This window comes from Solea senegalensis, linkage group LG2, assembly GCF_019176455.1.
Source record: "Solea senegalensis isolate Sse05_10M linkage group LG2, IFAPA_SoseM_1, whole genome shotgun sequence".
Taxonomy (NCBI): Eukaryota; Metazoa; Chordata; class Actinopteri; order Pleuronectiformes; family Soleidae; genus Solea; species Solea senegalensis.
In genome coordinates this window covers 20,524,761-20,740,860 of record NC_058022.1, presented here as the reverse complement: position 1 = coordinate 20,740,860, position 216,100 = coordinate 20,524,761, and the positions used below count along the sequence as shown (strand labels likewise).

The 216,100-nt window shown below is 40.4% G+C and overlaps 4 protein-coding genes across 17 annotated transcripts; 3 read left to right on the top strand and 1 right to left on the bottom strand.

Moving 5' to 3' along the window:
* Positions 1-3,298: 3,298 nt before the first annotated feature.
* On the bottom strand, positions 3,299-25,299 carry aff3 (AF4/FMR2 family, member 3). Of its 2 annotated transcripts, XM_044048480.1 has the most exons (19): positions 24,870-25,299; positions 23,190-23,234; positions 18,973-19,047; positions 17,715-17,748; positions 15,977-16,034; positions 15,320-15,371; positions 14,915-14,949; positions 14,608-14,794; positions 9,486-11,471; positions 9,016-9,143; positions 8,758-8,920; positions 7,290-7,399; positions 6,849-6,912; positions 6,042-6,178; positions 5,873-5,944; positions 5,692-5,785; positions 5,150-5,199; positions 4,829-5,034; positions 3,299-4,328 (listed from the first exon to the last, which is right to left on the bottom strand). In XM_044048480.1, exons 1-19 carry the CDS (start codon positions 24,939-24,941, stop codon positions 4,207-4,209), a joined length of 3,690 nt encoding a protein of 1,229 aa, XP_043904415.1. In that variant the 5' UTR covers positions 24,942-25,299; the 3' UTR covers positions 3,299-4,206. The 2 variants fall into 2 exon arrangements, with proteins under 2 accessions (XP_043904415.1, XP_043904424.1); XM_044048489.1 differs by lacking the exons at positions 23,190-23,234; positions 24,870-25,299 and having other exon boundaries at positions 17,720-17,748; positions 18,973-19,033.
* Positions 25,300-28,241: 2,942 nt separating this feature from the next.
* On the top strand, positions 28,242-59,604 carry arhgef7a (Rho guanine nucleotide exchange factor (GEF) 7a). 3 transcript variants are annotated; one of them, XM_044048497.1, is made up of 21 exons: positions 28,244-28,708; positions 31,237-31,320; positions 41,268-41,352; positions 41,476-41,609; positions 42,906-43,107; positions 44,077-44,165; positions 44,797-44,891; positions 45,081-45,176; positions 45,417-45,539; positions 47,543-47,681; positions 47,765-47,824; positions 47,933-48,079; positions 49,198-49,284; positions 49,397-49,475; positions 49,566-49,705; positions 50,857-51,078; positions 51,188-51,281; positions 51,699-51,788; positions 56,994-57,093; positions 58,340-58,394; positions 58,865-59,604. In XM_044048497.1, exons 1-21 carry the CDS (start codon positions 28,544-28,546, stop codon positions 58,985-58,987), a joined length of 2,409 nt encoding a protein of 802 aa, XP_043904432.1. In that variant the 5' UTR covers positions 28,244-28,543; the 3' UTR covers positions 58,988-59,604. The 3 variants fall into 3 exon arrangements, with proteins under 3 accessions (XP_043904438.1, XP_043904432.1, XP_043904444.1); XM_044048509.1 differs by lacking the exon at positions 28,244-28,708 and adding an exon at positions 31,037-31,110; XM_044048503.1 differs by lacking the exons at positions 56,994-57,093; positions 58,340-58,394; positions 58,865-59,604 and adding an exon at positions 52,673-56,677 and having other exon boundaries at positions 28,242-28,708.
* Positions 59,605-60,930: 1,326 nt separating this feature from the next.
* sox1a (SRY-box transcription factor 1a) lies at positions 60,931-153,744 on the top strand. 6 transcript variants are annotated; one of them, XR_006359928.1, is made up of 6 exons: positions 60,931-61,123; positions 62,198-62,257; positions 62,827-64,520; positions 64,608-64,847; positions 138,775-138,826; positions 148,497-148,743. XR_006359928.1 is itself a non-coding variant. In XM_044019115.1 (3 exons), exons 1-2 carry the CDS (start codon positions 134,279-134,281, stop codon positions 148,539-148,541), a joined length of 894 nt encoding a protein of 297 aa, XP_043875050.1. In that variant the 5' UTR covers positions 132,643-134,278; the 3' UTR covers positions 148,542-148,589; positions 153,008-153,744. The 6 variants fall into 6 exon arrangements, 3 of the variants coding, with proteins under 3 accessions (XP_043875050.1, XP_043875051.1, XP_043875049.1); XR_006359929.1 differs by lacking the exon at positions 60,931-61,123 and having other exon boundaries at positions 61,257-62,257; positions 64,611-64,847; XR_006359930.1 differs by lacking the exons at positions 60,931-61,123; positions 138,775-138,826 and having other exon boundaries at positions 61,257-62,257; positions 148,497-148,555.
* An 18,729-nt stretch (positions 153,745-172,473) lies between these two features.
* On the top strand, positions 172,474-209,795 carry LOC122763017 (phospholipid-transporting ATPase IH-like). 6 transcript variants are annotated; one of them, XM_044018155.1, is made up of 31 exons: positions 172,474-172,970; positions 186,921-187,043; positions 187,270-187,359; positions 188,299-188,379; positions 188,934-189,041; positions 190,614-190,742; positions 192,899-193,002; positions 194,042-194,092; positions 194,187-194,251; positions 194,347-194,428; positions 194,548-194,698; positions 195,288-195,485; positions 195,568-195,741; positions 196,347-196,513; positions 197,735-197,806; positions 198,398-198,471; positions 198,579-198,682; positions 199,227-199,408; positions 199,710-199,943; positions 200,080-200,257; positions 200,349-200,451; positions 201,040-201,185; positions 201,504-201,563; positions 202,435-202,562; positions 202,664-202,799; positions 203,235-203,258; positions 204,949-205,014; positions 205,576-205,679; positions 205,769-205,934; positions 206,995-207,107; positions 209,416-209,478. In XM_044018155.1, the coding sequence occupies exons 1-30, from the start codon at positions 172,929-172,931 to the stop codon at positions 207,070-207,072; spliced, it is 3,420 nt and encodes a 1,139-aa protein (XP_043874090.1). In that variant the 5' UTR covers positions 172,474-172,928; the 3' UTR covers positions 207,073-207,107; positions 209,416-209,478. The 6 variants fall into 6 exon arrangements, with proteins under 6 accessions (XP_043874090.1, XP_043874091.1, XP_043874076.1 ...); XM_044018156.1 differs by having other exon boundaries at positions 206,995-207,111; positions 209,416-209,464; XM_044018141.1 differs by lacking the exon at positions 206,995-207,107 and having other exon boundaries at positions 209,416-209,795.
* Positions 209,796-216,100: the final 6,305 nt, after the last annotated feature.

Here is a 216,100-nt window from a genome sequence, read left to right as displayed (position 1 = left end):
CCCATCCAGATTAGACAGACGTCCTGTTAGAATATATTATGTGTATGGGTTTAAATGAAACCATTACTGCCTCCATAGATGCTGTCAGTGAAATCCTTAAAGCTGCAGTGCGTAACTTTTGGTGATTTTGAGCCACAGGACTCAGCCGATTAAGGTTGATTTTATTGTTTGCTGTTATTGATGTTGTTATTATTCTGCCCCTGTTTGGTCTTTGTGAACAGAGGCAATCGGACATTATTTGTATGTATTTTTTAACAATACTATAGCAGTGTTTCCACCAAGTGCAACATTTAGGTTCAGTGCAATACATTGTATTTTTTCCATTAGGAATAGTTCCAAAATAACCAACACCATTAGTTCCATTGTCTAGCATCCTTTCCTTGGGAGACCAGAGTAAAATAGTACATCGAGACAAACAGCCTAAAATCGAGCAGGTGAAAAAGAGGCACCGGATGTTCTCCATTGTTGTCCGTTATGTTGTTGTCTTTTGTGTTGCATTTGATGTCGTCGTTTGTTGTCTTTGCATCGGTACAATTTCATGCTATGCGGTCATCGGGCACAACCCACCGCCTACCAAGGGGGGCAGGCACGGGGCAGGAATGTCCCCAAGTGACACGAAATCTAAGCATGGGTCATACTTACCACACAGTCTGCAGAGGCCTGCTAGGGTCTGTGCAATGTACATTTGGTCATCCACCCATTTCGAGGGTGGTGCAAGTGAACAAACCTGTTACCAGTGTATAATGTATGAAAAGTCCATTGTGTTGAAATGAGTGTCATCTTGTGGTGGGACCACATAGCATAACAAGGCAATCACGCCACAAGCCTCTGGCGGCCTCTGTTGGTCATGTTGGCAAGTGCGGAAGAACAGACAAACACACAGAGCCACCAAAAACAGTACTTCACTCCCACTACAAAGTTCCAGCACAGCTCGACTATACTCGCTTTTGTTTTTTTGTATATTTCCACCTGGTACTTTTTTAGTACCTGCTCTGTAAGAGTCACGAGGGTGACGTCTGAAGCAGGAATCAAACTGAGCAATGCCGAACTGTAAATCAGTTAAAAAGACATAAAAATCCTGAAGTTAATCTCCAACATATAGCAGGGCAATTTCAAAAATCTCAATATTTAGGAGTCTGGTGTATTCAGCATCTGCATTGCTGAAAACCATTGATTGCGAGTGGCATCACAACCCCTTCTGCCGTATTTCAGTTCAGTGTCAGACAGTCTGCACTCCAGTCTTGCAGGAAGTCCTGAACTCATTCATTTAATTAAATTATTCTAATGATTTAGCCCCCGAAAAGAACTACTTTACAAGTTATTAGTCACTAAAACAACGTCACATGCAGTTTCATGCAGTCATGCTATGACGACTCCACCCATGTTGTGTATGGTATTGGAAAACAATCCTAAGTTAGCTTTTAGTTTGAATACAGTTTTAGAACTGTATAGTGGAAAAGTACCATACAGTATATATATACAAGGCTTACTGTTTGGATACACTGAGTTGGGAAATTGACAGACAGGGGATAGAGACTATACAACAGAACTGGTACCACCCGGTTGAGGGTCAGCTCTTCTAAAGAACCAGAGTCATACGTTTTGGTTCCCTTTAAAAAGCTATGATGCCCATCACTACTCTTTACAACCCCACTGTGATAACCTGTGATAATAATGCTTCTGTCACTTGCAGTCAGGATAAGAAGCATTTTTAAATATGTTGTCATGCCAGCAGTGCATTCTCTCGTCATATATGGATTGTGGGGGAAAAATGGCACAACCGGAGTCTCCTGTTTTCATGTCTGATCTGATTTTGATTTGCCACCTGATTTATCTGTTCTTTTTTCAATCAATCAGTGTAGTAGGAGGGCTGAAGGATAAATGCATTCATTTATATTATATTATTATTATAATTCTGGAAAATAAAACGGTCTAATCTCAGACATCAGTCTGAAAAAAAAATCTATTTTATAAAAGCCTAGAAACCAGGATGCTATTGACTCAAGGCTTGTTGTATCCTGAAGAGCCTCCTTATTGGCTGCTCTCTGTTGCTATGGTACCAGACACCGGATGCTGAAGTTTCATGTGCGACTTCTGTGGTGGTACAGCAGGCAGCATGATTGCAGTGATGGAGAGTGAATGAAAGTGGGAACTCTGCACAACTGGACTGCACACAGTTACTCACACCTGTGTGTGTCATGTGAGTGAGTTCGTGATAGCAAGGAAACTGGAGAATAACCCATAGGATCCTCTTTCTTTGCAAGACAAATGGATGCCAGCGAAAGTGTGATCACTATCAAGAAATTCTCAAAAAGATATAAAAATTTAAATAAATACAATTCACAACATTATTGCGACAACTGAGAAAAAAAGGTTTTCACATAACTTCTTAGATTTTTAAAATTAAACAGGTGGTCAGACGCATCACATATAGGATACATATCATTTTTGTGAAAAATAAACAATTTAATAAGATCATAGTAAGTGAGGAAAAATTATTATAATAATAAAAAGAATGTTTTGACCCTGTTACGACCAGGCCTAGGGGAAAACCTGATCACAACATGAATGTGGAGACTCCCTCTTTCCAACTCCCAAGAAACCACACTAAACAAATCATTTTAAAGGTTTATTAAAAACAAGTAAAAAATTGTCTGCTGGCAGTCTGACTGTGAGTGGTTCAAGGAAGTCCACTGCAGCTGGGACGATCAGGCCTCTTATACCGGAACCTCAGCTCCCACGATCCACCTATAGACTCTCACACACATGTACTCAAACATGCTACCCATCTCACACACACATGCACACACACACACACAGTCACGACCCTGGGGTCATAACAGACCCACTGATGACCTTGTGATCCTCACCTTGGTTGCAATGCGGTTTCCTGTGTCTTTTTTGCTACAATAACGCCATTTTTATTCATTTACTCTCGACTGCTTTATCCTCCACATGAATGTTGCAGGGCCACGGGAGTCAATCCCGGCTGACATAGGGAAAAAGGCAGGATACACTGTGGACAGGTCACCAGTCCATCACTGGGCCAACATACAGAGACAAACAATCATTCACTCTCACACCTGTGGTCATTTAGACCGTCCAACTAACCACGGAGAAAACCAAGTCAGACTGGGTCGCCGCTATTCCACCATGTGGCTCCCAACACCATTTTATTTTGCTTTAGTCTCCATTTGTACTGCCTAAAATAAAATTCTCTGCCATAGAAACAGGATGTGAAAAAGCAATACTTTAAGGTTAATGTTACCACACACTCAAAAAGAGACAACTTTCAACCTTTAATGTTGGCAACTAGATTTACCAAAATGTTTATTCTTCTGTGTTTTTTCTTTTCTTTTTTTTTTTTACTAAAAACTGACAATCCATCAAATATTGCACAGTAAAACCACATAAAAATGAAAACATCAACAATTCTAAAAAATAAGAGACCTTTAAAACTTCATTATCAAAAGATGCAGAACTGTGTTTTATTCTAGAAAAAGTGGTTCATGATTGGCTGGGGTTTTCCTCCTCTTTTTGGCTCCATAGAAACAGTCTGCTTGATAAGGATCAAATCCAAAGTATGACAAAAGCTTTGAATGCAAGTTCTTTTTGATCCATGGTATATTTGGCAAGTAACAAGAGACTGAATTCCACACTGCAACACCTCCGATTAATCCACTGATGAGGAAGAAGCTGCATTTAGAGACTTCACACCTTCAGAGGGTGTTCCACACAGTAAGGCCCAGGCGACGAGCATCCCAACATCCTATGAGGATGACAAACTTCAACTCCATTTCACACTAAAAGTGTCAGTCTTGCCATTTGTACAGACATCCACAGTCTCTTCAACAGTACACTAGGCCTGGAGATCCATAGAGCAGGTAAAAGGAAGATTCCCTTCTTCTTATGAACGCAGAGTAATGCCTGGAGATCAACTTTACTATTCACATACGTCGAACACAGCAGGACACTGTTAAGGTAAGATGTGTTCACAATGGCAGGAGCTTTGGCTTGAGCATGCAGGAGACAGAACACTCGCCCATTCACTTGGTGTGAATCATGCAGAGTTTTCACATGAGCTCACTCGCAGATTAGACTGGGCAGATGGCAGGAGGATCTCCAGAGCGACTTCACCCCTTCACGCGATCTCCGGAGAAGCTCTAGCGTCGAGTGCATGTCTGAAAGCATCCTCTGAAAGCAGCTTTAGTTAAGTTTGGCACTAATGCGTATCCACTGAAGAGCTTGTCTGGTGTACTGGACTGTGTGAGCAATGCTGCTGTGAAGAGTCAATGGCCCAGATAATGTGTTCAAGTAGTTGAAGAACTCTGTCATAATAAAGGAAAAATGCTCTTAAAATTGTTGCTATGGGGGGAAAAAAATACATTTAACACATATTTTGCATCAGATTGTTTGTAAAAGGACAGAGAGCAACACCACACTTGTGTTTTTGAATAGGTCAAGTAGAATACTATAACAACAACGTTATAAAGTATGCATAATAAATACAGACATCACTGTATTTTGATGATCTCACCAGAGCTTGAGGAGCAAAACTTCCCCAATTGAGAAAGCAAACTGACCAAAAGCATCCTTCCTGAACTGGCAACCAGTCTCTAGTAAATGCAATAAGTCTCAAAACTAATCATGTTGTGGTGATAAAAAAAAAAAATCACTTGTTTATAGCAAGTATTTTAATATTCACTTCTTAGTGAGGACACTCACAATGCATAGTGCTTTACCTTAACTTTAACCTAACCACAGTTCAGTGTGCATGAGGACTGTTGGTTCTGCCAGGAAAAGAGATAACCATAAAGAACCTGTGTACCTTTATTCTCCTTTGCAAGGTTGTCTGCCACCTCCCAATACTCATAGCTGAACAGGACACTATTGGTGATGTTCAGGTGATTTGCTGCCATCTGGTGGATACGTTGAGGGATGCTTATGAAGGAGGGGGAGGTGCTGCCCCCGTGTGAACTCCGTCCAAGGTTTTTGGCATTGGGTGAGAGAGAGGGAAGAGGTCCTCCCACATTCCTAGAAGAGAAAACACATGCACAGCAGAGTGATGGCGATCAATGGAGCTTCAGTGGCTGTTAATGGAAGCAAATGGATCGAAACTGAGTCTGTAATTCTGTTAATATCCACTTACTTCCCATGGTCATTCCAGCAGGGTGGTGTAGTAGGCACTTTGGGAGAGCTCTGAAAATACACCTAAATGTTAGCCTGATGCTTATTTTCCACTTTATTAGGTACACCTACTCAACTTGACTGCTTGTTAATGCACATATCTAATCAGCCAATCACATGCCAGTAACTCAGTATAGGTAGGCATGCAGATATCATTAATATGACCCACTGAAGTTGAAGTGATTTAATCAACTTTGTGGCATTGTTGATGGGCTGAATACTTAAGAAACAGCTGATCTACTTGGATTTTTGCGCACAACCATCTCATCAATTAAAGAAAATATCCAGTGAGCAGCTGTTGATGCCAGAGGTCAGTGTATAGTGGCCAAACCAAATTAAAATGATAGAAATTGTAACTCAAATTTTAGTTACAACCAAGGTAAGTAGAAGACCATATCTGAACCCATAACATGTTGATCCTTGAATCAGATTGGCTACAGCAGGAGAAGACAACACTGGGTGGTGCTTTACTAGGTGTCACATGTATAAATGTAAATGTTTTACCTTAAAATAGTCCAGCAGAACCTTGGAGTATTTCAGGGCATGGTCCTTCTTTAGACGAAACATCTGCCAGTAAAGCAGCGCGAGGCATCGGAAACTGTGGACAAACACAATGAGCAAGTCAAATCAAGATTTTTCCACACAATGATAGCTGTGGCATAAACACGGCAGATGACACACGCACCACAGAACTGCCAGCTGTTTGTCTTCCTGTCTTGCCCCAGGGCCAGAGTGGCTCTTCAGCCTCATAGCGTACCTTAAGAAACGTCACTGTTAACACCGGGGCATTCATATGTCTTCTGCGTTCAAATCCAAATAAGTTGCTTCTGTTTCTGCGTTGTTATCTAATTCACCTGATAAGCTCCACTGTCTCTGAGTACATGGTGTATGGAGATTTTGCCTCCAGTGGCCCCTCCTCCATTGCTTTGCCACATTCCATGAAGGACAGAGCTGCATCGACATAGTTCACAGCCTTCCCCAACTTGTCAACCTAAAAAACAGACAAACAAAAATTCAAGAAATGCAGAGACCGATTAAATGAAAGGACAAATTTTATATTTCAAAGTGACTGAAACAAGCTCCATCAAAGTCATCCTCAGGCTGAGGATGGCACAGTGGAAAATACTAGGCTTTGAATGTTTAAATATTTACCCAAATAATTTTTTTTTCCAATCCTGAGCAAACAGCAAATATCTCAAGAAAAATGCACCCCCCCCTCCCTCCAAAAAAACATAGCAAATAACACACATGCTGTTTCTATCAATTCATGACTTGCGTTGACTTCCATTCATTTGGACGACCTACCCACAGCCTTATCACTAGCCATGACAAGATAATGCATAACCATAACCTTAACATGACCACAATTTACATCCTAACCAACCATCCATCCATCCATTTTCTACTGCTTTATCCTCCACAGGAGGGTTGCGGGGGGTGCTGTGCTGTGATAGGCGGTGTACATCCTGGACAGTTTGCCAGTCCAACGCAGGGCCACACACATAGAGACAAACAACCACTCACTCTCACTCTCACACCTACAGGGTACATTTAGAGTGTCCAATATACCTAATGGCTGACAGTTTAAATATGTCAAATTGATTCATCGTATCAAGAGTTCAATCGTTTAAAAAAAGAAAAAGAAAAGTTCACTGACTCACCATTGCGTCTGCACGGTGCTTCATCCTTTTAGCTTCATGCAAATAGTACTCAGCGTGGTGTGGACTAGAACAGAAAATGGAGAGCGATGAAGAAAGTGCCATGACATCTGTTTCATTCTGTGCCATTTCCTGTTTTATTTTGATAAGTAACATTCTTCTCTTTTTGCAGATCAGTGCACCAGCTTGATTACACGTCTGTACTGCCTTCATCACTGTCACCTGAGTTCTATTACATTACATATACAGGAGATAGATATTACAGATTGTCATCCAGCACTGTTTCCTGTTTCTCTAAGTACTTTTGCTTTTGAGTCCACTTGTTACAATTGCTGTGTTTTTCTGTGGCTCAGAAAGTCACAATGAATTCGTCTTTATCTGCCAGATGCCAAACAGGGTACAATGTGTGGTAGTGTGCTATTTAGGGGACATAGGTTTGCTCACGTTTCGTGGTTAGGTGCGGTCCCGATGTGTCCAGCAGGGCCCCAGGACTCAGGCGGGGGCTGGGGCTGTCTTGACACTTTTATGCATTCCACCTCCGTTTTGGGCTGAGTCTACAGGTTAAAAATAATGATTAAACCAAAGTGTTGCAACAGTCTCAGCACTGGTCTCAGAGGCTGTTTTGTCAAATTACAACATACACTGCCTATCCAATTTATTAGGTACGCTAATAAAACACAGCACCAAATCACACAGCACCAACGCAATGTCAACTTTAAAAAGAGCATAAGAGTGGGACAGAAAGCTGATTTAAGTGACTTTGAATGTGATATGGGCAACTCGGCAGAGTATTGGCTAGCACTGTTGTCTCACAGCAAGTGGGTTGCCAGTTCGGATCCTGGTTCGACTAAGCCTTTCTGTAGCTATGTTTACATGTGCAAAATGTCTTAATTCCAAAAAGATTAGCTCCAATTGGAATTTACAATTCTATTGTAACGAATGAAATGATCCGATTGTGACAGGAAATAGAAGCAGAAGAAGCAGCTTCACTTCTGCCTTCATAGAGAACAAACACTGTCTGCTATCCATCTCATTTTCCCCCTTCTGCGCCTGTGACTTTTGTGTCTGTTCATTTTTCTTTTTTAGAATGGAAATACAGTGTTCTCCAAACAGATCATCGTTTCAAAACATCATGTTCACATGGAACAGACACATGATAGCACCAAACTAGGAAGTCATGAACGGATTAACTGTTTATATGAGCACCAATCCCAGTGACGATCGGCATATACCAGCCCTCTCGTTCTGAATGGGCTGTATCAGATCAGCGTTTTCGCAGTGGAATGTTAACATGACATATATTTACTCCAATTACTTGTGTCCACGTAAACATAGCTTGTGTGCTTGGGTTTTCTCTGGATTCTCCGGTTTCCTCCCACAGCCCAAAAACATGCATTGGTTAACTGGACTAAACTGACTACAGGTGTGAATGTGAGAGTGAATGGTTGTTTGTCTCTGTGTGTTTGCTCTGTGATGGACTGGCGACTTGTCCAGGGTGGATCCCGTAATTTGCCGTGTCCATGCGACCCTCATGTGGAGGATAAAGCAGTAGACAATGAATGACTGAATGAATGAATGACTTTATTAATGTCACAGTTTGGTTTATTCCAGATGGATTTAGTCTGAGTATTTCAGAAAAACTCCTGATCTATGGGATTTTCATTCACAGCCATAGGGTTTACAGAGGGTAATTTAAAAAAAAATAAAAGCTATCCATGGCCTTGCTGATGCCAGACATGATAGAAAGGAGTGATTCATAACTGAAATAACCACCTGTTACAACCAAAGTATCCAGAAATCCAACAAATAACACTTTAAACCTTGAAGCAGATTGTCTTTTGTACCAAATAGAATGGCCAGCGAATGTACATTATCTCTACATAGTAAGGCCAAGACCTTATAACGGTGTTACCTTCACAGAAGAATCTCTATTCTTGTCTCTGTTCTTGTGGGTGTGGATGTGATGCTGCTCTAAGGCCTTTGTTTTGGGGGGAGGCTTGGCAGACTCAGGACTGTTGGACAATGGAGACAGGGGAGACAGTGGCCTCTTGCTGTCTAAGTACTCCTCCAAATACCTACAAGCACGCACACGCAAAGACACAATAGGATTTGTGCATACTATGAAATTGCACATGTATGAGCCAAAATGGCGTCAGTGCTGTTTACTCACCCGTTGTGTGTGGTCTCAGTCAAAAAGTCATGCGCTGCTGTGTGAGTTGATGTCTCTGTGTGACCAGGGAGGTCGTTTGTTTGAGGATGAGTCCTCTTGCTGTCTCTGTGTGACACGCCATTCTCCAACTGGTCACATAAGCACACACGTGTCATGGAACATGCCTCATACACATGCGTGAAAACATCTACAGCAGGGATTCACAATATTTTGGAACGAAAACAGTTTGAATCTAACAGACATTTCTTTTCGTATTTTAAGTCCAATCTGGAGACTTATTTTAAATGGACATCGATGTCCTTCCTTGTGGTATGCATTAAAAAGTTTGACATTTTTGGGGAAATACAGTATATTAAAACATATTTCAGTAAGCTTGCATCCTATGGGTTTGTGTGAAATGTCTGGTTTACAGATAAACATCCCATTCAACAGAGCAGAAAAGTACATATACAGCATGTGCCGTTATTTACCTTGCGCTTTCTTTTGCTGTCAGGTATATACAGATGTTTCATTGCCTCTCTTTGTTTGTCCTTGGTTAACAAAGAGGAAGAGGGAGAGGATGGCGGCTTTTTGACAGGGGAACTTGTCGTGCTGTCTGGAACCCTTTTGAGAAGACAGAGGTCTATCTGCACCACCAGATTCCTAAGCCCTCGATGGGAGGAAACAGTGGCCTGATCACCTCGCCCAAAAGGGACTAGTGTGTAGAGCTTTTGCTTCCCGTCTCCCTGCTGTCCCTCACTTGACTTAGTCGAGATGGGGCCTCTGATGAGCCCTGCCTTAGGCCTGCTGGTATCAGGTCTGTTTGGGCCTTGTTGCCCTCCCTTCCTGAGTCTCTTGTGAGAGGTGGAGTCTGCGGGAACTTTGGTGATCGGAGCCTGATATTCTGAATCTGAGTTTGAAGAGGGGGAGGAAAAAGAAGAAGATGAGGATGGGGATGGTGGTCTTTGAGGAGTTGGTGAGCGTGATGGAGGAGGTGAAGGGGCTGGTTGTGGCTCGCTCTCCTCCTCACTTCTCCCTCCCTTTTTTGTCGCCCCCTGGAGGTGTGAGTTGTCCTTAATGCGGTGTTGCTTGGCATCGGTGGGCAGTCTCTGTTTGGCCTCGACTGTTTGCCATTCGCGTCTATGCTGCTGCTCCCTCCTCCTGTTTTCACCTTTCGATTCCTCCTCTCTCCTCCTATGCCGCTCTATCACCTCCTCCTCCTCTTCCTCTTCTTCTGCTGAGCTCTGGATCCAGGGGCGTCTCAGCAGCTGCTCCTCCGCCAGCCTCCTCTCTTCCTTTCTATCCTGTGTTTTTTTCTGTTTTTCCCGATGCCCGTCCTCTTTTCTCTCACGTCTTCTCGCCTCTGCTTGGCTTGGATGCTCTCTTCTGTGATCCACCTCCTGATCCTTGATGTGGGGTTTCCTCTGTGATGCTTTTGTGTGATTTACATGCACAGCAGTTGTTGCTGTTGCCTCCCACAACTTAGCCCTAGGTTTAAGGCTAAGACTAGCCCTAGAGTTTGACCCACTACCAGTGATAGAGTTAGTGAAAGCTTTAGATTGTGAACTATGACTAGTGTTGGCTTCACGACTAGCAGGAACTAAGTGCTTCGCTCTCGTGGGGCTAAGTTGTGAGCTGGGTTGAAACTGAGGCCTGAGCTTGTGGTTGGAGCTGTGGTTGGATCTGCTACTCTGGATTTGCTCAAAATGTAATGAGTGTTTGGCTTTGGGGGCATCTGAGAGCTGCTTAAGATTTGGATGACAGTTAGATTTGGGTCTAGATTTGTGGCTGTGATTCCGGTCAGAGTTCAAAACAGCAGAAGCCTTGGATTTGCTTTGGTTTTGGTCTTGGTCCTGTGTGGGTCGAGCCCTGGGCCTGTGCTGATGAGTTGGGTGAGGATAACCTTTGTTTGTGAGCTTGTTCCTGTTGTCACTGTTAGGCAATGGGCCAGTCCATGACCTAATTTTTGTCCTGTGAGAATTGGTTGTTTGGTCAGGTTGACTCTCAGGATAGTGACGCAGCCTCGTAGGAGAGGGTAAGCTTGGACTTGGGCTTTTCGGAGGACCTCTAGTTGCAGGACTTGGGCTTCTGCTCCCTCTTGGACTCCCACACGGACTGGGGCAAACACTTAGAGCTGGACTGAGGATTGAACTGTGCCTCGGGCTAGGGCTAGGACTTGCACAGGTGCTGGTGAATGGGCTGGGGCTTGGGCAGTAGCTGTAACCAGGACTAGGAAGGGGGGTATTGTCGTGGCTGTAATTGAACTGTGGGCTGGGAATAGGGCTTTGGCTGGGGCTATATTCCTGATTGCTGTCCCACGACCTGAGTGGAGACGGTACGTGCTGGGTGTGAGGAGAGGGCAGTCGTCCTGCAGTGTTCTGGGAAGAAACCTGCTGCTGTTCACTGCTGGCAGATTTTTTGCGGGACTTTTTTAGCCATTTATCCAACTGCCACTGGGCAGCAGAGGGCCGATCAGTCTTACAAAAACACAGAAAGAGACAAAATATTAATCATTAAGTCAATGCATTTAAAAAGTACAAAGTAAAATAATTACTGTTTCCCAAAATCCAACTTTTAAAAAATGACTCTTGAGTATTATCAGCTAAGTTTAATATCAAATACATGTACAGAACAATGACCCTTGTTATATTATGGAATAGTTTGTATTATTTATATTTTTATATTGTGCTATGTTAACCCAATATTTAAACAAACTGACCCTGTCTAGAGAATGGATTTGACTGCAGTGTATGACTAATGATAAGATTCCTTTATTGCCATTATGTAATACACACAATACAATGCATGACCTGAAGAAAATACACTTGACACTGTGACAAACCAAAAACAAACAGAAACCACATACACAGTTATAAACATGGCAAAATATAGTTATTGCAAAGGTTGAAATAAAAGGACAAATACGATACTGCGTAGTTATGCCTATAAGGTGTCAGTTCAGTGCAGAGGTCAGTGTGGTCATAGTTTTGTGGTTAAAACTATTCATCAGTCTTGTGGTACGTGCTCTGTTGGTCCTGTGTCTCTGAATAAAGTTCAGGATACCTTCCTGGCAATATTCATCATAAAATGTGTTTTTTTTTCCCTTAAAAATAAAGGGTTGTCACTGAAAAAGACTTAAAGTTGAAAGTAGTAAAGTAACTGCTAACTATATTTAGTGAACTATTTCTATTTCTTTAAGTGTAAATCCCCAAAACTGCACTTAAGTAAAGCATTGTACAGTTGAACTGTAAATGTCTTGTCAGGCACTATTTAAGATGCAAACAGAGAGTGAAGGCTTACTCAGCACTGTGTTTGACAACCACATGAGGACTGACAGTGTGTGTGTGCTCATATACAACATTTGCACATTCCAACTGAGCCAAACTCACGAAAACACCCAATGACATTTAGAACTATTTGAATTGTGACTCGTGCCTTAAAAATTCAATAAAGAGTTGAGCTGACATAATAACATCCTTTTAAATGGCTCGCTCACTATACGATTACTTCAGTCCACGTCTCTGCTTACAGTAGCTCAACCCCACCATTCACTCATGTCAAATTACTCAGTCGATGTTTGCTTAACAACGAACGTGCTATCTGCAAGAATGACCGGGGAAAAGCAGGAATCTTCACTCTGATTTAAAAACAACAAAACGGGACACTCACCGCTGGAGAGCTAACTTCTCTCTCTCCCTCTTCCTCCTTCTCCTTTTCTCTCTTAGCTGACCAGGAGCTAAATTAAACCTTTGCTCCTCAAGTCAAACAGTGACCCCCAAACATCCCTCGCCCTCTTTCCAGAGAAGACACTGCATCTCTTGTACCGTCTCGGGTGCCCTCCCTCCCTCTGTTTTCTGTCCCTCCCTCTTTCTCTCACTACCTGGAACTCTTGATTTTGTACTGCTTGCAGAAACTCCAACCCCCATCTCTTCTCCGGGAGACACTCAAACGCTCCACGCAAATGAAAAACACATGGTGTGCAGCTCCCCTCCTCTTCCCCTCCCACTCCCCCTCAAAAACACACACTCACTCCACTGCCTCCCTCCCTCCCGCTATATATCGGCCCACTGCACTACAGTGCATGTTTAGTGATACAGACTGCTATGTTGTACAGGGCCTTCCATTCATAAAAGTGGAGCAGGTTTCCCCTTCATTCCCCACGTAGCACACACCTTACACCATCCCCCACAATGCCCTTCACCTCCAAAAGCCCATCATCCCGAGCATGCCCTACACCTCAACACGTAAAGCGGAACTATCCAGGATTATTGAACAGCTTCATAGACATTGTGATGGTTAAATGAGAGAGTGGGGGCTGTCTCCACTCCCCCTACCGTCTGTTAGCGGAAAACCAGTCCAGCAAGATCAGGGCTGCCAAACGCGGAGTCCTCAGAATCAGGAGGTCTCGAAAAGAAACACAAATTGCTTTACGACACTACATACATGCCTCCCAGCCAGATACCGGCTATAAGATCAAGGCAGCAATAGCGTTATTTTAGGCATTCATCATGGCAGAGTGTGAGGAAGCAAGGAAAAGGAAACGACTACCTGACTGATCGAAGGGCTACACACGAGCAAACATCAGACTTGCAAAGATCCACTTTAAAGGGGTCCAGTGGTAATACAGCAGATTGTATCAACCATAAAGGATGTCCTTCTTCCTTATTTGCATAGTTATCCTCTACAAATGCAAAATGCACGCTCTGGCTGGTCTGTCCATTTGGGCTGTGGCGCAAGATGGTGGCTTGTGTCAACGTGCAAAAAAAGACTTTAAAATCAAAATGATTCGTATTAAATAGCCCCAGTGTGTGATAATCAGTAACTGCTAATGGTGCGACTGCAGAGTGCAACAAATGGAGGTCTCCTCCACTCACCATCTCACCATCACCATGGCCGTCAGTGAACGACGTTGGCTTTTGCAAACCAAAAAGGATGGAAACACTCTTTCACAACTGCCTTCTCACTTGTTCTTCATCGGACTGTGCTGCAGATTTATGTGGGCAGAGCTGTTCTAACTCATTTGCGTAGTAAACTTCCACTTTGTTTGCTTTGCTGTAGAAACATGTGCACGCAAGATGGCAGCCTCTGTGAAGCAAGCCCCTGGCTACAGTCTGGTACATGCATCTCTGCTGTTTTATGCATAATGTAATTGTATACTGTCCTGATAAAAAAAAAAATACAAAAATAAATGTATATATACTGTATATGTGTGTGTAGGCATCTGTTGCATCTCTCTATCTAATTTCCCAAATTGGGCATAATTCATTATTTATTTTATTGATCAATGTAAACTGGCTGCATTTTCAAGTGGGATATTTTCCTGTTAAAGAGGGTGAGGTTTAAATGTCAGCATTAACCCAAGGCTTGATGACTTCCACCTCCTGAGTGCGAAGCCTATTGACATGACACCCAGGCATTAATTTCCCCTCCTGCCTCGACCCTGCATCCTCCTCCTCCTCCTCCTCTTCTCCAGCTCACATGCATTCCTCATTCCTCTGTCCCTCCCCACACCTGCCATCAACTGCCCTGTGGTCACCACTCCCTGTAGAAAATCCACCCGAAGGCACACAGACAGAGGAGATATAGAGCAGACCTGTGGATCAGCATTGGTACCTCCTTGTTGTTGTTGCAGGGCGGATGCCTGTTGGCAGGCGATGCAGGATCTGGGTGAACTTCTGGACTCTGGCTCCGGGAATGAAGGCTGCTGCTGGCCGACTCCACCGTGGAGTCTGAGCCTGAAGAGTCAGAACTGGAATGTCTCACCCGTCTGCCATGTGTGTGTCCTTGCTGTGCTGACTGGCTGTCAGTCAACACACACACAAACATCAGAGAGAGGTCAGCATAGGTACACGCACACACGTATAGATGCTGTTGTTTTTCAGACAAACACAATAAAACAAACAAACATGTAAGCAAATACCTGTGTTTATCCCAGGAAGTGGATTCGTGAGCGGCCTTCAGGGACAGAAACAAAAAAGAAACCACAGATATATCATCCCAGTGAACAACTTGCTTAACCTGATAGGCCACTTCTGCTACTTCCTGTTTGATAATTAGAAGCAAAACAAATTAAGTGTACAGTATCAGTGTCTGTTGTACGGTGCATGGGCGTGTGATCACATCACTACCAGAAAATCTGGCAACATTCAACATGAGCTGCCAAATACTCGAGTCATAGTTTTGCTTTTCCCCTTTCACTCACACACACTACCTTCCTTCTTCAAGGCGCACCACAGAATGAACACACACATCTAGTTTGAACGTATCACAAGACAATTAAAAAGAGTGATTTGTTGCCATGGTTTCAGGGAAGCACGTTACCTACCCTGTAAGTGTCTTCATCATCACTGCTCAGCTTCAGGTCGTCGACGAGCATACTGTATATAAACAAACAAACAGACAAACAAAAACACAGTTGGACAAAGCGCACACCGTACTTCTTGTCTCTGATATGTGTATTACTTATACCACAGAGACACTGAATTCAGGTATAAAGGTGTATAGGATAAGATTATCAAATTTCCCTCACTAATTTGTTGTTGTTTATTTGAGCAAAATTGAACATAAATCTTTTCCCAGTATTTTTTAAATGATAACTGTTGCATTACATAATGGAGGCTGTAATCATTTGCAGTCGGCTGCACTGCTGCCGAACATCTGTTTCACATTGCAGAGAGGATGCGAAGAGTTAACAAACAGGAGCACATCGCTCTCCGCTGACAGACTTCAAGACTGTGGCCTGACCTGTGACCTGACTTATGTTACATAGCCTGAAACACTCACACTGTCAGCTGACTGATCACTGTTTATCTCCCGCCCATCACCGTCTTTTTCAACTATTAATGCATTTCCTGGTGGCAGCATGGACACATAGTGCAGATGGATTTTTTTTTTGGTATAAATGTTATTTTATATTTTTTCCACAGTTGCAGTTCAGGTTCGATGACCTCTGGTGGATCATGTTGCCTTTTGCTTCACTTACGATTTGTGAGGTGCCATGTGAGGGCGGCGGGTCATTCGTAGCTGAACATCCCCCCGGCCTGTCAGAGAGAGAGAGAGTGAGAGAGAGAGAACATGACCATCACTAAATATATACAGAAAAAATACAGAAACAGATGCAGTTACACCCGTTGTTACAGTGAGTTTGTGCATATCCACATCCGCATCCATGACTGTTCCAACTTCTGTTTTATTTTTATAAGCTTTGATCTAATTTGGTCAATTTTAGTGTGTCAGCAGCAGGCGGAGATTCAAAGTGAAATTGTGGTATAAATATTTTCTACATGAAATATCCACTGATCAGCCTACACAAAATCATCATTTCCAGTGTCGGATCCAATTATGAATGTTGAGAACGATGAACGGACCTGTAATAAAACATAACTGAAAAACAGAGATTTGGTGTCTGTGCCTCTCCACGACACACCCAATGAGAAGTCTAGTATGTTAGAATTGAACTGCCTCGTCTGACATCTCCTACAACATGCTCCTGGACGTTGACCAATGGGATAATAGAGTGCTCTGACGCGGCTGAACATACAGACATAGAGGGATGCTGCTGCTGCTGCTGCTGCTGCTGTTAGTTGGAATAGTGACATCTAGAGTTGTGACGTTCACGAACGAACCAAAGCTATTGAATGGCTCTTTAACATGAACGATGGGAACCAACACGCAGTTGAGAGCCGTTCTTTTCTTTTTAAATCGCTGTCACGCACACAGCATGCGCACACAAGCTCCTCCTGCTCCTCCACTGAGATGGAGGGCATGCACAACAAGAGGAGGGCAGCATGCTACATGTGGGGTGCCAATTTGAGTGCGGGCTGCAAAGTGTCAGACCGCAGTTATGAGCCAAAGGAAGCGCAGGTTTTTCTATATTAAGTATATTTAGTTTAGTATAGTTTTGCATGGAAGTTCATTGTAGCCTGCTTAGTTTTTTTGTGTCACAAATAAAAAGATGCAAATGCATCAAAAGAGCTTTATTTACACTAAGACACATTTTATACGAAGATCCAAAATAGTGAGCCAGTCTTTTGAACGGCTCTTTGAAAGGAACGGCTCCTCAAGATCCGGCTCCCTTCAAAGAGCCATAAATCCCATCTTTAGTGACACTGAAGAACGTTTCTTTGAGCTTTGGCAACTGCACCCCTGCCTCTTTGTCATCTCCTCAAGAGACTACCGCAACAAAGTGGTACAGCACAAGACCACATCATCATCCACAGCGCTTCGGTAGCCATGATTGACAACTCCTTGCCTCGCCTCCCTGATGATCTATGAACTCACACAGCGCCATGAACGATGATTGGCCAGGGTCATACACACAATTGATAAACTGACATGGTGACCATCATGGTGACCTCAAACTAGTGTGTGAGGGAGAGAAAAAGCACTCGTTTTGCTTCCCTGTCCGGAAGAAAAGTCTAGATTTTAATGCATTCATCTCTCCTGCAGACCCTTGTTTTCTTCTCCTGTGGTTGAAACATTTTGGAGAGGGGTACAGAGCTTTTAAGTTTAGCAAAATTTAGCATAGCAATTAGCTGCTATCAGCTGGAAACCCATGTGTTGAAATGCGACAGCGGCTACGTTACTGGGTAGTCAGAGATGGGTGACACAACAAACCGAAACGTAAACACAATTTTCATTTTTTTTCATTGTGAAGCCAGTTCAATTTAATGTTATTTCTGATGATTAATATAATACATTTCTTACACAACAAAACGTACCTTGCCTTTGTTGTGCAGTCGCTTGTTTTGCATCCTGTAGACAGAGAACAAACAGATGAATAGTGCATACAAATCTTTGCCTTACATCATTTCACAACAGACAGAAAAGGATGAAAGTGATACAGTCCTTTTTAAGACAAACAGTACAATGCTGGAGATTAAGGTGTTATGCTTCACAGAGATGAAGATGGGCTGCAGTATGGTGAGATCACATTCTGACACTTTTGATAAAGGCCTGTTGTGTTACACATAGGGTTGTATATTAGCAGAAAAACCACTACATTTGAGATTAACAACCTCTTTTAAAGGTCGAACTGTCGAAGACAACAGAAAAATAATATTTGAAGAATTAAACTTCACAAGTATCTCAACTAAAAACAGTGACTGCTCAGTTAAATTTCACCTTTCACTCTGAGTTTTAAAAGCACTTATTGAAATGACCTCACTAAACTTCACATATTTCTGCAGCTCATGTTGCAGATGGAGTAAAAAGCCCCTTCTCTCATTTTCCATGAAGAAAAAGTAAAATATCATCTTGAGAGTATTTAGCAGCACCTTTCTGCATTACATTCTTCGGCCACAGCACTTTTTCCTCTTGTTGGTACTAAAGCTCTGTACTGAACCGGAGGAAAAATGCAAAAAAAAAACATTTAAACATGCAGCTTGCTTTGCCTTGAATAACCTATAAAATGATCAGAAACTTAAGGATCTGGTCTCATTGGACACTTTCAAAGTGTTCTTGGATTTAGTTAAAAATGAAATAGTAGTATGTGTACGACTGATTTATATATATGAAACAAATACGACAGAAATGCTATTAATGGTTGAAGCGGCAATATTTATATGGTGACAGCCATCTTGGAACCCTGGAATCTTTTTCTCCAAGCAAAGCATATACACATCTGGATTTTGTCATATTTTCTCACCAGTTCTTTTGCAGAGTGTCTTGGCATCATTGTCTGGTTGTGTTAGTCCAACTTGGAGAAATTCACTATAATGTCAGTCTGATATATTTTTAAAGGCTCTGATTTTTGCTGAACCTAATCCCAATAAATACTTTTTTCTACCATGTAAACGTACAGACTAATTCTTACACAGTGGACCTTTAAAATATCTGCTCCTCAGACTGACCCAACTGACGCTGAATCCAATGACATCACATGAGGCAGTTTATCAGACTTCCCTCTGGACCCACAAAAAGTTTCATCTGTTCACACACAGAGAAACACGCTCTTATACAACATCAACACGCACATACCTTAGGGCTGTAGAGGATTCGTTGAGCCTGGTCACCCCCTAAGGCTTGTTGGGACGGCCAGGACTGAGTCATGTCCTGCACAACAACAGAGAGGTCAAAAGGTGAATTGTGGGATGACAGTGCGAGTGATGATCCTCACCTTCTCTCACAACAAGCATCCTGAATCTGTGGTCAGAACTTTCTTCATTTTCCTCTGATTACAGAGGAACGTATGTCCTTCCATTTATAAACATACAGTAAAGGTCAGGATCAGAACACCTCCTCAGACAGCTGACTCTTGTCATCAGCACACTTTCTCTCCACCAGGGGGAGTGTGAACGAGTAGTGATATTGAGATTTCTGTGTAATCATGTCCACTTCATTGATCACAACATGTGATTCACAGTGATGTTTCATATTCCTGTGATCACTAAATGTGCAATGCCTGATGAATGTTGTTTATTTTATTTGTTTCTGTGATCAATATTTCTTTAATTTCAAAAGAGAAGGTCATGATACATTCAAAAGCAGTAATACAACAGGTAATATCCACTTCCCTCTACCCACCCCCCAGAAATAAGGTTGTTTATTTTTTAATTGATATGCAACAATCATTTCAATACAATCCACAGCATTTCAGATATTGTATGTATATATTGACAATGGTTTGAATGTAACAGACATTTATTTATATTTAAAAGAATTAGGTTGTTTACAGGTTGTTTACAGTTCTGGGTAATCTTCAGGATATTCATGTAAAACCATATACTAGCATTTCTTTTGTGTTTTGGCTCCATGGTTTTTGGCTATGTTATGTTAATAAACACGTCATATCATGTTGCATTTTTACAGACTTGTCAATGGAAGGAGGTCTAAGCGGAACACACACTGTGAGATGGTCATCTTAAATTTTCTGACATTATCAGAAAAGTTTTGCTGGCTGTCTTTGGTCTCAAGACCATGACATCTGCCCTCTTTGAACCTCTCACACACTGTTAAGTTTAAAAGAAACAATTGTTTTCAAATATTTTCTTAATCAATTAATCGGTCAATTGTTTTCTCGATTCATTGATTTGTTGTTTGGTCCATAAAATATTGAAAAATACTGACCACATCTTTTCCAAACATGCAAATGATGATGTTCTTGATGATGTAATGTTTCGTCCACAGACACAACATTATTCAGTTTTAATTATTCCTTTGTTATATGGAGAACATCCAGAAAACATTTTAGAAACTGAAAAATCTGAGATGAATTGTTGCAGCACTAAGTTAGACAATTACAAAGTAGGCAACGTTTCCACTAGCCATGTAGCTTGACAGCCATCTTCACCAATTTTCATATAAATAGATTTAACAAGACATAGTGTGTCAACTTAATGAGCTACCAGGTGCTGGTAAGTGGCATGTTTCCTTACCTCCAGTCTTTATACTAAGATATATGCTAACAGGCTACTGGTTATAGCATCAGTTTTAGGCTAAGTACAGAAAATAGGGTGGTATCAATTGTCTTGTATATGTATATGATATATATATCAGAGACAACGCATCTGTTTCATTTATTTGGATTGGAAGCTGCTGTGGGGGCATTTGTTCATTCATGAGAGAGGACATTTTAATGAATATGCCAGGTGATTCCAAATCTTCTCTGCAGTTCAGTAAACCCCAGAGAGCGAGTGTTTCCTCTCTCGCTTATCCTTTCACTACATTATCTCTCCTCCCTTAGTCACCAAGGACACAGCACCTCGTCGCTTCCCTCCTACAACAACAACAAGACTCCCAGGTGGAGCAATATGTGTTGCTATCTGCCTCCCACCCCTCCCCACCTGATGTATCTGTATTCATATTCTTCTGTTATTCTCCAAAACCTCCAACATAACAAAAGAAGTCCACTGAGCACAGACTAAAAGGTGTATGTGACCTGAAATGAACTGTCAATTAAGTCATCAGTTGATATACAGATATTCACAATATACTGTATACATGGACATCCTTGCAAACCGACAGGGGCATAGCAGGGAATTATGGGGAATTTAAAACTCTACAAATATTGCAGTAATTCTTTTTCTTTGAGGATTTGCTGTATTTCTGTTTTATCCAATCCAGTTAAATGTATATATAATGCACTGGCTGCACAGTAGTAATTAAACAAATAAACAGATGTAAAAACAAACAAACAAATAAATAAATATTTTGTTTGTTTGTTTGTTCTGGACAGGCTGAAGGGGTCTCACAATAGTCTAGATGGGTTGTAATAAAAGCAAGTTTTTGAATTCCCAGGTAGACAAAATAGACCTAAACCATTTGCCTCAATTGAAAAAAAGCTTATTATGAGCAGCTTAGCTGTTTGTCAAGTTTGAATTCACCCCCAGATTGCTAACAATGGTTCTTACAGAAGGAGCCGTGATCAATAATGGCAGTTTTCCACTGCACAGTCCCGGCACGGCTCGACTCGGCACGTTTTTTGTTTTTTTTTCTTTTCCATTAATGATAGAACCTTGTACTATTTTCAGTAACTGCTCTGGTGAGGTTCCAAGCGAGCTGGGCCGATACTATGCGTGATATCGCCAGACTGCTGGCCACTGATGGGTCAGAGGCATGAGCAAGACGTCCGAACTGTAGATCAATTACAAAGACTTATGTGTGGACAAATCTTTTTAATTCACTGATTCTAGTGATCTAATGATCCAGCACACCGAAAACAACTACTTTACATGGCACTAGTCACTAGTTTGTGTGTCGTGTGTAAAATGAAGTCACTGTGGTTTCATGCAGCCATTCTGTGATGACTCCGCCCACATTGAGGAGGTACTTTAGTAGCTTGGAAAACCAAACTGTGTAGAGTTGAGCCGTGTCGTGCCTAGCAGAGGCGAGCCGGGACAATAGTGGAAAAGTGCCATTAGTTGGGTGTCAGGAGCACCACTCGGACAGAACAATACAACTTCCATTTTTCTGTCATTGAAACTCAGAAAGTTTAATGCCATCAATGCCTTAATGTCGTTAACACATTTTAACAGTGACATTTGCCTTCAGACAGAAGAAGCTGCAGTTCCAACGGGAATCGTGAATTGTGATCAAATGTCACCGGAATTCCGGCAAGAAAGCAAGGCTCCAGGACCGATTAAGCGTTCATACACCAGCAGTGAGATGACAGTGTCCACAGCAAGTGACATGAACAGCACAGATTTATAGCATTTTAACCCTTTAAGCTGTAGCTCATAACTTTCAAATATGAATGAATAAATGTCTGCTACCATGCTGCACACAGGAAGTGATTCATTTTATGTCAAGACAGAGCGAGGCAACAGCAAAGTTGTACTAGTAAAGCAACAGGTTGAAGTATGACTGAAAACACAAAGACACACCCATGGAAACTTTCAGAAGCGACTGCTCAAAAAACCTGGTTACTTAGCAGTTTTACACTATAAATGCTTCTTGCCACTGCCCGCCCCTGTGCTGCCACTGTATACGCACAAACGCTCCCTCAGTCAGGTCTGATAGTTTTGCTTGATAAGGCGTGATTTTAGACAATGGACATAGCAAACAAATCATTTCACATCCTGTCTGTTCACATGCAAAAACAACCAACCAATTGCAGCTTTCAGCTGCAGTGCTCTGCTTTAAGCCAATCAGCTTCATGCCCTCAATGATTTTGAATCTTGTGTGGACTTCTGACATTCCTGAGCTGCACACAGCAAGTGGCTTGTTTTATGTCAAGACTAATGGATGGAACGAGCAAGCAGAACAAAAACACAACAAAAAAGTGTGGCTGAAAGTGGATTCTACTGCTGAAAAAAACGATATGCTACAATTAAATATTTAATGTGCTAATGATTGGCCTCTTTTTTTCAGCACAACTTTGCCTGCATATTTAAATTAAATATTTTGGTCTTTGGACTATTACATAAAATATTTTCCACTATATTCTCACAGTTATCTTGTATTTCATAATTGAAAATGCATAAAAATCACTCGTCTTAGTTGAAAATAAAAATAACGGTCAGTTCCTTTGTGAGATGCTGCCACGGTTTCCTGCTCTGAGTAACAACTTGCAATCAGTCAAATAACCTAGAGACATCAGTGACTCAAACCCACAGACTTTTCATTATTTATGACAATGATACACTTAATCAGAAACTGAACTCCTCATTGCAAAGATTCAAGGTCAATTCTGCCAGTGGGACATTAAAAAAACAAACAAAAAAACAGGATTGAAGTTGAGTAAAGTCAGTTCTTACCTCCAGAATATCTTTGGCACAGCTGTTGTGTTGACTTCTTGTTACCTTTGATAAAGAGACAATGGCAAATGAGTCACAGGAAGTTGAAACTGACAGCTAATGAGGGGGAGTATTTTTCTCATCACTTTAGAGCAGCACATGAGTTCATCTATCAGCTGTATGTTGTTGACTGTGCATGTTTAAAACTATATATTAACATCATAATTACGTTTAAGTTGGCACAGATGCACATGAGACTTAAAACTCAATTTGTGTTGAGAGGCAAATGTAGCAAAATACACAAGTTCTGTACATACTCACACATACAGTACAGTACAGTACAGGAACTCATTGTTTCTTTCACTAGCCTTTTGAGTGACGTGTGAACTTTCAGTCTCTGTCACAAAGACACACACACACAAACACACACACCTTGAGTACAGTACTTCCCGCCTTTTTGTTGCACCATTTACCCTGCAGTGAAGCACTTCACTGTAAACCTCACACACACGCACACACACACGGGCACACACTCCATTGTGAGAGTTAAGAGGACGCCAATGACTCATATCTTAGAAATCACAGCTGCAGATGATCAGTCAGATACTGATACTGTTGCGAGCAACTTTCTGTTTGCATCCTTGATAGGTTACCCCATTCTCTCTCTCTCTCTCCCTGTGTGTGTGTGTGTGTGTGTGTGTGCGTGACTCCCACTCTTTCCCTCCCCCACATTTCTTTCATTTTTACAATTCAACTCACAATTCAAATTCACTTCATTTAGCACGGAAAACCAAGAACCGAGTTGCTCAAGCGTTAATTCAGAGAATAGACTTTTTTTCTGCTTCTTGCTTCTAAAGTTGTTGCCTTTTGTGTCATCTGTGCATGCACATTAGAAGCTGTGTGTAGTGCGGAGTGCATGCATGTGTGTGTGTGTGTAACTGTCTCTTCTTGCAGGCATGACTCACTAAGGTCTCTGTCTGGCTGAGTTGCTGCATTTAAATGTGAGAACACTGTGTGGGAAATTGGTCTGATCATTTCAGCCACATGGCAGATTTGAGGCTGCAAACGCTGAATGAAAAACATAAATAGACACACACAGTAATCGATTACCCTGTAGCAGTGGCCATTAGTAGGTCATCATGTGCAGTCAGTGTGTTTCACACTATCATACTCACTGTAGCATCACAGCTCTGGTGCAATACCCAGATGAGTGAAACCCCTCAGGGCCAAACAAACCACAACCCATCATAACACCTGCAGAGAGCAGCATGCAAACCAACTACACTGCCAACCACCTGTTGCATTCTTAAACTATGTGAAATTACTGAAGTTATGCATGTTTTGAGGTCGCATTTAGCATTTCCATCTGTGCTGGGCTCCTTTCAGAGAAAATGTGAAGCATTTTAATTTGCAAAATGAATTTTAATAAGGTTGAGAGCACAGCATGTGCCACTCATATCACTTACTTCAGTGTTCAGTTAAGAGAGAGGTGATTCCTCACAATTCACTTGAAGCTACTTCACAAATTGTGCAAATGTTGACTTGAAATATGCACTGGGCTGGTGCAAAGACAACATGTGATTGGCAAAAAAAAAATAAAGTCACATTTCTGCCACTGAATAAACCATAATAAACACACAAATAACCACCACTTTCCATTCTATAGTCTATATTTTCATTCTACATGTTATATTCGCTTACCTGAGAATATGCGCATCGGAGCAGAAAACAGACAATGGAAAGTTTCCCTTTGCCACCGAGCACAGTAGGCATGGTTCCTGGCTGGTCAATGCTCTCCTCCGGCGTCCATACCAGTGAGGACTCGCGTCAGGAGCGGCGGATGCGGTGTCGGCACTGACAGAACGGTGCCTCTTGACTCGAGAAGCTGCTGGAGAGTCTGTGTGTGTCACTGAGGGAGGCAGAGGGTGATGTAGGCGGGCCGGTAACGTCAGGGATGACACACACACACACACACACACACACAGCCACGGAGATCACGACTCACGAGTCCTGTGACTGTATAATGACCACAACCTCTCACAGACTGTTAAATATAGCTTCTCAGAGACACGACTGTGATTTTGCCCATTAAGATTCTACATATAGGGGCACCCCGGTTAATCGACAGGGGCGTAGCACTTAATTATGGGGACTTTAATCTGCACTAATTGAACTAGGGTTTTTTTTTTTGCAACTTGAGCGCAGCAAGCTGTTAACAACCTTATATAATGTATATGACAATCACAGTGAGTGAGTGTAATGTCCAAAGATACTGTATAAACAAAATGACAACCACTGCCAAATTCACACAATGCCCATTAAGCTCCACATGTCTCTCCTGTTCTGCTCCTGCTGCACACAGGAAGTGATTTGTTTTATGTCAAGACAGACATTGAAGTGTTTTTATTGATTTACTTATTATTATTTACTTCATTCTACATTCTGATTTTTGGTTGATTGGTTGCTTTTATTCTGAAGTGTCATGCACCACAAGGTGTCCAGCCCACCTGGACTTAAAAGACATGTAGACAGAAATACAACAAGTCAGAGCGAAATGAAAATGAAAATTATGAAAACCTGCACTGTTGAAATGCCACAGACACAAGCTGAGACAAATCTAAGGCTTCATAATAATTTGATCATTTTAGTACAGGTAAAAATCACAGTGTCCAGTGGAAATATACTAACATTGAGGTTAATTAAGATGAGCCCTCTTTTCCATTTAAATACAAATTAGTCTTAGACTTTTTAATATATCGCAGCCCAGGTGAAGTACGGCGCCAACCCACTAACCTCTGGGCTAATTGCTTAAATTTAATTATCACCTTGCAGTGGAACAGTTGGACTGCATTCGACTACATACAGCAGGTGTATGCCTTAATTATAAAGTGGCCACTAAGTTTATTTGGTTGAATATCTCTTTGGTCGTCTAAACTATAGCTTGACTCAAAACATTTGTTGCTGATATTATAGAAAATGAATCTTTCCACTTTCTTAGACTTGCTCACAAACATGAGGAGCAAACAGAAGTGGGAACGGAAGGTTCTGAGATGCCTGGGGCCATCCAAACAGTAGCACCCTTGGTTACAGACCCATGGTGACAAGACCTCCAAGGCACAACCGCATCCCTTGACGCTGCCTGTTTAGAACATGGCCGTCCTCAAGAGTCAGCCTTCCTGACAACAGACACTCACACACAAACAGCCTCTGTCATCCTCACACAGAGGCAACATGAGAGAGAGATAGAGAGAGAGAGAAACAGAACAGAGAGGTGAGAAAATGACTGGGCCTGAGCTCTGTTGTTTATCCCTGCTGCTCGCTTTGATGAAAATCTTATGGGCATTCAAGATTCTTGCAAGTGGAAAAGCAAAAGTGGACAATTAATAACAGAGATTTATAAATACTTTATACACGGAAATAACCTGTAGATCCGTAATAATCAGAATCAGTAAATCATACACATATAATATCATTTATGTTAATCAGTAATAGTCATGTACAGGCAACTCCAAGGTGATGGGAGGGGCCCCCAAATCAAATTCAGCCTAGGACCCAATAAAGGCTTTCGCTGCACCTGCTAATAATTGTCATCGTTATAAGCTATGAATAAGATTGAAAGTCCCTCGAACTCATGCACATACACATCTGCACATATCACGTTTTAATAATTCCATAACATTAGTGAATAATTTAGAATTTGAATGTTCATAAATCAATACTTGATGATACATGATAAAAGATTTAAAAATATGTTTCAGCTCCAGTGTTTTTGGCATTTTCCCCAGAATATAAATAGTTACAGGTCATTTTGAGTCAAAATAATCATATAACTGATATTTCATTACATAAACAAAGCACAAGACGGAATATTTTTACACCTGTTATGTGTATATAAAATATATATTTTTATATTATTTTACCGTGAGATGGGTCATCTCACAGTGTGTGTCCAAATGAAATAAAGGTTCGAGGAGGATAACACCCAACCTGACAACATACAAATAGCCTAATAATGGCTATGATGTCTCATCAGTGGAAAAACTTTCTTTGCTTCACATTTTAATATATATTATATTATATTATTATATATTTTAATATAGTCGATAGAAATGTAACCCTGTTGCTAACTAAAGCAGCTCAGCAGTTTGTTTACATGCTGTATGTTTCCATGTGGAACGTGGGCTACACAGCGTCCAATGCGGTGAGTAAAGAGCTCCACCCTGTGGCCAAAGTTGGTAGTGAAGACCCCGTCCATTACTATAGATTCTATCAGGACAGAACACAACAACCAGATGTATGGATATTGTGATGCTATCTATCTATCTATCTATCTATCTATCTATCTATCTATCTATCTATCTATCTATCTATCTATCTATCTATCTATCTATTTGTTTCACGTTTAATGCATGTTTGCCTTTATGAGTAATTCAAATGTTTGTCTATAGAAATGATTATTATGGACAGTTTATGAATGATGTATTTTGTTTTGTACCAGCAAAACATCCAGACAGGCTGGATCCTATAGACTTCTGTGTTGATCGGGGATGTGATTGAAGGTTTCTGTGGCCTTCTCAAGTTTGGGAATGGCTACGATAATCTTTGTTAAAGGTCCAAATCCACATAGATCACATGATTCCTGCATCCCCTAATCACGTTAGGGTCACGTGTCTCTCTTTATAGGCTGCTTAATGAACCATTTATTTGATATTCAAGGGTTTTGGATCATAATGGATTGTATGTATTTATGTTTCTTATATGCGATCCAGTGAGTTTTGGACCAATAGCATTCTGTGTGTATGTGTTAAAGCTGCTCTTGTCTCCTCAGCGCTCACCCTGTTGTTTTGAATTGATTGCATTAGATAACAGCAGACAGTCTATGTCGTGGTCATGAAAACTGCAGGATATGCAAAGCCTCGCAGAGAAAGCAGCCCATTCATGTCAGGCAGCTGAGGGAAGTGTCCTTACAACTGGTTGGACTGGCTTGTCTCTGGTGTGATGTCATCCAATGGCTGGGTGCCTGGCGGCTGCGATGCGCATGCATGCAGTGCGCTGCCTCCACGCATTACAGCGAAGCGCACTTGACAGCTTGCCAGGTTAGAGGGAAAACGCACGCGCGCGCACACACACACGCCGTTCATGGAAGGAAACCAGACCTGCTGAATTTCTACCATCCATCTACGTATCATCCATCCTCCAGCAGAGGCAGATGCTTTTCATGTAGCCTCTCCATCTCTCTGCATCATTTTCTCTCTGGATTAGCGATGTTTCTGCTCTAACGCACAGATGATGACAGCGTGAGCAGCGGTGCTGAAGCTGTTGAGACGCACAAACACCGCAACCGCTTTGTTGGATCAGATCTCTCGTGACTGGACATGAATTCGGCGGAACAGACGGTTACATGGCTGATCACGCTCGGGGTGTTGGAGTCGCCAAAGAAGACCATCTCGGATCCTGAAGCGTTTCTGCAGAGCTCGCTCAAGGATGGCGTGGTGCTGTGCAGGCTGCTGGAGCGGCTCAGTCCGGGCTCCACGGAGAAAGTAAGAGCAAATACACCCACTCACCCCTCCACTGCTCTGCATTATTAAACCAGCCAACCCGCCCCGTCGTCGTGCTGCTGCTGCTGCTGCTGCTGCTCCCTCAGATCCGCGCAAACGACGCTGTTTGTTGTCTGGCTTCTCTCTCTGCCCACTGGTCCATGAGGCGATTTCTTTTGTAGGTCACGACAGCCCGGGGTATTGTCTGCGAAAACAACGCCAGGATGTGGTTGCAGTGTGTCAGCTTGTTTACCACAAAAAAAATGATTGATCACATGTATCAATCCGCTGGTGTTTTATGGCCTTATAGTAATGAAGGCCCCGTTTAATATGTTTCAATGTACATTTATCTGTATATCTTCACATCTGCCATACGTTTCTCTTTAATCCAACGTGATGTATGTCAGTGTATTATTAGCAGTGTAAACAGTGTTATTATGACCGGTGAGGGATGGCTGGCTATCTACACACGCACGCACGCACGCACACACACATAGAAAGAGAGAGAGAGAGAGAGCGAGAAAGAGAGAGAGAGAGAGAAAGAGAGAGAGAGAGAGAGTAGGTCGCCATTGACTGACAAAGAAGGCTCACTGACAGAGACGAACCCTCTCACTCCATTTAAAGAAACAGCACAGTGTTTGTGTCCTCCAACGTATAGGCAACAGCCAGGCTTAAAGGGAAAGTCTGTGTTTTTTTGAAGTGGGGATGTAGACTCATTGGCCATTTTTGGACATTTACACAGGTAAATAAAGTGGCACTGGTGTGATTTTCATGCTGCTGCTTCCTTGACACAGATGTAGCCCATCTGTGTCAAGGAAGAAGTAACAGTAGTAGTACTAGTTGGAGTAGTGCTTTTTATTTTGTCACACTGATACAAATAACAGAGAAAATGTAAATCAATACACTCAACAGGGACTGAATAAATGCAGACAGAGGCAAAGTGCTTATGGTGCCGTGTATTTATACTCCATCCATCCATCTTCTACCACTTTATCCTCCACATGAGGGTCAGGGGGGAGCTGCGCCAGTCTCAGCTGACATAAGGCGATAGGCGGGGTACACCCTGGACAGCTTGCCAGTCCATCACAGGGCCACATAGAGACAAACAGCCACCCACTCTCACAATCACAACTATGGTCAATTTAGAGTGACCAATTTACCTAATCCCCATATTGCATGTTTTTGGACTGTGGGAGGAAGCCAGAAAACCCAGAGAAAACCCACACACACGAGAAGAACATGCAAACTCCACGCAGAAAGGCCCTTGTTCCGACTGGGTTTCTTGCTGCAAAGGCAAGAGTCTATTTATACTCACAGCTCAGAATTTCTGAGGTCAGGATGTGTTCCTGAATTCGGATGTTGATACGGTTTTGCTAACCTGGCAGTTTTCTTTTCTCGATTTCTCTCTGGAACTCTGGTGATGTCAGGGCAAAAAAAAGAAAATCATACATATGGACGCCTATCCATGTATGTACACATATACTCACTTATATGCATGTACACACACTTTAAATGAACTTATCATCCCCAAAATAGCATCTATTATATATAAAACTTTTACAGATCAAAATGGCTATAATAGTTCCAAAAAAAAATAAATATATACAATTATAATGAAATAATGACGTAAAAATCATAATGGAAAATGAAAAGTCTTGCGTGTAACAATTAGTGACATCTAATGGTGAGACTGTTGAGTCCAACAAATAGAGGACTCCGCTGCTCATCCCTCTCTTTCTTAAGCTCATCATAGAACTATGGTGGCCTTCACAGACCAGAAAGGATCTCTTTCATAACACTCTTTTCTCTCCCACTGACATTTCATCTTTCTGCTGTTGGTTCATTTATCATATTTATTTGCTTCAAAATGCAAAATGCAAGTTGGTTTGGGCCGCAATAGAAACATGTCTGCTTAAGATGGCGGCCTCTGTAAAGCCAGCCCCTTAGCTTAAGTACATATAAGCAGCTTATTCTTCAAAAACCAAACACTTTTATTTTTGATAAGTGGTTATTCATCTTTACTTGGTAGCATATTAACTTGCTTGCCAATGAACCTCCTTAATTTTGCTCACTTTACCTTAATACCTGCTGCAATGATGCTAACAATGTCATTTTTCTTCTTTTTCAATATCACTATACTGTAGCTTAAATTGACAATATAAAATTGTGTGTTGATTCATTAAAATATCGCGATATTTCCTGACGTGATGCCGTATCAATTCTGTGATATTTTTTATATAAACAAACCAGTGCACAGTCATAGGCTGCTGTAGCTGTAACAACAGTGGGGGATCCTTCCTTATTTGTCTACGTCATTTCCCTCGACCAGCACTGAAGCTCCTCCACTTCCCTGCGCTGCGGGATTCGAGTTCACAGCCTCCCTCAATGTCAGGCCATGCTCCGCTGTATGTAGAACGAGAAATTACGTCTTTAGCACCAACACACACGCAGATAACAGCAGTCAGAGGACAAAGACACGCACGGCGCCACCGGGAGGTGTTTTGTTCTAACCTGCACTTTCGCATTTCCAGATTTACCAAGAACCAAAGAACGACGGCGAGTGCTTGAGCAACATAAAGGAGTTTCTCAAAGGCTGCACATCGTTCCGCGTCGAGGTGAGTGTCCCCCTCTTTATTGTGCTCATATATAAAGAGGTTGCTTTTTTTTTGCATATTATACCATATTGATTCGCTGTTTTGGATGCGAGTTTCATGTTAAAGAGGAAAACTCAGTGTGGAGCAAACAATGGGTTTGTGGAGCGGAGCTCCAGAGAGAGTGGAGGAGTGGAGCGAAGCAGCCAAGAACAATCACATCTCGCTCGGATAACAGATCTTTATTTGTCCGCCCAGTGTTGTAAATACGTTTTGCAACATTATAGCAGCCTCGGGTGACACTAATTGACAGTAGGTGAAATGTTGTGACAGGAAAAATGCAAACCACGATTGTTAACAATGTAAACAATGATTCGCCTTCAACAGAGCTTCAACAAAGAATCGAATAATTATCGACTATTAAATATTTTCTTGTACAAATAAAAAAAAGATCTGGTTAGACAGATTAATCAGTTGGATCGATTCATTTGGCCAAATGTGACCATTTAAAAATAAAATGGATTGTGATTATTGTGATTATTGTTAAATTTACCAGCAGATTATTTCTCATATTTTTGTTCTGGCAAATCACTTGTTTTCATCCAAAAGTTCATTTGTTTTTTGACTACGTGTTTAATGTATTTATATTTAGATTAGTAGACACACAATGATTGAAGCTTGAAGATTATAAGTGTTCAATCAATTCTTATTTTTAAGTGTAAATATTTTTAAAAAGAAAGAAAGAAAAAGAATTGACTCAAAGCTGCACTGATTTCTTTGGCATTGACAAACTCAACTTCTAGTTCGGACATTTCTGCTTCTGTAATGTGAATATTCTCTGTTTTTTTTTTCTGTGACACTACACTGAATGCATTTGTTTGCGTACATCGCCATTTTAATGCCGACAGAAACCGCTGGACACAGTTATCTAAGTAGGTCTGGTCCTTGCATTATACTTACAGTATTATTATAGAAACTGGTAATGTCTTGTTCACAGGTGAAGTCTTCACCCATATTTAGAAATATGACTCTCTGGGTTAAGGAGAATACCTCCATAATCTAGCAAATTGCAGGCAGCATGTTGTGCAGTTGAAGGCTGGGAATAGAGGGGTCATTGAACGCGCCCTGTCGCCTGACAATGAAAGTCACTGTTCCTCATCTTCGCCTCGCTCCTCTGGCTTTCCAGCCACTGAACAAGAGGTGGAGATGGGACAAGATGCAGCACTGTCACGCTGAGTGTGTGAAACAGCTGAGATGCCTGTGATGGAGATCACATCCATTACGATCAAAATCATATTGTCATTATTTTTGACAGATTTTGTGTTAGTGATATGATTCACAATTGTTTGACTATTTTTGTTGTATTTTTGGGTCAGAATTTCACGTTAATGCTGTTTTCGTCACACATTTAAGCTTAATCATATAACTGTGTCCTTTGTTGTAATTGTGCAGCCCTAACATTGAGTAATAATCGATTTTATTATGTGACCTGTTATTTGCTGTCAAATGTGCCAAGAAGTCAGTGAATATAACATTAGTGAACATTTCTTCTTCTTCGTCTTCAGCGAATCATCTGCCTGAGAGATATTGTTGTAGTTCAACATAAAAAAAATAATAACTCTACACTCTCACGAGACCGGGTGAACATCACATAGTCCACCCCCTGAGAAGTGATTATTCTGGTCCCTAATAATGAACTGGACAGATAACTTTAACAGAGTAACAGCATCTTGTGAGAAGTGCCAATATGCAAATAAAAGAATCGGTACTCAAAATAGTAAAATGCGTACTGGACAGTACCTGCCCACTTCAAGTACTGGCTACATGTAACACATTTGTTATGTAAGCCTTAAAATGACCATGATATGTCATCAGAGATTAAGGAAACAGGTTTAACTGAAATAATTGCTTCACTGATAGCAATGGTGCAGCCATTTTATTCAGAGCTTAAGTATTCATTTGTGGGCTGAAAACTCTGTTTATGTTTTGGTTTGGTGTTTTGGGCTGTTGCTCCACCCACTACCACACACCCAGTTACACAGCAGCTCATAAGTTACCAACACATAGGTTTGCTAGAACAGTTTGTCAAACACAGTGAGCTGCAGCTATAGGTCAGGAATGCCATACTTTACAGAACCTAAAAGACCTCGCTAACGTGCCTCGTCCAGAGGAGAAGCAAAATGCGGGTCTGTAGAAGTATCTATCTATCTATCTATCTATCTATCTATCGAAATGCAGGCCTGACTCAGGGCTTTATCATTCCAAACCATGCCGTACTGTACCAAACTGAACTGTACCATGATGGAAACACTGCAACAACACAGCAACAACAAGTGTATGTTGTGTGTGAATGAACTCAGAATAATGCCGATTCAAGTCCAGCTCCTTCCATGTTTCATAAACTTTGACAACCAGTGCTTCATAGTAGTTTTAAATTGGATGGAAGTTACTGTTTTAAATGCTAGTGAATGCTGTTGTACATATTTTACATTTATCCCCTTTAAATAAACTATTGAATTGTGGTTTTAAGCTTCTTTGTTAGCAGACAAAAATCTGAGGAAAAACACTCAAAGCAACTGTGTGTGTATTTGAGAAAAGCTTAAACATTTCAATAGTGAACATTTGTTGAATAGCTATTGAAGTAGATAATATACAATATGTCCACATTTGGTAATGATGGAAAATGAGAGAAATGTTGCAGAAGCGGGAGCAAAAACCGTTTTGGAGCCGACAGAGTTGTCTAATGAAAGACTTCTTCTAGAGACGTTGGAATGAGTCTGTAGATGGAACTTCTCCAGAGCTCGGAGCATTGCTGGCTCTGACCCCAGGTGTAGCTGTGGCTGCAGATTAGCGCAGTGACCCGCTTTACATGTGAAAGAGACCCACATGCTATATTTGGCACTTGACACTCTTGACCTTCCTCATTTTGAGTTAAAATGGATGTTTGATTTTGCTGTATTTCTACTGTACTGAGCTCATCGAAATGCTCCTGCAGTTAAAAATCTTTGTCTCACACTTAGGCAGCTGCAGGCACTGACCCTTAACCTCTAATGCCTTTGACCACAGGAAGTGATCATTAGAATCCCCATGACCGCTCTGGTCCCTGTAGAACAATAACCTCACCCTTCGGCTTCTTCGACAGTAGTTACAGATCCATCTGTCTCGACTGAGTAGAAAGTTAAAAATCCATTGTCATCAAAAACAAAGACGAGACCAAATACCACAGCACAAATGTAAGGCCCCATTACATTCAGTTCAAGCATTTTTGAATTGAATTGAATTTAAGGTATTTACAACGTTTTGAGACATGTTTTATGGTGTTGGTCCCAGGCTTTTTTTTATATATTCAAATTTATTGAATGTCCATTAAATAGTGACAAATTCCCATGTGAAAACCTCAAATATGTTATGGCTGAACAAACTATCAAAACAAATCTAAGCTATTTAGATGTAGTTGGCTTGTTAGTTTATGTAGATTATATTTCAGTTGCTTTCTTTATCTTTGTCATCCATCCATTTTCTACCACTTTATCCTCCACAATAGGGTCTCTATGAGCCACGTAGAGACTAACAACCATCCACTCTCTCACTCACACACTTACGGTCAATGTAGAGTGTCCAATTTACCTAATTCCCGTATTGCACGAGAGAACTGTGGGGAGAACATGCAAACTCTATGCAGAAAGACGAGGTTCCAACCCCGGTCTACTTGCTGCAAAGGCAAGAGTGCTTTTGTATTTATTCCCCTGTAGTATTTTACAGTAAGTTTAAGCTATTTCAGATTTGGGCTGTCAGTCAGACAAAGCAAAGATGGCTTCATTCTAATCTCAAGTATACAATGAACTGATCAATTGAAAGAAATAATGGATGAATGAATCAATAATGACTATAAGGAACTAGCCTGCTTACATTTCCATAAATGAATCATGAACAGAGAGACTTCCCAAGCATATCATGCCCCAGTTGTGCCACAGTCAAAGTGAGCTTAAGTCAGTTCCATGCATGTCAAATGTTTCTTGCAGTCCGAGATTGACTCGTAGACGTCATCATAATTCAGCAGCGTTTGTACTGTAGCTGTCCTCACCACAACAAGACGTATGATTTGTTCAGACTAATACTTCAAATCAAATAAAAACATTCTCCAGCCGGGTTATAATCTCTCATTTCCTGCTCGCCTGGAGCACTTTTCCCCTTCACCCCTGTCTTAGAGAATTAAGACACATGATCAGCTGGGTTGAGGTCAGGTGACTTGCCCTGTGGAGAAGAATGTCGCGCTGTTGCTCGACTGCCTTGAATTAGTTAGGACTGTAATGATCAATCAATTATTAATCAGTCACTAAATTAATCTACAACTGTTGATAATTGATGAATCGAATATTTTCTGGTTTATTTGCTTTATATGACCCGGCGTCTGGAGTGTACAACAGAAACCCGGAGACTAGAGCCGCTGATGTGTTTTAAGTCTACTTGGAGGCGAAATCTGTGGCTAACAGCTGGTGCCGCTAAAACTAGCAACAACAAACAGGCATTACGTCACCAGCTCAACTTTTATTTTAACGAGTAACAAAGATGGTTAAGAAAAATGTATCGCAGTAAAAGTACACATTTTATTTAGGAAAATAACAGCGCCATTATTCTTTTTCTGGGCATGATTGAGCAGCTGATCTAGGCTTTTAGGCTCAGAGAGAAGCGGTCGGCTTTATTAAATAGTGTTCGCAAGGCAACATAAAAATAATATTTAATATACCGGTATGGCAATATTGTCTCAACTACATATCTCTTTCAAAAATATACCGGTATAACTCTTACTACCCATATATCCCCCAGCCCTACTATCTACATTTAGATTTTTCTCTGATTATCAGTTAGGTTGTTAACTCAAGTAAATTAATATTAATTTAAGTTGATGTATTTTTACATTTGCATTGAGCTAAGATGACGTGAACCATATGCATATAATCAAGCGTTTGCCATTGCTGTATTCTTGTAATATACATTGCAGTACGTTTTTTTTTTCTTGATTGATTTTCTGTTGTATTTCCAGAATGGAGTGTTTTAATGTTTGTGCGTTATTTTGGTGATTTACTTCACTGATTGTTGGTCTACCTCAGGAGACGTAGCCTAAATTCTTATTTTTCACCACAGAATTTGTTGTAAGTAAAGTTGATTTCCTGATTAATTGATTAGTATTGTTTCAGCCTTAGTTGACAAGCAATGTCAAATATAAGCAGTATTTTTACATTCAACAGCTTTGAATTCATTGTGATGGTTAAATTGCTTTTTGCAGGGAGGTTGGAAGCTGTCTCCACTCCGCCTACTGTCTGATTGTCGGATTTTACGAGAAGCACAAATTGTGTTACATACACACCTTCCAGCCAGGCATCGGCAGTATTACCAACTTGTCTACTTTGTTTGCTATACTTGGAGTATTCAGACCCCTGTAGTGACTTGTTCTTCAAAAAAACAACTAGCAACAAATCTAGCAACTTTTTGTGTTGTTATTGGAGAGTTTTGGAGACTCTGACGTGAAAGCATGAATCGTTTTACTTCTCAACGATCAGTGGGTGCCGCCTTGGGCCCCTCCCCCGACCCAAAGCACTCAAAGATGGATCAATCCTCTTCTTGCACAGCAGCCCAAATGAATCAGGCTAGCACTGGCTGATCCATAAATGTAAATGTTTTGGTCTAAAATAAATCACTGCACTAAAATAAATCACTGCATTTGACTCACACAGCCTCAACCATGTGTACCATGTGTAGCTCATCATGTCTTAGTCTAAACTGTACATTTAAAAATACAGTATGAGTGGGAATCAAGCCCTGAATTCAACAGAAAAAGTAAATTTTTAGTTAAAAAAATGTTTTTACTCAGCTGTGAGTTTTTATGACAGCTACGGTGTGCCTTTCTGCTTTAATTTCATATCCTTCTAACATGTTAATTGTCAAATACCTCTGTTTATATGATGAAGTGAAATGACCCTATTTAGTTTGTATGTATTCTTAATAAAATATACAATTTACATCTCCTGCAGGGTACTTGAGAGAAAGCTTGAAAATGGACCGTGAAAATAGTCCTTGAAATGTGCTTGAATTTGATAATGAAATAACAATAAAAACGAACAAACCCATTATTAAATGTATCTGTATCAGGGACAGTGCAAAATACGTTATTTACCAGATTTAGCTATAGCTAATTTCCAGCTATAGTCCCCGGATAGAGCATGTACACACAAATATGAGCAACACTGCTCACTCAAACACACACATGGCGTTGTTGGTTGTGAAACCCTGGGCAGGTAAACACTCATTTTCCTCAATTGTGAAAAGTGCGGGAGCAAATAGCATTAGTCGTGTGCTGAGTCACACAGGGGAGTTGCACCATTGTGCTCTGAGGGATCATTACCTGGCTGTGATGCCAAGGCCTAGCAAACATGTCTGAGCCTGTCATGTTAGTCATGTTCATTATCTTCCTGCATGAATGTTTAATGTGGACTGTTCACCATGCTTCACTGTTAAGATGAGATGTGTCAACCCTCTAATAGGGATCCGATTAAAGTGATATTTAGCATGTATCATGAGAAAGGGGCAAAAGAGCCAACAGACAACTTCCATGTACCCAGCAGGTATAATGGGCCTTTCTCAGACTGCCAAATAAAGCAGATTTTTTTTTTGCATATCCAGATTTTCACCAGATTGCTTTTGAAAGTCTGGGCAGCAAATTGTTTCTCAATCTGTTCAGTTATTGTTGAGGGGAAATAATATGTTTCCAATATAGATGATGTTAACATTGTCTTGAAGTAGTTGTCTTTGTTGTTAGCCCTGAGTTAGCCACTTCTGTGTTGTGAGGCGACAGAAGTGGAGAACTGTTGTACTGTATGTACAGCCTCCACCCAATTATTTCTGGTAAGCTATAGATGCAGAGATTTCTTTTTTTTAAAACCAGGAAGTGCCTGTGCATATAGTCTAAAATCAGATTTTTACAGACAGATCTCGAATGTCAAAAAAGGTGGAATGATTGCCAAAAGAACTGAACTGTACTACCTAGTGGAAACAAGTCTGAATAGTGAGAGGCAAGTTTCTTGTATCCCCCAAACAAAAATTCTGGTTAAGAATGAATCGTTGGGGTGAATGAACTGAACTGAGGATTTGTGTCCTTCAGCTAAAGAAAAAAACTCGGTCCGTAATGAGAGGAAAGTATACAGACTCAGTAATGCTGCTACTCAGCTGCCACTGTGATGAGAGGAGGACGAGAAGGGACACTTTTAAACAACACTCGGGCAATTCAGAAACAAAGAGGTAAATGAAGTTAGTTAAGTTATTGTGTTTCAAGTCATTACATAACGTAAAAAAGTGCTTAGTGTTATGAATACATAAATAAAGCCAAAAAATTATTTGGTGCAAAGGATCTCTATCCAGTTCCAAACGATCCCCACCTTTCATAGTTTCTGCTTCTGCATGTTGAAACCTACAATCTAAGAAAAACAGCCAACTGGGACCTCTCAGGTTCTGGTACATAAAGTGATTAGTTCTTTGAACGTGCTGTGCATGAATCAACAAACTACTGAACATGTGCCCTGAGTGATTCAGCAGCTTAAACTGTCAGAATCAGCCTCAGCAAATCCAAGAATAATGCCGGACTCTACTGTAGATTAGTTTAAAAGACTTAAAAAACATGAAAACTTGCGTTAATCTCCAACACTGAACAAGGAAATGTCTAAAACTCTACAACTGTATATCAGTTCAGTGAGACAGATGAAGTCGACTCACTCATGGAGCATGGTCATGCAGGAAGTATTGAAAGATTCTGTGAACTGATCTTTTTAATTAAAGAATTCTAATCTATTCAGTACACCAAGAAGAACTGCTTCTTCCATTACTAGTTGCCCTGACTGTTGGGGCACAACAGCTATTCACAATCTTCACTTTTTATGAAAACAGATGAGCTTCCCAATCCTCTAACTGTCGTGGGTGGAGCTAGACTGCTCGTACTGTACCATTTTGCTCTGGTACCCAAAGGGAATGGTACCAAAAAAAAGATTGGTTGGTTATGTTGGTACTATTCCTAATTGAAACACAAAAAATACATACCACATTGTACCAAACTGAACCTTTCCACTTGGTGGAAACACGGCTATACTGGACGGAGTTTCAGTCCATGTGAAAGTTTGGATGGTTGAAGAAGGGATTGCTTTCTCATGGTCACTCACCAAGGACAGCGAGCATTTCAGCTCATGCACAAACACAATAACACATATAGACATCTACTCAACACACACACACTCGCATTCACAGTCAACCACGTGTCTCTTGAGGGCATATCTGCAATCAGAGCCGAAGATGAAAGAGACATATCTCACAGTCACTCAGACTCAGATATAACTGAAGCAGGAGGAGGCTAATCATTTGAACCCGTTACTCTTGAGGAGAGAGGACAACTGCAGTCATCAGCACAGATACAATCACTGCCATTCATACTAAAGTAGAGGCTGATGAGTGTCATGCTGAAAGTGACATAAACAGTGCTTAGCTACTCTTCTGCTGCTGTTAAAGGATAAGTAGTTGTTCTAAATCTTTATTTTATCAAAAAAAAGAAAGAAATCCATCAAGGTGTGATCTTTTGAGTACTGTGTGGATGCAGAAATCCAATCATCAGCTCCAGTTTTCAAATCAGATTTGTGTCACTAATAGGGTTGCACAATTTTCAGAAGTGGAAACTTTCCATGGGAGTTAACAGGAATTTCTGGGAATTCACGGCAATAAACTGTAAATGTTCAAAACTGAAAGTTGGGAGTTTAAATGTAGTTGGTAAATAAAAGCATAATCTTGGCTAAAACTGTCAGATTTGATTCAGACCCAGTTTAATATCAATGCTATTACTGCAGGGATATTGAGGCCACATCTCCTACATGCACTGTTCATTCCTCCATCACATGCCGTGGATATATTACAGGAACTGGATAGAGGACTCATGGGAGACTCAAAAAGCAATTTTCCCATAGACCACAATTGTAAGACAGATACCTGTAAAACTGTTGACAGGTCACCTCGAGACATGGGCATAGGCATTTATAGATATTTTGTAAACATTTCCTAAAGGCCATAACAAGCCCAGAAAAGTCGTATTTCCAGGCATTATGGGAGTAACACTACTGCACAAACTCTATGGGCTGCATAACCCAGCTTCATAGGAATGAACAGTGCCAGAGGGGAGGTGCCGAGACATGTAAACCCAAGTTGTTCCTGACAGCTGTGGCAGCAGCGTCTAAATAACTATGATAGATGTGTGATGGAAAAAGTGCTGCAATGAAAAAACTGTGTAAAAAGTGTAGCAGCTTTGTCATCAAGACTAGCCTAAGTGGCCAAGCAGGGGCAGCCCATGAGAAAGTGGAAGGGAATTGGGCTTGTAACTGGAGGGTTGCTGCTTCAAATCCCAGGACTGTTCAAGGGCTGGGGTGTTTTTGAACAAAGTACCAACCCCCATTGCTCCCCAAGTGCTGATAAGTCCCAGTCTGTGGGTGTTCATCACTGCTGTGTAAAAAGGATGGGTTATCACTCACTGGTGGGAGTGCAAATAAAACCGAATTCTAATTCTAGAAAAGCTAAATACAGGCCATAAATACGGACCATAGCAATGCCACTGGTTGGTCTCCTTTGATAATTTGCTCTTCACTGAGTGAACACATGAGCTCATTGTGTGTCAATAACCTATTTAACGCACAGTAAATCAGGTGGTTTTGTAGAGAGCTGCAAATGGAGGCTGTTTCTTCAGATGTAATAGATTTGTTTTTCTGCTGAAATTGTGCGATTCACCAGCTACTTTTGTCAAGACATATTGATTTACTGCTCAGCTTTTGCAGTGCGCCACTGAAATTAGCAATTGGCTCTAAAAGGAAAATAGCTGATGGATCGCTCTCTCTCACTCTCTCTCTCTGTCTCTGTCTCTGTCTCTGTCCCTGTCCTCTCACCCACAGCCATTCGAGGCCAGTGACCTGCTGCTGGGACTCAACTTCTCAAAGGTGCTGAGCAGTCTGGTTACGCTGAACAAAGTGACTGCAGGTTAGTGAAAATGTTTGCAGTGGGAGTTCTGTTTGATGAAAGACATGCGAGTAGTCACAGGCGTGTGGGCGCTGACTGCAAATATCAGGTCTGGTGTATTTATATTTTGGCCTCTCTGTCCAGATATCGGCGTGGGCAGTGATTCGGTGTGTGCCCGACACTCTTCAGCCCACCGCATCAAGTCGTTTGAGTCGCTGTCTTCTCAGGCTTCACTGGGCCGATCCTCCAAGCTGCTGCAGAACCAGTTCCGCAGTCTGGTGAGGCCAACTCTTACTACCACTAACTATAAACACAAAACACATGACACCTGGTAATGTGTTATTTCTCACAGCTGTCGGCTACAAGTGAATAATCACTGCACAATGCAGAATACATAATAATACAGTTAAGTAGTTATGATTAATCAATGTTTACAAGGTGATAAAGGAAAGAACTATATAACAACGTCTATAAGAGATTTTTTAAAGCCCTTCTGACTCACATATAGTGTTTTTAATTACCTCTAGTGATTAGAAGAGGTGATCTCTGCTCTGCTCTCTTCAAATGAACATTCCAAAAGAAAAATGTATAGAGACTTGGAAACATGAGATGTCTGTAGGTCTGGGTCATACTTTCTAGGTTTCGTTTGCACTTTTTATTTTCTTATGCATGTACATGCCCACGGTTGCGTTCATTTAAGGAGTCTACATGTATACTCCTATTCCTATACTGGTGGTTTCACACCAGGAGTCCGGCTTCATTTATATGTCCTCTGTCCTCACATCATCTCACGTTTTTATGGTAAGCGTCTTCTTCGCTGTCTCTTTTGACCAAAAAAGGGCGCACACATAAATTGGACCGGGAAGTGTTGTGCTACAGGGAGCATGTGCAGTATGCACGTAGGTCTGTGTAGATTCAGTGTCCTTGCTTTTGTCTTCCATCATGTGTACCCTTGCAGACCTCTGTGTACCAGCAGACCTGGATAGTATGACCTGGGATTAAGAGCCAATTTAGTATATAGCCTCTCCATTCCACTGGTGGAAAGCACAGCTAGTGTAAACTCTTGATTAGCTTCTTTTTCTATCACTTCTTTGCTTAGAGTAAAGTTAGCACGCTAACTAGGTACCTGTATGGTCTCTTTGGGTGTATACTAACCTTTTATAGGTTTATTATAGCTTTATTCTCCATGTTCCTCTCAAATGAAATCCACAATTTCAACAAGGCGAGTCCCATCTGCTGCATGTCACAGCTTCATTGAGTCAGCACTCAATCGTAGTTTAGCCAAAACTCCTAACTCTGATAGTTATATATCACATATTATAGATTGATGGAAGTATTTGGAGGCAAACGGCCAAAATTGTAGTCACAGTGTAATTGTACCTTAGAAATTAGATTTTGCAACGTATTGGATGTGAATAATGAACACAAGAATGTATGATGAATGATAAATGTTACACAATGTGGTTTCACAAAATAGATAAAGCCTAAACTGAGTCATAACAGAGTCACGCTATGTGGTGATCGCTGTATACATTTCCTTTCGACAATGCCCCTCCCTCCCTTATCCATGGCAGGACATGTCAGAAAACAGTGGACAGCAGCTGCTGGTGAGGGCACGTTTCAACTTCCAGCAGACCAACGAGGATGAGCTCACCTTTGACAAGGGGGACCTGATCGGTGTGACTCGTCAGGAGGATGGCGGCTGGTGGGAGGGCACGCTCAATGGCAAGACCGGGTGGTTTCCTAGCAACTATGTCCGTGAGGTCAAAGGCTCTGGTAGGTTCTCCACCAACTTCTAAGCAGGTTCCATATGATGGGTGCCATCTTATGCCAGTTGTGGCATTGGATGGCTGACACCGCTTCCTCCAGCTTGCAAAAATGAAGCCACATAATGACATTTCACCATGTTTAAATAGCATCAAACAGCTAATGAAAGCATAACCTGAGCATACATCAATGCTATAAAAATGATTTAAATGACTGGGGCCACAATGAATACATATGCAGAGCGCAGTGGTTGTATGGTCCTTCTCGGTCTGAAAATGTATTCATAAATGAATCTAAATTGCAATATGATGAAATGCAATATCTAGTATTTGTAAATGTGTCACAAAAGAGCATAAGGAGGAAATTCTGCAGTGCTGCAGGAATTCAATGGTGCAAAAGTGTTGGAAAATATGTTTTATTTGTTGACAGACTCAAAAAAATGATGTCACCCATCTTTATTTACAGTACAACCTCTAAAACTGTCAGTTGCCTTCAAATCACATGGGCACAGAGCAATTTTACAGCTTAGATAATATTCTACACAGATGTTTTTACATCTCTCTGATTGGGAAAAAGTCCAAATTGTGGACAACATGACAGTTTTGTTGTTGCTGTCATTCCATCTGGCCTCACCACAGTAACAAAGCATCACATCTGCTGCCTCTTAAGGCCTTGCTGTGGTCTGTTGTTTTGACACTTGTTGGAAAGACATGAGGCAGTCACCCTAAATCCGATCCACGTCTTTGACATTTATTTTTCTACTTTCTGTTTGAAATCTAAAAAACACATGAGAACATGTTTTTAAACTATTGTCATTCTAATTGAAAGGTATTTTCAATGCAGATGGTAGATCAGTCCATAATACTGTTTATAAAATGAAGGGTCAGTGTTTGTTGAAATTGTTGGCTTAGCATGTACAGTACAATATACTGATTTGGCACATGTGCTGCATTTCATTTCTTTTCTTTCTGATCTCAGACAAGCAAGTGTCTCCCAAGTCTGCTACTCTCAAGAGTCCACCGAAAGGCTTCGACACGTCTGCGATCAGCAAGACGTACTACAACTTGGTAAGAAGACACTTGAGCAGTTATTTGACATCAGTCTTATTTTCATTCTCACTTCTGTCTCTCACTTCTCTACTGATATGCCTCTCTCTATGTTTAAGGCTTTTTGTTTGTGTGTCTTTTGTTAACATCTGCCTGTATGTTTGCATGTGTAAAAATAAGTTTCTACATATTGCTGCTTTGTATCTGTTGGAGCAGAATCAAATGTGGTTTATTGATATTTATGAAAGATGAGTCTCCACCTCCGATTTGATCGATCTGATGCTAACTGCAGTTTCATTGTTAACTGTAGTTGATCACTTTCATTCTCATCATTTGAATTTGAGATTTGTTGGTCACATATATAGTAAAGTAACAAAATGTTAGATTTTTGGAAAAACAGTACATATATATATATATTTTTTTTTATTTAAATAATTTCTATTGGGCCAACTTTTAGGATTAAGGAGGTATTTTACTCAAAAAGTAATATTACAATAAGTTTTTAACCAAAAGATTGTGGCTCAAATGAAATAAAGTAAAGCTTAACTTAACTGTCATCCCCACAAAAAGTGAAAGTAAAACACTGTCCAACTTCCAAAGCCAAATGTTTTTCAGACTTAATTCAAACTCATATTTTCCTCTTCTAATGCAGGTGTTGCAAAACATTTTAGAAACAGAGACAGAATATTCCAAGGACCTTCAGAGCCTCCTGACAAACTACCTGCGACCTCTTCAGTGCATTGACAAGTATGACTTCTTTACACCAAGACCTTGATCAAACCAGAATCAAGCTATTCTCACATAATCATTGTTAAACAGGAAGCTGGATCAGTCAGATTTTGTACCTTTCCATAACAAAGGAAAACATTTTATCAAAATTCAATGCCTGACATTTACATTCACTGAATATGTCATCACTTTTCCTGTTATTATTAGACTGAGCTTCTCGGATGTGGCTCTCATTCTGGGAAACCTGGAGGAGATCAGCACCTTCCAGCAGATGCTCGTCCAATCACTGGAGGAGTGCACCAAGTCAGTCCCTCCCTGTACACGCAGCCCCACTGCAGCAGCATCTGCACTGTTTCATAATAATCAGAGGGACATCTAGTGTTACATTCATAGTACTACAGCTTCTATGTGAAACATACAAGTACAGCATTATGTCTGAGACCACACTTTCCATACACTCCTGCTCCTCTGTGATTTCTTACTGGTGTACAAGAGTTTGTGCAGATATATTTTTATCAGTGTGTGATATTTATTTTCCTTCAGGCTTCCAGAAAGCCAGCAGAGGGTCGGGAGCTTCTTCCTCAACCTCATGCCACAGATGAAAGCTCTGTATGTCAGTTACTGCTCCAACCACCCATGTGCAGTGAATGTGCTCACCCAGCACAGGTACGTTTAGTGTTTTAAATGCATTTAAAGTCTGAGTCAAGTAATGAAAAAGATATCATCTGACACACACGCACACAGACACACACACACACACACACCAAAGCGCCTGAGCCACTGTTGTCTTGCATATATGATGTGTGAAGAGGAGAAAAATCTGTCTTTAAGAATCTTTTTAAAGGAGAATGGTGGGATTTATGTTAATAAATGACGGCGTGTAACTTTTAAGAATTGGTCCAGCAGATTGGTTCAACTGCAGTGGCTACAGTGACATTCTACTAGTGATGGGTGGTGTACCGGTTCATACCGAAAACCGTTTTTCATGTTTTTATGATATGAATTTTCTGTACACCACAAGACTGGTATATAAAAAACAGAATGTAGTTGGAGGGGGGCATCCTTTTCACTGCTGCACCACACATCATGGTAAGGGTTTAGCTGAAGAATTAACTGTAATTACTCCACCAACCTAGCAGGAAATGTATCAAGAGTGCATGCAGTCATATTCACACACACACACACGCATGCAAAACTGCACTGCTCCCTTCCTGGCTCAGCCACTCGCTCAACATATGCACACACACACACACACACATGCAATCCTCTGACGTGACGTGACAGTTTTGTGTAAAGTCTGAGGTGTCTTTCGTGGGCGCATCACAACCTATTTCAGACGTCGGCACTCTTGACAACATAGGCGTTCTCTCGCTGTGGGCGTAGGTTTATTCTTGCTGCCAGGAGTTCACCCTCCTCTGAGCTGTTTGTCAGCGCACTCCAGCTCGAACAAAATTCATCTAAATTCAAATGGTTCATCTTCATTGTTCACATCAGCTACATATTCAACCATTATAAAAAAGTGAATAATTCTTTGCAGCGCTTACTTTCAGTAGACTCCAAACTATTCTCTCCAGCTCTCCACTCACATTTGTCTCTTAAGTCTTGACTGTTTATTCTTGGACATGGGTTGTGAAGCATCTTTAGGAGTTAGAATAGGACTATATATTGCTATATTGCCTATATCTGTTACTCCAGGAGTTACAAAAAACATTTCGACAATGTTTATTGTCACTTTTATACAATTATACAGATATCTTATACTGAAGATATGTATTATTTTCTTCTGTCTTTATTTGTTTTTAATTTATTTTTGTGCTTATTTTCTGTGACCTCAGTTCAGACTTGAGTGGTTATGTTTGGTCAAAAACTTTTTTGCTTTGTCTCAGTTTCACGTTGCCACAGTCTCTGAGCATATGAGACAGACTGGTTTTGTGCTTCCAGAGGGAAGAATGAATATGAATGAGTCTGTCCATTCAGGGGTGAAAGGTTTCGCTGTCCACTTTTCTCGTCTTAGAAAGTGCCATGTTTCGTTATTTTTCTCTGTCTCTCCGTCTGTCACTCGCTTCGCACCTCGTTCATCTGTCTGTATTCAGGTTTGCAATGTTCACGGAATACAGGCATTTGATTGGCTTTAATGGCATCACGTGGGATGACTTAACTCGAATGCAATTGGTCAGTGGATTTCCTTATTCGCTAAACCGGTCAAAATTGAAGGACCTCTTAAAATACTAATAATAATAATAATTTATTGACTGTCGGTCCAGGTCCATATAGAATGGTGTCTGGGTCCGGACTCGGACCGCGGTCCGCCTGTTAGTGACCTCTGTTATAGACTTACAGACTGAGTACATTTAGTTTTCAGACTGTAAGTCAGACAAAAAGACATTTAAAATATGTTACATTGGGCTTCTCATCTGCCCTGTAAATGCCATTTGGCCAATTAGTGTTGTCTAACCTTAAAGATATTTGAAACTAGTGAAGGATAAATAATGAGGAAAAGTAGAGGGAAAATAGTTCAGGTAGCTGCTGCCAACGTATGTTGGCTTTGAAACCTACCAGGATATATTCATGATGAAGACAACATAATCAAATTCATTGAAGGGCGTCAAGGTAGCATGATAACCTACATTCATTATTCATTGTGTCTCTTTGTTTCCCTCCTTGTGCAGTGAGGTGTTGGGGGAGTTCATGGAGGGGAGAGGTGCAGTCACTCCAGGGATCCTCACTCTGACCACAGGCCTCAGTAAACCCTTCATGAGAATTGACAAATACCCCACCTTACTCAAAGAACTGGAGAGGCACATGGAGGTGTGTGTCATTTCTATTTATCTGGATAGGATATGATGTGGCTGTGATGTTTTTTATTAACTAAAATGATTGTTTTCTTTCAGGAGTCTTCTCCCGACAGGCCAGACATTCTGAAGTGCATGGCGTCTTTCAAGAATCTCTCTGTAAGCCGAAAATACTTCCTGTCTTGTCAGACGTAGCCTGTAACCACACTTTATAGGGCATTAATTAATAGTGGACTTCTTAACCGATGTCTTTTCCCATTTTGCCAGGCTCAGTGCCAGGAGGTGCGGAAGCGCAAGGAGCTGGAGCTGCAGATTCTCACTGAGACCATCCGGCTGTGGGAGGGAGATGACATCAAGACCCTGGGCTCAGTGCTCTACATGAGTCAGGTCTTAGTCCAAAGTCCTGGCTCTGAGGTACACGCATCATTCACCCATTTCTCCTGCACTTCACTTTGCTGTTGACGGCTACAAATAATCATCAATATCACAATTCATAAATCACACATTTTTTGCTCAATAAATGTATTTAGTAGTTAAATGCATCATATATTAGTATTTTTATCAAGCACTTGATATCTGACAAGTGCTCATGTTTGTTTACCAATCAATAGCAATCAAGATGTAACTGTTAATGTGGTAGTAGGTTCACCTCCATCATTTTAAATGACCACTGTTAAGGTCGGTGTTCAGTGTATAATTATGATTTCCTCTCAGATGATCTACCTGTTACAGAGAAGGGCAGGCTGACAACATGGTAGTCCACTAATAATAATTAGAATATGGCAGTTGGCGATACAACGTCGTAGTGGCTAGCACTGTTGCCTCACAGCTAGAATGTTGTCGGTTCGAATCCCGGTTCAACCGAGGGCCATTCTGTGTTGAGTTGTGTGGGTTTCCTGTGGGTACTCACAGGCCAAACACTTGCAGAGGTTAGTGGGACACTCTAAACCAGTTGATAGATAAAACAACATAATAAAATAGACTAAAAGACGTAACCCAATAACAACTGCTGTGAAATATTGTTATTGCAATATCATGATGGCATATTGATAAACAGTTTTTTTCTCTTAACCGTCCCCCTTTTGTGTTTCTCTGCCATCTGATGGCCACACTAGATTTTCCTTTACACTTGGAAGGAGACACATAGGGCAAAGGTTATTCAGTTTATTACTTGGTTCCTGCTTTGTTGACAGGAAGTGAGTTGTTTTATGCCATGACACATGGAGACAACAGCACTAGTATTGCAAGACGCCTGTAAACAGGTTGGAGTATGAATAAGAACACAAATGAGTGATTCTACTGCCCCATGCAGCTGTAAACACACAAACAGTCCCTCTGTCAGGTCTGATAGTATTGTTTCACATAACCTATTTTTAGATCTGTTTGCGAAAACCAAAAGTTACACACTACAGCTTTTAAACTGAACCTAGTAACCTATTGTGAGTTAATTACACACTGTGTCTCATCCACTAATCTCCTTGTCACTCTCTTCACTTTTACCTCTCTGTCCTGATCTTCCTCCTGTCGTTCAGGAGAAGAATGAGCGTTACCTCATGCTCTTCCCTCATGTGCTCCTCATGTTGTCTGCCAGCCCCAGGATGAGTGGCTTCATATTCCAGGTCAGAAATTAAGACTTTATTTACACTCGGACTTGAGGTTTGGACATAACATGCTGGATGAAGCTTCATTTTTCTGAAGTCTTGTGTCTGATGTGATGATTTCTCTCTGCAGGGAAAACTGCCTCTGACCAGTATGACCGTGAACAAGCTAGATGACTGTGAAGCCCACAAAAATGCTTTTGAGCTCAATGGTGAGACAACATGACATAGGGTAGAAGCAGGCCTTGATTTATTTATTTATTTACAGCGTCTTCATCATAATTGTCTCTGTCTCTGCTCAGGTCCCCTGTTTGACCGTCTCCATGTGGCGTGCAACAACCAGCAGGACCTGCATGACTGGGTGGAACACCTGACCAGACAGATCAAACACACCACAGCTACAGCACCCAGCCACAAACCCCTCACTGTTCCCTGCCACACGGTCAGCAGCTAACAATCACATACACACAAACCCTCACAACTAAGTGTAACCCTAACCCTAAAACCAGGACTTAACCCTGAAACACCAACATATATATTGTGATTTCACACAGATTTTAAAATCATAGTATAATGCCTGGCAATCATCTAAAATGTCTGAATTCAAGTTCAACAAACAGTTGAATAACCCAGTAACAAACAGTTAACTGATAAATTAGGTAAAAATAAACATAAATATACACGGATTTCTTTTGCTGTATACAGACTGTACTGCTGTGTTGGAATTAGTTTATGTTTCTAACTGGAATGGCTGTAATACAGCATTAAATGTTAAATTTAATTAAATTCATATTTAATAATGAATAAACCAGCATGCAAAAACAATAATTGTATCCATAATAGATTCCAGTTAAAAGGAATTAGAAATCTTTTTTTTGGGAGATTCCTATGCAGGGTTTAGATGCTTGAAGTCCTTGATAATGCTTGAAATTTAATGCTTAAATTCTTTTGATAAACTGGGCCTGGACCTCACTTGCATGTGGACAGTGACTGTTATAAAACACAATGTTTTGTTGTTTATAGCAACATTTCTGCTCTTTTAATGTGATAGAAATTAAATATTTTTTGAGAGCATATACTGTATATTCATTGTAATTTAGCGCAGCTGCAAGGTGCTGGAAAAGCATTAAAAATGAAGGTGCTTGCATTTGACCTTGGAAAAGGTGAATGAACCATGCCTATGGTTGAAACTGAGCTTTTCTTTTAGCAGTTAATTTGAGATCTGATCGATAAAAACATACAGGAAGATAACTGAGTCGTTGTTTCCAAATGTCTCTGTTTCTGCCTCTACAGACTGAGATGCTTCCTCTGAGCCAGCAGCATTTTCAGTCCTCTAATAAAACACTGGGGTAATGCGGAAGGCAGAAGGATGTGAAGCTGAATTAAAATGTTTTTCAAAACCTAAAATTCCTCTGTGATATGCTGGTGTCCTGTCCAGATTGTAATTTATCTAGTCTTTGTATGTGTCCTGCTGCACAGAACAAAGATGCTTTTGGTTTGTTTACATGTTTTTGCGTTTCTAAAAACCATTGTTAATCACTGGAGGTGCAGAACTGTCCATCATGTAATAAACTGGTTTGTTTTGTCTCTCAGCTCCCATCTCACCCCCTAACTCCATCCCGTCATGCCGAGAGCAGGGCCATGACCGTGGCCCCCACCTACCACACCTTGCCTCACCCCTCCTCCCATGGAACATCCCTCAGCACCATGATGTGGGGTCCACTGGAACCACCCAACACCCCAAAACCCTGGAGCCTAAGCTGCTTACGACCCGCACCCCCACTACGGCCCTCTGCCGCCCTCTGCTATAAGGAGGTGAGCAGGGCCATACTTTTGGGACATCTAAGTGTGTGTTTGTATTTTCATTTTTTTTTTACATGTTCAGGTTTCAAAATAAAGAAACAATAATATCTGTCATTTACAGGATCTTAGTAAAAGTCCTAAGAGTGTGAAGAAACTCCTTCCCAAACGAAAGCCTGAGAGAAAACAGTCGGAGGAGGAATTTGCTTTGAGGAAGAGTATGTTTTAAGTTTTTTCTTTTCTATTATTCATCATTATACATCATTTGGAATATCTTGTTTAGTTTAAACGGATACCTTGACATTAACTGTTCCAGAAACCACTATTTGTGATTCTTTTTTAGCTTGTACTATGAGTGGCTAGCAACACTGTGACAATTTTCAGTGACTCTCTATCAGGACCAGGCAAATGAACTTTTAGATCAATAGAAATACTTAAATTACTTAACTACTTAAGTAATACCAGTGTTTATCTTTGATATTCAGTGAAGAAACTTAAAATATCAAGAATTTCAAACTTAGTTTGATCCAGTGACTGCATTATTGGGGTTAAGACAAAGAGGAATACACACTGTTGAGCTGTGTTTCTGTTGACTGAGTGGTAGTTTTTTTTGCTCATGCACCTCCCGCTCTCAGGTACAGCTGCTCTGGAAGAAGATGCCCAGATTCTCAAAGTCATTGAGGCGTACTGCACCAGTGCCAAAACCAGGCAGACTCTGAACTCCAGTAAGAAAACACACAATCTTACTCGTGCTTGTGCATGTACACAGAGAGAAAGGCTCACGCGGCAGCTTGCTGTCAATGTTAATACTAAATCTCTATTTCTGTAACTCCTTATCTTTCTTTTAAAGTGTAACTAAACCCCCAAACCGCCTGTTTTTAGGTGAAACCCAGTGTATATAGGTATCTTGTAATGTTTAGTGTAAAGTACGGAAATGATACACGTTACATGTAATTACACATGGAACTACTGCATTCAGATTTGACCATTGACTATTTTAGTCCATGCTTGCATCACTGGTCCACTCATCACTTCATCACTCTCTCGTCTCATCAGCCCGAGGCCCATTGTCCCAAACCCCTCCCCCTTTTTTTTGCTGTTGCTCTGTCACCTTTCTCTGCGCCATGTGAGGCACGATGTGAGCAGTACCGTGTTAGTCAGCTACAACTTGGTGTTCGATTCCGCAGCCAGACCACGCCCTCTCACCGCTCCACTCTCTCCTTCCTCCTCTCTCTCACTAAGCTCTCAGCCCACTTCTTTGGCATTTAAAAAAAATACGGCATTGGATGGAGTTAGCTGCAGAAGAGGGGGTTTAGTTACACTAAACACTGGTATTCTGAACTGATCATTCTTAACAGTATCTTTTCTTCTTTCTGTCTCTCCTCCACTCTTTGCTGTTGTTCATCATCCCTCTTTTTTTTTTTTACATATTTTTTTTCTTCAAAATGTTCTGATTTGCTTCGTCATCTCACCCTCCACAACGTTGGTTTTTTATGATTTTTACCATTTGTTGCGTATGTTGCGTCTGCACCGTCATTCCTCCTCTTCCTTCGCCCCCACCCATTTCTTCCCTTGACATCTTACATTCACCTCGGCCCGCCTCATGCAGCCTGGCAGGGCACTGACCTGATGCACAACCACGTCCTGGCCGACGCTGACCGGTCCTGTGCGGACTCGTCGGGCCGCCGTAGCAGCGTGTCACGGCCAGAACTGTCCTCTGACCTTTCGGAGGACTCTGACTATGACTCCATCTGGACCACCCACAGTTACAGGATGGGCTCGGTGCCGCGCAAGAGCTGCATCTCTCACCAGAACTGAAGATTGCTGCATTGTCGTGCTGTAATGTAACATACAGCACATTTACCTCTTTTACCTTCAAGGAAATTAGATTTTAATTTATTTATTTATTTTCTATTTTCTATTAGTTCATTTTTTTTTGTGTTAAATTATTTGGTTTTATTTATTTTTCCGACGGTTTGTTTGAAGATGTTCGACGCATCTCCCTATTGCCTTTGCCACTTTCCCTTTTTTGTGCCTCCTCTCTTTCTGTAGCTGTCATGCAGTAAGTGTTAGGTACTTTGTGTTCATTTATCTTGAATGTGACCACTCCCCTTGTCTGACCATAAACACGGTGCACTCTCGCAGCAGAGAGTAAAGGGAAGTCGGAGTGGAATATTATGGGGGAGGGAGAGATGGGGACTGAGCTTTTCCTGTCTGATATTCAGATGCAATTCAGGAACGAGTGTATTCTATTTACCATATACTACTTCTCTCCAGTATGTGATTTTAGAGTATGTATGCTCAAACATAGCACAGGTGTGCCACATGCGTGTGCGCACACACACACACATACACACAGGTTGAGGCACACGTGCCCCTGCTGCCTGATAATATAGCAGCATGCAAATGTAATATCCAAATTATTAGCATTTTATATTATTGCTGTTTTCATAATTTTCCAGTTTTCTTCATGTTCCCAGCCCTAAGCAGAATAACACTCAACCTGACCACTGCTGAATCATTGATGTTCTTGCTGACTTAAACTGTGTGTGAAATTCAGTCAGTCTTTGTTGTAGCTGCTACAGAAAGGGGAGATCATCACACATACTCCACTCCCAAATCTAGTGTCAAGCTTTTTTTACAAACTGGATAAAAGCTCATGGATTGACAGTTGTGAATTTCAGGGTCCTATTCACTCACATTACAAAAGTTTTATTTTAAAACATACTTCTCATAGTGCCTGGCCTTTTGGATTTATTTATCTGATCTGTTTTGAAAAACCTGTAGTTCTTCTTTAGAAAACAATGTTCTCTTAAACTGGATCATTTTCTGCAGTTTTGGGAAGCAATGAATGTTTAAAAGTCAAAGAAGTGGAAGAAATTCCATTTTGAAATAACTGTACACGTTTGGAGGCAGAATGACCGTACAAACTATCTTCATGACCAGATATCAACACTAAAGTGAAGTGTGACTCTTTTTTTAGTTCACTTTTTTGATAATTAACTGTGTTGTCTAGTCTCCGACGCATCATCCTTTAAACCAAACACAGGGTTAGATTTCCCATATATATCATCTTGTGTCAACCTCACTAGTTACTTTATTCATGAAATAAAAGCTTCTCACACAGAACCAGGCAGAAACTAATACATGGTAAACTACAACCATACACAGCTCCAGTCCTGGAATAGTTAAAGGAATAGTTTGACATGTTGGCGACATTGATGTTTGTGGAATAGCTTTTCCTGAGTTAGAGGTGAAGATACTGCTCTCATGTCTGTTCTTTCAGTCTGGATCTATACTCATGCAGTGTGTAGGATTTAGGGGGATCTAGCAACACAAATCCAGATTTTATTGTTAATTTATTTTCATTTGATTTCTTTATATTACACAATAGTGTGAATTCTCCTCAAAGGGAATTTGTACAGTAGCCCAGAAGGGACAAATACTGGTCTAGGGAGGGCTTTTGGTGTTCATTGACATGAATGAATGAATGAATGAAGATGAGCACGGAATTGTGAATAATATGGAGGCTATTTTCCCTCACTGTTCACACCAAGCATGACATGTTTAAGTGAATAAAACACTTGAAAAACAAAAGGTGGAGTTTCCAGAGCGAATGAGCTGGATCTAAAACACAAGACTGAAGAAGACAAAGGAAATAAAAACCTGGATAAAGACTTGCACATGTCTATCAGACAGTTTGAAGATTAGAGTTGTTTTTTGTTAACAATCCCAGATTTACACATACATAATATTTTTTAATGTCAAATTCAGATTAAAGGCCTGTACATACTCTGCAAGAACAGAGACATTTGTTGAATCTCCCAACTCCTTTATTGAACTTTAATGAAGTGGGCGTGGTTAATGTTGTCATTCCCTATGAGAACTTCCTAGGAGTTCTGCACTTGAGTTTCTCGTGAAGTATGAAATGTCCTGGCCAGAACTGACTTTGTTCTAGGTTAGACTGTCGCGAGACGGGTTAGTTTTACCGCACTGAGGATGTGTTGTTGCAATAGTAATCCTCTTGTTCTTCTTGAGGTGGTCTAAATCCACCTCAAGAAAAGAACAACACATTTCTCTGTTCTTATGGAGCATGTACAGGCCTTAAATGTGTGCATCTCGGAAGAGAAACGTTGATAAAATCAATCCCATAATGCCAGCGCATTGCTGAGTGTGCAAAGTATGTTCTTGGATGAAAAATATTCAGTTGTTTGCAGTATTCATTGTCATCCCTAGATGTCACTAAACCCTACACACTGTTCCTTAAATCTCATGATTTAAACTTTGAGTTATGGGAACAGAAAATAATAAAAAAAACATTTGAGCAAAGTCTTGATGCTAAACTAAGCTAAGCTAAATGCTTCTGGCTCTAGCCTTGTTGTTAGCATACAGACATTAGAGTGGTATCTGATAACACCTATTTAGCCCTTGGGAAGAAGCTGAAAAAGTGTTTTTAAGCAGAAGTTTAACTATTTATCAGTGGAGCTGCTTCTTGACTCTTAGCATAATGTCAAAAACAATGACTCCTGGTGTCACACAAACACCTACGCTTCTAGCCTCATAATCCAGACATTGCCTTTGTGTTGTCTGGCTTGCGAGGTTTTCTACACTATCTTGCATTAATAACTATTTTTATGAAGAAGTATTTTTCCAGTGATGGTATTAAAAGTACAGTTTGGCATCCACTAAGAGTCTATCCTCCTCCTATAGTGAGCAACGCGAGTGACATGTGGAATATGTCGGTCTATGGTACACTGCAATTTAAAGTTTCTGAATTGATTTGTTTTTGAATTTTTTGTACACAGGCATTTTTTTTATTTAATGTATTTGGTTTTCTGTATGTCAATGTTTACAAAAATGATCCCTGGGTGATTCATCTCTTCCTTTTTTTATTTTTTTCTTCACATTTTATTCGTCTGTATCAAAGTTAACTCTGAAATTGTCATGTATTTGAATTATTTTGCACAATCATGTAAAGGATTCAGTGGGTGGGTGGGGTTAGAATCTGTTAAATTCTGTACTGTTTGTCGTCTACCTAGAGTGTGTATGATATAGTCCCTAAAGGTAGATTTAAGTATTCAGTGTTACTGTAAAGTAAATGCTCATTCGTAGTGTAAATGCTTACCTCCAGTGAAAGCACTGAGGGTAAAAAAAATGAAAATCAATAAAAATGAGAGAGAGGCTTTGATTATATGTGAATATTTTTATGTGAACTACTCTGTCAACCTCAGAATACTGTCAGAGTGGACTTGAAATATGAAGAGCACATAGACTCCCTTTCTGTAAATACTAGTCATCGTGGAACAAGGAAAAAAAAAACCTTCTATGAGTATTTGAGCTAAAAGAGTATCACTGTCCTCGACATCTTGTGCTATACTTTGTGACAGGTGTATTCTGTGATTTAAGAAACGTGAGTCAAACTGTGGGACAGGCAGGGTAACGAGACTGTCTTTGACAAAATGTCCTCTCTGTGTGCTCCAACGCTGTGCTCAGTTCACACATGTGACCATGTCTTATCTGCAAACGGCGCCTTCAGTGCATTTGTTCTACACTGCTGAAGTGTTCAAGTCCCAAACACTGTATTATGCGTTTTGAATAAATCTGTCATTTCGTAGGCACTGGCATTGTGGTGATTTGTTAGGTATGATTGTGTGTGTGTGTGATGGAGTTCTGGAGAATTATATTGTGAATGAATGAATGAATGAATGAAGTAAGTGTTTTTTTTCTCTAGCCGATATCATCACAGCCTCTCATTTCCTTTCACTTTACTATCTGATTTCCTCTGTGCATGTGCAACACACTACTACTACTACTACCAACAACTGTGCTGTATATTTCATAACAGGAAGATGGTAATGTACTAAAGAAGGTTACAAAAAAAACAAAAACAGAGTGCAGTAAGTGCTGAGTGCTCTTCTGTTTTGAAACAGGACCGCGAACGGAAACGGGACTTCACATGATCAACCCTGGTATGGAGAAAGTGCTCGTGGAGGATCCCAATCGTAACGGACAAAGTGCAGTGGAAGAGAAGTAGGTGTCTAAAATAATTGTTTTTCATAATTTAAGTCTACAAGGAGAGACCAACAAGTGCACTTTTAGGGCTGGGTATTGATTAAAACATTTCAATACGGAAACCCTTTTTTGATACCAATTGTATTTTTATTTTTATTTCTTACCCCAATTTAAAAGCTTCAGAGTCATTGTGATCATTAAATGGCTTGTTGTGGATAGATTGGGGGCTGTCTTCACTCCCTTGCCGTCTGAAAACCAGCTGAGGTCTTCCACAGTCTCGTGTCTGGCGGGGAACACGAAATTGCTTCACGACACTACACACACATAAGATGTAGGCAGCAAAATCGTTATTTTAGACATTCGAGAACTACTGATTTTTGTTTTCAATAGCTGAGAATTGTTAGATAAAGCAAGGAAGAGGAAACGACTGTCTGACCGAGCGAGGGACCGCACACAAGTAAACATTGGACCAGCTTTTTTTGAATAGCTAACTTTGTTTATAACTTCCTTCATTCCTGGAGATAGCCAAGCACAAGTAGTTAGATCTCAGTCCAGTAGTGTGCTTCGTGCTTGGTTCACTGATGATGATATGAACTCCTTAGGTATGGAAATTTACAAATGACAATGCATTTTCAATATTGGGTGATACAAAGGAAGTTCGATACCCAGCCCTAGTCTACTCTCATAACCCGCACAAAGGTGCAAAGCCCAGTTCTTCCCAGTTCAGTGACATGTCATTTAAGGCACAGACATTAGGAAAATGTTAAAAACCTTATTTTTGAACCACACGTTGGGTTAGTGCCTCACAACAAGACGTTCACCAGTTCGGAATCCTGCTTTGAATACCAGTTGAGGCCAACGACCGTGCCATGTTTAAGTGATACTTCAGTCACCTCATTCTCAGTTTGAACTTCAGCATGTCGTCTTGACCACGTCTACATGTATAAATGCATTGAGTTGTTACCATGTTTGCGTTTGCAAACATTTGGAATGGATGTACCTAATTAATTGGCTGGTGAGTTTACATACATGCATGCCTACACATAAAATACAATGACCCACATTCTGACTACATAATACCTCCTGCCCCCACTGAGTGTGAAGTGACTGGGGTAAAAATCCTCCATCCATGCTCTGAACAAAAGATGTCAGCAACCTTAGATTTGAGCAGTGTATATAATAGTTATGTTTAAAGATGTACATGAAACTACATAAAAGCAGTTTTGTGTTTAATACTGATGTGCTGACCCGTGTTGTCTTAAAGGAGCCTGGTGGATGTGGTGTATGCCCTGAGAGACGAGGTTCAGGAGCTAAAACAGGTAAATGTTTGGGATGTTTTATGATTCCTTCTATGTACTGTATTGCTGTGTTTCCATCATGGTACAGTTTGGTTTGGTGCAGTACGATATAGTTTGGAATGGGAAAGCCGTGGGTCAGCCTTGTGTTTTGACTGAGAAAAGAACCTTCACTTGGTAGGCGGGGCATGGGCGGTGCCTGCTGGTTGTATCAACGAGATATGTAGTGAGATGTACCGGTGCATATATTATGAATGTGACACAGCAGACAACAATGGAGGACATCCAGCAAAAATGGAAGCCCTGGGGCTAGTTATTTAGGTACTATTCCTAATGGAAACACAAAACAATATATACCGTACAGTACCAAACCATTCCACTTGATGGAAACATGGCTTATGACTTCAAGTGACAAATGACCCGAGTTGATCAAACATTTTGACCGCAAATATCTTCCTCCAAATCTGTTTCACCATGATTGTTTCCCCCAACAGGACAACAAGAAGATGAAGAGATCACTGGAGGAGGAGCACAGAGCACGGAAGGATCTAGAAAAGGTTGTGCGGAGGGTTTTAAAGAGCATGAATGACCCAACATGGGATGAGACCAACCTGTGAGGCTGCCTCCAGCTGAAACCTTGTGTACGTGAGGGCACATGATGCATTGAGGTGGATGCATCTGTGTTTGCTCTCAGCAGGATGTTATTACAACCCTTTTTGTAAGACAGGCATCACTGGGATGTAATGCTGAACCATCTATTCCACAATAACATTCCTTGAGCACCAAGCAAGAATATGAGGAAATCACACACTTTCATCACTTCAACATTCATCATCCACTTGTGGATAACTAGAGAGAGCTATCCTCTCACTCTGTTTACAATCATTTATCAGGATGTTTTCCAGTGGTACATAAATGCTACGAAAAACTATGAACTTAACTTGAACCATGCATTTCATAACCTCTCCTATGTTATTTAATATTTTTATGAATTTGTTTTCATTGAATTTCATTCCCTGACACAGGCTAAGCATAATGTTTTTAGTCTGAAGTGGCACCTGTGCCAGGAACTAATCTTTTCTTTCCTCTTTGTTTGACCACTTTGCGGTATGACTGTATTTCTGGGCATCCTAAGGGAACTGTACAGATATTAAATGGTACTGTATATTGTAAATACTGCAAAAAGATGAGCCTTTGTCCTGTGGGAGAAATAAATGTGTTTTTAGAAGCTTTACTTTGAGTTGCTCAATGATTTGAGACACACAACACCCTATACACAGTCTATTCTCCATGACATCAGAGAACATTACATTGACTTACATTTATTTGCTGCTCACTACCTCTATAGTAATACAGGTACAGTGAGTAACATGTAGGAGGTTTTATTTATTTCAGTAGTAGTATTAGTATTTCAGTAATATACCCATAAGTATGTTTGTTTAAAGTGTTATTTGTTGATGCAGGTGCATATTTGCATCACAGAATTGAAATTATACATTTTATAAAAATCAGCGAACCTAATGCTCCACCGGTCACACACCAGCTACTGCTTTCAATTCTACCATTAGCTTACTTTGTCCCATGGATGTATCACAAGAACTGGATAGAGCAACGCCCCCTCTGCCTTGAAGACATTTTTTTTCCAGTGGCTACTCACAAAAAATACTTATTAATATTAATATATATCTTTATATTCTATATTCATATAGAATTTGTTAAAACTCCCTAAAGGCCATTCAAATCCCAGAACAATCTTATTTGTATGTCACGACCTCATACAAACACTTTGCCTATTATCTTATTTCCCAGAGTGTCAATGAAAAAAAAGATCTGATCTGATCACAGCATTGATCTGATCACCCAGATCAACGCTGTGTTCCATTTGTAGTCAGAACTCGGAATCCCAACAGCGACATCCCCTTAACTGGGATTTCCAACTAGAAAACTCGGGACAACCTCATACCCTGAGTTAGGATGATGGCTCCCCCCACACAAACATTTTTTACCATTAATAGTGCTTGTGTCATATTTGTTTACCAGTAGATAAGTCATACATATTGAACCGTTTCATTTTATTCATAAACATGTTGCTATGCCGTTTGTGTCTGTCAAATACCGTAAAGATTGTTATGGACTGGTCATTGCTAACAATACGTTTGTGTCTATGTTGAGTATGAGTATATGAGTTCTGATTTCAGTGGAATGCAGCTCAAACGTCCTTATGATGAAATCAGGTTTGAGGCCTGTTTGGGGTTAACCCTTTTTCCCCTCCATTAACTCACCATCCTATTGGGCTCCACATCAGAAACATGACGCACTTAATGCCAGGCATGAGGAATTTGAGTTCATTCAGTGGAACAACTGTGGTTTGGTTGGTTTGGAATAATTGATATTCCCAAAGTGAAGGGGTGTGTTCACAGCAGGAGGAAGTTGCAGATACAGGTACAGCAGCTGATTGGTTGTCAATGCAGAGTGACAGCTGGAGGAGCCAATACCAACAGCATGCCGAAGGACACAACAAATGGTCGGTCAACCAAAACCCATACCAGAGTAACTTACAGGTGACATATTAGTCACATTTCTACTTATATATCTTGACATAACTATCCAACCAATGTTAAAGTTGGCATTGCATACACTGGTGTCCTTCGTAAGTCACCTGATAAGTTAGACGCCTATCAAATGAACCGGTTATGCAGACAGTCATGCCGTTAATACACAGACAGACAGACAGACGTTCCTGAACTACGCAGGTAAGTGTTGTTTGGCTGCAGAATTTGAACAACTGTATAGAGTATGGATTCTATAGCCTAAACAACATGTTGTTTATTGTTTTTATTCTTGTTTTGTTTTTTTAAATAAAAGTATCGACCACAACCCGCTTGCATGTGACATGTGAGGTTGCTGCTAATTTGCTGCCTCCCACTGGCAAATGACAGGTCAACAGCTGTGTAGTTTGTGCTCTTTAGCTGTTATTAGCATTTTTGGACTTCTTCAGTGGACACTTTTAGTCATTGCACTGGAAGCTTAATTCTGTTGGATTGTATTTTGGACCTTTTGCAAAACCTTCCAAAAAAACAATACTGGGACACTGGGAATAACTTCACCTCTTCAAGCTAAGTTTATGCACCATATGGTTTCTTTTAATGTGCACTCAGTGATTTTTAGGGTCAAGGCTACTGCTTATCAAGTGCTTCATAGGAGGGGATATTTTCTTAATTATTTTCATATCACTGGAAAAAAAAAACACACACACACGTGTATAATTTCCTTAAGTGATTGATAAGACATTGTTTATATCGTTGAAAGTTCAAGTTGTTTTAATACTGGTATAGTTTGATGAGCTTTTGTGGTCAGTGTGCATGATGTTTGGCAAATGCTGCCTATGGTTTCAAAGACAGCACTACCTGTTGAAGAGTGATTGCTGTAGTCGGGCTCTGTTTTCTGGCTTGTAAATAATATCTTGTTATTTATGTCTTTATATATGCAATATGACTTGATAAAGCTGATCACAGGCTGTTTTTCAGAACATATGAAAACTTTTTAGAGGTATGTGTTATGATACAGTAAATTATAGTTGTTATGTTTCATTTCAGATGATATCTGGTGTATATTTTTGGCTTTTTAATGCTAACCCTACTAAACATAACATGAAATAAATACTGACAAATCCTGCTCTAGCACAAAGAATTAGGCTTAATTGAAGAATAAGTTGTTAGCTGACTTTTCTTATAAAGTTTTATGCCAATTCCATGTATTTTTAATCAATATTTTGCTCAACTTAACACATTTTTTTTATCACATTTGTCTAAATGCCTCGATGTCAGTACTGCGACAGAGTTTAAAAGGAAGAAAAGACATCGGATACCAGATTACAACATGGTGATGTAAGTCTGAGATGATATCTTGTCTCGTACCTCATGTCACTATATTAATATAACATCGATATAGTGTCTACAGCCCATTCTTTGTTTACTAATTGCTAGAATGTTAACGAGTGCTATTGCTCTTCATAATTGCCATATCCACCGCATAAAAACTAGCAGCATGTCAAAATGTTGTGGTCACAGTGTACGTTTGAATCAGTGAAGGCATGAGGGAGGGGGACATTATTAAAACTCCAAAAAAAGTTTTAGATCACTTATGATTCAGAATCATGTGATCTGATCAGTGTTTTTGTATTGATATTGATTGCATTTCTTCCGTCTCTGACCTTCCCCCCAAAAAATTCAGTTCTCATGAATGTGTATGATTGTACGTTTGCTGCCACAATGGAATCTATTGTGTCCCCATAGTGACAATCTTTTGTGAGGGGGGTGATGATGATAATCCCATTTTGCTGCTGTTGCATGAATAAACCCAGATGTCAACCTTTTCATTGTGACTCTCACCTTGTCCACTCATTACTAATGAAAACAGTTGCCTTTTGTTTCAATGTTGAATATTCTTTTTGTAGGAACAAAGGCGCAATACTCATTCATCCGCTGCGGCAGATCCTGTTCTGATAAAGCCAGGCCACCGTGATCATGCTGTGACCTTGCTGACTGTCACTGTGCGCTGATTGGTCAATGACATTTCAGTCCCAACCACAGCACTGAACTCTGAGAGGTGTTTCCCTTGGTAACGAGAAGTTTACCTGGACATCTGGTCATGTTACACAGGAACACACTGTTGTAGCACACTCTACACTCTACACCTCCCACTCCCACTCTACGGGAAGGTACCTGTCTTCTTCATGTCAAGTGTCTGGTGGGTGAGAAACTTGTGAACTGAGAAGGCTGATGTGTATTATCAAGGTTCTGACCTGCCCCAGTCCCTCTTCACTCTCTCTGCCTCTTTCTTCCTGTACCAGGATGGAGTGACAGCCTGTCAGGGTGGGTGCTCCACAATACGGCCCAGGCCCTGTGACTATTGTGGAGCTCAGAAAAAGCATCAAGGTCTTTTCTCTTTCGTTCACTCTTTTCTCTCTCTTTTCAAAGCAGGGAATCAATCAGATGCACACACAGAGACATGCATACACACGACTCACTTCTCCCTTCCCTCTGTCTATTCAGCAGCCAGTGATCATTTAGACTTGACATGTATTGTGAAAAACTGAGCTGCTCTGCCTCTTTCTTCTTCTCTTTCTTTCACTCCCTTTCTCTTTCAACTGTCTGTCATTAATGTCCAGGTCTTACAATATACGAACAGAGGAGAGGAAGAAAGCGAAGAGTGAGGGATGAATTGATGGATGGGAGGATAAGCACTCAGTGTCTTTTCTTTAAAGATTTGTTATTGTACAGTACTGTCTCCCAGTCATTTTTGGTTGGTGTTTCAGTCTGAAAGCCCGTCCACGTGCTCTTTTGTATGGGAAAGCAATAAGGCCCCATTGAATGAAGCTGAATGGACCTGCCATCCTTAGGGGCTGAGGCCTGAGGACTCCTATTCTTTAGCCCCCAATCTAATTGGAGCTGAAATGAAATGGAGGTTTCTTATGAAAATAGGCTTTGTTTGGCCGCAAGGCTGGTAATTCATAAACAATAAGCAGGGCCCCATTGTGTAGATAATAATATATTCATGCCGCTGGAGATGGGGAGAAGGCAAAGCGAAGGCTGAGGATATATAAGGAGGATAGGCAGAGACAGGGATGGAGAGTGGAGGGATAAGAGGAAGGGGAGGAGGAAGACAAGGGGCTAATAACAAATAGTGGGTCAGGGAAAATTGGTAATGGTTGGGTAGAGGCAGAGGACTTATTAGAGGAAGTCAAAGGAATAAAAGTGGGCAGGAGTGAAAAGTGAGTGGGAGTGAGCGAGGTGGAAATGACAGAAGTGCCACTGATAGACAAGATAAGAGTAAGGCGAGGAGCAAAGGAGACTGGGAAATGGGTTTGAGCACCTCCGAGTCTACAGGTGACCGTTTTTTTTGGCAGGAGTGGGTGGAGAAGGTGAGTGTGCGAGACCATCATAAAGATGAATAGGTTGGACAGTGCAAAGCTGCGTGGAGTAGAGAGTGGTGGAGCTGCTGGAGTGGGCCGGTCAAGTGCACAGGGAGCCGAGCAAAGCAGTCATCGTGTAACAGGCAGAGGGGAGGAAGAGGAGAGACTGGAGCAGAAGAGTGTTAGAAAACTGACAGAGGGACTTTCACTGCTTGATGGGTGGCTCAGACTTACAGGTGTGCTCTGCTGTATCAGTCTGATTTATATTCACGGAGACCAATATTCAGCTTTTTGGATGAGAAGTTTTACTCTTTCTCTCTCAGCAGGACCAAAGAAAAGTGCTCGACTTGACTCGCTGACTGGAGGGACGCTGAGCAGCTGTTTCACTTCACGGAGACTGACTCTTAACAAACTGTTCGACAGGACTACAACAACATCACTCCTGATGCTTTGTGCTGCAGTCCTGACCTCCAGTTTTTGACTGCACCGCGAACAGCTTTCGTGACAACGGAGGTCGAGGATATTGAGGACTATCTGAGACACTGATTTGAGAGAAGGCTCTGGTGAGTAAATCTGAAATAGTTGGGGGATGGGAGGGGGTGGGGAGTGGGGTGGTTATGTGAGGGGTGTCTGCACGCTGCTGCACTGTCAGGAGGAGTTTGCATGAGCACAGAGTGGGGAGGAAAATACATAGATGCCAGCTGTGTGAAGGAATCCACATAACTGAGCTGTCCCAAACAAAAAAGCAAAGTTATTCTGTTAACACAACCTGTTAAGTGTCATTGGCAGATGATATGCTAATAGTAAAGTTCCTCTAGTAGACCTTAATCTTTACCTACATGTCCTGCCAATGACGTGCCACACAGCTGTGTGTGTCTGTGTGAAGTTTTCTGCCTACCTCTAAAGAAATGTAATAAATTAATTAATAAATTAGCAACGGTTTTACTGGATGGTCAATTTTGTCCTCTTAAAAAAACAAAACATGTCCAGATGACAAGTTATTTTCACGCTTATTTATAATACATTTATAATATAATGTAATGTATTAATGTCAACAAATTAGGGAAATTATCATGATTAATTGAAATATTTCTGACAAATAGTTGACTGTGTGTCTCTCATGTTAACCCCCCCCCATCCGTCTGTCTGTTTGCCAAGAGGTGGTGGTATTTACTTGCATCCAGATCCCTGTACCCCTACCTCTGTCAGTTAGCGTTTTGAGCCACTAGATGTCAGTATTTATCAACATATGTACCAGACTGGCAGCATCTCTTGCATTATAATTCAGCATTAAGCTTAACGTATACAAACATTTTCTTTCATTATTTGTTTGTGTGCATGCAAATGATTGTAGATCTGTACAATACAGGGATGTAGCTGAACATCAGTTTTATCATTACATTAACAACACAGTCAGCTTTCACTGACTGTTGCAGTGTTGTTAATGTTTTACCTCTGTTTTTGACGTTTTAAATATCACTGACTCTGTATTCAGTTGGGAGATTGGTGATGGAGAAGTCCATAAAAGAGAAATAAATAGAGTCATTTCCTTTTTGTTTTGCTCCAAGTCATAGGAATAGATTTGACAAAGCAATAATAGAATATTTGGTTGCATGTCACAGTCAAAGTAAAGGTCATTTTCTTAATTGCGTGGTTACCTCTACCACGAGATGGCAATCGCACACAATACAAATCCTCTTACTTTTGTGTGTGTGTGTGTGTGTGTAATGGGGGTGGGGGGTGGGACATAGAGGGTGTGTGTATGTTCTCCATGTACATGTGCATGTATGTCACAGACAGTGTGCCTTTAATTGTGATATGTTTGTGTGTCTTTTAGTGCAAAGTTATTTCATTTAGTAGTTTAGTGAATATGTGTACACATTGAGCTGCTGGAGGTGCTTGATATTTATTTATTTTTGTTTGTTTTGTTTATTTGCATGCAGCAGAGTGGCTGCTGGCGTTGCTGGTCACTACAAGTGGCTGGCATTCACTGCCTGGTAATCAGGTTGCAGGCAAACCGGGTGGCAGCGCTCCGAATGGTTTCCTGGAGATTATCCCAAAATTATCCACGAATTATCCCCGAGAATTATGCCATTCCAGTCAGTCAGGCCTTGTCCATTGATGGGAATGGGAAGAGGGAGAGTGTGTGTGGACGAAGACTTGTGTGCAGTGTTGACGGTGTTGGGGAGGTTTGGATGGAGCGTTACTGGTGTCTGTCATGGAGCGTGTATTTCTGTCTGGGTGTGTGCTCTGTAATGATTCTGGCAGTGTTGGTACATTGGGGTAATGGAGCATGTTAATCCACATCAAACAGCTATTAGCAGCAGATTTTGCTCATAAAAGTCACTCGTTACAGGGAGAGGAAGGACATAGAATTAACATACAGACAACCTGGGTACTTCTCTCTCTCTCTCTCTCTCTCTCTCTCTCTCTCTCTCTCTCTCTCTCTCAGTTGGCCAGTGTTTTGTTTTCCAAGAGGCATTTTTGTTGCGCCAAAAGAACCACAGTTGTGCTCAAATGCAACAGAAGTTTGGCACTTGGCCCACTCACTAATCAAATCCCTGAAATCTACTGTGTAAATGTTGTGTGCGTACGTCACCATTGTCATGAAAGGTGTTTATTCCCAGAGCTACAACTTTTCGAGCCATTTGGCACATTGTAATGAATTCATTTCTGCGTGGCTGTTGTCACTGCACACTGTGCTGTCATCAAAGTGCGTGTAGATAGGGGACTCGTTGCCTGCTTGTGTGTGTGTGTGTGTGTGGGGCTGCTGGAGCCCCAGGAGGATGAATAGTGGTGAACCTCTCTGCGATAAGTGTTTGGTAAACAGGTCAGTGGATTGTCCTCCGAGGCTCAATCTGAGCTATTTTCCCTGACTGAGGACACAAATTATCCTCCGTATTCATCCCATAAACAGGCCACCACTGGAGCAGCTACCATACACATTTCTTTTCACTGTGTTTTTGTGCTAATTCACCCTGTTTTCTTGTTCTGTGGCTGAAGAAAGGAATGGTTGCACATGTGTGTTAAAAATACAGGATACAGGATGAACACTTCTCAGCCACTCGGCCACTAAATCTAAAATGTAACACTGGTGAAAACATAACTGCTAAAGATGAAAGAATAATTAGATGAAAAGCAAATGTAAGTGGAGGATCACTGTGAAAAACACTAAGGAAGTGGAAGATGCAGGAGGCAGAGGGGAAAAGACCGGAAGAGCCTGAGGTGATGAAAGGTTAAGTACTCCTTTTTTGGATGCTGTTGGCTACTTCCTGCAGGGCCTTGTTGCTTGACCCACTGGTTAGAGGAGAGAGGTAAAAAAATGAAATGGTAGAGAGGGAGGGAGGGAGGGAAGACGAAAGCTGCATGTGAGGTTGCAAGGTGAGAGGTGGAAGAGCTAAAATGGGAGGAGTGTTTCCCGCCGACTGATGGGGAACAATTGGTTTCACAAGGACACACACACACACACACACACACGCACACACACACACTTGAACCAGAAACAAAAATGAACACACACATACATGCACACAAACCAGACACACTAAGAACTATAGTCCCAGCAGGCATATGAACTTCAGTGCAGTTGTTGCCATGGCAATACACTGAGTTGCTGACCCCCCGACTCCATTTTTCCTGCCGCTTTGCTATTGAAAGAGATGATTGACAAGTGTCCAAATGTCAGCCGACCCAGCCGGCCACACAGATGGGGCAGCCATTTTATGGCACTTTCACTCACAGGGAGGAGGTGTGTGTGTGTGTGTGTGTGCGTGTGCACTGAGTGTCTGTTAAGGCCGTAGCAATATCTACATCCATAAAGAATACATGGAGCACTCGCACATTGTAAACACATGTAAACACAGATACCCCGGCCTGCAAATTAAAAATGAGCTTCTCAGTAAAGGTCTTTTGTCTGCGAGGCAGGGTCATATATCCTGTTTTGCCTTTTTGAGCTGCACTGATAACCCATTCAGTGACAGGCCGGGATTTGTTGGTGGTGGTTGTTAAGTTTTTAGTGTCACTACTTTGCTTTGCTGTGCTGTGTGCATATTCATTTGCAGAGCGTTGAAACTGAATCTGCATGTATCCACTTCAACGAGAGTTTACAGACGTCGACGTATGTACTTTCTGTTCGTTCTGTGTATTTTTATTTATTTTTTGCTTTTTGTTTTTGTATCCATGCTCCCATTTTCACTCTCATTGTGTGCAGGTTAGAAGGGATCGGTCTTATCTTGATCACCCACAGCAACACATTAACCTCTTCTCTCTTATCTCAACACTGGTCATTAGTGCCAAAACCCTTAACGTCCTATTGACAAGGGGTACAGAACTCTCTCTCTCCCCCTCCCCCTCCCCCTCTGTGTATGTGTGTGTGTGTGTGTGAGCATCCACTGCGTTATCTTGGGTGACATGCGGTTGAGATCTGTTGAGTTGGTGATCTGAGCCGATAACATTATTAACCTGGTGTGTGTGTGTGTGTGTTTGTATTTGTGTGTATATACGTGTGTATATATACGTATACATGTATATGTATATATGTGTAAATATACATATACATACATATATTTTTGAGGACCAAAAAACATACAGACCTATCTTTGTGAGGACATTTTAACCTTGTGGGGACATTCTGTCTGGTCTTCACAACTTAAAAATGCTGTGTCAGGGTTACTTGTTTTAGGGTTAGGGTTAGAATTAGGTTTATATTAGGGTTAGCGTTAAGGCATTTAGTTGTGAAGGTTAGGGTAAGGGGCAAGGGAATGCATTATGTCTATGATGTGTTTGTGTAAGTGTGTGTTACCCATTTAGGACGTTTTCTGACATAAACACTGGTATAAAGTATGGACCAGTAGTGCTCATGAAGACCAAAACCTGGTCCTACTATGGCAGAACCTCATTTCTGAGGTTGACAAACACATTGAATTGTGGTTAGGTTCAGGTTAGGGATAAGACCTTGGGTCGGTTGTAAATGAATGGTGGACAATGCCAGTCTTGGATGGATAGAAATATGAGAGAGAGAGATAGAGCGAGAGTGTGTTAAATAAAGCAAGAGAAACTAGGAGAGGAAATGCAGTAATAGTTCTTCAGAGACAATTTGATATTATGAGACATCACACCAAAACTGAACATTTGATAAAGCTCTAAATGTTCTTTTCTCATAACAAATTAACAAACCTTTCTAATTCATTTACTGAATACAATGTAATATGCTAAATGTAGTGAGTACATTTCAAAAGAAACGAGAATCACGCTCTCCTCCCACTTGATAGCTTTGCAGGAAAATGCAATGATCTTTTCAAAAGCTCTAGTCATCAGTTTGGCTACGAGGCCATTTAGAAAGTACTGAGGGAGAATAAAATGTACCTCCTGGCTAATGCTACTGATGGAGCAATACTCTTCAGCTCTGTCAAATGGCTGTAAACAGAGTGAATGGCAAATTAAATGAAGTCAACGCATGGCAATCAAATCACTTACAACAGTAAGTTTAGCACATGCCTTTGACGCATGCCTTTGAGTACTGAAAGACAAATAGACACAATAAACATTGAAAAATAAATCCATTCATTAATTTGTTATTTTTAAGTCGAACCTTTTCAGGGTCACACAGGCTGTGATTCCAATAAATTAAGATGAAAGTGAAAAAACCCTCAAAATATCGAAAGTACGCATTTCGATATTTGTCGAAATGTGAACATTTTTTTATTATTATAACTGAAATGTACATATTCCAAAGAAGAAAAAGCAGCAGTTGTAGACTTGTAGACTCAACTGTAAACTCCATTTATGACTGTTTATCCTGAAGGAAAAAGACAATACAATGACATGTAATCTTCAGGAAATGCAAAAAGTATTCTACATTCTCACCATATAATAATAATAATCACAGTTATTCACAACACACATGCATACATATATTATAAGGTGTTAGAGACCACTATTAATGTATTCATGTACTTTCGTATCCCAATCTGTCTTCTATACTAATACCAATATTTTACACTGTTATTGTCACTGTGCAGTATTTGTTACTCAAACATATCTGCCTCATAGATTGTTTTTAATATTTTAGATTGAGATTTTTTATCTACTAGAGCAGGGGTGTCAAACATATGGCCCGAGGGCCAGAACTGGCCCATCAGAGGATCAAATCTGGCCTGCAGAATTAATTAGTTAAAATGAATACTATAATACTATATTTTGCTGTTCCAGATACCTGTGACTAAATGTGCCTTTGTAGATCCACTGTGATCTGTAAGCTGTAATGCACATGTGTAAATGCTAAACTTGGGAATAATAGTCTTGAAATTGCACTTCTCAAGAAACTTCAGGGTGTTCACTTTTTAAAAAGATATTTGAAAAAAGGTTATTATGGTATTATTTTACTGGTGCGGGTGTTGTATGTGGCCCCTGAGCTAAGATGAGTTAGACACTCCTGGTAACTCAGGTCAGGTAATCGTGTTGGTTCTGTGGTTAATGTGTTGTGAACTCTATAATTTAGTTGTTTGCTCTTTTAAGAATGACAGTCAAGTTGTTCTTTTACTACTGTATATTATATAAGAGAAACATTTAACTAAACATGTCATAGAAAAATGAAGTGCCACATTTTGCCACAAAATGTTTCTCTGTCAATTCTCTTCCTGTTTAAATGTGTTTTTTTATTTAGTATTTTTTCTTATCTCTACCTGGACCTGTGTGTTGGTAGGGCTGACAATCTAACAGGTTAAAAGAATAATTGCAACTCTATTTACCCCAAACAGCCTCTCCTCTGCACATAATTACATTGGCTCACACACATGTGCAAAGACACACTTATCACATACAGAGGCACACTCTGTGTGTGTGTGTGTGTGAGAGAGAGACAGAGAGAGAGAGAGGGAGAGAGACCCTGCACTAATATTTAGGTAGTAACAGTCATGTGTTTGAGTGAACCCTCCTCTTGTCCTCCTCTTCACTGTTAACCACCGGCATTTACTGAGAGGAGAGGAATACATCCCGCATTGACTGTACCCATCATGCTTTGTGTGTGTATGAGTGTGTGCACTTGTATTTGTTGCCTCTGTAGGATATTTTCTGGCATAAACACTGACCTGGTCAGGACCAGTAGTCCTCATGGAGACCAAAACTTGGTCCTAATGAGGCATTTCTGAGGAACTGTTTAAGTTCAGGGCTTAGATTTGTTGTTTAGACTGTCCTAATGAACGTAGTCAATGCAGTGTCCTAAAAAGCATGGCTGCACAAACCTGCGTGTGTGTATGTGTGTGTGTGTGTGTGAGTGAGAGCTGTGTCAGTGAATGACAGGTGTGCATGTGACAATATTATGACATCATCCTCTAAGCCAAGGGGCTCTATAGTAAGTGAAGGTCTGTCATTTACTAAACATTTAGAAAAAATACCTTCAGAAAACACAGTTTTAAAATAACACATTTTTCAGATAGAAAAACAACTTCTACAGGATAAAGTGTCAAGTATTTAGAGTGACCCACACTTACACTTGAACAATTTTATGACCCTCTGTTTGTTCTACTACTTCATTCCGACTTCATCTGCTGTAAAAAAGGTCCGTTACGCCAGATTTATTGACAGCTTGTTATATATAATGTTATATATAAGAATTTCAAAATGCCAATGATCACAGAATTTGACAGACAGTGCTGTATGATTTATAGACGATAGAAGTTGTTTTTTTGTCTTTTTGATGAATCACCAGGTTTGGTATATGTGATCCATAAATGACCGATTATCCCCAAATGCTATTAACTGTTTTCCTGACTAACTATAAATATTACTGAAAACGTGTTACATCATACAGATCCGGCACACATGTTTCTGTGTTTACTAAGGTCGAATAATTTTGGAAAAATATCCAATTGCATTGATATATATTGCAAATGCAAGTTGATCTGAGTCACATGTTCAGTTCACAGTATGCTTTTAACATACGAGGAATTTGCTTTGAATATTCACCGTGTAATAAATTACAAACATAATAGAGCATTGCTACATGAAAATATGGCAACAATCAATTATTACAAAAACTGACTGACAGATACATGGATAGAAACAAATAAAATAATAATAATAGTAATAATAAATTGCAGCCTTTGTGATATGCAAATTGCATTGGTTGAAATCGTGATTTCAATTTGAAAACAATTAATTGTTTTTGTTCGCTACATATACAAGTAATTTGACCCTGGATTAAGTACGGTGCAATTACAAGAACATTATCAAAAGCAATATTAGTATGTGAATATTATTGGATTTTGTTTGATAGATATGAATAGAAAAATAGTTTTTGCAATGTTTTGCTAAAAAGAAGATTTCATTAATGTTAATCTGTAAAATATTTTCAGCATCACATTTCTATGTATGTACAACATATCATGTGTGAAGATGACAGTTGTAATTCACACAGTTGCAAGATGTAATTATCATCATAATTATAATTATTATTATCGTCAGAGAAGATAGATATTTAGACTTGTTTGTGTGCAGTGGCAGGTGTACTGTATATGGTCCCTGGATCAAATCTTCTAGATGTATGTTTTCAGTCTCATGCAGTGCCTCTGCTTGGACATTGGTGGCGCTGCTGCTGCACTGTGGTTAATGACTGCCGTAGCAATAATGTTGGATCCACTCACGGCCGACATTACATTAGGAAACATTATCTAAATACTCAACAAAGTGAAATTGAATTTAGGGCTCCCCCTCACCGCCACCGCCACCGCCAACCACCCACCCCCCCTCTGCTGGTTCAACTGGCCCACTCTCACTTCTCTCCTTATTGTTAGAGTGAATCAAGCAGGATCCTCTGCTCTTCATCCGCTCTCAAATTGAATCAGTCTCAATTTGACCTTTTTTATGTAGCAGAATCTTCTACAGATGTACAGTATGTTCATGCACGTAACATTTGACATGTGTGTGTGTGTGTGTGTGTGTGTGTGTGTGTGTGTTGCCCATATGTGTCCCCAGTGTCAGCTCGTGCTGCTTACGGTAAAGTGGGAAACAGCATCTCCCTGTTTGCTGCAGAATAGACCAATTAGTGTTTAGCAACAGAGCAGGAACCCATGTGAATGTGTCATTGATTAGCAGGATTTGGCTAATCATCACATCTCATAAACTCACCCGCTAATGTCAGCTGGATCTCCTACAGTACGCCTCCTTCTCCTCACTCAATCCATACTCTGAACTCCCCTTTTTCCCTTTCAGTTCCCTCTTCCCGTCTCTTTCCACACTCGTCTTTCTGCCCATCTGTCTCTGTCTGTCTTCTCTCCCTTCCTTCCTGTTTTTCTTCCCTCTTCTGAATTTCTTCCTTCCCCTCTTCTTCTTTCTTCTCATTTTGTTTTCAACGCTGGAGGGTTTACAGTAGAGGGAGCAGAGCAGATGCTGACTTTCCTGCTCATACATCAAAAAAGGGGGAAAATAAGACTTTGCACTGCTGCTGATTTATTAAGCCAATATGTAACATGTAAAAAATGTTATAAATCTGTTTCTGATATCTGTAGAAGTATTGTCCAACAAGAGAAAGAAATGCAAAAAGTTATCTAGGGCTGCATCCAACGATTATTTTCACCATCGAATAATCTGTTGATTGTTTTATATCGAGTACTTATTTTGTCCTTAAAATGTCAAAAAAAGGTTGGTCAGTGTTTACCAAACCTGGAAATGATGATGTTCTCAAATGTCTTCTCCACAAACCACAGTTATTCAGTTTTAGTGATTTCTTTGTTATTTGGAGCAAAAAACCTGAAAATATTCTCATTTAAGAAACTGAAAAATCAGAAAGCTTCTTTCAATTTTTGAAAAACACTCAAAATTAGAGACAGTTAATTTAGTGATCGATCGATAATCGAACAATCCTTGCAGCCCTTCGCTTATCAATATTTGCTAAATAAACAGTTTAGGTCAAATGTGAGAAGAAGTAATGAACTGGTTTTCATGCATAGACCAAAATCTTAGAGCCTTATCCCAAATATTCATACAGTCTGAGGCCTTGGCCTCATGAAACCAAAACATACTTTTTTAGATTTTTATTTGATGGAATAAGAATTAAATGAATTAAAAAAAACCACATTTTGATTTTATACATTTTAGTAAATAGTGTATAACTGCTGAGGTGCAGTTTACAGTGATCTAACTTGCTTGACTCATTGATAATGGCATTTATTTTTCAAAAACCCAAGGAGACAGCAGTGAGTTATTATACTAACACTTCTCACAACAGAAGTAGAAAAGGCAAACAGAATATCTCACATTTGAGAACTTTAACAATTAACGTTGTATGTTACATGATCTAAATAGCTGCAGGTATGTCTATGTATAATTTTTAAATCATTGACGAGTCATTTTTATTACAATAGAAAACTAATACAAATCTGGCAATCATGACCCCAGGTTATTTTAAAAAAAATTGAACATAATGACTTAAACCATTTAAGGGTTCAAGGGAAAAAGAATTTGTATTTAATTTAATTTGAATGAGAAGAAATTAAATGAGTTGTTTTTAGCGGTCTGTATGGTGTGTAATAGGTATTAGTTTTCATATTAAATAACATCTGTTTGACACAGTATGGTGGCCAGCTGGGAGCATGAAGGAGGACATACGGTGTGTGTGTGTGTGTGTGTGTGTGTGTGTGTGTGTGTGTGTGTGTCCACGCACATGCCTGGGTGTGTGAGAGGTTGCGGGGGGGACTCACAGCGTTTGATTTGTTGTGTTGCTAATGTGACACTGATTATACAGGTCAGAGTAAAACAAAGCGGTGAGACACTGCGATGCTAATACAGACGCTGTGATAACAGGGTTGTCATCTCACACACACACACACACACACACACACATATACACACACTCACACACACACAGATATACCTTCATATGAACATAAATGTATGTATACACATGTATATGTATGCGTTGTCGTGTGTTGCTTGTGAAACACACAAAAGTGGCGGAAACACACTTGTCGCACGTGACGCACATATTCACAATTCATAGAAAAACATCTCACATTGACTTCAACAACCACACTGAGCCTTTTTTGTGAGAAGTAGACTGTTGCCATGGAGAATGGAGGTTAGTGAATTTGACCTATGCTATCATGCTAGCTTTGGTCCCGCAGCTGTAATTTCAAATGAGAAGGGGGAAAAAAAAGTCTCTTACTGAATTGATTTATCCCTATGTTTATGAGTAGATAAGTGCAGTGATGCTTAGATGGAGGGTTATTTTCATGGGGTGAGTCTTTTGTGTGTATTGTGTTTATCTAGGCCACTGTTGATGTAGGGAGTACTGTAGCTCTTTTTCTCACAGCAGGGACCTTCTTTTTGTGTTTGTGTGCGAGTGTTTTTCTGTGCGTGCAGCCGTGATTGTTTGTGTGTGTGTGTGTGTGTGTTTGCCCGATCTCTGCAACTGGTATGGCAAACGCATGGGAGAGATTGTGGTTTGCGGAGAGCGGTTCGTGATCAAGCTGCCCTGCCGCAGGAGCGAAATCAATCACAATAGGATGGGAGAAGTAAGAGTGACTAAATAACAGGCATTGTATTTGTGCTGATTTAGTCACCACATCACCTGTTCTTCCATTTAAACCTCACTTTATGGCCTTTTTCAGATTGTACAACCTTTTTAAAAAAAAAACAAAAAAACAACAGAATTTTTTCTGTTTTCCACTTTTACATTATTTTGTATAATTATTAGTAGTAGACCAAAGTGTCTTTCACTCTAAAATTAACAGGTGTAGCTGGGATGTTTTATCGCAGGTGAATCAGTTAAAAAACAAACAAACAAAAAATCTTATTGCCAGTGATTGATCCGCCCTGTGCTGTGGGTTTTTATGTTTTTCATTTGTGTCAACTGTGCGTGAAATGTGCCCTCACGGAAACGGAAAACGAGTCAGAGGAAGAACAAAGCATTGGCGCTCAGTGACAATGTCAGGTGATACTGTAGCGTGTTGGGGGTTTGTGGATGTGGTTTCCCAGAATGCTTTGCATGATACTGCAGTTCAGTTGTGTTTTACTTCATTTTCTAAACTACTGTTATTGATTGTGAGTGTTCTTTCTATCTTTGTTATAATGGATGCATGTCGGCACTGAGTGGAACGGTTCAGTTTGGTACAGTGCACATATACTGTATATTTTGATGCGTTTCCATTAGGAATAGTACGAAAACAACCAGCCCCAAAAGTTCCATTCTTTGGCACCCTTCCCTAGCAGTACCAGAATAAAATGGTTGTGAAAAAATGTCACACTCCTCTCACTCCTAGATCAGCTGTCTTTCTCTTCAGTGCCTTCATGCAAAGCTTGATGTGTTGCTGAGACAAACAGCTGTAAACCAAGCAGGGAAAAAAAGAACATGTCCTCTGTTGTATCGCGCTCAAGTCTTCCTTTGTTGTTGTTCATTGTTGTTGCACCGGAACGGTGTCACACTATGTATCTCGCCGACATGGCCATCGGGCACAGCCTACACCCCGCCTACCAAGTACTGGTCGTGTTCTCAGTTGAAACGCAAGCGTGACGCAGATCTTTACCATTGGAAACCGTACTGTACTATACCAAACAGCATAAGTATTTCCAGTAAGCTGTAAGCTTCAGTGGGTGTCTGCAGAAGTTACCAAGAGGGTTCCGTTTTTAGTGTGCTGTGCACTGCACAGAGGGATGCAGCAGTGCCCCACTTGTGTCCCCTCATGACTTTGCAGGCAACACATAGAAGTAAATGGTAAATGGTTTTCAGATTCTCATGGGTGACGGCATGACAGGTTCCCAGGTGGTCTGAGAGTTGTGCTGGAAATGACGTGGGAATTCAATCAATGCCAAAAATGAAGCAGGAGAAGAGAAGGAGAAATTAGCATGTTCACACACACATCTTGCATTCTCACTAATGCCGATCAGAGCCAAAGCTGATAAAAAGAATGCATGTATCATCACCTGACACGAGATTGAATGCCAATTAATCACATTCAGTTTTATCCCGGGTTTAAACATTTGTCTGTGTGTGTGTGTGTGTGTGTGTGTGTGTGCGCGTGTGTGCGTGCGTGCGTGCGAGCTAGAGAGAGACATATAGAAAATGACAAGTGAGCAAATGGGTAGTCAAGATACGGTTGTCTGTCTGGGTTTTGGGGCAATTTCCTGGGGAGGGTGTGAATGTTGGTCAACATGGGCGGGGAATGTGTCAATCATGTGTTTAACAGCGCCTTGTATAGGTTGTCATGTTGCCCGGCAGCCGAGGCAGAGGAGGCGCGGACGCCGAGGCCAAGCTGGGGTCACTGTCTGCCCTAAATGGACCCCCACGACAGCATGGTGGGCAGATAGGCGATGCGTTGCTCCAGGGAGGTCAGTGCAGGGGTGATTCAATTCTCTGCATTTGGCTGTTAGGAGATTGTGTGCTCACCTTTGTCAAGCCGACCACATACAGGTCAGCAAAAATAAGATGGAGAATCACAACAGCGGAAAGAAGGGTTAAGGCACAGAGTAACCTCTTTGTGCGCTTGTGTGTGTGAAAGCGAGAGACACAGTATGTTCACATGGCGTTAAAAAAAAAAAATTAATCACTGTTGATCTCTTTGAAACTAGACTTTTAAAGTACTTGTAAACATATTGAATTTGTCAAAGTCCAACTAACACCCATATAATGCAATGGGAAGTCGTCATACTTATTATTATTGCATGTATATGTTTAGTTGGACTCAAACGGGCGAAATTTGAGGTTTGATGTTGAACTAAGAGATGAATCATGGCTTATTTCAACTGGGATTGCTCCAGTGACCCGTGACCTTCACGTGGAGGAAAAAGCGGTAGACAATAAAGTCTCAGAATGGGGCTCAACATGCTAACAACTAGACGCCAGCTAATCCGTAAAATGTTTAATGCTAATGCTGTAAGGGGACATATTGCCACCTAGTGTAGCAGAGTTGGACACACTGTATTCAATAAACCAATTCCCTGTCAGTGTTTGTATTCCTGGAAAAGGACAAACAAACAAGGTTACAACATACTGGAGAGTGGTGTCCCTCAAAGTTCCCGGGTTTGGTGTCCCCCCGGCCCCAGTGGTTTTACTCTTGGGTGACTTTGATTCTCCATCCCTGAAGACTTCTATATTTGTTGTTTTCTTTTTCTTCTTTACATACACCGGTTATCTCTCTTTATTTGTTTCTCTGTGATTCACAAACTCTTTTATTCTTCACAGTGCTCTGACAGTATATGCTGAGGACGTTGTAGCAGGTCAGTGCTATTCCTGTGTGAACCATCTTTATTGAGGTATAATGCAAATCAATGACGCTAATTCTCTCAGATTCTGTTTAACCTTGAGTTTTTTCAACAAAGTACGGACTGTGGAGGTCAAGCTTTGTCCACATGTGTTCACGTTTTTTGATAATCATTGCACTTGAGACAAAAATGTGACCTTATGATAAAGCTCAACTCACTTCACACAAAGAGTGAACATGAACACCTCATAAAAACATTCTACACAGTTTGAAGTATTACTATTGTAGTATTGTATTATTATAGCATTTCAAAAAACACTGGATTAGGGACCATATTTGTTGGGGGTGTCAACTAAATCTTGAATGAATGAATGATTTATTTTCCTGGTTTGTTTTGTTCTTTGTCGATAAAGCAGTAGGCTGAAGCTTGATCCTCATTTTGGCCTAACCTTGTAGTACTATTAATGGAATAACCCAGAATATCAGCAACAGTATCACAAAACCAGAATTAAAATGTTGAAAAGCAACAAACAAATTGAACATAAAACCAACACAACAACAGTACACAATAAGCCTTCACTTACATTTTCCTAATTTAATTGATAATCCGTAATTATTTTGATATTACGAGACGTAGTTAGAGAGCTACACAGTCTTAGCTCATTCAATAGTTTGACTGCTGACACTGAATGACATCTATATTTTACTTACAATACGTAACTTAAGCTCAGTCTCGTTGCGACTCAGAACAGAACATTTCACTGTGTGTTACTGTGTAACATATACATGTGACAAATAAAGAATCCTTGAATCCTTGAACATTGGTTCTTCTATGATGTTGAATCTTTCAAAACGTGTAGTTTTCCTATAAAAAATAATATTATATGATGGTAATAATTTACAACCCCAACATTTTATATTTTGAACATTAGCTCTCTTCTCTACTCTTAATAGCATATCATTTTCAAAAACACCTTTTTTTGAAGATGTTCCTTTTAGGAAATGCTGCTTAGATATCACAGTGAATGGTGACTTTCTCTTTTTTAATGTATCTATAATCTATAATCTATCTATCTATATAATCTGTAGTTTGGGACATTGTATGGATCCGGTAATAAAATAGCAAAACAAGCAGCTATTCTTGGCTTTGTGTTACTTTAGCTTAAATGATGGATTTACTTCCAATGACCTTGAATGCAAAACTGATAAAATCAAAGTTCCCAGTATATCAGTGAGCTCTGTATATACTGTACATTACGTGTGTGTGTGTGTGTGTGTGTGTGTGTGTGTGTGTGTGTGTGTGTGTGAGAAGAGAGAGAGAGAACCACCAATGAGAACCACCATCTGGTCGTGAAGGCCAGTAGACCGGAGATGTGCTGCCCTGCCCCTTGTCAGTGGCAGCTGTGTGTGTGTGTGTGTGTGTGTGTGTGTGTGTGTTCACATGTGCACTAATTACCACTGTTGCGATCAGACCAGTAGCAGCCATCATGTGTTGACAGACACGTCTAGTTTCTACCAACGTTCCTCCCTCCCATGGTTCTCTCATGGAACCTGTTTGTTTTTTTGCATATAATCCTTAGCAACACTCAGCTCAGTCACAGATTAAACAAACAACTAAGACTTTGCTGTTCGAGTGGAGTGGCGTGTCACATGGTCTTTTATTATGTGCCAAAACATTACAGAAAGTTAGTTTTGACTGATAATCTGTATAGAATCTTCAGAAGTTGCTGTAAGCAGGGACACGTGACATTGTCATTTAACCATTTTTAATGCATTGCTCCGCTGCAGCATGATGGTCATTCATCAAGAGACTTGCAGACATTGTTGTATTAACATGGCAATCAGTAATAATCTGCCCTCTCTGCAGTCATAAAATGAGTTAAGTAATAATCAGGCCTTTTCAGAAACCTAATTCTAGCATTTGTCAACTTCAACAATTCCGTACAACCGACTCAACAGTGTCTCTTCTCCTCGTCTTCATCTCTATTTGTTCATTCCACACACACACACACACACACACCTCCTCTTCAACCCCCATCTCTCCAATCCCAAGGGCAAGCCAAAGGCTGACAGCTTTGTTTGTGTTCCCCACTAAGTGATTTTTAATCAACTGGTCTGCATGAGTCCTCCCAAGGGCCAAAGCAGTAGCAGAAGTAGCAGCAGCAGCAGCAGCAGAGGCTGAGAGAGGCTGAGAGAGGCTGAGAGGGACTGAGCTGAGGGCAGATGGTTGGCCACCTCATCTGAGTGGAAGTGAGAAGAGCTTCAGAGCAACATTAACAGGAATCCAGCTACTTTTGAAAATTGCTGGTGTCGGTTAGGTCAAGCTTAATTGTCTCAGCCGCTTGTGCTATCACGTGGTGCTTCAATACTGTACTTTACAGTTTCCCTTCTATCGACATGTGTAAGGGCAACGCATGGCAGGCAAACTTACGTTAAGGTAGCAGTCAGCCTCTTAGAATTAGGTCAGTAGAGCCTGTTCAGCACAGATATTTGGCCATTTCCTCTTTTTTGTGTGATGTTCTTGTCATATACGCACAATATTTGTCTATACACACCTTTATACAACACTTTACCAGAATTCAATTCTCCATTTAAGAAAAAGAGAAGATTGTATGTAGTAAGTTTCCCTACAATATCAGTCTTTTCAAGTCATATTAATGTGGATCTGAAAGAGAATGGACAAGACCAACCCTGGCTTCTACCCCGGATTCTACAAAGATTTCTCTATCAGAACAATCTCCTCCTAATATAGTTCAACTATTCTATCATTGTCTCATGGTCAACTTGCAAATATGATCTTCCTCATGACTAGCCTGGTATTATCCTTTAGAATAGTAATTGTCCTAAAACAGAAATGAGCTGGTTGAAACACAAATAGAGCCAGGATTTTTTCTAGATACTTTTGCTCCAGAGGTCACAGACCTCAACAGTGTTCTCACTGCATTTGCACCTGAATGTTGGAGCATCAAATATATGCAAACACTTGTTCAATGTATAAGCTGATGTGTGTATTTTTTTTATTTTTTATTTTTTGAGTGTTCAGAGCTTGTCCCAGTCCACAGAGAAGGATCATGGACATGAGGACACAAGGGATAGGGCAAGATGGAGACTGATGATCCGCTGTGGTAACCCCTGAAAGGGAGAAGCTGGAAGAAGAAGAAGGTGTTGTCCCAGCTGAGGACAAGATCCTGTCCCTTCAAGTCATAGCTGCAGGACTGAATTGTATATAAAGACCAGTATAGGATGTTCTACGTTCTACCCATGTATTTTATGGATGAGTGGTTAAGGGGTGAGTCTCAACGGACCCCTGATCGTAGTTGGATGTAGTGAAAACAAGAAAGTCCAGACAGGGAATACGTTTTTGAAAGGAAAGCAAACTTTTTCTGTCATATTAGTCCAAGATTTTTAATGCATTGCCAATAATTGGTCCAAACATTCTCTGTTTGAATGTTTCTCTTTGATGGTTTGATGGTTTCACTACCATTGACTTTTTTTTAATCACTTATGGCGTATTTCCACAGGCACTACTCGCCTCGGTACGACACGTCATGATTAGGTTGCATCTCCACTACAAAAAAAGTACCTGCTTAACGTGGGCGGAGTCATCACTGCATGGCTGAGTGAAACTGCGGTGACTTCCTTTTATACACGACACACGCACACACGCACGAGTGACTAGTGACTTTACACCGAACTCCTGTAGTTGTTGGAGATTAACTCACAGTCTGACCAATCATCGCATAGTACCTACTCAGCATGCTTTTGGAACCTCGCCTGAGCAGGTACTACAAATGGTACCTAGTGCTGCGTTAGTGGAAACGCTACTTAAACCGTGCCGTGGGGTGGCGAAGCGAGTAGAGCTGGTGGCAAACGCCTATAGACTTTGGTCAACACTGTCAGACTTTTCAACGGGTTTGTTAAGATGTTAATGGTAACACCATTTTTAACTGACTTCAACTGACGCTCAACTGCAGTTACGGAGTTTCTATTTAGTCGCTCGAACTGAAAGAGTGACTTCCCCACTAATTTGACCATTTAAGCGACGTACATATGTAAACATTAACTGTAAGATGATGTGGAGTGTCAGAGTACATGTCAGGGAGCTACGGTGGCCTTCACATGCCAGAAAGGATGTTGTTCTTCATTTGCACACTAAACTCCTACTTCAAAACACGTAAAAACACACTCTGCTTTTGTAAGATGGCTTTTATTAAATGTCGTATCAGGAGACATTATATAGATTTTTTAACAATTCGTAGTGCTATATTTAAACGTTTTGACACCTTGATTTGTCAGTTATCAGCTTCAAGGTGTACAGAAAATGTACACCGTAAATTTTCAGGAAAAATTACAATTTGGATGACTATCAGACGTATAAGATTACATGTACCATAAATGGATGATTTTATCCATAATACCCTCCCCTTGGCACAATCATGAAAATGTCAGGTTTTATTATGGAGGTTTCCCTGTCACTCAGCTGACATTTTAAAGCACGTGGAACAATATAATGTTCACAGTGAGTACTGCTGGACTGATGGATTGTCGTCTGGTGCCTGTCAAACTGGAGGCGGCGAGTGTATGATGCCACTTATTAGGTGATGGGATTAGTCTACAGATCATTTCTGTTTTTATTTATGTGGTAATCCACAGACACAGCTGTGACAGAGATTCTCACCTTAACAAAAAACAAACAAAGAATGAAATGCATCCACTCGACGAATGATGCGTGCAACAAAGGGCTAAGCATTTAAATCGAAATCGCAGTTTGAATCAACTCAACTGCAAAGGTTGCAATTTAACGGTAACGTGTAAAATTTTGCAGCATTTATTGGTGAAGTTGCAGCCGAATATCTCTCACCTCATCCTTCCGTTCCAAGTGTGTTGGAGATCCAATTTAACCCTCACTTAGTATCAAAACTCAAATATGTTGTGGGCATTGTGGGCTGTTATAAAAGCATGTTGGCGAGGAGCTGAACCACCTCCTGGTGTAAATATAAAAGGCTCATTTTAATGGGAAAACAACAATTATAAAAATAAGTCTAATTATTTTTTGTTCAATTTCTGCCAAATTAAAATAATTTCACCTAAATTTCACTTTCTAGTCCTTTAATTCCTCTGTTAATACGTTAAGTTCTTTAGTTCTCTTCCTTGCAATAAAATACTTAATGTTTTGATGGTGTTGTATGCCCATGTGTTAGCGTTTATGTTAAGTTTATTACATATCGAATATCAAATTGAACCTTGACTTCAGAAAACGATCAGATTTGCAATTGCAACATCTGTCAGAAATAAAATTAGATAAACACTAATAATAATTATGATAATAATGATACTAATAAAAATAATAACTGACATCAGCCAATTTTAAGTAATAAAAAAATAATATTCTCATCCAAAAGTATCTTTGACAAGTTTTTTTGTGATGACCAAATTAATGTTTTAAATATTTAGTTTATGCATTGTTTGAGTGCAGCGGAGACACAAAATGCAGAAAGGGGAGACAGGCCTTGAGTATTGTTCAATACACATTTATTTAAGTCAAGCAATTTTGTGTATCATTTTTTATTAATAGACTTAATTGGCCAAACATTACTGCCAGAATTAAATGATATATTGGCCTTCGGTTGCACTGATTTCTACAAGATTGTCATTGACATTGAAAAATCCATATCATTGGAACTCTATCTTCATCTTCTCCAGGAGATTTATTTAGCTCTCCATGGCTACTGCGGTGTCATTTACAGATCTTAAAACTAAAAAAAACACTGCAACTCACTAAACAAAGGGAGAGAATGACATTTCCCATCCTATATAGTGGATGAGTCAGTTGGGCCATGTTTGGCCAAGGCCTTGGTGTTTTTAACCCTGTTTCATTCAGTGCACTGTGAGCGAGTCAAGGTCTTGAGTCTACAGAGAAATGGAGAAAGTGTGGGTTGAGTGTTACAGCACCAGGGAGCAGGGGACGCGGCTTGGGGTGCACTCGTAAAAGCTGTATTTGTTTTCCCTCTTTGTTAAACAACCTTCAGGGAGAAAGGCAGCTATTAGCTATATTACCAAATAGCCCTTGAAGTTAGAGATGAGATTTGATTGGTAGACGGAATCTTTCTAAAAAAAAGAAAAAGATGCTCCTGATTTTCCTTGCATCACCACATCCATCCTTCATCATCCTCTTCTTTGAAATGAGCTAAGACAGGTTGAGCTGAACCATATGGGGAATATAATTGTTGTTTTTATGACAGGCATTATGACCGAGATTGAAGTGGTTTTATAATTTATTTGAATATATGTACATATTGTGTATATATACACAGGTGTATGTTTATATGTACATATGTACATGTATATATTGCATAACTTTAAAACACATCTTTAAAACAAGCACAGCTGATTTAACTACTCTTTATACTGCATGCAAAGATGAAGATTTTCCATTACACACACAAGGTAAAAATTGAACAGTACGTTGAGGACAACTGACGTAATGTGAAACGGATAAGTCAGAGGTGCACTTAATAGTTACCGTAGAGTGTTTTTACTATTGACGCAGGTGGCAGCTATCATGGAATAATATGTGAGGTTGCTCTGACTTTCAGAGTTGGAAAATCTGATCTTTTGACTAGGAACTTGAATTGAGAAACAATGGTCTGTGCCAGGGGTCATTCTGTTTGGAATTTGCATGTTCTATGTGTGTGTGTGTGGGTGTGGGTTCTCTCCGGGTTCTCCGATTTCCTCCTACTTGTCCACAAACATGCAGAGGTGAAATGGACACTCTAAATAGCCTGTAGGTTGTGTGTGAGTGTGTGAGTGTATGGTTGTGCGTGTCTATATGTTGGCCCTGTGACGGACTGCCAATCTGTCCAGGGTGTACCCCGTCTTTCACCCTATGTCAAGCGCTATGTGGGATTGGCACCAGCAGCCCTGTGACAATGGATGAATATAGAATATTGATTTGCTACCTGTGTTCAGCCTTTGTGGCCGGGTTTGAGCACTGATTGCATCAGTCAGTATCAGATGCTCATATCTGGACAGGGCTCAGGTAGAAATGAGGCTAACGTGGCTCAACTTTAGCACCAACGGACCATGACTTACTGTAGGATGTAGCAAATGCATCCGGCCACCTATATACATGCAATGAATCCCTCAGCTGTTTGCCACCGTGACTGTCTGGTTTCTTCCTCTCTCTCTCTGCTCTGCAGAAGCAGCTGTGGAGGAGCAGAGATAACTCTTAACTTTGTTTTGACACTTTTGATTAAGGACCATTGAAGGAACACCTGTATGGCGGCAGGGAACAATGCACCGAGCCCGTAGAGAGATTGATTTTGTGCATTAGAGAAGCAGCCTTTGTCTAAAGCCACGGGGCCCTTTGTTATGCTAACCAGCCGTGGAAGATTTCCAATTCAATTTCACCTGAACGCTGGTCAGCCGCACGGTCCATTGTATGGCGTCCCTCGGGCCCGGCAGCCCCCACCACCACCACTGCCACCGCTGCCTCTCCCCTGTCGTCTCTCAAACTGCAATTTAGCCGCTGTGGAGTGTGCATTTGTGTGTGTGAGTTGGGGAGTGTGTGTGTATTGAGGGGGGGAATAGATTGACAGCCGACTGGATACACTCGCCACAGTATTCACTGCATCCTGTCCTTGTGTGTGCAGTGGGCTGCAGAGAAATGAGAGCTGTACAGTGAAATGAGATGATATTAATTATCCTAATCCTGATAGCTCTCTCTGGAACTGTGCTTCCACTCATCTGTCTCAGGAGAGGACGTGGATGGTCCGACGGAGAGAATGTCAGAGAAATGAAATGAAAGCAGACGTATTCAGGAGAAAATAACCCCCTCAGTAAAAACACTGCTTACTGGATAAGATACATTTGCTATTCTGTCTCCCTTTTGCTTTTCTCTTTGTGATTTTGTGGTTGCTTTAATTATCCTTCTATTTTCAGTTTTCCAGTCTCATCTTGTAGTAATGAATGTCCTTTGACTCACTGAATGTCTTACTTTAAAAAAAAAAAATGACGGAAGAAACAATGATTTTCACTTAAACTAAACTTCTCAGCTCCATTTTGACTCAAACAAAGTCGAGCATCTGCGTTCTTGTGCACATCCTTGCATGCACATAGCATTTTGAAATTATTATTTATCTATTGCCAAATTTATTTTCTGATAAACCCAGAGGAGGAGCCTATTTTAATAGAATACCTCTCCAAAAGAGCACATGATAATTGAACCAGAGAGGGAAAGGCAGGCTGCATGAATAGGCCTGTGTTACATAGAGATTTGTATTAAGATCAAGTCTCTACAGTGATGAAGCAACACAATGCCCAGCTGCAACCATTTACTCTGATACATGCATTAAGAGAACTTTTTAACTCGCTCATTATGCTTGATGATTGTATTATTTTAGTGGTGTCACACTCCAGTAGGCTGGATTTGGTAACATGATTCTCAGTGCACAGTTATTAATTAGATTTTTTTTGTTGCCTGGTTTTGCTGAGTGAAATACTATTTACTTTGAACATTTATTCCAAGTTCTTTAAAGTTGCAGTGTGTCTGAGTGTATATATAGGGCTGAACCATTTGGAGAAAATATCTAATTGCAACTTTTCTGAAGTCGTGATTTTTATGTGCATCAACCTTTTTAAGTTGACCTTTTGTATAACATTTAAAACATGATGGAATATTACCAAGTGAAATACCATAAATAGTAAAATAGTAAATACTTAAAGATATTAATTGCTTTTAGGGCTGTCATTTTTTTTTAATCAAAATTGAGATCGGGGATGTGTACAAACCATGAAACGGTGGCAAAGGCAGCCGCAGCAGTGACAGCACCTTGGAGATGCAAACCCACGTGAAGGAGAATCCTCTCGCTACAGACGGCAATCCGCTGCTTTGGTGGAGAGACATGATGTGCACCAAGTATCCAAACTCTAATAGCTGGCTTATAAATATCAGGGATATCTGCACTCCGAGTATGGAATATTGTCAGTATAAAGAGGTTGACAGACTTGTGTATCTGGCAAATAATATTAGAGATTAAGTTGGGCTGTTTGACTTGACTGTCAGTTCTATGTTTCGACAGAACTGACGTAACATTATAACATTGTAGTTAAAAGCTGTCGGAGCTTCCTCCTGTGATTTCCCATTCAGGGAGAATTTATTCCCTCCTTACTGCCGTATGTTATGAATACTATAACACTAGCAGTGCTGTTGATAAAGTAACAGAGTGTGACATTTGTGTGAAGTATCAGTGGAGTGTCAAAGTCATAGCACTACCTCTTTAAACTCTAGTTATATATCTTACATGTAGGTCCTTTAATGAAGTGGTCAAAAAATTGTGATAATAGGAAATTCTCATCAGGAAATAATTGGGCTGAGCTGACACTGACATTGAGTCTCTGACTTTGAAATAGGTTAAGTCTCTCACTTATGGCTCGGTTTACAATAAACTGCAGCCTTTCTTTGCTAATTGCATTGTTTCAGAGTGTGATTTCGATTTAAGTGTATTGTGTTGATTACTAACGTTGAATTATTTCACAATACTTAACATTCGTATTTTCCCTATCAAATACAGTGCTGTTCGTTGAGTTTATTTAACCGCATTGAAAATTAATTGACTTGTCGTTTATCTGCGTTCGCATGGTTGTTTTCGATTCTGATAGCTCTTTGTGCCGTAATGCAGCACATCAGCACAAATGTGTGCAGAGAAAGGCCTAATCCTGGCCTGAAGTGGAGGTACAGTATATTTAGAGTGCTTTTGATTGTGAAGGTTGTTATTATTGAATTTGAGTGACGATCACGGTCGTTTGATCACAAATCAATGCCTCGCTGTTTTCCTTTGTGATGCGCTCGAGGGGACGCAGAAAAGAAGTGTAGAAATTGTTTCATGGGGCATTTTGTTTTTCTTCGTCTCTCGGGGGCTCTTGTCTTCTCTCTTGAGCTGGCCTGATGTAGCCTGATGAGACCCCTACAGGCACCACACTCAATCCCCCCACTCGTCACTTACTCACTCACACCCTGAAACCACTGCACCAGACAAAATCAAGTGAGGAGAATAGCAGTTTACCCTAGTAGGGCCTGAGGTATCGGTGCCAACACAGAGAGGCACATCTTCCCCCTATCCTTCAATAGGCTTGTGAAGTGTGAAGTATATTTTTGTTCTTGGGTTTTTATACCAATTTTAATTCCACAGCTGCATATCTGAGAAGCAGGATTTCCTTGGTCAGCTTCCCAGATTTTCTTTCTCTCCGTCTTGCTATTTCCCTCACTTATATCCTTCCTCACCCACCCTGTCTCCTTCTCCTACCCCTACAATCCCTAACCTCTATGTTCGTCTCTTCCTCACAACCCCTCCACAACACTCCCCCCACCATCCCTTCCGTTGCCTGGGGGCTGATTATTTTAGTGGAAATACCGCCATCATGTATCGCTGCCAGATTCTGCCAGCCCAAGCCTCTGCCACCCCGCCCCTCCCTCCACCTCTCCACCCCCATACCCACATCCCATCACTTAGAATAACCAATCTGATGATGTGACAGTTTCTTTTTCCCGGTAAAAATCTGCCTCTAACCCTTTTTCTCTCCCTCTTGCGTTCTGGATTCCAATGTTGTTTGACATGTTATAGAAGGGTTTGAGGTTCCCACCTCCGCAATCCTTATTCTATCCCAGGGAAGCGGTTGGCATGGGAATCTAATACTTGGCAAAGAGGGCACGGAAGGAGGAGGTGATGGGGGCTTGGTATTTAAAAAATAAATCTTTTTAAACACACTCCATCTCTGTTTCTTACCGAAACATGCTCTTAATTTCCATCAGTGTTTGCCTGAAACATGATTTCACTGCAGCTCTGTCCTTTTCTTGTGCTTAAATTTGTTGTTGTAACTCCTGAAAGTTAAAATTTTGTCCAAAGTGTGTGTGTGTGTGTGCGTGTGCGTGTGCAAGCCTCTGTGTGCATCTGTTTGCCTGTGTGTCATGTAACCATGCCAATGGGTTTCGGTCCTTGACTCGATGGTCATCGGTTGCCATGGCACTGGCCTGAGGAGAAATCAGGTCCAGTTGCAAAGCTTTGATGAGAGACAGATAAAAGCTGCTTTCTTCTTAACACATAGACAAACTGTAAAATCTGCCGCAGCCGCCGGAGCCTGCAGCGACGCAGCTGACCTCCGTTTGCAGACATGTAGTTTAGGCTCGTGCTCGCCTGAAGGCTCACTCTGCCAATCACACACTTAACCCGAGGAGAGTGCACCTTTAAAATTTCACTCAGGCATTTCGGTGTGATGGTGGTCATTAACTAATTTTTCATCACTGTCTGTCATCAGCTTCATTGTCACACAATCACATAGTTAGAACTTGCCAATTATGAATCACTTATGTTGGTTTAAGGTATTTTTGGGCACAGGGGAAGCCTAGCAGAGGTTAATCAACACTCTCTTGTTACATTGTCTCAGTTAATGTTGGCCAAAAGTTCTCTGTCTCTCTCTCTCTCTCTCTCTCTCTCTCTCTCCTTCTCTCTCCCTCTCTCTGTGTCTCGGTCTGTCTCTCTGTCTGTTTTTCCACAATGGCTCAGCCTTGGTGGGATCTGGCCGCATACAGATAACTGCAGTCTTTGTGCAACCTATTCTAAGCACATAGATGCGGTACCATTCAGACAGAGTTTGGTTATTTGTCCGTTCATTCTGATCATTTACATGCTTTTCCATCACATGTCCGTGAACCGATATGTTTATTTAGACACAGATCCGAGTGGATCATACAGCCCCGTCTACAAATGTCAACTAGCAGTGAGTTCATTTCTGTTAACGCAAATGCAAATGGGCCACATATCCATAGCTTTGTAAACCATATTAACATGTGCGCAAGAGGAGATGAGTGTAGATAACCCCATATCTACGCTGACTTGTTTATCAATGTGCAGTTCCTCTCGGCATGCAGAGCAGCCTGGCGGCCCCCGGCATGAGGCTGAGCAGGCAGAGCTGTCATTGTTTAACGCCTCCCCTGATTAGTTTACTCTCGCCTGATTAGAAATTAATTAAAATGATGACACAGATCCCAGCAGTGGAGAAGGAGAGGGGGTGGAGGGGTGGGGGAGGAAAATGAGGGCTACGCGTGTGAACAGGGGGCGAAGAGAGGGCTAGTGGTTTGTTGGAGACATCCACTGGGAAGCGGTGATGTTAAGTCAGGGAGCTTTTAGCAGGAGAGTGTGCAGTAGGGAGGGATTTGGTGTGGAGTGTATGGCAGGCATGAGGGCTAAGTGTTTTGGGCCAGAGGGGGGTAGAGCAGCGTGCAGGGAGTGGTGCTCTGGCGGGGCACAAACATGGCTTAATGAGTGACTCTTGTCGCAATCAGAACATCGTTTCCTCATGCATTCTAATGAGCTGGATGTTGCAGAGGAGATCGGTTCATGCTCTAATTTATTCAATATATTTTGTGTATTCACCCTGTTTATTTAATAACAGAGACCGTGCACATTAATCAACATCTCAGCCATCATCACATCAGCACAAATATTCCAGAGTGAGTCTCTCTCTCTCTCTCTCTCTCTCCTTCCCTTGGTCATGTCGCAGCTTCTCAGGACAACATGGCTGGTAAACACTGTGCTGCTGCTATCTGCCTCTTGGTTATTGCATTTGCAGATGTTGTGAGTGTTGCTGTGGAAGTCAGAACAAAAGCTTTGAGTATTACATCGCTACCCGATAACATCGCGGGTTGTTGTAAACATTTGAGTGTGGAGTCGAGGCTTACAATGTCACCCATGGATGAGCCTGTAATTCTCTCTGCTAATAATTCTCCTTGGATTCCCGCCCCTCTTATCCCAACATAGCCTGTTTGCTGCTTTTCCATTTCTCTCTCTCTCTCCTTCCTTCTCCTCTTTTGTCTCCCTCCATCATTGTCTCAAGGGAAGTTTGGCTGACCAGAAGACAGAGGGAAAGTGTAAAACTTTATCTGTCTTATCAACCAACTTATATTCTAATGTAAATGGCTGCTTTTCCTTTTGCCTCAGGAGTTTTATCTTTTGGCTCGACACACTCATTTTGTCATTTGCACTGCGGTGTCATTTTCTCCTTTTTTTTTTACCATGTTTTTTTTTATCCTGGCCTGCCTTTATTCATGTCATAATGTAATCAAAGGGTTGAAAAAGATAGAGAGTGATGCCGTGCATGTGTATGTGTATTTGTGAGGGGGCCGTGTGGTGCGGAAACTAGTGGGTTTCCCATAGCAATGAGGGCCTGTGGTTCTCCTGGTAACGTAATTGGCATGTGTTTCCTGGCAGGTCTTATTGTGGCCTCTCCTAATCACTGTCCCCAGCCCTAACAAGAGCGACCTACAGTATAGCTGCTGCACTGAAGGAGCATGTCTTTTGTTGTTTTATTTCTTTCTCTTTCTTCCCTCTGTCCGTCCTTATCCCCCCTCATCCTGAGAGAGGGACGCACTGAGATGGCCTGATTACCACGCTCAAATCCCAAAAAGTGTGTATGTGTGCGCACATGGATGTAGATACGAAAGAGCTTCACAGTTTTTTTCCCCCTCACTCTAAAACCAGTTAGTTTATGGCGGCAGAGTCCTGCCCAACTGAGCATGTAAACCCTAATTGGGAAATGCTTTAAATAATTTCTAATTAGTACAAGTGTGGTAATAATTGGCTGGGTAATCTGAGGATTAATTAGTGGTGTTGTGTATGTATGTGTGTGAGTGAGTGACTGTGAATGAGTGCATGAGTGTGTGTGTGTGTGTGTGCTGTGTGAGCACGTGTGTGGCTCATTGTGTGTGTCTGTGTGCTTTCGTGGACACACTCAGTCAGGCCTGGACGAGCAGATGAATAAGACCCCAGGTTCTGCAGCTTGCTAATGGAATCCTGCCCACTCAAGGAGCTCTGTGGAGGAGGGAGGCCAAGACAGAAGCACCTTTGTTGGCCAAGTTGTTCTGTGGGTGGCCCCCACACACACACACACACACACAGCCTGAAGACCCTCATTTGTACCACGACGGGCATCCCCTCCCCTTGTGACCCCCACCTTATTTAACAGCTAACCTCGCCTCCACCTCCCCTTCACCTCTCCCAGCCGTCCCAGCTCCAGACCACAACCCCCCACACACACATCATGCATGCCGCTCTCATCTTCTTTCTTTGGCTAAATGACACATTTTATTTTCTTTGACCCAATATGCTCCCAGCTTCCCCTCGCCCCATTTATTTTTCTACCTACGTGTATTCTTCTGCCACTTTCTCCTCTCCACCCTCCTCCACATTCCCCTCTTCCCATCTTCCAGTGGAGAAGAGGTTGAGCTAGCACTAGGCTCTTGAGTTGTGTGCTTCCACCTGGTATACCCTCTAATTACTGCATTTTTTCCTCTGGAGAAAAAATGGGAGATGAAGGGTATAACCACTTGTTCATCCAAGCATTTGTTTTATAACACTCCCTACTGAATCGGCATCACACTAACACAAACTTAAGCTTTTGTAGATTCACAGGATTAGGAATTTATACTTATTATTATGTTTCCCTCTGAGTCTCCACTCACAAACACAGGATTTTTTTCATTCACCTTTATCTCGGTGCTCACATTGTAAACGACTCTCTTACTCGGTCTGTTTCCTCCTGCCTCTGTTTATCTCTGAGTGACAGATGGATGTCAAGGCCGCACAAATAGGAACAAGTAAACAAGTAAACAAACAAACCAGAATCAATATCCCTCAAGACAAATTTAATAATAACACTGAAGCCTTAGTCACCTATTGTTCTATACAGCTCTTGCCAAGCTTGACTTAACTGTTGTTGGCACCCCCCCCCAACAAAAAAAAACTGTTTTGACATGTAAACAATAAATAATGTTCTATCTCATAATGCTAATTATAATAGTTAATAGTTAAAAAAAACCCAAACACACACAAAACGAGGAGTATTTCAGCAGCAGGTTTAATGCTGTTTCAAACAGGTAGGGCTAATCTGAAATAGTGATGCGCCTACCAATTGTTAAATTCTGATACTAGTGTCTTGGTTTTTTGAGGCAGAGATACAAAGACATTTGAATAATCACAAATGCATTCACAAAAATGTATGAAATAACCTGTAATCTTAACGTTCATCACAAAAATAACATTTTTAGAGCCTTTAGCCTCTTATTCAACTACGTATTCACAGCTCAGATAAATGCTATTGTGTCATCTTGTTTGCAGATATAGGTCAATGGTTGTCAACAAGGTTAATATTGGACGATAATAATATAAAGACAATGAATGCAACCCTAATCTAATGTATGAAGAGGAATGCAAAGTCAAATGAGGGAACAGGCAACTTTTGTGTTTCTAGTGGTTCCTGTTTGTTCACTGTCGTAAAGGTGCAGTAGTAACAAGACACCTGTAAAGACACAGCACCAGTGTCTTACACATAAAGAACAACCCGAGATGTGAACAGCACGATACATGTTGGTGCTGTAAATGTCATTTTGGCAGGTAACACTGAGAGAACAAGGCTTATAGGGGATCAATATAAACACAGATGGTTTTATTTTACCATTGCATGTCACTCCGTATGTTCAGATGATGTTAGAAAAAAAAAGAAGATTGTATTGAAAATACATTACAAAAGACATGGTGAAATCCAAAGCGTTGCATTTTTGGACTGAAAAGCCGACACAATTAAAATTGTGAAAAAAAATTAAACATGTTTTCAGTTAATGGATGGTGGAAAGACACGGAATGATGCTCATGCTAACAACTCACTGATTGTCATCCGTGTTATAATAGGTCAGCCTGAAAATGCCTAAAGGTGTAAGGTTCAAATCCTGGCTCTGCCAGTCAATGTGAAAAAACTTAATTTTAAATACAGACCATTTACCATATCGCCACCAAGTGGAGGGAGACACACTTCATGAAGTCCTTGTACACCGTGGGAGAAGGACAGGAGTCCAAGGAAGCGGCGTAGTCGAGCTACACCCTTAGCTAGACTCAACTGCATGGAGACATACTGACTGTACAATCATATTCAACGTCATAATGACACATTTCTATTTCAGCATGAATTATTTCTAAACTTGGTGTGTGTACTAAACCCCACTGTGCTTTAAGGTGTTTCTGTGACTGATGACACAGACAGATTTCACTAATGGTGGTTAAAGGTGCTTATCTCTGTCTTGTTAATCTGGTCAGCGAGATACATTTACAGAGCGCGTAGATTTATTATGGCTGGACCTCCACTGCTAACACATATGGTACACTGGGTTTAAAACTGTCCCCATTTTCTCTGTGACTTATGTGCAATCCATGAGGGTAGTTCTGGTGCCTGGCCCCATTTCTGACATTAACTGGGCTGGTACAAGGACGTACCCTTTCCCTTCCCCTCCTCTTCCTCCCATTCCTCCCAGTTAATCAGACTGGTGTGAAAGGGAGGCTGATAAGCCCATTGTCTGGCTGACAATGTCTTGGTGATAGGCCCGCAGTGGCTGTTCTGTCCCTTCTTCTCCTGCATCCCATATTTCCTTGCCCTGAACCCCCTCTGTCCTCACCCCTCCCCATATCCTCACCCTACTTCACCCTTTTTCTCAGACTCTCTCTGCCCATCTTCGCCTTTGCCATGCCTGCCCCTCTCTTTCACTCCACCCACCCATCCACAGCCCTGTGTGCTATCCCTCCCTAACCTCGCGGCACTTTTCCCTTTCGTCTCACCCTGCTCTTCCCTCTTCTCCATTGAGCAGTGCAGAGCCACCAGAGGGAACTCATTAGTGCACTGCACCCAGGTTAATTGGCTGGCTCAAAGAAAAGGACAGAGAAAGAAGAAATGAATTAGAAGAACACCCACACTGTCCAGGGAGAAAAGGGAATCGACCCGTGTGTTTCTCACGCTGGCAGCTCCTCTAAACAGTGATGCAGCTGCTGTCAGGCCAGATGTGATCCTCTCCCGCTGATTAGTGCTGCCGTCCCTCTAACGCTACTTGCAGAGAGGGCAAGGCAATGACCCTTTTGTTGGATTTATCTACGATGGAACTATGTAACAAATCCGTAAGGCGCCCCATGTGACAGGTTCATATTTCTCCAAGAAAAGAAAAGCGATAACATCAAGCTGAATTGAGCGCGTTATCCACATGGCTATCTGGGTGAGTCTATGCAGAGGTGGTGGCCGTGGGCTTAAACGCATGCCCGTGTGTCCACATGTCCATAGGAGACATTACAGAGTGTGCTTCAGTGCTCTGGAGGGCACGGCTCGGCCCTCCATGTCCTAAGAAACAGAGGGAAATGACTCTTGAGGGAGTGTGTTCGAGGAGAGGTGCTTATGACAATAGCAGGAGTGTGTGAGAGGAGACTGGAGTGCTGTCCACTCTTTAATTAACCCCACTTCCTGTCACCTTGGGAAACGGCACATCATAGCCACATAATGACCCCACAGTGTCACAACAATGACAAAAGAGTGGAATAGAACTTTATTGTCCAGGTGGAGCACGGACATTTTCTTTTGCTCTCAACATAAGATATTTACATTTACATATAGAACAAGCAAATCAACTGTGCTATTAATTCCAACACAATTGCTGAAATCATTATGTTAATCAATAGATTTTTTATGTATTATTTCACTAAAACTAATAACAATTATGTACCATACATGTTCCTTATATAACTTCTATTTGATTGAAATATGCAAGTAACACATTTTAATTGCAGCTTTCCTGGAGCAGTTCATTTTGGACACAAAACTTCTCTTCTTATCATTTCCTGAGAGTCAATAAAGAACATTCAATTTTCTCTCAGTGCTGGCAGACACTTGAGTCTGAAAGGACATTTTTCCCCCCAAAACACTTACAACAGAACCAATATGAGGCTGAGTTCAGATCGTCACTATCCCAGAGGAAACTCTTGTGTAACCAGGCAACATGAAACACGACATAATGACAAACTCAAATATTATTAGGAAAGTGGTGTAAGTCTTGGTGTTAGTGCATTTTGGCCATCTGTTATTTTTTCAGCTCAAAATGTCTGACTTAATCCCAATACCTTTTATTATTGGGGATAATATTAGCCAGTAGGGCTTAAAATATTAATAATTTTTAATTATATTATAATATAATTTTTTGAAAATAATTTACAATTTGATATGCAAAATAACTTCAATATTTAACCAAAATGGAGCCTTACTCTACCACATCAACACCAACTCTAATGCAAGATTCTAAATTTGTTGAATTTGTTTTTAACTGTGTTTAAAATTGTGATTTTGATTCCAGGCCTATTTTCCCATGCAATTCCTGTTTTCCAAATCAGCGATTAAATCAGTGCAATTTATTTTAACTTAAAAAGTCTTTCTCACCTTCTTCTTTTACTCAAAGACGGTATAGAACCACCAACCTTACATTAACTCTCCATCACTTGTGCTACTCCCACTGACATGAATGTCACACACAAAATCTGAGTGGGGAGAGAGAGCAGGGTGATGCGTCGTCAAGACGCTGGCAGACGACACAAGAGGTGTGAGTAAACAATAAACAAACGCATCTCCTTCTCATTTTGCTCTCGTTGTCTCCGGCGAGATGATAACAGGATCAGTGGTTCACTGGGCTTCAGCCAGCACAAGGATCATATTTATATGAGAGGGGTTGAGACGCACTCCAGATTGGCTGCTGCACCTAACAAGGAGGGTGGGGGGGCGGGGGGTTGGATTATAGGTGTAGGGATAGCAACAGTGTTAGTCACAAGCTCATCTCTTTTGCCATCCTTCACTTCTTGTAACCCACCATCACCAACACACACCCGCATGCACACATGCACGCACACATGCTCGCACACAAACCTCCCCCCTTGTCTTTTCAGCTGGGAGAGAGAAAGCAAAAAGCAAGACAGGGGGGCATTGCATAGATTTGCTGCCATTGTGTGTCAATCATTCTGTGTGTGTGTGTGTTTGTGTGAGACAGAGAGGGAGTGAGACAGAGAGGGAGAGAGAGAGAGAGAGAGAGAGGCCTTGTCTCTCCAGTGATTAGCTCTGTCAATGCTGGGCTCTTGCTGTTTACAGAATAATACAGTAAGGCCTTGAGGAGCAGGAGGGAGAGAGGTGGTCCGCCTGTGGGCCTGCAAACTTGGTGGTCAATGGTTTGTGTCATTGTGTGTGTGTGTGTGTGTGTGTGTCTGTGTGAGAGAGAGAGAGAGGGACGAAGGGATGTTTACTCATCTGTGTTATGGGATATCTGTTTGTGTGGGAGTGTGTATTTTTGGTTTGCTTGGTTTTGTCTGACGCTGTATGAAATAAGCGGTGGACGTCTTGAGACTCAAGGTCGGGACGCATGAAAAGGAAATGGAACAATTAGTGCAGTCAGATCACACACACACTGACACACACACACACAAAGGGAATTCTGTTCCTTCGTCTGCTGGTCAGTTTCATGCACTTTTTCTTCTGGAATCTCTTCATGTCTCTTTCTCTTCTACACACACACGCGCATGCACACACACACGCGTGCGCGCACACGTCTTTTCGCTCGTGTCATAAGTGGGTGTGCAGAGAATCGCCTTGAGCTGCAGATGAACATGAAACAAACACAAACTGGGGTAGTGACAGTTTTAAATCGGCTTTAGATCACTATGAAAGGTAAAGGATTAGGATGCGTTTTTTCCATTCCTGAGGAGATGGGACACAGTCTTGGAGGAGAGCCCACTCCTCTCAGCCCACTGTGGGCTCTCTGTCTATCTTCTAATCTCCTAAAGCACTCTCACGCCATTTGCATGTAGTACGTGTAATGTGGCCTACATAGTTTGCATATATAGGCAGCTGTAATTTACACAGTAATAGAAGAATAATTCTCTTTGTGTGATACATATATATATATACATTTATATATATATATATATATATCATGTTTTCCTTGTTTTATCTTGATTAAATAATGCACACTGTGCACACTGTGACTGAAATTCAAACTTTTCCTCTTTTAATTGACTTTTAATCTTTACATTTTACGTTACAGCTGCTTTTAATGTGCATTTATGTGTAATTGTGATAATTTTTATAAATGGCTTTATCACATTATTTTTCATATTATTATTTTTTTTATTCTCTTCATTTGAAACTGAAACTATTTTCTTGAATTGATTTAAATGTCATTGTGTTTTTAAACTTGTTTTAAAACAAATGCTTTCACAACTTTTTTTCATTCGATCCCTGTTTAGTCCATAGGTTTTTTTTTTTGTCTATGCAGTCCACACACACCTCCATTTGGCTTTTGTCAGCTTTTTCAAATCAGGCATGAAACCGTCGCGAGAAGACATTTTTATTTTATTTTCCTCTTCTCCCTCTTTCCCTTTTCGAGTGCGTGCAGGGAACTCGCAACAAAATCAAATTAAAATTTCCATTGAAAATGTTGCTCTTGTTATTCAGATGCCGGTTTAAAGGGTCTTTTGTGTAAATCTAATTATTCTCCACTATCAGGATGGTCCACGGGGTAATTAGTCACTTCTCACCAAAGTCCTCCCTGCATCCTCAGATTTTTATCACCATAACACTGACATTTTTGAAAGAGACATTTTTAAGATAGCCAGCCTGTCTGTTTTTTTATTATTATTTTTCATATAATTCCTTTGCAGATGCTTAATTTTTTTTTTTAAAGCAATTTGGTGATTTACAATAAGCGAGCACACAGCTCTCCAAAAAATGCACCTGCCATTCAATTGTGTTCTCTTGAAGAGGAAAGAAAGGAAGGAAAAAAACTTTGCTGGCTGTGTGGTGTGTATCAGAGCAATACGCGTGGTTGTTTGGGAGTTGAGGAGGAGAAACAGGAGCCTAAAATAAAAGGCAGCAGATTAATAAAAGTGCCTCTATGGTCCAGAGCTGAAGGAAAATGCAGCAACTGCATGACTCTCAGTTTGAGCGGCTGTAACCACTGTGGCACTGTGGCTCTGGCAAGAGAAACAAAGTAAAGGACCAGTACTTGTTCTTTTTATATACAATCATTTACTTTAACATTTGTCACTTTTTATATGACTTGAAAACAGGGCTGGGATTTTCCTGACTGCTCATTTGAATACAATTTCACAGTTAGATTTAAACATGATGGAGCATTCTCATGTGACACACCGTTAATGAATGAAATGAAGTCGAGGAATTAACTTGTATGTGCTGCATTACACTTTCTAATAGATATAGAATATTGGACAATCAATGAAACATGTGTACGTGTCAATTAAATAATTACATTAAATTAATACAATTTCCATTGTATTAATTAAAAAAAAAAAATCCTCTTCCTCTGATGTAGTCTCGTCATTCCCATACATTATGACAGATATTGCGATAAATGGCAGCCCATGTGGTTTGCTTATTGTGTTGGTTCACATCTCAATTTCAATTTGAAAATGATTAATTATACTTTAAAGCCCTTTGGGTCAAATGGGCAACATAAATAAATGACTTTAATGAAGTAAGATAAGATCGTCCTTTATTATTCCCCCAATGGAGGAATTTGCAGTGCTACAACAGCGGACATGGTGAAAAAAAAGGTCAACGTTATAAATCAAATGCATGCTCTGTAAACAAATATAAGAAATATAGAAAAATGTATGAACAATACATATTATCTGAACATAATGTAATTAGAATATGTACAACACATTAAAAATGATATTGTGCAGTGTGTATTTCACATTAGTATTAAAGGATAAAGTGAGAAATGGTCTTAAATCACACTATCATACAATGATAATGATAATTACCACGACACGTTATAACAGACAGATGCTTGCTCCTGTGTGAAAGATAAAGAAATATGTTAGAATTGTTGGCTTTAAAGGCCATTTTAAGCAGATCAAAAACGATCAACACAGTTATTGTTAATCATAGTGATAATAACAATAATCTATGAAATCACTCAAGGTCATCTTACAAATTCAGCGACAATAAAACAGACAATATCACATCACAATAAAATATGTGTCCACAAGAAAGGCTAAGTACAAGTTTGTTAATCATAAAACGGTCACAGAGAATGTGTCAGTGTGAGTTCAGGCAGGATTTAAAGGTGGTGAGAGAGTCAGAGTCATGTGACACAACAGTTATATATATGTTACAACTCAAACCTTTTTTAAATTTACTGTTATTATTGAAAACTGGACTGTGATGATTATTACTGTAATCAATTATGAAGATGAAGATGTGTCTACAGTATAAAATAGACTTTCTATGGGCTATTAAAGTGGTGTATTTAAGGATTATTAAATCCGTTGTTTGGTGGTCACTACTATACCTTTTCTACCCCTGTTTTCTTACATTTAATTGCTATATTTAATACCTTTTTATTTATTTACTGTGGAGTGATTAGGAGATTCACCCATTTATATTTTAAAGGAAAATCTTCTCTCTAAAATACGTGATGCATTTGTTCCTGCAGCACTAATCACTTACATTTAAATTCTGGCTGATATCTTTGTATATTATTGTTTAACTTAATAGTTTTAAACAGCACTTTGGTGCTGATTACAAAGGCTGTTCCAAACCCTGGCTAATCAATAATGCTCATGTCTGCCACCTGTAGGCTGTGACCTTTAGGCAACAGGAGACAAAAAACCCACCATGGATTTGTGCGCATCAAGTCTAATGCCTGGCTAAATCGCAAGAGCTTTGCTGTCATCTAAAATATGATTGAAGTCCATTAAATAATTAGAAATAGAAAGAAAACAAATCACCTAGATGGCGAGAAATAGGGAGACAGACGGCAGCAGTCAGATCAGTAGATCGTGGCTCAGACTGACAGCTGAAGAGTGATGACTTAACGGTAATTAAGATGGAATGATAAGGGAAAAAAGCAACACAAGTGTATGTCTGTGATGTGACTGCAAATATCAATTTGTTTGTGTCTTACAAGCTTCCAATCGTGATTTTAGGTGATTTTAGGAAAGAAAGAAAGAAAGACAGAGTGGTGGTGATGGTGATGGAGGGGGAGAAGGAGAGTGTTTTCTCATCAGAGTCACTGTCGTTTTGTTGTCACCTGCTCCCAGACAGACAAAGTGGCATTTCCTGACTGTTCCCATCCCCGTCTTGAGTTATCTGACACCCAAAAATACGGCTGTGGGGGGAAAGCAGGGAGGCGAGCGCACCACAGCCTCATCCTGAGTAAGGAGATGGCTTCTTATCAGATCCGGCGAGGAAGTTTATTTTATGGTGTAAATCTGGATAGAGGGGATAAAGAAATGACACATCCCTTGCGGACACAAAGGGAGAAGGAGATTAGTGCTCCAGCAGCATATATGGCTTTAGTTCAACCTGACAGGCAGCGGATTGAAAGGTCATGAAATAATAATCCCCCTATTCTTCTGCTCTAATCCTACGAGGGTGTGTTTCACTATGGGAACGTATAGGCTGAGCCTATGTGCTGCAGGGAGGATGTTCATTTTGTGTTGTCACTGCATTTAGATAGGCATCCAACACTGATTTAAATTAATTAGACTAATTATGATTGAAGAGGTTTTTTTTTTTTGTTTTTTTTTACCAAGAATGTCAGTGCCAGCACGCCTGCTTTTCTATTTTTGTAGTTCATGTTCGTACATATGCTCCAGGTTGTTTTTCCACGTCTTTTTTTTTTTTTTTGATTCCTTTTTTTTTCAATCAGGCAGGTTGGAGGTTAAAGGGACATTGCAAGAAAGACAGTATATCCAAATCAGCAGTAGCCTCATCCAGCACCTCACACACACATTAAACATTAGGTGTGATGCAAACACACCATTCTGCCCATTGTGTGTATGTGTGAGTTGTGTCCATGTATGCACGTAAGAAAAAGGGAGCGATTATGCCATTTAGAGGTGTGATCTCGCCTGTGTGTGTTTGTGTTTGGGCGGGCATGTGGTATGTGATTTGAGTGTGTGTATGTTTGTGTGTTTGTGTGTGTGTGTGTGTGTGTGTGTGTGTATGTTTGGGGGGGGTATGTCTGCCCAATAGCCTGATAATCAAGCATCGAAAATGAGAGAGAGAAATTCAATGCAAACTAATGTGTTCCACACAATTACTCGATTAATAATTCTTATTCCATTACAGTGCCATGGAGACTCAGAGAAAGAAAGAGACAGTGGGAGAGAGACAGTGGGAGAGAGAGAGCGAGAGAGAGCGAGAGAGATTTTCAGAAATATGGAAGGGTGGGAGAGAGAGGGGAGAGAGAAAGAGAGCACATCAGGCTAAGAGATCTGCAGTGGCTGTATATTTCCCAATGCCTAGTTAAGGCTGCGAGGCAGGGGTCAGGAAACTTAATTATAGCGTAAGTGGATAGAAAACTGCAGAATGATAGAGAGAAACATGCAGACTGATCGGAATGGCAAGGACAGGTTTAATACTATCTTCCCCTGTCTGCTTCCCTCCCACAATACAAGCCAGACCTGCAATCACACAAGGAAACAGCCCATACACCCCGCCTGACAATAACCCTAATGCATATCAAAATTACATACTCCACAACTGGCGAGGCATTTTGCATGGCCACTATTACTTTCCAATTTTGTGAGTTCAAGAAAATACATATCCCATATAATGGTGATATCACAGGAACTTATTTCCATGCTGCGTGTGTCAGAGACTCAGATAAGCCTTCACCTGCGGTCAAACAAGAGTTATTAAACCATGTCTACGCTGATGGACCAGCGGAATAAATAACCTGCTTCACTTTTTTTTTTTTAATTTTTAGAGCCACCATTAATTCTTCATTCTCCTTTATTTATTTTCCTTAATATCCATTTTTTAGCCACATGTGTGTCATGCAATTCTTGATTTGGATTTCAAATTAGCGGGGCTCAATGCGTCGCCTAATACACACTGTCCACTGTGTGAGCGCTGCAATCTATTTGCACTGTATAAGATTTGCATATCTGCTGCTCATGAAGCAAGGCTTTAATTTCCTCCTGCTGGAGATAAACATCACCTAGTTGGAGCAGATGGGCGGAGGAAGGATTGGGTCAATGAAGAAGGAGGAGGACAATAGCATCGGTTCAGATGCTGAATGGCCAGTAATAAAATTGCACAATTTCCATACATCGCCATTTTTTGGGTTGGGTGGGTGGAGGGTGGATAAATAAAAATTAAGATTAAATGATGGAGGTATGGGTTTGTTCAAATATTTATTAATTTTTTTTTTAACAGTTTTGTAGTCAGTGTCAACAATAAATATAACTAATACTCTCCTTAGCAATAGATTCTCTTTCTTGCCACTGTTGGCATATTGTAGTGATCACACTAGATGAGTGGTGCCATAGTCTGTGAATTAGAGTGTCAACTAAGCACCTTTCTTATGACAATATTAGACACAATGGAAATGATTAATTAGCTTCAGATAGTGGAATTTAATCAGTGTCTGAGCTGGAATTCAGTATAAGTTAGATGCAGTAAACTTTTTTCTTCATTTCCACTTTAACTTATAGGACTTTGTGCATTGTGGGATCTCAGACGTCGTGGAACACTATTAGTATTAGAAAGGGGAGACAGGGATAGAAAGAATAGTTTCTGAATAATGCGCGGCTCATACGGGAGTTATGCAAACCTCTTGTTGTTTGGATGTAAGAACCTTGTGATTAAAGTACTTCCACAGGGAACGTTTGCGCTCTTTGCCGACTCAGGCCGGAGGTTACATGGGGTTGAAGGGGGTTGTTGGAGGATCACTCCAGTCTTTTACTAACTCATGTTATCTCATATTTATTTTTGACTTGATTTGCATTACACCTATGCAAATCAAGTCATGGCGCCCGCCAATGACGGAGATGAGAGTAATTCATTCATGGCAAATGCACACATGCTAGTGCAAACTCTCATGTAACAAGTTCATCTAATTTTCAAAGATGCCACACAGTCTAGTAAGGTGAGGAGAGAGAGGGAGAGAGGGAGAGAGGGAGAGAGGAAAGGGCATGAAATCTGCATCACAACGATAATTTAATCAGACTTCAGTATTACCGCTTCCCGGGCAGCTTGCAGTTGCTCTTCTAGCTTGTGGAGAAGATGAAGGGAGCTTTCAGCCTCTCAGAAGATGAGGGTTAAAGAACGGAGAGATTAAGGAAGTGAGAGAGCAACTGAAAAGAGGGCCGGGGATTATGTCATCTACAATTGATGTGCTCTCTTAATGTACCTTTAAACATGTTCCACTGGGGCCTGCTTTTATAATGTCTATTCACTCAAAGGGAGGGTGGGTTAAAGTATTAACCCAGAATACTTTGCAACATATGTGTGGCTCATGTACTGAGAGAAGCTATCAGGGTTTATGTCACTTTGATATGTATACAGCATGTGGAGGGGATCTTCTTTGTCAAAGGAAGTCCATTTCTGCTCAGCTTGCCATGCATTGTACTGATCTCCATATCAAAAAAGAGATCCTTTATCGAATGATCATAGGGACAAAATGTGTCTTTATTCCACGTCTTCAGCTCTCATGAAAATGTTCCCGCAATCTGGTCCAACTTGGACTATGAGCAAAGGATTTATGAAATTGACTGATTCTCCTCTAGCAGCTGAGTGAATTGTCTCTCAAATTGCTGCTTGTTTCAACAAAATGACAGTGGAGTGAGTGTGAGGAAGATCTGCAGATCTTATCCATGAGAATGTTATAGGGTTAAGTGTATTTAGAGGTTTCTGTGTGCATGCACACACACTTGTCTCACTGTCTGAGCTTCTGTAGTGTGTGCAACCACTCGATTAAATCCACAGCTATCGCTAACAGGATTAGCTGAGTGGACAGCAGAAGTCTATCATTGCTTATTGATTTCCTCTGATTCCCATCAGTCCATCAGGGCAGGACATTTTCTGAGTGGCCCCAGTGGGAATCGCTGCCATGGACCAGGGTTAACACATTGTGGCTAATACGCCTGAGCAGCCTCCCATCTTTCTGTGTCAGGAAAAGTCAAATAAGTCAAAGCTATCGGGGGCAACAGATGCTCCCGTCTCTCCTTCTTGTGTGAGAAATACAGTTGGATTTCAAGTGAAACACTCGGGGATCAATCAAATCAATGAATCGCTGAGACCGTAGTGTTGAGCAACAGCAAGTTAGCGTGTCCTGACACTGCAGAGGTGGAAACCCTCCTCTCTCTTTCCTGTGGTCAACTTTTGTCAAATCAGACAATTGATTATTTCATGTGCATTTTGTCCTATCTTTTCCTGATTTACTCCCACTTAAATGCCACATGTGTTCAACTGGATTTATACTGGCCAGAGGGAATCCAGGACTTGAAGGTGAATTCATATTTTCTTCCAGTCTAACTTCACTCTTGTTTTCAAATTGAAATCACAATTCGAAACCATGTGATTAGTCTTTTTCTTTTAAATTTTGCTCTATGTTCAACTAAATGAAATCTGATAAAGTCTGTTGACCCAAAATATGAGTAAATGCTTCAATAGGCTATAAAGAGAGATGCCACCGTCATCACCCAACCAACATGTGGGCCCTTAGGGTTGTATTCGACCTGACATTTGGGGTCCAAAGTGGGTTTGTCCGTGGTTTTCATTGTGGCCACATCTGTTCTTGCTCATTTTAGTTGGGCCCATGTTACTGAAGCCATATGGGACCACTTCAAGCCCATGCGCACTTAGTACCCACTTAGTACCCACTTAGTACCCAGGTAGCCTGGGAAGGATACAAAGTGGGCATTGGCTTGAAATGGGCAAACACGGATGGGGCCACCATTGAACGCACTGACAAACCCTAGCTATTGTCAGCTGGAATATAAACCTTATTGGGCTCACATGGACATGCTGGCTGGGATCTTTCACACAATAGAGCTCCGGACGTCTCGTGAATCAGTTTGAAAATCCAGTGCCGCTTTCAAGCGCATACTTTTGAGATTGAGCAATATATCACAGAACGAAAAAGTATGGAAACAGCCAGTTCAGACATTATTTCAGACCTGCAGCATTACGATATACTTTATATGAACATGAAATGAGATAAGCAATGAGATAAGCATGGAAAGCACTTTTTTAGTCTAAATAGAACCAATGGGCAAAACACATACAACTCTTAGCAGATGGGCATTGCCCAGTAATTATGGTTCAATTATTCTAAACTCTGTTTATAATCTCTAACCCGTTTAAGCTTCAGTACTTTTTCTATGTGATTCCCATTCATGATTTCAATCATTGTGATTAACTAAAGGTTTTCAGTGGAAATTGCTTCAATAGGTGTAACTGAGAAGGAAACGAGACGTTTAATGTTGTATTTTCCCACAAACAACCTCTAAAATACTGGCCTGTGATTTTTGGATTCTCTGTGTGTATCTTTGTTTTTTTTAATGTACTTTTTTTATTTAACCTTTAGTTAAAGGAGCACTCCTCTGGGTACAGCTAAAAAAACACTACCACAGTAAAAGCCATCAATCGAAATTGATAATTACCGCGATAAAATGCCCTATATTTAAATATTACGTTTTGCTCCTGAGTGAAAGTTGAACAAAGTTGTGAATTGTGGTTTTAAAATTCTTTAAGGACAGAAACGACACACACTTGATCATTACATTACATTACATAGCATACTTAGCAGACGCTTTTATCCAAAGTGACTTACAATAAGTGCATTTAAACATTTGGGTACAAATAAGAGCTAGAAGTAAGTAAGAGCTTCAAGTAAGCCAAACTATGAAGTGCTAGTCATAAGTGCGATGTATAAGCAAGTTGTGTAGCGGTGTAGGTTTTGATCATGTCCTGGATGTAGGCTGGACCAGATCCATTTGTAGCATGGAACACATGCACTGGAGTCTGGAAGCGGATGCGAGCAGCTACAGGAAGCCAGTGTAGGGGAGCGCAGGAGTGGTGTAGTGTGGGAGAATTTTGGTAAGTTGAAGACATTCTGGATGAGTTGCAGAGGTCGTATGGCACACACAGGGAGACCAGCCAGGACGGAGTTGCAGTAGTCCAAGCGTGAGATGACAAGAGCCGTTGCAGCAATGTTGGCAGTGAGGGAGAGATGACCATCAAGTGTCACACCCAGGTTCCCTGCAGTATGAGAAGGAGCTACCACAGAGTTGTCGAGGGTGATGGTCAGATCTGTGGTGGGAGAGCCCTTTCCTGGGAGAAAAAGAAACTCAGTCTTGTCGAGATTGAGTTTCAGGTGATGGTCAGACATCCACTGAGAGATGTTGGTCAGACAAGCGGAGATCTGTTCTGCTACATGTGTTTTTGGAGCTGGGAAAAAAGAGAATGAGTTGGGTGTCATCGGCGTAGCTGTGATAGGAAAAACCATGATAGTGAATAACAGAACCAAGAGAGTTGGTGTATAGAGAGAAGAGGAGAGGGCCCAAGACAGAACCCTGGGGGACCCCAGTAGCTAGAGGACAGGGTTCCTACACAGATCCTCTCCAGATTACTCTGTATTTTCGATTTTGAAGATAGGATGAGAGTAGTGAAAGTGCAGAGCCTGAGACACCTAGTTCTTGAAGGGAGGAATTAAGGATCTGGTGACGCTGCAGAAAGGTCCAAGAGGATGAGTACAGAGGAGAGAGGATCAAGAAGGTTGTTCCGGTGAAGGAGGGAGGAGAGTTGATTAAAGATAGCACGCTCCAGAATTTTGGAGAGAAAAGGAAGAAGAGAGACAGGTCTGTAGTTATTTACTTCAGACGGGTCAAGGGTGGGGTTTTTAAGGAGGGGGGGTCACTCTGGCCTCTTTAAGAGAGTCCGGAAAGCAACCAGATGATAGAGCGGATATAACCCTTTCTTTTCCCAAGTGTGTCAGTAGCCTTTGCATACCAGAAAGGATGTTGTTCTTCTTCAGTAGTATCATAGTAATCTTCAAGACATAACACACATTCTCCAACTGGTTTGTCCATTGAGGTTGCTGTAGAAACATAGCAGCACAAGATGGTGGCCTCCATTATTCAAGGCCCTTGCCTGAAGTACATACAGTATTAGAGGTTTATTCTAAAGCTATGAAAACCAAACGATATTTATTTTATAACAAATATACATATGGGTACATTCAAATTTGAACCCTCTAGAATGTTACGTATCTCCAAGTACACACACAATACCACACAGGCATTTTTCCACGAGTCAAATGAGTTGATTCAGTGATGTTCACATGACACAGGCTAAGTGAGTTAAACGTAAGTGGCAACAGTGTTACATTGACGAGCTTGTCTGTCCAAAAGATTTCGTTTACACGGCGCGAGTGCTCATCCGTTAATTGCGAGGCCTCTCCTCTGCCGCAGATGACTGCAGCATTGTTTTCCGCGTATAAGAACAAGAGATGTAGGATTGATAGACTACCGAGAGCAGACTTCATGGTGCAAAGTCCCCACACACACACACACACACACCACCTCAGTGGTTCAGGTGTCAGGGTGCTTAAAGACGTCCACGGAAATTTGTAAAATTAATAATAGCGTTCGTGAAGGGGTAAAAAAGACATGTACAAGGAGGGTGAAAAGTGTACCTCTGGATGCAGCTGTGACAGGAGGAGAAGAATTAGTCCAATTAAATGTGGTAATTGCTTTCCTAATTTCTCCTATTAATTTCTCAGAGTGTACGAAAGAGTGAGAGCATAATAGGTGGAATGTTTTAACCCTCCATTGCCTTAATTCCTTCCCTCGCCACCTCCTTACAGATGTCTAAATGCTCTCCTTGTCTTTTAATAGCTAAACTCAGCTCTCCATCTCATACTGTATGTGCTCACCTCTGGTTTCTATTGAGGTTAAAACAGGTCTTTGTCTTTTACTTTTCTCGAAAACCCAAAAATTCCCAAATAATTTGTCCTTTTCATACTGGTAGTTTGTGAGAAAATGAGCATTTCCAAATGGATGACAGTTTATTTAGATTATGTTTCAACAGTTGTGTTGTTCATCATCATCTTCACAACTAAATAACAGCATACTCACAATTTGTGAGAGGAAAAAAGAACCTCAATAGTACTACAATGCATGATTTTACAGATTCAATGGAATTTAAGTGCCAGGCCTCTTGGTGGGCACTTCTGATGGCAGCGGCTTCTGAGGATCATTATTGTAAGGGGTATATGCTTGAAATGAGTGAACGAGTGAATGAAATTTTAATGGCTACAAATGCTCAATAAAACATTTTTGTTGCTTAGTTTGATGAGTTTTTGTCAGTCTATCCACAACATACCATTGGTGATGTCAAACATGTGCTCCTTTCCCGTCCATATTGTCGTCCATATTGAAAGTGAAAGCCACAAAGCTAAGCTCATTGAATAACATTACCTTTCTCTTATGAAAGCCCACATCTTTCTGATGATTAATTTGGAAGGACTGTTATCCGCCTTGAAATTGGCTTGTGTTTACTTTGTTCAACAGTTGTGACCTCTTTGATTACTTTTATATTCCATGGATTGGATGCAATGTTGTTTTAGTCATATTGAGTGAGGTTTTAAGACAGCTACATGAAAGCTGCAATCAGTGATCATTTTGCTAACTTCCTATCCATTTCGGCTGTTAGTGTTCCTTCCCCTGTATCACCTCATGACCGTGTTGGTGAGGGAGGATGATTTATTTACTGACAAACAACCCGACCTCACCTGCAGAAAGGCTCACCTCTTTGTGGATTTCTTGCTCCTAATTGTTTAAGTGTTGTGGAGGTACTTGTAGACCCATGTCACTCACCAAAAACTAAATAAATAAATAAATAAATAAAAATAAATGTCCACGTAGCAGCATTATTTGTCTAACCATCCTTTGAACACGAAAACACATTGTGCACACAACTTCCCACGATTTCCACTTGCAGGCCGACCTTTACCGTAGCTTTTCAAAACCAATGGCTTGACCTTCACACCCATTTCACAGGGTGAATGGCCAGATATGATGAGGTGAGAAAGGAGTCAGAATGTAAGCTCTTTCTAGCATTCATTTTACATTACTTACACTTCTATTTGCAGCACTTTTCATGTGTAGCCTAATGAATCTCTTCCTAGAAGGATTGTCCGAAAATATGACAACAACAACAACAACACTAATAATAATAATAATAACAGTAGCAACAATAATAATAATACATTTTATTCATAGGCACCTTACAGAATACTAATACAAAGTATTAAGACAGTAAACTATGCAAATGTCAAATGTAATACAAGAAACGACATAAAAACACACCAAAATGTTAAAAGAAGATAATATAAAGTAGATGAAAGTGAAGAGGTGAGTTTTGAACTGGGATTTGAAGATGGAGAGAGATTCGTAACTCCTCATGTCATGTGGTAAGTTGTTCCAGAGGCGAGGGGCCGAGCGGCTGAAGTCTCTCGACCCCAGTGTGGTCAAACAGACGGGAGGGAGGGAGAGTTAGATGTTAGACTTAAGAGAACAGGTAGGTGTGTTAATATGGAGGAGGTCAGCTAGGTTGTTGACAGCCTTGAAAGTGAGGAGCAGATGTGATGTTTATTAAGGAGCCAGTGGAGCTGCTGGAGAGCCGGTGTTTATGGTTTATGGACGGGGTTCTATAGTGATGATGCGTGCTGCAGAGTGTTGGACCAGTTGTAATTTACGGATGGATATGTCAGGTAGACCAAACCGAAGCGAAATATGCACTGCTATCCTTATATTTAAACAATATTATACCCCAGATGCTGTTTCTGTGCTGTTCAGGCTTTTCTTTCTGCCATCAAATGTGTCCATTTTAGATTAGGAACTCTCGTTACATACATACGTATTACATACATAACACTTATAACACTCGAGATGGACAGACAACATGTCTTGCAACTACAGTCTGACGGCACCAACAGTCCACAAGGTATTTCAGTCTTGTTTTTTTCTATTTAATCAATGTAGCTGTATGAGTAAGAGTTCACGTTCCAGTTGCTCTAACAACACAAATGTCTTTCAGTCTATTTACTGGTTTACACTCAACTACACAGCGTACAGTGTAGTTTTGAGCACTGGTGGCCCACAGTCAGTTCTGTGCTGCTGCTGTTTTCGGTCCTGTATAGATGCTGTAAGTCATAGCTGGTGATATGTGTCCCTCACTGGTTTATAGCCAATGCAGTCAATTGATTATAAGTGATATAACAAACTATTTGTACTTTGAATTAATAAAACTTTGAAAGAAACTTGTTGTATTTCACTTTGACTCACTGACGCAACATATGACTTTCTTGTCACTAGTGGTTCTACTTTGTAAACGGTCATAAAGATGCAGAACTGAGCTGCAAGATGTTGTCAAACTTATATTTTTGCCTTCTGCATCATTTTCATGTTAAACATATGTCCAAACCATGATGATGATGTGACATATTTTGACATCTGTCAACAGACAAAACATTTTTGAAAGACTTGAAAGAGTTTTTGGGCTGGTGACTTTCTGCAGCACTTTTACGATAATTATATTTTGTCAAATAATTGGAGGGTCTTTCGACTTGGATTTTGCACTTGGTCATATTGTGATTGTAAGGACACTCTTAGTCTAGACTCTGTGTTGTCTTATAGTCAGCACCTCTGCATGGAGAAGATAGATATAGACAATATTGGATATGGAATAATGTAGGTTGTCTGTGATGCAAATCGACTAACATGGGGAAACCTTTCTATATAAAAACTTATATATATATATAAATATATGTATATATATATATATATATATATGTATATATATATATATATATATATATATATATATATACATATATACTATAATAATACATATTAAGACTAACCAAAGTTCTGATTAAATACTGACATTGAATGTTGCGCTGTTTTCTTTTTCGTCGCCAGAGGAGCAGTGAATATTTTTTTCTCCCATCAATCATATCACTTTGTCACGACCGGACATTACTATTGGAGGGTCAGAGAGGAGGATTTCCCTCACAATAGTGTCTTGTCTGACTCGATTACAGTCCTCGTGTGTCAAAAAAAATTCTGGAAACAAATGAATTGTCTCCGCTGCTGCAGCTGACAAGGTGGTTAGCCATGTAATTTGTTCCCGTCTAAGTCAAAGTGTGTGGAGTAGGCAGTCCATTGAATTCCCATCCGTCATGGTTAGTTACACGCTTGTCAGCTGCTCTGCCACTGCCCAGCAGTGTAGCCATCACCCCTGACCTGGAAGCATTATATCTAAATCACATTACATGGCCCTGTGTTCTTTATTTTCCTTTTGAAGTCACCAGAGTGAGACATCTGTCCGGCCCTGTTTGAGTTTACTTCCCACTCAGCCGCCACATCTTAATTAGCTGATCTGATTTTCAGTGTTTTACCTTTTGTGCGTGCCTTGGGTGCATCTGTGTTTGTGTGCGTTTGACAGCGCACAATCTATGTTTGCGTCGACAGACAGGGGTTTGTTTGTGGGCTGAGGTGATTGACGGGCTGATGGGAGGATGATATGCTGAGAACGACAATCAAAAGGACCCGGAATTCATTAATTGTGACGATAATTAATCTGAAAGGAAATCCTTGTGTTTGTTCATTAGCTACTGAATGAGGACGAGACGGCCTTCCAGGGTCTGTCAGCTGCAGATGTCCTCACTGAAGCATTCTGCAGCACCTGAGTCCTTCCTGGCTAATAAGGTTGCAATTAGCACAACAGTAAGAGGTGCATGACCCTGAGATGAGCTTCCCCATTGAAAAAACAAAGTAAACATTTTCTACTTATTTTTCAATTAGTGCCATTTTAGCTCCACTCAGATAAAATGTTGGTGCAATCTCATCTATCTGAACCCTTTGCAATCCCTACCTGGAATTAAACCACTGTATGTTTGCCAATGTTTGTTTTTCTGGAGAAAACCTGACTTCACTTTTTGTGTCCTTGTCCATATAATCTGATTAGGGTTTAGTGTTTATACTGCAGTGTGTGTCCTTCTTCATGGCTAAGAATTAAAATGACAGTATCAATTTTTAGCAACGTGAAAGATGGAGGAGTGACATGTCAAGGAGTTAGTCCATTATAAGGACAGTCACCTTCAACCCAAAGGCCTGGGCCATACTTTACATGTCCACAGAGGTCCACTTGGGTCCACATGACATGGACAAACTCAAGCACACCTCCAGTTTGAGTCCTCGCAGTCCCTAGTGGGCATTCTTCTTGTAGCACAACATTTTCCAGTCCAGTTGGTGAAGCACATTTGAGAGAGACAAAGAAGAAGATGGTGACCACGGATGCTTGCTTCAGTTTATGTGAGGAGCTTCACCATTAACCACACATTCTCCCGCATGGGATTTCTACGGGTGCTCCAGCTTCCTGCCACAATCCAAAAACATGCAGAGGTTAACTGGACGTAGAATGTGAATGTGAATGTGTGTGTTCATCTCTGTATGTTTGCCCTGTGATGGACATCACATCCACGGCGTACCCTGCCTTGGTGGACAGTGAATGATGAATTATTGTTAAATGATATTGGCATTGTGTCTGAGTGTATATGTGTGTGCATGTGTGTGTGTATATACATAAAAGGAATCCACCTCAACAACAATGTATGCTGCTTTTATTTCCTGTTGTGGTGGTGTTTTCAGTCCAAGGTCGTATGCCATTCATGCTGAGCTCTCCGAGCTCACATCCAAACCTCTGCCGCATTTAACTCATGAGTGTCAGTCACTGTCTCCTGCTTCACCAAAGTAGCTGGGAATTAAATGTTTCCTCTTTTTCAAAATAGACTGTATCGGAGGCAACCTCAGAAGTGTCCCTCTCTGTCTCCCTTTGTCCACCACCTTTCTCCATCTGTCATAATGTTTTCTGCATTGAAAAAAATAAAAGTATTTCATTAATCTGTGGTGATATAAAGGGTTTTCATGCTTTGGGAACGAGAATGAAAATTGAATTTAACCTAAACCCATATGTTGGAGAATATTTTAAGAAGTATGTGTGGATACTGGTCATAGTTCTCCACAAAAGGGAATTTAATATGAAGTGTGTACAGCATAGGTTTGAATCTAAACACACTTATACCTGGTATTGTGATGTGTCTCCAAAGTCCAAACTAGATATGACTGAGGCTGCACCTTTACTTCTCATTTAAGACATGTGGATTAGCCTGCTGTCCACTCTAGTCTGATGTTTCATCAAAGGTATATATATAAAAAAAAAGATTCCCACTTACAGGTGCTAGCACGATAAATGACAGAATTTCAATAGATTATTAGATAATCCCTCACTCTGTAACCTCCCATACAGCGACCACAGTTCATTCATCAGACAGGGATAAAGTTCCACACAATAAATCAACAGTTATTTCACACTTTGTAAATTACAAGAATTCAGCTTGAACTCGGTCTATTACAAAGGGGGAAGCGAGCAGGTAAAAAAAAATAATGACAAACAAAACAAACACAAAATGAAGAAACGAAAACTAGTCTGACATTACTTAACACTAATACTTGATTTACTTACTTTAGTTAGTAAAATTAGTAACCATCCACCTTCAACGCAGCAGGAATGCAGGTCTGAAATTTACAAAAATAATAAATGTCATACACCCATACACTCATACGTCACTTACTGACTGATTCTTATCTGCCATGACTCATCAGTTGTGCAACACTTTAATTCTCATTGTCAGTTAAATAAATATCATTTCAAAGTTGTTGGTCTTGTTAGTAGTACGTTCTGATAGCAAACACACATGCCCAGTGCTCATGTTATTCATATTGTAGGAGCTATTTGTTTGTTTGGTGCGTAGATATTGGTTTGGTAGTGTTATTAGTGATTTTATATGGTTTTATTGTATTTTATTTATTTTCATTACATTTAGATTTGGGATTGTGAAGTATTTAATAGTAATTTGTTTTTGTTATATTTTTTTAATGAAGTTGCTAGTTTTGTTTAGAATTTATGTCAGATTACTGGTAAGGGACCAGAATGCACCTGGGTTGAGCCAGAGAACCAGACAGGTATCTTTTGTTCTTTGTGTTTGTTTGCTTGCTTTTGGACAATGAACCACACAGAATGACAAATATCTGCATTGAACACTGATACGATTTATACCCACAGTGCAATCGTGGTCTTTTGATTAAGTTTTCGATGTCATGTGGATGTAGACTAAGATGATTGTGAGACCTCCCAATTCTACAGGTCATATGAAACGTGGACGTAGAGTTCCAGTTCTTCTGAGGATGCCAATGTGGAAGTAAATAGCCACCAGGGGGCCGACTCTGCTGATTGCAAAAAATAAGTTGTGTGAAAGGAAGTCTATGGGAAAATGAGGCTACTTCTCACCTGATTTCCTGAGGGAAATGTTCAGTGATGTAAATCAAGTGAAAAGTAGGCTAAATTTCTTCTTTTTGAAACCAAAGGTTGCCCCCCTGAATATATTTTTACTTTACTTATATATATTTATTATTTATTTATTATATAGATTTTTCTACATACCAGATGACTATATCAACTTTTTTTACATACAGTCAATGAGAGGTTTTCTGGCTGTTGGTTAACCACTGCTAACAGAGTACTTAGTGACAATAAAAGAAAGGATAGTATGTAAGACGGATGTACATACTGTACGCAGACACACACACACACACACATATTGGTCCATCAAGCTGCTCTCCATGTGCATATCCAAGGATCTCCTGCGACCTCCCTCCTAACAAGGCCAGGGGACATTCATACTGATTTATACAAAGGGACGGTTCTCATTCAATTTTCTCCATATTCATAAGCGTGTTTCACACCCCCGCTCTCGTTTCCCTTTTCAGCTTTAAATTAAAGGTACGGGAACGAGCCAGGCCTTTCATCTAGGGCTGGGGGTGGAGGGGTGTGGGAGAAAGCGGAGGCGCGTGTGTGTGCGTGTGTGTATGTGTTGGGTTGAGAGAGGTGGAGGTGCATCAGGCAAAGGAGAGGAAGGACTAGTAATGGTGACACTCTCTCCTCTCTGTATTTATTAGCGCCCCCACTCCCTCCTCTTTGCCCCCACACCTCCACCCCCACCCAGCCCCCCACCCCCACCCCAACTACACCTGGCTAAAAATGATTCATTAATTCAAAAAGCAGCATTTTTGAAAGCCGCATTTCAAAGGCATCGACAGGAAAGAGAGAAGAGCTGAGTAGGGTAGGGTGAGCCAGGAGAACTGAGTGTGCAGGAGGAGGAGGAAGAGGGGATGGATGGAGAAAGAAAGGGGCAGAGCCAAGGCGTTTGAAGGGCCAGAGTACACTTAAAGTTTCTGTCACTGCAAAGATCGAGCTGAGGAGGGAGCAAAGGAGGAGGAGCGGGAAGGAGGGAGGGAGGTAAGAAAGGCTACATGAGGGTTCACTGCAAATTTTGTTGACATGTATTTATCGGATCTCTGTGCAAGTGGCTGCCAGATGGCAATAACATTACAGACAAGAAAATGATAAGCCGGGTGCCTGTGTGATGTACATTTGCAGAAAGGTCTGTATCCCAAAGTTAAGGAAGTTGCAGCCCGTTCTAATTTTTTGTGAACCACGAAAATCTAAATGATGTGTTTCATCACAGATTGAAAGCACTCAATATAAATGATCAATAAATTGTCCAAATCAGTCCACATCCCCAGCCCACCTGTATTATGTTCACAGACCACCAAGTCTTGTCACCTTGTCTTTGGCTATGACTGGTCTGTATGACTGTGTGGCATTGGTTCTTATTATTTAACTTGTTAAAGGCAAATCAGAAGATTCTCCAGCATCACTACTGCTGTGACGGATCCACTAACACACGCGCACAAAGACACGCACACGCACGTTTATACACACTTGCAGTCAACACCAACAGCAGCGGGATCATGTGTCGGCCACTCCCAGTCCAGCTGAATCTTTCATACGGCTGCAGATGATGTGGTTAATTATAGATGGCAGGACAAGCCGGGATCCTTAGCCTCAATTAGACGGGGCCACAGGGTTACTGACCTGCACAACAACTGTCAGTGCCTATTACACACTACACATGGCCGGTGACAGTGAGAGGGGCTGGGGGTGGAGGGCAGGGCAGGGCAAGGTTTCAAGGGCTACCACTGTATTCTTTTCATTTCCCGGCAAAATAACACAAACACACACATTCAGAGATGCTAAAACGACAACACAGCTGAATCAAGGAGGCTGATTTTGTTATCTGTTATATTAATCACATTGTCAGCTCATTACTCTGGCCTGATCGCGTGTGTGTGTGTGTGTGTGTGCATGTTCACGTTGTATACACGTTCAGTGGCTGATTATAGGGACAGAGGACACCTAATAAAGTGGCAGGTCTAGTGTCTAACCCTTTTGCTTCAAGAGTTGTGATGTTTTGTGTTCTTTTGTGATGGTCTTCTGCAAATTGTCTTTGTAACAAGTTGTTATTTGAGTTGCTGCTGCCTCTTTCTCCATTCTGATGCTTGCTTTGAACTTCAGCAACTTGTCTGGATCATGTTTACATAACTAAATGCATTGAGTTGCTGCCATGTGATTGGCTGAGTGCATTAACAAGCAGTTGAATAGGTGTACCTAATAAAGTGTCAGTCAAGAGTGTGTATTTGCACCTGTGAAATGTTTTTTTCTTTAATAAAAACGTTGTTGTTAGATGTTTATTGATTGTTTTCTGTCTTAATATAAAGCAGTTTATCTTTCTTAAGTTTTACCATTGTGTGTGTGTGTGTGTGTGTGTGTGTAACATTGCATAGTCTGTTTCCACAACCGTTTATGTAACACTAACCAAGTCCTTTTTCTGTCTTCATGCACAACTTCATACAGGTTTTAACCAGCAATTACCTGAACTTATTAGGAAGGGGAAAAAAAAAGAGAAAAGTTTCATCATCATCACGGTAAACTCTCTAAATATATTGGTGGTTCCCACTCATCCTGGAAAACCTGGAAACTTGCAGACCAACTTTCCAGTCCTTAAACGGACAAAAATAAGTAGAGTCTGAGAAAACCTTGTGTCATCCTAGAAAATCATAGGACACATTTTGGAAAGCACAGACTATAGGGTTCAGGGACCAGATGAAGTTAGAAAAGCAAAGGTGAGCATATACAGAGTTAAAATGAATGAAATCACTACTGAAATGTTGCCATCAGACCAAGACACTGAAGTAGAAATGATCCAATTCAGTGTGATGCAAATGCCTCTCCATGCAGCAATAATGTCTGTATGATGGCAATTTTGATTAGCAATTTATTTATAATTTAACACAATTACTACCTTTTATATTACTATTATTCAAACAACAACATTAGTTTTTTTTTTTTATCTAAATGTTGCTTTCATCCACAAAACAAGGTTCACAATTAGAAAGCGTGTGTTAAGGCTTTAACCAATGTCTAACTCTCCATCAAAATATATTTTTTAAAAGATTCCAATCATTTTGCCAGTTTCTATGCCGGTGCACTAGTTAAAATGTTTATCCTATAGTAATTGGCCTAAAATATAGCTCAAATTAAAATAAGTATTTTCACACTTGTTTAACAGTCTAAACTGTAATTTCACATATTAAACACATTGTAAAAAAAAAATAAAAATAATGAATGTACAGTAAAGATCAGAGCAAACAGTGATGGCCTGTAAGTGGAAAACCTCACATTAAAAAGTTGTCTACAATATAGCAGTGCATTTAGTTGTGGATGATAATGAAATAACAAAAAATCTAACTCACCAGGTAGCTAAAATCTTTAATTAGCATTGTAGAGGACAGCTGGCAGAGAGAAATAACTCAGCATCATGAAACACATCGTACGTTGTCGTGTCACGGATGCACACGTAGGACGAAGAGAGTTGATAACAAATGAAGATGCCTGAGTGCTTGTGTAGTGATATTTTGTTGGGAGTCACAGCGCACGTGCTGTGACAGACTGGAAACTGCAGGAGCGGCATCATAATATAGGAGTATTTCACTACTACAGTACATACTTTCAACGGCTGGCTCTTTTTTAATATTTTTTTGGGATCCCCAAACAAATTTGCAGAAATTTTTATTCAAGATTTATGTCTATATGTTTGAAATAACATGGATAAAATCAAGTTTCAATTAATTTGGAAATGATTCATCAATTCTAAGGTCAAATGATACGACGTGTCACAGATAGGGCTTTAAATTGGTTGGTACATTATGAACAAATTTGCTCTTGTCCTGGCCATCTGTCCACAGTTCACCAGAGAGTCAACGTAAACAAGCTTCCTTCCTCCACCAATCATAACAAGCTTCAGTATTAAAATAAAAACACACCATCAAATAAAATGAATCAGCGAAAACTCATGTGTTGCAGCCTTCGCAGTCCTTTATGGAAGCAAGTGTCACCCACATCCGCGTCATCCGCACATCAGCACAGCGCATTGATGTTTGTGTTTTTCTCACGGAGGTAGCTATTGGTGTAGTATGTCCCATTCCCAGGGTGTCTCTTGGAATACTGTCCCTGGGAACAAAACCAGGCAAATAGCCCTGAAATGTATCATATAATGATCCGGCCCTAATGTCTATGGCTTCAGGAATAGGACGGTCCTTGAGTTAATCACTGCTGTCTACTTTAAACTCTGTATCATGTAATTACGCTTTCCTCTTGGGCCTCTAATCCACAAACCCTTCTGCATCGACAGGGAAAAGGTGTCTGTTCAAAAATACGTTCCCAATAAGGTAGTGACTGCATGCTGGTGACTCTTTTCTTTAAGGATGCACTATAAGCAAGCTTAGTTTGTATTTGTTGATCACAAGAGAATGAAAGCCACTGCCTCTCACATTAAACCTGCCTCCTCCTCTCTCCCTGCTGCCCTGCCCGTACTCACCTGTACCTGCCTGCATGTGCAGGTGAGTACGAGCCAAGCCACCTTTGGGACCTGCTGATTAGGGTATTAAAAATAAATGGGCTCAGTTTAGGGGGGTTAGTGGCCCAGTGGTATATATTTCTGTTAATTTTTCTCTACCCCCCTCCTATGTAGTGACTGATCTGGCAGAATATGATAGCATGGGCTGTCACGGCAATAATTAGGCCTATTTTCCATGAGGTCATCTTACAGGGACGCTGGGCGGCTGTGGTTCACACACAGGGTGCTCTGTGCTGCTCCTGCCCCAGAGCCCCCAGGATATGATCGTCCACACAGGGCAACAAAGAATCACTCCGCAACAAATGAGCCAAACACAAAACACCCACAATCTGATATGAACAGTGGTTCCCAACGCTGGGAGAATTTACCTCACTGGGCTCTCGCAGCTGAAAATCAAACAGCTTTTTTTTTTTTTTTATTCAATCGTGTCCAGTCAGTCTAAAACACTGAGATCTGAAGGAGGATTAAGTTGTCGTGGGTTTTTCCCTGAGATGAATTTCAAAGGCAGAGTCTGATTTTGTTTGTTTGTTCACCAAAAACCAGGTAATTAACTGTGAAAACTTTACATCCGAGTCAAAATAAAACCTTAAAGTGTGAGGCAGACACAAGAGTGTTTGCTAAGGGTGCCGCCACCAGAAAGTCAACAGTGCCAAGTCAGAGCGCAACATATTTCAGCTCCTTTCAAAACACTCCCTGGTTGGGTCAACAGCTGCAGGCTAGAATTAGAAATCAATTATTCAGCTTCGACAAGCTCATTAAGTCTCTGAATAGGATTTTCTGTTCTGAGACTGCCTGCTCATTTCTCCTAGCTTGCATTTTCTAATTAGTATTTCTTTTCTCTTTAAAGTTTGATGGGAGTTTGGGTAAAAATGTGGGCATTGACTTAACACTCTCAGACCTGCTGGCTTCTCTGAACGGTATCATTATGTGCAGAAGAGGCTGTATCGGTACATTGGAAGACCACTAAGGTTGTTTGCTTTCAGTTTGGGCACTGTCTAATGATCGGAGTCATCAGGCTAAATTGGGCATTAATAATCAAAGGAGTGTAATTTGGGTAAATTAAGCATTAATAATCAAAGGGTGACTGGAAATTATCACACACCGTAAATGAAGCAGCACTAATCAGCAGGAGGAAAGAGGGCACGAGGCCGATGAAGTATTTTGAGGAGAGAAAATGGAAGGATGTGTATGAGAAAACGCATTTATAATCAGCTCTTGCTCAAGGACTGCTCTGGACTCAAATGATTGATGTTGTCATAGAAACGTTCATCCGCTCGTTCGACTGCATTCTTTGAGTAAAAGCAGGCATAAGCTTGCGTTTTATAATGTCGCCTACTGTTGCCTATATCACCTACAGTGGAAGAGGGCTTATTAGCAAAGCCTATTCTCCGTCTATCCCTCGTTCTTTCTCTCTCTCTCTCCCTGCTCTACCTCCTCCCGTCGCTCTCTCGTTCCCTCTCTCTCCTCTCTTCCTCTCCTCCCTTCCTCTCCTCTCCACATTGTGTGTGCCTATCTGATCCCGTGGCCTTTTGTTGTGCTATGAAAGGCCTGATGCCACACTCATTATTTTCTCCTTTATCTCTCTCCCCACTGCTCTGATTAGAACAGTCGCCCCTGACAGACGCCCTCAGCCAGCTCCTATCCATTACACTGTGTGTGTGTGTGTGTGTGAGAGACATGAAACCTACCTACAGTATATAAATCATAAAGTGTTTGCACAGTAAATTGTCTGTATTATAAAGGAGGGAGTATTGAATTATATGTAAAATATAAATTGGAGCAGCTTAATTATTTTAACTTAAAAAAAAAAAAAAAAAGTGTTTTGATATAAAATGACACCTACCCCAACAAATATATTACACACCCTTTGTCTTGCACTCCCTCTGTCTGGGCCTTGGTGTTGTTGGTGCTACAAAGTTTTATAATCAAATCAAATAATCCATATGAAAATGGAATTTTTTTTTACAGGAAGTCACTGGCTCAAAAATCTTGTTCTTCACATGAGAAAAAAAATGTTTGTTGTCAGATGCCAGAAAAATGTCAAATCATCATGATTTGATTATATGCCTCTCACGAGAATTTGTTAAGGTGCAAACCTGATCAGTTGTATGAATTAGGCATCATATCGATCGCAAGCCGTCAAAATAAATGACCATATTCTGCAGTTCTAGTCTGAACTATTTCTTTAGTATCTGCCCAGATGTTACATCACCATTGTGAAGAATGTGCCTTTACATTCACAATTCCTCCCTTTAGTGAAAACACACACACGTCACTCAGCAAATGCTGTACTAAAATGCTGCTTGTCTGTTATTTCACTGCTGATTTCAGGGTTTCCCTGTAGATTTAAGTGCCTTCAAATAAGAACATTCACACAGTCAACCTTATAGCACCAGGCTGGAAAGTGTGCAGAATACTAGCAGGTGGCATTTAATGCATCAGTCGTTAATCACCAATAAGCTGTTTAGAGTTAAAAAATTGAATTTATGCCTCAATCAGTTGCACTTTTAAATATTTACAGATACATGTAAAACAGAACAAAACACACGCATTACCTCCTCTAGGTGCTCTCCCTTGCCAAGTAGTATGAATATGTCATTTGCTTTTAAATTGCATTACCATGCAAAATGAAGCAGGAATTTGATGAAACTCGGATGGATTCACCTGAGTTAATGGAATATGGGTTTAAGAGGGAACTAATTATCCTTGTTAAGTGCGGAGTGAATGTATTTCTTTGCAAAGCCTGATTTTGCATGTAAACATTAATGGCCTCCTTGATTAGCATAAGAATGGTGTGTTATTGTCCTGCTCACTCCCCGTCCTATATGCATCTGTGCTGCTACAAACACATACAAACACACACAGGTTTGTGCAGCTATCCTTTGAAGGACACGGCAGTGACTTCCATTCAGTTCAGACAGCCTGAACAAAGATTTATCCCTAAACTTAGCAATAACCAGTTAATGCCTAACACGAACACAAACCTAACCATAATTCAAATCAAACCTGAACTTAACCAGCTCTTCAGAAATTAAGTTCTGGCTCATTGAAACCAGGTTTTATGTACTGGTCCTGACAAGATCAGTGTTTATGCCAGAGAAGGTCCTAAAGAGGTAACAAATTCAAGCATGCACACACACACGCACACACACACAACATGCTTTAATACTTCTATTACCTGCCTTATCTAATGATGCTTTTTTTATTGGTTCGCTAATCCATAAAATTCATTTTTTTTCCAATCAAATTACACGTTTAAGGCCCAATGACGTTACTGAAACCCTTTTCCCCCCTCGCAGAATGATAAATACCAAAACAAACAAAATCCTGCCGCATCTGTTGAGGTGAAGGACAATATTTGTTACAAGCACAAATGAGGCGGCTGAGTCATTGTGTGATATTCACGTTCTTCTACGTCTATGAAAGGCACCGGGGTGGAATATGTCATTACTTTATAGACAAAGGGAAAAATAGACAAGAGAAACAAGGGGTTAAGAAGGAGAAGGAGGAGACCTGGGACCCAGGTGAAGAGTTAATTTAAGAAAAGGAGCCGAGGAGGAGAGTTAAAGGGCAGGTGAAGAAGGGATGCTTTGACTTTGGGCCTCCTGGGGACGATGACCTTATTTCAAATTCTGGGTGGGGGACTATAGTTGGGTAACTGTGGAGCCCCCACTCCCTCAGTTCAGGTCTCAGATACACACACACACACACACACATACACAGACACTTTCAAGACTGAATTTGGGACTATAGACCCCCCTGAAGTCCTGCAGCTCACTCAAAGGCCAAGCCTCTACCACTGTTGTTAGTGGAGGCGCACAATAGGATACACATACAATATTCCCTCCAAGGTTCAACTGAAGATCCTCCGTGGCGTTGCATGCACTCCATTAACTACCATGGGAGAATGAATGCATGTGTGCCTGTGCTTTACTGCATGTTTTGATAAAGTGATTTCTCCGTGTGTGAACGTATGTATGAATGTGACGATTGATTGATTGAATACTTTATAATATGCCAAGGCCAAATCCAGAGCCAAAGAAGAACACACGTTACAAATGATGATGTTTTCATAGACAGGCGATTCATATTACAACGGCATTTCTGACGGTTAATTCAGTGAAGCTTTTTCGTAATGCAACTCACTCATAGAATTCATACAACCTGTTTCCTCCATGAATAAATGTGTTAATAAAATGAGTTAATTCATGTTGTTTAGCTCAGAGAGGACTAATTTAGACAATGACCTCGGATCACATTGTGGTTAAAACATTCATCAAAGGTTATATAATGCATTTTAAATTGCTATTCTTTATTTAATCGAGTGCATTCAGACAAGCCATAAAACTACAGAAGCAAAGTAACCAGACATTCATTCAACCATTGACCATATTGTACTTTACATTTGAGTGCAGATGAAACTTCTTGGCAATTCACTAGATATAGACTTGATCCAAGCTAACCAGCATCTTCTGAACCATAGATGCATTATCCATTGCACCACTAGTGTCGAGAAATCTTTTTTTTTAGCATAATAGAAATACTTGCGTCAGTCAACTGAAAATCACTCGTACAGCATTTTGGTTTATCGGGATTTCCAGAAGATGTGGTGCTGACCGTCCACTTCCCACATTTTATCATGACCATTAAAGTATTAACTGTGTAGTTGCCTTCTGCAGAAGAAGCCTTCTGCAGTTCCATGTGTGTAGTGAGCAAACATCATCATGTGCACATGGAGATCATTAGACGAGACGAAACGTTCAAAAACAGCGGCTGAATTGACTTCTTCCCACACAGCAAATAAATAATTACTGCCGCTTTCTTCTTCACCACATCCACATTAAAGACCTGAACCTGTGAATAAGCAGTTTATAATTGGGGTTAAATGTTACTGCATTACAGTGATTCTCATTTCTTGGGAAAGTAAATTCTCAAGGACATTTACATAATGACATCGTAGACGCTATGGACTTGGTTATATGCAGTCATAGATGTAGAAGATACGCCGTATGGAATATACAGTATCATTAATATACTATTGATAAAAGGAGTGGAGGCTAAGCTACAGATATTACCTTTCAAATAAATACCATCATTTTTGCAAAAACAGTGCTATTGCTCCAACATAAACAACAACAATGAATAAACTATGTTAACCAGGGTCAATACTGATTTGAACATATTTCCATTAACTTCATTTCTGATAATACTGCGACACAAAATCATTCGTATGCTTTTCTGCAGGTTTGATCAATTTCAGAACTTTGAACCCACTGACCAACAGATGATTTATTTTAAATATTTACTTGTATCTTTGTTGTTTCAAATACGTATGTTCCTCTTAGCTTGTATTGACCACTGAATAATTGGTGGTATTTTTTTTTTTCAAACATACTTTGTATATAGTTTGTTTAGTTCAGTTTGTTTGGTTTGTTTAGTTTGGGAAATGTCATCCTCCATTCACTATAAACACAATACGTTTATACGTTTATGTGTATAAGATATGAATTGGGGTTGAAAAATGCTCATCTACCCGTTTTGTTAAATTTTTACCACATCACAAACAAAATAATAAAGTACCACCAAAGTATGACTCTTATTAGCATATCATCACCATGTTATCACTGAACTGAAACGCATATGTATAACGTCACTCACAAGATCTAGGGCTGCAATGATTAAGTGATTTATCGATTACTATCGATTTATAAGATTAGACTATTATGTTATCAATTTATTGGTTTAAGTACTTCATTTATGTATTGATTTATGTTGTTTTGTTGCTTCATATAACAAAGAATCTTTTTCCAACATCATCATTTCAAGGTCTGGAAAACAACGAGAAAATATGAAATAGATGAACTGACGATGCACAAAGCGCTACTTTGGGTCTCTTTCCCTGCATCTGACAGAGAATTCATATCTCTCTTTACCAGGTTGTTGAATCTCCCATCTTCCTTATTTTTACCTCTGACATTTCTTTTTGCTTGAGACTAACACATGTGAAAACATGCATCACTATGGCTGAATGGGCTACAGATATACTATATAATATATAGTATACTGAAAGTGCTTAACCACGAGTCAGTCTCCCTCCCTGCGGCTCTCTGTCCGCCTTCAGCCTCCCCTGAACCAGGCAGCCGCTCATACCTCCTTAATTTTTACCCATCTTTGTTGTCTTGTCCATCTCTATATCTGGCCGATGTCTAACATGACAGATTTCACCATCAAGAAAGATTTTCCATTAATGGGCCCTGACCTTGTCTGACGACTGCACTTAAAAACCTTATCTGATACGAGGCTTTGTGGAAGGTATAACACACACACACACACACACACACACACAGCAACTTTCCATTTCACCCCATCTCCTCATCATAATCTCAGGATTTTTTTTTAACCCTCCTCCATAGATGTTCTGCTCCTCTCACCTTACAAGAGCCCCCCTCTGTTGTTTGTGGGGACTTTGCCTGATAGCCATTAGTGTTACACCCTATTACATCAGTAATGACTGACTGTGAGCTCTAATTAGAGATATGTTAGGGAAGTCTGACTTACACCCCCTTCCCAACACGCACACACAGACACACACTCTAACCCATCCTCCACCCACTCCTCCTGCTTGCTTGTTTTTTCTACAGAGCTGTGACTCCATCGCCGTGGCGACACCATTAGCGCAGCACCTCTAAGAGTTGAAACTCCTGACTGTTAAAACCATTACGTTCATTACAGGCCAATCAGAGGGGAAGGTGTTATGGCTAATTGATAAGCTGAACAATGCATAAAATCTTGTCTCTAATTGCCCTGCGGGAGAAGGAGAAAGTGCCCCAGGAGAAAGAGACAGTGAGAGAATGAAAGCGAAAGAGGGAGAGAGTGGGGAAGCGACTGGCGTACTAATTTCAAAATATGATATTTTTTCACTTGAATAATTCAGGCTTTACAATATGTCTTTATCCAAAACAGGCAGTGTTTTTTTTTTTCCATCCCTCTTGAATAATAGGATGTTTCTTCTGAGTTTGTCATCTGTGATAAGATGATTATCTGAAAGGTCTGTGGCTCACTGTGAAGAGTGTCTCGCCTTCTCTGCTGGAGTAGGTAATCCTGGGTAATAGCATTATGGACACAGTGTTTTCCTAAAGCCCATGATTATCCACTGCTGTTTGCTGTGGGATTGACATTGGCCTCCCTGGTCTCTCCCTCTCCCTCTCTCCCTCTCCCCCCTTTTTTTCCTTACTCTCCTTCTCACTTGTTCATGTCATCCTGTCTCTGACTTAACACTCCATCAAGCCTTTATATGCTCTTCTCCTACAATTCTAACAAGAGAAGAAGATGAAAATAGAGCACCCGGAGCAACAAAAGAAAAAAATTGCTTGTAGACAAGAGTGCCCCACATTTGAAGAGCAAAAGACCCTGCAAAAAAGAGAAAGAATAAAAGAGACACCTTTAGTTTGGCAGTTTGGAGTTACCATCCTGCTCTCCAACCAATAATGACACTGTGCATTACGTTATTTGCTAAAATATCTTGAGTAGATCAAACGCACGTGTTAACCACTGCTAACTTGAAATATTCCAAAGATTTGATTTGCAGCCATGTAACCTGCACTTTCTGATTCTTCTGTTCGAAATACGAACATGTAAAACACTCCATTTGTATTTTTAATATGCAGAAGTATTACCCTAAACTATATATACATTGTATATATATATCTATATATAGAGAGATATATTTATGCTACTGTCCTGTTTTGATATTGTTTTACAATGTATTTGTTTTGTTGCATTTTAGCACATAAGAGTTGAATATGCTTTTGAAAGGTGTTCAGTTTTGCTATTTTATTTGCATTTTACAACTAAATTAGTTGAACACACTGGAATTGTGTTCAATTAAAGTCTTTTGATTGTAATACAACACTAACGGAGTTGAATATACTCTGGAATAGAGTTACATTGAACTGTTTTGTGGCATTTTAGCAATAAAACACTGTGGAAACGTGTTCAAATGAACTGACGAGTTAGAAACACTGTGTAATAGTGTTTGTTTAAACTCTTTTAGAGTTACTTTAAGACTAAAAGAGTTCAATTTAACACAGTTACAGGGTGAATAGTATTTGGTCCTGAAAGTTTGCTGTTGAATGAACTCTTTAAGGATTTCTTTAACTGTGAAGAAGAAATTTTGCTGTGTAGTTTTTCAGCATTACCTTCAAACAAAGAGAGTCTAAAAGTCATAGATATTATATGCTGTTGTTGTTGTTTCTCGGTGTTGTTGAGCTTTTCATGCTTTTTCTACTTGGCTCACTCTTCAGTCCAAGCTTTTAGGTCTGAACCTGACCATGTCTCTTTCACCACTTCCTCTTCCCCAACTGTTTCAACATCAGCCTTTTTTACTCTCAGTCCATCTCCTCGCTCACATGCTTTATATTTGGCGCAGTACATCTCCCACAGTGACAGAGTAATCTCGGGAGAATCACTGGAAATGACAGGACAAAGAAGTTGTTTAAATCCACAGTGAGGCTGTCTTTCCATCAGACAGACGGTAAAGCAAAACTTTGGTTATCTACACTCGCTTATTGAGTCCGAGACAAGAAAAAGACTAAATCACAGTGACCCTGAGAGCTCAGTGAAATGCAATCAAGAGCTAATAGGCAACGCAACAAGCTCAAATAGATTTGACAACACAAATACTGCAGAAGGGCTCCACATTGAAAACACAATTTTATTTTGACTTAAAATCTCAAATTAACAATGGTCATAAGCCAGTGATGCATTTGGTTATGAATGATGTTTTCCTAACGTGTGTTCATCTATGTTTTTTTAAAAATGTGTATTAATTAATTAGCTGTTCTTAAATTGTTTAAGGCACATTTATGAACTATGCACATAACAACACATTTAGTAAATTAATTATTTGACTATTTTAATACTTACCAACAAAATAAGTAAAGGAATAAGTGATAAAATAAACTGTGCTGCAAAAAACAGGATGATATACTTGGTCTGACCTGTAACTTGTGCCTAATATCTAACGGGGAGGGGTTACATGTTGTGGGGATCCCTGTCGCCCACTAATGGTTTGCAACCTGCATGTGTCAGAGTGTGTCAGAGAACCTGCTGTTCACATTTAAGAGGTTGCTCTATGAATTAAATTGAAGTGAAATGTGTTTGCCGATGTTTTTAGGAAGTGAACAACCAAATGCTTTCCAACCGCCTGTCCTCTAAATCTCACTAAGTCGTTATCATCCCACAATGAATCATCACTTCTGTACTGAAGCATCTCCAGGAGTCTGATTTGTTGCCATCCATTGTTAGTAAACAGTAGAACAGAAAGCCAGGAAATTACTTTCATAGCACCCACAATTTTTTCACCTTGGCTCCCAAGGACACGTGGAGCGGTGAGGACACCTGCCAGCTACAGACACTTTAAATCAGGGTTTTCTGTCGGCTCTGGCAGCTGTGAAGCCGGCAACAGTGATGGAGCTGCTCAACCTGGCCCTGATCCTGTTGAGACAGGAGGTTAAACAGGAAAGAAACTAATCTGTGAGCTAATCAACACCGTGTGTGTGTGTTCTTGTTATTGTTACCTCTTCAGGACATTTTCTGGCATAAACTCTGATCTTATCGGGACCAGTAGTCCTCACGGAGAACAAAACCTGGTCCTAATGAGGCAGAACCTCATTTCTGAGCAACTGGTTAAGTTTAGGGCTATGGTTGAAGGTTAAGGTAAGGAATGAACTGGTTGTGGCTGTTTTGGCTGTTCAAACGCAGTGTCCTAAGAAGAATAGCTGTGCAAATATGCGTGTGTGGGAGAGAGAGACATTTTAATGTCTAGTGTGTAGGAATTAGTGACGTCTCGTGGTGAGACACACACTTTTTCTGCTTTCCAGTCCCAAGCATGTGAGGAGAAATGCGGTGGCCTCCACTTATGGAACGTGTCAAATTATCCTTGAGTTGATGAGGTTCTTCCACATGCAGATGTTTCTTTATCTTTGTTGGCAGCGCACCATCGCAGCCTCTGTTAAGCAAGGCCTTTAAGGCCTTCATTCAAAGATACTGATGCAATATCGCAACTTTCAATTTTAAACTACCTGTTCTGAACCGAGTCTGATATTTACCTCTTTTAAACAATTTGGCTGTTAATGAGACAGTTGTGCTGATGCCTTTGCCACCTATAATTAGCCATTTCAAAAACACAATGCTCCAACTGTGTGGCAGTCATTCTCAGCTCTGACTAACGTTCGTGGTCACATGACGGTGGCGGTGGACATCTTCCATTACAGCGTGTTGCCGTGTTAAGTAAAAGGCAACTGCTTTTTTTTCTTTTTCCTTCAACTGCTCCAATGATTTTAGTCAATATTGGACAGACACCGCTACTGGGAAACATATCTGCTCAACCCTAATAGTGTGGCATATTCTATTGCTGCAAAGAAAGCCACCTTAATGTTACACGCTGAACCTTTAACGTAGCCCAGCTGTCTCATGTAGGTGTGTGTGTGTGTGTGTCAGAGCTGTCAGAGCCACATGCTTGCAAGCTGTGTGTGCAGCTTCATATAAACTAAATCTGACCGGACACTGCAGACTTCTCAGTATGAGGCAGTATTTGCTGATTCCGGGATCTTATTGTGGGAAACGGTGTATGTCTGGACTAAAAACTGTCTCCGAAGTCAGTCCCTCTCCTCCTCCTCCTCCTCCTTCCTCCCTCCTGTCTTTGCATCCTTTTCTGTTCCAGGATCAGTAATGGGAGTCAGTGTATGCAGGAGGAGGTGAAGGAAAGGGGGGGTGTGGGGGCTCCTTGCCAAATCCCTCGCCCCTCCTTCTCTGCCAGTGCAGCACAGCTGCCTTTCAGAACCCTGCTGCTCCAGCCCATTCATCCTGGAGAGCCATAAAAAGTGGCTATTTATTAGAATACTTGTTTGGTATTGTTCTGTGCCACACAAAAGACGCTTCATTATGTTAGAAGCAAGCCCCCTTTTCGTGGAGAGAAACAATAAGTTGGAATTGTCTTTTTGAGAGTGTATAATAAATGTCATTTCTTCTTGTCTCTGCCCCTCAGTGTGTGTAGAGTAGTGGGTTTGGGCACTGGGTGTGGACGGCCTTGGCACAAGAGCGGCCACACTGTAGTGGGAGTAGCGGTCTTACATGAAGCTTTGCAGGGTTTAGGACGGCTTTAGGAGCATGAAGGGAGAAATCTGCCCACTTGGTCTGGAGCAGAGGGAACGAGGGGAACATGCGTAAGTTTGCATATGATCATTCCGTGCGCAAAGAAGCAGCTATTTATGCAAATCTTTAACCTGTAGATGCACTTAAGTGTGTTTTTGTTTCTTGCTAAATTAATGACGGGGAAAATAGTGCCGTAAAGTAGATTTAAACGCATTCGAATCTCAGCTCATTGTGCATGTTTTCTGTGTCGGCGCAGCGTAATGTGTGTGTTTGTATGTCGCTGCAGGCTGTGGTTTTATTTTGGGACATGTGAGCTCCACATGGGGCTTTGGCTGCAGAGCGCGCGGCTCTGCTGCTGCTGCTGCTGCTACCAGTTGCTTTTCCATCACCTCAGTGGCTCAATGTGATTTTTCCGAAATGACATTATCTGCTGATCTGTTCACTGAGTGCTTATTTTTTTTTTATCTGTCGCATCACGCATGCTGGATACTGTTATTTACTGAATTATGAAAATGTGGCTGTCAGTAGTATTTAGGTGTTTTTACTTGTCAGTGGGCGGGGTGGAGGAGGTAGGTGTGTGCGTGTGTATGTGGGGCTGGGGGTGTACGTGTAGATTTGATTTCAGGGGTGTGTAGATTGAATCTTCAGAGCCGGTGCTTTATCTCCTGAGGTGCGTTAAATACGTGCGTTTTTTTGTGTCCAGGTTTCCCTTTCTTTCCTCACGCAAACTCGCATCCACGAAGCTCGAGTAAAATGTTCAGTTTAATAAAATATTCAAAGATTAAAAAAGGGAATCTTATAGTGTCCTGTAACTTTTGTGCATGAAATGAGGGGAGGGAGAGAGAGAGAGAGAGAGAGCGCGAGAGCAGAAAGATGCCTGGACGCCATTCACTTATTTTGTATTTGTTTAATTTTGTGTGGGAAGTGGGGAGGGTGTTGGATAACAGCTTTGACCCTTGGCCCCAGTCGCGCACCGCGGTCGCGGTTCTGCGGAGGCCGCACACACACAAAGGAGCGGGCGGGTTTTGAAAAGCGATTTGTTAAACTAATGGAAGGATGTCAGGCAAAGTAAACAGGGACTTACCGCGGTCTCAGTGTCAATGCAGAGACTAATCCTCCATGTACAACCCGATTAGTAATAATTATTAGAGAAATCATGATCGTTATTATCGTTTATTTATGAAAGAAGAAGAAAAATAAATTATATAAATCTCATTGTTTGATTATGAATTGTACGTGTTTTTTAAGTTTAGTAGATTAAGGATTTATATATATATTCCATGAATGTATAATAACTTGTTTAATTAAATCTGATTTATTTATTAATCAGTCTTTTTTAGATTTAAAAATACAGGCCCATTTTAAATGAATTGTGATACTGTTTCTGTTATATTGTTTTAAACACAATCGTCCATGTTTGTCTGTATGTTGTTTGTTTTCTGATGTCATGTTCAGCGTCATAAGCTCTCCGGGTTGTCATCATCGTTATATTGTCATCGTTCTCGGGCCTCGTAAACCACGTGCACGCGGCCTGGACCACTGGAAAGGTTTATTGACCATTGTGATGTCCCGTTAACCCCATTACCAAAGACGCGTGGATCCGTCCGCGTGTGTGTATCTGTGTGTGTGATCCCGGTCCCTCGGGCCCCGAGCAGAGAGATGTATCAAGCTAAGCTCTAATTAAAATAAAAACAGCAAAGAACGATGGAATGATTAAATCGTTAGTCTCGCCGCGGGAAGTGGTATTTCGTTTTCCCTTTCAATTAGAGGTTGATTGGGCTTTTCAGAGGAGGTCAGCTGTGAAATCTGGATTATATATGCGCGCATTCACGTGGACCGTTTTTCCCACTCCTGCTTTTCAAACGGGCTGCGCAACTGCACCTTAAATAAGGGACATTAAACTTTTTTGTTGTGTTTTTTTTTTTCAGCACGAGGTGTTTTCTTTCATCTTCAGCCGCGCGCATACACAGGCATTGGCCATTCACTCATTCACCATCACCAGCAGACGGCGATAAGGGCGCTTTGCCCCGGCAATTTCATGCCATTATTGGTCTCGCCATCCTTATGGCTTCTCCTCTTATAAATCAACAGTTTTAGTCCTCTGCCTTTAGGTGCATGTAATTTCCCTCTCTGACACATTACTATCACTAGTGCAGCCTGCATTAATTACATCCCTGCAGGGGAAGAAAGAAATAGACTTTGAGGTGCTGGCTGAGCATCAAATGTCCTCAAAGTGAATGAGATTGTGGTTGTAATTCCAGTGCGTAAAAATACAGTTGTGCGTAAAAGTACAGTTGTGCCAGTAGTTCTATGGCGCACGGTGAATGTGGGAATAACCTGGTTTCCTACTTTTAAATTAAGCGCAGTTATAAAGAGAAACTGCTGCCTGGCGTGGAAGCTGTCTTTAAAGGAAATTCGCCAACCATGGGCCACTATATAATTTCAAATATGTTGAGATGTTTGACTCATCCTAATCACAGTCTGCCCCCACCGCTTGGCCGCCGCACCGCTGCTAACAAATCTTAGTTATTTTTGTTTAGTTGAAGTCTCTGAGAGGGTGTTTGGAAATTTCAAATGCCTTGTGCTATTTGTGGGATTGACCCTCCTCTCTGCCTCCTCCTCATCCTCCCCCTCCTCCACCGTGTTCTTCCTCCACGGTCTTCTAGTCACCTGACCAAACGCCATGCAAATCATTCTGCTGCTGGAGCCTCATTGGCCGCTTGTGGCTCATTTAACCGCTGTCAGTGCGCATCATATGGCCGCCGCTTTAACCAACTTCTCAACTCCGACATAGGGAAAGTGGCTCCAATGCGCATTCTGTCACAGTGGATGTGAACCAACGCATGCGAAGACAGCGCGAAACACTGGTTGGAAAACGTTTTATATTCTTTCTCGGATTATTTTTTTGTGTCGTGTTTGATTCATTTGGGGTTAGAATATCAGTTTTACAGCCCAGTCGACCTGTGGGCACCGAGTCTTCGTGCGCGCCTGACTCATCGTAAGATAGACTTTTTCTCTGTTAGTGGTGAAGTTTAACAGCAGGTGAATGTATAGCATGATGATGGAGACTGACCTGCATTCCCCCGGCCCCCAAACCAACACGAACACGGGGCAACCGGGGTCGAACGGCGGGTCCAAAGCGAATCAGGACCGGGTGAAGAGACCGATGAACGCTTTCATGGTGTGGTCCCGTGGGCAGCGGAGAAAGATGGCACAGGAAAACCCCAAGATGCACAACTCCGAAATCAGCAAGCGGCTGGGCGCCGAGTGGAAGTTAATGTCCGAGGCTGAGAAGCGCCCTTTCATCGACGAGGCGAAGCGTTTGCGAGCCATGCACATGAAGGAGCATCCGGATTACAAGTACCGGCCCAGACGGAAGACCAAGACGCTGCTGAAAAAGGACAAATATTCCCTCGCCAGTGGGCTGCTTTCTGGGCCCAGTGGGGGCGGTGGAGTTGGTTTAGGGGTCGGTATGAGTTCATCGGGGGTCGGACAGAGGTTAGAGAGCCCCGGGGGTCACGGAGGCTCCGCCAGCTCCGGCTACGCGCACATGAACGGCTGGGCGAACGGTGCGTACTCGGGGCAGGTGGCTGCAGCCGCGGCGGCTGCGGCGATGATGCAGGAGGCTCAGCTCGCCTACAGCCAGCACCCGGGCAGCGGAGCGCATCACCACCACCACCACGCTCACCACCACCACGCGCACAACCCGCAGCCCATGCACCGCTACGACATGACAGCGCTGCAGTACAGCCCCATCTCGAACTCTCAGAGCTACATGAACGCTTCCCCCTCCGGCTACGGCGGGATCAGCTACACGCAGCACCAGGGCTCCGGAGTCTCCTCCTCCGCTGCTGCCATGGGCACGTTAGGGTCGCTGGTGAAGTCGGAGCCGAGTGTAAGCCCCCCCGTCAGCAGCACACACTCACGGGGTCCTTGCCCCGGAGACTTGAGAGAGATGATAAGCATGTATTTACCCACCGGAGAGCCCGGGGACCCGTCAATGCAAAGTAGACTCCATGCCTTGCCGCAGCATTACCAGAGCGCCACGGCTGGAGTGAACGGGACGGTCCCTCTAACACACATTTAAAACTCACCGAATAATTGAAAACTGCAAACGAACACATGACCAAATATTTACCTCTTTTCTAAATCGCCCCGCTCCCGAGATCTACCTGCATTTTGTACAGAATGTTTATGATATTGTAAATGAAGGCTAAATAACATATTATTCTCGGCTTTTTTTTAAATTTCATTTTATTTTATTTTATTAATATTATTATTATTTTTTTTTTGAATAGCCACCCAGTGGAATTATATAACGAATAATATGCTGAGATATTGGTTATTGTGCTATCACCTTTTTTTGTCCATCACTTCACAGTCTTAGTTGAGGTTTACGCCATGCAGGTTCACATGGGGGAGTATTTGATTCAATTGTCTCATCATTTTCTTGTAACTTATTTGAAAATGAGATAAACGTGTCATAATCATAGAAGAAAAGTGCTTTAAAAAAAGATATGGGGGAGAAGAAGAAGAAAAAAAAATCACATCCTTTAAAAATTTGTGTTCATTGGCAGAAAAAGCCTGTGTCTTAATTCTTGGAAAGCATTTCTTTTTATTGTAACACTTTAATTATTGTAAATTGTGAATAATTTTAATATTTCAAAGGATGACGGGCAACTGCTGTTGTAATTTTTCGTGTTTTTCCGCGAGTGGAAAAGCCTTGATATTGCAATGAAGGAGAATTGAATAAATTTCACAAGATGTTGCTTTGATTCTTAAGAGAGCGGTCAAGTCTTTTTTATTATTATTTCTTTATATTTTATGACATAAAAACATGTCAAGAATCCAAATTTTCTCACCACTGCTGGACACAAACCCCAGGAGCTTTCTAAACACCTTAATTGTTTGTGCGTAATTGTGCGTAAAAACTAGTTTGTACAGGAGCTGATGCATTGTTTCTTTAGCTTAACGCTTAATAATGTGACTATATATATGAATATATATATATATATATAGAAAGGATTATACAAGTGCTAGTTTAGCTGATATTTCAGTGACAAGACTAAAACATATTCAAATATTATAAAAAATACATGCCGTTTTCTATTTTTATTTAATTAGTTGCAAGTTCGTTTTTTTGTTGAGCATTTTCTTTACAAAACAAAATCAGAGTAATACAGATGATGAAAAGGCCTCATACAAGGCAAACCACCTGTTAGTGCCATGAACGAAGTGCAATTACATGAAACGTGGCTCTGTTTCAAAGAAATTGCAGAAAAGCATTTAATATTTTCGAATTCTAGTTAGTATAACTTACTTCGATACTGTGATCAGGATTTGATTTCCATTTTTTTTTTGCCAAGGAAAACATTACGGCAGCTTCCACTTGATCCGATCACATCCGTTTTAAAATAAGGAAATTGTCTTCAGCAAAAATGTAGATGAATTAAAAAAAAAAAATGCTTGATTAAATAAAAAAACGGATATATGTTATTAGGCTAATTTTTAAACTCATAAATGAATATTACAAATTAAGAAAATCATTAAAACGGATGAATATATTTTCGGGAGAAATTTTTGATTACAAACTATTTGAAAAGATTAATAATAATATGTCATTTTCTTTCATAATGGGAAAGACTCCAACAGACTTAAAATCATCCTCATTAAATCATTTTAATATTTTAATCGTTTGAACTTTGAAGACAAAAAATGTAAGAACCATGGGATAAAATGTTATAGCTCGATGACAAAAATCTCAGTTGCTGTAGCTTTATTTCCCAGTTACTCTGATGTCAGAACTAAAGTCTAACAATAATTTATGACAGCTGTCATTCTGCTTTTGCTGTAGAAGCAGAGAAGCAGTGGAGGAGAGTTTGTTTTTACTGAATTGTACTTCTGACACCTGATCTATTCCTGAAAGGTGAATCCAACAACCAGTGAAAATTTGAATCTTCATTTGGCCCTTCTCAAACAAAAGAAATAAACCATCTGTTATTGAAAATGAATCAGTTAAAGAAATAGAAAACGTTTCACTCATTGCACAAAAAGTGCATTTCAAATTCAAACTCCCAAACTGTTCAGATTGCTGCTCAGACTTGGATCCAAGCTTCCATCACACTCACTGACTGGCTCTTTAATGGGTTAGTGATGGCTCATCAAAAAATCGCAACATTTTTAGTTGATTTGGATATTTTTTTTTCCTATTTCTCTGATAATAAGTAATATATATACTATATATGACATTCAGATTATTACACACTGTGTTATTCTCTGTAGGCCTCGTGATTAAATAAAAGCAAATATCAATACACACATAGATTAGGATTGGGGGCGGGGGGTAATGCAGTGCCCTTTTTCTTTTTAAATTTTTTTTTAAAAAATCGATTGCTTTCAAATACATATAGTTAAAGGGCGCATCTCACACTAATGAAGACTTGCATGTTGTGTCAAACAAACCTTTAAAAGGCCTCGCGGTTAGAGCGTGGAAAGGAATCACAGCAACAATGTCTGTTAATTAATTCAGAAATATAAAAGAAACCCGCATGTAACGAGACATCTCTCTCTCTCTCTCTCTCTCTCTGCGCACCGCACTTCACCGCATGGTAGAGGGAGAGAGGGGGAGAGAGTGAGGAGGTGCTGGAGGATTGTCCTCCTCCTCACGTGCTTTGCATCTGTTTCAATCTTATCTGTTGATGTGAAGAGATGCGGATTAAGCGCTGAAAGCGCGTGGAGGCGGAGCGCGTCACGGCGCATCGCCGCGCGAGAAAAGAGGAGAGTTCTGGCAAATTTAACCCGCATAAATTACACCTTGAGGTTTGGAGCAGTGGTAAGTGCAGGGTGCGACGTGTGTGCAGGGGCAAAAGCGTACAGCGCGCGTGTGTGTGCGCGCGCGCAAGAGTGTTTAGCTAACCGGCCAATAAATCTCCCTGCCGCGCGATACTCTTATCTTGAAGCCAGCGATATATTCCGTGGTAGGAGGCCATCATCATCTCCAGCACAGCACAGCACAGTACACTCTGGCTGCGCGCAAAGCTCCGATCCCTTGCACTCCCTGTCCTAAATGGGGATAATTAGCGTCACTTTATCACGCCTCTGCATATTTCCCCACACCCCCCCACCATCACACTTTTCCCTAAAAAAAATTACCAAGCAGGCTGCTCACGTCGCCCGCTCTGTCACAGAAGATTATGGAGACAGATTGCAACAGAGCGAATGTGCCGGGTGAGATTAGCGCGGAATAGAGAAAGCAACTGGGCCAATGAATTCCTCGGAAGGGCCTTATCGTGCAATTACACGTTGACATGTTTAACAATCTTGCTGCCTCTTAATCCTGCGGTGCTGCTCTATCTACCCACAGCTACCACCACCACCACCGCGCTGCTGTTCTCTCAGCACAGACCTAGAATGCACGGAGACACAGACAAATACACTGAAAGTCACGATAAAAAAAGAGAAAGAAATTACTGCTTTTTAATTTCCAAAACTTTGTCCATAAACATTCACCCAACACCTCCTTTTTTATTTTTCATTTTCCAGAATTCTCCGTTGTTGGAATAGCATCTGCACTGAAGTTTTCTGACATTAAGAGGTGAGATATTGAAATATATTTTTAAAAATCAGTCGTGTGCACAGACAATGAACCAAAAAATGACCCCCATCCCCATAAACATTAACCAAAAAAAAATACATTATTTCAATAACCATACACTTACACAGATGTTTAATACGGAAACTCAACAAGTTCCTACAAAGTTACTGAATATAAGTCTGTTGTCTTTCAGAAATACTACTCAAATTGATTTTTTTGGCATACATGCTTCCATGGGCCATGTTCAAAATATAATAAATTATAAAATCATGCCCACGCATGTTGTTTAAAGTGGTTTATTGTTCAGCTTAAATCACAAAAGTTATCAAGTGATTAAAGAGCCAAGACGTGCCTGGGACAAAATGTGAAAAGTGGATGCTTTGATTAGGTTTAAATGCAGACTTTAGATTTTTTTTGTCTCACACGTGCGCGCACACACACACACACACACACACACACAGCTATTTTTCTTAGGGCACTGCATTGACTTCCATTTGGACAGATTTAACAAAGCCTTATCTCTATTCCTTAACTACAATCAGTTAATGCCTAACCCTTAACCTTATAGCATTAACCTAACCACAATTCAAACCTTAACCCTAAACTTCAAATGAGGTTCTGCCTCATTAGGACCAGGTTTTGATCTCTGAGAGGATTAATGGTCCTGACAAGGTTAGTGTTTATGCCAGAAAAGATCCCAAAGAGGCAACCAATACAGTACACACACACACACACATTTTTATTTTACATTTATGTACAACAGTCTTATTGAGGACACTCACAAGGTCTTTTTCCATTTGCCTGTTTTTATGTGCATTTTCTACTCACACGTAAACAACTGAATGTAGAACAGAAATTGTCAAAAAAAAGTCTTGTAATATTCTTGAGAGAGGTAGAAAAGTTGGAGCATCAATAAAAGGTAGATGTGAAGGAGTGCCATGGAAGTGGTTTTAGTGAGTTAGAGAGGACGGGTAGAAATCATGTGACTAAAGTGTCCTTCTCACTTCCACATCACTGGTCTGGCAGATACAGTGAGTGGGAGGTTTGTGTGGCCTAATGACAACATTTCTCCACATAGTGTAAGAAGCAGATATTACTACCATAATGAAGTGAAGCAGGAAATAAACACTGCACCTTGATATCCGATATCCTTTTTGTGTCACCCATATGAAATAACTTCCAATATTCACTTTACAGGCAGTTGATATAAACACAGATAAATGCACGTTGTCTTCAACAGAATCTTTGAAAATTCAGTTTAAATGTGCACTTCATTTTAATGGAAACCTTCCTAAACACATTCCATAGAACTTTACCCTGACCCCAGACAAAATAACCTCACTTTCCCAAAATGTACTTGCTTCCTGTGATTTCTATGTTTTTTTTTTGGTCCTCATAAAGGTATACATACAAGTACACACACACACACTCCCTGTCCCCTGCCTGGCGGTATATCGGGGTCTGCATGGGAGTGATTGTGGAGTGCCACTGTAGGAATTTGGCAGCGGCCATGGGTTGGAGAGTCGCCCCACGCTGAGCCTCCATTCAGTGGCCAGCACACTGTGAGGTTGGGAAGTTTCAGTCAGCCGTATACAACTCAAAGGCCCCCACAAAGGCGATTACAAGCCCCAGCGCATTCCTGTAGGGACCTGGGAGCAGCACAGGTGCGAGGGAGAGGGACCGGGGTGAAAAACACGGAGCAGTGCTGGGACCACACAAAACCAGCCACTCCACAGGAGCTGGGCAATGTTTTTTGTTGTCGAAAGGAAGGAGGAGAAAAAGAAAGAGTACATGTGAAGAAGATGGAGGTGTGTGGGGGGGTGGTTGCGGTTTACTGCATCGCCTTGCTGTCCATCAGTGACTGAAACAAGGAGACTTATCAGTCCAGTTTGAGTCCAGAATCCACCAACAACATAATCCAACACCTTTAAATCTGTTTAGAAGACAGAAACTGGCATTTTACCATTTAAGTGGAACCTGTTTCAGTGTTACTGTAACTGTGGTGTCTACACAGTAGGCCAGTTGTTCCCAAAGACAGATGGGTTAGAGGAGATAGTTTTTTGGGTCCCCAAACAAATTTGCAGAATTTTCCCAACCAATTTAAGAAGACATACTTAATGTTTAACATAACATGTGAAACAAATTATTGACTTACTTGTTACTTACTTTCATTCATTCACAAATTCAAAAACAATACATTGTTAGAGAAATGACTAAAAATGTGTTGCTGATGCACAAATTTGCTCTTATTTATATTGTGCTTTGGTTCATTACATTACATTACATGTCATTTAGCAGACGCTTTTATTCAAAGCGACTTACAAAAGTGCATTTAAACATTTGGGTACAAATAAGAGCTAGAAGTAAGTAAGAGCTTCAAGTAGAACAAACTATGAAGTGCTAGTCATAAGTGCGATGTACAAGTTTTTTTTTTTGTCGTCTTAGTCGAGGTAGAGTCGGAAGAAATGTGTTTTTAGTCGGCGTCGGAAGATGTGGAGGCTTTCAGCTGTCCGGATGTCGATGGGGAGATCGTTCCACCATTTGGGAGCGAGGACAGTGAACAGTCTCGAGTTCTGCGGGTGCCTCTGCGATCCTCTCAGTGAGGGGGCAGCGAGCCGGTTTGTCGATGCAGAGCGGAGTGGGCGGGCTGGTTCATGAGTGTTTGCGATCTTTAAAAAGTGGGTACCCACATAGAAAGTTTGGGACACACTGGTCAAAGCCCCAAGACAAACCAGTGCTGTACTGCGTAGTGGATAAAAGCTGCAAATTCATTATAGGAAACAGCCTTGTGTCACTGTTAAAGTCATTTGGCGTATTTCCACTGGCTCTACTCGCCTCGCCTCGGCACAGCACGGTTTAGGTCTCATCTCCACTACAAAAAAGTACCTTTTCAACATAGGCGGGGTCATCACAGCATGGCTGTGTAAAACTGTGGTGACTTGTAAAGCAGTTGTTTTCAGTGTAATTGAATCAAATCACTAGAAAAAATTAATTAAAATATTTGTTCAGTACTTCCTCCATGACTGGAGAACAGACTCCGTCTGACACAATCACTGGTCTGAAACACAGCAGCAGTGTGATGCCGGTCGCGGACCAGACTCCTCTGTTAAATTTTACACATGTCCTCGGTAATTGTCAGGGATTAACCCACGTTTTTAAGATTGCTAAGTAGTTTTAACTGATCTACAGTTCGGCTTGATTTCTTAATTTCTACCTCTCCGGAGACTCCTACTCCACAGATTGCAGCGGCAGAGTCTGTGATGCCTCGCGATCAGCGGTGCTGTCCTTAAATACACCAGACTCCATAGAGATTTCCCTGTTAATTGTTGGAGATTAACCTATGTGTAAGTACTTTAAACTGATCTACAGTTCAACACTGTTCGGCTTGATTTCTGTGTCGGATGTCTCTTCCTGTGATGGTACTCTGGCCACTCTTTTGGAACCTTACTAGAGCAGGTACTAAATATAGTACCTGGCACCAGGTACTAAAGATAGTACCTGGCACCAGGTACTAAAGATAGTACCTGGTACCAGGTACCATGCTAGTGGAAATGCTACTTAAACTGTGCCGCAGCAAGGCAAGGCGAGGCGAGTAGAGCCAGTGGAAATACGCCAATTGTCATCGTTCCACTTATCTGCGTATGGGTTGCTGGGGCAGCAGCCTTAACAAGAAAGCCCAGACAGGCCTCTCCCCAGTCTCTTCCCCCATCTCTGCTGTGGGTACCCAAGGTGTTCCCAGGCCAGGCGAGAGATATAATCCCTCCAGCGTGTCCTTGGTCGGCCCTGAGGTCTCCCTCTAGAAGGACATGCCCGAAACACCTCCCCGGGGAGGCTTTTAAGGATGCCCTAACCACCTCAGCTGACTCCTCTATCGCCCCGTCTGGATGCCAAAGCTCCTCACCCTAACTCTACAGCTGAGCCCAGCACCCTGCAGAGAAAACTAACTTCGGCAGCCTATTCGTGATCTTGTTCTTTTGGTCATTATCCAAAGCTCATAAGCATATGGGTTCCAATTTAGCTCCCTCTTCACCACAACAGACTGGTTGAGCATCCACATCAGACGCTGCCCGATGGCACTTAGCAAGAAGCCATCCATCACGAGTATGGGGTGGATGTGGAGACACGGTCATAAGTCTTCTCCAGATACACAAAACCCCTTTCTCTCCAGTATATTGGAACAGACCTTTCCAGGGAGGCTGAGGAGTGTGAACAACAATAATAATAATAATAACTTAGATTTATAAAACGCCTTTCACGAAACCCAAGGTCGCTGTACAGTAGAAAACAGAAGACAGATCCAAAACACAAACACTAACAAACAAACAATCAGGTGGAAAAACATGCAGGAACAAGTGTTGCTTCAACCGTGATTTAAATGACTCCAGAGTTGGTGCCTGGCGAATACCCAGAGGGAGTGAGTTCCAGAGTGTTGGACCAGTGACACTGAAGGCCCTGTTTGCCTGCAGGTGTGGGGAACGGAGAGGAGACCGAGGTCAGCAGACCGCAGGTTCCGGGAGGGGTGGTGCACATGGAGGAGGTCGGACAGATAATGTGGAGCAAGTGAATGGAGAGACTTGTAGCAAAGGAGGAGAATCTTAAAGGTGATCCGGAACTTAACAGGGAGCCAGTGCAGTTGTTTCCGCGTGGGGGTGATGTGTTGCCAAGGTTTGGTCCGAGTGAGAACCCTAGCAGCAGAGTTCTGGAACTCAGATAGTTCAGACAAAAATGTGCCAGGAGCTTTGAGTCTGAAGCTGAGAACAGCCAGCCAGTGTAAACACCACACTCTCAAATGTGCTGGTAATTGGCATGGGGACCCCTTTAATCAGGTTGTTGGCACAGTGGCCTGATGACCACACAATGTTGCCTTGAGATACCAAGGGTGGATCTCAATCACTGTGGAGATATTTGACCACCTTGGTGACTTCTGCCCCAGAAATTGGCCGATCCATCCCCAGGCCCCCTTGCTCTGGTTCCTCAGTGGAATATGTGGAATAACTACTGCCAGAAAGGAGTACTTTTTCTCAGAAATATTTGCAGTGGGGTATTTTGCATTTTCTTATTTGTTCATTGCTTGAATACAGCAGACATTTACAACAGCTGTCCAGCTCCGCCCTTTATGTGCTAAAAAGTAAGATTGTTCCAATCAGTTTTATTACCCATCACAACGTTTAACAATTGAAATGCAAATAATTGTATGAGAAATATCTGTGATGCAGTATTAACTTGTACAGATTCCACACTTGGCTCATCACTCTGGATGACAACCTCTTAATGCCAATGTCCCTCAGCCTAATGCCAGGCTGCATCTGGAAAGCGTGTATTTACCTTCCACTTTCAAGAGGCGTGACCAACAGACGTAGATGAAAATGTCTCTCTACACAATTGGATAGACTTACAACCAATCAGACCAATGATCTGAATGATGAAAAACATATCAACACACGTGCTTATTGTAGTTTTCTAGGAGTGATGGTATCTAGTATTGTGTATCGACTTTTGTCCAGGGGAGCTCTGTGGAGCAAGTCTCCTAAAATGGAAGCAACAGCCAAACTGAAAGAAAGCTGCTCTTCAGTGCCTGCCTCTAGTGGACCACGGGTTTGTGATTGGTTCCCTCTTTTACGAGATTCTGAAATCTGCAGCATGAAATCAAATCACTGGCAGACTCTACTGGGATCAACCTTGCTAAGAAACGTGATCCCATTTTGATTTTTGTCAGCTCAGCTGCTGCACCAAACATGAGAAAATAGCATCAACGTACTGTAAATGGCATAATTTTCTCCATAAAAGTTACACTGCACATCAGGTGTTGCATGACCATATGTAAAAAGTGGACATAGAGTCTTCCAGTGTGGTCAATACATAGGACAATAGTTTAGGACAATACATAGATAGAATATATTGAATAACCACCAGGGGGCCAGTCCACTGGTTGCTAAAGTAACTCAGTTTGAATGGAAGTCTAGGGTAAATTAGCTTAGCTCTCATTTGATTTCTAACATCAGGAAACATTTTCCTCAAAAGTAACTCTTCAATATGTAAATTTTGTAAATATGTTCCATTTTAGAGGACAATAGATGATAAAGCAGTGCACACCATTGTGATTGACAGCTGGTATTGTACAGTAGTTGCCTGGTTGATGATGATGTCTTAAAGGTGACATTGAATGCTTGTATCACACATATATGTTAGTTATGGAGGTCTACTTACAGATATGAACTTGTTTTCATGACTAAAAACCTCCTAATCGCTGCAAACGAGCCGATCAAAATATCTCCTCACTGACGCTCTTGTCAGCCACGCTGTTTCAGACCAAAACCACACCCCCAGAATGTGGACTGTGTTATGATTGGCCAGCCAACGAGAGCTTTCCCACTGTCCTGTGATTGGCCAGGTACCTGGAAGTGACGTAATAGATAGGCCAGCTCCCCCTTCTGGCACGGTGGATGCTCTGCATCTCAGCAGCTACAACGAGAGTAGTTCTTCTTCTTCTGCGGTTGAATGTACGCAACCGGATGTGCCCGGACTAGTGCCCGCACCAGGAGGCGCTACAGTGGTGAGAGGAGTGGTGAGGATTTCTGATGACGACATCAAATTAAGGAAGTGCCGATCCGCTTCGTAGAGCCCAGGAAAACAATACAACACTATTTTCTCAGCAGTGGCTGAACTGTTTGTTCTGAAACTTTAGGGTTTCATAAACGAGGTAATGACGCAGATACACACACAAACGCAGCGTTAATTGGAGCTTCCGGTCTATGTGGGCTTTAACTATCACAGACTTAAAGAGACCCACAATGTGAGTGATTGATGATTCAACACCATACAATACATCAATTCTTACACCATTTATCAAAATCATTTGCATACTACACAGTACTGAACTTAGCAGGTGCACTTGTAAAACCAGAGTTTATTACAGTGTTTATTACAGTTTTCTTTTGTGACAACACTTTTTTCACCAAAGTAATTGCTGAGATTACAAAGCATGGCAGCCTCAATGATGAAGCATGTTTTAACAAGAAAACAAATGAGACAAACCAAAAATGAAACTTTACAGTATATCCAATAAAACAACCTGAACTGGTAATAATCAACCAATTACACAATAATCATTAAATGCTTGGTTATAAAATTTCTACCTCAAGTTATTTTAATCATTATTTACAACCTGTGTGACTGATGGACTGGTTGTTTCTTGTGATTTCAGATGTCAGACAAGACTCTGGCGAGGACATTGTAAACAAAAATTGTAATTAACAGTGATGTTACTTTAAAACTTGGACTTGTCTCATTTCATCACTGTAGTATCATAATGACTGTGCCAGGTATCACTGGGAATAAACTGCAGTCATTTCAAGAAGCTGGTGTAGAAAAAAATACATAACGTGGCATGAAGAGGCAGATGAAAGTTAAAAAGTCTCCAGTATGAGGATGAGTGACTTCACCTGTCTCTTCAAACACTTCAAACCATCACCAACACACAAGCCTGGATCATGAAGTCAAATCCCATTTTCTTAAGAGTCTCTCTGTATGCCTTGATTTTTGTAAGCTTATACTTACCAACATGGAATGGTCACATGGTAAGTTTTAAGTGTCAACAATAAACAAACAAACAGCAGCTGCATAGGAGCAAGAAGTCAACAAACTGTCAAATAAAGTGTCAGATATACACTAGCAATCAGTGTATTCATTTATTTATTTATCCAACATCCAACAACAAACCTTCTTTCAGACAAATCCAAACCTTTCTTTCATGCTTGCGTTTTTGTCTGACAAAAAGTATTTCACAGTTATAGTTAGCAACTGGAATGTTGAGGGTTCGTTTACGTGCCAATGTGTCCCTGGGCAAGACACTTAACCCCACGTTACTCCTGAGGGATGTGCCGGCAGCCTGTCAATGGGTATGAAAGATGTGTGATGTGTGACACAGGTACACTGAATGAATTTGTGAGTGAATGGGTGATTAGTGTGACGTACTGTAGTGCAAAACAACGTTGACTGTCACTAGAAAAGCACTATATAAATACAGACCATTTACTGCTATCAGCACATTTTACATTAACATATTATGTTTCATATTTTATATTGTAAATGTCTCACATTTATAATTTATTGGCATTAAACCAAAACTATTTTATTCATAAATATACTATAACATATTAGCAACCCCAAACCCCTTCAAAGCTCTGCTGTGTGTTATTACAGCCGGGCCCTCAGTGTGTGACGTCACTCAGTGTTTGAGAGACAGTCTCTCTCACTGACTCACTGCGCGGACTCTCACTAACTGGTCAATTCACTCAGTCAAGCTGGTGGAGCGGGTGCAGTGTTTCTCTATCACTGGCTCACACACACACAACCCACCAGATGCTGCGAAGGATTTCTGCTGCTCTGTGGCAGGTGATAATTCTCACGGCAGCACAGATGGGGTTAATGAGGGGTCAAAGAGGTGAGATAACACACAGCCGTTATACGGCTCCTGCTGCAACCTGCGGCCACCTGATAGCTGTTTGAACTGGATGACCTTTGAACTCCGCATGGTCAAGTGACCAATAAAGCAGGTGATTTAGATTGGCCAGATTGGAGCAGGTGAAGGATGCGTATGTCACAGCGGTGTGTCCGAGCAGCACAGATTAATGATTCCTAATGATTATAACCCCACTCAGTTTGTTTGCACAGCCATTAGATTGTTGTCGGCCGTCAGACTGTGGGATAAATTTGATTAATTTGAAATTTAATTGATGACATCGTGGCTATTATGCTTTCAGCTGATTGGATCGTGTACCTGTGAAATCATGCAATCTGTATTATATTTAAAATGGTTCCGACACATAAACTATGTCATCCTGTATCAGATTTATCCACTTCAAAAATTGCAGTACATGCTAATGAAAAGCTAGCTAGAAGCTAGGCCAAATTTTAACTGAATGACCAGATTAAGAAAAGACACATTTATCTGTGGTTTATTAACTAATTATTAATTATTATAACTATTGCAAGTTAGTAGAGATGAAAGAGTAGGTGGTGCCAAATTATGTGTCCCTGTTGCTACCCATTCCGTACAAGAAACCAGAAATGTGGCTACGTCCTAAATAAACACACATTAATAATAATGCATAGAACAAATCAGGTTTCTGGTACGGAACGGGTTGTGACAGTCCCCACAAAAGAGCACCACTCTCTAGTATAGTGGCGGTTTCAATTCATACATTATTAATATAATATTAATATTTGCTGCTTGCACAAAGTGGGGGGTTGTTTGATTTCCATTCTTGCTTTTTTTTACCCCCATACAGTGAAATGTGTAATGTTCTCTTTTATTCACTAAAATCGTGTCAGTTGCACTAATTCATGCTCAAGTGTAAAAACTTTAATGCTTTATTTCAAGACTTTCAGGTGTTGTTTTATACAAATCAAAAATGCACGTTTCAACAGTCTGATGGACAGAAACCCTATAACGGTGTTCAAAAGTATGACAGTTTGTCAGTTTATGAATGTAAATATTTAAATATGGATGATGTATCGCAACATTCAAATGCATGAAATACAATATTCTCATCAGTCACTATGTACGCATGCAGGCGACTTGGTTTACAACTCAGATTAGTGGCATGCCAGTTGTGTATTTATTGGCCTTCCATGTTCACCTCCATTTATCTATTTCTGTCTCTTTCAGGAAGTATTCAGCGGTGGACATGGATCACTGTGGGAGGGACTGTGATTTGCAGATAGCAGGCTGTCATCATGATGAGATGGGTGCTGACTGAGGGTAAAAAAGTCCTCCTGAAAAAAAAACAACAGTAAAATCATGTTAACTTGATATTTGATGGCATTTGTCAATAAACAATCATGTTTTTTTGTTTTGTTTTTATCACATTATTAACCGTATTTAGGCAGTGAAGTCTCACTCAGATTAAAAATGTATTTCAATAGAGGGTCGTGGTCAAGACAGATTCAACAGGAGTACACAACAACAAATATTAACATTAACAGAGCCATAATACATAATACAAATTTAATCCAATTGAAAATTAAAATACACCATGATAAAATATCAAACTAGTATACAGCAAAAATCGGCAGTGATAAATCAGTGTATTACTGTTCGGACAACCAAAAGGTATTAATATTTTATTCAAACAATATAGAGCTCTTTAAGATTCAGTTGTTTTTATAAATTGTTCCAAGCCGAAGGAGCAGCAGAGAGCTGGGCTGGTGAAGCACTGAAGAACTTCATCATAATGCTGTTTTGTTTTTGCATATTTCTTTTCATCACATAATTGCAACGGCCTTTGATTTGGATATGGCACTTGGTAGCATTGCGATTTTGATTCGTTTGAGATTTATTGTGCAGCTTCTTCTTCACAGCCTTCTTCTTCTTCCTATTATTATTGTCATTGCTAAGATTGAACATGAAAAAAACACAACCAGTATATTTTCATCTATCTCAGCAAAAACCAACACCATCAAACAAACAAACAAACAAACAAACAAAAAAGTGCCGTGTCTGGAGCAGCTTTCCTTCTCCATTCTATTTCACTTGAGCCAGCTTCACAGTCTTATTATCCTTATCCCCTCAGTTGGCATGTTTTCCCCTGAACCCGCTGCATTTTACAGATTTGTAAAATCCGTCAAATGCCTGTAATGAATATTTCTACAGCCTTGAGTGTATTTAATGTGCTGTGTGACCAGCCCCAGAAGGACAAACATTACACATCTCTGCGTTTGGACCACATGATCATTAGACAGTGGCTTCTGTCAATCTTTTAATCAGGAGAATAGAAATGAAATAAACCTCTGGTATTTATTTGTGTTATTTCAACATATTTCCTGTGCATGGGTGTACATTTAATGTATATATCTTTATTAATTTCTCTTCAAAAAAAGAAACCAATAGTACCGTTTTCTTGATGGTTTATATGTCATATTGTTCTTCCTGTTTGTGTGTTTACATCTTTTTCTGAAAAAAAAAGACAATTTAAAATAAATAAACTCCTGCATCTTATAATCTGAGAAAAACATCTCCTGCATCCTTTTTCCCACGTCCAATATAAAAGGTAAATGAATCCTTGAACTGAAAAGGTAGTGGAACAGTTTAACGTTTAAACTTTGCATATATTTCAAGTTCAAAATGCCATCAATTATTTTACTGTTGCCCCCGTCCCCCAAGTAATTGATTTTGGTTAGAGATGGAGAGAGAGGGTGGTGGTGATGTGTGGAAATTACAAAGACAAAAAAAATAAAAAATAAAAACATAATAATAAAGGACAGCATCATTTCTGTGAGTGATGCAACCTTTCATTTATTTTTCTAAATCAATTTTTGTTTGGCCTTATAAAAAACATACACTCTTTCACTGCTTTCTGTGACAATTTATACTCTCACTTAGCCTTTTCCACTTTTATCACTGACTCTTTCAGATGTGCGTCCCCAGCCACACAAATACAAAACATCTGTGTTTAGCTGAAGTACACGCACGCATTCCTTCACCCCTTACCCTAACCTTAACCATCACAACGAACCTAGCCTAAACTTCCCTTAACAGACCTAATTCTAACCCTAGAACCAGGTCTTTACCCTAACCCTCCAAAAACCCTTTAAAGTTGTGAGGACCAGACGAAATGTCTCTCGCTGCCTACGGTTGTGATTATCATTATTAAATGTGTTACATTCAACATAAAAGTCTCTGTATAAGCTTGTTTAGTCGTTTAATTAGTGTTTGTCTTTGATATTAATAGATTTATTTTGCATCATATACAGCATATGTTTTTATTGTGAAGCATACAGAACATTATACCTTATATCAAAACAAACACTTTTACTTTGAAATTCTGTGAAACAACATATGATAATCATATTGCAGTATCATGATGGAATATTGTAATAATATTAATAACGTTGAGATCATATCGCCAACCCGATAATGAACATGTTTTTTTTGCTTCAACTTTTCTATTCAGACCGGCCCCCTCTTGACCAGGCTAGATGCTAGAAGACACACACTCACACACACACACACACACACACACACACACACACACACACAAAGTGTTCAGAGACTGGATAATGAGCTTCCCAGGTGACTACATGCAGTGATTACCAGGTTGCTGGTGTTATAGGAACTATGTCACATCAACATACATGCCCACAATGTGCACCCTTATTCAGACACACAACACACACACACACACACACACACACTCTTGAGAGATCCTTGGTTATCACACCCTTCCAGATTGTTCTGAACTACTTATGGAAAACGCACACACACACACACACACACATCTCAAGATGTGACCACACTTGCCAATATGAGCACAGCGTTAAGAACAGTTGTTGTGGGTTTTTTAGCATCTCTAAATTCCTAGCGTTGCTAAGGTGCTTTGGGAGAGGATTAACAGAGGCTGGCGCCGATGAGCAAGCCGCGCAGATTTCCAACCAGCAGACAAAAGAAGAGGGGAAGAAGGAGGAAAGAACAGCAGAGGGTTAGACAACAGGGAAATGGCAGGAACAGCTTGTGTAAACATGATGACTTGAGAGAGGTAAAGAGGTAGAAGTGAATAAGCGCTTAGCGGTGGAAAGTGAGACCAAATAATAAGTAAAGGAGGCCTCAACTTTCACACCAGCGAGACAGAGGACACTCTCACTTTTGCTCTTTCTCTCTGTGCTCTGCTCCTTTTTAGAGGTGGTGGTAAACAAAAATGAAAGATCTATAAGATTTTAGCAGAATATTTGTTTTCTCTGCAGAACTCATGTTTTTACAAGCTAAATGAACAATAGCTACTAATTCGTAGTTGCTGTTTTTTTTGTTTGTTTTTTAAAGTATATTGCAATGCGGGGTTATGACAAGACATTTTTTTCAGTTGTTTTTTAAACATGTTCATTTGAAGGCTCATATTTGTGCTGTGTCATGCTTTGAGAGGCTCCATTTATTCATTTTGGCCCGGCATTTTATTCTATTTTCTTGCAGCAGTAATTCAGTAAACACTGAGTAAGCACAGATAGAGAGAGAGAAAAAAAAGCACTTTATTTTGTACTTGGCCTGATTGTATTTTGTATATTGTAAGCAGCTACATGCAGCAGTTATCTTTAACTTTAAAATCATTCTGTACATGTAATGTTCCACTGTCCCACTCAGTTTAGTTAAATGTCAGCCTGACTGACATGTGATTGTGACTCTATTGTTATTGTCCCAAGAAATGTATCATTCAAATTCAGTTTAAGGAAGAAAAGAAAATCGTTTCTCAGGACTTAAAGAATTACAGTAAATCGTAATACAAATCAAATCAGCACCAAGGTATCGTGATACAAGCGAATCGTGACAAAAGCATTTCATCCCAGTCCTGAAAATTTTCCTCACCCCTGTTTCCATCTTCTTATTCTCTTTTCATGTGCTCTCTCTCTCTCTCTCTCGCTCTCTATTTCTTCTCTCCATCTCTTTATTCCCCCAGGGCAACAGTTTCAGATCCAGACACTTTTGTCTCTTTCTCTGTGTCATAGCTTCAAACAGCGCCGGCAATCAGGTCATGCTGATGTGCCTGGAGCATCAGTGACTGTGGCGTCTCAGGTGAACATCTCCCAGTGTGTCCTTGATGACACTCTCTCTCTTTCTCCCATCTCACTGCTTTTAATTAGTGTAGTGAGTAGTGAAGGCTGCAAAGACAGCTCAGACATGTTTAGCAGTTATCGACCTGTTCACAGGTACAGTGTCCCTGTGAAGACGCTGCAGGGCTTTTAATATTTCTGTGGCTGAAGGGAGAATTTAGGGGGAAAAAAACCACAATTACACATGAGCTGACCTTGATGTTCACAAGAGTCCCTGAATGCAAGCTCGGAGGAAAACCAGAGTGTGTTTTCTAAGACTGAAAATCTCTCACCAAAGGGAGGGAGGTCCACATGCTTTTCTTTGAATCCTCTCCTGAGGCTCAGCTTCTCAGGTAGATTGTAACTGGATGCGATCTGTTTGTGGAATACAAGGCACTTGACCAAGGGCCAGCACTGCTCCTCCCTCACCTCCCATCCCCTCCTCCCCTATCCTTCCCCTACCTGGGTCAGGTTACCCCTCAGCCTCCCCCTCTTTCTCCTTCCCTTCCCTCAAGTGGTGGGAGGTATAGTGTGTGTTTTGCAGCTGCATCGGTGTCCGTGGATGCTGAAACGCATGTCTGTATGTTTGTGCTTTGTGTCCAGACAGGTGTTTGTCACTCTGTTCTGGCTCGGCAGCTGGGCTCCTGTAACCGTGCCTGTCTCGGCTACACTGGCTAATGTGACTGGGTTGGCCGAGGTGGCGAGGCGGCTGTCTTTCAACCACTGATCCCTCAGAAGTACTCATCTGATCAGGCTGGATCTGCGCTTCACGGCTGCCGGGGTCACACAACCCAACCCCAGGGTCAACCAGCTAATTACAGACCCCTGTGTCCTCTGTCACCACTGGGGATGTGAGGAAGGTGGGGAGGAAAAATGACAGCGAGAATATTAGGGCTTTTGTCATAATTCCCTGGTCTCAAAATACTTGAATGCTGATTTGTTTTGCAATTCTGATTTACTGCAAATCAAGCCTTGCAATGTACTATTATCAATAATAGGAATTTTCTTGTCTGAATGATACATTTCTTAAGACAATAACCCACAAGTAATATTTACAAAATCAATGCACATTACATGTCAGTCAGTCTGACATTCATCTAAATTGAATGGGACAGTGCTTCATTATATGCACGATCAAATGTTTTTTTTTAAGCAAAGCTACATTTAGCTGCTAACCATACAATCATACAATAAATACAATCAGGCTAAGTAGAAAATAAAGTGTTTTTTTCCACGTTGCCTACACAGTGTTCACTGAGCTACTGCTGTAAAAAATGAATAATGAAATTAAACACTGAGCCAAAATGAATGAATAGAGCCAGGACACAACACACATGTAAGCCTTCAGATGAGCATGTTTCAAATGAAACTGAAAAATGTCTTTTCAAAACCAAAAAACACTTCCAATACCTTTTGAGATAAACTGGCAGCTGCTACTTTTAGCTGTTTTTGTTCACTTAGCTCATAGAAACATTAGGATTCTGGATGTTTTTTATGATTATAATTATTATCATTATTATTATTATTATTATTATTATTAATAATAATAATAATTTAAAAACTCACAATATATTGATATTTCAACCCTTAATAATATTGACTTATAAAACCAACAATGAATTTCACCATTCTGTATACTCAGTGTGAGTGTGAGGCTCTGGTTTTTTCACAGTCTTGGTCACACCCTTCCCAGCCCTCGGGCACAAGTAGAAGCTTAGACGCATGGGACCAGAAGTGCGTCAGTGTATGTGGATTTATGTATCACTATAACCTCTCACTAACTTTACATCCTCGCACTGTGCCAGCTGCTGCAGCTTTTGTGTCTTTGTTTACTGTTGCGGTCCAGTGTCACTATCACCATTAAAGAAGTTCAGCATTCAGATGTTGTGTCTAATTCCCCCGGACGGAGAAACCACTTCTTCTGCTGCACAGATGTGTGATGCACATGGACACAATTCTCTCATGATTTACAGTGACAAAACAAGAGAAGAATGGACTTACTTATTTACAAGATAGATGGATTACACTGTTCCACAAAATACAAAGCAACACAAATACAAGATCGATAGGAAAGACAGTCGCAAAACAGAGCTGCATTAAAAGTGTGAGAATTCATCATGCAAAATGCTATATATAAATTATTTAAACACACAGTCTGTGATTTCTGTTGCTTTCAGTCAAAACAATAACAAACCTCTAACCAACCACTGGAAGCAGTGTGGATCATGGGAGTTGTTGTCTCGTTGTTTGGTTTCCGTGTGTTTCAGCCACACGGGGAGCGATTCAGTGGCAGAATACATAGCAAATAGCAGTGTATTTGCTCTTGATACATACATGACAATTACACTCATTCACGTGAAGAGAAAAAGACAAAGTTAGAAGTTGTAGCAGAGACTTCAAAGCATTTGACATCACTAAAATTAAATTATTGGTTACCTTGAATAGAAATACTATCTGTTTTCCTATGGATATAAAGAGTGTTTGGAATGTTTCAGCTCTTTTAATGAAGAAATGTGATGTATTATATTTTTTTTATATATGTTTTCAAGCCTCCAGAATCATGATTTAGCCAGAACCATGTTGACATTTGAAATTATTATTTTATTTGCACACATACCACTTAGTGATAGTGATAGTGGCCTCTCTATTAAACCCATCCTTTTTACACACAAATTGTGAACACGCACAGAGTGGGCAGCACTTTTGTGTGTCTGGGGATCAATGGGGGGTTTGATGCCTTGCTCTGGGGCACCCCAGCCCTTGACCCATCTCAGAATTTGAACCAGGGACCTTCCTACAAGCCCAATTCTTTTCCTCTTGGCAGTGGGTTAACCTGAAGTTACTAATTGTGACGTTTAAATCCTCAGGAAAATGGTAACTGATGTAAATCAACTGTTATAAATCAAGTGAGAAGTATAGGTTCATTTTCCCATTCAAGCCAACTTCCAACCAGCTGAATCGCCCCCTGGTGGCTATTCAATATAGTTTTACTTCTAAATTGACATCCTCAAGAGAACCAGAAGAGTATGTCCACTTTGCATATACAGACTATGTGCATGAACAACTGGGATGTTCAGAGAAATGTATTCTTGAGAGCGATTTGGGTAGCAATGCTCTTCATATGCTGTTGTTTCCATTATGGTACGGTTTAGAATGGTAAAACGGACAGCAACGGAGGACATCCAGTAACTCGTTTTTTCCTGCCCGCTTTGTGGCTCTTTGTCTCAACAAGACGTCAAGCTTTGTATGAGAATAGACTGATGGTGTTTGCCTCAACTTTAATGTGATATTTACACCAATCGCAAGGGAGTAACCTTTTTCTGTTGGCCAATCAGCTGACTGTCGTGGGTGGACCATACCATTTTACCATTTCTGGTATGTGAGGGAAGGGTGCCAAGGAATGGACAGTTGGTCTGTGTGTCTGTCTGTTCTTCCCCACTTGCACTTGCTAACATGACCAACAGAGGCCGCCAGAGGCTTGTGTGAATGCCATCTGTGATTGCCTTGTTTTGGTACTTTTCCTAATGGAAACACACACAAAAAATGTACCAAACCATACTATTCCACATTATTTGGGCATATATACATTTCTACAACACACATCTGTATCTAGAGAAGATTCCTGGTCCAGCTCATATGCAGATAGAGTCACAGAGTTTGAGTTTATACCAGGAGTGTCAAACTCATTTCAGTTCAGTTTTGATCTCAAGTGGGCCAAACCAGTAAAATAATAGCATAATAACCTATTAACAACAAGAACTCCTTTGTTTTCCATTTAATGAAATATCTTTATCCAAAACATATTATGAACAACAAGCGCAATTTCAACAATATTATGCCTAAGTTTATCATTTACACATGTGCATTGCAGTGGATCTACAAAGGCACAAAACATTTGGTCAAGAGTATCTGGAACAGAAAAATAGAGTATGATATTTTGAGATCATTCACAATATGATTAGAATCTAATCATAATGTGGATTTTTAAGAAATTCATCTGGATTGGACCCTCTGATGAGCCCGATCTGGCCTGCGAGCCGTATATTTGACACCCCTGGTTTATACCATGGGACAATAGAAGTGCCTCTCAAGGTCCATCTCATTTCAAAATATGTAAAGCTGGAGATGTTTGAGATATTTCACCTCTACTGCAATTCCAGTAGCCGAGAGCTAACTGGAAAATGACTGAATTGGATGACCTTCATAGCACCTTCTAACAGTAAACATAAAACATTCTTCCAAAAAGCCTTGGTTACACATCTCATACCTCATACGCAACATAAGAGATCATAAAATATGCATTTAGTCTGAAAATTCCCCAACACTAACCATGACCTCTGGTTTTGACCATGGACTGAATTGGGGATTTAAAAGATGCTGCAAAGCAGTAACAATTATGGAATACACATATAACGACACACATGTACGTGTGCATACCAAATATGTACTAAACCACGATTATATAACATTATCAGGCTGCAGGTTCATTAATCACAAATGTGAGCTGCTCCACAGCTAATGTAAGGAAATTAATCAAAACAGGGAACATTAATCACAGCAGTGGCGACACCTGTGACAATGCCATCTGATTTAAACATGTTACTCCAGACTGTGTTAATGATGCCACCCAGGGATAGGCAAAAGCAATGTCAATACCGCACTAACTATGTAGCAATTTTCCTACACATAGTCAAGCGGGCGTATGCCAGGGCTCGTTGCACAGGGGTCAGTGGGTGTAGCAGCAATTACCAGGTGCAGCATTTTCCTCACAGCTTGACCACTGGGTTTTTCAGTCTGACTGTTGAAATGTCTGTTCAAATTATTTTGGTCATACTTTATTCCTCCCCCCACCCTTTGGCCCATTTCTTCACCAACAAATAGCAGCAGCCACAGATTACAAAAGGTAACTGGGTTTATTGTGACAAAGCAGTCCAGTTTGTCATTTTGAAACAATGTGGAGAGAAGAAATCATGACCAGATTTTACAAATTTGTGTTAGAGACACAGGAAGAGGTGTAGCCTTAAGTGAACTCTTTTGGTGCTGCATCCCAGCAATCATAAAAAAGTACAAAAAGATGTGAAGTATATGTAGAAACACGAAGATAATGTTTAAGGACTTTTAGAAGAAACTACATTATCTGCACGATATAAAAGTTCAAACCGTGTTGCATGTCCTTATGCAAACATGTCATGCGTCTATAGAATTCTCCCTATTTAAAAAAATCGACCTTAACGTCAGACTCTTGTTTTATTCCACTCAAAACAAAAAAAAGGCTTCAGAGGAAAGAGGTTCTTGAACCTTTCAGTTTCGACTCAGTTGTAGGTGAAAGATGTTAGAGTTTGAGGGCAATGACTCCTGTCCTTGTACATAATTGTGACAAATGTGCTATTATGAATAACTAAATCAGGTTTTATTGAATTATGAGTTCAGTGCAGACATTTCAAATGGATAATTTAGGACATTTTGCTCAACCTCTACAAAATGAGGGTTGGAATTATTAGTGTTAAATTTTGCAGTTTGTATAAAGGTCTAAAATACCAGTGCTGGGATAACCTTCATGAATTAATAAGAAATATTTGAAGCATTTTTTTGCTCATAATATTTGTTCGTTCAAATCAAATCAATTCAAATCAAATATTTCAGCCTAGGGCTTCCTCAGCAAGTGTAATGATATCAGTAACTGTTGACTCCTGAAACATTTGACCCACTATTTGATATCAATTTAGAAAGCCCACTATTTCACTTACCATATATAAAAAAAAACATTTGTATAAATCATCCTTGTTGAGAGAATAACACAGAAACAGATCATATCATGATAAACATTTTTTCCATATTTTATCATAAAAAGCTTCAGTTAGAAATATAACAAAAACAAAGTCACCTAAGAGATTAAAACAGGTGGGACCTCTTTGGAAACCCATGGAAGTGATTTAAGTGATTTGTAGTTTCACATCATGCATGCAATCATTTCACTTCATATGAGACATTAGATCTGGTGGGATTTATTTGACTCCAGTAATGGTGGCAATAATGGAATAATTATTTACAGACATTTAATTTTAGCTGAGTCCCTAGCTGAGTCAGCAATGGAATGGAATAGAATAGAGTGAAACAGAATATCACTGTACAACAAGATTGGATGCAAACCTACCTGTGGAACATCTGCTCATTAAGTCACTGTAAAAGGTCATTCCAATACAACATGGTAATAATATTGTAATAGGGAAGTGATATTATTGCAATACCACCATCATAATCACCAATAATAACCTGACGATAACAAAATATATTGTACGTGTATATAATATGATAATTACTGATTATGATTCAAGTTGTTATTACTTTGGAAAGAACATGATATTGCTGTTATATCATCTCCTTACTGCCACACTCGTACCATTATTATTGCCAAGCTGGAAATTGCATTATAAATAAGGTTATTGCTATCTCATTAAGTTAAGTGTCACCAAGTAAAATACATGACGAACTATAAAACTAAAAGCATACACACACACAGGACATTTCTCACATTAGCACAGCAGTATTTACTGTGGCCGTGGCTCTTGGATAAGATCCGTTTTTCATTCTGTTTTTTTGAGCTGATCTCTTTCAGTTTTATAGCAGCGTTGTTCTCTTACCTCTGCGGCCTGAAGGGCAGCTCTGATAAACTTCTCATTAGCAGTCGGGGCGAGGATGATCAGGGAAGATTGAAAATCAAAACGTGTAAGACTTTATGAACAGAGCTGGTGACCTCTGCTTATTTATTCATGGCATTACTAAAGAGGACTTTGGAACAGAATGCCCTGCTAAGTAACCAACAACCATGTTGTGCATGTCTGCAGGTTGCTAAGCACTACACACTCTTAATTTCTCTTTCTCTGACTCGTATACATGCACTTGACACCATCCTGAAGTAGACTTACATGTCCAGGTATTCCAGCAATCCAGGCCAAGCCTTGTCAGATGGAGGAAAGTCTATCCCAGGGTGGAGACATGGGGGGAAGAGAAGGTGGAGGAGGTAAGGGGGAGTTGCAGTAAGTCTAGCCGCTGGTGGAGTTGAGGAGGGAAGAAGAGGACCAGAGACAGGAGCAGGTAAAGGGGATCATATTCAGGCTCCTGGGGACAGAAGGCTTGGCGTGGCACTGCACTGCCCACCCAACATCAACACTCTCAAGTTCCCTGGCTGAGATGGGCCAGATAATCACCCTCTCTCCATAGGGACCATCTGGAAAGTAGGAAGGGAGGCAGGGGCCATATTTTATTTCCATAAAACATAAATTCACTCATCTGCTCTCAAGGAGATAAAAAAAACATTGACCTCCCTCTCTGTTTTGATCCCCATTTTAAAAGTGACCTACACAAACCTTCCTCATATGAGAGCAACATGTCACAGCCAGTGCAAATATCACACACGTGTTCACCCGTTACAACAGCGTGTGTGTGTGTGTGTGTGTGTGTGTGTTTGTGTGTGTCTCCCGCTCTTCGTCTCCGAGTGTCTCCAGTTTGATTGGCACTGCTATCCTTGTAGAGATCAGAGGACAGCCACTGTGATTATCATCTCACAGTGGTAACCGAGACACCCCTAATCCCATAATAATCCCTCACAGTCAGCCAGCACACAAGTATCATGACCTCCTGCAAAGAAAGCCCAAGCAACACATTGGCGTTTGACACTCACCACATACACGTGTATTTACCTATTTTTAATGAAAACACGTAGGCATGTAATTTTTCCAGTTCCACCCTTTAACACATTTACTGCCCAATGAATTAAGATGCAGAACATCTCATGCGTCTCTCAACAATCACCTTATGCCTTTCGTTTTCGAGCACAATATTTGGTCTATTTAGTAAAATAATTATTCTGACCACAGACAGTTCAGGGTCATTACAAGTCAAACATAGAGGTCTGTCTAACCAAATCCAAAAGCGAGACCAGTAAAGTCTACTCATAAGCTACTTAATTAGGTTTTCAAACGCTTTTTGATGCGTTCACTCACGTGGCAGCCCATGGCAGTCCCTTTTGCCAACCTGCTGAAGTTCAAACTGAGCATGACAATGGCGAGGAAAGGTGATTTACTCAGAAGAAGAGGACATATGCAGTGAGCAGCAGTTCACTGGGCAAAAAAAATGCCCTGTTGATGCCAGAGGTCGGTGGTGAATGACCAGCCTAATTAGAAATGAGAGAACGGCAACAGTAACTCAAAATAACCACTTGTTAAAACCAAGGTTTGCAGATGATTATCTGTGAATTCACAACACATTAACCCTTGAAGCAGATGAGCTAAGCAGTATGTAGAGAAGCACACTCCTGCCACTTCAATGGGTGCCCTGCTGTGTACCTAATAAAGAGGCTACGAGTGTACATTCCACATTCAATCTAGGAGTGTCAAACTAATTTTAGTTCAGGGGCCACATGCAACACAAATTAATCTCAAATGGGCCGGACCAGAAAAATAATAGCATAATAACCTATTAACCACAAGAACCCCTTTGTTTTACATTTAATGAAGTATCTTTTTACAGAACAATAAGTATAATTTCAACAGTATTATGCCTAAGTTTACCATTTACATGTGTATGTGCGTTACAATTTACAGATCACAGTGGATCTACAAAGGCACAAAACATTTAGTCACAGGTATCTGGACCCTCTGGTGAATTTATACAGTCACAACCTACATGCGTTAGTCACACTACTGCATTTTGGTAATAGAGATCTTATAAACTGATTGTGTCATTTGTGTTATTTTAAAGGGACTGCAGGGACCAGTACAATTGCATGGCATAAAACAAATTGTAAAATTATAACTTAATGTTTAAACATGGCTAGGGCATTTTTTGGACTGATGGTGATCGGTTTAAGAATTAACCTATTTGGTATATTGTCATGCGTCAGAATTGGCAGGAGATTGGAAGTGGAAGTGTGTCTGCTTTAGAGCAGCAACAGCAGAATTATCACAAGTGACAATGACACACAGTGAAAACATTATTTACAGAGAGAGTGTTTGCAAACCTTGGCTGAATCTCTTTTGGTTCCCTGGATCTGTATTCAATTTCTTTTTGTCTGGTTGAGACATTTTTGAGAGGGGTAGTGAGGCCTTTCGGGTTTTATAACTTTGATTTGTGACCTCTCTGTGTTTGACTGACCCTGCTCTGATTGTTAAAGTGCTACAAGTGCTACATTTTTTTGGTATAGGGTTGCACAATATTAGCGGCAAGATATTGGTGTCAGACGGTATTGGCTTTAAAATGTATTATCAAATAGTGGCAAACGTGCCAAGATCCCCTGTTATGACTAATGACTAAAACAGTAGGCTAGTAGGCTGCTAGCTTTGTCACCTATGTTTTTGCACAATGAACAAAATATATATCTATATCTGCTGTGAAAATGAGTATGCAAAATATTATGTTAATTTCACCACAGAAGAAACTAAAGGCCCTCTGTTGGATGCAGGGAAAAACATATATATATATACGTACATATATATATGTATATATATATTTATATATATATATATATATATATATACATATAAAGCAGGTTGAATTTGCGAACATTGGAAAAAAGTCACAGTTCAAAGTTTGCTTGGCTGCACATTTATCACTACTCCTAAAAAAAGAGATATAAAATGAATCAAAACTTTGACTTAACAAAGAAAAAAAACACATTTTGTAAAGCCTGAAGATGTGACCTATAAACAAAAACACACCGCAGGATGTCCATATAAGGAGTTGTTTATTATTCCCACCGCAATTTACCAAGGGTGCGCCTGTGACACTGGTCTGTGCCACATGAGCACTAAGCGTTAAGCATATATTGGCATATCAGATATAAAGAAAAGGTCCAATGTCCTGCATCTCTTATTTGGTGTGTGGCAGTGGGTGGAGCAGCAGAACAAAGCACCAAACCAAATGTATTATTGGCCCACAAATGAATATTTAAATTTAAATTTAAATTGAACATGTGTCCTTATTTCTGATGACATGGTGTCATTTATACATATAGTCATATAGTCTCACCTGCATGCAGAAGACCCTTGTGATAAAAAGTGAGAAAGTCATGGTGGGTTCCAGTTCTCAAATGTCTTTTCCATTAGAGACATGTTTTACCTTCTGACCTGTGTTTATGTATCTCTCCCATATACATGTGGCGCGTGAACATGTATATGTGCTCAGGTCTGTCACCGTGTGATAACTACAGCCTTTCGGAAGGGCTGATGGCTGGTTCGCTTCCATGGCGCTCTAACTGCAGGGAGATGTGCTCAGCAGGGGGTCTGGGAGTCAGTGGATGTCATTGTTTAACAAGCAGTTTCAGCGCCATTCTGTAGACATGAAAAAAGCTGCCGACTTCAGACAGGACAAAGAAAGACCCTACAAGTATGAGTGTGCGCGTACATATGTGTGGATATGGTAATAACACATACAAAGTTGTGCGTGCCCTTCAACTTGTGAACATGAAGGGGCACACAGTAAATGTGTTATTATTTCCACCTACCGGGAAAGAAATTGGCCTCTCTGCTTTCAATTCCTCCTTTTTTTTTGTCCCGGTGCCACTGTGACATTGGAGATCGACAAAATAAGTTGGTTTTACTTTTGAGAATTTGAATTTCATTACAGTACTTACAGTACTCACTGGCAGATGATGAATATGGTAGCCATAAGTATGTTTGTATAAGTGTATAATCACTTCTTCTTTTAATTAAATTGCTGGGTTTTCATAGCCTTAAAACAAGGCTTTTATATATTCAAGGGCTTTGCTTTATGGGGGCTACCATATTTTTAGTTCAGTCCATTCAGACAAACTGGCCACAATGTGGATTTTCCCATTTTGAAGCTGCATGAGTGCCCTGAGTATTACATTACATTACATGTCATTTAGCAGACGCTTTTATCCGGAGCGACTTACAATGGAATTGAGTACAATCAGCCAGGGGTGGAGTTGAACTTGCGACCATTGCGACCATGATGTCTTTCGCACACAGGGTACCGGTCTTAACCACTGAGCCACTCCGCGCCTGTATGAGGCTCGGCCTCCGTAGCACTCTTTTGTACAGAAGAATACCTGTACTGGCGGTTGTTTCCCTGTGTTTCAGGCATCCCCGGTGGCGGCCTACAGCACCCCAGGACCAACGACATCCAACTCTCCCTGTTAGATTTGACTTTTAGAATTCTCCTTTTTAACAATAAATGTCCCGTGGTACACTTTATTCCAGTCTGTTATCTCATGCATCTGGTAAAAAAACATCACAAGAATCTGCACCCCAAACAATATAACCTTGAAATTTACGATTGGCATTATCACCACACCTTCCTCACAGGAGGAGCCTCCGTGAGTTACAGTCTCAACATTAGATGTTGGTAATTCTTACACACTGGATCTTTAAAATATTGACATTTAGTGGTGGATAAATGTAAAGTGTAAAAATAGATAAACAAATATGTTTCCTGTGTCTTTGAATGATTAACAGATGAGAACTAAAGACTAGATTACTGTAAGTTGTACATACAGTATACAGAGTAACAGGCTAACATACAGCATTAAACTTGAGTGAAGTAAAAAAATAAGCCACATGTGCTTCAGTTGTTACAAATGGATCCAGCACTCAGACATTTTCCTCTTATCAAATAAATAACTGACCCACTCATGTCTCAAAACGTTCAAACATGAAGTAAACATGAGTGATAACAGCACCGTGTTCCAGTGAAGTCACTCATGTCATTTATTTTTTTAACTGGATTGGTGCGTCATGAGTGGGATTATAAATAATTCTTGTCCCTTGTGCTAATACATTTTTATTTTTTTTAGAAAAAGTCAATACTATAATGTATCAGCAGACTGTTATTTCTCCTATTCTTTTTTCCATCATGAACAATGTGGAGCTATTCGTCTGACGCCAAAGTTAGTTCAACAAAAACTCTAAACCGGGTGTTAGTCAAAGAAAAATTGTCCATGCTTTGAAGCAACTCAACTAATAAATGATAATAATGTAATGATAAATTCATGATTTGGAAAGAACAAATTCTTTTTTTTCTTCCTCCACTATCGTTACATTTCACGCAGACTTCGGCAACAGGCAGCTAAATTCACATTACGATCAGAGCTGCACTGAGCTCCATTATTTCTCACCTTCATTGTTTTTTTTCCTTCACATTGGAACACTGTGACACACCATTCAATTACAATTTTGCAGGTACAGAAATGAACTTGTAACACGCATGAAAAAAACGCTGCACTAAAGCGTGAGGAAATTAGTGACAATATCATATGTATTGAATTGAATTGAATTGACTTTATTCCTTCCCCAGGGGGGAAACACACATTCACCACAGCTCAGTTGTGAAAAAAGAGAATAGAATAAAAATAAGAATAAAAAATAAAATAAAATAAGATTAAAAAAGAACAAGACATATTATTATATTAGAATATGTATATCATCATTTATTTTTTCATTATATATTATTACAGAGACAAGTTGGATGAATGAAATCCATCAATCATTTGTTTCTATATTCTAATTGAAGCAAATTATTTGAATCCTTATGTCATTTATTAATGATGTATGTATTCATTTTGATTGGCTTTCAATGCCGAGTAGCACTGAGACATCTTCCTTTTGCTCTTTATGTATATTGTCTCATTTTAGTTACCTCTAATTGTATTGATTTTATTGTATTACTTATTATTTATGTATATATATACATTATATAAATAAATAAATAAATATGTATATATATTTAAGTACTAAAATATTACTGTGTATATTATATATACGGTATTATTTAATTACTTAAGTAATATTCATATTTAATATACTTAATATTTTAGTAAGTAAGTACTTATTTTATTTTTAAGTACTATGGATACCTTTTGGGTGTTGTAAAGGGCTTTATAAGTTAACATGTGAAACATTGTTGTTTGTGTGATGGAAAATATTATACACTATATATAAATGCAGTGATTTCAGAGGTTTTACATATGTAAACCTTATAAAAATAGACATAAAGTGTTCAGTTTTACTTTGTCTCACTCTCCCCTCTTTTTGTGTGTAAAGTGCACACACACAAACATACACAGACTCACTTTGGGAAAATGTGCACAAGCTCTCTAACTCCACAGGGTATCACATTTTTATGACCGGTCTCAGTGGTGTAACTACAGTACACATCCGTCTCCTCTGCATTAGCGTGATAGATGTACTTTTCATGCTGCCATTAGCGCTGAAGCAGTATGCTGTGCAGGGCTTGAGTATGCTAATGTGCCCTCTCACACCTGCAGTTTCCAATTACCCCTGAGGAATGCCGCCAAGACTCAGTCTGCAGCCACCAATAATATGAGTAATGGCAAAATTACACAAGTCCTTTGTATAGGAAATGGTGGAAGAAAAAAAGGAAAATAAATCGTTCAAGAGGGGGTTGGAACAAGAAGGAAGAAAAGAAAAAGAGGTGAGGGTAGAAAAAATACAGAGGGACTGAGGGTGAGGGTTGTAACATTGTTTGTATGCTGTGTCCTCCATCTGAAAACAGGCTCTGTCAAGCAATACTATCAGACCTGACTGAGGGAGCATTTTATGTGTATACACCAGCAGCACAGAGGTGGGTGGGAACAAGAGGCGTTATAGCAAACTGCAAGTTTTTTTGTTGTTAATTTTTGGTTGTACTTTGTTTATTATTATTATTATCTAAAATATAAGATCAAACTTTAGATCAGATCAGAACTCAGCACATACAGATTTAAGATGGAACTCATCCATCTTACTTCCGTGAATGATCGTTGCTCCTCCCCGTCATATGTGTTCGGCTTCATAACAAACTTTGTTCAGTCTATATATAGACAAATATAAATAGACAAAAACCAAGCCGATACTTGGTCAGATGGACAGATGATCTTTTATCTGCATGTGTATGCTGCTAATATGTGTGTGTGTGTACTTGTATGTATATCTTTGTGATTTACATACAAAAATCAAGAGACCCCTAGGGTGTGAGGACATTTTGGGAATTTGAAGACCTTTGTAGCTGGTCTTTAAAGGGCTTTTTCAGGGTTTAGACTAAGTTTTGGGATGAGAATTAGGTTTAGGTTAAAGTAATTTAGGGGGGTTAATGACGTAAATTGAATAAAGTACCCAGTATGTTTGTACAAATGTATAATTGCTTTAAAAAAATGTTTTCGATGTCATCTATATAGAATGAGGTTTTTAATATGTACTCTAGGCTTTGTGGAGGTAGTCATCTTTTGCCACCATATTGTTTGTTGTTGTTTTTAACAAAGGTCAAACTGACCAACCAGCCAGAGTTTTTACTTTGCAGAAGAACAACATCCTTTCTGGTTTGCAGAGGCCACTGTAGTCCCCTGACGTACTCAGGGTTAACCGCAGATATCAATTCTTACACACTGGACCTTTAAGAGTTAGGATTAGGCATTTAGTAATAATGGTGAAGGTTTGGGTTAGGCATTAACTTTGTTATGGTTAATGTTCAGGATAAGACTTTGTTTAGGCTGTCCAAACTACTGTGGAAGTCAATGTAATGTCCTAAGAACAGCTACACAGACCTACATATTATGGGGATTTGTCTTCCTTACAGGGACAAAAAGAAGATCTCCATCACATGAATTACATTTTAAGGTGAAGACATGTTGTATATGGTTAGGATGAACTTAGGGTTAGATTAAGGTTAGAGTTGGGCCAGTAGTAGTAGTTATGGTTGAGGTTGGAGTAAGTCTAGGAAATGAATGTAAGTCAATGTAATGTCCTCTGATGTTATGGAAAACAGAAATTGTGTGTGTGCGTGTGTGTGCATGTGTGTGTGTGTGTGCGTGTGTGGATGTGTGTGTCTGTCAGACAGGGGAGTATTTTGGGTCCTTGTGGCTGCTGGTCTCGATAACAGGGGCGGAAAAATCAATCACCTCCTTTGACAGCCATGTAAGTGGCCCCACCTCTTTATTTCCCTACTCCACCCCCCACCCCCACCCCGTTTCTTTTTTCTTCTTCTCAACCTCTACATGTCACTAATAGAAGACGATACACATTGTGCAGGCAGGAAACCAAACACAGATTTGAGCACACCTGACACACACATACTCAGTCAGGTTGCACCTGGTATAAAGCCACAGTGGGATTAGTGAGTTGTTCGAGTTGGTTAACACATGTTCAGGTCACTGTCTCCATGACTCAACTGTGTTCAATACACTGTTCTCCTTATTATACTCCCATCTCCTCTTTCCATTCACACCCCCTCGGTTTCTCTCCCTCATATCTGCACATGTGAATGTGTTTAAGGGGTGAGGAGGGGGCCACCAAATCCACAGAGAGGACTTGGCAGTTGCTCGTCTCCCTCCCCGCTTCATTGCTTTGGTCCTTCCCAAATCCTATTTCACGGTGCCAAGCATCCGCTCCCTGGGATCTCCACAGCTCCCATCTCCAGACACAGGTTTAAGCCGCTCTCCTGGCACCGACACTGGGCATGGAGAGAGAGAAAGCATGTGACGCACACACAAGCACCGCCAGAGACACAAACACACCTATTATATTTGCTCAGAGAGGGACTGACATCCTGAGGTGTGTATGCAGTGCTTACTCACATAATCTTTGTCTCGCAAGCTTCATTTACCACATGTTCTACTGTGTAACCTCTGACATGAGTTGGGAGGTCATGCGAGAATCCTACGGGCTGACTCCTTCTGATGCACATTCATTCATCCATCCATCAACCAAATCACTCAAGCAACCACTCACACTCAAGAACTCATTCAGTCAAGTAACAACAAATCAGTCTAATATAACTGTTGATACTGTTTAAGTTTCACAAATTAATAAACTGTAGCCAAAAGACTAAAGGCCTAATTATCACCTAATTAATGTGTTTTCCCATCATACAGAGTAAACTTCTGCTTCAGTGGTCCTCCAATTACAACTAATCAAACCAATTAATTAGCTGCTAAATTACCTGAATCTGCATCAACGGTATACTCTGACCCAGGGGACACTTGAGTATCGTTGCATTGAGAAAACTGATGTGCTTTTGTGCAACAGCCACTAGATGGCACCAAATATCTGAGATCACTGCTCATACGACCCAGTTTTTTTCTGTTAAGCATATTCCCCAAACTCTCTTGATATTTAAGTACCTGATTCTCCAAAATAATAACAACAAATATTCTTTATGAATGAGTGATGAACTCTAATCATAATGCATGAAACTAAATCTAAAACAACTGTCATGAAGTTTGTTATACTGTCAAATAGATTTAGAGTTAGATTTTCTTATATATTTGAACACACACTAGTTAGTGACAGTGAGTTTTATGTTGTAAACATTAAAACTGGGTCCAGGAGCAGTCGGCTGCATATCTGTGCGGAGTAATGTGGGTTCCTCACTCAAGGGCACCTCATCACCTGACCTGTCCCAGAATTTGAACCATTAACTCTCCAATTAAAAGGCTAATTCCCCTCCACTTGGCCACTGGTTATCCATATCAATTAGTTGTTGTAAATAACACTTAACAACAATTGTAAAAGCTGGACTTTTGCTTTTAGTGTAAACCGAATTTTCATTTGGTTTTGGTTGCATTGTTTGTCCCTGATCTGTCCTGTTCAGTGATCACTGTTTCTATTCCTTGTGTTCCCTTGGATTTGTCTTTGTTAGTTTTTTTTTTTTTTTGCTTTTTAAGTTTTTACTTTTTTAATGCAAGTCTTCTTCAGCTTAAAACACTAACCCTGTATTTGGATCCTACATTTGTTGAACCATGACAATAAATACTGCTGACTGAGATGCACAATGTACCATTAAAGCATATGATATATGCCAAAGCTAAGATTGTTGAATTTTAAGGTCTTTTTCCCAACAATTCACTTAACAATTTATAGGATTTGTACTTCAGAACTGGAAATATCATCTAAACACTGAAGTGATATTTGTTAAAACAAGTTGGGCTCAACAAACTGTACAAAAAATGTAAACACTAGAATATTAATAACACTTCTGTTCACCAAAGTGCTCACCACATTCCATAAACCCAGCTGACTCGAAAAGGCAGTGTACACCACGGACAGGTCACCAGTCCATCACACGGCCAACACACAGAGATGAACAACCATTCTTTATCACACTCACACTGACGGTTAATGTAGAATGTTCAATTAACCGCCGCATGTTTTTGGACATGAGGGAGGAAACCTGAGTACCTGGAGCAAACCCATGCACACACAGGGAGAACGGCGAAGGACTTTTTGCTATAAGGCAACAGGGCTTCATATTTTACGCTATCAATTAATTAAGTGAAGCAAGTTGTCAGCCATTTTCTTTGTTTCAGTGTGCGTTTCTCTTGTCTTGAACCCTATGTGTCATGCTGATGAGCAGATCAATTTGACACCGCTTGGTTAATTGAACAACTCCTTGTTGTAATATCTTATGGATATAAGAGGACTGTCCATAAACACAGACAGGGAAGTGATGGCAATATGATTTAAAATAACCCACTGCCCCATATGCACTTCTCCCTCATCCATGCACACAGAGGACTGAGGGAAAGAAAGAACAATGACTCACTTCCTTCACTCAGAGAGCACAGCAGGAACTCTACTTTCAACAACAAACATCAACTTGTGCTATTATTATTTTTTTAAATATATGCTCCTATGTATCTGCCTAAATTACAAATGCATTAATTTCACTGTTCTGTTGCATAAACAGGTAAAATTGGATGACTATGACCAGGACATAAAACACAACATGCAAATAATGTGTCACAGCCCATAAACAAAGAGCATGTTGTAATCGGTCCACTGAGGCGTACTCATCATTAGACACTAAGTGCCCCTGGAGTGTTGAGGGAGGGAAACAGCGGCATCAAGCAGTGGTATAGGTCAGAGCTTAAAGTGCTGCTTCCCCATGTATTATTAATAATTCAAAGTTATAACTCCACAAATGAAATGTCCGAGGCAAACATCATGTCCTGCCACTCTTCAGGTGGAGGAGTGGCTATTTAAATTTCCTCTTAATGACAGATGTTGCAGTGTGTGACAACAGGCACAATAATGGCGTGTTTGCTAAACATGAGCCCTGTTATGCAACAGTTCAGAATTGAATTATGAATCACCTCTGCATCTCTTAATATGTTGGACTTCTCATGTGTTATTTTGTGTATTTCAGCATTTTACATCATCATTTGCTTTCTTTACATTAAATATACTGCCAAAAAAATGGACATCCAACAATCAAACCGAAATCAGCAACCCATTGAGGGCTGCATTCAAAATTTTACAAAAAAACTCTTTTGAACTGTGTACTGAGATGGAAATCATGGACATTATAAGAAATTATATGACTTTATAATTATATTATATGGCTTTATTTATGTTAATGATGATATAATGATGATGATTAATTAGTCCATTAAGAGCAATAAATGGGAAAAAATAATTATTATTTGACTGGTACGACTGTTAGAATTCATAATTCTGAAAAGGGGCTGTGGTGATATTTTATTTAAAGGAATACTTCTCCAATTTGCATTAAGCAAGTGTCACGACACATAATAAAGAAAAGAATGAAGATATTTCTCAACTCTGGGGAAACGGAGGTTGGGAAGCACAATTTTTCAAAAATACTACCCTTATTCTAGTAATACAAAGCTAAATGCAACTCGGTATTCCTTTCATTTTTATTAACATTTAAAACTGCAATCCTGATTTAGAAAACATGGATTCATTATTTTCTAATATTAAAAACAGAAGCAGCTCCTTAGAAATGAAAGGATGAATATAATATCCTATAAATACATTCCTTGGTTTATTAGCAAAGCAATTTTATTTTCTTCACCTGCTAGTCTCAAGTGTATTCTTACAATATTGTGTCATGAATAAAGCCTTTAGTTTCCAGCAGTTGTAAAGGGTGAGTGTCTTAATAGAACATTACCAGAGAGTAAAGCATTTGGGGCATGTGAAATGTCTCTAATTATACGCTGAAGTTAAATATAGGCTACAGTTGGCAAAAAATAAAAATAAATAACACATCAGTTTCTTTACAGTGTGTACAGGCTGTGCTCTTGTACCCACACAGCTCTTGTTTCTCATTTTAATTCATTTACATAAAAAAATTATCAAAATCCATTGTCAAAACAGCTTCCAATTCATCTTCCTGTCAAGAGATTATTTGTTTCAGCTCTACTTCTAATTACTTGTGGGTAAATTAATCCATGACTGTACACACAATCTTATCCAGCACTCCTTTTTTTCATACCATGTAAAAAAAGTGATATAAAAGTTTGAATAAGAGATTGTGCAGGGAAGAAGAGAAGCCAAAGAAGGCATAGACACCTCTACTGAATGAAATAGCAACATTAAAAAAGAAAAAAGATACAGAAAACCTTATTTAGAATATATATTTTTTAGTGTGACTATAATAAAAGTCAAATAGATAAAAAAAATAGGTTCCTCTAGGTAATAAAAACAATTAAACATAAGACCCCATCAAGCTGCACTGACCTCGAACAGATATTAGGTCAACATAAATAAATGATCACATTTGTACAAATAACATGCAAATATAAAAGATACATTTGTAGGGAAACAAGAAAAGAAAAAACGTCAATATGAAAGAGACCTGGAAAAAGTTTAGGTTTATGGACATCTCATTGTTGCTTCTTTTCAAGACATATACATTATTAATACAAGAGAAATACATTATTATTTGAACATGAATATGACTGCATAAAATGCGGTTTGTTTTTTTGTTAGTTTACATATCGTTGACCCAGAAGTTGCTGGAGGTGAAGCTGAGGACATTTAAGGTATGTATATTTGTGTTTATTTATTAATTTATTTATATCTAACACTTTTGTTTGAGAGGGGCTGAGGTTTTTTGTTTATTTTTGTTTGGTAGATTTTTGTTTTGTTTTGGAATTAGAACAACGGGTAAATCTTTTGTTATTGTGTATATTGTAGACTTAAAAAAGTGAATCAAAGCCTACTTTAAAAAACAACAACCATGCAGGTCACTTCTTTTAGTGGATTATTACATAGATGCGAGGACGCCTCAGTGCGCATGCGCGAAGCAGTCATCTGACGGCCGCGCGCTGGCTGCTTGTGGACGTTTCGCGTCTTCTTCGCTTCACCGAGAGCCTCCACGGTCAGCACAGAGCGGGACACCGTCTGTCTGTCTGCCGCAGGAAGAAAATACTTCACCCGTGAGTGGTCTCACCAGCGAGACGGCCCGTGTGGAGGTTTGTGAAGGTCGCTGTGAAATGTAGCCAACAGCCGCGGCAGCACCAGCGTGAGTGCGGGTCGTTGTAATCACTCGGTTGCTGCATGTGGCTCTTCCCAGCGATGCCATGAAAACCAGCCGACTGGGAGAGCGCTGCTCCTCGCTATCGCAGTCACGGCGGAGGCGGCGGTGGTGCTCCTGATGGTGAGAAGCGATGGGTACTGGTGGAAAGAGCCGCATTAGGTAGCGTTTACGAAGATCCAAGGAGAGCTGAACGTCTCTGTTGCAGAGTTTAGTCGCCGCCGGAGCTGCGTAAATGATGGATTTCACCCTGCTCCGGAATATCATCAGCAGATACGTAAGTCCTCCCCCCCCCCTCCATCCATCCATCCATCCATCCATCATCCACAGCGTCTGTCACCACAATAACCACTGTGGGCACTCTGCCTTGTAAGCAAGCAAGTTACTGATGGGACGATATATACTATCACGCAATATTCGATGTTATCGCGATTGAAATCACACAAAAAGTAAGTCGACCGTGGTCCATTTCCATTTTTGTGAGATAATAGTGCATGGAGAAAATTGTTGTTCGCTCAACATACACCCATTGGTCAATATATATCAGCTAAACCTGTTCAACTGCTGTTTAATGTCAATATTGACAACTTGCTGAAGTTCAAACCGAGCATCAGAATAGCAAAGGCAGTTTGCATTTTATTTAAAGTGACTATTAAATAAAATGTCAGAAAATGTTTTAAAATGATGGTTGGTGTTTCCCAAACCACAGAACGATGATGTTCTCAAATGTCTAGTCTAATTTCTAATTTACATGGAGCTGACAAATCTGAGCACTTGTATTAGTTATTTAATAAAACACTTATTTAATTGTCAAAATGATTTCCCATTCATTTATGGATCGATTTATTGTTGCAGCCATACTTTAAAGGTGGCGTTGTGTAATGGTTGTTGGTACTATTGGAGTATTTTCACACACAACCATCTCTGGGGCTTACAGAGAATTGTCCGAGAAAGAGAAACTACACAGTGAGCAGCAGTTCTCTGGGGAAAAAAGCCTTGTTGATGCCAGAGTTCACAGGAGAATGACCCGAATGTTTCAGTTTCTGGCAACAGTTACTCAAGTAACCACTTGTTACAACCTCAGGCCTAACCACTTGTTAGACTTGAGCCAGACTTCCCATGTCCTTGTGTCCACAGAGGTCCACTACGGTCCGTGTGATGCAATTATAATCCTCCCGTGTCTGTGGTGGCGTGGACCCTTTGAGGGCACACACAAGCACCTCCATGTGTACTTGTTTTGGAAAAAAAGACAACAAAAAAGACATTAAGCATGGAGACTTGTTTGTGTTTATGCAAGGAGGTCAAGTGGTACATGCACATGCACAACCCAGTGGTCAAAGAATACAAGGACATACAAATTGGACAAACTTCTGGTGAGAAATAACCACTACTGGAATGGAATGGCTGATGTGGATCCTCATTTAATCATGAATGAAACCCCAAAAAAGGCCGACTGCCTAGTGGCATTTTGTGGGCACAGAACTGAGTAAGCTCCTGGCTTCAGTGTGTACCAAATAAAGTGGCCAGTAAGTGTACAGTTCTACCATCCTTAGTCAAATTTGCTTACGGAGGCTCCTAACTGAGTGATGTGGCCCAGTGGCAGCAATAATAAGAGCTGTATGAATTCTCACAATGCTGAGAAAACATGTATTGCTTTCTTTTGGATGTACTTTAGTGTAAGTTACATGGGACCATCCTTTATGGAAGGAAAGGAGACAATCCCCACAGTCCAACATGGCATATAAATATATGTGACAGTGTTTATGATGGGCTTTTTGTTGTCCATATTTGTAACATTCAGTATGTTTACTTGACATTACAAAAAAACAACATATATTCTGTTAATCCAACTAATACTGGACATTAGTTGGGGATGGGCAATACGTACATTTTATAGATACATTTCCATTTGTAGTTCATGAGAATTTCTCTTTAATGAAATAGTTTTCTCTTTAATTTCCATTGCTGACGCTCCCCATAGTTACGATCACTGGAGGCCTGTCGTCTGGTTTATGTGCTTGATTTGAAAAATTAGTGATTGTATTTTTAAGCCATGTCACCCAGCCCTAATATACGAATGACTGAAATGGCACTAAATCACATTTTTGGACTAACCTATCCAGATAATGTGATTTGGAGTCAAATTACTATTGCATGCATATCTTCATTTGGATTCAAGCTGACCTGGGGGCTCATCACAGTTCCCACTACCCACCTCAAACCTCGAAAAAATCAAGTTCACAGACATGTAATTGGAAATTGGAAATTTAAAGTTCCTTGATGGTAGGAAGTCTCAGAAAGTTGCTCAACATGCTAACAACTATCCACCAGCTACACCGTAAACTGCCCAATACTGACAAGCTGAAAGTGGGGCATATTACTACCCTGTAAAGCAGAGGTGGACACACTTACCCACTATGTATGCCAGTGTGATGTCCTTTAGGTGTGCCAGAGGGTTGTGGTTGTGGCCATTGTTACACTACCACACGCTACCTCCTCCGCTAACCTGGAGCTGCTGCAAACTAATAGTTACCAACTCCTGATTTGTGCGACACATTGACTGAATGTTATGCACAAAGCACAGGACATCGCCGCATGCATCATAAGGGCGTAGATGTTACTACAAAAACAACTCATTAGATGTGACCTTATTTGGTGGTGGAAAAACTGGTTACATTTATATTGTTAATAAATTATTTAAATTTGACAATAAGGCCTTAGGTGGTACACTGCACACAATGATGATGGACTTGACACCATGTGGACAAGTGAAATGGAAATCAAGTTATCGTGACATAAAACCAATGATTCTAGACCAGTCTAAAAATGGCAGACCCATCTGCGCTGAAAGAGAGAGACAAAAGATTGAGAATCCAATTAAATCAAGGACTTGGAGAATTGTGACACCTCTGCCTGGCTCAGAGGTTGTGATAAAACACTTTGGTCATCAGCAGTGATAAACATTTCACTCCAGCTACCTTGGCAGGCCATTGACTCTGTGGGCTTTCCACTGTTTTTGTGCAGCTAAATGGGGAATGTGCTAGTGGCTGCAGATGCAGCAATGGCCAGTGAATGTGTGGAATAGAAATGAACTTGGCTGGCCCACTTAAATTGTATTTAGTGAGTTACAACATGCATGCATACTAAACTATCTCATGGCTACCAGTTGCCCTGGTCTGCGGAGGAAATAAATCCCAGTCAGGACTCAGAAACAAGTTGGAGGAGAGGCCTTCTGAGACTCACTCTGGAGTATCACAACTACAGGTGCAAGTCCAGCATTGACACAAACTGTGGAATTTATAGGTCAAAACAAGATGGCAACCTCTGTAAATCAGGGCAGGGGCCTTGCTTTAATGAATCTTGTAAGGCTATGAAAAGCACATTTTTAATTTTAAATGAATAATATACTGTACATATACATACATAGTTATGAGTAGTGTGTTTACATTCTGCCATTGTGGACCATTGTCTCAGTTTGAATATTGTTGTTGGATTAAGATATTCCTGTTCTCTCTGTAGTACAGGAATTCTGTGCTAATCAATCAATCATATTGTACATTACTATACACCACAGTCTGCTATTATCCTGCTGTCAACTTCTTCTACATATCATACAGGGTTGTCATGATACTAGAATGTCAAACCAATACCACGATTAGAACCAAAAGATAAGAACAAAACCCTGAAGGCAACAGTTTGTGTTCTCATTAACTTTCTCATTTATTTTCTGTACTACTTGGGTCTGGGTGCCATATTTTCATTGCTGATCAAATAAGAGTTGGTAAAGTCGGCTGCCGTTGTTTGTCTTGTTGCCAGTCAACCTTTCTCAGCTTCATTCTTGGATTTTAAGAGAAACTCAACAGTTTTCAGATAAGTATTTCTTGTCAAATAACGGTCTGCTACCGTTACAGACGACATTGTTGCAAATGAATATCTAATCCGATACTAATTTGTAGTATTGATTAGCATCTGAGTATTGGTTTTTCTTTTTGAAAGTATATCCATACATTTTAAAGTATGGATAATGGACACAGTTCCTATATTTGAGTCGGAAAGACAATGTATTACTATTTTGTCCCACCCCTACTCATTATATTGTGATTGAAGAAAATTAGATTCCAGCAATTATTGTTGTATATTTATTGCGCAAGCACTACAAGAAATACATCCACATCAACATAGCAAAGCAGATGGTGGTGACCTGTGACCATATCAGTCGCTGGTCTGGTCTGAATTGGTCGACACCATTAGCAGCCTCTAATGATCTACCAGGACAGGAAGCAGCTGATGTGTGGGTGAGCTGAAATAGAGAACAGAAAAGAAAGGTGTTTATCATGAATCAGCTATGACAGGGTCAGCGATGCTCATCAGACATGGGCACCTCCAGAATATTGACACATCTGCAGTATACTGTACAGATGGTGACCCTTTCACCTGACCTTTAGACCGACTCAGGTGCTGTGAGCATAACGATGTTTGTGCATGCAGCTTTTGAGTTTCTACTTTACCGATACTGGTCGAATTAGTGTGAGCATGTGTGTGTGTGTGTGTGTGGAAGGCATGTGACGGTGTGCTTGACGGATGTTCCACTAGAGCTGATATCAGGGGAAATCAGATCCACCACTGAGGCAGAGAGGAGGAGGGAAGGATGGGGTCATCGGAGATGCCCCTCATCTCCCCCCTTCTCCCTCTGCAACGTTATGAAGTAGACAAGGAATTAATCATTAATTCAATTATCTGCATATTGATTTAAAATTGGAATGGTGACTGCTGTGTAGCCGTGCCTCTATTACTTTCATGTCACCTCCTGTTAACCCTGCCGTATGATGAATAACTGCTCCCTTAATGAGACTATGCAGAAGAACAAACATTACATCATGCAAGGCGATTAACATGATAAGCAGCGCACACCAAGCCTATGCTCTGGGCAGAGAGCAGTAAACGTCCATCAAGGTCAGCGCCCAAATGTAGCCAGGCAGCCTCAAAGGCTTTCATAATCTTGTGCAGAAAAAGGAAAAAGGGGTAAATAGTATACATCTGATTGAGTTCACTTAACTCCACTGGGCAGGTTTATGAGCCCTTCACTTCAAATGGTCCCTTATTATCACGCCGTCATTGACTTGGTGGCTTGTCCTTGACGGATTTTCCTGTGAGGGGTGTTTGTATTTCTTAACTCTGCTTTTTTTTCTTTTTAGTTTGGATTGTAAACTAATGTTAATTCACAGATGCAATACCCTGGTTAAGGAAGAAGAACAATTAAATTGTGGACATCTCTCCATGGTTATACACACAGTGCTGTTGTATATTTAAGGAAACAGTCATTCGATCATCATCCACCGCTTTATCCTCCACATGAGGGTCGCGGGGCCGCTGGTGCCAATCCCAGCTGACATAAGGGGAAAGGCGGGGTACACACTGGACTGGCGACCTGTCCAATTAGTGTCCAATGAACCTCTGCATGTTTTTGGACTGTGGGAGTAAACTGGGGAGCCCACACATGGGGAGAACATGCAAGCTCTGACTGGGTCGCAAACCTGCTTTTTTTGCTGCAAAGCCAACAGCACTCCTGCGCCAGGAGGCGCCGTTTCCATCGTTTCAGAAATCTGGCCCATCATGGGAGACTTTGACCAATCGCAGTGCAGTTCAGAAAGAGAGGGCGCTCCTGTTGGCTGGTCTACCAAGCAGCTGTGTGTACATGTCCTCGTTAATCAATTATTAATCCATTACTAAATTAAGCTTTCTTCATCCAGCCTCTGTTTCTGTGATGGTGTGTGTTGTAATGTATACTTAAATTAAAAAAGTTTGTACACAGCGGGCATGTCATATGCACATGCATCATGTCTTCTTCTCTGATTTTGGTGTAGCAGCGTTGCAGCGCCACGTACAGACCTGGCATATTATGTGCTACAGTGTTTAGAGTTGTTTTGGGCATTTCATGTGGATGAAGACATTTCCTGAAATGATGACTGTTTATGTTTTGTTCCATTTCCATGTGGATAGGGACTTATACTGTGACGTGTAATCTCTGTCGCCTGATTAAACTTAATTATTGACTTCCATTCAAATGTATCCAGATATGTATTTAATATTGATATGGAAAACATATTTTCTGAAGACTTGCGGGGCATCGATTCCTGTTTATGAGCCTGTTTTCTGACTCACAAAAAAGATGATGAGTTGAATCTTTTTTTGTAAAGATAGGTATGGTGTCATGTTATTTTGCAGAGCAAAGTTTAAACAGGATTCTGTGAAATATGATAAAGCTGTTTTTTTTTCTTTCTGCTGGCATAATGGTAGCCCTCATGCAATATACAGTAGAGTATATGGTAGATGCCTGTGTGTGTGTGTGTGTACTCGTATTTGTTTTTTCTGGACATAAACACTGACCTTGTCAGGAACAGTAGTCCTCATAGAGACCAAAACCTGGTCCTAATGAGGCAGAACCTTAACCTCTTCAGGTTAAGTTTAATTACTTATTAAGTACTGTAGTTTTGGTTAAGGTTAGGGATATTGCTCTATTTTGGCTGTCAAAATGAATGGAAGTAGCTGCAGAGTCCTTCAAAAGATAGCAACCCGTGTGTGTGTGTGTGTGTGTGTGTGTGTGTGTGTGTGTGTGTGTGTGTGTGTGTGTGTGTGTGTGTGTGTGTGTGTGTGTGTGTGTGTGTGTGTGCGCGCATGTGTGCACTATTGTTCTGATATGTGAGCAGACCCAGGGCAAGGCAGGAAGAGATTTTATTTATAATGAGATCCAGCTGTAAAATGACCTGTGTGTGAGTGTGTATATATCAATGTGTTTGAAACTGTGTGTGTCCACCAGAAAAAATAGAAAAAAAAATGTAGAAATCTTTACAAAGGCTGCAATTTAATCATTTTTTTAGATGTTATACTGTATGTTTTGTTCCAACCTTAAAATGCAATACATACAGTATAACAGTAAATATTGAACTGAAGCTTTACTTAAAAATTTAAATGACAAACCAAATTGCAATCGTCTGTATATACAAAATAATAGCAATTACAGTAAAACTTTGACTCCGATCTTTCACTGTCTCCACTTCCCTTGACATCCTGCAGTAATAAAAGCAGTGGTGGTGTGTGATGATGCCTCACACAGGCCTTGAGAACATATGCAGTCATGCTGTGGATAAGCTGAAGAGAGATGGCTGATGATTACGGTAAAATACATAACACCATTACAGGAACATCAGGATGTCATCTTGTTTGTACTTTCATTTAACATCCTCTTGTGATAACATAGCGATTCATATCTATGCCTCACGGCTGCTACGCTGTCACATCCTCCTCTTGATTCTCCCTCATCCTCACCCCCGTTTACATCTTATCTCTAAATGTATAAGCGTTATTCTGTCACTGACCTATCACAACCTCAGCAGATAAAAGAGAAAGGCCGGCGATGTCTCTCTTTGATCAGAAAAGGTGCCAGCAGGTTCAGGAGTGCTGAGGGAAAGTTTTCTCGCAGCTTTACAGCTTTGCCAGTCCGCTGGCTGGTGTTGAAAGGCAGACCAGAGCCTCCTTGATTACGGTTTACCGCATTAGTTACCAACGGTTAAGGGCAGGCTATTCCTGTCCCCTGCCCCCGTGGAGATGGGGCCCTGGCGGAGAGTCAGAGGCTGTAGGTGACAAACACACAGGATGTGTGTTTGGTTTGACGATTGCCTGCGTATACAGTAAAACAGTTGGACATCCACATGCTGCTTCATAAAAGTGCCTTTTTTTGTTTGTTTCTTTTGGGATTACAGTGGTGAGAGAAAAAAGAGAGAAGAGAGTGAAGGGAGAGGAGAAGTAGCACAGCTGGATTAAAGATTTACGTAACAGTTGGATCACAGCAAGTCAAATGAGAGTAGAAGCTGGGGCAACAACAGAATACATACATAAAAAAAATAATGTCATATTTATCTTTTAACGCTTATATGAGTTATTAGGAATCTAGTGGCTTTTGATATTAGCATTAACGTTCTTACTTTAGTAATCTACAGCATTCACCTCCTTCAATAATCTATAGTAATAATGATAATAATACTTTTCCAAAGGGGCATTAAAATAATACATTATACCCTCTAAGATGTATCACAATTGTAGTAGCTGCAGCTCTGACTGATGAAAAAGTGTCCATGGGCATTAATATAGAAAATTGTGCATGCAATGCACAGTGGAATTGAATGTGACGACCGTAATCAAATATAAGGGTGAAACCAGTGAACATGCACAGCTGTACTTTTCCCTCGCTGTATTTCATTGGTACCTTCCTTGCTGCTGCTTTTTATGTTCAAAAAAAGGATTTTCCACTGAGGTTGTATGAAGTTGGAAGTGCAAACTGAACTAAAAACAAAAGCACCAAGAAGGAGATCCTGAGGTTAATGTCAAGAGCAGTGATACTGTGCTTCACAGCATGACAGGTTCACTTTGGTTTCTGTGTGAAACTGTTCCTTTGTGCTAGGAACTTGCAGATATATGCCGACATACTGGTGTTGCTATGGCAATTAATGGTTAATGAGTTGCAGTGGAGTGCATGTTGAACAGGTAGCCTCCATCCTTTTTAGCTGATCAAGGCTTTCAGGCTTCTTTTACCTCTGCTAACAATGCTAGCACAGACTTTACATCCTTGACTAATATGTGTTTTTTTTCCCCTCTTCTGCTCTTTTCTTCTCCTGTTTCTTTTAATATTCCCTACCCCTGATTTACTTTGGGGTGGTTTACTTGGCTGAGCTATGTTGAATCATTTTAATGTTGAAACCTTATGTTCAGATCAGTAAAACTGATCATATAGCTGCAACCAGGAAAGAGAATATGCGTGTCTGTGCACAATCCTTAAGTTCTTTCTTATTAGTGCTAGCCTCTATTTCATAATATTTTAATGGCTGTCCTTTGTCAATATGTGTTTTATTTCCAATCAGAGTTTATGATGTTATTGTGGAATAATTTGACCTTTTGAGTGCATAACAATTGTATCCATTCTTTTCTCAGCGAAAAGTCTAATTTTAATGGGTTTTAATCAAGTTGCATCCAGTTGAAACCAGTGCCATGTTTTACAAAGAGAAGTTCCCAGACATCACCTGCTATCAGGCTCTTATTGGACGATAACAGCTGTCAGTCACACAGGTGTCCACTCATATTTGCCATGCTTAATAGTCTAATTTCTTCTAAGTGGAAACATAATTTACAAAATTGGCATCATGTGCTATTGATGAAAACCCAAAGCTATCAATTGAGACTATTAACTCATCAGGGAAATGAGAAGTGAGAAGTTTGCTCATTTTCCCCATAGACTTCCAGTCAAACTGAGCTATTTGCAACCAGGGGAGTCGCCCCCTGGTGGCTATTTAAGATGTTCTTACTTCCTTATTCGCTTCACCAGCAAACCATAAGAGTACCTCCCGTTTGCTATAATATTCGTTACCTTTGTACACTGGAGCGCTGTGACGAAAGAATTTCCCGCAAGGGATTAATAAATAGAATATATTCTATTCTATTCTATTCTATTCGATTTTTTATATGTGGTCTATGGTTTTCGTGGCTTTCAGACAGTGGAAAATGAAATTCAGTGATATTAAGGCTCACATTTGCAAAGTCGTGTTTCAAACTATGTCTACATTTGATTGTTTCTGTCATCTATTCAGTTAACACAAGTAGTAATTCATTAAGGCAAAGTTCAGTCAGGGGAATTGGATCAGTGAGTCAATGAGGGATACCTCCTCCAACAACTCCAGCACTGAAGGAAAGATGAGACATGACCATTTAATCAGGCCAGTTTATGACGCTTTTTATTGCACCTCTGTGGTAGAAAGGAGCATGACGACAGTACGGATAGTACCTTGCATTGCAGGGGTCACTTTTCCACTGAGAAGATTTGCATGTCCATAGTCCTGTTATAGGCTATGGAGCAATGCTTCTGCAAATGTAAGGCATACTAACAGGCCAGGTCAGTGGGCTTTTTAAAGCATGTTTTCAAATCTTAAAATACTAGACCTACATCTGTTCTCTCTTGTAAAGTCAGAGTCTAGGACAGGGGTGGGCAATATTTTTTTTCCCGAAGGCCATAGTGACATAATTAAAGGAAGCGAGTGGCCACAAATAAACGGTATTAAGAAATGGTAATAACAAAAATGAAAAGTGTGAAAAAACCAAACATTTTTAGCTGTGACATGTAACATCACTAATAAATTTCCTTTCCACTAAAAAAAATGGTATTAATGTGATGGTGTGAAACTGAGGTGTTTGATCTGTGTTTGCAGTGACTTTGTAGAGAGCTCCACAGATCCTGAGCATTGTCATATGTCACACCAAATTGGACTTTGAACCAACTCTTGTGAGAAAAATAAGATGTTCACTCCTGATTTAAAAACAACACATTCCAAGGATGCTGTTTCTCATGTTAGTCCAGATTCTGTCATCACAACTTTGATATGTCACGGGATTCATTTGATCAGATAACTGCAAAACCACAGTGCATTCTCTCTGTGTAGATCTCAATCACTCATCCACTGTCACAAGTAGAATACAGCACATATAGATATTATGGGATGAATGACAGAATCAGCAGAAATATTGATTTAGGAAGACAATATCTTGAAGTGGAAGCAGAACATGGACACAGGGTTTACATTATTGTCACAATATTAAAGTCACTATGGATGCATATTTTATCGCAGTATATGAGATCAGTCTCCTCAGGCTTCATCTATTCATAGCAAAGAAGTCATTCTAATGATTATTGGCATGTGTTTATCGTACCTAGCTGTAGTGGATGTATGTAAATTATTAAAATAATAAAGTTAAAATTAGACTTCCACAGAGACAGTATATTCATTAGTGAAGGGCATTTCAGCTGATATTTGTATTCGTTCAGTTATGTATCTTTTTTAATATAATTGTGAATGTTTATATTCACAATTATATGCAATCACACAAATAACCAAATATTCATGTCTGTCCCTAATATTCATGTATGTTGGGATTCATCATCAACATCAACATCATACCAGACAGATTATAGTGATTTCTAGAAAAGAGCAGGAACCCCTTGTTTCAGCTGAAAGGCTAAATGACACAATATTGAAATAATCTAAACCATGCAGGCCTCTAGATCTACTGACTCAGGTCAGATAGTCGAGACCGGAGTTTAGGCCAGATATGATCAAGCAACATTTAGCTGTTATGCCAAATGTGATTTCTTTTACTCGTAATATTATGATGGAGCTTTTTTAAAACACTTTTTAGTCTTTTACCGCATTGTAAATGATTTTATCATCACATTGTATGCTCTTTGTAGTCTAAGTTATTGTTTTGTTTCACTGATCCAGTTAAAATGTTTAATTTTGAATCACTTTAACTTAAATTGCAATTTCTTACTGTTTTATTTTGTTTCCCTGGAAATAAACCCATCTCACAAATGAGCTTGAGATGTTTGAATTTGTATAATATGGGGCAAAATCATTGATTTTTATTTGCTTAAAAGACAGAGAGTGAAACTACATTATACCATGTAATATTATCAAGGCACATTTTTTTTGTGTGTGTTATTATTTTATGCAGTCTCTGCCTTCTTTGACATTTTAATATTTCCTACCACTGTGTTCACATCATTCTATTATCCTCCTTCAATTTTCCTCCAATTCTTTTCATATCCCTGCACTCTCTGGGCCATGATGCCCCCCTTAATGTTTTGGAGTCGTCTGACACTGTTGGCTCTTTGTCTATTTTTATCCCACCTCTAAGTGCCTGTTGATTGCAGTAGATAAGTTTAGATATGTGACTCTTGACTTTTCCACTGCTAGCAATTTGCCATTTAATTTTATTGCTGAAAAGTTACACTGGCCTTCATTTGATCTTGTGCCCAAAGTTACACTTTATAATTTATGCATCCGAATCTGCAAGGTCACTGAGAGGACATGGGACAGGATTGGGGTGTTAAATTTACATTATGTGGACTCTGAACACATAAACATTTTTAGTCATTGGCAGTGATGAGCTGCACCTCTGCCAAAAACATTGAGCACTTGAAAAGCAGTGAAGCACCGCTTTGACCAAGGTGCTTGCTCCAGAACTTTTCTGCTAATGGTCATCACTTCTCCTCTGAGCTGTGTCAGGGAGGCTGCTTTGCCAAGAGCTTCACTCCGCACACTCAGGCCAAGATATAAAGAGCCATGAAGGAAGCCAGATGAATCCACCAGCTCAATGTTCTGGCTTCTGTTTTTTTTTTTTTTAAAGAGCTCTTATTTAATGAAGGACAACTTAGAAACATGCTGTGATGAACTAATACTCTATGTCCTGGGGAGCTACTGAGATGCAATAGAGATGAGAGATGAACTGATGATGATGATGTGCTCTGTATTTATGATTCTGCATCAATACGGTGGATGAACAGAGTTGAGTTGTTTTTGACAAGTGTGCAGACAATTAGGTAATGATGGAGCAGCAGAGTGCAAATCATACTGCAATTATTCTGACAGATATTCCAATTGATGTGCAATTCATAATTGGTACAACTGGCATTTTCACAAATCTGTCAGGAAAACAATTTTTTATACTCATCTGAAGAGCAAGCTTTTGGGCTAATGAATTCCTGCAGCACTACAGAATTTCACCATAATGCTGTTTTGTCACACAATTTATCTTTATCAAATAATTGCGGTGTCTTGTGATTTATTGTGATTTTGATTAGTTGGGGATTAGTTGTGCAGCTGTAGGGCAGACTGCAGATAGGTCTCGCTTAAAGAACTGAAAAAAACAAATGACAAATCCACACTTGTGTGACTCAAAGATGATCCCACAAACACTGCACCCACTCAACAAACACTCACTCCCCCTTTAGGCCACCAGTCATTGAAGTCGTGTGACACCCTGTTTCACTTCACTTAGGCCTCAAAGATGATAATTATTTTGAAAGGGATTCATTTGTAATAAGCTTTATTTACAAATGCTTCACATTTATTTTATTGCTGAGGCATTAAACGTGTTGTTTTGTCTCCTGCCACTAATTCCCCTGCTCTAACTCTGTATTATCTGAACATACAAAGTGTTGATTACACTTCTGTGAAAGAAGTCTAATCAATACTTATAGTTTCAAAGAAAGAACTTTCTTCTTTACAAATCTACAAACTGCATTATAGTTCAATGGCAATACCTCATGTTTAAGTTGAAATGGGGCTACTTTTAGACAACTGAGTTAAAAGGTCAGCAGCATCAATCTACACTACAGACCCTATATACTCATACTGCAGCATCTATATGTTGTATGCAGAAGTGTAGTGTACTGTAATAAATAGTATTTAAATAACTGCTTTTTTTTAACTGGCCATCCATAACACAGCGATTATCAGGTTACCATGGTCTAAATCAGAAAACCAAACAAATCCTCACATGTAAGAGCCAGAAACTAGTAAATGTTTTTGACATTTGATTTGATGGAAATAGTTTGTATTTTTGTAGTGCTTTGTTTGCCCTTCACACGCTCACTGAACATTCATACATTGTCAGCACGGCTGTCAAAAGCACAGACCGTAGAGCTCTTTTAGTGGAGCCGAACCCACAACCTATAAGGTGAAAAACAACTCGCTCTACCACTGAGCCACTGTTATCCCCCTGTGTGTGTTTCTTTCTTTGAGGGACTACTTTATAACCCACTATTTTATTGTGTGTGGTTTTTTTTTTAAATCAATAAAACAAGCTTTCGTGTGAGTACGAGAATATTTTCAATATTTAACAAAGAAAGCATTAAAACTGAGTCATTTTGATTTGTTTTATGGACAAAACATCTAATCAATTCATCCAGAGAAATCAACAGATGAATAAATTCTGAAAACAATCGTTAGTTGCAGCCCTAATGGGGACCCACTTCACAATTGGAAATTTGCGAATACTAAAAACATTAACCACATTTCTGTAAGACCTCATTTTATTTTTGAATTAATAAACCAGCCATTTCCAAGAGATGTATGCTCAGTAAATTAATTGCAACTTGATTTTATGCATGTTAATTAAAACACTGTATATTCACATAAATCCTAAATTAAATAAGAAAAAATATTAAATTAATTTGCGGACCCAGCAACAACAATTACAATGCTTTCCAATAATTGACAACAAAAGCAAGTATATAATAATATACAGAATTGAATTGTAAGCGAACTCTGTGTGATTCATCCTCTTTTTATCTCCTCTATCGGTATTGCTATTTATATCTGTATATGATCTCTGTCTCCATCAGTGTGTGGGGGAGGAGATCTGGGTGGACAGTCGGACTGTGTACATCGGACATAAAGAACCACCTCCGGGAGCTGAGGCCTACATCCCTCAACGTTTCCCCGACAACCGCATTGTCTCCTCCAAGGTGAGCGAGCCACAGCCCCTGAGTCGGTGCCATAACACCGTTCATCATCGTGCTGTTCTCTTCCCTTTGTTTCATGTTCAGACAACCATGTAATCCCCGTTGTGGTCGCATTTTCTCGTGTTCGACAAGCTGTTCATCACCATTTGTCCTGTCAGATGAACGACCATGGTTTTCCTCTCTGTTTTTATGTGCATGATGGTAATGCAGCTGTCACTCTGACCCACAGTACACCTTCTGGAACTTCATTCCCAAGAACCTGTTTGAGCAGTTCAGAAGAATCGCTAACTTCTACTTCTTGGTCATATTTCTGGTCCAGGTAAGATTTTTTTGAAAATTAGGAACTGTGGTCATTTTTTCCAGTCAATAGCAAAGATCTTCACCTCTTTTGTGTTGAAAGAAATAACAGCTGTAATTTGCGTTCATTTTTTTCCCTCATTTTTCCACATTTTACAATTTTCACAGATTAAGTGCCGTATTTCACAGCATTTTAAAGATATTTCTTACTCTTAATTACTAATAATGTGTGTTGACATCATGCTCTGTATCTTAAACTGAACTTTTTCTTTTAAAAATGTTATTTAGGGCGACAATTATTTTCATTATTGATTATTTATTGATTGATTATTCCACGTTTTGGTCCATCAAATGTTGAAAACTTTTTTTTGTGTTATACAGCAAATAAACCAAAAAAGATGTCCACATTTAAGAAGCTTTTTATAATTGTGGAAAAAAAAATCGATTATCAAAATAGTTGATGATTCCTTTGGTAATCGAACAGTAATTAGTCAGTTGATCAGTGGCTGCAGCCTTAATGTTATTGCACCAAATGTTAAAGTGTCGTTAAAGTGTCGTACAAAGAACCAAGTCATTATAGAAGAGGAAGAAAAGAAAATACCAGTTTAACAAAATACAGTGCAATCTTACTGGTCTTTGTGTGCAGCATGTTTTAACAGTAACACATGAAATACTGCATCCTCTTAATGGGACAGACTTGGCATGACACTGCAACAGTGTTGGTTCTTTTCTTTCTTCGGTTAAAAATCTCCCCCTTTGTTGTATTGCTCTCCTTTTAAGTGCATATGTAATTCATAAAACAAGGTTTGATTAGTGGGATAGTTAATGTTTGTTCGATGGATGCTTGATTCCTTATTACAGAAGCTTTTCCCTGCTGCACGTCCTTACTCAGCATTGCATTTCTTGGCATCCTCTCTGCCCCCAACCCCCACCCATGCACTGCTCCTCCTCTCCTTTGCAGCTTATCATCGACACCCCCACCAGTCCAGTCACCAGCGGCCTGCCCCTCTTCTTTGTTATCACTGTCACCGCCATAAAACAGGTAGGGCACACACAGACACGCTCGCGTTTCCAGGAAATATTGCCTGCATCTCTGCCTTTCCCACCCTAAAATACACACACCAGTCAGCATTCCTCCCCCAGTGAAAGGACATGCCATTGAGTATGTCTGGTGATGTGAGAAATATGATAATGAATGGTCTCCTCTGTTAATCACTCTCGCTGAGTATCCCATGCCCCTGGGAGATGCATCCTCTGCTGGTACTGAAAGATGGGGTACCATCAGTGATAGATGACTCTGTTCTGGATATGGAAGCCTGAGCTTTACAGGGACATAAATCTAAAACATGACATGTTTGCTAGAAATCCAGAAAAGAGGTCACTAAGCTCAGGGAGCACAGCACTAATTAATTACCGAGTATAACTCTCACCTCTTCCCCTCTCCTTTGCTTCATATCATGCTATGTTCTGGCCCTGATTCTCTGTACACAATAATCTATAGTCTCTGTTTGGACCCTGCCAGCAGGCGCACCGTCTCTCTCCGTTTCCTGCCTTAATCTGGTCCTCTCCTCTGTTCTCTGCCGGCATCTCTCTCAGGGCTATGAGGACTGGCTCAGACACAAAGCAGACTGCTCTGTAAACGAATGTCTGGTGGACGTGGTGCAGCAGGGGAAGGTGGTGAGGACACAGAGTCACAAGCTACGGGTAAGAATGGCCTCATTAGAGCAGCGCAGCACCTGAGGCCACTGAAGTGACACTAGTGTAGTGCTGTGCAGCTCGCTTTTTCTATATCTGTCGCTCTCACTCCAGCCCTCTCCTTTTCTTTGCTGTCCTCTCTCCAGCTTTGTTTCCTTTCGCTTGCTCTCTCTTGTCTTTCCTTCCAGTTAATGAGTGTGAAGCTGTAGTAGAGAAACAATCGCTGCCCCCCCGGCACACCGTGCAAGCGTCTCCCTTGGGAAAGAACATGACTGATATGTATTTCATGAGTATGAATATTCCTGTCATCATCCTCTTATGTCACTCTCTTGTAACAGCACGTCACTGTTTGGTAGTGCGGCTCGTCCAGTTCCTGGATATGATCTGTAATCACTTGGATTTTTACTGTACTACCTTTTTTATACTTTTTCACCAATATTCTGTGCCAGCCAGTGTTTGGTTCTTTCTTACCCATTGGTCCTTCAGGTCTGTCTTCATGGAAAACAATTCTAGTGTTTATTGAAAGTCTTCTATGCATGATTTGTTAGTCACTGTTCTTAAGGCCTTTCAACGAGTGGAGAGAGAGAGAAACCAGCACTGGTTGGAGAGACCTCTTAACTGAATGAAGAAAGCAAGAGCATATTTCTGTTTTTTTACAGTAAAAAGTGAATGAATTCAAAATTAACAGATCATTTTCAGCAAATGGCAGCAGGAATGACAAAAATGACAATGAGTACTGAAAGTAAAATATTCGTTCATGTAGCTCTAATATAGCGTCCTTTGCCCCAGTCACAGTGGTGGAACGAGATGGAAGGCTGAATGTCAAGATCTCTGTAGAAAAGCCAGAACAGTTTCACTGAGCTTGCTTTTTGCTCTCTCATATTGTCCCACAGTGAATAAAAAACAAAGGTGTCAGAGACTGTATAATGTCAATGTCTAGCTCAGCAATGTAACTTCACTCTTGTTTCACCATTGTGTCAAGACGGTATTTAATGGGTGCAGGTTCGAGTCGTTTCTGCTGCGTCCGCTGCTCCTGTCGAGCGTGCAGGATGTTGTGTGTCGACTTAGAATGAGGCTTCGATCCAACTACGCAGCCTTAAAGGTTACATAGCATTAGCCTGTGTTACCACAGCAAATGATTTCACTGATTTTCATTGGTCACCAGCAGACATTCAGCGTCTCTCCTGTCTTTTTTTTTTTCTCTTTGTGTGTCATTTCTCTCATTATGTCTCTCCTTTCTACCCATTCGTCCATGTGTCTCTCCATCGTTTGCTAGTTTCTCACTTCCACAGATCAAACAAGAGAGGATTAGAGTGTGCATTGGGAGCAGGAATAATGATGAATATATTAATCATGCAAAATCAGAGAGCGTGTTTCATGTGTATGGTCACCGTGGTGATAGGATTTATCAGAGCTTAAGCTGCTGCACTCGCATTAACTGTTATGCAACTTCTTAATCCTTAGGAAAAAAATGCAGATGTCTGTATGTCTTTTTCTCTCTGTTTTTATGTGAACTTCTCGTCAAAAAATACACATAATTTATTTATGGGCCGTTTGATGTGCCTGTGCTGATTTTGTTAGGTCGGGGACATCGTTATAGTGAGGGAGGACGAGATTTTCCCCTGTGACCTCATCCTACTCTCCTCCAGCCGCCACGATGGGACCTGCTATGTCACCACCACCAGCCTGGATGGGGAGTCGAGTCATAAGGTGCAAATGTTTGTTTTTCCCTTGACTTCAGATAACTATAAATAAACAATGTATTAAATAAGCATGGTCCATTTAAAAGTCAAAGAAAATACTTTCAGCAGTCATATTAAAGCCCTCAAATCTCAGCCATGAGTACATCTCATCAAGTACAGTCTCTTGAAATAACACATGACAGAAGATTGTAATAGATGTATTGTCATACGATGTTTTAATACACATTTTTATCAATTTTAAAGGTACAGTGTTAAAAAATTGATGAATTTGCACTGTGAATCTTTGCAGCCTTGAGTTAGCATCAAAACTAATAAGATTTTCCATTTGTCCATTGTGGGCTATTGTACAAAAACATGATGGTCCAAAATGGTGGCCTCTGTGGAGCTGACCTGGCTCCTGATGTAAATGTAAAAGGCTCATTCTGGGGTAATGAAAAAAACAACCATTCATACAATCAGGTGTTTGTGCACTTTATCTTCAATATCTGCCAAATTAAAAAAAGGTTTCACCTACATGTCACATACTGGACATGAAACAAAAATAAAACAACACTGTAGCTAGACATCATAATATAAATATATACAGTATTATTTCTTCTATTTTGGGACCCCCCTCAAAAACAGTATGACGTACGTCAAGATAATAAACTTCAAAAATGCTGTACAACCATTTTAATTATAATCACTTATGTCAGTGTTTTGTATCTTACCCAGTTATAGTTTGAAATTGTTCAAGTACTTAAAGGTTCATTTCAAAAATGTAAAATATCAAATTATGTAGCACATAATTTGTAGCACAAGCCCAGTTACAAAGTGATCCACGATAACTAATCAGATAAAAATACACAGTATGTAGATATATTTATATTTTATATATATATACACACACATATATATATGCATATCTATATATATATATATATGTTTTTTAATCAGGAAATGCTTTCAAAAAAACATGTTTAAAGGAAGGAATATAAAGAGGACACTGTCAGCATTAGTTTCTTTGTGTCCTTTAGTTTTCAGACTGTTTTTGTTGAGGATTTAAAGATAATAACCAAATGTAATAACAAAGAGCTGGACCATGAAGGGCCTCACAGGTAGTAAATACAATTGTAATTCAGGATTAAACACAGCATGTTAAAGGGCGTTCAAGGTCCTCAATCTTGCTAATATCCTAATGCTGTGCTTACTCATCTCGAGATGAAATGTTCAGTCATTTATTATTAATGATCATAATTATAGATAATTAATCAGCAACATTTGATGATCCATTAATACTTTAGGTCCTTTGGTTTTGGACTGTTGTTCCGACAAAAGATGCAGTTTGAAGATATATTTATCAAAATATTATATTATTATAATATTGTATTTACAAGTGGTTTCTTGTAAAAAAGAAAAAAGAATACAGACTGGGAAATCAGCATAAAATGAAAGAAGGCAATTATAAAAAGACGTGCCCCCTACATCCAACTGAATGGTAAAACAGAATTAAGGAAATGAGAACACATCCAGCAGCACTGAGGCCTTACCTTAACAGATATTAAAATAAGAACCAATACATTTTGCAAATATAGAACATACACTAATAATGTAAATCATTGAAATAAATCAATAAAAATACATTCAATATCACCTTTTACGTTTTAGACATTTATATAAAACCTATATAAAACCAACACTGTTGGAATGAATTAAAAATAAACATGAAAGCTTCGCTAAAACCTGGGTATATAGTAGTATTAATTGATGGACAGTAATTTCCAGATTAGTTCAGTTGAAAATATAATATTTGCAGCTTCAAATGTACAAATGCACAAGATGCAGTTTCACACGTCACGTTCCCCATGTTCACTTCTTTGATGTTCGTTGATGTCACTTACATGACTACGCGCATGGCTGAGCATTGACACACATGCATTTCAGTGTAGGATAGTGCTCCACCCATCCCCCTCGTAAATGCCCTCAGGGTGACCTCCTGCTGTGCTCACCTTCCCAGCATGCTGTCCTCTGCTGACCTGGGGAGTGCTCCATCTGACAGCTTTTCTCCGATGCTCTCCATGATGGGGAATCAAATGAACCCTGCTCTCATTAGTGGCTGTGGATGACATTTGTCCCTGTTGTCTTCTGCCTTCCCCTTCCCCTTCCTCCTCTTTTGTACCTCAGACTTATTACGCCGTACAAGATACCATGGCCTTTAGAACGGAGCAGGAGGTGAATTTGTTACATGCCACCATTGAATGTGAACAACCGCAGCCTGACCTCTACAAGTGAGTCTGACACAAACACACACACACACACACACACACTAACTGATCTTAGGCCGGGTCCTCACTGAATACGTGTGTGACAAATCTGCGGTGTGGAACATGTTCCATTTCTTCTCTGCAAAGGGGCCACATGAACTGCACCTTAGTTTTTGGAATTAGTAGTTTTGTCCATTTCTTATGCAAGCTGCACACATTTCACAGGGAAAATGGACATTTTACATTTTTTTTTTTTGACATTTAAATTTACATTTACTTTTCAGCATTTAGATGCTTTTATCCAAAGCGACTTACAAAAGGGGAATAAGCTACATAGAAGAAGTCTTGGAAAGAAATCCACTAGATAGGAACAGTGGACTGACCAGACGTGCCACCACGTTCTGGACCATCTGTAGTGGTTTAACAGCACAGGTCGGGAGGCCTGTTAGCAGGGCGTTGCAGTAGTCGAGGTGGGAGATGACCAAATCCTGTACTAGGAGCGACAATCTGGGATTCAGGCGTGAGGTCGCCAGGTGGGAATGACAGATACAGCTGCGTATCATCAGCATAGCAGTGTTATGAGAAGCCATGTGAGCGGATGATGTGGCCCAGCGAGGTGGTGTACATGGCAAAGAAGAGAGGCCCCAGCACCGAGCCTTGGGGCACCCCTGTGGCAAGGCTGTGTGGTACAGATGTGTGACCTAGCCAGGCCACACTGAATGACCGCCCAGTGAGGTAGGATTCGAAAATTTTATTTTACTGCAGTCTTTTTAAAATAAGTTAAATAAATAAAATCTGTTGCTGTTTCAAAAGTAAAAGCAATGTGCCATATCAGTTGTGTACAGAGTAAGAAGGTTATTGTTGATGATTTTCATAAGCACACTATGTAAAACGTAGTAGCAGTTCTGCAGAAGACGCACTTGCTGTGTGAACTTCAGAGATACACACCGCACACGCATCCAGTGTGGACCTGGCCCTACACACATACTGTACTGCCATCTTGTACATATTCATCTTCCTTTATTCATCCGTCCTGATTTGAGTTGGCTGTAACCTTTTCCAGATTTGTGGGACGCATCAATATTTACAAGGACAGAGAAGAGCCTGTGGCCAGGTAAGCACTTAAAATAATAACTGTTTTGAAAATGTAATATCTTTTAGTGGTGTTATTGAAATAGACACAGCCAATCATTGTTTCATTCCTGCAGACCGCTTGGAGCCGAGAACTTACTCCTCAGAGGAGCCACACTGAAGAACACACAACATATTTATGGTAATGTCAGACAGATTCATGCTGCTTAGCAATGAAACAAAAGGCTGTTGTCGTTTTTGTCTCGGTAACCCGGAGGTTTCTCTCTCTCTCTTCAGCTGTTGCAGTCTTCACAGGCATGGAGACAAAGATGGCACTTAATTACCAGTCTAAATCTCAAAAGCGCTCTGCAGTAGAGAAGTATGATTAATGTTCAGACTCCATTCACTGCGTAATGTAGAGTCGTTCTTTGTAAAGTGGTTTCGTTTCCTGAGCTGTGATTGTGACCATGACTTTCCTCTGTTTCTCTCTCTCTGCAGGTCCATGAATGCCTTTCTGATAGTGTATCTCTGCATCTTGATCAGTAAAGCTGTGATCAACACTGTCCTGAAATACGCCTGGCAGTGGTCTCCTGACCGAGATGAGCCCTGGTACAACCACAGAACTGAGCACGAGCGTCAGCGGCACATGGTCTGTACATAAACCTCAACTTTTAAAGAAACAAATATTAAAGGGGTAGTTCATCTAGGTTTTATAGGTGAGCTTTCTGGGTCCACAAAATGGGAGGTTATAGGGTGAGAGCGAAATTCAATCCATTTGAAGTAAATAGTGCATTTTTATTATGTGTTAGCATGTAAGTTTTTGAAAGCCCCCTAAATGTTAAGTCTCCTAGCCACCCATTGCATACAAGGTCTCACACGAAGAGTATGAGACGAGATCAGCAAGAATTTTAAATGGCTGCACACCTACACTATGTTCACATGCAACCTGAATTTGCAATACACACACCAGAGGGAGAATACACAATGTACTGTTGTGTACATTGTAGTCTCCAGTTCTATGTAAATGTAGGTGTGTAGCAATAGTAATTGCAAATTATTGCTGATCTCATCTTGCTCTTGCTTTGTGTGTGTGTGTGTGTGTGACACCTCAAACGTGGCTCCTAGTACTGCACCGTGGCAGTGACTACGCAAGGATTGAAATTTCCTTTTTTTTCCTTTCAAAGTTTCAAGTTTTCAAATTTCCAACTAATTCATACATATTCTTTTTCTTCCTCCAGATCATCCGAGCTTTCACTGATTTCCTCGCCTTCATGGTCTTATTTAATTACATCATCCCAGTGTCGATGTACGTGACGGTGGAGATGCAGAAATTCCTTGGCTCCTATTTCATCACCTGGGATGAGGAGATGTTTGATGAAGAGCTGGGTGAGGGAGCTCAGGTCAACACGTCCGACCTGAACGAAGAGCTGGGACAGGTTCGTGGACACATCCATGCTCACATTAACAAAATGCAAACTTTGTGTAGCAGTGTCCTCACTTGTCCTTCCTCTCTCTCAGGTGGAGTATGTGTTCACCGATAAGACTGGCACTCTGACTGAGAACAACATGGAGTTTATTGAATGCTGTGTTGACGGCAACGTCTACATCCCACATGTTATCTGCAACGGGCAAATCCTCAGTGCTGCTTCCAGTATAGACATGATTGATTCCTCACCTGGAGGATACAGGAGAGTAAGTAACATATCCAGCCTGAAAACAAACCTGGCAACTGAACTCAGACACTTTCGGCCAAATTTCCAAGTATTTATTTTGCTGTCATTTTGCATTTTTTTTCTAACTTCTGAGAAGAAAAAGTCCACTCGTGATGTCCCATGCATTCATTCATTGTCTATTACTTGTGGGCCTGCTGGTGCCAATCCCAGCTGACATAGGGCAAAAGGGTAGTACACCCTGGGCAGGTCACCAGTTCATCACAGGGCCAAGATATAGAGATGAACAACATTCACTCACACACTCACCAATTTACAGTGTTCAATTGGAAACTGGAGAACCCAGAGAAAATGCACGCACACACAGAAAGGTGCGGGTCATGAACCAGCAACCTTCTTGCTGTGATGTCACTGCCAAACCTTAAATGAACAGAACATTTTAGAAAAAAAAGTTAATGGATATACTGCTTTACTGCTTTGTATTTTGGGAAAAGTGGTTCAAATACCAACGAAATGGCCAATAGCTCAGAAACGTCATGCTCAAAATGATATGAAACTTGGGGAAAGGGGAAAACTTACATAAATATACCTGAAGTAATGCCAGCACTGGTTTGTCTGTGTCTGTAGGAACACGAGGATCTGTTTTTCCGGGCTCTGTGTCTGTGTCACACGGTCCAGGTGAAGGAGGAAGAGACCGTGGACGGCATCAAGAGAGGCATCCATCAGGGTAGACCCACATCCTTCTACATCTCTTCATCACCTGATGAAGTGGCTTTAGTGGAAGGAATGAAGAGGTGAACACAGTGAAACGGTCAAGTCTTACTCACTTCATCCTCACTTTTAGCAAGTGTCACAAGTAATGGCAGGCTGAGGCCAGGAGAGTGATTTAGCATAAGTGTTCAGCTGCATAAATGTCCAAATATTATGGATGAATTTATAGAAAAGCTCCATACAGTTAAAGAAATACAGACATGGACACTAGACATCACCATTAAAGCTGATTTCTAGTATGGAAGGAAGCCTGAGTTCAAATGTAAAAGAATTTCAAAAGAGCTCAAATCTCTGACACTTCCATTTTTAAAGAATTAGAGGCAAAACAAAAACAAAAAGACAATAAAAATAAAAATATAACCAAACCACCTACACCTACACCCTCAATTTGATAAGAGACTGATGTTCAGTGGCTGTATTGTATACCTTGTATGCTGCTGCAGCCTTACTGAATGAATCATCGATAAGTGTGTGCGGGTTACTACTACTTTTTTTTTTCTGTAGGGTTTAGTGGCACCTTTAGAAAACTACATCGTCTAATCTGTTCTATGCGTTTTTAGCCGCGCCTGGGTTCCTCTGCATTACCAACTCATTCTGGAGCTTTGTCTGGATGATGGGGTTCAGAGTTTATTTCAGAGTCGACAAAGGCCAATTTGACCTACTTCTCCCAAAGCCCAAGAATCAAAAGACACGCTGAGAGCATTCACTGCATTCATGTTGCCTCTGACGCGCGTCTCCATTGAAACGAACATATGTTAATGACGCAGTGTGTGAAAGGGCCCTCGTTATTTCATTTTAACTTCAGTGTAACAGAAGAAATATCCAGCGCGCTGAAAATCCGGATGCATCTCGTGCTGCGTCTCGACTGTCATAGAAATGTTAAAGAAAGAAGTTGGTCCTGGGCTGGCTCAGCTTTTTCTACAAAAACCTTTTGGTATTGCCAGTTTTTGGCCAGAGAGATTCTGAGTGATATATTTTCAAACCATGAGACATTTTTGAGTTGTATAATGCAACCATATATTATTCTTAACTGCACTGTGCAGTTTTTTAGGCTCTGATTATTTAAAACATTCACTGATCTATTACTCACGCTGGTTTAACTTGGTTGTATTGATCTTTCCTGATCAGCACACTCACTCAAATACAGACTCTTGTTTTTATTTGATTTCATTTTTTCATTGCAGTATTATTTTTCTCTCTTAGAGTTTAACCAATCAATGTTTTCCTCTCACTCTTGTTGCCAGGCTGGGTTACACCTATCTGAGACTGAAAGACAACTACATGGAGATCCTCAACAAAGACGATGAAATTGAAAGGTTGGTTCGCTGACAGTCCATTGTGGTTCACCGCAGGAAATAAAACGGGAGCAAGTCAGTCGTGGGCAGTTCAGCTTTGTACATCAGCTGCCTGGAGGGATTGAGTTCCTAAAAAACTGCAGCCACAAAAGAGTTGTGGTTTTTTTTCCGGAAACTGCTCAGTCAGATCAAAATGCTCTTACTGATTGAAAGGCAGCAAGATTCCATTAGAGAGTGTTTAGTGTGGAAAGTGAGGAAACGTTTTTAATCCATATGAAGTGTTCATACTCTCCTCTCCATCGCGCTCTGCAGTGGCCTGTCGATAGTGAGTTATTTTAAGGAAGCAGGGGGCTGCGGTAGTGTGTGTGTGTGTGTGTGTGTGTGTGTGTGTGTGTAACCATCAATGTGAAGCTGCAATAGGAAGACAAAAGGTTCTACATTATTCTCTGGCTTGCCTTTTTTTTTACACTTTATAGGGAATCTGAAGCTTGTATGACTGTATACAAACATGCTGTTTTTTCTCAAATATGCTCGATAAAAGACGTTATGAGCTGTAAAGTAGAATATAAAACACAGAGAACCCTGTCATTGCTAATGCCAGCTCTCCATCAGATTTCAGCTGCTCCATGTGTTGAACTTTGACTCTGTCAGAAGGAGAATGAGCGTCATAGTCAAATCCAGCTCAGGTAAGATGGCTAACAGAATTTCATAAATCCAGTGTTGGACACTCCACTGGTTCTGTTGTTTGTTTAAAAAAAATAATTGAATTGTTTTTGTGTTTGTGGGGTCTCAGGAGAATACCTGCTGTTCTGTAAGGGTGCAGATTCATCAATTTTTCCTCGAGTGGTGTCTGGGAAGGTGGAACAAGTAAAAGCGCGAGTAGAGCAGAATGCTGTAGTAAGTATGAAGATACGTCAGACCAGTTTGGACTCAAATAGAATTCAGTGATATTTTGCCTGTTAAATGGCCGTAATGTATCATAGCAGTTTCTACCTCATGAAATGTGAATGAATGAAATCGAAATACATTTAGCCATATTTTACAGCTGGATAATTTGGGGAAAACTGATATTGTGTTTGCGATTTGATTTGCAAACATATGTTTCATAGTGTAATGTATCTGAAAAATTAAAATTATGATCCCATGAACAGAAATTTCAATTAATTTGATAACTTTAATTTGAAAGAACTTTTCAGAGTATTTTTAATGCAATTAGAAATATGAATTACCAATAACCGTGACTGGGTCAGACATTATGCATAGCACACATTCTAAATTGTAAAGCACACAAACAGAACATCATTATATTATTAAACTACTCCGTTAATGATTTGATAATTGCATTTCAAATAGTGATTTCGATTTAAATTCTTTTTTTTTTTATAAAATGTCCCTGATTCAAGGAAATCCGTTTTTTAAATAATTCATCTTTCTCTACCAGGAGGGGCTGCGGACTCTCTGCGTCGCCTATCGGAAGCTGTCAGAATCAGAATATGAAGAGGCTTGTCATCACCTGACTGAAGCCAAGCTGGCCCTGCAGGACAGGGAGCAGAGGCTGGCGCAGGCCTATGACTTCATCGAGAGGGACTTTGTGCTTCTGGGCGCCACAGCAGTGGAGGACAGGTTGGTTACTGTAAAGAGAAAAGCAGAAGCACACTCATTTGTTCATCGTTCATTAGTACAGTGAAAGATTTCTATTTATCTATCACTATGCCATGAAACTAAAATGTTGTTGTCATCTGAAAAGGTAAAGAATCACTATTGATCCAGACTGATTGACAGTTTAACTCCCCAATAGATAAACTGATGATGAGCATTGAGAGCAGTGGCCGTGCATTGATAGGTTGTCACCAGTTAGTAATTGATGGATACTTTAACCTATGTGTCAAGAGGCTGAATCTCTGATCGACTTATTGATCTACAGGCTCCAGGAGAAAGCTGCAGATACCATCGAGTCCCTGCACAAGGCTGGCATGAAAGTCTGGGTCCTGACGGGGGACAAGATGGAGACGGCGGCGGCTACCTGCTACGCTAGCAAACTGTTCCGACGAAGCACTCAGATCCTGGAGCTGACCAAGAAACGCACAGAGGAGCAGAGTCTCCACGATGTTCTGTTCGAACTAAACAGGACTGTTCTCAGACAACGCTCCATTTCTGGGTATGAGACCTTTTCTCGTGTGAATCTGCAGCATTTAATCCCGACACATGGTCAATGCTGTGAATCCAATTAGCACACAATCCACAGAATAGCACACAAATCCTCCCTCTGTCTAATGTGTGATATGTTCCTCCAGGTTGTCCGTAGACTGCCTCGACTTCGGTCTGATCATCGACGGAGCCACACTGTCAGCTGTGTTAAAGCCAAACCAGGAGGCTGCTGTCCACGGCAACTACAGAGAGATCTTCCTGGAGATCTGTCGCAACTGTAGTGCTGTGCTTTGCTGTCGCATGGCGCCACTGCAGAAAGCACAGGTGACAGTGCATTTTTCCTCATGTACTCCAGTCAGCTTCCTACATGACAAACAGTGGCAGTGACTGAATTTTACGCTTTTGTTTTCTACAGATTGTGAAGCTGATCAAAGCTTCGAAGGAGCACCCCATAACCCTTGCCATTGGCGATGGAGCAAATGATGTCAGCATGATCTTGGAAGCACATGTGGGCATTGGTGAGCTCATTTCACTTTACTGGTTATGTGCTAATTTGCTAAATACTCCATGAGTCAAACTGTTTCTATCAGAGCCTGTGTTGAATATTAAATCTCATACTGAAGTTGTATCTGCCAAAAATCTCCTAAAAAACTTGAACTTGAACAGATTCGTTCTGCAGATATTTGTTTATAAAATGTTGCTGCCATCGATATTGAGAAAGGTTAAAATGTCATTTTATTACTCGCTTCAAGCTATTTAATTATGGTACAGATAAGCTCTAAACATAGACGGTGAAAAATTAAAAAAACTCGGATGTAGTCTCCCAGTTTGCCAGAAGTAACAATATATTTAGGAGAACATGATGACTTTTGTAAACTATATTCCGATTTCGTTGGATATAGAGAATAAAATATGGCACATACAGTATGAGTGGACACCAGTGTGGTTGGCAGCTGGTAATAGGTGGTGGTTGCAGATCCCCTTTGAATTTCCACTTGCAAAACCTCTATATGGCACTGGTCAAATGGCAAATCTTCTGGTATTGGCTCATTTTTGTTGTACTTTCCCGATCAGGTTATAATGAACAACCTCATTTGTTTCCTCAGGCATCATGGGTAAAGAAGGCCGACAGGCAGCGAGGAACAGTGACTATGCCATCCCGAAGTTTAAACACCTGAAAAAGATCTTGCTTGTTCATGGCCACTACTACTACATTCGAATCGCTGAGCTTGTTCAGTACTTCTTCTACAAGGTACTACACTTGCTTTGTGTGCTCCAGTGGCTCACACACATTTTAATCACTTTATCGTAATTCCCAGTGAAACACTGAGTTACAAAGGACCAGATTTTGCAGCTACTGTGTCAGATTACTAGACTCGAATGAATCCGTGGTGCGACATTCTCTCTCCTGGATTAATGGGCAGGATGGTCAGTGTGGGCGGCTTCCACAGAAACCAGTGCCCACTCTTTGTGGCCCACTCAGTGAGCTTATAGCACAAGAGAGTAGCATTTTTAGATTCTTCAAATGTGTCATAAGCTGAAGCTCATCATGTTGTTGTTTTTTTTCCAGAATGTATGTTTCATCTTTCCTCAGTTCCTGTACCAGTTCTTCTGTGGGTTCTCCCAACAGGTCAGTGGTTACAATATCTCTAATATGTACATGTTGTGTATTCAATTATTGTAATACATGTTGTCAATATTTCAATTTATTTTAGTCAACAATGAATTGGATAATTATATGCTCATCAACTTCACCGATAATAATCACCCTCAACTCTAAATAACACTTATGGTCTTTTAGCTCACTGTATTGGTTTTCCAGTCCACCACCTCTGCTTTCACCAGCCTGGTGTTTATAGTTAAAGGGCTCTGATATCTACATATGTCCTTTTCCAAGCCTGATTGGGGCAGATCCATACAACAGTTTTCAACCTAATACAGTTTGGAATGCTGAGTACTTCTTGTCTTTATTTCCCTTTTTTTATTTGAAAACTCCCACTTTTGGAATACAACGTCTGTAATTCCCATCTATTGGTTTGGCGTCACCTTTATAATCCCTGGTTCGTCTCTCTTCATATCCTGTGGGAGACAAATTGCAGAAGCAGTTAAATATTTAATACATTATGAATAGCAATATATGTTTTAATTGTAGCTGGAATATTTTGATGTATGAATTGTTAAAGTTGACATAGACATTTGGATTTGTGTCAAGTTTGACATCATAGCGTGTTGATGCTCTAAGGAATAAAACTGATTGAATCTTTAATATATGTTAGTTACATTCTAGGGTGAGTTATTTACATGACAGTGCCTGAACACAACACTATATTAATTGTTATGTTTTACACCGTACAAACTCGTGTAATATTAGCTTGAATAATGATGGAGAATGTGATTGTGTTGAGCTTTGTTCGGGTTTGAAAGCACAAATCCAAATGCCTGTCGCGTGGCCAAAAAGTCAAATAACGAATGCTGTCTATTTTGTATTTGTCCCTTGGCAGCCACTGTATGACACGGCCTACTTGACTTTGTACAACATCAGCTTCACCTCACTCCCAATCCTCCTCTACAGTCTGGTTGAGCAGCACGTCACAATGGAGACGCTCAAGAGAGAGCCCTCCTTGTACAGGTAAGGGTGAAGAAAAGAAAAGAAAGAAAAAGAAAAACAAGTGAAAAAAGACTGTTTATAATAATTTTACAAAACCTTTCTTCCTTGTCCTTCCTTCTCAGGGACATAGCCAAGAACTCCCTCCTTCGCTGGCCGGTCTTCTTGTACTGGACGTGCCTGGGCGTGTTCGATGCTGTTATCTTCTTCTTTGGTGCCTACTTCCTGTTTGACAACACCACCTTCACCAGCAATGGCCAGGTGAGACTGTGTTTGCAGGCAGTGAGAGAAAGGAACAGAAACGTTTGTGTGGGGTCTTTAATGTGTTCTATATGAAAAATGAAGGAAGTGCAGTCTTAAGTACATTCATCCATCCCCGTTGGAAGTGTTATGGGATGACTGATCTGTAACTGTAAGGTTTCTGTCCTGGGGCTTCCCTGTAGGTCAACAACATTGGATCTCCATTCATATCTACAGCACAATAGCATCTTTCTCTGTATCGTTGATTTGTATCATGTCAACTGTTTTCAATTGCCTTTGGTCTTGTTTTTTAAGTTGAAACATCCTGAAATTCATTTTACCCTTTGTCCTGATTCTTTTCTCTTTTCTTCCCCTCTCCCTCTCTGCTTCCTCTCTCTTTATTTTGCTTCTCCTCTTCTTTTTCTTCGTCTTCTTTTTCTTTTCCTTCGTCCCCAGCTTATGACCACCAACACACAGATGGTAAGCCTGTCTCCCTCCCTGTCAGCTCTCTCTCTGTCTTTCACGCTCCTTTAGTTCCTGTCGTACCGTTTAATCTTTCAGTTTGACCGTTTCATCCATTTTCATCACTTCTCTCTTTGCATCATCCATGCGCTTTCATTTGAATGTGTAGTTTCTCTAGTCCTCCATTATTCCCCCTAATCTTTGTAGATTAGCCCTGAATCCTGCACTGTACCTGATCTTAACAACCCCACTGACATAGCTTTGGATGTTCCCCCACATTATTACTGTCTCTTGTTGTGATAGTGAACAGAGTAACTGTATAGATACAGATCCAACATCTGTTTGTTCTTTCTGTCTAATACGTGTGTGCATTTGTATGTGTCTGCATTTGTTTGTTCTTTGTAATTCTGGGGTTTTGGGGCTTAGTTTGGTTTTTAATGTCACTGCTCCACCCAGCATTCATTGGGAGGCTGGAATTGTTTACTTCGTCTCATCCTTTAAACATACAAAAAGTCAGGTGTGAAAAGGCAATTCTTATAATTGATCTCATTCAAAAGTGAAATTAGTCATGAAAGAACATATTCTAACACAAATACTGGCATCAACAACCAGATGTAGCTGTGACATTTCTCTCCCTCCTAACTCTCCTCTTTCTATTCACTGTCACCGTTGACTTTCAACATGATGGGAAATGTAGATGTTGAGAACTGAAGTTAAAATATTCCAGATCATAAAGGAAAACACATAGAAAATGGTAACATTTTACAACAAGAGTAGCGTAATAAAGGATTTCTAAATTGTTTAGAATTAGGTTATTATTCTTTATGAATGCGTAATAAAGAGTTATAGACAACTTATTACATGGTTTTTTACATGTCACTATACTATAGTTTTGCTAATGTGTTACTAGCACTGGGCAGTATATCAATAGTTTGTCTATATTCTGACATGAGACAAGATATGGTCTTAGATTTTGGATATAGTCATATCTTGATCTTGAGTATCTGTGATTACTTTTAAAGGCTGTTGCAGTGATAATCATATTTATTATATTGGATACATTTGTGAAATACACTTAATATTATATATTGATTAAAAAATACATGGAATTGACATAAAAAATCCAATTAATTTCTTTTAGCATAATTCAGCCATATTCATGAGAAATTTTATTGTTTCTAACACACATACATATCCTTCATTTAACATTAAACAACACAAACCAAAGATATTAACCAGATATTATCTGAAATGAAAGGTGATAACTGTATTTATGTAACAGTGGATATTTTTATTTTAGAGTGTATTTACAGTGTAGTGTCTCTCTCCTATCGATATACTGTATATCTCATATAGTGGCAAAAAGTAGCCAGTTCAAACATATGGACTCACTATTTAGCAAGCAGCATATCACTGCTGCTCTTCACAAATGTACTATAACATTATTAATCATTTATTTTGTATTTGCAACATAATTAACAAGTCATTCTAAACCATTTATGATTCTTTGACGTTAGTAGCCTTAATCTCTTTCCAGATACAGATTACTTGTACCATGGTAGGTGTGATGTGCACATGTCTGTCCTCTTCATTTCTTTGCTCGTGGAAACATTGTTTAACACAGGATGTTCACTGGATGTCCATGAGGTGAGTGTTGTGTGTTTGATGCAAACCTGTAATCCTCTTCTTCCTACCTTCCCCTTCATAGATGTTCGGGAACTGGACCTTCGGGACTCTTGTCTTCACTGTGCTGGTGTTCACTGTTACACTCAAGGTATGTGAGCATGAGTCTTGAATGTAGTAATGATTGGGGGGGACAGGACACCTGATGAAGTAGCAGGAGTGGCACCCAGTGTGGTCTACTGCTGCTGTAGTCCATCTGCCCCACGTTTTGATGTGTTGTGCTGTCAGAGATGCTAATCCTTTGTTGTAGCGATCAAACGATAATTTTATGGTCATACTGCCCAGCACTAGTTCAGGTGTTAAGGAGAGACTTCATGTTAGGTTTGTTTTGAAACTGTAACATAGTGAATATTAACCTGAAGCCCAACTTAAAATTATTATTTTTTTTATCCAAAATCATTCACCCCTACTAAATTAGCAGATAAATGGTGTACCTAATAAAGTGGTAGTTGAGTGTATGTTATACTGCATAATCCTTCTCCTTGAGAGAGTTCATTACCATTGCATGTTTGCCTATGAGTATACGCATGGACAAGTTCTTGTTAACTGTGTTACATGATTGACCACACAACAGTTAGCGCCTTAAGGCAGAGTCCAATGATTTTATTGACTGGGAGAGTGTTTGCTATGTATGTATTCTTGTTTATTTCAGCTTGCCTTGGACACACACTACTGGACCTGGATCAATCACTTTGTCACCTGGGGATCGCTTCTTTTCTACGTTATTTTCTCTCTTCTCTGGGGAGGCATCATTTGGTATAACACTCTCTGTTTTTACTCTTATCTTAATGTTGATTGTTATATTTCTGGAAAAATCATTCATCCCCTCCCCCGTTGCTCCCCAGGCCTTTCCTGAATTACCAGAGGATGTACTACGTTTTCATGCAGATGTTGTCCAGTGGTCCAGCTTGGCTCAGTATCATCCTACTTATTACAGTCAGCTTGTTGCCAGATGTCATCAAGAAAGTCCTCTGCAGGGCCATGTGTCCCACACCCACTGAAAATGCACAGGTAGGTGAAACTACTGAAACTCACAAATTCCCTCCATAGACCGTATATAAAAAGTGGACATAGTCTTCCAGTTTGGAGGGTGCATCTAACCAGAAAGGAACTATTTATTGACTAGCAACCAGGGGATTGTTAGCACTTGTTGCAAAAAAAAAGAATTCTTAATTAAGACTTAATTCTCACATGATTTGTAACATCAGTTAACATTTTCCTAAGGAGTTGATGGTCTCTATTGCTAGTTTCATCTCTTCAATAGCATGTGATGAAGATTTTGTAAATTATGCTCCCATTTAGAGGAAAATAGATGATCAGCGTGATTGGCGGCTTGCAGTGTCCAACGGTTGCTTTGTTGCAGTTGACGTCCAGTTTCAAAAACTGACTGAATTACAAATCTCGAGGCTTCACAACAGTAGTTTCGCATCCTCTCTACATCCACTTTTGATATATGGTCTATATATTTTACATTTTTTTTATGTATCGACTTCTTATATTGTCAACTAAATGCTTTGCAAAAGTCACTAACCAGTAACAAATTTAAGCTTTTCCAGTTTAAGAGATCAAATGTTTGTGTTTTGGACATTTCTGGCAGGTCATTTCAGTTGAGAAACTGTAATGACCTGGTGCAATTAACAAAATTCTGGTAAATCATAGATGACGTCTTTGATGAAGTTTGATTAAAATCCCTAAAAGCTTTATGCATCCTTATGATTTAGTGTGACTTCCTGTTCCTGTGGCTTTGACCCACACTACCATGAAGCAAGATTTGCAATGAATGAAAACAAAAATGACAGTTCTGACAGATTTCTTCTTCCTGTGCTCTTTCTTCTGTTTTCTCCCTTGTCACTGCTGCACCTTAATGGACCACCCTAATTAAAATTCACACCATCCTCCATTGTTCCTCCCTTTTCCTTTCATTCACCCTTCAATGCCTTATCCCCACCACGACCATCCTCCCTTTTTCCTTCTCTCATCCTCTTCTTCATCATCCACTCCTTTCTCTCTCCCTCTCCATCGCTCCTGTGACTGTGACTCTCACTCACTCACTCTTTCGTGATAACTGCAGTCCACTCGCCCGTGCCTTACTGTGGAGCCGTCCACCATCTTCATGCTTTCTCAGTCCTCCAGCAGAATGAGTTTCTAATTGGCTCAGAAAGACGAGAGAGAGGAGCAGGAAGAGTAGGTGACTCTCTCTCTCTCTCTCTCTAAGTCCCGCTTCTCTGTTTGCATGATGGCATGTCCCATTGTATACCTCATATCACTGTTTCACCACCTCACCCAATATAATATTAACCACTCAGGTGCTTTTGAAGATGCCACAGTGTGTGGTCTGTGAGGCCAGTTACATTCATCCTATTTGTGCCATGTATTGCCGTTATCAGTGCATATTCTATGTGTTTGTCTGTATACAGTGAGCTACATGCACTACTTCATGTTTTTAATTTTGTCACCTTGGCATGTACTGTTTTTGAAAATGTTGCATAGGATGAAGTCATTCTAGGTGTTTCCAGGAGACAAAGGTTTGTGGATTTGCTGAATTTCTCATGTCTATTACACCAATATAAGTATTTCTTACAATCACTTGATTTCACTTGGTTTCTCCTCTTCACACATGCAGAAAAGCTCTGCTGCTTTATATAAAATTCGTAAAGATTAGGAAATGAGGTAGAGAAGCTGATTAATTGTTAATAATCTGCAGTTTCTTTATCACAGCTCTTAGTTTTCATACACACAATCATGGCACAGTTGTGAAACTTGAGCTGCCTTTTGGGAGCAGGTGAGCACTCAAGTCTCCTCTACTGGCTCGAGACACAAGCTGAATGTTACTCCATGCAAAACAAACACCTGGCAAGATTCCATTATCACCTCCTATCCTTTAACATCATCCACAGAAGGTAAGAGCTGCGGGGGCCCCGGAGGGCCATGTGGCCCCTGGCCCTGTGGCTGGAAGGAGAGGCATTGAGCAGGACCCGCTCTGCCCTGATAGGACCTGTGAGGGAGACAGTGGAGAAAAAGCAGCTACGACCTATGACTCCATGACGAACTCAACACTCAGCAAACCCTAGAGTCCCCGCTTAGGTGGGCTGTGGTCACCATGGTAACACCCCACATAGGGGAATTGACAGTGGGGAGTCAGGTTCTAAATGCTGCTGCCATGATGCTTCCTGCTGCCGTGCAGAGTGCATGTGTGGTTTGGGGGGGGCGACATGCTGTTGTGCTTTGGTGCAGGCTTTAGGGGTGTGGTGGAAGCTGAGTGTATATATGGGCAAGAATTTCCCTTCCTTAAAACCTCATTTCATGAATTACAATATCCAATTAACTCTGCAGTAGTGTTTTCAAAGTTTGCCGTGCTTCTCACTGCATGTAGGATGGGAATTAACTTGATCTGTGACGCAGCCAAATGAGAAATTATATCCTTGTCTTTATTAGAGATCTGTCCATGTTTTAGTCCTGTGAGACTGTAAGTACAGTGGATTATATTCATTTATTTTTGGTTATACATAAAAAAAGAACAAAGCATAGCCATTTGTGTGTAGATTAGATTAGATTAGACTGTATTGATCCCACGCTGGTAAAATGTTATAGCAGGTCAGCAAGTGACAAATACAAAATATACAATATTTTGTATACAATATAAAATATAATAAGAATAGAACAAGAAGATTAAATGATTAAAACATTTAAAAAAAATGCATTTGGAATAAAATAAGCAAAGCAATACATAAAAAAAGTAAGAATATAAAAGGTGCAAATGCAAAATGAATAATTTCAGTCATCACAATGGAAATGACTCGATTCTTGCACTATGCAACTAAAAAAAATAAATTACATACAATCAACTTCAACACACTCACTTACCAAGAAAAGGAATAAGATGAATGCCAGTGTTTATATAAAGTGCAGTCCATAAAATACTCCAGAATATCAGCAATATGAAAGAGAATACAAATTGAAACCCCACTGGGGACATACAGTACATACACAATTTCACTTAAATGTATATGTGTGTATGTATATATATATAGTATATATATATATATACACACATATACATACATATAGTATAGTAGAAAGCTTTGCCAAGTATTAAATTCATAACTGCTCATTCTGTACCAGGTACACTAATGACATCTAGTGTTGGAGGGTGGAATTGCAAGTGTTCATTTCTGAAGCATGTTTGTTTCCAAAGCATTTCTGTAGACATGGTGGGAGTTTTCTGAGGGTTTCTTCTGTTTTAATCTGTATTTTCTGACTTGTTTTTACAGTTTCTTCTGTTAATTTGATCCAGGTTCCATGGCATGAGTGCATTAATCATTAATCATGAACATCTATAACGCTGTTTTTCAATCTTGTGCATCATGCTGTCTCACTTTTTTTCCTCATCCAAAAGTTATTTGATTGAATCTGCTTGTGTCTGTAGTTTTACTTCCTCCTCTCTGATCTTAACTGTCCAGTGACGATGCGCCCATGCTCCCTCTCTCTGCAGGGTCATGAGAATCATACGCAGGGTGGCGCGGCTGAGTCGACTCCATGTCCCTCTTGTCGGTCCTACAAAGGCACGAGAATAGACTCCTCTCACCTCCATCTTGGTGCTGCAGAGACTCTGTCGCTCTGCAGGTCTGATCCCCTGCCTCAGAAACTGCTGGCCCATTTGACCGAAGGAGGAGGGTCAGATTTGTGCTCCCTCAGCCCCTACATGCTCCGTCTCTCAGGGGCAGGATTCGCGTACTACGCGCCAGGGCCGGAGACCTCTGTGTGAACATGAATGCAGACTCGGAAGTTATGTGTTTGTGATTCCTGTCGGCTCAAACACTCAGCATGTAGTACATCCTAAGATATGTGACCAAGATTTTTTTTTTTTTTTTTTTTTTTCAAGGAACAAAGTACAAACATGTTCACATACATCAAAAAGCATGGAGACTCCATGCTGAGTTCACCATGTGCATTTACTGGGATACACCCGAGTGGTCCACCCTTTACACACTATTGCCCTGACCCTTCATCCTCAAACATCTTTGTGTTTCAGTGTAGTCCCTGTCTTTATCTCACCCAAGTTCTTACTCAGACTCTCTCCTGAAAAAAGTCTAAGAACAAAAAGGGGAACCACATGTGGAGGTGCATCACTTCTTGCACTGTGGAACTGTCGAGTCTCAGCATGTCAACAGTCCTCGTCCTGACTTTCTGTCTCACATTCTTGCCTGTTCCTTCACGATTGTGTAATTTCTTTCTTTTCTCTTTATTTTGTGTTTGCTTTGAAATGTGCAGTATGTGGTCTGGCCAAGGGGAAGCCATCAAGCTCAGCCCTTTAGGTGTGCGTGCGTGTGAGTGTGTGCATGTGTGTGCGTGTATGTGCATGAATTAGCCTGTTCCTGTATGTTTGTATGTGACACACCTCTGCCTTACAGGTAACCACACAGCAGCAGGCTAGGAGCCAAAGGAGAAAAGTGTATTTAAAAAATAATAATAATAATAAATAAAGGAGAAGTGTATTAGTAAGCCTTACACACATACAAACACCCATCAGCTGGAAGAGAGAAGTGAGGAAAATCTGAAGTGGGATGTGCAGTATTCTAGCCACTCTGCCTTAATTCATAGATTTTCAGTGGATTATATTTCTAGGTCATTTTAACCATGTTTGTGCAAGTATGAACAGGTTTCATGGACGTATACAGTATGTCTGGTGCAGTGTGCCTGTTCTTCTTTGCGTTCCCTTCATGAATGTGTCACATTTCTTCTCATCTGCCACTGTAGCATGTGTGATCTCTGCTGCATGTTGATCTGTTCTCCCTTCAGTTGCTCCTTGTCCACCTTCGTCCCAGATGTCACTCATCCCAAGCTACTGAATATTAGGGCTGGAGCATTTCAAGCAAAAATGCAATTTGAATATTCAATGGGATAACCTGTTTAATATTCAGTACTGCTTGGATAATTGTCAGGGCTCCATATAAACCTACAAGACAGGCTTTAAATAATGCTTCTACATCAGACCTTTTTGTTTTTGTCAGGGAAATTCTCCACTCCAGAAAATCAAACCACAAACTCCAGCGCATGAGAGCTTGTGAAAGTGACGGTGAGCAGCTATAGAGATGCATTCAAGAAACCTCAGATATTTCCGCAAACACGCAGGCAGCCCACATACTAAATGCTTGCTGCCGCTGCCACCTTGAGGTAGTATATGCATTGTAAATAAGGTCTTCATTGAAACGGATTTTTCAGTTTTGTATCTTTTTAAAATAACCACGAATAGTCGCGTGGACTGATCAACTTTTTTAAAAAAATACACTAACCGAATATTCACGTCCATCACCAATGAATTGCATTTCACTTTTTATTTCTCCTAACAATGAGTACACTGTACCCACTCCTGCCTCCCTGTGGCCATTTAAGGCAACAGCAGCAGTCTTTACTTGGGATGACTTGCTACGTTTAAGTTGTGCTTGTGTGTTTGTCGCCATTCTGGTAGTTATGCAAAAGTTAATGTAAGAACGCTAATTTCATGTAGTTAAAGTACAAGGGGATCTTTTATTTCTTTGTGTTGCATTCATGAGTTGTTTTTTTTTCACCCTATATTTTAGTTAAGTTATTGATGGCAGTCACTGTTTAAGTATGGATGTAAGTTAAAAAAAACAAAAACAGTAGATATACGTGTATTCCAGTGAGAAGTGGTGTATCATAAAGTCTGTTGTAAGTAGGAGGGAGTCTTGAATCAGCGATGTCACAATCAAATCAGTGAGAATGTTGAACTGATTTGTCCATCATGTCCTCCAGCTGAAGATTGTAGCTCATTATGGATGAAGCGCTTTTCTGCATCTCTAACACCTGAACTCCTCTTTGTCCAAAGCATATCTGTCGTGTTACATATGGCAAGTGAGTGACAGACTTGGGAAATCTTGAATGTCAGACTCTGCAGCATTTTTGTATATTTATACAGTTTATTTTCATACACGTCACCATCTGCAGACATGTACAGGTCTAATAATGGCTTTTCACCATTATTATCATTTTCTTTTTTGGATCCGCATTTGTCTCAACTCAAAGCTCACAAATCTCCACAAGTGTCTGCAGCTCAACATCCTGACCTCAGTCGTTTGATGCTTGTCGTGCAGTTTCCCACCTCACTGTACTTTAATGACGTGATGGAAACATTGTTCAAGTCATTTTTCACACATAGATCTTTTAGTAATATTATTATTATTATTATTATTATTGTTGTTGTTGTATGTCCTCCACAGCTCTTGTCATTTTTGTTTTGTCCATGGGAAACATGATTGCTACTTTTGTATTCCAGAGAGAAGACTATATTTTAATGCTATTAGAATGTGTGTTTTAAGTTTGTAACCAAAATGAGAGCTACACATATATAATATGATTCATTAGAGATGTAGCTATAGGTCTACACACTGCACTTTGTTCTATAAGAGATCAGTTTCCTTCTAGAAACAAGGTCTGTTGTCTCTCCACTGGGGTTTGTTAGTGTTCACTCTTCCTCACAAGTTATTTTTCTAATAGGATTGTATTCGATAAGAGAAAGAGAGAAAAAAGTGACCAAATAACTTGACATGGAATGAACTGTTGGTAGGTTTCAGCCTCTGTGTTTAAATGGGTTTTCAATCACACCAGCCTTCTTCTGCTGATCAGAATGTCAAACTGCTTTTCTAAAATCCATCAGCACAACAGCAGGTGCTCATCCCATCACTCCTGAGCATGGCAAAGATCTGAGACGTCGACTTCAGTGCTCTCAGCAGCACACCTCATATCATACCTTCAGGACAGCACTGTTTATACGACTAAACTGGTTTTAAGAAATTACTTTTATTGGAGTGGGAGAGGGGTACAGATTTTCAAAGTTCACTCGTTGACTTTTTTGCCAGCCTGTCTGTAGCAAATGAGGGCAAAGCACTGTATTGTCATTCTGCTTGTAATAAAAGAGTAAAAATGACTTGTCCTATGATCATGTTGTGTATATTTCTGATTTGCGACACATCTGCTGCGTCATCATTTATAACAAACAGTAATGAAAAAACACAAAAAGAACTAAAGCCAATAAAAAAAAACAAGTTGTGTCCTGATCATTAAAGTGTGGTAGGCTACTAAATGTTATATTAGATTTGGAAGCTATTAAAATCAATCAATCTATTTTAATATTCATATACTATGAATCCATTATTGACAACACCTCCCACCCCCTGCTACTGGATTCTGAATCAGTTTGCTTGCAATTGGTTGTTAGACAGAGACACTAATGCAACGCTAACTCCAACATTTATACCTCCAGTTATGTTTATTAAATGTTTGACTTATAGCATGTTGTCGTTCTGAGCGTTACTGTACATACAGTACAGAAACAATGATGGTAGTAGTCCATAATGGTTCAGGCTTTATAGCCTAACTATTCAAGGAAAGGAGCCTCTAGTTAATGATTTAATTAGAACAAATCTGAAACATATAGCCAGCAATAATATTCATAGAAAAGGCAAGGCACATGAGATAATAGGTATATACTGTAAAATGGTAAATGGTTTGTATTTATATAGCTCTTTTCTAGTCTTGGTGACCACTCAAAGCTGCTTTACACTGCAGTTTTGCCATTCACCCATTCACAATCATCCACTCACACTATCGTACAGTGCAGCATTTTTCCATCATTCATCTTTCATTTTCATTCACACGCTGCCGACATAGCTGTCAGGAGCAATGTGGGGTTAAGTGTTTTGCTCAAGGACACATCGGCATGTAGACTAGCGGAGCTGGGGATCGAACTACAACCTTTGTGTTGAAAGACGACTCGCTCTACCACTGAAATACATCATAGCATAATACAGTATAATAAAGAAATGGTGTGGCATCAAAGTCCTTGTGTAACCTTTTTTAAGAGTATAGAAAGTGATGAGGAGGGTTATCAAACATGCTTAAACCTCATTTCAACATTTTTAGGACCCAGATCAATTGCAAGAGGAAATTTACCACAAAGAAGCCAACACATTTCTGTCATAAGCGTGTGTCTTCACATGGTGCCAATGCACCACCACGATGGCAGTATACAGCAGTGGAGTGAATGTTTCATGACGCAGCTGTTATACCGTTCCTTCACACTGGATGTCACTGTTGTATTGTTGTTGGTGAGAAACTGCACCGGCTGACCTTCAGTTCCCCTCCCCCTCTCTGTCGACTAGGAATGCACTATCAACTGTGGTGCTGATGCTGAAGCAAGCATGTGTAGATGAGGCTGCCTCCTGCTCCACATCCACCGCGTCTCCATCGCTGGCATCCTGTGTCCTGAATCCATCCCTCTGTGTAGGCTGCATCTCTGCAGCTGACAGCAGCTTCACCATCATTCCCTCATCAGTCTCCGCTGCATCCTCTCCTCATCCTGTCCTGGAAGGCGTCAATTTTCACCAAGCACCCGGACGCCTCTAAGCTGCACACACCCCCTGTCTCTTCTCTCTGCTCTTCCCTTCAGCATCTGTGTGTCAAACAAGACTGCCGGCAGGCTGTCACATACAGGGTTAGTTCACCCTGCTGCATCCCCGTCCTTGCCTTCTGCTCAACTGGGCTTGTCACCGCGACAGTCCCCTCTCCTGTCCTCATCACCAACATCTGCTTTTTGCAGCACGGCTAAGGTAAAATCAGGCAAGCTGTCTCTTCTCCCTGTGACAGTGTCTGTTGGCTGGACAGCTGGTCTTCCGCTGTCCCTCTGGAGGATGCTTCTGTGGATGAAGACAGAGGAGATGGCCCTTGGGGAGCTGCTAGAGAGACTGAGGACCGTAATCCACAGCATAGGTGGGTGACACACACACTCATACACACTGCAGTCGATTCCTTAAATATGTCAGCATCATGTCAATAAGCTGCAAAGGAAATCAGACCGGGTTGAATGTGATGCGGATGCTGTGCTGCATCTTCCTCAGCCCACACAGGTGTTATTGTGACATGACCTGCCTGTGCTTGCTGTGGGAACATGCATTATTTGACCCCATAAGATAAAATATAAGGAATGGGGCTGATCTCAAAAGGAATGTTTTAAAATAATTGGGTTGCACCTATATCTACACACAGATGTCAGAAGAGGCTGCCGGCAGCTTGATTTGTGTTGTGGTGCAATACATCACTGACCCATTTCTTCAGTATGACTTACAGTATTTATCTTTGATTAGAAAAAGGTGTTGAGGGAAGAGATGGTGAGACAATTTGACCTACTTTTTTATTGCTGCCACACTTCTGTAAACCTGTAAACCGCTTACTCAACATAGACCTGTCATCTTCAGCTAGTGACATCACTTCAAGCTGCAGTGCACATTCATGATGAATAATAAATAAAATAAAATAAAATACAAATAGTTGAAGGCAAGGGCCTTTCTTTATGGCTGCCATATTATGCCACCATGTTTGTACAGCAGACCGAACAGACAACCCAGCCAGAGAGAGAGAGTGTTTCTCATTTTGAGGTGAAACGTGACAGAATAATGACATCCTTTCTGGCATGCGAAGGCCACCGTAGTTCCCTGTTTGTTACAATCTGTAGTTTCACCATTAGATGTCACTAATTATTGGAAATTGGACCTTTAAAAACAAATGTTCAGTATTTCTGCACCTTTTTTATAGTCCAGACAGTAATGGCTCAGTGTTGCTCCTGCATATCGTTTCTGATGCTTCTGTTCTGATTCATTTATACATGGGCATTGTCTCATTTAGAGACTGCTTGGTCTGTTTAAGCTGCATGTGTAGAAACTGTGTACATCCTGTTTGTGGAGTGATTTTAAATGATTTGCAGCTCTTGCTGAAATGGTAACAGCTCAGTGGGCTCAAGTCCAGTTCTCTCCTTCTCAGCTCCAGAGCTGGTAAAAGTATGGCCGTAGTGAGTGGGTGGAACGAGGAAGGAGGAGAACATGGCTATAACTGAGCTGGGAGAATGAAAAGGCTCACACTACAGAACTAACGATGAGTTACATGATCCATGACTGCATGCTAAAGCAAAGATTTTATGCAAAAACACTTCTACTAGTAGCATGCCTCTTGCACACACAGTCATTGGTAGCGGTATTACAAGGCACTGTGGCAGGAGGATGAGAGCTGTAATTGGCTCAGCGATGAAAGTCTAACGTTGATCACCGGAGACAGCAGCGAGGCAGGGAGAGTGAGGAAAAGAGAGATACACGGCGACAAAGTCAGCT

What these genes read in the sequence shown, in the direction of transcription:
- sox1a (XM_044019115.1), top strand. Translation starts at nt 134,279, where the DNA reads ATGTATAGCATGATGATGGAGACTGACCTGCATTCCCCCGGCCCCCAA. An exon ending in TGGTGAAGTCGGAGCCGAGT is followed by an intron (nt 135,128 to 148,496) that starts GTAAGCCCCCCC and finishes TGTCTCTTTCAG; the next exon opens with GAAGTATTCAGCGGTGGACA.
- arhgef7a (XM_044048497.1), top strand. Translation starts at nt 28,544, where the DNA reads ATGAATTCGGCGGAACAGACGGTTACATGGCTGATCACGCTCGGGGTG. An exon ending in TCACTGTTCCCTGCCACACG is followed by an intron (nt 49,706 to 50,856) that starts GTCAGCAGCTAA and finishes TTTGTCTCTCAG; the next exon opens with CTCCCATCTCACCCCCTAAC. An exon ending in CAGGCAGACTCTGAACTCCA is followed by an intron (nt 51,789 to 56,993) that starts GTAAGAAAACAC and finishes GTTTTGAAACAG; the next exon opens with GACCGCGAACGGAAACGGGA.
- LOC122763017 (XM_044018141.1), top strand. Translation starts at nt 172,929, where the DNA reads ATGATGGATTTCACCCTGCTCCGGAATATCATCAGCAGATAC. An exon ending in CCGCAGCCTGACCTCTACAA is followed by an intron (nt 193,003 to 194,041) that starts GTGAGTCTGACA and finishes AACCTTTTCCAG; the next exon opens with ATTTGTGGGACGCATCAATA. An exon ending in AGACAACGCTCCATTTCTGG is followed by an intron (nt 199,944 to 200,079) that starts GTATGAGACCTT and finishes ATGTTCCTCCAG; the next exon opens with GTTGTCCGTAGACTGCCTCG.
- aff3 (XM_044048480.1), bottom strand. Translation starts at nt 24,941, where the DNA reads ATGCCTACTGTGCTCGGTGGCAAAGGGAAACTTTCCATTGTCTGTTTT. An exon ending in ATAGAGATTCTTCTGTGAAG is followed by an intron (nt 7,400 to 8,757) that starts GTAACACCGTTA and finishes TTTAACCTGTAG; the next exon opens with ACTCAGCCCAAAACGGAGGT. An exon ending in TGCTGGAATGACCATGGGAA is followed by an intron (nt 5,035 to 5,149) that starts GTAAGTGGATAT and finishes TTTCTCTTCTAG; the next exon opens with GAATGTGGGAGGACCTCTTC.